General features: G+C 47.6%; 1 protein-coding gene across 3 annotated transcripts; it reads left to right on the forward strand.

Annotated features, from left to right (window-relative positions):
- Positions 1-34,986: 34,986 nt before the first annotated feature.
- Positions 34,987-235,829, forward strand: PDCL (phosducin like). 3 transcript variants are annotated; one of them, XM_030206957.1, is made up of 5 exons: positions 34,987-35,144; positions 136,515-136,608; positions 138,651-138,816; positions 190,210-190,391; positions 234,400-235,829. In XM_030206957.1, exons 2-5 carry the CDS (start codon positions 136,570-136,572, stop codon positions 234,943-234,945), a joined length of 933 nt encoding a protein of 310 aa, XP_030062817.1. In that variant the 5' UTR covers positions 34,987-35,144; positions 136,515-136,569; the 3' UTR covers positions 234,946-235,829. The 3 variants fall into 3 exon arrangements, with proteins under 3 accessions (XP_030062817.1, XP_030062819.1, XP_030062818.1); XM_030206958.1 differs by having other exon boundaries at positions 35,011-35,054; XM_030206959.1 differs by lacking the exon at positions 136,515-136,608.
- Positions 235,830-288,358: the final 52,529 nt, after the last annotated feature.

Raw genomic sequence — 288,358 nt, forward strand, 5'->3', positions numbered from 1 at the left:
TGGCCGCAACAAAAAAACAAAAAAGAGCTAACAAACAAAAAAATTTAAAAACCAAGTGCGGGGCCGCAACAGCCTTCAGGCATGGGCTGTCAGCTCTGCAGCCGCTCCTCTCTCTGTCCCCGAAGTGGAGCAGGAACATTGTAAGAAATGTTTTTAAAAAACATAATTTGTTTCAATAAAGTTTATTACTATAAGAGAAGGGTAGTTACTATTGCATTAAATTCAATGGAGATATCCTGACACAACTGACTAGCTAGTTGTGGCCCAAATACTAGATTCAAAGTGTGTCTGATCTATATCATGCATTATCCCTCATGCTGTAAACAGCAATTCTGTCTGCTGGATTGTGCAAAAACCCATTTCAGTTGCAGAATAGGCTAAGGCAAAGACATGTACCAAGATTAGCCTTGGCAAGTGGATTCCAGATTCACACAACAGGGTGGATGCAGTCCTAGATCTCACAGCTTGAATGCGGGGACTTAGAGCACTGCTTCTCATACCTGGTCTTTGAGGCTCCCCAGCCAGTCCAGTTGTCAGGATATATACAATTAACATTCATGAGAGAAATTTGCATGAGCATTCATTGCGCATGTCTTGAAAACCTGAGTGGCTGTGGAGGCTCCAGGACCAGCTTTGGGAAACACTGAGAGTTCACATTTCCATATTGCATCATCTAGCAAATGGTAGACTACAGGTCCCAGATGCAGTGGGATCTTTCCAGGACTGGATCACCAGTGTGGCCTGCATCTGGATCAGCTGGCATGCCTGAACAACCTACCAGAGAGGTTGGGGACTTATGGCAACCTGGAAGTTATTCCTACTCGAAACAACTGCTAAGTGTTATCAGCAGGTCTGAGGAAAAGTCAAGGAACAACACCTGGAGAGGATCAGGAGTCACACATAGGCCACAAGGCTGCACAGGCATAGGACAGACACCAGTGGTTGCCCTACCTAGTCCTGGATGCCCCCAGCTGGTCCGGTTTTCAGGATATGCACAATGAACATTCATGAGTGTTACAATCTGTTCCACTCCTCCAGAGGTGCAGCCTGCTTGCGCAGGGTATGGGCATTTGAGGATGCGGCAGCCATCTTGGATGTGGTATCTCCAGGATAGGACGGCCATCTTGGAGATGGGCGTCTCAGGTTGTGGCAGCTATCTTGGAGGTGGGCAGCTTCAGGAAGGAAGCCCATATTTGGGCATAGGGCATCTCTTCTGATGGAGGCAGCCATCTTGGATCAGCTGCACATATTTGAACCTAATTCCTACACTATTTAAAGCCCTGCCTCCAGTCCTTCCTTGCTTCTGCTTCTAGTGCTTAGAGGTCGTGGTCTATGTTTGTGTTCTACAGCCGGCTATCTTTGTTTCTGTGATTCCTGTGTACCAGTCCCTGGATTGTTGCCTGACTACGCGCTGTGTTGCTGCCTGCCTAGACCTCGGACTGTTTCTCTGACTATTCGCTGCGCTGCTGATTCCTTGGCTCCTGGACGGTGTCTGCTCTCCCTGCCTGTCGGGTCAGTGGCCGTGCAACCCCGCCGGTTCCGGAAGTCCTGGTGGCCGCCTACACCTGGGGGCTCAACTCTCAGGGAACAGTGGTCGCTTCCCAGGTGAAGCTAGGGGTTGTCTGGCTGCCTGACCGAGTGCGGTGTCACTCCATCTTCACTGTGCTCAGTCGGGGCACAAGGGCTCACATTCCCAGACATAACAATGAGAGAGATTTGCATGGAATGGAGGCAGTGGCTGCAAATCTCTCACGAGTATTAATTGTGCATATCCTATAAAACTTGGCTGTCTAGGGTGGCTCCGGGACCAGGTCTGTGAAACACTGCACCAGGCTGTGATATGGTCTCAGCATGCCCAGGGCTGCCAAGTTACCCATTCCAGGAGGAAGACTTTTTGGTCGGTCTTGGATTTCTGCCAGCCTTATCGTGGTGCATTATGGGACCTGCAGTGCTGATTCAATGGATAGAATAATGGACTACAAATACCATAGTGCTTTGGGATGTAAGTTTAAAATCCGGACCTGCCAAAAAGTCTCCCCCCTGAAATGGGCAACTTATCAGCTCAGCATTCCAAACACAGGCACAGACTGAGGCGAGTTTCACTAACACTATGATGTAGCTGAATGAATGAAAGGCATGACACACTGAGTACATATATCATAGCAGGACTACTTGTTTGGAAAACAGCATCATTCCACTTACCTATTAGCCAACTGTGGCCATACCTGCCCAGCCCAAACTGGTGGAACAGGGCCGAGTGACGCAGGATATAGGAATTGTGGGTGGTTGTGGGAACTTGGCTATCATATTCAGGATTTGCATATTTGCATCACATACCCCCTGCACATTTAGGGAATTAAACACTTAGGTTTGCGATATATCGCTTCCCTTTCACTGGGTGGTACGAGGGCCACGTGTGTGCAATTGATTGCTCCTATCACATGGTAGCCCTGCGATGTTCAGAAACTAGTCACCCAGGGCCTCGCACTATTGCCTAGTAGAAGAGAAATGAACACAGTCCCTAAGCCGGTAAATCATGGCACGCAGTACCTGGTGGATACAGCAAGAGACAGAAGAGCTGCCCATGCCATCGACTGTGGCCATAGATTGTTCGAAACTGCTGGAGGCCACACAATGTAAGAAGCTCAACAGCTCAGTCAGACCAGGTATCAGTTGGGACCAGTCTGTAATGTGATCGAGATCGGCGCTTAGGTGTTCATATAACTTGTTTTAAATTTAGGGGTTCAGAGACCCCCAAGAAGGCTGGAGTGACCTTAAATCTGACTCCATCTCTAAATAGCACTAGTACTGGGGTAATCAAGGAGTTGTGAAGTTCTAAAAGGAATTGCCACTAAGAGAGATGTTAGGTCTAAGGAAAAGATACCAGCCTTATGACAAACTGGATTTATGTCACAGGTTATACAATGCAGCGAAAGATAGCCTGATACAGCAAAAGCATTTATACTTACAGCCTCTGATCATAAAGTGAAGTCCACAGAACATCATTTGGAATGAAGAGTTTATTTGCCAAGATACAAGTCAAATCAGTGATTGATAACAGGCACGTACAATCAATTAATTATAGGAATATAATGATCCAGCTGCAAACAGGTGTTAATTAGTAACTAATCTTTTATAATTTCTTTTACCAATTAAAGGTTTTACAAGGGAAAGCAATTAGGTAATTTGTCAATTCTGCTGGACACATTGGTTTCCCTTGGAGAGAGAGAGTGGCAACCCTTCTCTCTAACTTAAACCAGGAAATACTCTGATTTTTATAGGTGCCCTCAGGATATGGATAATATGACAGTAGATATACCTGATTGGATCTATGCTAATGTCATGGTTGTCACTGATTGGCTCATGCTAATGAGTAGCTTTTATCTTGCTAACATGGTTTTGTCTTTAGCTCGCTTGACCACAAATCTTAAGCAAGACCCTGCATCCAGCTACACCTTTCCTTTCTCACACCATGGCTGACCACAATCCTGCTCACAGGAAAGTCTCCCTCCCCTCTTGGACAGCTAGTTCCCTATTTTCTTTGCACCTGGCATGACTCACTCATTTCTCAACTTGTTTTCCTAACTTACATTAGAGAAAATTCCACCTTGTAACTGATACGGCTTCCATTTTGTGCTGAAATCCTCCATTTTGTTTCCATATCTATTGACCTAACTTTTCCTAATTTAGCTTATTTAGGCCTCAATCCGGGCTACAAACTAGGCCATACTTTTCCAGTAAGCTCCCAGTTATGTCAGCCATCAGATTTCTGACTCAGCCAAGGTCTGTAATGGCCTGAGCTCTATGACTGGGCCCGCCACCATTCCAGTGGGGGGGGGGGGTGTCTCTGGCTGTACCATAATTATACAAACTCCATTATAGTTGCTGAGCTGAGCAACCACACGGTCCTCACAATATCCCTGTAAGCACTGTGCAGGCTGGTAAAAGGCGTGGGCACCCTGGGTGTTGTTCCTGCCTATGGCACCAGCGCTGCTTCTGCACTGGCTGCTGCTGCTGTCCATGTTGTGATGGAACCCGCTGTGCCTGTGCTGGAATCTGAGATGCAACCTGGTGTGGAACCTGGCCTGAGGCTCCAAAACCACAACAAACAAAGCTGCTGCTGCTGCTAAAAAGAGTGTCTTTGTGAATGAAACGATTGATGCTGTATGTAGGAGAAGGCATTGGGTCATCATGCTATTTCTGTTTCCTGCGCGAGTCATTAATCTGACACGTTAATGGCCAGAAATCCCTTAACTACAACTATTTCATGGCGCTAAGCCCTCACGCGCTAACATGCGTGTTATGCACCTACACAAGCCTGTGATACCACCCCCTCATAGACATGGCTACAGAATACCCCTTTCTCCTCCCACGGATTCATTAGGCATTAACGTGTGTGTCAGCACGCGCTGTTGCTGCTTTTATTGCGTCGGCAGCTAACAAGGCTGTACACTAATGGTTAATGCGTGCACAGCCACATGTTAACGCCCTAATGCACCTTAGTAAACATGCCTCTAAACATTGAACGCCTGATTTTCACAACATGATGTCTGTTTTAGTGGTGCTTTACTAGGAGAAAAAATGTCTGCACGAATACAACACATGCTAGGGCGTCCCTGTAACCAGCCCCTTCCAATGACACACTGATTACAATTTATAACAATTACTACTCTACCTATTTATTTAGTTATTTATTTACAAATGTATATTCCGCCTACTACTAAGCAGATTGCAATACCACATATATAATCAAAATAAGTAAAAATCAAAACAAATACAAATAAAGATATAACATATTAGCCCATGATAACTCATACAAAAATAACCTCAGCATTTTCAAATAAAACATTCTGTTGTGTCAGATAGGGGCGTGGGCCCAGGCCCAGGCCCAGCCACTTTTGCTCGAGACCTGCCCTAACTAGCTCCAACCCAACATCCCTCGCTGCCTTTTCTCCCGCGGCTCTGGGTCTGGCCGGCCGGGAGTGTTGCCTGCCTCAAATTCTGCTCCTCCCTGCTGCTGCCTCGGTCCCTGCAGCATTCTTTTTTTGGCCCGTTGCTGGCAGTGTTGCGATTCACACAGGTGGCTCCACTCCTCTCTTCCACGTCCATCTGGCCCTATGTAAACAGGAAGTGTATCAGAGAGGGCCGGATGGACGCGGCAAAGGGGAGCGGAGTTGCCTGTATGAATTGCAGTGCTGCCGGCGATGGGCCAAAAATGAATTCTGCAGGGACCGAGGCAGCGGCGGGGAGGAGCAGAATTTGAGGCAGGCAACGCTCCTGGACAGACAGACCCGGAGCCACGGGAGAAAAGGCAGCGAGGGTGTTGGATTGGGGCAGGATGAATTGCAGGAAGGCAGAAGTGCTGGACTTGGGGGGATAGTGCTGCCAGACTTGTGAGGAAGGGGATTGGAGGGAAGGGAGAGAGCTGCTGGATGTGGGAGGAAGAGGAGGAGGGGACTGAATGGAAGGGAGAGAGTTGCTGGAGATGGGAGGAAAAGGAGGAGGGGATCTGGATGGAAACTTCTGGCCAGGGGAGGGAAAGGGGCTGGAGAGAAGGGAGAGAGCTGCTGGACAAGGGAGGAAGAGGAAGAAGGGACTGGGGGAAAGGAAGACAGCTGCTGGACTGGGAGAAATAGGAGGAGGAGACTGGATGGAAGGGAGAGAACTGCTGGAGGAAGAGGAGGAGGGGATCTGGATGGAAGGGAGAGAGCTGCTGGACTGCAGAGGAAGAGGGGGCTGGAGGGAAGGAAGACAGCTGCTGGACTGGGAGAAAGAGGAGGAGGAGACTGGAAGGAAGGGAGAGAGCTGCTGGAGGAAGAGGAGGAGGGGATCTGGATGGAAGGGAGAGAGCTGCTGGATGTGGGAACAAGCAGGGGCTGGAGGGAAGGGAGAGAGCTGCTGGACGTGGGAGGAAGAGGGGGAGGAGAACTGGAGGGAAGGGAGAGAACTGCTGGTATAACACAAGGAGGGAGGGAAGGGAAATAGAGATACTAGACCAAGGAGATGAAGGAAAAGGAAACAAATACTAAACCTACAGTGTGAAGGAGGAAGGGGGGGGCGGGGTGGGTAGGCAGGCAGGGAATCAAGCAACCAAACCAGATGCTGGAAAGGGGAGGGAGTGAGAGAGAGGAAAGCTGGATGGGGTAGGGTCAGAGAGGGTAGAGATATATTGGCACTGGGGACAAAGAGAGGACAGAAAAATATAGGGACACAGAGAAAGGGAGATACTAAACATGGAGGAAGATAGAGGTACAGAGATGGAAGAAGATGGATAGTGGACATGGAGAGAGAGAGTGGAACTATCAAATGGACACGAGACTAGGGTTACCATATTTTGTCCTCAGAAAAAGAGGACACGTCACACCCCCCTGCCCCACCCCTGCTCCACCCACATCATGCCCCCTGCCCCACCCACACCACGTCCCTTTTGTATCCTCACCCCGCCCTTTCTCGCTCTCACCCCACCCCCTGTCACATACTCCCCTCCCCCGGGTCACATATTCCCCTCCCCTGCCCCCCCGTCACATATTCTCCTCCCCTCCCCTTACTTACTATCTACTGCCCTGGTGGTTTAGTGACCTCTTCGGGGCAGGAAAGAGCCCCCTCTTTCCTGCCCGAAGCGCTGCCTTGCCCTGCATCCTTCTCGGTCTCGGCTCGGGATTCAAAACGGTCGCCGAGAGTTGAAGTCTCGCGAGGCCGCTTCAACTCTCAGCGGCCATTTTGAATCCCGAGCCGAGACTGAGAAGGATGCAGGGCAAGGGCAGGCAGCGCTCTGGGCTGGAAAGAGGTAGCTCTTTCCTGCCCCAAAGAGGTCACTAGACCACCAGGGCAGATAGTAAGGGGAGGGGAGACCCACAGCGCCGCTCGCCTGCCCATCCATCTGTTTGTCCAGAAATCCGGACAAACAGGCAAGCGGGCAAAACCCGGTGGATGCCCCGGACATGTCCTCAAAAAGAGGACATGTCCGGGGAAATCCGGACATATGGTAACCCTACACGAGACCTTGGTGATTGAGTTAAGAGAAGGATACAGAAACCAGAGCCTGGGACCAACATGACTTGAAAAATAACATGAGCAGACAACAAAAGGTAGAAAAAAAGAATTATTTTTGTATTTTGTGACTAGAATATGTCAGATTTCAAAAATGTACATCCTGCTAGATATGGCTGGGGCCCAAGGCAGAAATTTGGGAAGGGACACAAAAGCTTACTAACAGGCTGCACCTTCTTCAGCTTCCAGCTGGCCTGGGGTTCTCTCTGGCTAGGGGGCCAAACACAGTTGCCCTAGTTGTATCTCCCCTAACACTGTCTCTTGCATTTGATTTTGCACAGTATAGGAGAAAATGCATCTCTTTATATTTCTCTGTGCTGTGATAAATCCAAGGTCTGGCCTCTTGGGATTTTGATTTAATTTGTTTATGGGTTGTGGTCACTTATTCTGTATTTGTGTTTTGTGTGTGTGACCAAATTATTCTGTGAGCATCAATTTTCTATGTAGTATTCTATAGTACTTTGGCTTCTTCAGTTTTCTTGATAGATGTATTGATATTTTAGGGCCCCACTGTAATATTTAGGGCATATTTAAGGGAAGCCTATGTGTGTTGGTGGACCATGGCTCAGTGGAGGCTGAAGAGTGCACCCTCTTATATTTCCCCTAGCCAGTGGCGTAGGAAGGGCAGGGTGGTGGGGGCGGTCCGCCCCGGGTGTCAGCGGGTGGGGGGGTGCTCCAGACAGCCCTCGTCTCCTGCCTTCACCCTTCGTTTTTTTTTTTTAATCCATTGCAGCGACGCAGGCAGTGCTTCGCGTCTGCCCTGAGTGTGCTGTGAAGAGAGAAAATCACCTCGCTGGCGTCGGGCCTTCCCTCGTTGTGTCTCGCCTTCTTCTGAGGTAACTTCCTATTTCCTCGAGGGCGGGACACAACAAGGGAAGGCCCGACGCCAGCGAGGTGATTTTCTCTCTTCACAGAACACGCAGGGCAGACGCGAAGCGCTGCCTGCGTCGCTGCAATGGATTAAAAAAAAAAACGAAGGGTGATGGCAGGAGACGAGGGCTCTGTCGGCTCTCCACGAGGGGGGACGGGACCGGGTCGGGGGAGGGGGTCAGATGGGAGAGGGGGAGCTCAGAGGGGAGAAGGGGTGGGGGAGCTTAGAGGGGAGAAGGGGAGTGCTCAGATGGGAGAAGGGGTGGGGGTGTTCAGAGGGGAGAAGGGGATTGGGGAGGGTGGGGGAGCCCAGATAGGTGCTCAGAGGGGAGAAGGGGATTGGGAAGGGTGGGGGAGCTCAGAGGGGAGAAGGGGATTGGGGAGGGTGGGGGAGCCCAGATGGGTGCTCAGAGGGGAGAAGGGGATTGGGAAGGGTGGGGGTGCTCAGAGGGGAGAAGGGGAATGGGAAGGGGTGGGGGAGCCCAGAGGGGTGCTCAGAGGAGAGAAGGGGATTGGGGAGGGTGGGGGAGCCCAGATGGGTGCTCGGAGGGGAGAAGGGGATTGGGAAGGGGTGGGGGAGCTCAGAGGGAAGAAGGGGATTGGGGAGGGGTGGGGGTGCTCAGAAGGGAGTGCTCAGATGGGAGAAGGGGTCTGAAGCTGGAACTGGGGTCTGACAAGGGGCAGGAGGGAAAATGGGTCCATGCCTGGGGCAGGTGGGAGAATGGGTCTGGGGCTGAAAGGGGGGGATGCAAGGAATGTGGTGAATGAAGGGGGCTGAGACAGGGAGAAGTGGCTGGGGGCTGAAGGTCGGGACTAATGGAAGAAAAGGGCAGGGACTGGTGGGATAGTGGGGCTGAAAAGGGGGGCAGGTGGGAGATGTGGGCTGGAACTAGGGGCAGGTGGTATAAGGGGGCAGAGAGAGAGGGGACAGACCCTGGATGGAAGGGGGGAGTGTGAGGGAGGGCAGACCCTGGATGGATGGGAGAGAGAGGGCAGACGGATTGAAGGGGCAGAGAGAAAGGGCAGATGGTGGGTGGAAGCGGAGAGAGAAAGAGGGCAGACTGGGGCAGATGGTGGATGGAAAAGGCAGAAATAGAGGGCAGATGTGGATGGAAGGGGGAGAGGGCAGAGAGTGGATGGAAGGAACATTAGAGAGGGCAGACACTGGATGGCAGAGAGAGAGAGAGAGAGCAAAGACAGATGCTGGATGGAAGGAAGACTGTGAAAAGAAAAGCTGGCCTGGGGTTCTCTCTGGCTAGGGGGCCAAACGCAGTTGCCCTAGTTGTACCTCCCCTAACACTGTCTCTTGCATTTGATTTTGCACAGTATAGGAGAAAATGGAAGGGGGAGAGAGAGATGGCAGACTGGGGCAGATGGTGGATGGAAGAGGCAGAAATAGAGGGCAGATGTGGATGGAAGGGGGAGAGAGGGCAGACGGATGGAAGGGACATTAGAGAGGGCAGACACTGGATGGCAGAGAGAGAGAGAGAGAGAGAGAGAGAGCGAAGACAGATGCTGGATGGAAGGAAGACTGTGAAAAGAAGATGAGGAAAGCAGAAACCAGAGACAACAAACTGTAAATAAAATACATATTTTTATTTTTTTGCTTTAACATGTAAATAAAGTAATCTTTTTATTGGACTAATTTTAATACATTTTGACTTAACTTTCAGAGAACAAAACCCCCTTCCTCAGGTCAGGATAGGATACTGTAACAGCACTATACTGTATTGACCTGAGGAAGGAGATTTGGCCTCTGGACGCTAAATGTATTAGTCCAATAAAATGGTATTTTATTTTCTGTATTTGTTTTATTTCTATTTGTTAATTTGTAAAGTGGTGATTGGTATTTGTTAGTTTTTTCAAATTTACATCTGCTGTCTTTATATTTTGCACAGTACTAGGGGACATTTTCTGTTTCTGTGGTGTTGCATTGTATGCAAAGTCTGGCATTGGGGGTTCAGTTTAATTTTTGTCTAAATAGAAAGTTATTATTACTTATTCTATAATGGATTAGGGTGTATCTGTGTTTGTGAAAAAGACATGGCTTTCGGTTGGCATTGACTGTGCAGGATCGACGATCTGTACTAATCTGTCTGTTTTCGTTTTACAATAGGTGAATTGATGTTCTAGTGTTCACTGTAGTGTTTAAGATGCTTTCCTTTTCCTTGTGTGACTCATACAAATTACTGCTTATGGTATGGTATAATAGCTCTATATATAGGTCCTGAGTGTTTTGTATTCTCGGTATGCCTAGTACTGGATTTGGGGGGGGGGGGGGGGGGTCATAGGCAGTCGGTGGCCCAACTGTATGGGGAGGCTAAAGGGGGGCGGGATTAGGGGTGGGGCCAGGGACGGAGCTTACCTCCATAATTGTCTGACAACACAGAAAAAAATAAGTAAAAATAAAATAGTCACAGTTAATACCTTTTATTAAATTTAGATATTAGCTATGTATCATATGTCAAAGAATAAAGTGGTTGCTCAAAGCATATACTAACCACAATCGCTCAACTGCAAAACACTATGCACAACTTTGTGCAAAAACACACTCAGAACTTTACTGTACCATAAATATTACACTGGGCAGACCCTAATACACCAATATAGCACCCATAGGGAAAATGCAGACAGTCAACAATATGAAACAAGGGATCATAATATCACAATTCTCATGTAGAGCCACAAAACACTCTTTTAGGGTGGACAGTGTTCACAATGAGCTCCTTTTATTAACGACCATATGTAGATCCTTCAAGAGGTAGTGTGTCATGATTTACGCTGTATACCCTTTTCTGATGTTTTGGTGCCACCTCGGTAAGCCCAACACACAATCTCTCCACTGCAAAACACTATACACAAACCTGCGCAAAAACACACTCATAGCCTTACCAAACCATAACAGCACTAATTCCAAGGACAGGACGAGCTACAACCTTTATGTGTGGAAAGGCAGCACTATAATTACACCGGGCTCTAAAACACCAGTACACAACCTAGTGAAACAAAACAAAACGGGCTGCAAATACTACACGCTAGCAGAATACTGCATCTTGATCAGACATGAAAAAATTTGGAGAAAGATCTTAAACTCCTCACTGGAATACACTATAAGCAACTAAGGGTCATGTTTACTAAGGTACACTAGCGTTTTTAGTGCACACTAAACATTAGCATGTGCTAACGTTAAAGGCACTCATAAGAATATATAGGTATCTCTAGCATTAGTGCACTCTAATTTTTAGCATGCACTAAAACCTACAGCATGGCTTTGTTGGAATGTAATTGTATTTTACATGCATTGCCTGTCACCTATTATTTCTCTGTGATTACTCTGTGACCTCTGATGTAAATTACTTAGAGAGGTCACACAGCTATGCAACTTCCTGTGGGGGTTAGATGCAGCACATGCAGCACATGGAGCACATGGAGCTCATGATCTCTCCTAACCTGAGAGGATCTATGGTGGTGTGAGCATCCATTACCATCTAAGCACATGGAAGGAGCTGATAATACAAATGTATAGTAATATGTATATATAAGCCTGTCTGATTATAATCTAACTACAAACTGTGAGTAAACAGATGTTTTGTTACTTCAACTTTAAAGTGACTCAGCAGTGAATTATTCTGGGGTGAATGAGAGAGAGATGAAGAAAGAAATTAACATTTCTAAAGCTGAAGCTGTGTGTACTAAAATCTGCTAATTATTTACTACAAATAATCCAACAAAAGGGTTATGGGCCCAGGCTCAGGAATTGAAAAAGAAGAGAAATATTACCAGGCAGAAAAAAAGGCCACATTTTCTCTTAAGTTTTAAAGGAAAGATTCAGTCTGTCTCTCTCTCCCCCCACACAGCAGACAGAAGGCTAAGAAAATGGCTGAGGGAAGAAATTCACCATTGTTCTACTCTCTCAAGGTGCCTAGATTAACTGAGTTTAATTATCAGCAGTGGGAACTAAGATTCATATGTCTCCTTCGAGCAAAAAGATTACATATATGCTTAGACCAAGACAGAACAGCTGAAAATATGGCTGAATGGGACAATGCAAACTATTATGTGAAGTGCATGCTTTTGGAAGCTCTCTCAGAGAAACAAGCCATATTAGTGGAGGGAAAAGATACACCAAAGGACATTTTATATAAACTGAGAACTATGTATGCAACTACATATGCAAAGCAGCAACCAATTTGGTTGGCAGAGTTGAATGAAACCAAATTAAGGGATAAAAGTAAATGTAATGATCACATTATGCATCTTATGTCTTCATTTCAAAAGCTAGAACTTTCTGGAATTCCCATGTGTGATGCATTGAAAAGAGCATTTCTTTTTACCTCACTATCAAAGAAGTTTGATGTTTTTAGGTCTGTAAATGAGGCCATTGAAGGGCAATCTTTTGAACAGGCAACATCAAAACTAAGGCAGGAATGCATAATAAATGATTCTGAGGAGATGTGTTCTCAAAGTCAGTCAGAGAGAAATGAAACAAATTTCTTGGCAAAGAACAGAGGAAGGCGGAGCTATGGGAAAACTCCACCCAAGGGCAAGCTGATTTGCTACTCATGTGGAAAGGAGGGACATGTATCTAAATGGTGTAAGGAAACACAAAACACTCCCTCTAGCTCACCTAAGCCAATGGAACTAAAGAATTTTCAAACCAGGAAATGTATGAAGGACAAAGATAAACACAAGGGCTTTCTAATGGCAGAAAAATCTTTGACTATGGTAAATAATAATTCAAATGAAAGTACTTGGATTTTGGATTCGGGGAGCACATGCCATTTAACCAATTGTAAAGATTTCTTTCAGGAAATGTGTCCAGAGGAAGGTATTCTTAAAACTGCAAACGCAGGGACTGCTAAGATCCAAGCAAAAGGAATTGGATTCTTAAAATGCAAAGTGTCTAATGAAGTTAAAGAAATTCCTGTAAGTGATGTCTTGTATATTCCCCAAGCAGTTTGCAATATGCTTAGTGTATCTACATTAGATAAGAAGGGATTTGTGATTCATTTTGAAAACAGTAAGTGCACAATCTCTAAAAATGATGAAGTGTATGCTGAAGCTTTTATGCATAATGATGTTTATAAGCTGAACATTTCAGGTGAAGCCTCACATATGGCGCAAGTAAGGAAGAATGATGGTAAATGTAGTCTGGAAATCTGGCACCGCCGCCTGGGACATCGTGATTCTAAGGTGATCCAGGATCTTTACAGTAAGCAACTGGCCACCGGCATTCAGATAAGTGCAGATGCTGGTAAAATGGAGAAATGCATAGACTGTGTTACTCAAAAAGGTGTGAGACCCTCATTTCCTGCATACACAGGAAATAGGAGTAATAAAGTACTGGACTTAATACACAGTGACTTATGTGGACCGTTTAATATCCCATCATTGGGAAATAACAGATTTGTGCTAATATTCTTGGATGATTTCTCTAGATATTGTGTGGCCTATTTGCTGAAAGAAAAAAGTCAAGTCACAGACATGCTGAAGAAATACGTAGCCATGGTGAGCAACAAATTTGAAAGAAAACCAAAGGTTCTTCAGACCGACAATGGTGGTGAGTTCATTTCACAAAGCATGCGCACATTTCTAGAACAAGAAGGCATTCAGCATATCACAACAGTAGCTTATACACCAGAGCAAAATTCTGTTGCAGAGAGAAAATTTAGGTCAATTGTGGAAATGACCAGATGTATGCTGTCAGATAGCAATCTCCCTAAAAGACTATGGGGAGAAGCCATTCTCACAGCAGTGTACCTACAAAACAGAATGCCAACTAAAGGCGCTGAGCGCACACCACATGAGACATGGCATGGTAGGAAGCCAAACCTGTCACACATAAGAACATTTGGAAGTACAGCATATGCTCATGTACCAAAGCAAAGAAGGCATAAGCTGGATTCCACAACAGAAAGGGGCATTTTAGTTGGCTATGCTCCAGGACACAAAGGATATAGAATTTTGAATCTGAAAACTGGAATTGTTGGCATAAGACATGTTACATATTTTGATGAAAACAAAAGGGTTGATAAAGGCTGGATTATCCCAGATGAGCCTTATCATCCAGAATATGAAACTAGAACCATAATAGACATGCCAGTGTATATAAATGCCATACCAAGGCAGATGTCTGAAAGCAACTCATCTGTATCTAACGAGGAACAGGCAGAGGAAGCAGACACAGAAAGGATCATTGAAGAAGACAGTACAGTTGGAGAAGGGGAATCAATTGGAGAAGAACTCTCAGATTTTGAGGATGCGGAAAGGTCAGACAAACCTGTTATCAGACGCTCATCCAGGGAAAACAAAGGTGTTCCACCCCTAAGACTGTCTTACCTAACAAAGTCAGCAGAAGCTCAAGAGCCCTTAACATGGGATGAGATTGAGAAAATGCCAGCAGAAGAAGCTGCTGAATGGCATAAAGCTGCACAAGAAGAAATTGATGCATTGGATAAAAATAATACTTGGATTCTTACAAAATTACCTCCTGGCAAGAAAGCTATAGGATGCAAATGGGTATTCAAGTTAAAAGGAATGCACAAGGAAAAGTGGAAAGGTATAAAGCCAGATTAGTCGCAAAGGGATATCTTCAAAAATATGGAGAAGATTTTGATGAAGTGTTTGCACCTGTAGTGAAACACACGACAATAAGAACACTTCTGAGCATTGCAGTCTCAAAAGGCATGCAAGTCAACCACATTGATGTGAAAACAGCGTTTCTTCACGGAGATATAACTGAAGACTTGTACATGGAACAGCCAACAGGTTTCATAAATACAAAACAAAGACAGCTAGTGTGTAAATTAAACAAAGGTCTTTATGGATTAAAGCAAAGTGCAAAATGTTGGAATGAAAAATTGCATGAAATATTGACAAATTTAGGATTTAAGCAAGGTGAAGCAGATAAATGCTTGTACACTAGGTGCAGAAATGGACAATATGCATACATTTTAGCTTTTGTTGATGATCTGCTCATTGCAAGCGAAAGTGAGCAAGAGTACAAGGACATTGTAAAGTGTTTAAAACCTCAATGTTGAGATAAAAGAACTGGGTAATGTGTCATACTATCTTGGTATAGAAATTGAGAAACAAAATGATGGTTCTTATCTTCTAAGCCAGAAGCAGAAAATAAATGAGCTTATTGAAAGTTTAGGTATGCAAGATGCCCAAGTTGTAAGCACTCCCATGATCACTGATTTTCTGAAGGATGAAACAGTAAGAGAACCTTTACCAGATAACATCCAATATAGATCAGCCATAGGTAAGCTTTTATATCTAACTACCACATACAGGGCTGATATAGCAAATGCAGTAGGAATTTTGAGCAGAAGGGTCAGCTCACCTACCAAATCAGATTGGACTGCAGTTAAAAGGATGGTAAGGTATTTAAAGGGTACCATTGATTGTAAATTAAAGGTTTCAGCCAATAGTAATCCAAAACTAATATGTTACTGTGATTCAGATTGGGCAGGGGATCATTCTGATTATAAATCCACAAGTGGATATGTGTTTATGTATGGAAATGTACAAATTTCATGGGCCAGTCATAAACAAAGTATTGTGAGTTTGTCTTCTACAGAAGCTGAATATGTGGCCGTATCGGAAGCGTGCAGAGAACTGATGTGGATTGAAAAACTTTTGCTGGATTTCGGAATAGCTGAAAAGAGACCAATCCAGATAATGGAAGATAATCAGAGCTGCATCCGACTGTCACAGAATGACAAGGTTCAGTCACGCACCAAGCACATCGCAACGAAATACCACAACGTGCGAGAGTTGGCGAAAGAAGGGGTCATCAGTCTACACTATTGTCACACCAGTGAGATGACAGCTGACATCATGACCAAACCGTTACCCAGAGAACATTTTGTGAATCTGCGTATAAAGCTTGGACTTTGTATGAATAAATAATTGCATGACAGTTATGCATGAGAAGGGGTTTGTTGGAATGTAATTGTATTTTACATGCATTGCCTGTCACCTATTATTTCTCTGTGATTACTCTGTGACCTCTGATGTAAATTACTTAGAGAGGTCACACAGCTATGCAACTTCCTGTGGGGGTTAGATGCAGCACATGCAGCACATGGAGCACATGGAGCTCATGATCTCTCCTAACCTGAGAGGATCTATGGTGGTGTGAGCATCCATTACCATCTAAGCACATGGAAGGAGCTGATAATACAAATGTATAGTAATATGTATATATAAGCCTGTCTGATTATAATCTAACTACAAACTGTGAGTAAACAGATGTTTTGTTACTTCAACTTTAAAGTGACTCAGCAGTGAATTATTCTGGGGTGAATGAGAGAGAGATGAAGAAAGAAATTAACATTTCTAAAGCTGAAGCTGTGTGTACTAAAATCTGCTAATTATTTACTACAAATAATCCAACAGGCTTAATAAACAGGGCCTTAAGTATTATGGCCTCCACAAGCTGCTTGGTAAACTAGGAAAAACCTTAAACTGAACTCTGGCAGGCACTGGCAGCTAATGTAGGCTCCATAATGATGGGGTGACAAAATCCCACCTGTTTTTCTTCAGGGGCCTCCTTGCCATATTCTGGACAAGTTACTATCATTTTAGGTTAGCTTGGGAAAGGCTAAGAAACAAAGAGTTATGGTAATCTAACCTACTGAGCACAAGCGTAACCACATTTTTTGTAGTCAGACAAGCCTTAAGGTTCTAAATCTGTCAGAGTTGATTACAACAAGCCCTCCTCTCTGTTTATTTGTTACATTTGTATCCCACATTTTCCCACCTATTTGCAGGCTTAATGTGGCTTACATAGTACCGCAACGGCGTTCGCCAATTCCGATATGAACAAATAACAAAGTGATGTTGTGGTTGACAAAAGAAGCATAAAACCTAGCAGCCAAATGTAATCTCAAAATAATAAATACTCATCTCTGGTCACATGTTCTACAAGGAAGATACCCATGTAGTCACCAGATTCCAGGTTTTTGTTTATTAAAATGAGTCCACAAGAACCACAAAAATAATCTTTGGTCACAGATTTCATTGACAAATGGCCAAAAGGACACTAAGACCAAGCTGCAGAGGTCTGATCTCCAAATCAAGCTATGTTTTTATAACCAATACCTTAGCAGTAGAGACTGCAATTTTTCTCCTTATAATGATAAAACATATAAACATAATTTTATGATAAACAATCGAATTTTAACAGTCTAAGGATTGCTGTTTTCCAAATAATTTATTTACATTTTTGATCTATAAGCTGCCCCCCCCCCCCCAACCCTTTCACTCTCCGTGGCAGCGCTTTTGCCAGGTAGCTCCCCCTCCCTCCCTCCCTCCCTTCCTTCCCGCTCTCGGCTCCCCGATCGGCAGCCGCCCCCCCCCCGCGCGCGTTTTAACCTTTACTTTTTCCGTGGCAGCGACATCAATCAATGAAGACAAAGGCTCGCTCGCTTCCAGCTCAACTTCTCTCTTCACACAGTGTCCCGCCTTCGCAGAAACAGGAAATGTATCATCGCTGAAAGTGGGAGACTGCGTGAAGAGAGAAGTTGAGCTGGAAGCGAGCGAGCCTATAGTGCCTTTGTCTTCATTGATTGACATCGCTGCCACAGAAAAAGTATGAGGCAGCATGGGCAGAGAAAAATCATATTTGTTAATTCTAACTCTTCAGTCCTGCAAGTGATGGAGGAATGTCATCTGGTTTAGATTATTTAGAAGTCTAACTTTTGCTGGGCTACAGGTTAGAAAGGTCAGAGAGAGAAACTTTCTTTGACCCCTTGTGAGTGATGGATGGTTAAGGCTAGTTCATAGTGTAAAGAGTATGTAGGCAGCTCTGGGGAACAGAAAGAAAAGAGGAGAGCAAGAAACTACAACTCCCCGCATGCCTCAGGGGAACCCTGGGCTAAGCAAGAATACCCCCGTTACAGGCAGGCATTCCCCAAGAAAGAACTAGAAACAAGGAACTACAACTCCCAGCATGCCCAAAGGGAACTTGGGGATAAGAGAAACTGTGTGCATTCCCATGAGTCACCAGAGGAGGGCCGCAGGGGAAGGAGTAAGGCTGATTCTCCAACCTGGTGGAAGAGGTGGTGGAACAAGTGGGTGGAGAAAGAAGGGACTCCAAAGAACTTTAATGAAGAAAAGGGTGAGCAGCTGGGAGAAGGGCGGGGGTGAAGAGAATATGGATTGGGCTCCTGAGGAGTGAGGAGAAGAGAGTGAGCCTTGCCCTATGGAGTGGACTGAACCAGAGAACACCCTGGAAGAGCCGATGGACTTTTCAGCTCTGGCTCAGCGAAAGCCAAGGAGGTAGCGGGGCCAAGCCGGGTCAAGCGGGAGGAGGTCAGGTAGGAGTATGACTGACCAAGAGGGTGGGACCCTAGGCTTTGAGCCCGCGCAAAGCCATTACTGTGTTTTTGAAAGCCTAGCTGGACTGAGCTGTGTTTTGAAGCTTGGCTAGAATTGAACTGTGTTTTGGAAAGCCTAGCTGGACTGAGCTGTGTTTTAAAGCTTGGCTAAAATTGAACTGTGCTTTGAAAGCCTAGCTGGACTCAGCTGTGTTTTGAAGCTTGGCTAAAGTTGAACTGTGCTTTGAAAGCCTAGCTGGACTGAGCTGTGTTTTTTTTTCTTTTTTACCGCTACTCTCCAGGGGACCGGGAGAGAAAGCCGCGGTTAAAGCCTGCACGGTGTAACCTGGGTTGTTGTTTTGGAGGTGCAATGGAGAATAGGAGGGACGACCCTTCTGTTCAATAAAAAGCCTCATTATTTTGTTTTTTTGAGAAAAGGGGGAGCCATACAGGTGTGTGTTTTTTTTTTATAAAAGCTGCAACCCAGGAGAAAAGAGGATCCACTTTACAATTGGTGTCAGGAGTGGGATCACTTTGCGGACCTGTCGCTCGAGGAGGCCAGGACCAGCCAGACAGAAAAGCCCGACGGAGGGGCCAACGCTGAGAAAGGCGCAGACCCGTCTGGGGTTCCGGTAAGCGGGGCCTAGATTGGGGGAAATAAAGGGATCCTAGTAAAAGGGGAAAAATAAGTAGTGAAACCGCACTTGGAGGTGTCCTCTGTTTTTCCCCCCCCCCCAGGAGTCGCTGTTCCGGAGCAGGGATGGACCCCAAGGAGATCTTCGCTTGGATGACGATGCAGTTCCAGAAACAGCAAGAACTGACAGCAAAGATGGTGGAGGACTCCTTGACTGCTGCACGAGAGCAGCAACAACCGGTGCTGAATATGCTCCAGGACTTTTTTCAGAGGGGGATCAATGCTCCATGGGACGCTGGAGTCGGAACTACCGGACAGGGGCCCGGAGGAAGCGGTGCGGTAGGACCTTTATCCCTGAACTCACTTACATGGGGAAAGTTGTCTGAGCAGGATAATGTAGATGATTTCCTGACCGCATTCGAGAGGGTGGCGGTGGCCGCGGGATGGCCACAAGAGCAGTGGGCCATGCGGTTAGTGCCTTCCTTATCTGGGGAGGCTCTCGGAGCCTTTAGAGACTTGGCTCCTGGGGATGCTGCCAACTATGGGAGGTTGAGAGAGGCCATTAAAGACCGGTATGGACTGAGTACCCAGGCTTATAGGCGTAAGTTTCGGTCCACTAAATGGGAAAAGGGGGAAACCCCTAAAGCGGTGGCCACTAAATTGATGGACTTGGTAAAAAAATGGTTGGAACCTGATCGACACACCACCGGGGAGATTCTTCAGGAATTGGTAGTGGAGCAATTCCTGCAGGGCCTTCCCAGGGAGATTAGGGCAGGATTGGTCCAAAGGGGCTGTAAGACGGTCGAGGCCGTGACAGCCGGGTTGGAGTGTTACTTGGAAGCTCAACATTGAGGAGGACCATACCTGGAGGAGGGGAAGTCCCGACCTCAGGGAGGCGGGGGTCTAAAAAGTTCCTGCTTTAAGACAGATCCCCAGGGAGGGAAGCCCGATTACAGCTGGGGGGGTAAGAAGCTAGTAGTGCCCGCAGGCCCTGAAAAAAAAGCTACCTCCGGGGAAGGGAGGATGTGTTACAAGTGCGGGAAGGTTGGGCACTTCAGGAAGGATTGCCCAGGTCGAGAGGGATGGACCTCGCAGGTTGCCCAAGGGTTTAGGCCTCGGTATACTGCTAAGGTGGAGGTTGAGGGTTTACCGATTGTAGCCATGTTAGACTCCGGGGCAGACCAGTCCATGATCTCTAGGAGGTTATGGGAACAAATAAGAAAGAGGAGGATAGGAGGTAAGGATACCTATGAGGGAGCAGTGGCTATTCAATGTATACATGGGGCCAGTACTCGTTATACCCTTCATAGGGTTCATGTGAAGGGGCCCACAGGGGAGATAGAGATAGCCATTGCCGTTCTGCCCAGGCTGCCACAGGAGATGATTTTAGGAAGGGACTGGCCCCCCTTTACCGAGTGTATTAGTGAAAAAAGAGTGTTGGTCACTACCCGCTCTCAGGCTCGGCGAGACCCTGAGGCCGAGGAAGAGGGAATAGGAGGTATTTTTCCTTTTCAAGGGGAGGTCTTGGGGGAGCCGGGAAAAGAGAGAAAGGAGAAAGCTTTGAAGAAAAAGGAGCAGAGGGGCAGACGGGAGGCATTGGAGCAGGCAAAAAAAGAAAGTTATCTGCCAGTGGCCCCGAAAGAATTGAGGGAACAGTTTCCCCAGTTTCATAGGGAGCAGGCCACAGACCCTACTTTAGAATATGCCTGGGAAAGGGCACGCCAGGGGGAGGGCCGGGAGGCCCCTGGTTTCATGATAGAAGGGGACATTCTGTATCACAGGGTACCCAATTGGGAGAACTCGGAAGCTGGGAGACAGTTAGTGGTCCCCCAGGCTTTTCGTCCCCTAGTAGTAAGGCTCGCTCATGATCACCCTTTGGGGGGGCATAAGGGCTCCCAGGCTACCCTGACTCAGATATTGGGGCGGTTTTATTGGCCCGGAGTTTATGGGGAGGTGGAGAGGTATTGCAAGTCCTGCCCCAACTGTCAGAAGGTGGCAGACAGGCTACCGCCTAAGGCACCTTTAAAACCCCTTCCTAGAGTGGAACAACCGGGGAGAAAAATTGCAATGGATATTATTGGCCTGGTAACAAAATCTCAAAGAGGCTTCCTCTATGTTTTAGTGGTTATGGATATGGCCACCAGATACCCCTGGGCCATTCCTTTGAGAAGCATATCAGCGAAGGGCATTGCCAGGGAACTGATAAAAATCTTTTGTGAGGTGGGATTCCCCCAAGAAGTTTTGACTGACAGGGGGTCCAACTTTATGTCAAGTACCTTAAGGCAAGTGTGGGAGGCTTTTGGGATCCATCATATCCGTACAGCGGCCTACCATCCGCAAACGAATGGGATGGTGGAACGTTTTAATAGAACTTTAAAGGGTATGTTAAAGAAAGCGTTAGGTGAGGATAGGACAGGTTGGGACCAGCTGTTGCCCTTCGTGCTATATGCCTACAGGGAGAAGGTGCAAGACTCCTTAGGTGTGTCGCCGTATGAACTAATGTTTGGCCGGAGGCCCAGGGGAATTTTAGATATATTGCAGGAGCACTGGGTACCCCCGGAAACCCCCGATCAGTCAGTGGTCGAATATTTACAGGATCTGAGGGCCAGATTGGACAAGTTACAAGAATATTCCCAGGATAGGCTAGAACAGAGCCAAAATCAACAAAAGGAGTATTATGATAAAGGTACTCGGAAAAGGGAGTTTGCAGTAGGAGATAGAGTCCTTATCCTAATCTCGGAGGATCCTCATAAGTTTGCCTCTAGGTGGAAGGGTCCCTGGGTGGTGAAGAAGAGACTAGGGCCTCTCACGTATGAGGTAGCGAACGAGAAGGGACGGGTTCAAACCTTTCATGTTAACCTGATGAAACCCTGGATAGCAAGGGTAGGCTTTCAGACCAGGGGGGAGGAAAAGGAGGACGAAGAATTAGGACCGCAAATAAGAGATATTTTCAAGCCCGGTGAACCAGGGGTTAATCCCCGGTTGACACAAGTACAAAAGAAAGAGATAGGAAGGCTCCTAAAAGGGTTTGATGATGTGTTGACGGCCTGCCCTGGAAATACTCACCTAGTGGAGCATGACATCATAACGGAAAGGGGTAAAGTAGTTCGGCAAAAGCCATATAGGCTGTCCCCCATGAAAAGGAGGGAGGTGATAAAACAGGTCCAGGAAATGTTAGACTTCGGGGTGATCGAAGAGTCAAATAGCCCCTGGTCAAGCCCAGAGGTGTTGGTACCAAAACCCGAAGGGGAGTGGAGATTCTGCATAGATTTCCGCCAGCTTAATAATATCTCTCAAGCAGATGCATATCCTATGCCCTATATTGAGGAGCTGGTGGACAGGCTAGGATCTGCACAATATCTCACCACCCTGGACTTGACAAAAGGGTACTGGCAGATTCCCCTGACGTCAGGGGCGCAAGCTAAGACCGCCTTTAGTACGCCCATAGGCCTGTACCAGTTCAGAAGATTGCCCTTTGGCCTTAATTCAGCAGCTGCAAGCTGCCAGAGGTTGCTGGACAGGGTTCTCCGACCACATCAGTCATATGCCGCAGCATATATGGATGATGTGGTAATACATAGTGGAGACTGGAACACCCATTTAAACCAGGTAGAGGCAGTGCTGCAGGCTTTTAGGGATGCAGGTCTCACCCAGAACCCAAAAAAATGTTATTTTGCGCAGTACCGGGTGAAGTATTTAGGGTATAATGTGGGAAGGGGAGAGGTCCGGCCCTTGTTGAATAAGGTTAAAAGCATCCAAAAGTTTCCCAGACCAAACACCAAGAAACAATTGCGTAGATTCCTGGGGATGGTAGGGTATTACCGCAGGTTCATCCCTCATTTTTCCGCAATGGCCACTCCCTTAACTGACATGCTGAGAGGGAAGAATCCGGACCACTTGAGGTGGGGAGCGGAGGAGTTGAGGGCATTTGAACAGATGCAGAGGGCCCTGTGCCAGGAACCTGTGCTGAAGGCAGTCGATTTTGAAAAGCCCTTTGTCCTTCAAACAGATGCTTCGGGGAGGGGGTTAGGCGCAGTGCTGTCCCAGGAGCATGAAGGGGAGGAACACCCGGTGCTCTACTTAAGCCGTAAGCTCCTGCCTCATGAGGAGCATTACTCCACCATAGAAAAGGAGTGTTTGGCCATACGATGGGCCGTGCAGGAGTGTAGTGTATATTTAGAAGGGAGAAAATTTAAGCTGGTAACGGACCATGCTCCCTTGAAATGGCTGAGTCTGATGAAGAATAATAATGGGAGACTAATGCGCTGGTACTTAGCGTTACAGCCTTTCCAATATACAGTGGAGCATCGCCCCGGGCGATGTTTAGGAAATGTGGATGCCCTGTCCCGGGTAGAGGAGGAGAATGAGAAAGAATGGGGGGATAGAAGTTTAAGGGGGGGGGTATGTAAAGAGTATGTAGGCAGCTCTGGGGAACAGAAAGAAAAGAGGAGAGCAAGAAACTACAACTCCCCGCATGCCTCAGGGGAACCCTGGGCTAAGCAAGAATACCCCCGTTACAGGCAGGCATTCCCCAAGAAAGAACTAGAAACAAGGAACTACAACTCCCAGCATGCCCAAAGGGAACTTGGGGATAAGAGAAACTGTGTGCATTCCCATGAGTCACCAGAGGAGGGCCGCAGGGGAAGGAGTAAGGCTGATTCTCCAACCTGGTGGAAGAGGTGGTGGAACAAGTGGGTGGAGAAAGAAGGGACTCCAAAGAACTTTAATGAAGAAAAGGGTGAGCAGCTGGGAGAAGGGCGGGGGTGAAGAGAATATGGATTGGGCTCCTGAGGAGAGAGGAGAAGAGAGTGAGCCTTGCCCTATGGAGTGGACTGAACCAGAGAACACCCTGGAAGAGCCGATGGACTTTTCAGCTCTGGCTCAGCGAAAGCCAAGGAGGTAGCGGGGCCAAGCCGGGTCAAGCGGGAGGAGGTCAGGTAGGAGTATGACTGACCAAGAGGGTGGGACCCTAGGCTTTGAGCCCGCGCAAAGCCATTACTGTGTTTTTGAAAGCCTAGCTGGACTGAGCTGTGTTTTGAAGCTTGGCTAGAATTGAACTGTGTTTTGGAAAGCCTAGCTGGACTGAGCTGTGTTTTAAAGCTTGGCTAAAATTGAACTGTGCTTTGAAAGCCTAGCTGGACTGAGCTGTGTTTTTTTTTCTTTTTTACCGCTACTCTCCAGGGGACCGGGAGAGAAAGCCGCGGTTAAAGCCCGCACGGTGTAACCTGGGTTGTTGTTTTGGAGATGCAATGGAGAATAGGAGGGACGACCCTTCTGTTCAATAAAAAGCCTCATTATTTTGTTTTTTTGAGAAAAGGGGGAGCCATACAGGTGTGTGTTTTTTTTTGATAAAAGCTGCAACCCAGGAGAAAAGAGGATCCACTTTACAATAGATATTATTTTACCACATCTGGAGGCCATTAAATCTTGAGGGGATCAGCAAAGCAAGGCATATTGTAGTTTACAGGATTAGTTTAAAATGCTAGTTAGAAGAAAATAGTTAGATTTAAGAAGTTCTTGATAGATGTAGATTATGTCTTATAAGGAATTTTGATTTCTGCTTATTTTAGAATATGTTTTATTCTGTGTAATTAATAATTCTATGTAGAATATCTTTTTAATCCAGTGTTATATCTTTGCCTGACTTTTCAAGTAAGACTGCAGTTGAAAAGGTCATCATCTGGTTTGAATTATCCACAGTCCTAGCTAGTTCAATGTATGAAGCTAATAGGTGAAGGAGGTCAGGAAAAGTCAACTTACTTCCTTGATGGATTATAGCAAAATGTAAGACTGGCCCCTTAGCCTCTCAATGAACCTAAGTTAGTATGAAGTTGATTGGGAAACTGATTATGTGAATAATAATAAAATGCAAGAGTTCTGGTGCCCCATTGTCTAGTGTGAGAGGCCCCAGGTCATAGGTCAGTTTAGAAAATATCAAACCTATGTAACTGATATTTTAGAAATAAATGTATACAGATGATTGGTTCAGACAAGGTAATCAATCTATTCCTTACCATCTGGAAAGTCAGGGGGGCTAGGAGGGGGTTAGAACTGTATATAACTGGGAGCAGAAGCAGCTTACGTCAGAAGAAGGAGCTGAGAAGAAGGAGAGAAGAGAACTGAAGAGGACAGACAGAAGCCACAAGACACAGAGAGCTGAGAAAGAGAAGAAGAGACTTAGTGCTGATGTCCTACTTTGTTTGCTGGCAAATAAAAAAGATTTCTCTCTCATTCTGGTGTGTGCTGTTTGACTCCTGAAGTACCACAGATTCTGCTGACAATAGTGGTAATTCCTGCAACAATTCTTGGTGGCAGCGGTGGGATCCTGAACCCTGCATCAATTTCTGGCACCCAACTGACTGAGGAACATTAGCCGGGTATGTATTTTGTATTCTGTATTCTGTATTGTAATCCTAGTTAGGAAACTGTAAACCAGCCCCTCAAAAATTGAGGGAAGGGGAGTCTGATCAACTCTCAGCGAAGGCCTTAGTATCTTCTAGTCGTGGGGACTAGTAGGGAAACCGCCTGAGCTTATCTGTATCTGAGAAATCTGAAATTGTTGGGTGGGATTTTTTGTGCAGAATGTGTGTGATGCCTGAATGTTAAATGAGAGTGGACTTCTTATAGCTGCGTTTCCAGTTAACGCGAGTTCAACTGGCCAGCGACGGAAGGAAGCGATTGTTGTCTGTTTACCTTTTGTCTCGGGAGTGTGGACCCCATTACCACACTTCAAACATTCCCTCCCTTTTTGTGTGTTGTAACTGTAAGCATTATGGGAGGGACATCATCTAGACAAATTACTACTCCCCTAGATTGTATGCTTAAGAATTTTAAGAAAGGATTTTTAATTAATGATTATGGACAGACTTTAAGCTTAAGTACTCTAAGAACTTTGTGTGAAGTTGAGTGGCCATCTATGGGAGTGGGGTGGCCCCCTAGTGGCAGCTTAGATATTGAAGTAATCCGGAAGGTCTACAGCATAATTGTAGGAGAACCAGAATATTCTGAACAACTCCCCTATATAGATTCCTGGGACAGCCTTGTGACTGACCCTCCCTCTTGGTTGAAAACTTATATGGGATCCCCAGTAAAGTTCATGTTGGGCCGCGTTCAAAGAAAGATTATTAGAAAATCTAAACTGGAAGAGGGAAAGAGCCCCAGGAAGCCTACCACCCAATCGGTGGCTTCCGCCCCTACCCTGTCCGAGAAACCCATACTCTCTGATGACCCCTCAGATCTTGAGCCACCACCTTATGGTCCATTGTTGGGGTTCCGTGCCACCCCCACAGATCTATGGCGTCCAGCCCAAGCCTCTCCAGCACAGGCTTCTCCGGATAGTTCCTCCCCTTCTGTGCGAACCCCGCCACATCCTAGGTTGGACTTTTCACCCAGCCTCTACCCTTCTGTGCCACATCCTCCCCTGTTAACCTCCCAAGACCCGCTTTGGGCTCCACTCCCTGACTCCTCAACTCCCGATAGCCCAGTCTCTCCCTCTAATACCTCTCCCCACTCATCAGGGGCTCAGCATCCCTTTCAATGGACTGAATCACCTGTGATCACCTCTCAGTCTATGAGTACCCCTCCCCATCCCTCAGGGGTTCAACACACCTCCCCTGAATGGGTTAGACCTGCTGCAATCACTTTTGAGCATGATAGGGGGGTAGCTCCTAGCTCTACCTCAGGTTCCATTCCCACCTCCACGAGAGCTCTGCCCCTCCGCCAGGTAACCACCACTCGACCGGATCCTAATAATCCGGGTCAGGTTATACAGGCACAGGCCTACCAGTATGTGCCCTTCACAACCACCGATCTCCTGAATTGGAAGACGCATTACCCCTCTTATACTGAAAAGCCTCAGGCAGTGGTGGACCTAGTGGCTAGCATTATGGCCACCCATAACCCAACCTGGACTGATTGTCAACAACTTCTCCTGACCCTCTTCACAACTGAGGAGAGGCGGAAGATTTTACAAAATGCTGAGGCCATCACGCGAGCGCGTGCCCCCGAGGGGACACAGGACCTAGAGGAATGGGTTAGAACTCGGTTCCCTCGCGCAGCTCCAGCTTGGGATCCAAATAATGGGCAGCACTATGAACTGTTGTCTGGCTATTGCCGGGACTTGCTGGAAGGTATGAAGAAAGGTCTCTGAAATTCTCCAAGGGGCAACTGAATCCCCTGGGGCCTTTTTAGAGCGACTCATTGAAGCCTACAGAACATACACCCCATTTGACCCTGAGGCATTAGAAAACCAGAGAATGGTGAATAGTGCATTGGTGGCCCAGAGTATGCCAGATATCCGGAAGAAGCTGCAGCGTCAGGAGGGATTCGCAGGGATGAATACCACCCAGCTAATTGAGATCGCAACAAAGGTTTTCATTAATAGGGATCAGGAGGTGCGCCGAGAGGCTGACCGGAAGATGCAGAAGAAGGCCGACCTTTTGGCGGCAGCCATTACTAATTCCACCCTTAACCGAGGTCGACCTCTAGCAAATGGGAAGCCAAAGTGGGACCCCGGACCGCCAGCCAGGCCCCGAGATTCCTTCAATCAATCCCAGCCACGAGGGGAGAATCCCAGACCACGATTGGAGAGGGATCAGTGCGCCTACTGTAAGGAAAGAGGGCACTGGAAAGATGAATGCCCCCAGAGGCGCCAGGGACTGAGAAGGGGACCAGGAGATCGAGGAAGCCGAGGCCGAGTTCGAGAGGGAAGGTATGAGCCTCCTGAATCTGACATCATTGGGATAGCTGAGATGGCAGAATGGGATGAATAGGACAGACCGGGTTCCTACAAACTGGGCTCCCAGGAACCCATGGTCAAGTTAACTATAGGGAGCCGCTCAATTCCATTTATGATTGATACAGGAGCTGAACATTCTGTTGTGACGGAGCAATTAGCGCCTGTGTCTGGAAAAACTGTCCGAGTGGTGGGAGCCACGGGGGTGCAGAACCGGAGGCCCTTCCTGACGACCCGTAGATGCCAATTAGGCTCACACACAGTCACTCATGAACTCCTGTATATGCCAGACTGTCCAATCCCTTTGTTAGGCCGGGACCTGCTGTCCAAGCTTAGGGCCCAAATTTCCTTTGACTCTGATGGCCAGACTTCAGTCTCCTTTCGGCCCCCGACATCCAGCCCTAAAGGTATATTGAGTTTCTGCTGCCCTCTTGAAGAAGAATGGCGGCTGCATCAGTCGCAGGGCCAAGTTGACCTATCCCTGGCCGACAGTTTCCAGGTCAATGGGGTATGGGCAGAAGATAATCCCCCAGGGTTGGCCCGAAATATTCCTCCTGTCCATGTAGATTTACTTCCAAGTGCCCGGCCAATCCATCTTCGCCAATACCCAATTCCCAGAAAGGCTCTGGAAGGGATTCAAGCACATCTGAATCGTCTGTTATCCCATGGAATTATTCGACCTTGCCAGTCTCCATGGAATACGCCACTGTTGCCAGTTCAGAAGCCAGGGACTGAGGACTACCGGCCAGTCCAAGACTTACGAGTGGTCAACAAATCCACTATTTCATTACACCCTGTAGTGCCTAATCCATATGTCCTGCTTGGATTGATACCTTCTGGAGCTACCCATTTTACAACACTGGACCTAAAAGATGCCTTCTTTTGTATTCGGGTGGCCCCCGCCAGTCAACTGCTTTTCGCCTTTCAATGGGAAAACCCAATAACAGGACGGAAGCTTCAGTATACCTGGACCCGCCTGCCACAGGGGTTCAAGAATTCCCCCACCATTTTTGGGACTGCCCTAGGACAAGACCTTAAGATTTTTAAATCTGAGCCTTCCAGGCGAGTTTTACTCCAGTATGTAGATGACCTCCTGATTGCAGCAGTGACCCAGGAAGAGTGTTTTGAGGCTACCAGAGAATTGCTGGAGTTGCTCTTGGATGCAGGTTATAAGGTCTCACGCTCGAAGGTCCAACTCTGTCAGTCAGAAGTGAAGTATCTGGGCTTCTGCATTTCCCAGGGAAGTCGGAGACTGGATGTCAGTAGGAAGCAAGCAGTTGCTGCAATTCCCCAACCCAAGTCCAGAAGGGAAGTTAGGGAATTTCTGGGAGCAGCCGGATTCTGCAGAATTTGGATTCCGAATTTTGCACTGATGGCGAAACCCCTTTACCAGGCCACAAAGGGGGGTGAAAAGGAACCATTTGAATGGGGACCTATTGCTCAACAATCCTTCATAGCCATAAAGAAAGCCCTACTCCAAGCCCCTGCGTTAGGCCTTCCTGATGTAGAGAAACCTTTCTCACTGTATGTCCACGAGCGACAGGGGGTTGCTCTGGGTGTGCTGACCCAGATGATGGGATCCTGGCAGAGGCCTGTTGCATACCTGTCTAAACAGCTGGATGGAGTGGCTAAAGGATGGCCAGCCTGCATGAGGGCTATTGCAGCAACAGCCTTACTGGTCCAGGAAGCTGATAAGTTGACCTTGGGGCAAGAACTGGTTGTTAAAGTCCCCCACGCAGTTCTCACCCTCATGGAGTACAAGGGCAACCACTGGTTTACAAATAGCCGCATGGTTAAGTACCAAGCCAGCTTATGTGAGAATCCACGGATACACCTGGAAACAGTGGCTACATTCAATCCCGCCACTCTTTTGCCAGCATCTGAGGGACCACCGGATCATGACTGTATCCAAACCATGGATGAAGTGTACTCCAGTCGACCAGATCTTAAAGATGTTCCTTGGAGGGACCCAGATGTAATTTATTTCACAGATGGAAGCAGTTACGTGGAGAACTCCAAGCGATTGGCAGGCTATGCTGTGGTGACAGAGGACAAGGTGATAGAAACAAGAGCCCTGCCCCAAGGAACTTCAGCCCAGAAAGCAGAACTTGTGGCCCTCATATGAGCTCTGGAGCTAGCAGCAGGACTGGTGACCAACATTTATACTGATTCCAAGTATGCCTTCACAACTCTACACGCTCATGGAGCTTTGTATAAGGAAAAGGGACTCATAAATGCCGCAGGCCAACCTGTTAAGTATGGACCTGAAATACTTCAGTTGCTAGAGGCCGTTTGGGCACCTAAGAAGGTAGCTGTCATTCACTGCAGGGGACACCAAAGGATAGATACTCCAGTGGCCCGAGGGAACCGCCATGCTGATCGGGTGGCCAAGGAAGCTGCTCGAGGACCCCCAGCAAGTACTGTGACCCCTCTGTTCCAAATTCGACTGCAAGAATGGACGCCTATGTACACCCAAACGGAAGAGAAATGGGCTCAAGAGGAAGGAGCAGTAAGGAGACCTGATGGCTGGTTACATCTCCCTGATACCAGAGTTCTGGTGCCACGCCACCTAGCTTGGCCTGTAGTGTCTCAAGCTCATGACTTGTCACACTTAGGGAAAACAGCACTAGCCCGCCTACTCAGTCGAGTAGTGGTGCTGGAAGGATTGGATAGTCTGGTTGCCACTGCCTCTGCCCGATGTACTCTCTGTGCCCAGAATAATGCTCGTCAGGGACCCCGTATTCCACCAGGAGTTCAGTCCAGAGGACTAACACCCTTTGAGTCCCTAGTCATAGACTTCACAGAAATGCCCAGGAGCGGTAGGCTCCGATACCTCTTGGTCATGGTTTGCACTTTCTCTGGGTGGGTGGAAGCATACCCTACAGTCACTGAGAAAGCCACAGAAGTAGCTCGAGCCCTCCTTAGGGATGTCATCTCCAGGTATGGACTGCCCCTTGCCATAGGCTCAGATAATGGTCCCGCCTTTGTTGAAGCCACACTTCAGGCCCTGTCCCGCGCATTATCTGGAAATTGCATTGTGCTTACCGTCCCCAGAGTTCAGGGCAGGTTGAGCGGGCAAACAGAACCTTGAAAAATAGCCTAGCAAAGATTTGTCAGGAAACCCAACTGAAATGGCCACAGGCACTGCCACTAGCCCTCTTCCGCCTCCGATGCACCCCAACTAAAGGAACAGCCCTCTCTCCCTTTGAAATTGTGTATGGGAAGCCCCCAGCCATTTTGCAGGGAATTAAGGGAGATATAGGGACTTTAGGGTCTGCCCAGGTGCAGGACCAGATAGCCCTCTTGGGCAGGATAATTTCTGAGCTTCAGTCTTATGTGAGAGAAATAAACCCTGTCCCCTTCCAGGCTCAGGTACATTCCTTCCTGCCAGGGGATAGAGTTTGGGTGAAAGACTGGAGGCTCCAGCCTTTGGAGCCCCGGTGGAAAGGACCTTTTACTGTTTTGCTTTCTACCCCTACAGCTGTGAAGGTCGCAGGGATAACTCCATGGGTCCACTGGTCTCGAATCAAGTCTGCTGACCAGACGGAGCCTAAACAGTGGAGAGCAGAAAGTGATCCCGCGGAGCCATTGAAGTTGCGCTTGACCCGAACCAAAGAATCTATTAGCTGAAAAGAAGGGTCAACTGCATACCGCAGGAGCTGCTGGACTTTGGCTCCATACTGAGACTCTTTCTTGCCTGATTCTGGCTTTCCTGGAATTTGAGAGCTTGATCCTTGTCAGTTGAGGTTCTATCCCAACTGGTATAAGAACTCAAAGACTGAGAACATTATATTAGAGTAATCTGTGATTAGCACAGACTGTTGGAATATTATTGCTTAATTAGTTTGCTGTATTTGTTTTAGATTAGGAAGAAAGAAAATGTTAGTAGTTTGGGTGCTTTTGTTGTTTTCTACTCCTTGCCTCCTTGTTCCTAATACCCCAACTCGCTCCAACCTTTGGCTACATTCTGTCCAGGAACTAATTAGCCAGGCAAAGATTACTTCCCTTGTATTGTGTGTTCCCGATTTTCTCCTTATACCACAGATGTCCCAGCTGTTCCTGTCCCTGTGCCGCTTACAGCTCTTATACCTCCCTACTTTTCGAGTTCAGGCCCTTGGAGCCAGGATTATACTTGGTGGTCCTTTTATAATGCTACCTCCCCCTCTGAATCTTCTCTAAGGCCAGTTTTTACGTCTCCCTATCCAGCTTCTGGAGTGTTTTGTTTAACAAGAAACATCTCAACTGTTCTTCCCATTTCCTGTAACTATACCAATGTTCTCCCAGAGAAGGGGGAATCTGTGTGGGTAGTCTCTCCAGGTACTCCTATGTGCCCTACTACTGTACCTGCAGATTATGACCCAGGTGATTATCTGGCTCCTAAGCGTACCACTGAGAGGACTATAGTGTCCTGGCTTATTTTCTACTTTCATAAGTCCCCGGGGTATGAAGAGTTAATAACAAATGAGCAGCCTGTCACAATTGGGGATTGGCACCTATGGTGTGCAAAGTCTCCATTTCGTCTTCGTTCCCCCTGGGATAGGGGCTCGCACTATGGGCATCCTAAGTACCTTGTCCAGCCTGAGCCAACATTTATTGGGAACTTTCCTCACCCTCTCCTTGGTCATTACTGGCTCTGTGATAATGTCCTCCACATGATTCTTCCCCCCACGTATGATTTTTGTGTATTGGTAACCTTGAATTATTTTCCTAAAGTTATTCCTCTTCTCAGGCCACCATCCCCGTACCGCTCTAAGCGAGAGGCCTTGTCCTTACCCTCCTCCGTTGCTACAGAGGATGAGGCGATTGAATTAGCCCTCCAGTACATCAACTCTACTTATCCTCTGACTAAAAAGAGACTTGTGGCCCTTTCTGCTACGGCCTGGATTCCAATTGGGGGCCCGGTAGCGGGTATCACTGAACTAGGCATGGCTACCCGGCGACATCAGTCCCTACTCCATGTTTTAGTTCATGAGCTGAACGTGGTAGTCAATGCATTGCAGGATCAAATTAATGAATTAAGTGTAGTTTCTCGGTATAACCGTATGGGCCTTGACTACCTCTTTGCAGCCCAGGGTGGCCTCTGCACAGTGCTAAATTCTTCAGAGTGCTGTACCATTGTCATAAATAGGACGCATGTAGTTAGGCATGCCATGGATAAAGTCCTACAGTTGGCTAGTCTTAATGTGGAGGATTACCGAGGAGGATTAGACCTTACCTCCTGGTGGTGGTCATTGACCTCATGGATACGTCCCTTGTTCATTTCCCTAATAGTCTTAGTTTTAGCAGGATTGTTGTTTTGTTTCCTAGCCTCATGTGCTTCGGCAGTATGCCGTAGGACCTTAACGAGTAGGGTAATGGTGATTCACAAGCCTATTCCTAGACGTTATGCCCCAAGAGGAGGTATGGAGTTGGCATCACTATAGTCTCCAGAGTTTGAGTTGTGAGACTTATCTCTGCATAAGCTGATTTTAGTCTCAAAGGGGGGAATGAGGCAGCATGGGCAGAGAAAAATCATATTTGTTAATTCTAACTCTTCAGTCCTGCAAGTGATGGAGGAATGTCATCTGGTTTAGATTATTTAGAAGTCTAACTTTTGCTGGGCTACAGGTTAGAAAGGTCAGAGAGAGAAACTTTCTTTGACCCCTTGTGAGTGATGGATGGTTAAGGCTAGTTCATAGATATTATTTTACCACATCTGGAGGCCATTAAATCTTGAGGGGATCAGCAAAGCAAGGCATATTGTAGTTTACAGGATTAGTTTAAAATGCTAGTTAGAAGAAAATAGTTAGATTTAAGAAGTTCTTGATAGATGTAGATTATGTCTTATAAGGAATTTTGATTTCTGCTTATTTTAGAATATGTTTTATTCTGTGTAATTAATAATTCTATGTAGAATATCTTTTGAATCCAGTGTTATATCTTTGCCTGACTTTTCAAGTAAGACTGCAGTTGAAAAGGTCATCATCTGGTTTGAATTATCCACAGTCCTAGCTAGTTCAATGTATGAAGCTAATAGGTGAAGGAGGTCAGGAAAAGTCAACTTACTTCCTTGATGGATTATAGCAAAATGTAAGACTGGCCCCTTAGCCCCTCAATGAACCTAAGTTAGTATGAAGTTGATTGGGAAACTGATTATGTGAATAATAATAAAATGCAAGAGTTCTGGTGCCCCATTGTCTAGTGTGAGAGGCCCCAGGTCATAGGTCAGTTTAGAAAATATCAAACCTATGTAACTGATATTTTGGAAATAAATGTATACAGATGATTGGTTCAGACAAGGTAATCAATCTATTCCTTACCATCTGGAAAGTCAGGGGGGCTAGGAGGGGGTTAGAACTGTATATAACTGGGAGCAGAAGCAGCTTACGTCAGAAGAAGGAGCTGAGAAGAAGGAGAGAAGAGAACTGAAGAGGACAGACAGAAGCCACAAGACACAGAGAGCTGAGAAAGAGAAGAAGAGACTTAGTGCTGATGTCCTACTTTGTTTGCTGGCAAATAAAGAAGATTTCTCTCTCATTCTGGTGTGTGCTGTTTGACTCCTGAAGTACCACAGATTCTGCTGACAATAGTGGTAATTCCTGCAACAAGTAAAGGTTAAAACGCGCAGGGGGGCTGCCGATCGGGGAGCCGAAAGCGGGACCCAACCAAGGAAGGAAGGAAGGAGGAAGAGCCAGTGCCTGTCCAGAGCTGCAAAAAGTGCTGCGCCAAGGGGAAGTCGGAAGTCCACGATTGGGCAAGCATCCTATACGGGGCGCCTATGGGGGGGTGTTAAAAAATGACCGGCCCCGGGTGTCAACTACCCTAGCTATGCCACTGCTCCTAGCTCTCAATGTGGCCTGCAGCCACAGAGGCTAGCACTGCTACTCCCATTGAAGTTATTGGGAGTGGGGTAAGTCAGTGTGCGGTAGGAGTAGGGACTTGGGCAGGGCATAGCAGGTGGCAGGTGTTTCTCTAGTACCCATCCACCCAACCTGTTGGCCCAACTCAAAAATTGCCTTCTGGCCACTGGTGTCAGAATAAAAAAGTTTAAACACATTAGCTCCATGCCTGCTCACGAAAAGATATATTACTACACAATATGTAAAGTTATTCCGTTATTATACTTCCTCTCTGTACATCCGTATGGTGCACAAGGTGGCATGTTTGAAAATATAAGTGAGATTAAATAATAAATGCTACCAACAATAAAGAACGACAACATGGCTGAAGCAGCTCATGTACTTGGTTTGTTTTTTGAGTGCACACGGACGGAACGACGGCTGGGAAACGTAGATAAGCCCAAAGTTGCTTCAACTTTTTGATGTCATGCCAACCAAATCTCCTTGCTTCGTATCAAGCCTCGTCTCGTGACGCTCTTGTTCTCAATCTAACCTCGTTGATGGCTTCGCCTGCTGCTGACGCGACATCCTGTTTCAGGCAGAGAAAGAAAGAAGTTGAGTCAGTGAGGGGTCTGAATTTGGAACGCTGCAGAAGTGAATTTTTTTCCGGGAACTGTTGCCCCTGTCGGTGACCTGAAATATAATTTTTGAAGGTACAACGTGGGTGAGGGTAGGGGAGTGGAGGGAGAGATGTTGGACTGTGGGTGAAGAGGAGAGTTTTTGGTCTTTAAAGGGTGTGAAGAGCGGCGTTCGGCATGTGACTTGGTATGTTTGGGAATGGTTTCAGAATATGTTGAGACTGCACGCATATATGAAGAAATGATAAATAATCGGGGATCTTTCTTAGAGAAAAGATAACGGCAAAAGGTAAAAGACGGATATAGCGGGATCCTCACGGATTCAATTAAAAAAAAACCCTTTAAAAGTAAATTTTTTCTTTGCCCAGATGTTTAGATACGGACGTTTTACATATATTCTCCCCAATTTTTTTTTTTTTTTTTTAAAGAAGACTGTTGATGTAATTAATGCTGAAGATTACTCTCTGAGACCCTCGTATTTGCGTAGCAATCTTGTCCTCCTTGAAAGTTGTGAGGCCCCGTTACGTCACAGAGGGCGTGACTTAGCGGGATCTAGCGTTCTCGATGTTTAAATGAAAGTTTAGCGTACGACTGGTAGCGCTATAGAAATGATTTGTAGTAGTAGTAGAAGGAGCGTTTTTTTTGTTTTGACGGCCGTCGCTGCTTACAGTATGCAGCGATCACCAGGCATAACCCAGCGCTGCGGTTCTGTAATCCCCTTTACGTGGCGTATCTTGGAGATTTAATATACTGGAGTGGAAGTGAGCCTATCTAGTCCACTGTAAACTAGGAAGCCATTTGATTAATCTCTGTTTCCACTCCCCCGCGCAGCCGTCATTGCCGTTCACTCAAAACAGCAATCAAACCTATGAGCTGCTGCATTCACGTTGGCTATCTTTATTGTTGGTCCATCTGTAACAAGTCTAAAGCTGTTTTTGTTGGAAAGGCAATGCCTTATAAGGTGGAGGAGAAAAGACATAATTGAATATCACTATAACAACTTCAAAAATTATTGTAGCTAGAAACAGCAATTATAATTTCTGTAGTTTGTGCTCATTTTTCTTCACTGTGCTTTTATACAGTTCAGATGGCCAGATTTCAGTGAGAATGTTGCAGGAATTGATGCATGAATTTATGATACTTAAGGAGTCAGACAGCACACACCAGAATGAGAGAGAAATCTTCTTTATTTGCCAGCAAACACAGTAGGACATCAGTTCTAGCTCTTTTCTTCTCTTTCTCAGCTCTCTTTGTCTCTCTCTCAGCTCTCTGTGTCTTTGTGGCTTCTGTCTCAGCTGCTTCTCTTCTTATGCTGTCTTCTCCTTCTTCTGTCTGTTCCTTCTGTCCTTCTCTTTCTTCTGAGCTCCTTCTGACGTAAACTGCTTCTTCTCCCACTTAAATACAGTTCTATCTAGCCTAGCCTAGCCCCCTTACTCTCCAATTGGTTAAGGAATAGATTGATTACCTTGCCTCAACCAATCAGCTCTATACAAATATCAGTTACATAGGTTCCAGACATCCTAAACTGACCTGTGACCTGGGGCCCCTTACACCAGACATTTGGGCTCCAGTCTCTTACATGTTATTATGATTGATTTCTCATATTCCTAGTACTAACTGCTAACTAAACTCTGGCATTCATTAAAGGGGTGGGTCAAGGGCCAATCTTACTTAATGGCATACATATCGGGTTATTACTTTCAAGACCATTTCTACATTTTACCTATAATTAATCAAGGAGAAGAGAGCTGACTAGTCCTGACCTTTTTCACCTATCAGCTTATACATTGAACCAGCCAGAACTGCAGATAAGTCAAAACACATGTTGGCCTCTTCACTGCAGTCCTTGCTTAGAAAGTCAGACAAAGAATTGAACAAATATTCTACATAGAAATTACAGAATAAAACATATTCTAAAATAAGCATCCTTATAAAACATATTCTACATACTTATAATGGTCTCTTTCCATATCATCAAGCTGATCAATCCATAGACTGGTTGTGTCCATCTACCAGCAGGTGGAGATAGAGAGCAAACTTTTGCCTCCCTATATGTGGTCATGTGCTGCCGGAAACTCCCCAGTATGTTCTCTATCTCAGCAGGTGGTGGTCACACACAGCAGCAGCTCTGGCTAGGCCTCCAAGCCTAATCCTTAGGTTTTGTTGAGGCCTGGGGTTGAGGGCTCTTTTGAGCAAGTGCAAACCTGGTGGTGCCAGGTCCCTCCTTTTCTCCCCCCTCCCGCTGGCTCCGTTTAAAAAAAAAAAAAATATATATTTTTAAACGTCTTTAAAGGCGTTTAATTCGACGTTTCTTTAAACGTTCATTGCAGCTACTCACTGGGACACCAGTTCGTTACAGCTCGGAGCGGCAAGCAGGTAATTTTACCTTTTTATAGCGGGCAGGGGGTTCCCCGATTCTTCTCCTCGTGGCAATGGCGTCGGAGGGCGAGGGCGCAAAGGGTCGCTCCCCGGATCGCTGGAGCGCTTCTAGAGGGGATGCGGGGGTTTTACAACCTGATTCGCCCTTGATGGGTGATAGTTTAGTGACCGATGAATGTCCCGGTCGTTCCTCCGGCGTGGCGGTTTTTTCCCGCCATAAACGCCCATCCCCCGCTCCTCGCCTCCGCCATCTTGGCCGGCCACGCAGCTCGGACGGCTTCTTTGGGGCCGCCCTTGAGGTTGGAGACATTAATGCCATGAACGCCCTTAATTTGGGCGACGGCACAAAAGCGGCTAAAGTTAAGCGCCGTTCTTCCCGCGTGGCTCCTTCACGGAGTTTCGCGCCGGACGCCATTTTGGATGCGCAGCATGTCTCTCCCCCGCTATTGCGAGCGCCGGTTGAGAGTGCGTCTAGGGCTGTTGCCCAGGCTGCGGAAGTGCACAGTCTGGGGGGTTTCTCCCCCGAGTTTGTTTTGCTGCTGCATCAGGCTTTCCTCATGCAAAACGCTGCCCCTGCTCCCTCTTCTGATAAAGAGGTTGAGGTTCCCAGAGGTAAACGCCCTCGGGTTGATTTCCAGGCCTTGGAGGACTTTTGTCTCCTCCGATGTAGATGAGGGCAGCGTGTCTGAGGTCTCCCAACGATCCTTTGCGGATTCCTTGGAGGAGATAGATCCCCGCTCGGATGGAGCGGATGACCCCTCTGCAGCGCGGCTTTTTAGCCCAGAGGATTTGCCCAACCTGTTGTTACAGGCCATGGACACTTTGAAGATTTCCTCTCCGGAGGACGTCTCTCCCTCAGCCCCTGTTGGCTCTGCCATTATGCTGGGGACGAAGCGCCCGCCTAGAACCTTCCACGTGCATGATGCCATGCACACCTTAATTGCGGCTCAATGGGATGTCCCGGAAACGAGCCTTAAGTGGCTAGGGCTATGTCCCGCCTCTATCCTTTGGCTGTGAGTGAACGTGAGGCCTATCTGTGGCATACCGTGGATTCTTTAATCACTGCGGTGACTAAGAAAACGGCGTTGCCGGTGGAAGGTGGCACGGCCCTAAAGGACGCCCGAGACAGAAGATTGGAGGCGGCCTTAAGGTCGTCCTTGGAGGCAGCTGCTTTAAGTTTGCAGGCCTCAGTTTGCGGCTCCTATGTGGCCAGGGCGTGCCGGACTATGGTGCAGCGGGCTTCCCCCTCGGATCATTCCTTGAGGGCTGATTGGCCGGCCCTGGAATCGGGCTTAGCCTATTTGGCAGACTTGCTGTATGATGTCTGGAGAGCCTCAGCTAAAGGCATGGCTCAGACAGTCTCTGCGCGGCGGTGGCTTTGGCTGAAACATTGGTCTGCTGACCACGCCTCTAAATCCCGCCTGGCTAGATTGCCTTTTAAAGGCAAGCTGCTCTTTGGGGTCGAGCTGGACAAAATCGTGACCGATCTCGGCACGTCTAAGGGCAAGAAATTACCAGAGGTCAGGGCTCGGGTTAGTACTCGTCCCGATACCTCCATACCGCCCGGGCAAGTCGGGTTCCTCTGCCCCCTCTTCCTTCAAGAGGAATTTCTCCCCCAAGCAGCATTCCTTTCGCAGAGACCGCCGTCCCGGAGGTGCTCCCTCCGGTCCTCCCCCAGGGTCTCGTACCCAATGACGGGGCCTTGGTCCATGCCCCAGTGCAGATTGGAGGACGGCTGTCCTCGTTTCTGGGCGAGTGGACCACTATAACTTCAGACGCGTGGGTGCTGGAAGTCATCAGAGACGGCTACAAGCTAGAGTTCTGCCAACCCTTAAGAGACGGGTTTGTACTCTCTCCCTGCAAGTCTCCGGTCAAGCTGTGGTAGTGCAGCAGACCTTGGTCAACCTGATCCGCCTGGGTGCGGTCGTTCCGGTGCCAAAAAATCAGATTGGCAAGGGACGTTACTCCATTTACTTTGTGGTTCCAAAGAAAGGAGGTTCTGTCCGGCCTATCCTCGACCTCAAAGGGGTCAATCGGGCCTGGAAAGTGAGGCACTTTCGCATGGAGACTCTCCGCTCTGTTATAGCGGCAGTGAAGGCAGGAGAGTTCTTGGCTTCCTTGGACATCAAGGAAGCGTACCTGCATATTCCCATCTGGCCTCCTCTCCAACGCTTTCTGCGTTTTACAGTCCTGAGACGACACTTCCAGTTCAGAGCCCTCCCTTTCGGGTTGGCTACTGCTCCGCGGACCTTTTCCAAAGTAATGGGGGTCATAGCGGCCTTCCTGCTAAAGGAAGGAGTACAAGTCCATCCTTATCTGGACGACTGGTTGATCCGAGCCCCCTCTTATGCAGAGTGCGGCAAAGCTATGGACCGGGTAGTTGCTCTTTTGAGCTCCCTGGGATGGATCATCAACTGGAAGAAGAGCCAGCTGCGCCCGACTCAGTCCCTGGTGTATCTGGGAGTTCGATTCGACACCCAAGTGGGCAGAGTGTTCCTGCCAGACAATCGGATTGTCAAGCTTCAGGCTCAGGTGGACTAGTTCCTAGTAGCCTCTCCTATTCGGGCTTGGGACTACGTGCAGCTGTTGGGCTCTATGACGGCCACGATGGAAGTAGTGCCCTGGGCCAGGGCTCATATGAGACCACTACAGCTATCTCTGCTGCTGCGCTGGACTCCGATGTCGGAGGATTATGCTGTGCGCCTTCCCGTGGACCCAGCAGTGCGCAAGGCGCTGAGCTGGTGGACGCAGACAGACAAGTTGTCTGCAGGATTGCCTCTGGTGACCCCGGAGTGGATTGTCGTCACGACAGACGCCTCTTTGATGGGCTGGGGAGCCCACTGCTTGGGAAGGACAGCGCAGGGGCTCTAGTCTCCTGCAGAGGCAAGTGGTCTATCAACCTCCTGGAACTCAGAGCCATTCGCTTGGTGTTATTGGAGTTCATCCCGGTACTCGTGTTGAAGCCTGTACGGGTCCTGTCGGACAATGCCACGGCTGTGGCCTATATCAACCGCCAGGGAGGTACCAGAGCGCCCCTCTAGCCAAGGAGGCTATGAGTCTTTGCCAGTGGGCGAAAGCGAACCTGGAGCAGCTTTCAGCGGCCCACATTGCCGGAGTCATGAATGTCCAGGCGGACTTTCTCAGTCGCCATACCTTGGAGCCCGGAGAGTGGCAACTATCTGCTCAGGCGTTCTTGGACATCACGAAGCGCTGGGGCCAGCCGAGCCTAGATCTGATGGCGTCATCGGCCAATGGCCAAGTGCCGCGCTTTTTCAGCAGAGGACGGGACCCTCGATCCCTGGGAGTAGATGCTCTTCTCCAACAGTGGCCGACACAAGAGCTCCTCTATGTGTTCCCGCCCTGGCCCATGTTGGGCAGGGTGCTAGACCGGGTGGCAAAGCATCCCGGCAGGGTAATCCTGGTGGGTCCGGATTGGCCCAGACGTCCCTGGTATGCGGACTTGTTCAGGCTCTCAGTCGACGATCCTCTGCGGCTGTCAGTGGAGCAGGGCCTGTTACATCAGGGTCCCGTGGTGATGGAGGATCCCTCTCCCTTTGGTCTTACGGTCTGGCTATTGAGCGGCAGCGTCTGAGGAAGAAGGGCTTCTCAGACAAGGTCATCGCCACTATGCTGAGAGCGAGGAAGCGCTCTACTTCTACTGCTTACGCCAGGGTTTGGCAGTATCTTTGCAGCATGGTGTGAAGCAGGCTCACTTTCTCCCTTCACTGCTCCAATTTCTTCAGTGTTGGCGTTCCTGCAAGAAGGTCTGGAGAAAGGCCTGTCGCTCAGTTCCCTTAAAGTCCAGGTAGCGGCTCTGGCTTGCTTCAGGGGCCGCCTGAAGGGTGCTTCCCTGGCTTCGCAGCCAGATGTGGTGCGCTTTCTCAAGGGAGTTAATCACCTGCGCCCTCCTCTGCACTCAGTGGTGCCTGCGTGGAATCTCAACCTGGTGCTAAGAGCATTGCAGAAGCCGCCTTTGGAACCCTTGTCGAGGGCATCTCTGAAAGACCTGACGTTGAAAGCAGTCTTTTTGGTGGCTATCACTTCAGACAGAAGAGTTTCCGAGCTCCAGGCGCTCTCATGTCGAGAGCCTTTTCTGCAGTGCACTGAGGCAGGAGTGACTATTCGCACAGTGCCTTCCTTCCTGCCCAAGATTGGTTCTCGCTTCCATGTGAATCAGCAGCTCTGTCTCCCTTCCTTTCGTAGGGAGGACTACCCAGAGGAGTACTCCGCTCTTGAATATCTGGATGTGAGACGAGTCATCATCAGATACTTGGAAGTGACCAATGATTTCCGGAAATCGGATCATCTGTTTGTCCTGTTTGCAGGTCCTCGTAAGGGTCTGCAGGCTGCTAAGCCTACAGTGGCAAGATGGGTCCAGGAAGCCATTGCAGCGGCTTATGTGGCCGCGGGGAAGGTGCCGCCTATCCAGCTGAAGGCTCACTCCACGAGAGCTCAGGCGGCCTCGATGGCAGAGGCCGGATCCGTCTCCTTGGAAGAGATATGCAAGGCGGCAACGTGGGCTTCGGCTCATACATTCTCCAAGCATTACCGTTTGACTGTGGCTGCACGGGCGGAGGCCCGGTTTGGAGCTTCAGTGTTGAGGTCAGGGATTTCTATGTCCCGCCCTGGGTGAGTACTGCTTCGGTACATCCCACCAGTCTATGGATTGATCAGCTTGATGATATGGAAGGTAAAATTATGTATAATCATACCTGATAATTTTCTTTCCATTAATCATAGCTGATCAATCCATAGCCCCTCCCAGATATCTGTACTGTTAATATTCTGGTTGAATTTTAGGTTCAAGTTTAGCCTTCAGTTACTTCAGGAGGACTTCGTGTTCAAGTTCTTCTTTCACTTGGATTCTTCAAGAGTTGAGACGACTTTGTGTTACAGTGAGCTGCTGCATTCCTCTCCCCTCCGTTTTACGGGGCTGGATTGAGACATAAATTCTGCCGGCACTCCCTCCCGCTTCGTGCGGCTGTAGGGCAACTTTGTACCCCTCCCGCTTCGGCGGTGTTAGGGTCAGTCAGCTCCTCCCGCGGTTGCGGTTGCAGGATAAGCCAGATCCCCCCGCATCGGCGGGTGTGGTGTCCCTCCCCCGCTCCGCGGGGATGAGCTGGACGGATTCCCCTCCCCCACTTGTGTGGGGATGAGCTGGGTTAATTCCCCTCCCCCGTTTCGGCGGTGGTGAGCTGGGCAGAGTGTCCCTTCGTGGGTGTAATTCTCTAAGTGCTGAGTCCTGCGGATGGAGCTTTGATATCGACATACTGAGGAGTTTCCGGCAGCACATGACCACATATAGGGAGGCAAAAGTTTGCTCTCTATCTCCACCTGCTGGTAGATGGACACAACCAGTCTATGGATTGATCAGCTATGATTAATGGAAAGAAAATTATCAGGTATGATTATACATAATTTTACCATATCTATATCTAAGCTATCTCCTTATAACAAAATCTACATATCAAGAACTTCTGAAATTATTTCAGCTTTAAACTACAATGTGTCATATGTCTGGCTCATGCCTGCTTACAAAACTACAGTATGCCTAACAGTATACAGATGTTGAGCTAGCATTCATCATTCACAAGGGTGAGAGAAATTCCTGTCTCTGACCTTTCTAACCTTTTGCTCGGCAAGCTAGACATTGAGTAATTAACCTGAACCATCTGGCATTCCTTCATTTGCAGGGCTGAGAATTTAAAATAGTATTTGAGCACCTTTAAACAGAATTAACCCTTAATATGATTTCTTATATATATTATGCCCATGGCTGCCTCATTCCCCCCTTTGAGACTAAAATCAGCTTATGCAGAGATAAGTCTCACTACTCAAACTCTGGAGATTATAGTGATCCTAACTAGGAATAGACTTATGAACCACCATTACCCTACTTGTTAAGGTCCGACGGCATACTGCCGAAGCACATGAGGCCAGGAAACAAAACAACAACCCTGCTAGAACTAAGACTATTAGGGAAATAAACAAGGGACGTATCCAGGAGGTCAATGACCACCACCAGGAGGTAAGGTCTAATCCTCCTCGGTAATCCTCCACATTAAGGCTGGCCAACTGTAGGACTTTATCCATAGCATGCCTAACTACATGCGTCCTATTTATGACAATGGTACAGCACTCTGAAGAATTTAGCACTGTGCAGAGGCCACCCTGGGCTGCAAAGAGATAATCAAGACCCATACGGTTATACCGAGAAACTATACTTAATTCATTAATTTGATCCTGCAATGCATTGACTACCACGTTCAGCTCATGAACTAGAACATGAAGTAGGGATTGAAGTCTCTGGGTAGCCATACCTAGTTCAGTAATACCCGCTACCGGGCCCCCAATTGGAATCCAGGCCGTAGCAGAAAGGGCTACAAGTCTCTTTTTAGTCAGAGGATAAGTAGAGTTAATATACTGGAGGGCTAATTCAATCGCCTCATCCTCTGTGGCAACGGAGGAGGGTAAAGACAAGGCCTCTCGCTTAGAGCGGTGCGGGGATGGTGGTTTGAGAAGAGGAATAACTTTAGGAAAATAATTCAAAGTTACCAATACACAAAAATCATATGTGGGGGGAAGAATCATGTGGAGGACATTATCACAGAGCCAGTAATGACCAAGGAGAGGGCGACGAAAGTTCCCAATAAATGTAGGCACAGGATGGACACTAGGATGCCCATAATGCGAGCCCCTATCCCAGGGGGAACGAAGAAGAAATGGAGACTTTGTACACCATAGGTGCCAATCCCCAATTGTAACCGCTCATATGATGCAACCCCTTCATACCCCGGGGACTTATGAAAGTAGAAAATAGGATGGGACACTATAGTCTTCTCAGTAGTATAGTTAGGAGCCAGATAATCACCTTGGTCATAATCTGCAGGTATGGTAGTAGGACACATAGGAGTACCTGGAGAAACTACCCACACAGGTTCCTCCTTCTCTGGGAGAACATTAGTATAGTTACAGGGAATGGGAAGAACAGTTGAGATGTCTCTTGTTAAACAAAACACTCCAGAAGCTGGATAGGGAGACGTAAAAACTGGCCTTAGAGAAGAGTCAGAGGGGGAAGTAGCATTATAAAAGGACCACCAAGTATAATCCTGGCTCCAAGGGCCTGAACTCGAAAAGTAGGGAGGTATAAGAGCTGGGAGCTGCACAGGGACAGGAACAGCTGGGACATCTGTAGTATAAGGAGAAAATCGGGAACACACAATACAAGGGGAAGTAATCTTTGCCTGGCTAATTAGTTCCTGGACAGAGTGTAACCAAAGGTTGGAACGAGTTGGGGTTTTAGGAACAAGGAGGCAAGGAGTAGAAAACAACAAAAGCATCCAAACTACTAACATTTTCTTTCTTCCTAATCTAAAACAAATACAGCAAACTAATTAAGCAATAATATTTCAACAGTCTGTGCTAATCACAGATTACTCTCATATAATGTTCTCAGTCTTTGAGTTCTTATACCAGTTGGGATAGACCCTCAACTGACAAGGATCAAGCTCTCAAATTCCAAGAAAGCCAGAATCTGGGCAAGAAAGAGTCTCAGTGTGAAGCCGAAGTTCAGCAGCTCCTGCAGTATGCAGTTGACCCTTCTTTTCAGCTAGTAGATTCTTTGGTTCGGGTCAAGCGCAACTTCAATGGCTCCGCTGGATCTCTTTCTGCTCTCCACTGTTTAGGCTCCGTCTGATCCGTGCTGGGCTCAGTCTGGTCAGCAGACTTAATTCGAGACCAATGGACCCATGGAGTAATCCCTGCGACCTTCACAGCTGCAGGGGTAGAAAGCAAAACAGTAAAAGGTCCTTTCCATTGGGGCCCCAAAGGCTGGAGCCTCCAGTCTTTCACCCAAACTCTATCCCCTGGCAGGAAGGAATGTACCTGAGCCTGGAAGGGGACAGGGTTTATTTCTCTCACATAAGACTGAAGTTCAGAAATTATCTTGCCCAAGAGGGCTACCTGCTCCTGCACCTGGGCAGACCCTAAAATCCCTATGTCTCCCTTAATTCCCTGCAAAATGGCTGGGGGCTTCCCATACACAATTTCAAAGGGAGAGAGGGCTGTTCCTTTAGTTGGAGTGCATCGGAGGCGGAAGAGGGCTAGTGGCAGTGCCTCTGGCCATTTCAGTTGGGTTTCCTGACAAATCTTTGCTAGGCTATTTTTCAAGGTTCTGTTTGCCCGCTCAACCTGCCCTGAACTCTGGGGACGATAGGCACAATGCAATTTCCAGGTAATGCGCAATGCGCGGGACAGGGCCTGAAGTGTAGCTTCAACAAAGGCGGGCCCATTATCTGAACCTGTGGCAAGGGGCAATCCATACCTGGGGATGACATCCCTAAGGAGGGCTCGAGCTACTTCTGTGGCTTTCTCAGTGACTGTAGGATATGCTTCCACCCACCCAGAAAAGGTACAGACCATGACCAAGAGGTATCGGAACCTACCGCTCCTGGGCATTTCTGTGAAGTCTATAACTAAAGACTCAAAGGGTGTTAGTCCCCTAGACTGAACTCCTGGTGGAATACGGGGTCCCTGACGAGCATTATTCTGGGCACAAAGAGTACATCGGGCAGAGGCAGTGGCAACCAGACTATCCAATCCTTCCAGCACCACTACTCGACTGAGTAGGCGGGCTAGTGCTGTTTTCCCTAAGTGTGATAGGTCATGAGCTTGAGACACTACAGGCCAAGCTAGGTGGCGTGGCACCAGAACTCTGGTATCAGGGAGATGTAACCAGCCATCAGGTCTCCTTACTGCACCTTCCTCTTGAGCCCATTTCTCTTCCATTTGGGTATACATAGGCGTCCATTCTTGCAGTCGAATTTGGAACAGGGGAGTCACAGTACTTGCTGGGGGTCCTCGAGCAGCTTCCTTGGCCACCCGATCAGCATGGCGGTTCCCTCGGGCCACTGGAGTATCTATCCTTTGGTGTCCCCTGCAGTGAATAACAGCTACCTTCTTAGGTGCCCACACAGCCTCTAGCAGCTGAAGTATTTCGGGTCCATACTTAACAGGTTGGCCTGCAGCATTTATGAGTCCCTTTTCCTTATACAAAGCTCCATGAGCATGTAGAGTTGTGAAGGCATACTTGGAATCAGTATAAATGTTGGTTACCAGTCCTGCTGCTAGCTCCAGAGCTCGTATGAGGGCCACAAGTTCTGCTTTCTGGGCTGAAGTTCCTTGGGGCAGGGCTCTTGCTTCTATCACCTTGTCCTCTGTCACCACAGCATAGCCTGCCAATCGCTTGGAGTTCTCCACGTAACTGCTTCCATCTGTGAAATAAATTACATCTGGGTCCCTCCACGGAACATCTTTAAGATCTGGTCGACTGGAGTACACTTCATCCATGGTTTGGATACAATCATGATCCGGTGGTCCCTCAGATGCTGGCAAAAGAGTGGCGGGATTGAATGTAGCCACTGTTTCCAGGTGTATCCGTGGATTCTCACACAAGCTAGCTTGGTACTTAACCATGCGGTTATTTGTAAACCAGTGGTTGCCCTTATACTCCATGAGGGTAAGAACTGCGTGGGGGACTTTAACAACCAGTTCTTGCCCCAAGGTCAGCTTATCAGCTTCCTGGACCAGTAAGGCTGTTGCTGCAATGGCCCTCATGCAGGCTGGCCATCCTTTAGCCACTCCATCCAGCTGTTTAGACAGGTATGCAACAGGCCTCTGCCAGGATCCCATCATCTGGGTCAGCACACCCAGAGCAACCCCCTGTCGCTCATGGACATACAGTGAGAAAGGTTTCTCCACATCAGGAAGGCCTAACGCAGGGGCTTGGAGTAGGGCTTTCTTTATGGCAATGAAGGATTGTTGAGCTGTAGGTCCCCATTCAAATGGTTCCTTTTCACCCCCCTTTGTGGCTTGGTAAAGGGGTTTCGCCATTAGTGCAAAATTTGGAATCCAAATTCTGCAGAATCCGGCTGCTCCCAGAAATTCCCTAACTTCTCTTCTGGACTTGGGTTGAGGAATTGCAGCAACTGCTTGCTTCCTACTGACATCCAGTCTCCGACTTCCCTGGGAAATACAAAAGCCCAGATACTTCACTTCTGACTGACAAAGTTGGGCCTTTGAGCGTGAGACCTTATAGCCTGCATCCAAGAGTAACTCCAGCAATTCTCTGGTAGCCTCAAAACACTCTTCCTGAGTCACTGCTGCAATCAGGAGGTCATCTACATACTGGAGTAAAACTCGCCTGGAAGGCTCAGATTTAAAAGTCTTAAGGTCTTGTCCTAGGGCTGTCCCAAAAATAGTGGGGGAATTCTTGAACCCCTGTGGCAGGCGGGTCCATGTATACTGAAGCTTCCTTCCTGTTACTGGGTTTTCCCATTGAAAGGCAAAAAGCAGTTGACTGGCGGGGGCCACCCGAATACAAAAGAAGGCATCTTTTAGATCTAGTGTCGTGAAATGGGTAGCTCCAGAAGGTATCAATCCTAGCAGCAAAATTCGCCCTTTCCTCTCTGAGCACACCACCAGAACTCTCGTCCACGCTCTCATTACCTCTCGCCTTGATTACTGCAACTTACTCCTCACCGGCCTCCCACTCAGCCATCTATCCCCCCTTCATTCAGTTCAGAACGCTGCTGCACGTCTTATATTCCGCCAAAACCGATATACTCATATCACCCCTCTCCTCAAATCACTTCACTGGCTTCCGATCAGTTATCGCATACAATTCAAGCTCCTCCTCCTTACCTACAAATGCACTCAGTCTGCGGCTCCTCACTACCTCTCCACCCTCATCTCCCCCTATGTTCCCGCCCGTAACCTCCGCTCACAGGACAAGGCCCTTCTCTCAGTACCCTTCTCCACCACTGCCAACTCCAGACTCCGCCCATTCTGCCTTGCCTCACCCCATGCCTGGAACAATCTTCCTTTACCCATACGCCATGCCCCCTCCCTACCCATCTTCAAATCTCTGCTTAAAACTCACCTCTTCAATGCTGCCTTCGGCGCCTAACCACTCGAGATATATAAAATACCCCAATCTATCCACCCTATCAGACTAACTGTTCACTCGTCCTCTAGATTGTTCACTTGTCTTTAGATTGTTTTCTTGTCTTTTAGATTGTAAGCTCTTTGAGCAGGGACTGTCCTTCTATGTTTAAATTGTACAGCGCTGCGTAACCCTAGTAGCGCTTTAGAAATGCTAGTTAGTAGTAGTAGTAGTAGCAGGACATATGGATTAGGCACTACAGGGTGTAATGAAATAGTAGATTTGTTGACCACCCGTAAATCTTGGACTGGCCGGTAGTCCTCAGTCCCTGGCTTCTGAACTGGCAATAGTGGCGTATTCCATGGAGACTGACAAGGACGAATAATTCCATGGGATAACAGACGATTCAGGTGTGCTTGGATCCCTTCCAGAGCCTTTCTGGGAATTGGGTATTGGCGAAGATGGATTGGCCGGGCACTTGGAAGTAAGTCTACATGGACAGGAGGAATATTTCGGGCCAACCCTGGGGGATTATCTTCTGCCCATACCCCTCTGACCTGAAAGCTATCTGCCAGGGGTAGGTCAACTTGGCCCTGTGACTGATGCAGCCGCCATTCTTCTTCAAGGGGGCAGCAGAAACTCAATATACCCTTAGGGCTGGATATCGGGGGCCGAAAGGAGACTGAAGTCTGGCCATCAGAGTCAAAGGAAATTTGGGCCCTAAGCTTGGACAGCAGGTCTCGACCTAACAAAGGGATTGGACAGTCTGGCATATACAGGAATTCATGAGTGACTGTGTGTGAGCCTAATTGGCATCTACGGGTTGTCAGGAAGGGCCTCCGGTTCTGCACCCCCGTGGCTCCCACCACTCGGACAGTTTTTCCAGACACAGGCGCTAATCGCTCCGTCACAACAGAATGTTCAGCTCCTGTATCAATCATGAATGGAATTGAGCGGCTCCCTATAGTTAACTTGACCATAGGTTCCTGGGAGCCCAGTTTGTAGGAACCCGGTCTGTCCTATTCGTCCCATTCTGCCATCTCGGCTATCCCGATGATGTCAGATTCAGCAGGCTCATATCTTCCCTCTCGAACTCGGCCTCGGCTTCCTCGATCTCCTGGTCCCCTTCTCAGTCCCTGGCGCCTCTGTGGGCATTCATCTTTCCAGTGCCCTCTTTCCTTACAGTAGGCACACTGATCCCTCTCCAATCTTGGTCTGGGATTCTCCCCCCTTGGCCGGGATTGATTGAAGGAATCTCGGGGCCTGGCTGGTGGTCCGGGGTCCCACTTTGGCTTCCCATTAGCTAGAGGTCGACCTCGATTAAGGGTGGAATTAGTAATGGCTGCCGCTAAAAGGTCGGCCTTCTTCTGCATCTTCCGGTCAGCCTCTCGACGCACCTCCTGATCTCTATTAATGAAAACCTTGGTTGCGATCTCAATTAGCTGGGTGGTATTCATCCCTGCGAATCCCTCCTGACGCTGCAACTTCTTCCGGATAGCTGGCATACTCTGGGCCACCAATGCACTATTCACCATTCTCTGGTTTTCTAGGGCTTCAGGGTCAAATGGGGTGTATGTTCTGTAGGCTTCAATTAGTCGCTCTAAAAAGGCCCCAGGGGATTCAGCTGCCCCTTGGAGAATTTCAGAGACCTTTGCCAGATTAATGGGCCTCTTTATGCCTTTCCTCATACCTTCCAGCAAGTCCCGGCAATAGCCAGACAACAGTTCATAGTGCTGCTCATTATTTGGATCCCAAACTGGAGCTGCGCGAGGAAACCGAGCTCTAACCCATTCCTCTAGGTTCTGTGTCCCCTCGGGGGCACGCTCTCGCGTGATGGCCTCAGCATTTTGCAAAATCTTCCGCCTCTCCTCAGTTGTGAAGAGGGTCAGGAGAAGTTGTTGACAATCAGTCCAGGTTGGGTTATGGGTGGCCATAATGCTAGCCACTAGGTCCACCACTGCCTGAGGCTTTTCAGTATAAGAGGGGTAATGCGTCTTCCAATTCAGGAGATCGGTGGTTGTGAAGGGTACATACTGATAGGCCTGTGCCTGTATAACCTGACCCTGATTATTAGGATCCGGTCGAGTGGTAGTTACCTGACGGAGTGGCAGAACTCTCGAGGAGGTGGGAATGGAATCTGAGGTAGAGCTAGGAGCTACCCTCCTATCATGCTCAAAGTGATTGCAGCAGGTCTAACCCATTCAGGGGAGGTAGGTTGAAACCCTGAGGGATGGGGAGGGGTACTCATAGACTGAGAGGTGGTCACAGGTGAGTCAGTCCATTGAAAGGGATGCCGGGCCCCTGATGAGTGGGGAGGGGTATTAGAAGGAGAGGCTGGGCTGTCAGGAGTTGAGGAGTCAGGGAGTGGAGCCCAAAGCGGGTCTTCGGAGGTTAACAGGGAAGGATGTGGCAGAGGAGGGTAGAGACTGGCTGAAAAGTCCAACCTAGGATGTGGTGGGGTTCGCACAGTAGGGGAGGAACTATCCGGAGAAGCCTGTACTGGAGAAGCTTGGGCTGGGCGGCGTGGATCTCTAGGGGCGGCACGGAACCCCAACAATGGGCCATAAGGTGGTGGCTCAAGGTCTGAGGGGTCATCAGAGAGTATGGGTTTCTCAGACAGGGTAGGGGCGGAAGCCACCGATTGGGTGGTAGGCTTCCTGGGGCTCTTTCCCTCTTCTAGTTTAGATTTTCTAATCTTTCTTTGAGCACGGCCTAACATGAATTTTACTGGGGATCCCATATAAGTTTTCAACCAAGAGGGAGGGTCAGTCACAAGACTGTCCCAGGAATCTATATAAGGGAGTTGTTCAGAATATTCTGGTTCTCCTACAACTATGCTGTAGACCTTCCGGATTACTTCAATATCTAAGCTACCACTAGGGGGCCACCCCACTCCCATAGATGGCCACTCAACTTCACACAAGGTTCTTAAAGTACTTGAGCTTAAAGTCTGTCCATAGTCATTAATTAAAAATCCTTTTTTGAAGTTCTTAAGCATACAATCTAGGGGAGTATCAATTTGTCTAGACGATTTCCCTCCCATAATGCTTACAGTTACAACACACAAAGAGGGGGGGGAATTTTTGAAAGTGCAGTAAGGGGTCCGCACTCTCGAGACACTAGGTAGACAGACAGCAATCGCTTCCTTCCATTGCTGGCCAATTGAACTCGCGTTAATTGGAAACGCAGCTATAAGAAGTCCGCACTCAGTTAATCATTCACGCATCACACATTCTGCACAAAAAATCCCACCCAACAATTTCAGATTTCTCAGATACAGATAAGCTCAAGCGGTTTCGCTTCTAATCTCCACTAGACTAGAAGGTACTAGGGCCTTCGCTGAGAGTTGATCAGACTCTCCTTCCCCCAATTTTTGAGGGGCTGGTTTACAATTTTCTAGCTAGAATTACAATACAGAATACAGAATACATACCCGGCGAATGTTCTTCAGTCAGTTGGGTGCTGGGATTAATGCAGGATTCAGAATCCCACCGCTGCCACCAAGAATTGTTGCAGGAATTGATGCATGAATTTATGATACTTCAGGAGTCAGACAGCACACACCAGAATGAGAGAGAAATCTTCTTTATTTGCCAGCAAACACAGTAGAACATCAGTTCTAGCTCTTTTCTTCTCTTTCTCAGCTCTCTTTGTCTCTCTCTCAGCTCTCTGTGTCTTTGTGGCTTCTGTCTCAGCTGCTTCTCTTCTTATGCTGTCTTCTCCTTCTTCTGTCTGTTCCTTCTGTCCTTCTCTTTCTTCTGAGCTCCTTCTGACGTAAACTGCTTCTTCTCCCACTTAAATACAGTTCTATCTAGCCTAGCCTAGCCCCCTTACTCTCCAATTGGTTAAGGAATAGATTGATTACCTTGCCTCAACCAATCAGCTCTATACAAATATCAGTTACATAGGTTCCAGACATCCTAAACTGACCTGTGACCTGGGGCCCCTTACACCAGACATTTGGGCTCCAGTCTCTTACATGTTATTATGATTGATTTCTCATATTCCTAGTACTAACTGCTAACTAAACTCTGGCATTCATTAAAGGGGTCAAGGGCCAATCTTACTTAATGGCATACATATCGGGTTATTACTTTCAAGACCATTTCTACATTTTACCTATAATTAATCAAGGAGAAGAGAGCTGACTAGTCCTGACCTTTTTCACCTATCAGCTTATACATTGAACCAGCCAGAACTGCAGATAAGTCAAAACACATGTTGGCCTCTTCACTGCAGTCCTTGCTTAGAAAGTCAGACAAAGAATTGAACAAATATTCTACATAGAAATTACAGAATAAAACATATTCTAAAATAAGCATCCTTATAAAACATATTCTACATACTTATAATGGTCTCTATATCTATATCTAAGCTATCTCCTTATAACAAAATCTACATATCAAGAACTTCTGAAATTATTTCAGCTTTAAACTACAATGTGTCATATGTCTGGCTCATGCCTGCTTACAAAACTACAGTATGCCTAACAGTATACAGATGTTGAGCTAGCATTCATCATTCACAAGGGTGAGAGAAATTCCTGTCTCTGACCTTTCTAACCTTTTGCTCGGCAAGCTAGACATTGAGTAATTAACCTGAACCATCTGGCATTCCTTCATTTGCAGGGCTGAGAATTTAAAATAGTATTTGAGCACCTTTAAACAGAATTAACCCTTAATATGATTTCTTATATATATTATGCCCATGGCTGCCTCAAGAATAGCCTGTTTCCTGATAGGTTAATCTTGTTGTAATCTGCTTTGGGAAGCCCGATGTTTGTAAAGACGATGAAATATATTAAAATTAAATGGAAGTAGAATTAAACTTTCCTTTCATTGGGGCACATGGAATCACATCTTCATCTGTTTTGTAGAAGTTTACATTTTAGATATACAAATGGATTATTCTGTTTTCAACATGTTTCAGGGGCAAGTGGGTTTATAAGTCCAAATAAAAATAAATATTTTGTTTCATGCAGATCACTTTTGTTTAAACATAACTACACTAGTAAAAGAGGTCTGTTTCTGTGTGAAATGAACCGGGCGCTAGCAAGGGCTCCCTCCCCCTCCCCTTACAGTTGCAGGACCCCACCTCCAATTGGAGTTACAGGACCGCTCCTCCCCCCTCTCTTGTCCCAAGATCCCCTCCCGCCCCCTGTCATCCCATAAGTACATAAGTATTGCCATACTGGGAAAGGCCAAAGGTCCATCAAGCACAGCATCCTGTTTCCAACAGTGGCCAATCCAGGTCACAGATACCCGGCAAGATCCCAAAAATGTACAAAACATTTTATACTGCTCATAGGCGCCCCGTATAAGAGGCTTGGGGAGGCTAAGCCTCCCCAGCCCAATCGTCAACTTCCGCTTGTGGTGCAGCCCACCCTCCCGCCCCGCGCATTTTCATCTTTTATTTCCGTGGCAGCGACGTCAATGAAGAAAAAGACTACAGGCTCGCCGCCAGCTTCTCCCTTCTCTCTGCTCTCACGGAAACAGGAAATGCATCACGGGACACTGTGTGCAGAGAGAAGGGAGAAGCTGGCGGCGAGCCTGTAGTCTTTTTCTTCATTGACGTCGCTGCCACGGAGCGTATGGAGGTAAGCTCCGCCCCCTTTAGCCTCCCCAAACAGTTGGGCTACCGACCGTCTATGATACTGCTTATCCCAGAAATAGTGGATTTTCCCCAAGTCCATTTAATAAGTCTATGGACTTTTCCTTTATGAAGCCGTCCAAACCTTTTTAAAACTCCGCTAAGCTAACTGCCTTTACCACATTCTCTGGCCACGAATTCCAGCGTTTAATTACACGTTGCGTGAAAATTTTCTCCGATTCGTTTTAAATTTACTACATTGTAGCTTCATCGCATGCCTAGTCCTAGTATTTTTGGAAAGCGTGAACAGACGCTTCACATCTACCTGTTCAACTCCACTCATTTTATTTTATAGACCTCCCCCCATTATTTTATAGACCCCCCCCAGGATCCCCACCCCCCTCTCGTCCCGTGCCATCCGAGTTCCACACCCCACCCTCTGATTTGCACCGCCCAGCACCTCCCTCCCTCTCTCTGGCCTCCGAGTGCAAGCAGAACGTGTGCTGCTGTCCCTGCCCTTCGTAAGTGCCGGCTGTTCTTTAAAACTTTTTACCTCCTGCTCAGCCAGCAACAGTGAAGTCCAGCACGCATGGACGACGCTTCAGACTGCCTTCGCTTTTGCTTCTGTTTCAGCTGTGCCTCTGGTCCCACCCTTCCGCACAGGAAATGAGGTCGGGACCAGAGGCACAGCTGAAACAGAAGCAAAAGCAAAGGCAGTCTGAAGCGGCGTCCATCCGTGCTGGACTTCACTGTTGCCGGCCAAGCAGGAGGTAAAATGTTTTAAAGAACAGCCGGCACTTACGAAGGGCAGAGGCAGCAGCACACGTCCTGCTTGCACATGGAGGCCACAGGGAGGGAGGCACTGGGCAATGGAAATCGGAGGAGAGTGGGCCCATGGAAGGAGGGAGGGAGGTAGGGGGTCATGGAACTTGGGGGGGGGGGGATTCTTTACTCACCTCCAGTGGCTGGTGTTGGGTTCCCTTCCCTCTCGCTTCCTATTGGTCTGCCCTGTGATGTCATCCCCAGGGCGGACCAATGGGAACTGTGTTACGAATCCAGGCATTCTGAGGGAGGTGCAAATTATTATATAGGATGGGCTATAAACCCCTAATGCAGTCCATTGTTTTTCTTATGATCACTTATACGGTGCCAAAACTTTAAACGGAGATAAGAGTTGAGGTTAAATGAGGGGACATGGGATGAGCTTATCTGGTCCACAGGAGATGGTATGACTATAAAGTTGAAGCCGGTCCCCCTGCAGTAGCCATCTCCGTTTGTCAAAAACAGTAGCAAAGTGGATTTGCATTCTCTCTTGTTAGATCTTCTCCCTCTCCCCACCCCCTAAGAGGAGTTGTGGGGGCTGGTGCAATTTCAAGGGTCTGTGAAGGGGCGGGGAGTTATTTTCCAAAATATATTTGTCATTACTCCAGAAGCTGCTTTGTTATTTCCAGTGCTGTATTGTGGTTTTCATTGGAGCGCTAGATGCCTGCTTTTTTCGTCATGATGACAATAAACCTAATTCTCTATAAAAATACTTGCAAAAGTTTTAATGCCTAGGTGTGAGATTTTTTTTTAATTTGACAGAAATGTAATTTATTTTAAAGCTTCCTCTACGAACATATAACAAAGTTTTAAATCAGCAAAACAGCATTAAAAATTATTGTGCCTGCTAGACATGGCAGAAACTCTTTGCATATGTCAAAATCTTTCTGGAAGGACTGCTTACACATCCAGTTGTATTCATTGTCTGAGAGGCAGCATACACCTAAATTCAGCTCTCATCAGAAGGGCTGCATACACCAGGATCCTGGTGTATTTCGGATCAGAAGGGCCGCATACACCAGGATCCTGGTTTGTTTTCAATCAGAAGGGCTGCATACACCAGGATCTCAGGATCCTGGTGTATTTTCAATCAGAAAGGCCGCATGCACCTGGATCCTAGTCTATTTTTGATCAGAAGGGACGAATACACCAGGATCCTGGTGTATGCAGCCCTTCTGATGAGAAACAGAGCTGAATTGAGGTGCAAGCAGACAATGAATACAGCTGGATGTAGGTGTAAGCAGCTCTTCCAGAAAGTTTTGGACATATGCAAAGAGAGTTTCTGCTGTGTCTAGCAGGTACAATAATTTTTAATGCTGTTTTGTTGATTTAAAACTTTGTTATATGTTCATAGGGGAAGCTTTAAAATAAATGACATTTCTGTAAAAAAAAAATCTCACACCTAGGCATTAAAACGTTTGCAAGTATTTTTATATAGAATTAAGTTTATTGTCATCATGACGAAAAAAGCAGGCATCTAGCGCTCCAATGAAAACCACAATACAGCACTGGAAATAACAAAGCAGCTTCTAGAGTAATGACAAATATATTTTGGAAAATAACCCCCCGCCCCTTCACAGACCCTTTAAATTCCACCAGCCCCCACAACTCCTCTTAGATCTTTCCCCCTCCCCACCCCTTAACAAGAGAGAATGCAAATCTACTTTGCTATTGTTTTTGACAAACGGAGATGGCTACTGCAGGGGGACCGGCTTCAACTTTATAGTCATACCATCTCCTGTGGACCAGATAAGCTCATCCCATGTCCCCTCATTTAATCTCAAGGAGGTTTTAGTTTTGGCACAGTATAAGACATCACAAGAACAAAATATAAGAGAACCACTGGATTGCATTAGGGGCTATTAGCCCATTTAGTTATGTTTAAACAAAAGAGATCTGAGTTTTGGATCAAGATGGCGTCGTGAACGGATATCGGGTCAGCCTGCTCCTGAGGTTTTCCACAGACGCGCTGCTGTAGCGGAATTTTCTCTAACCTATCGATGGGGAAGAGAAAAGGAAAGGTGGTGGTTCCTACCTCCGTGGTCCCGCAGACTATTTCCACCACTCGTCAGATGACTCTGGACACTTTTGGGGTTGGGGTCCCTGGAACTCGGACACCCACTTCGATGAACTCGGCCCAGTTGAGAGCCGAGTGCAGCATTGAGGGAGTAACGCTCAGCCCTCCCTCCCACACTGCACCTCCGCGACCTGGAAGCGATTTGTTGCTCCTGGGGTCACAACGACTGGAACCATTGGAGAATCCTGGTTCTACAGAGGTTGTTGAGGGAGGACCCACGAGCACATCTACCCCGGACAGAGGAACAGCAATGCAGGACTCTCTTCGAGGATCTGCTACAACTGCCCGGGAGATCGAGGCCGTGAGTACCGGAGTTTTGAAAAGACCTGCAGTGGTTACAATGAATATATTGTGGGATGCTATCCAGGGAGTGAATAACAATCTACTTCTGCTGAATTCTTCCTTAAAAAATGAAATCACCGATATAAAGAAATCTAATCAATTAATGGCTGAACAAGTTCAAGAGCAGAATGTTAAGACTCAAAAAATTGAAGGACAGATTGAGAAATTACAAAATTTAACAGAGGCTTTAATTAAGGAACGAGAAATCCAGGATCGAAAATTGGAATACCTTGAGAATAATGGACGGAGGAGTAACTTGAGATTTTAAATTTCCCCAAATCTCCTTTAATTAATGCATTGGATATGTTGAAAAAATATTTCAAAGATATACTGGGACTCTCAGAAGAGGGTTATCCCCCTATAACGAGAACCCAGTATATTACTGGGACATTTTCATTACCTAAAGACAAACCTCAGGTGTCTCCTACCATGGAATTGAACCTCACAGAATTCCTGGAGTGTTCTCTTGATTTAATTACCGAACGCACTACATTGCTGGTGACATTCGCACTTGAACTCGACCACAATAACATCTTGCGGTTATATTTCAGGCATATGAAGGATTTATTCATGGGTCAAAGAATACAAATTTTCCCTGATTTGGCGCGAGTCACTCAGAAGAAAAGAAAGGAATTTTGATGTATAAACCACGGGTTTTAAAATTAGGTGGAACTTTTATTTTGAAATTTCCATGTAAATGTTGTATTACCTTGAATTTGGTGAACTACCTTTTTTTTAACCCTAAGAAATGATTAGATTTCATTGAAGCAAAGGAAAAGAATGTTATACCCCAGGAATAGTACCCGTAATTAAGGTAATGCTGTTAGAATCGGCTGTGGTTGTTTGTAATTCCCGTCCGCTCAGTTAAAATAGGAAGGGGAAGAAGGGGGAAGAGGGGGAGAAAAGGGGGAAAGAGAGATTTTTTTTTTCTTTTCTTTCTGTTTCCCCTTATTTAAATACTTTAATGTCAGAATTTCCTAGCTTTTGATTCATTATGTTGTGGACAAAGTAAAAATTAGAAAATATTTTTGATTCAAACTTGCAGGTAATTCTCTTGCTTTGTAATAATTTTTTCTGTATTTCCTACATTTATGTTATATTGATATAAATGTAAAATTTAATAAATAAAGACAAAAGAGATCTGCATGAAACAAAATATTTATTTTTATTTGGACTTATAAACCCACTTGCTCCTGAAACATTTTGAAAACAGAATAATCCATTTGTATATCTAAAATGTAAACTGCTACAAAACAGATGAAGATGTGATTCCATGTGCCCCAATGAAAGGAAAGTTTAATTCTACTTCCATTTAATTTTAATATATTCCATCATCTTTATAAACACCAGGCTTCCCAAAGCAGATTACAAGATGAACCTATCAGGAAACAGGCTATTCTCACTGAATTCTGGCCATCTGAATTGTATAGAAGCACAGTGAAGAAAAATGAGCACAAACTACAGAATTTATAATTGCTGTTTCTACTAGCAACAATAATTTTTGAAGTTGTTTTAGTGATATTCAATTCCATATCATCAAGCTGATCAATCCATAGACTGGTGGGTTGTGTCCATCTACCAGCAGGTGGAGATAGAGAGCAAACTTTTGCCTCCCTATATGTGGTCATGTGCTGCCGGAAACTCCTCAGTATGTTCTCTATCTCAGCAGGTGGTGGTCACACACAGCAGCAGCAGCTCTGGCTAGGCCTCCAAGCCTAATTTTTAGGTTTTGTTGAGTGCCTGGGGTTGAGGGCTCTTTTGAGCAAGTGCAAACCTGGTGGTGCCAGGTCCCTCCTTTTCTCCCCCCTCCCGCTGGCTCCGTTAAAAAAAAAAAAAAAAAAAAAAAAAAATTTAAACGTCTTTAAAGGCGTTTATTTCGACGTTTATTTAAGCGTCTATTGCAGCTACTCACTGGGACACCAGGTCGTTACAACTCGGAGCGGACAGCAGGTAATTTTTACCTTTTTATAGCGGGCGGGGGTTCCCCGATTCTTCTCCTCGTGGCACATGGCGTCGGAGGGCGAGGGCGCAAAGGGTCGCTCCCCGGGTCGCTTGAGCGCTTCTAGAGGGGATGCGGGGGTCTTAAAGCCTGATTCGCCCTTGTTGGGTGGCAGTTTCGTGACCGATGAATGTCCCGGTCCTTCCTCCGGCGTGGCGGTTTTTCCCGCCATAAACGCCCATCCCCCCGCTCCTCGCCTCCACCATTTTGGCCGGCCACGCGGCTCGGACGGCTTCTTCTTGGGCCGCCCTTGAGGTTGGAGACATTAATGCCATGAACGCCCTTAATTTGGGCGACGGCACAGAAGCGGCTAAAGTTAAGAGCCGTTCTTCCCGCGCGGCTCCTTCGCGGAGTTTCGCGCCGGACGCCATTTTGGATGCGCAGCAGGCCTCTCCCCCGCTGTTGCGAGCGCCGGTTGAGAGTGCGCCTAGGGCTGTTGCCCAGGCTGCGGAAGTGCACAGTCTGGGGGGTTTCTCCCCTGAGTTTGTTTTGCTGCTGCATCAGGCCTTCCTCATGCACAACGCTGCCCCCGCTCCCTCGTCTGGTAAAGAGGTTGAGGTTCCCAGAGGTAAACGCCCTCGGGTTGATTCCCAGGCCTTGGAGGAATTTGTCTCCTCCGATGTAGATGAGGGCAGCGTGTCTGAGGTCTCCCAACGGTCCTTTGCGGATTCCTTGGAGGAGACGGATCCCCGCTCGGATGGAGCGGATGACCCCTCTGCAGCGCGGCTTTTTTCGCCCAGAGGATTTGCCCAACCTGTTGTTACAGGCCATGGACACTTTGAAGATTTCCTCTCCGGAGGACGTCTCTCCCTCAGCCCCTGTTGGCTCTGCCATTATGCTGGGGACGAAGCGCCCGCCTAGAACCTTCCACGTGCATGATGCCATGCACACCTTAATTTCGGCTCAATGGGATGTCCCAGAAGCGAGCCTTAAAGTGGCTAGGGCTATGTCCCGCCTCTATCCTTTGGCTGTGAGTGAACGTGAGGCCTATCTGTGGCCTACCGTGGATTCTTTAATCACTGCGGTGACTAAGAAAACGGCATTGCCGGTGGAAGGTGGCACGGCCCTAAAGGACGCCCAAGTCAGGAGATTGGAGGCGGCCTTAAGGTCGTCCTTTGAGGCGGCTGCTTTAAGTTTGCAGGCCTCAGTTTGCGGCTCCTATGTGGCCAGGGCGTGCCTGACTATGGTGCAGCGGGCTTTCCCCTCGGATCATTCCTTGAGGGATGATTGGCCAGCCCTGGAATCGGGCTTAGCCTATTTGGCAGACTTGCTGTATGATGTCTTGAGAGCCTCAGCTAAAGGCATGGCTCAGACAGTCTCTGCGCGGCGGTGGCTTTGGCTGAAACATTGGTCTGCTGACCACGCCTCTAAATCCCGCCTGGCTAGGTTGCCTTTTAAAGGCAAGCTGCTCTTTGGGGTCGAGCTGGACAAAATCGTGACCGATCTCGGCACGTCTAAGGGCAAGAAGTTACCAGAGGTCAGGGCTCGGGCTAGTGCTCGTCCCGGTACCTCCAGAGGACGGTTTCAGGAAGCCCGTCGGTACCCGCCCGGGCAGGTCGGGTTCTTCTGCCCCCTCTTCCTTTAAGAGGCATTTCTCCCCCAAGCAGCGTTCCTTTCGCAGAGACCGCCGTCCCGGAGGTGCTCCCTCCGGTCCTCCCCCAGGGTCTCGTACCCAATGACGGGGTCTTGGTCCACGCCCCAGTGCAGATTGGAGGACGGCTGTCCTCGTTTCTGGGCGAGTGGACCACAATAACTTCAGACGCTTGGGTGCTGGAAGTCATCAGAGACGGCTACAAGCTAGAGTTCTGCCGACCCTTAAGAGACGGGTTTGTACTCTCTCCCTGCAAGTCTCCGGTCAAAGCTGTGGCAGTGCAGCAGACTTTGGACAATCTGATCCGCCTGGGTGCGGTCGTTCCGGTGCCAGAAAGTCAGCTTGGCAAGGGGCGTTACTCCATTTACTTTGTGGTACCAAAGAAAGGAGGTTCTGTCCGGCCTATCCTCGACCTCAAAGGGGTCAATCGGGCCTTGAAAGTGCGGCACTTTCGCATGGAGACTCTCCGCTCTGTTATAGCGGCAGTGAAGGCAGGGGAGTACCTGGCATCCTTGGACATCAAGGAAGCGTACCTGCATATTCCCATCTGGCCTCCTCATCAACGCTTTCTGCGTTTTGCAGTCCTGGGACGACACTTCCAGTTCAGAGCCCTCCCGTTCGGGTTGGCTACTGCTCCGCGGACCTTTTCCAAAGTAATGGTGGTCATAGCGGCCTTCCTGCGAAAGGAAGGAGTACAAGTCCATCCTTATCTGGACGACTGGTTGATCCGAGCCCCTCTTATGCAGAGTGCGGCAAAGCTGTGGACCGGGTAGTTGCTCTTTTGAGCTCCCTGGGATGGATCATCAACTGGGAGAAGAGCCAGCTGCGCCCGACTCAGTCCCTGGAGTATCTGGGAGTTCGATTCGACACCCAAGTGGGCAGAGTGTTCCTGCCAGACAATCGGATTGTCAAGCTTCAGGCTCAGGTGGACCAGTTCCTGGTAGCCTCTCCTCTTCGGGCTTGGGACTATGTGCAGCTGTTGGGCTCTATGACGGCCACGATGGAAGTAGTGCCCTGGGCCAGGGCTCATATGAGACCACTACAACACTCTCTGCTGCAGCGCTGGACTCCGATGTCGGAGGATTATGCGGTGCGTCTTCCCTTGGATCCAGCAGTGCGCAAGGCGCTGAGCTGGTGGATGCAGACAGACAAGTTGTCTGCGGGAATGCCTCTGGTGGCCCCAGAGTGGATTGTCGTCACGACGGACGCCTCATTGTCGGGCTGGGGAGCCCACTGCTTGGGCAGGACAGCGCAGGGGCTCTGGTCTCCTGCAGAGGCGAAGTGGTCTATCAACCTCCTGGAACTCAGAGCCATTCGGTTGGCGCTTTTGGAGTTCATCCCGGTACTGGTGCTGAAGCCTGTACGGGTACTGTCGGACAATGCCACGGCTGTGGCCTATGTCAACCGCCAGGGAGGTACCAAGAGCGCCCCTCTAGCCAAGGAGGCTATGAGTCTATGCCAGTGGGCGGAAGCGAACCTGGAACAGCTGTCAGCGGCCCACATTGCCGGAGTCATGAATGTCAAGGCGGACTTTCTCAGTCGCCATACCTTGGAGCCCGGAGAGTGGCAGCTATCTGCTTAGGCGTTCTTGGACATCACGAAGCGCTGGGGCCAGCCGAGCCTGGATTTGATGGCGTCATCGGCCAATTGCCAAGTGCCGCGCTTCTTCAGCAGAGGACGGGACCCTCGATCCCTGGGAGTAGATGCTCTTCTCCAACAATGGCCGACACAAGAGCTTCTCTATGTGTTCCCACCCTGGCCCATGTTGGACAGGGTCCTAGACCGGGTGGCAAAGCATCCCGGCAGGATAATCCTGGTGGGTCCGGATTGGCCCAGACGTCCCTGGTATGCGGACTTGATCAGGCTCTCAGTCGACGATCCTCTGCGGCTGCCAGTGGAGCAGGGCCTGTTACATCAGGGTCCCGTGGTGATGGAGGATCCCTCCCCCTTTGGTCTTACGGCCTGGCTATTGAGCGGCAGCGTCTGAGGAAGAAGGGCTTCTCAGACAAGGTCATCGCCACTATGCTGAGAGCGAGGAAACGCTCTACTTCTACTGCTTACGCCAGGGTTTGGCGTATCTTTGCAGCGTGGTGTGAAGCAGGCTCACTTTCTCCCTTCACTGCTCCAATTTCTTCAGTGTTGGCGTTCCTGCAAGAAGGTCTGGACAAAGGCCTGTCGCTCAGTTCCCTTAAGGTCCAGGTAGCGGCTCTGGCTTGCTTCAGGGGCCGCCTGAAGGGTGCTTCCCTGGCTTCCCAGCCAGATGTGGTGCGCTTTCTCAAGGGAGTTAATCACCTGCGCCCTCCTCTGCACTCAGTGGTGCCTGCGTGGAATCTCAACCTGGTGCTAAGAGCATTGCAGAAGCCGCCGTTCGAACCCTTGTCGAGGGCATCTCTGAAAGACCTGACGTTGAAAGCAGTCTTTTTGGTGGCTATCACTTCAGCCAAAAGAGTTTCCGAGCTCCAGGCGCTCTCATGTCGAGAGCCTTTTCTGCAGTTCACTGAGGCAGGAGTGACTATTCGCACAGTGCCTTCCTTTCTGCCCAAGATTGTTTCTCGCTTCCATGTGAATCAGCAGCTCTGTCTCCCTTCCTTTCGTAGGGAGGACTACCCAGAGGAGTACTCTGCTCTTAAATATCTGGATGTGAGACGAGTCATCATCAGATACTTGGAAGTGACCAATGATTTCCGGAAATCGGATCATCTGTTTGTCCTGTTTGCAGGTCCTCGTAGGGGTCTGCAGGCTGCTAAGCCTACAGTGGCAAGATGGGTCAAGGAAGCCATTGCAGCGGCTTATGTGGCCGCAGGGAAGGTGCCGCCTATCCAGCTGAAGGCTCACTCCACAAGAGCTCAGGCGGCCTCGATGGCAGAGGCCGGTTTCCGTCTCCTTGGAAGAGATATGCAAGGCGGCAACTTGGGCTTCGGCCCATACATTCTCCAAGCATTACCGCTTGACTGTGGCTGCTCGGGCGGAGGCCCGGTTTGGAGCTTCAGTGTTGCGGTCAGGGATTTCTAGGTCCCGCCCTGGGTGAGTACTGCTTCGGTACATCCCACCAGTCTATGGATTGATCAGCTTGATGATATGGAAGGTAAAATTATGTATAATCATACCTGATAATTTCTTTCCATTAATCATAGCTGATCAATCCATAGCCCCTCCCAGATATCTGTATTGTTTTATTCTGGTTGCATTTCAGGTTCAAGTTTACTCTTCAGTTACTTCAGAAAGACTTCGTGTTCAAGTTTTTTCACTTGGATTCTTCAAGAGTTAAGACGAGTTTGTGTTACAGTGAGCTGCTGCATTCCTCTCCCCTCCGTTTTACGGGGCTGGATTGAGACTTATAATTCTGCCGGCACTCCCTCCCGCTTCGTGCGGCTGTAGGGCAGTTTTGTACCCCTCCCGCTTCGGCGGTGTTCGGGTCAGTCAGCTCCTCCCGCGGTTGCGGTTGCAGGATAAGCCAGATCCCCCCGCATCGGCGGGTGTGGTGTCCCTCCCCCGCTCCGCGGGGATGAGCTGGACGGATTCCCCTCCCCCACTTGTGTGGGGATGAGCTGGGTTAATTCCCCTCCCCCGTTTCGGCGGTGGTGAGCTGGGCAGAGTGTCCCTTCGTGGGTGTAATTCTCTAAGTGCTGAGTCCTGCGGATGGAGCTTTGATATCGACATACTGAGGAGTTTCCGGCAGCACATGACCACATATAGGGAGGCAAAAGTTTGCTCTCTATCTCCACCTGCTGGTAGATGGACACAACCCACCAGTCTATGGATTGATCAGCTATGATTAATGGAAAGAAAATTATCAGGTATGATTATACATAATTTTACCTTGTCTTTTCTCCTCCACCTTATAAGGCACTGCCTATCCAACAAAAACAGCTTTAGACTTGTTACAGATGGACCAACAATAAAGAACGCCAACGTGAATGCAGCAGCTCATAGGTTTGATTGCTGTTTTGAGTGAACGGCAATGACGGCTGCGCGGGGGAGTGGAAACAGATTAACCAAATGTCTTTCATACTTACAGTGGACTAGATAGGCTCACTTCCACTCTACTCTATTAAACCTCCTTGAAGATTTGCCACAGAAAGAGGGGAATAGAGAACCGCAGCGCTGGGTTATGCCTGGTGATCGCTGCATACTGTAAAGAGTGGTGGCCGTCAAAACAAAGACGCGCTCCACTTTTAAGGTAGAACTTGGATCCCGCAGATCTGGCTTTTACACCGTCTCAAAGATAATTGTGAGAGGGTTTATGATAGAAGCTTATAAAATCATGAGTTGGGTGGCATGGTTAACCTTTCAGATTCCAAGATGAGGAGTTACTTGATAAAACAAAATGGAGAAAATAGTTATCACTAGACTAGATGTATAATTAAGCTGTGTAGTTTGTTGTTGGAAGGTGTAGCCAGAGTAATTAGGATAATTGGGATTAAAAAGTTCAGAAAAAAAGTATTAGCTGGGTAGACTTTGGAAAGCTCTTGGTTATCAATGGACATGAGCAACAAGGAATGAATAATCATTTCACTGTATAGAGTGACAACACTGTCAGAGACAGAATGCTGGACTTGATGGACCCTGATCTGTCCAGGGCATACTTTGGGGGTGATAAGCCTGGAACTTCTGTTGAGACTCGGCTCTGGCTCTCCCAGGTAGCCTGCAGGAAAGAGGAAGACGGGGTGAGCCTGGAGCAGAGTACAGAAGAAGTCACTCTGGACACGATGATCAGTTTCCCCGTGCATTTCTGAACTGTGCTGTAAGATTAGCACTGGAACAGCACAGGGAAACAACGCCCTAGTGATCAAAGCTAATAACATATAAATTTATGTTCGCTGTTAGTTTTGATTATTGTGGTACTTCTGCGGGAGGATTGTGTCTTGGCTTGCGCCTCAATGCACAATCCTCCTCCAGAAATTGTTTGACAGGTCCAGGCTGTCAAAAAAAAAAAAAAAAAGCCCAGACTTATCTGACATGGGGGCTGGAGGTCCAGTGGCCCTCCAGACCTCCCCCTGCTTCCCCACACCCTCCCAATAACAAAAAAAAATATCTGGTAGTCCAGCGGGTCCTTAGCTATAGCCCCCCAAGGAACCCCAGTCCCCTACACCAGCCCCCCTGGACACTGACACAGGGGGGCTGGAGGTGTGGTAGACCTCCAGACTCCCCTTCCCTCCCATACAAAAAAATATGTGGTGGTCCAGCAGGTTCCTAGCTGTAGGCCCCCCCAACCAACCACAACCTCCCCTTAAGGCAGGAGGCGGGAATAGCACTCACTCCTCCTGCGAGTGCTGCCTTCAAAATAGCGACATCCTGCCTGATACATCATGGGATGTGCTGGGCGGGGCTTCTCTACCATGTAAGGGTGAAGCCCCACCCAGCACATCCCAGGATGCACCAGAAAGGGTACCGCCATTTTGAAGGCGGCACTTGCAAGAGGAGGGAATGCTACTTTGGGGTTGGGCTGGCTTGGGGGGGGGGGGGGCTACCACTAAGGTCCTGCTGGACCACCAGGTATTTTTTTTTTTTGTATTGGGGTGGCCCCCTGTGTTGGTGTCTGGAGGCCTGGGGTTGGTTGGGGATGGGGGGGTCTGGGGGTCAACTGTACCCCCAGGACTGATAGTAGTAGCACGGGCTGACAGTGAAAGCCCGAGCTGCCTGGCTTGGATGAGGGGAAGAGGAAGAGAGTAGCATTAACCCTAATGCCATCTTTGAGTTGGCATAGGATTAAGGTGGTATTCCACCCGTAAAATCAGAGCACAGTGCTCTGATCATATGAGCGGAATACTGCAGAGCTCATTTAAATGAGCTCTGTGGTATTCCCTGGCATGCTTGCTGTTTACCGCGCCAGATACCTCTGATCATTCTGTGCTGGTAAGTGCTGGCATTAGTAGCCTCTAGCGCCCACATTTATCTTTGATCATTGGGGCCTTAGTTCTCTAATCCTACTCCTGTTCTCGTGTTGCTACTAAATCTATTGAAACTTTGTCTGTGTTAAGTGCTATTTATTTGTGTAAATCAAACTATATATATACATGGCAATTTTTAGAGTAGGTGCTATTTATAGGTATATACCACACAAATTTCAAAGAAGTATTTGGGTGTAGTTTGGGCTGACCATAGAAGTATGCTGTGGTTCTGCATTTTAGCATGGCAGTACATGTATTCCTAGGAACATTCCAATGTTGGCATTTCACACATTTCTAGCATGGTGAGGCATGTCTCTGAACCCTGGTGGGATATATTGGGCTATCCTCATGCTCTTATTGAAATAGTTAATTTTTATTTTGGACCCAGGGTTTGTACAGACAAATTATGTAAATTGCAGTGTTAGGTTCAATTCCCACGGCAGCTCCTTGTGACTGTGGGCAAGTCACTTAACCCTCTATCGCCCCAGGTACAAAGGAAGTACCTGTATATAATATGTAAACCGCTATGATTGTAACCACAGGAAGGCGGTATATCAAATCCCATCCCCTTTCCCTAATGCTTCAAAATCATGTGTGCTAGCTAATTATGTGTAAACACAGCAAAAAAGGAAAAACAACCTTATGTGTAAAGTCCAAACAGTGAAAAAGAAGGGATGCACGAATAGCCTTCCAATCCTGCCACTGTGATGTAGGTAATACTTAAAATATTTTATTGCGGGAGTCACGTGATGTCGTAGAGGAGAGCAGCAGCACGTTGTTTTCCTCCTGAGCCCCTTCCCGGTTCTCCAACCCATAAGTCGCGAAAATGAAAGGATAGAAAGGAAACGCCGTGTATAGCAATTTGCTGGTGTATGGATTCTTTTATCGTCCGCACAGAGGCGGGTATGCCAAGCAAGACAGGGAAAAAAGAATCAATAAAACCACGCGGGCCCTCCGAAACAAAGATGGTGCGGAGCCCCGGGGCTGAACCTCCACTGTTCAGTGAACCTCAGCTGCAGCAAATAATAGCTGCGGTAAAGAGCGCGACGGACCCGCAATTTTCACTTCTCACGCAACAAATGTCCGTAATGGACAAAACACTGGAGGATACCGTGAGACGCACAGGAGAACTGGAGAGCAGAGTGGCTGAGACGGAGGACCGAGAAACAACAATGGCGTCGTCAGTACAAGCTTTACAAAAGTTGGTAAGGGAACAAGGCCAGTTGATAGATGAATTGGAAAATCGCTCCCGCAGATCAAACTTCAGGCTTGTGGGCTTCCCAGAGTCCATTCCAGATCAAAATTTGTCAACGGTTCTGGAACGCTGGTTCAATACGGAGCTGGCACTGACGGACAGCATAGGGAAACTTTGCTTGGAGCGGGCCCATAGGCTGGGCTGAAAGCAAGAAGGAACGCAACGCCCCAGAGTGATTATAGCAAAGATCCACAATTTTTTGCACAAAGTAGAAATCCTCCGGGGCGCACGACAGAGAAAGGACAATCTCAGTTATGAGGGCTATGGATATTTCAGGATTATTCATGGGCATTACAGCAGCGTCGCTGAGAATTTAATCCTATTTGCAATGCGCTATATACAAGAAAGGACAAGTTTATGTTAGTATACCCAGCCACTCTTAAGGTTCATCATAACGGAAAGTGGCATGCTTTTACAACACCCAAGGACGCAGCAGTTTTTCAAAAAGCAGTGCATGTAAAAGCGGAATCCAATCAAGACTAGAACGGGACTTAAGGTTCTAGCGTCCTGGAAAGGTGGACCGCGTGGATTACAAAAAGTTGATACTAAGAAGACATGGAAATACTTGTTTAGTTAACTTGCTCAATTAGAGTAATTGCATAAGAAATGAATATGAATGACTGTGATCGCATGATGAGAGTAAAAGTGTTGTGGGGAGGACCGGGGGGGGGGGGGGGCATCACTGTGACCTATGTTCTCCCATGTTCCACGGGGGAATGAGAAGGGGAATGTGGGGGATAGGAGAAGATCCGGGGTCCTTTTCGTGGGAAGGGGAGGGAGGGTGAAGAGAGGGATGGAGAGAGGAAGGGTAATGGGTAGAGGGGGAGAGGATAACAAAAAGCAGGGACTATATTCAAATGAACAGGGATTGCACTGCCCTCCAAATATGATTTCCGGTATACGACATAAACAGTTCAGGAACATGCAACACAAAACAAAAGGGATCAGGGCAAGGCTGGGCGCCCGATCCTCCATTACTGGATTCCTGCGCACAGACATATAATAGGGGTTACATAATGGTTAAATCAGTCAGATTTAATACCTGGAATGTAGGAGGCATTAATTCCCCTGTCAAACGCACTAAAGTGTTGACAACGCTACGCAGGAAACAAACAGATACAGCATGCATTCAGGAAACTCGCCTGTCCCAAGTAGAAAATCAGAAATTAAAAAGAAACTGGGTGGGCGAAGTTTATGCCTCCCTGGCAGAGGGCCGCAGAGGAGGGGTGACTGTACTCATACGAAAAGGGCTGGTATCGAAATCAGAACTATTAATGACAGATTCAAAGGGCAGATTTGTATTATTACACATATGGCTGCAGGGCAGAGAAATACTGCTGTTAGCCCTTTATGGGCCTAATACTTATGATAAAAACTTTTATTATGACCTGGTGCAACTATGCAGGCTGTATAGATCTCTGGAGCTTATGGTTATGGGAGACTTCAATTTGGTGGCGCAACCTAGTACGGAAGATTGCTCAGACCCAAGCCGGGCCCATAGAGGAGGCCCAAGGGCTAGAACATTACTATCATTTATGCGAGCCCTGAATTTGGTTGACTCTTGGAGAACTCTACCTCCGGGACAGAAAGACTTTACGCATTTATCAAGAGCCCCCGGGACGTATTCCAGATTAGACTATGTCTTAGTGGCACGCTCCCTGTTCCCGAATGTGCTCTCTGTAGAAATAGGGGTCGCAGATATATCAGATCATGCCATGGTTTGGTTTGACTTAGAGGCTCCAAAACATTATCAGCAGCGAGGAAGGGGATGGAGGTTCCCGGCCTATTTCTATAAAAATCAAGATTTTGCAAAGCACGTTCGGGCAAAGTGGGAGGAATATGAGCAATTTAATGGGCAGCACAGGGATAACCCCACTTTGTTCTGGCCCACTGCAAAAGCGGTGATGAGAGGCGAGGTGATTGCATATGTAAATGGCAGAAATAAGAAACTTTCCAGAGCAATCATAGATTTAGAAATGAAACTACAGATAGCAAAACGAAAAGTTATAAGATCACCCACGGAGGTAAATAGAGATAATCTGCAGGCGGTGCAAGTGACGCTTAACTCTCTCTTGCATGAGCGAGCCACAAGGGGACTCATATAATAAGTATAGGCTCCAGAGATTTGGGAACAGAACGGGCCCAGTGTTAGCAGGGATGGTTAAAACATGGGGGACCACCGAGCATTACAGCATTGAAGGACAGCCAAGGGAAATTGCATCATACGAGTGAAAAGATAGCGGAAATTCTCAGACACCATTTCTCGGGGATATATGCAGCACCGAACAAGGGCGATGAAGGAGCAATAAACCAGCATTTGAGACAGGCCCGCCTACCTAAATTAACTCCGCAAGAATTGGAATCCTTGAACAGTCCAATCACGGGTAGGGAACTACAGGAATGTATAAAGTCATTAAAATTGAATTCGGCCCCCGGCCCGGATGGACTGTCAGGAGAGTTCTATAAACTGTTAAACATTAAGCTAATCAAACCATTGATACTATATTATGAGCAGGCAGTGCAGAAGGGACAGGTAGCGGATCATGCCAATGAAGCCTTGATAGTTCTAATAAAAAAACCAGGCAGAGCAGAGGAACTCCTGGACTCATACAGGCCGATATCCTTAATAAATGTAGATTTAAAATTGCTATCTAAAATAATGGCAAATCGCCTTTCCAAGATATTACCCCGGATAATTAGTACAGAGCAGGTGGGCTTCGTTAAGGGGCGACAAACGGTTGGAAATGTCCGAAGGCTCTTGTTGGGAATGGTCTCATGCAAATGATATGAGCAACAATCCCTGGCAATAAGCCTAGATGCAGAAAAGGCTTTTGATAAGCTGCACTGGGATTATTTATTTGCTGCACTCCAGGTGATGGGATTCAAGGGTTGGTTCATCAAAGCACTCCTAGTATTATATAAAGATCCAACAGCCGCTGTGCTAGAAAATGGGGTAAAAACACCATTATTTCACATAGGTAGAGGGACACGCCAAGGGTGCCCGCTCTCCCCATTCTTGTTCATACTGTCCTTGGAACCGTTGTTGCGGAGGCTGCGCTTAAGTGAGAATATCTTGGGAGTAGAAATGGGAGGCCACATAGTAAAAACTCTAGCATTCGCTGATGATTTACTGGTGCTTCTCCGGAACACTCGAACCTCCTTACCAAGTTTGCTACGGGTGATAGAATCATATGGGAAATACTCTGGATTTATGCTGAACCAGGAAAAGTCACAAGCACTACCGGGAAGGAGGGGAGATACCAGTGCTGCCAGAGGGGAAATCTTTAAAATATTTAGGAGTGTACATTCCACAGAATTTAACTCATCTATACGAGAGTAATGTCCAAAATTGTTAAGGGACACAAAAGATAGATTAACTGCATGGCAGGGATACATTGTCATTAATGGGCAGAATTGCCTTATATAATATGGCAATAATTCCCCGCTGGCTGTACGTCTTTCAAGTCTTACCCTTGTATTTGAAGTATAGGGATGAAAAACAGCTCAACAGGCAGTTGCAAAAATTCTTATGGAAAGGGAAGAAACCCCGACTCCCGTTGGTGACATTGCAAGTGCCTGTGGAGTATGGAGGCCTCGGCCTATTAAGCATTAGGCAAATGACAATTGCAAGTGGGATGAGACATATTGCGGACTGGTACAAGAACACGCAAGACTTTTCGGCCACCCCGCTGGAATTGGCCTTGACTGACAATGTACATTTTAGTTGTTTACTCCATGAAGCAGGGGGAACCCTGCCTTACGAACTTGGACGATCAATGATATTACCCACAGCGAAGAAAGTATGGAGATGGATCTGCAAGCTCCATAAGTTTGAAGCGAAAGCAACCCCATTTCTTTCTATATGCAGCAATCCGACTTTCCCACCTGGAGATATGTATTATGTCTTTAGGAGATGGCAACAGTGAGGAATCCAGTATGAGTATCAGATTTTGAATAAAGAGGGACGTCTGCTATCTTTTAAGGAACTGCAAAATAAGCATTCCATTCCAAATGCAGATTTTTTTTTCCATTATAGCCAGTTGAAACATTACACTGATAGCCTAGCTTGGCAAAATTTGACTGAAGAGGAATTGGCCACAGCATACTCCTTCTCTGCACAACAAAAGGTTCCCTTATCATTCCACCACAGACATCCGGGACACCGCAGCAGAATTGCCCTATGAAAGGCTAGCTCAGGCATGGGCAGTTGAACTGGGGGTGACTTTGTCATCAGACATCTTCAAAGCTCATGTCTTGAATTTGAAGAGATCGACAGGCTTTGTTTGGTGTTGGGAACTGCAATACAAGTTTGCAGTCAGAATCCATATAGCCCCAAGGCGAGCCTTCCATGTGGGCTTGTCTCCGGCAGGAGAATGCCCCAGATGCAATTATGTGGGAGCCACACTCGGGCATATGTTTTGGACTTGCTCACACATTGTACAATTTTGGAGGCAACTTTTAAAAATGTTTTTGCAGATGTGGGGCGCCCACTGGATCCTGGACTGCAAGTTACTGTTTGGACATATTAAAATTGTGACCCCACAGCCTAAAGGATTTAAAGAATTTACAAACAGGGCGGTCATTGCAGCTAAGAAGGTGATCCTGTTGGAATGGATGGCATCAAAAGCTCCGACCCTACAACAGTGGAGGACTCAGATGATAACCTTAATGCGAATGGAGAGATTTGACATATTGCAGCTAGACAATAAAAGAGGACAGCAATTTGAACGGAGATGGGCCCCTTTTTGGCAAACATTGACGCCAGCAGCGAGGGGCCATCTGTTGAATATATAGTGATGTTGGTAGAGGAGGGCAGAAAAGTCTTGCGTCGTAGTAGTCCCAGAGGGGTGGGGGGTGGGATGGTTAAGGAAGAATGGGGGGGGGGGAGAAAACAGAAAAGAACAAGAAACAGGGCTGTAACTGATTAGACAGATGATTGTTCAGTGAATATCGCAAACAGAGCAAGCTTGAATCTGTGGATGGTTCTATGATGTGTTGTATTTTGTTCGGTTTCACAATAAACAGATTTAAATATTAAAATATTTTATTGCTGAATATCAGTAAATGTGCAAGTAGACTCGACACAAACCCATGTTTCGGCACGCAGCAGCTGCCTCAGGACCTCGTACTTGATCAGAAACGCGATCATTACTGCATTGTGTAGGGAAACAATGTCTGTGGCTGGATTGGAAGGCTATTCGTGCATCCCTACTTTTTCTGCTAATTATGTAAAACGTTTTTTTATTTTACTAAAAATTTCAAATGAGCAGCATATTGGATGCCGTTGGAGTAGAGATAAGGGAGTTGACCATTTGTGTTCTAGGGTGAGCATGTGACTGGTTAAATTTAAATGAGTTAAAACTAGTCCCTTTATTTACAAATACTTCATGACTAAAAGTATGCAGGGTGCAAGCTGATGAATATTTATTCAATAGGCATGATGGGGAAATAATCTGGGCAGAGTCATAGTGTACACATCTATAATTCCCACCTCCAGCATTCTGAAGCTCACTCCGTGGCAGTGAAGCCGTGAACCCATGAAGCCCTGTAGTGTTCATAGGCTCAAAGTACCAGTCATAGACCCCCCCTCAGCCCTGCCCCACCCACACATAATTCGTAACTCCAACGTTCTGAAGCTGCCTCTGTCCAAGTGAAGCCTTGAAGCCCTGTAGTGTTCGTAACCTCACAGCCACACTCAGCCCCGCCCCCCGCACAATACATCACTCAACCACTCACAGCACCCCTCTCACTCCCGCTCCAGCCAACCCACCAGCACTCAACGAAAGCTGCCGACCGCGGCCAACACCACCAACTTTGCACCCCCTCCCCCCGCCGCCAACCCGCACATCACCCGCATCTGCCACTGGTAACGCTGTCCGGCCGCTGCTGCTTCTCCTGTTCAGCAGCGGCCGCTACAAAAAGAAAAAAAAGCCATAAATGTTTTTAAACCTGAAACACGGCACCTTAGACAGCCATCAGGCATTGGCTGTTGGCTCTGCTCTATCTCTCTGTCACACGCGCACACACACACACACACAGTCTCACACACACAGACACTCTGTCTCTCACACAAACACACACACACTCTGTCTCTCTCGCATTCTCTCTCTGACACACACACTCCATCTCTCACACACACTCTCTCTCTCTCAAACATACACACTCCGAGGAAAACCTTGCTAGCGCCCGTTTCATTTGTGTCATAAATGGGCCTTTTTAACTAGTATTTTATAAAATACATGTGCATATATACTTTGTGTGCAGCCCCTAGGGTGATGTAAATTAGTACCCACAATCTAGACGCTGTCTGCTGAATTTGTGCTAGTATTTATCAACACCTAGGTGCCCAATTATAAATTTCCCCTCACAGATTTATTTAGGTATATTGCATCCACCACTTCTATCACTCCTGGGCCATATCCCAGGAGGTAAAGGAAAGCTAGCAATATTTGTAGAGGCCAAGGGAAGAAGCAAGAGGGTGGTATGGAGAGAGAGAGAGATGGACCCAAAGTGAGTGTGGTGGTACCTCTTCTGGAAGCTAGAAAGGGTAAGGCCACTTCAGGGCCTGTGCACGTGTTCAGATTCCATGATCTTTGCCTATGGATCAAAGTAATCTTGACATCATAAAGAAAATCTCCATTAACTGTAGTTGCGATGTTTTCAGGGGTAATTAATGTCTTTTTGGGATTAAAGCTGAATCCATAGCCTGGTAGGTTGTGTCTGAGCAGAAATATTCCTCACTAGATCTTGATGTTAGAAAAAGTGAGCTGTCCTTCATAATTCAGATGAGAGTATAGTTTGTCTCATTTTCACTCTGTATGTTTCAGGCAATTTGTTATCTAGGATTGTGATGTAGTCAATTCATGCTGTACACTAGTTTTAGTTTTATTGACTTTGGTTCAATATTCCATTCCATAGCATCCCACAGATCAATCCATAGACTGGTGGGTTATGTCTCTCTGCCAGCAGACGGAGATAGAGAGAACTTTTGAGGCCACCAGCCCAACCTCAGTATTCTCTCTATCTAGCAGGTGGATGGTCATAACTCACTCTCTGGATTGGGACTCCTCGCCCGTTCCCTCAGGATGAGTGGATGTGCCCATGGGATTGAGCACTCCCTTCTGCTGAGCAGGGATACCTGGTGTTTTTTTTTTTTTTTTTTTTACATTTGTACCCCGCGCTTTCCCACTCATGGCAGGCTCAATGCGGCTTACATGGGGCAATGGAGGGTTAAGTGACTTGCCCAGAGTCACAAGGAGCTGCCTGTGCCGGGAATCGAACTCAGTTCCTCAGTTCCCCAGGACCAAAGTCCACCACCCTAACCACTAGGCCACTCCCTTTCTTCCCCCCCGCCCGCCTGCCCGCCCGCTGTTTCCCTGCCTGTGATCTGTGAGTGGTACTCTTCTGTTTAAAAAAAAAAGAAAAAAGTGAAGTATATCTTTAAAACACACTTTGCTGTGTAAGGCACTCGCAGTAAGCAAAGGCTGCTTCAGGTAATCCGGGGGGGGGGGGGGGGGACGACCGTTAGCTCTCTCCTTAAGTCACTTCACTGGCTTCCTATCCATTTCCGTATTCAGTTCAAGCTTCTCTTAGTGACCTACTAGTAAAAAAGGCCCGTTTCTGTAATAAATGAAACGGGCGCTAGCAAGGTTTTCCTTTGAGTGTGTGTGTTTGACAGTGACTGTGTGTGAGAGAGAGAGAGAGTGAATGTGCGAGTGTGTGTGACATGTGTGACATGTGTGACAGAGTGTATGTGTGTGTGAGTGAGAGAGAGAGAGAGACTGTGACAGAGTGTGTGTAGGAGAAAGACAGAATGTCGATTGTGTGTGTCACACACAGAGAGACACAGTGAGGCAGTGTGTGAGAGAGAGTGATTCGCTGTGTGAAAATATTCAAGGAAATATTAAACATTTCATGTCCTATTCTTTTTCCTCCTCAGGTATATACACGCATATGTTGTTAGGTGTGAACATTTTCACCCAGATTTCACCAATGTGTACACCCATTTGTCAAATATGTGCTATATAAAATATGCAGATTTTTATAGAATACAACTCCACATAATTATGACATTTATGGCATATGTGCACACATACATGTCTATAGTCCTTTATTCTAATCATTTACATGCATAATCAGTGCAGAAATGTTAGCACCCACTTTGTAGAATTAACCCACATATGGACAGTGATGGGCTGAAAATCCATCTAACCATTCTGGCAACCTGGATACTTTTTTGGAAACAAAATGGAGTGATCGCGTTTTCATCTCAATCTGGTACAACCTTTGTCCTAAAATAGAGAAGAGAATAATTTGTTGGCCAGGCTGGTATCAAGCAGGCCTTTGGTCTCTTATTCAAATATTTGATTTGATGGGCACTCGCTCAGGAAATAAGAGATTGGGGGAGGGGTGCTGCTAAGCATCGAGAATAATGGCAGCTTAGATACTAAGCTCCCACTGACTCCTAGCAATTAAGGCATCCATCCACATCGCTTTTGCCCACTGTACATCAAAATTTTATTTGGAATATTATCAATTAACATGGCAACTGGTAAAGCAGGGAAACGGCTTAGAACTGAGCCAATATCTCCTAAAAAAGATTTGAATGGCATGGCAGACGACTTGGCCTCATCAGCCATGTTGGAGGAATTAAGATCTGTAAAAGATATCATGTTTGATGCTAAAGAAGATATCTGCGAAATTAAAGAGGACATATCAACGATAAAATTGGAGATGTCTCAATTTAAAACCTTCACTGAGTTCTTAGAGGATGAACAAAATATGGTGGTATAATGGCAAGCTAAACATCCTATATAATAAAACTCACCCTCAATGTTCTGAGGACACTGACGTCTGTCACTTCCTTCGGGTTCGAAGGGTTTGTGGTGGTGAAGCCACCGAAACCACTGTCTCTGGGCCCCGCCCTCGCGTCAAACGTAATGACGTTGAGGGCGGAGCAATGGCGTGTCAGATCGTGGGCGGAGCAATGGCATCAGTGGCTTCACAACGAACAAGGAGTCAGGAGATGAAGGTGGCGTGCATTGACAAGGTGCAGAGCAATGGCGTCAGTGCCTTCACAACGACGAAGAGGTGGGTAGGGAGGGGGGGGGGGTTGGGGAGGAAAACCTTGCTAGCGCCAGTTTCATTTGCTCCAGTAAGTACATAAGTAATGCCACACTGGGAAAAGACCAAGGGTCCATCGAGCCCAGCATCCTGTCCATGACAGCGGCCAATCCAGGCCAAGGGCACCTGGCAAGCTTCCCAAACGTACAAACATTCTATACATGTTATTCCTGGAATTGTGGATTTTTCCCAAGTCCATTTAGTAGTGGTTTATGGACTTGCCCTTTAGGAAACCGTCTAACCCCTTTTTAAACTCTGCCAAGCTAACCGCCTTCACCACGTTCTCCGGCAACGAATTCCAGAGTTTAATTATGCGTTGGGTGAAGAAACATTTTCTCCGACTTTGTTTTAAATTTACTACACTGTAGTTTCATCGCATGCCCCCTAGTCCTAGTATTTTTGGAAAGCGTGAACAGACGCTTCACATACACCTGTTCCACTCCACTCAATATTTTATATCTCTATCATGTCTCCCCTCAGCCGTCTCTTCTCCAAGCTGAAAAGCCCTAGCCTCCTTAGTCTTTCTTCATAGGGAAGTCGTCCCATCCCCGCTATCATTTTAGTCGCCCTTCAGTGCACCTTTTCCAATTCCACTATATCTTCCTTGAGATGCTGCTACCAGAATTGAACACAATACTCAAGGTGCGGACGCACCATGGAGCGATACAATGGCATTATAACATCCTCTCACCTGTTTTCCATACCTTTCCTAATAATACCCAACATTCTATTCGCTTTCCTAGCCGCAGCAGCACACTGAGCAGAAGGTTTCAGTGTATTATCGACGACGACACCTAGATCCCTTTCTTGGTCCGTAACTCCTAATGTGGAACCTTGCATGACATAGCTATAATTCAGGTTCTTTTTTTCCACATGCATCACCTTGCACTTCCTCACATTAAACGTCATCTGCCATTTAGCCGCCCAGTCTCCCAGTCTCGTATGGTCGTCCTGTAATTTTTCACAATCCTGTCGCGAGTTAACGACTTTGAATAACTTTGTGTCATCAGCAAATTTAATTACCTCGCTAGTTATTCCCATCTCTAAATCATTTATAAATATATTAAAAAGCAGCGGTCCTAGCACAGCCCCTGAGGAACCCTACTAACTACCCTTCTCCATTGTGAATACTGCCCATTTAACCCCACTCTCTGTTTCCTATCCTTCACCAGTTTTTAATCCACAATAGGACATTTTCTCCTATCCCATGACCCTCCAATTTCCTCTGTAGCCTTTCATGAGGTACCTTGTCAAACGCCTTTTGAAAATTCAGATACACAATATCATCTGGCTCCCCTTTCTCCACAAGTTTGTTTACTCCTTCAAAGAATTGAAGTAAATTGGTCAGACAAGATTTCCCTACACAGAAGCCGTGCTGACTTGGTCTCAGTAATCCATGTCCTTGGATGTGCTCTGTAATTTTGTTTTTGATAATAGCCTCTACCATTTTCCCCGGCACCGACGTCAGACTCACCGGTCTATAATTTCCCGGATCTCCCCTGGAACCTTTTTAAAAAATCGGTGTTACATTGGCCACCCTCCAATCTACCATGCTCGATTTTAAGGATAAATTGCATATCACTATCAGAAACCTGGTAAAAGAACTTGAGGATAGTAATAATCATTCACGGAGGAGCAATATCAGGCTCTTGGGCATCTTAGAGAACACGGAAGCCTCAATATCGGTAAACGGCGTACAGGCTCGGGCCGTCTGTCACTCAGCTCTGGTCCTGCCCTCATTTCCTGTTTCCGCAAGGGCGGGACAAGAGCTGAGAGACAGACGGCCCGAGCCTGTACGCCGTTTACCGATGCTGCTGCCGGTGCCACCACCGTCGTCCGCCGTAACCCCGACTGGGTAACTGAGACTTCAAAAATTCGTAAGGAGGGGGGCTGGCAGTGGACGGGAGGGAGGGAGGAAGGAAGGGAGGCACGACGACCGTGGAACTGTGAGTGAGGGGGGATCCTGGAAGTGGGAGGGAGACCGTGAAACTCGGGGATCTGGGAGGGAGGGAGACCATGACGTGTGTGTGTGTGGGGTGTTGATGTGCTTCGGGTGGGGGGAGGGGTGTTTGATGTGCGGGGGGGGGGGTGCTTGAGTGATGCGCCGAGGGGGGGGGGGTTCTGTGGTGCCGTGCTTGTATTTTTTTGATGCGCCGCTCCCTGCCGAGTGGCGCACTGACAGCTGATTCCCAGGCAGAGGGAGGAGTAGGGAAACACGCGGAGAGTGTTTCCCTACTCCTCCCCCTCCCTGGGAAAGCTGTGAGTGACGTCATCCTGGCTACGGAGCCTAGCTCAGCAACTCCAGGAGCCACGGACACAGGCAGTCCCACATTAGAACGTTGGTGGTGAGAATTATTATATAGGATAAGTGTATTCACTCTGCCGCTCCCCAGTACCTCTCCACTCTTGTCTCTCCCTACGCCCCCTCTCGGGTACTCCGTTCTGTAGATAAATCTCTCTTATCCGTCCCCTTCTCCTCTACTGCTAATTCTAGACTCCGTTCCTTTTGTTTTGCTGCACCTCACGCCTGGAATAGACTTCTCGAACCTGTGCGTCTAGCCCCGTCTTTGGCCGTTTTCAAGTCCAAACTTAAATCCCACCTCTTTATCACTGCTTTTAACTCCTAACCACTACTCACTTGCCCTGTCCTTATCCTTACCTGTTTATTCCCTTACCCTTATTTGTTCTGTCTGTTTATCTGTCTTATCTAGATTGTAAGCTCTTTGAGCTGGGACTATCTTTTTGTGTATGGTGTACAGCGCTGCGTATGCCTTGTAGCGCTATAGAAATGATAAATAGTAGTAGTAGTTTGGGCTGGGATGTTTGTGGCCTCTGGGCACATGGCAGCCCCGTCCGAATCAGTTAAATGCTGCTCCCGGTGTGGGAACCGGAAAGCAGCGTCTGGCATGTGTGATGTCTGCCCGCGGGTCTCTCCGGGGCAGGGAGCATCGGCATCAGTGTTGCCAGGTAGGCGGTTTTACCGGCCAATTGGGCGGTTTTCCGCGACCCACCGCGGGAAATTTTTGCCCGCGGCGGGTTGCGGTTTTTTGGGCTTCTTTTTTTTCTTTTGGGCGGTTTTCAGGCGGTTTTTTTCGGCCGCGGGGGCGGGGTTAGTGACGTTTTGGGCGGGGTTAGTGACGTTTTGGGCGGGGTTAGTGACGTTCTGGGCGGGGCCGGTGATGGGGGAGGCGGGGCCGATGATGGCAGGGGCGGGGTTGATGACGGCGGGGGTGGGGTGATGACGCGGGGGTGGGGGTGTCAGGGGCGGGGTTGAGTTTGGGCGGGTTTTGGGCTGGATTTAGGCTGGTTTGGGTGGGAAAAAAATTTTCCACCTGGCAACCCTGGTCGGCATCCGGGCGGGAGCGGCCAGAACGGGTCGCAGGGCAGTCAGCCCTGTTGTCTTCCGGGCGTCCTTCCTCCCACCAGGTGGCAGATGATTTCGGTGCCGTTGCGCCTTTGAAAGGGCGGGAGGCTGTGGAGTCCGCGTTGGCTCAGCGAGTGCGGAAATCAGCTGATTCTCGATCAGCTGGAGCTGGGGCGCTGAATACGGGCTCCGGGGGAACGGAGGCAATGTCTGTGCTGACTGTTATTTTCCCGCGTGGAGTCTCAGCGCGGAGGTGTAGCGGGTGCCATCTTGGAATCGGGGGCAGAGCCGATTTCAGGGCCACCCGTTGCTGAGGGTCAACGGCAGGTATCCCTACCTGGAGATACTGGGGAATCGGGAGTGCCTTTTTCTCCGGAGTTTGTTCTCCTTTTACACAGGTCCTTTTTGCTGAAAAGATCCAGGGGGGGGGGGGGGGGGGGGTCCTGGACAGTGAAAGTGGCTTAGGGGCTCCTCAGGAAGATCCCTCGGCCTCTCCTTCCTTTTTTTTTTTTTTTTTGCTAAAAGACATTGCTTGGACTTGCAGGAGTTGGAGGCTATGTCCGTAGGATCTGACATAGATGGCGGTCGGTTGTCGGATGTTTCCCTACTGACCCGGTCAGTATTGATGGAGGAGGGAGAGTCGCAGTATGAAGGGGTGACGATCCCATGGCGGCTTGGTTGTTTCATGAAGACGAATTGGTGAACCTAATTGTCAGCGCATTGGAGATCCTGAATATCTCGGCTCCGGACAGCAGTGGTCCCTCTTCGGCGGCCCCTTCTATTATGTCGGGGACTAAGAGGCCGTCCCGTACCTTTCACATTCATGATGCTATAAGGGTACTCATTGCAGCGCAGTGGGACACTCCGGAGGCAGGATTGCATGTAGCAAGTGCCACGACGTGGTCATATCCGCTTCCAGAAGGAGAACGAGAAGAGTTGCGTTTACCCGCTGTGGATTCTTTGATCACGGCAGTGACTAAGAGAACTACGTTGCCGGTGGAAGGCGGAACGGCCCTTAAAGACCCGCAGGATAGGAAGTTAGTCTTCTTTAAAGGCGTCCTTCGAAGTAGCAGCATTGTGCATGCAGGCGTCGATCTGCGGGTCCTGTGCAGCCCAAGCATGTCTGTCGTGGGTGCAGAAGGCGTCCTCCTCTGAGGAGCTGGTGGCAAATTTGCCTTCGCTCGAGTCTGGTCTCGTGTATTTGGCAGACTTATATTCTTTGGGCATCGGCCAAAGAGGTAGCCCTGTCAGTGGTGGCTCGCCGTTGGTTGTGGCTTCGTCACTGAGTGGCTGATACGGCTTCCAAGTCTCGTCTTTCTCGTTTGCCCTTTAGGGGTAAGCTGCTGTTTGGCGATGAGTTGGATCAGATTGTTAAGGATCTGGGTGATTCTAAGGGTCATTGTTTGCCACAGGACAGGACAGGCCTAGGTCTTCGTCTCGTGCGGGCCCTTCTCGGGTCCGGTTTCGGGAGGCAAGGCGTTATCACCCAGGGAGGTCAGTGGCCTTCTCTAAGCCCTGCTTTTCTCAGAAGCAACAGCCGTTTCGAGGGGAGCCCTGCTTTTCTCAGAAGCAACAGCTGTTTCGAGGGGAGCGCTGCTCTGGCGGCGCAGCCTCTAGACCCCCCCACGGGTCCCTGTACCCAATGATGGGGCCTTGCTCCATCTTCCAGGGTCAATAGGGGGACGCCTGTCCCTCTTTCTTGAAGAGTGGGCCAGGTTAACATCAGATGAGTGGGTGTTGCAGGTAATACGGGACAGTTACAAGCTAGAACTGGTCTGGAATCTGTCAGATTTTTTCGTTGAATCTCCTTGCAAATCTCCAAGGAAGAGAGCGGCGCTGGGTCAACCCTTTCAGTTCCAGGCGCTTCCTTTCGGCCTGGCTACGGCTCCTCGGACATTTTCCAAGGTAATGGTAGTGGTTGCAGCTTTTCTGCGACAGGACGGGGTGCAAGTGCATCCGTATCTCGACGACTGGTTGATACGAGCTCCGTCCTTTCGGGAAAGCGTTCAGGCAACAGACAAGGTCGTCGCTCTACTGCAGTCATTGGGATGGATTGTCAACTTAGAAAAGAGTCATTTGGTTCCATCTCAGTCCTTGGAGTACCTAGGAGTTCTATTCAACACCCGTGTGGGCAGAGTCTTCTTGCCAGAAAGCCGGAGATTGAAGTTGTAGACGCAAGTAAGGGATCTGCTGAGCATTCCAGCGCCCAAGGCCTAGGACTATGTTCGGGTGTTGGGTTCACTGGCAGCCACGTTGGAGGTGGTTCCGTGGGCCAGGAGTCACATGAGGTGTCAGTGATCCCTGTTGAGCCGCTGGTCTCGGTCTCTCATTTCAATTATCGTGGGAGCCTATGGTCTGGATGGACATGCGTTGGTGGCTTTGAACTGACAGGTTGAGCCTGGGGATGCCCCTGTCGGTACCCGACTGGGTAGTGGTAACGACAGATGCCAGCCTGTTAAGTTGGGCAGCTCATTGTCGGGGGTTCACTGCACAAGGGACGTGGTCTCAGATGGAGGCTTCTTGGTCCATCAGTCGATTGGAACTGAGAGCAGTGCGGCTCGCGTTATAAGCCTTTCACTTGGAGTTAGCGGGGAAGCCGGTTCGTGTTCTTTCCGACAACGCGACTGCAGTAGCTTATGTCAATCGTCGGGGAGGTATCAGGAGTGGCCTTCTAGCCAAGGAGGTTGGCGTGTCTGTCATTGGGCAGAGGAGCACTTGACTCAGCTCTCGGCAGCGCAGATAGTGGGGACTCTAAACACAGAAGCGGATTTTCTGAGCCGCCATATGTTGGATCCGGGGAATGGGAACTCTCCGATCAGGCATTTTCGTTGATCACGAGTCGTTGGAGAGTTCCGACTCTGGATCTGATGGCACGAGCATCAATGCCAAGGTGCCACAATTTTTCAGCCACGGCAGGGAACCCCAGTCTCAGGGGATCGATGCGCTTCTTCAGCCTTGGCCTTTGTCAGGTCTTCTGTATGTTTTTCCACTTTGGCCCATGATAGGCAGGATCTTGGGATGAGTGGCGAACCATCCAGGTCGGGTGATCTTTGAGGGGCCGGATTGGCCCAGACATCCGTGGTATGCAGATCTGGTACGCCTTCAGGTCGACAAGCCTTTATGGCTGCCCACTCATCGGGGACTGTTACAACAAGGTCCTATTCTTATGGAGGATCCCTCCCCATTTGGTCTTACGGCCTGGCTATTGAAAGGGCAGCCTTGAGGAAAGGATATCCGGAGAAAGTAATTGCCACCATGTTATGATCTAGGAAGCGTTCCACCTCTTCAGCGTACGTTAGAGTTTGGCAGACCTTTGAGGCATGGTGTGCGACAGCTGGTTTGTCAGCTTTTTCTGCTCCGGTCGCTTCGATCTTGGCTTTTTTGCAGGATGTCCTGGACAAATGTCTTTCATTGAACTCCTTGAAGGTTCAGGTATCGGCCTTGGCATGTTTTAGAGGCCAATTACATGGGACTTCCTTAACTGCTCATCCGGATATTGTGTGGTTTTGGGTGGGGGGGGGGGGGTCAATCATTTGCTCCCGCTGCGAACCTCTCTTTTCCCTTCCTGGAATTTGAATTTGGTGCTGAAGGCTTTTCAGCGTCCTCCATTTGAGCCGCTGTCTCATTTGTCGGTTGAAGACAATGTTTTTGGTTGCTATTTCTTCTGCATGGAGAGTTTCGGAGATACAGGCTTTATCTTGTAGAGATCCGTTTCTTCGTTTTACGGAGGCAGGGGTGACTCTGCGGACAGTTCCATCCTTTTTGCCCAGGATTGTGTTGCGTTTCCATATAAATCAGTAGCTCTGTCTTCCCTCTTTTCGTAGGGAGGATTATCCGAAGGAGTTTCCGGCTCTTCGGTGCCTGGATGTTAAGTGGTCGATTATCAGGTATTTGGAAGTGACCAGTGACTTCCAGTGTTCTGATCATCTGTTTGTTTTGTTTGCTGGTCCAAGGAAGGAGCAGCAAGTTTCTAAAGCGACGGTGGCGCGTTGTTTAAAGGCAGCTATTGCCTCAGCGTACATCTCATTCGGTAGGGATCCACCGGCCCAGCTCCGAGCTCATTCCACTAGGGCTCAGGCGACTTCTGTGGCACAGTCTAGGTCGATTTCTTTGGAAGAGATTTGTAGATTGGCTACCTTGGCCTCGGTGCATACTTTTTCAAAGCACTATAGATTGGATGTAGCAGCCAGAGCTGAGGCGGTGTTTGGGGCTTCGGTGCTAAACTGGGGTCTCTGGGGCCCACCCTATTTAAGAACTGCTTGGGTACATCTGGATTGATCTGTGGGACGCTATGGAATGAAAAATTAGTTATTACCTGATAATTTTCTTTCCATTAGTCCTGACAGATCAATCCAGAGGTCCTCCCTGGATGTTTTCTGTGTATCTGTTCTGTTCAGTTATTTTTCAGGTTTAAAAGTTCCAGTTTGTCGATGGTTTATTGTTTATTTCAACTGCATTGGGGCAACTTCTTTACTTGCTGTGAACTGCATGAGTTCCTTCCGCGTTTGCGGTTGTAGTGTGGACTTGAATTCTAAAAACAAAAAGAAAAACAGGAGACTATCTCTCTATTTGGAGTTGAATGTGTATATGGCTTTGATGCGGATAATACTGAGGTTGGGCTGGTGGCACATGTCCACATATAGAGCCTCAGAAGTTCTCTCTATCTCTGCCTGCTGGCAGAGGGACATAACCCACCAGTCTCTGGATTGATCTGTCGGGATTAATGGAAAGAAAATTATCAGATAACTAATTTTTCCATCTTTTTATTGCCCTTCTGTTCTACTTTGTATTAAGTTCAATGTTATCTTATTAGCTATTCACATAAATTAAAGTGAGCAACTTGTTAATTGTAGATAAGCAACTATTGAATAGTAATTATTAAGGAAAGCTAGCAAATTTGGTAACAGTATAATAATAGGTAGTTTCCATTATCCCAATATTGATTAGATAAATATCACATGAGGAAATGCTAGGGTGATAAAGTTTCCTAGATGAAATAAATGACTGCTGCTTGAAGCAACTGGTCCAGGGACCGACAAGTAGGGGAGCTATTTTAGAGCTAGTCCTTAGTGAAATGCCGTACTTAGTGCAAGACGTAACAGTGTTGGGTCCATTGGGAAACAGTGATCATAATATGATCAAATTTGAATTAATAGAAGTGAAGTCACTAAGGATGTTTACTGTGGCAGCATTTAACTTTTGAAAGGTCAACTATGATAAAATGAGGAAAATAATTTAAAAGAAATTGCAAAAAGATCTGCCACAAAGGTTAGGACGTTAAATTGGGCATAGATGTTGCTTAGAAATACCATTTTTGAAGCCCAGGCCAGATGTATTCCATGTATTAATAAAGGTGGAAAGAAGAACAAATGACTGCTAGTAAAAGTGGGTGTTAGAGCCAAAAGAACATCTTTCAAAACTTCTTTTAAAAAATGGAAAAAGGATCTGAATGAAGAAAACAAGAAGCAGTATAAGCACTGGCAAGTTAAGTATAAAACATTGATAAAGAAGGCTAAAAGAGAAGATGAAGAGAAACTTGCAAGAGAGGTAAAACTCATATTAATAACTTTTTCAGGTATATTAGAGCAGAAAGCTTGTGAGGGAATCCATGGGACTAGTAGATGATCGAGGAAGATCATCTACAATTAAAAGTGGCACTCAGGGAAGACAAGGCCATAGCGGAGAGCCTGAAGACCCGATGATCAATTCCCTGCACTGTTCCAAAACAGCTCTGTAAAAACAGCACAGGGAATTAACTCCCCAATGATCAACGCTAATAACATGCAAATTTAGGTGCGTTATTAGTGTTGATCATCGGGGGGGGGGGGGGGGGGGGGAGCGTGGGAGGATTGTGCCTGGCTGTGAAAAAGCCCAGAGCTTTTAAACATTCCAAGGCTCCGGAGGTATGGTGAACCCCAGGACCTCCTCTCCCCCCCCCCCCCCCCTCCCGCCTCTAAATGCAAGGCCCTTGTAGCCTAGAGGTTAGTGTAGCAGGCTTTGATCCTGGCAACCTGGGTTCAGTTCTCATTGTAGCTCTTTGTGACCTTGGGCAAATCACTTTAACCCTCCATTTCCCCAGGTACAAAAACGTAGATTGTGAGCCCTTTAGGGACAGAGAAAGTACCTACATATAACATGTACAGCACTGCACATGTCTAGTAGTGCTATAGAAGTGATTAGTAGTGCCTCCCAAGCCCCCCCCCCCAGACACCAATCGAGGAGGGGCTTCCATATCATATAAGGGAGTTTTGCCTTATAGGGTATAGAAGCCCTGCCCAGCGCATCACCGTTTTGGAGGTGGCGCTGGAAGTGCTACTCTCTGCTCCGTCATCTGAAGTTATGGGGGGAAGGTTTGGGGCTGCTAGACCACCAGGCTGGAGGTACGTTTGGGGTGTGTGGGGGCTTGGGGGGCACTAGGTCATCAGGACCTTGCCTTTGGGTGGTCCAGGGGTCCACTGGACCCCCAGGACTGATGGTGGCAGGCCGGTCTCACAGTGACAGCCCAGGCTGCCTGACATAGATGGGGGGAGGAATAGAACCTTAACCCTAGCACCAGCTCGGAGCTGGCATAGGGTTAATACTCTTTGTCCAAGGACAAGCAGGTCTATCTATTCTTACAAGTTGGTAATGCAGACCATGTTGCCCGATCCAAATTTTATGACAAGAAAGGCTTTGTGGAACACGAGAGACAATCTCCTCAGTTGCTTTTTTACCATGGTGAGGAGAGGGTGTACTTTTTTCACCGTTTCCACACTTTTTTTGGTCCAAGAGCTTCTTTGTGCCTTCAGCGTGTTTTTCTTCACCTTTTTGTCAGTGCTTCTGTTCGTGGAACATTGTTTTTCCCTTTCCTTTATTTTCTTAGTTTTTTAGCCAAATTTTAAAGTTTTCTTTATTTTTCGCTGTCATAGAGCCACTTTTGGGTCGTGACTGGGTTCACTCCCTTTTTTTTTTTCGGGTGCCTCGTCCCTTTTTCCGGCACCATTGCTTTGTTTAATTTAGCCAACGAAGTTTTCCCATCCATGTCCACTAATGTTCCCAGTGGCTTCAAGTGCTATACCTGGTTTATTCGGATGATCTCTGCAACAGACGCCCATCCTTGGTGTCTCCAGTGTTTAGTACCCGACCATAGCCCTGCAGACTGCATCCTTTGTCTCTGTATGAAGAAAAGGACCCAACTTTCCAGAGAGGCCCAACGCGAGAAACCTTTTGCAGACAAGTCCGGTTCTTCGGCATCAGCATCGAGGTTGGAGGCATCGGCATTGACGCTGAGCATCGCATCAGCGTCAGGAGCATCGGTAAGCATGGCTGCTGCTAGACCTGCAGACACAGGGAGCAGTGGTGCATTGAGTGGGTCTTCACCTGTCTCGAGGCCTACTGCTGTTGCAGAGCACCTTGGACCGTCAATCGTTGGACCCGACCCCAAGGTGACGTGAGCATTTAACGTGCTCGTCAGTATGAAGGAGCCTCGGTGACAAGTTTTGGACTTGGGCTAAGGCCAAGACATTGATCTCCATCGACGCGGTGCCGGGAGTTCCGGGGTGTTGAGGGATTCAGCACCCGAGAAGTGTTGGTGCCGGGAGGACTGCTTTCCCTCCATATGTTGGTTTTTGGCCTTGCATCAACTCCCAGGGTCTTCACCAAATGTCTAGCGGTAGTTGCAGCGTTGCCATGTGTTCCCATATCTCGATGATTGTCTGGTAAAGAACCCCCCCCCCCCTCCCGGACGGTGCTCAGGAGTCTATTTGGAGGACTATTAGTGTGCTTGAGCTGTTAGGGTTCATTTTATACTTTCCCAAGTCCCATTTTTGCCATGCCCAGCGATTGCAGTTCATAGGAACCCTGCTAAATACACAGAAGATTCAAGCCTACCTTCCAGAGTCAAGAGCAGACAATCTTGTCGTACTCACTCCCAGCTCAGCAGATGTTGAGATTGTTGGACATGTCTTCATTTGAGATCAGCCCAATGGACCCTGTCTTCTCAGTGGTATCAAGCCACGGGGAGCCTGGAAGATGTTATCCAAGTGTCCCCAGAGCTTGTACGCTCCCTTCAGTGGTGGATAACCTGATCCAGTTTGACTCTGGGACTTCCATTCCAAATTCCTCAGCCACAAAAGGTGCTGATGACGGATGCATCGCCCCTATGCTAGGGGTCTCACACTGAAGGTGTTTGGTCCACCCAGGAAACAGATCTTCAGATCAATCTCCTGGAGCTCCAGGTGATCTGGAATGCTCTAAAGGCTTTCAGAGATCGGTTATCTCATCAAATTGTGCTCATCCAAACAATCAGGTTGCCATGTATTACACCAACAAGCAGGGAGGCACCGGATCATGTGTCAGGAGACCATCCAGATGTGGCATTGGGCTCTCCAGCATGGCATGTTCCTTTGAGCCACTTATCTGGCGGGTAAAAACAATACCCTGGCTGACAGACTGAGCAGGATAATGCAACCACACAAGTGGTCTTTCAATATGAGCATATCCCTCAGGATGTTTCAAGCGTAGGGCACCCCTTTGGTAGATCTCTTTGCCACTCAGATTAGTCACAAGGTCCCTCAGTTCTGTTCCAGTCTTCAGGCCCATGACAGACTAGCATCAGATGCCTTCCTCCTCAGTTGGGGGACAGGTCTTCTGTATGCATATCCTCCTTTACCTCCAGTGGGGAAAACTTTGGTGAAACTCAAGCAAGACTTTTACTCGTTCTACACCACTCAGGATTTTGTAGACCTCAATCATATCTCCCCTCATCCATCTCTTTTCCGAGCTGAAGAGCTCTAACCTCATTAGCTTTTCCTCATTTTAGTTGCTTTTCTTTAGACCTTTTTCTAATTCTTATATGTCTTTTTGAGATACAGCGACCAGAACCGAACTCAATACTCAAGGTGTGGACACACCAAGGAGCGATATGAAGGCATTATAGTATTTTCGGTCTTATTCACCATCCCTTTCCTAATAATTCATAACATCCTGTTGCTTCTTTGGCCGCTGCTGCACACTGAACAGAAGATGTCAGCGTATTATCTACAATGACACTCAGATCTTTCTCTTTGTTGCTGACCCCCAAGGTGGACCCTAGCATCAGGTAACTACGATTCGGATTATTCTTTCCTATGTGCATCACCTTGCATTTGTCCACATTAAATTTCATCTGCAATTTGGATGCCCAGTCTTCCAATTTCCTAAGGTCTCTTTCTGCAATATTTCACAGTCCGCATGTGTTTTAACAACCTTGAATAGTTTCGTATCATCTGCAAATGTAATCATCTCACTCGTCGTTCCAATTTCCATATGATTTATAAATATAATAAACAGTACCGGTCCCAATACAGATCCATATGGCACTCCACTGTGTACTCTCCTCCAGTGAGAGAAATGACCATTTAACCCTACCCTCTGTTTTCTGTCCAATAACCAATTCCTAATCCACACCAGACTCTTGCTTCCTATTCCATGACTCTAATTGTCTCAGGAGTCTCTCGTGAGGAACTTTATCAAAAGCTTTCTGAAAATCTAGATATGCTACATCAACCAGCTCACCTTTATCCACCTTTTTTATTCACACCTTCAAAGAAATGAAGCAAATTGGTGAGGCAAGACTTCTGTTGGCTGAACCCATGCTGACTCTTTCCCATTAAACCATGCTTGTCTATGTGTTCTATAATTTTATTCTTTATAATAGTTTCCACTGTTTTGCCCGGCACAGACATCAGGCTTACCGGTCTATAATTTCCCGGATCACCCCTGGAACCCTTTTTAAAAATCTGCGTCACATTGGCCACTCTCCAATCTTTAGGTACTATGGAAGATTTTAACGACAGGTTACGTATTACTAACAGCAGATCAGCAGTTTTCATGCTTGAGTTTTTTGAGTACCCTTAGTTGTATGCCATCCGATCCAGGTGATTTACTGTTCTTTAATTTGTCAGTTTGGCTCAGTATATCTTCCAGATTCATCGAGATTTCTTTCAGTTCCTCCACATCATCACCCTTGAAAACTATTTCCCGTACAGGCAGATCTCTTATATCTTCTTCCATAAAGACAAAGCAAAGAATTCATTCAGTTTCTCTGTTATGGCCTTGTCCTCCCTGAGTGCCCCTTTTGCTCCTTTGTGATCTAACGGTCTCATGGATTCCCTCGCAGGCTTTTTGCTTGTGATTATACCTGAAAAAGTTGTTACTGTGAGTTTTAGCCTCTGCGGCAAGTTTCTCTTCATATTCTCTTTTATCCTTCTTTATTAATGCTTTGCATCTGACTTACCAGTGCTTATGTTGCTTCTTATTTTCTTCATTTGGGTCCTTTTTCCATTCTTTGAAGGACAATCTTTTGGCTGTAACGGCCTCATTTACATCACTTTTTAACCATGCTGGCTAACGTTTTCTCTTCTTTCCACCTTTGTAAATACATGGAATGTATCTGGACTGGGCTTCCAAGATGATATTTTTTTAATAATGCCCATGCCTGATTTAGAGGGGCATAATCGAAAGGGACGTTCAAGTTTTGTTGAGGATGTCCTCGCAAAGCGTCCCGATGGAGGGGTGGGGAAACCTATATTATCGAAACAAGATGGACATCCATCTTTCGTTTTGATAATATGGGCGGGGACGCCCAAATCTTGAAATTTAGGTCGTCTTTAGAGATGGTCGTCCCTAGTCTTGGTCGTTTCTGATTTTCGGCAATATTGGAAACCAAGGATGCAAGCCCTTTGGTCATGGGAGGAGCCAGCATTTCCTCCACAAACGTAACAGGTAAGGGGGGATGGGCCTGGGTCCGCCTGCCTGAAGTGCACCGCGCCCACTAAAACTGCGCCAGGGACGTGTATACTGCTGTTATAGACCTGAGTATGACATCTGAGGCTGGCAAAAAAATATTTTAAAAGATGTTTTTTGAGGGTGGGAGGGGGTTAGTGAGTAAGGGGAGGTCATCCCTGATTCTCTCCGGTGGTCATCTGGTCATGTCGGCCACCTTTTTGTGCCTTGCTCGTAAGAAAAACAGGACCAGGTAAAGTCATCCAAGTGCTCGTCAGGGATGCCCTTTTTTTTTTTGCCATTATGGGTCGAGGATGTCCATGTGTTAGGCATGCCCAAGTCCCGCCCGCTACGCCCCCTTGAAGTTAGGCCATCCCTGCGACTGAAAGCAGTTGGGGACGTCCAAAATCGGCTTTTGATTATACCGATTTGGACAACCCTGTGAGAAGGACGCCCCCGATTTGTGTCAAAAGGTGGGCGTCCTCCTCTTTCGAAAATGAGCCTGTTAGTGTCCTAACCTTTGCAGCAGATCCTTTTAGTTTCTTTTTAACCATTTTCCTCATTTTATTATTATCGCCCTTTTGAAAATTAAATGCAGTTACAGTAGATTTCCTTTGCGGGTTCATCTCAGATAATATATGTATAGCCCTACAAGAATACTCCTTCCCTTCACACATGGAATTTCATGTGGAATGTTTAATTTATTTGACTCAATTCCCTCTTTAACATCTCCCTCCTGTTTGATCCTCTCTAGCATTGTGATACAATTTGTACCCTGTTAACACAGTGACCCATTGATTGTCCTCTTTCCATCAGGTCTCTGAGATACCTATTATATCTACACTGCTCTCTGTATCATGTGGAATTCTATTTGACTCAATTCCCTCTTTAACATATAGCACAACCCCCCCCTCCAATTTGATCCTCTGTATCAATTTGTACCCTGTTAACACAGTGTCCTCTTTCCACCAAGTCTCTGAGATGCATATTATATTTACCTTATTATTTAGTGCTATATATTCTAACTCTCCCATCCTATTTTTTTAGGCTTCTAGCATTTGTATTGTGTTTTTTCCTTAGATTTACAAGCTACTTAGAAGTTGAAGGGGATAATGCAACTCCTTTATCCTGTTCTCTCATTAAGCACACCTGGGGGCTTATTTTCAAAGCACTTTGTAAGGCTAAGTGCTTTGAAAATACGCCTCCTGGCATACTTTCAGCATTCTTGAAAGCTCTCTACTGGGATTCCTTAAACGTTCTGTTTCAATGGTATCCTTCCAGGATACTCCACACTGAACCATGTGCTCCTGGGTGACTGTCTGCTTTTCCCCCATTCTAGTTTAAAAGCTGTTCTATCTCCTTTTTAAAAGTTAGTGCCAGGGGTCACATGATGCAATGCTCGAGGAATGACGCTCAGCTGAGTTCCTCTGGGCCCCCGACTATTCCCCGATGTTTTAAGAACTGCGGACATCGCTTAGATTAAACAATAGAGACTCCCAGGGAGCTGGAACACATCCTCGACGGTTTGGGCAGTTTGCCTTCTTGATCATGGCAGCGAGAGTGGCCCACAAAGAGAAGGCCCGAGGTAAAGCTGTGGAAGACAAAATGGCGGCGCCCTCGAGCCCAGCTGGACCATCGATTTCCTCAGCATGGGTAATGGAGATTACCTCTGAAATGACGGTGGTCTTGGAGGATCTTCTAGAGAGGCGTTTAACTCTTTTGGACTCTAAACTGGGACAATTACAGGCTCAGTTGGAAGAATTGTCTAAGGAATGTGTGGCGTTTCAAATGAGAACGGCCAAAGTGGAAGACAGAGTTACAAGTGTGGAGGAAATGCAGAGCACATTGCAAAAAAGGATATCTATGCTGGAGGATAAGGTGGAGGACCTCGAAAATAGGTCCCACAGGAATAATCTGAGACTGGTGGGTCTTCCAGAGTCTATACCTAACAAAACCTTAGTGGACTTTCTGGAATAGTGGCTAGCTAGAGAAGTGCAATTACTAGCTAGCAATTGCCTGTTATGGATAGAGCGGACCCATAGACTGGGGCAGAGGCAAACAACACAATCCAAGCCTAGAGTGGTAATCCTACGGATCTTGAACTATGTTCATTAAACAGGCCATAGTACAGGTAATATAGGGAGGAAAATCGTTGCATTATGATAACCAAAAAATCTTGTGTTTTCAAGACTACTCAGCAGGAGTGGCAGCGCAGTGAAGAGCTTTTCCCCCTATATATTCCAAACTGTTTGCTCTTAAAATAAAATTTGCTTTATTATATCCGGCGACTCTCAGGATCACTCACAGTGGAACAGTTCAGTCTTATACCACAGTGGAGGGGGCGCGGGCTTTCCTTCAACGCTTGGAGACACTGCAGACAGAGAATCCGGGGGAGACCTGAGTTAATATAAACTGTTGATTTTGAATAAACTGAATGATGATGGAGGGCCCGTGCCTCAAGAGATAGGGTAGTAGCAGCGAAATCTGTGACGACATCTTTTTTTTTTTTTCTCTCTTTGGACACTTTCTAGAGATTGACCTTTTAGTGTCTCCTCGTTAAGGACAGTGACAGTTGAGATACTGGGAGTTCACCTTGGAGTGGCAAACCGTCTTGGAGTACGGATTTAGCTGGGACTACACTATGTTTGGATAGCCTACACAGTTGAACTTCTGGTTGGCTCCTCGTGATTTGCAGTGGATGCTCCGCTGGATACGGTGCTGTGTAATTGTGGTGGACCCGAGACAGCAACGGGGGTGACATTCCTCTTTTTTTCCCCCCTATCTTATTTCTCTATTAGGGGGGACTTATACGTTTCCTGGAATGTGGCGCAGTGGGACACCTGCATAGACTGGCCTGGCGCTGGGGTATGTGAGGAACTGGATCACGGCCTCAAGGCTTGAGGCACTTAAGACAAAAAGGAGCTTGAATGTGGATGGAAGTGGGCTGTGATTTTCAGTTAGGCAGTACTACTGGTTTGAGTTGTTTGAGGGAAAGTTGGGGGGGGGGGGTCGTTAAATGTGACCGATCCATTGGGAGGAGCACCAAGTATGGGACAGGGAGTTAAGGGGGGGGAAGGTGGGAGTTAGCTTCTGAACCCCCACCCCATCCCCTATTGGGTGGTATAGGCGGGGGTTTTGGGAAGTTGTGCGAGTGCCAGGGCGGTTGGTCGCATGTAGGCACATTTGTTGGCAGAGGATGGAGGCTGGGATGTCCTCCCCTATTGGGTATAGTAGATTACGTTAAGTCAGCCACATTGTTTCCAATTTTGGTATGATGCAGTTGGTGACGTGGAATGTGAGAGGGATAAATTCACCAATAAAAGGATCAAAAATTTAACAACATTTACACAGACATAAAATTGATATAGCCCTATTACAGGAGACACATCTTTAATGCTTTGGAACATGCGAAGTTAAAAACTTGGTGTGGGAGAGTGTTTGGCAGTGGCAGCTCGGGGAAGAGGGGAGGTGTGGCAATTTTGTTTAGAAAGGGTTTGGTGGAGCGGGCCCAGATAATAAGTGCGGATTCAGATGGCCGCAGATATAAACTGTACGGTGATTGATAACAGCTTGGACCAAATCTAAGCTGTTATCAATCACCGTACAGTTTATATCTGCAATCTATATGCCCCAAATCAATATGATAAGAAATTTTATCAGACCCAAACTAATCTGTTCATTTTAAAGGAGCACTCCCCTTTGGTGGTGGGTGGAGATTTTAATGTGGTGTGGGACCCTAGTGTAGATCGGTCAGTACCGGTGCAGAGTTCGTCATATTATGCTAATAAGAGCTTACTTCAATTGAGTCACCTATTGGATCTAGTGGATGTATGGAGGGAGTTGTATCCCTCTGAAAAAGATTATACTCATTTATCTAGGGCACATACCATGCAGGCACGCATAGATTATTTGCTGGTATCTAGAGAGGAGTTTGGTAGGGTGAGAAAAACGGATATAGGACCCTATGCTATCTCAGATCACGCATGGGTATGGATGGATTGGGCTCTGGGGCCTTCTGAGTCCCATATTGGTAAATGGAGGTTTCCATTAGTTTTGTATAATGATCCGGTATTCAAAGAGAGACTTCTGAGTAGATGGGAAAATGATAAAATAACAAACGCAGAACATGTAAAGGATCCAGTGCTGTATTGGGAGACTGCCAAAGCAGTACTTAGGGAGGAAATTATAAGCTACTCCCATTATGTAAAGACATCATAGAATAGAGAAATATTGCTGTTACGTACCTTGCTAAGGAGTGTCCGACAGCGGTATGGGCAATTTCATGCAGGGAAAGACCGGCAACAACTGTTAGAAGTGCAAACAGCATTGAATTCACTTTTACATCAGCGAGCACTTAAAGCACAAACATACTATTGCTATAAGCTTTATAGACATGGTGATAAAGCAGGCTGGCTGTTGGTGCGGTTGGCTCACCCTAGAGGAGATCTACAGAACATTCGGGACAGTAAAGGGCATACTGTTCATACAGCTGAGGGTATCTGTGAAATTTTTGATAGCTACTATCGTAATCTTTACAGGGAGCCCTCAGAGGGGGGTCTTCCAGGAGATTTATATTTCAGTAACATAACTTTGCCTTCCTTTAGTCAGAAGGTGAAGTGGCAGTAATGATAAATCAGAGCCCACTACTAAAAGCATCTGGGATGGATGGTTTTAGGGCAGAGTTTTACAAATTGATGGGATTGGAGATAGTCCCCACTCTCACTAATCTTTTCAATAAATGTGTGGATGAGGAATCACTGTCTCCATCATTAGATATGGCCCAGATTATAGTCTTACTCTAAAGCCAGGTAGAGCCCCCCCACGGCTGGAATCCTATAGACCCATATCACTCCTGAATTATGAGGTTAAGCTTTTTGCGAAAATAATGGCAAACCGCCTGGCCAAGGTTCTACCTAATCTGTTGCACGAGTTGCAGGTGGGCTTTGTGGGAGGACGAATGGTAACTAAGAACTTGTGTACCATTCTGTCAACTTTGGAGTATAGACGCTGGAGGGACTTCCCATCAATTCTTACCAGCTTTGACGCTGAGAAAGCCTTCGGTTGCACTGGGAGTTCCTTTTTGCCTCATTAAGAGCTTATGGGTTTACAGGCTGCTTGGTCTCAGCTATTATTATGCCGCACCTCAGGCGAGGGTTTCAGTCAATGGACGGGAAGTCTAGGCCTTTTAAAGTGCTTCGAGGGAAGCAGCAGGGCTGCCCCATTTCCCTGCTTCTCTTTGTGTTATCCTTAGATCTTCTACTCAGAGACATAATGGAGAACCCCGATATTCAGGGTGTTCAGATCGGTCCCCACGGTTTTAAGGTGGCAGCCTTTGTCGACCATTTGTTGGTCCACTTAGGAAATCCGAGGACCTCTTTACAGGCTTTGTTAGATACTTTTAGGGAATATGGGGACCGTGGGATTCCGCCTTAATTTAGAGAAGTCAGAGGCCGTACCGTCATCACCACAAGTAAAGGCTTTATGGGGCTCAGCGTTTTCCCTACGTTGGGCAACTGACTCATTTTAGTATCTGGGATTTACTTGTCAATGGATATAAGAGCTTTAAATAGATTAAAAATATAATGGCCCTAATGGAGGCCACTAGGCAGCAATTAAATTGCTGGAGAGATCTTCCATTGCCCTTATTGGGGATGGTGGGCCTGGTGCAAATGGTCCTGTTCTCCCGATGGTTGTATGTCCTTCAGAGCTTGCCATTGAGACTACTGCAGAAAGATCTGAGAGGGGCATATAGACTGTTTAGCAAATTTTGCTGGGCAGGCAAAAAGCTGAAAATCAGAATGGATATGATGCAAGGTTCTTGGAGTCAGGGCGGAGAGGGGGCTCCCAGATTTAAAACAATGTAACCGGGCATGCTTACTACGACTCTTGGGAGATTGGTTTGGACAGACGGAAGTCTACACACCGGTAGAGCTGGAAAGGGCATTTTATGCTCCTTATGATGATTTTTATTCGCTGCTGCATCTTGAGAAAACCCAACTACTTGGTCATTTGAAGGAGAATATATTGCTGAGTTCTATGCGGGAGGTTTGGAAACTGTTAGTGAATAAACTAGGGGGGGGGGGGCAACGCAGATATATTGGACCAGCAGTCTCTGAGGGGTAATGTAGCTTTTAAACTGGGGATAGATAATCCCATTTTTCAGATACGGGAGCAACGGGGAATTATCTGGTTGGAGCATTTACTGTCGGGTGAGGGTGAAATGCTAAAATTCCAGCAGCTCCAAGATAGGGTGGGTATTACCTGGGGTAATCGCTTTGCATTTGCACAGATTAAACATTATATATCCGCCTTAGATAAGTCAGCTTTGAGGGTCCCGCTGGGCTCCCGGGTTAGGGATTTTTTCCAAGAGGTGTCAGATTTAGGATGTTCAGTATCTAACCTGTGTAAGGCCCGTATAAAGGGAGACCCAGATAGGGATTTCTCTTTCTTGAGATCTAAGTGGGCGAAGGATTTGGGGGTGGCCCTAGGGAGATAGGATGTTGCTGCCACACTCGGAAGCATTCCTTTGTTGATTAAAGATTCAAGATTAAGGTTATAGGATAGTGCTTAGGGCATACATGACTAAAGCACAATTGGCACACGTGGGGACACATGGATAACCTGATTGTTCCAAATATAAACAGTCCACTCACACTATTGCAAATGCTTTTTGGGGATGCCCAAAAGTTAAATCTTTTTGGGAGCAAATCAGAAGATTTTTGAGTCGGTTATTGGCTCGAGATATAGGTGGATCAGTGAAACAATTTTTACTTGATGTACCTAGGGCCTTTGTTAATATGAACAGATTTGCTGTGCTTTTGTTTCGCAAATTGGCCCTTGTGGCCCGGAAAGTTATTCTACAGTACTGGACATCATCAGAGCCTCCGGCATACTGGCACTGGAGGAACCAAATTCATTTTTTAGCAACCTGGGAGACAAGGGATGCAAGAGGGTCTCCTAGGAGGCGGATGTCCTTTATGGCGATCTGGAATCCATACCTTCAGATCTTAAGCCCCCGGGGGCGTAGTCTTTTGCTTAACACTTTGTGAGATATGATCTTGCTGCGACACTTCCTCCCAAAGGGCGTTAAATCCCAATAGCTTCTGAAGGGGTGGAGGGGGTGGGCTGGTAGTAGGCAGAGAGTGGTGCTATGAGAGTGGGGGGAGGGGTGAGAGGGGGTGAGGGTGGGGTTTGGTTTTTGGTGTCAGGTGGGTAGAGGATTGAGGTATCTTGGCTCTGGAGGGGGAGGGTAGAAGGTGGTAGGGTGGGGGTTTTGGGTTTAATTGAAGTTGATGGACGCATTTGGTTGGGTACTAAGTTTTGTGCTTTTGGTCGTATGGCTGAGATCCTATTGCAGTTATAGCTTATTGCTTAAAATACTTGTTTCTCTAAATGTGCCATCAATGAAAAAGGTTGAAACATGACGATTGGGGGGGGGGGGGGGGGTTAAGGTTGGGGTGAGGATGGGAGAAAACTGGTAAACTTTGATGATGGAATGGTTACTTTATTTTTTTTTTTTTATTTCTTTATTTATGAATTTTTAACATCAATCACAAGCATTACATCTTGTTAAGGAAAAACAGAAAAGGAATTAAAATTAAGGATTCTTCTTATGAAGAAAAAGAAAAACAGTAAATTTTCTTTCTTAGACCACTAACTTGTAGAGAGGGGGGGAAAAGAAACAAAGAGGAGTTAAATCTGAAGTAAGTTATAAAGCATATGGGGGTGGATGGGGGCGGACCCAAGATGGCGGCGCAATAGGGTGTACGGAATAGTAGCTCTGAAACTGACTCTGGCAAATTTATTTCCTCTGAAGAAAATGCCACATACTAAAAGAAAAGGGATTACGAAGGTAATTCCTCCACCTACCTCGACTCCCACGGAGCCCAAAACCGGTCTCGAGCGCTATTTCGCACCAATCTCCCAAACAATAGGGGATACGGATCCTATAGCGGGTTTCTCTGGGGAAGCGGAGACCCTGCTAGGAGATGAAATATCCCTCTCACCACCAGCAACTGCGAGGCCTCCATGCCCGGCGTCAACGACGGGGCCCGATGAACGGCGACGCCCTACCGGAAGTGTCTTGGGTGAAGCAGTCAGTGGGGGACGGGAAGCGTTGGAGAAGACGCCGAAAGCACGAGAAACATCTTTAGGAATTGTAAAGGAGGTAAATCTGGCAATGATTTGGACAATGTTGGAGAAAATGGATGGAACACTACAACAAACCTCGGGAGAAGTGAGTACCTTTAAGAAAAAATTTCAAGAGCTGAATTTAAAGGTTGACCAGATAAAAATGGATATAGCTGAAAAAATGACTGATCTTCAAAATAAAGTTGATTCTCTTCAAGAGTTCAAAGTTAGTGTGGTTAAGGATAATGTATTTATTCGAAGGAAATTGGATCAAATAGAGAATTTCAATAGAAGATTAAACTTGAGACTTTTGAATTTTCCCAAACTCCCAGGGATTAATCCTTATGATTTATTCAAACGATACTTAAATGAAGTTCTAAAAATGCCCCTAGAAGCAATGCCACCAATTAACAAGATATATAATATTCCAAACCCCAAAGGAGAAAATGGGAAAAAGCAGGATGGACTACACACAAACCTAGACCTTGAGAATATTTCAGCAATATTAGAGTGTTCGGTGGATGAAAAAGCAGACCGGTCAACTTTGATAGTTTCCTTGATATTTGAACAGGACTTGAATAATATTATGAAACTTTATTTTAAAAATCTTCAAACCTGTTTTGGTGGGATAAAGGTACAAATCTTCCCTGACGTTACAAAACTGACCCAACAGAGAAGAAGAGCTTTTCTAGCATTAAAAGCAAGAACGCTGGAAATAGGCGGGATATTTTTCCTTGCCTATCCGTGTAAATGTTTGGTTCGATTGGGTCAGGTTAAATATACCTTCTTTTCTCCAGATAGTCTAAAATCATTTCTAGATTCTAAGCAACTTAATTGTTAAAGTAAATGGGAGTATTTGCGCTACTTTATTTCCTTTAATGTTTTTGTTAATAATTCTTCCCTAATTCTAGTCCGCCTCATGATTTAAATGAGGTCTAAGGAAGCTAAAAAATATGTTTGTGATAATAAGTATTTTGTTTTTTCCTGTTTTTTTTCTTATATTATTGCTTATATGGAAATTATTGAATTCTCTTACTAATTTAGTTACTGCTGTATTTCAAACAAGTGTAATCTTGTTAAAATTGTAAATTAATAAACAAATTGAAATATAAAGCATATGGCCTGGATTGCACCGCCTGCATTATATAGTGAATTACATGATCTAAAACTCAAACTGGTTCTATTTGTTCAGTTTTTTTAAATCTATAAAAGATCGCAAATGTTCTGGTTGAAGAAAAACATATTTGTTATCAAGGTATCGTATTTGGCATTTGCAAGGGTATGCCAAGAGAAATTTTCCACCCAGAGCATTAACTTCGTCCCTCAGTGCCAAGAAGGCTCGTCGTCTCTCCTGAGTAAGCTTCACAACATCTGGAAAAATCCAGAGTTTTTCATCATAGAATGGTTTAGCAAGATTTTTAAAGTAAAGTTTTTAAATCATATTTAAATCTTGTTCAAACACTAATGAAACAAGAAGAGTTCGCCTTTCAAATATCCCATCATTAGAACTTTCCAAGAACGCTGATAAATCTTGTAGACCTGCTTTCCCATCTTCTCCCTTTTTAGAAATTGGTAAATAAAATATTTTATTTATAGGAGGTATTAGAGTAGGTGAGATAGATAGGTTTTCAGTCAAGTATTTTTTGAATAACTCCATGGCGTTCATCTCTGATGAGCGAGGAAAATTAAGAATTCGAAGGTTCAAACGCTGGTTACTTTATTTTTACTGAGTATGTTTTGATATTTAAATTGTTGTATACTTAACCTGTTGGTTATGTTTGACATGTTGAATCATCAATAAAATTGTTGAAACATAAAAGTTAGTGCCATGAGCCTGGTTCCAGCCCGGTTAAGGTGGAGCTCATCTTTTCGGAACAGTCTCCCCCTTTCCCAGAATGTCACCCAGTTCCTAACAAATCTAAATCCCTCATCCCTGCACCATCGTCTCAACCACGCATTGAGACTTCAGAGCTCTGCCTGCCTTTTGGGTCCTGTGCGTGGAATGGGGAGCATCTTTTCCTATGTCATTGGTACCCACATGTACCAAGACAGCTGGCTGCTCCCCAGCACTATCTAAGATCCTGTCTAGGTGACGCGTGAAGCCCGCCACCTTCGCACCAGGCAGGCAAGTGACCAGGCGATCCTCACGTCCACCAGCCACCCAGCTATCTATATGCCTAATGAGCGAATTACCAACTGGGTCATTCCATGTGCCAAGTGGTCTAAAATTTAAAAAAGTTCCCACCATCATGTTCTCTAATTTTGTTCAAATTTTATCTGTTGCGCGAGTCAGGTGTTAAACGAAGTTTCCAAAGATTTGAGGTCTCTAACTGCAATAGTTGCAGATCTAGACCCCCTTTTCTGAAAGGTTGTCAGTCCATGAGCGCGCGACATTTACTACAATGCCATTTTTGGGGTCTAATAAAATCCAAACACATAAGAATGGCTAAAAAATTAAAATCCTGTACAGTTTTTGATGCTAATTCCGATGAAATACATTTTAACATTATGGATGCAAAATCCAGTCAAACAAGTTGACTCAAAGTGTGCATCAAAATTGGTCGTGACTCATCGGAACATATTTGGACCAATATTCAGACCGCAACAACTTCCATGCAACAAAGATACGGACTTGAAATTTTGAACAAGCATTATGCTTGTGCTGGACATAATACTGCCAGATTTGCAATTAACCAGCATCTATAACCGCCCTGCAGGATCTGTTCAAAGTTGGCACTGTCAGCGCAAGTGGTAAAATCTACCAAAGTTCAAAGCCAATTATTAAAAAAGAGTCTGCCTGAATCAGCTTGTGAACAGTATCATCTGAAAGAGAAAATTGTGCTCTACAACACTATGTTTTTGATTGTGGGTTTCTTTACTCTAGGATCCCAAGCCTGATTGTGTGTTTCTTTACTGCAGGTTCCCAAGCCTGCCTTCTTCAGTTACTTCATCATTCTGAAAGCATCATTGATCTGCAAGAGAACGGTTTCAGGGAAACTATATTGCCAACCAGATGATGTCACTGATGGAGCTGGAATAACAGCAATGATAAGTTGTTCTGGGATCCAGCAAGTATTGCGTCTTACCAGCCAATAAAATGAAGTAGCGGGACCATGAGGATGCATAAAGCTTATGAAAGTATCTTTCTGTTCAACTGACATTTCACAAACGTTTCCAATCCACCATAACAGCGCACAATAAACGATTGGACAATCAACGAATAAAATACGAATGAATAAATAATTATATCAATACTTTTAAGCGACTATTAAGACTCAATTTCCTAGAAATGAAGAAAAATTAGCGCATCAAGCGTACTAAATATAACATATTTTGACCTAAGTAAATAGCTACTTAATGGTGTTGTAGAGCATAACTTTCTCTTTCAGATGATACTGTTCACAAGCTGATTCAGGCAGACTCTTTTTTAATAATTGGCTTTGAACTTTGGTATGTTTTACCATTTGCGCTGACAGTGCCAACTTTGAAGAGATCCTGCAGGGCGGTTATAGATGCTGGTTAATTGCAAATCTGGCAGTATTATGTCCAGCACAAGCATAATGCTTGTTCAAAATTTCAAGTCCGTATCTTTGTTGCATGGAAGTTGTTGCGGTCTGAATATTGGTCCAAATATGTTCTGATGAGTCGCAACCTATTTTGTTGCACACTTTGAGTCAACTTGTTTGACTGGATTTTGCATCCATAATGTTAAACTGTATTTCATCGGAATTAGCATCAAAAACTGTACAGGATTTTAATTTTTTAGCCATTCTTAAAAATGTGTTTGGATTTTATTAGACCCCAAAAATGGCATTGTAGTAAATGTCGCGCGCTCATGGACTGACAACCTTTCAGAAAAGGGGGTCTAGATCTGCAACTATTGCAGTTAGAGACCTCAAATTTTGGGAAACTTTGTTTAACACCTGACTGGTGCAACAGATAAAATTTGAACAAAATTGGAGACATGATGGTGGGACTGTTTAGACCACTTGGCATGGAATGACCCAACTACAACAGCTATCCTAACATTTCCTGCCTGGCAGAAGTTCTTGGAGACATATCCTTGGTGTGAGAGGATAGTACGTCCCCTGGTGGGCAGGTCCTGGCTACAGGAATAATTCCTACTTTAGTAGGGTAATATTTTCCTTCTAGGAGACCTCCCTCCTCCAAGGCAGCACAGGGGCTGCCAAACTGGAGGTGGTACTTCTCTACAATATCCCTTTAGGTCTCCTCTATGTACCTCTCTATCTCCCTCAGCTCCAGCAAGTCTGCTACTCAAGCCTCAAGAGAACGGACCTGTTCTTTGCATTGGGCAAGTGTGCATTGGGCACACACACACATAACTGCTCACTAACTGGGAGATAATCATACATGTGACATTCAGTGCAAAAGACTGGATAGCACCCCTCTCGCTGCTGGACTGCTGTCTCCATTTAGTATTTTTGAGTTTTTCAATAATTTAAAACTTGCTACGGTATTAAGTATATTAGCCTAATATATTGTGTGATTTATTTATGTATTAGGATTTATTTACCACCTTTTTGAAGGAATTCACTCAAGGCAGTATGTACAGTAAGAATAGATCAAACATGAGTAATAGGCAAATTCAGCAGTAAAAATATTCAAATAATACAAAGTATGGCATAGTATATTACTTTTAATTGTTCAAACTTATTCTATTGGGGACCACTGGTTAACTATCTCTCTTTTTATATATATTACTACTACTATTTATCATTTCTATAGCGCTACAAGGCATACGCAGTGCTGTACACAAGAGAGAAAAAGACAGTCCCTGCTCAAAGAGCTTACAATCTAGATAAGACAGGTAAACAGAACAATTAAGGGTAAGGGAAAAAAATAGGTGAGGATAAAGGACAGGGCAATTGAGTATTGTTTAGGAGGCAAAATTCCAGATGGCAATAGAATATTTGTCTCACAACATGTAAATGTTGAACATTAATTATTAATTCCTTGTCATCATCAGCAGGTGAATCCATTAACTGATGGGTTGTATCCGCCTACCAGCAGGTAGAGATAGAGAACACTGAAAGACCATAGTGCCTCTAGGACAGCTAGCCCCAACTGCCTTCAGTATTTCTCTATCTCCCAGCAGGTATGGACGTAGCTTGATCAGCTCCTGGATTTCAGACTGCCTGGGGTGGCTTCTGTGCTTTGCCAGTTGAGCAGGGGTGTTGTGGCTGGTGGTGCCCACTTTAAAGGCATATAGGTTCGCCCTTTCCCTGCCTTACCCATTCCCCCTGCCTCCAACTTTCCTCACAGCGTTAAAAAAAAAAAAGAGCGCACTTTCTTAGCATTCCTCTGGACCGGCCCAGAATGTGACTGATGGTTTGTGCACGCCTTCCAGCAGGTGGAGACTGAGAAAAGAACTGTGACTTTAGCGAGCCAATAAGAGCTCTTGCCAGACAGAGAAAGATCCAGTAATCTCAGTCTCCAGCAGGTAGAAGGTGGTGAGTCCTTCAGTCTCATTCTTTCTCTATTCTCTCTTGTTAATTTTTTCTGGTGAAAGGTTCAGCTAATTACTGTGCATGTTTAAAAAAAAAAAAAAACCCTGCTTTGTAGGGGCTGAGGTCCGTGGGGGTCTCTGTTTGCCCCAGGGGTGTCACACTTGGGTGGTTGAGTCCCTCCCCCCTGTTTCTCCCTGAAGAAAGAGCATAATTTTAAATTTTGGTGCTATGAAAAGCAGTCTGTTGTCAGGAACAGTCTGACTGAGGTGAACTTTCCTCCAGCTCTTCCTTGTAAGAACTGTGGAGGCAGGGAGAGGCAGCTGCTGTTAAAAGGTAATGCGGTTGCGTCTCCCACGCCCTCGATTCTGGTTTTGGCGGGAACGTCCGCCATTTTGGATGTTGCCGGGTCGGACGCTTCTCGGGCCTCTCTGCCTTCACTGCCATCTGCTCCAGCTCCAATTTGGTCTCAGGGGGCAGCTGGTTTCCCTCCTGAATTTGTAGTTCAGATGTACCAAGCCCCTTCATCAGTCTGCCCCTGCTGAACCTTCAGAAGAGATCTGTGGAGGGTTCTTCTGTGCCTTTAAAAATGGTCAGGCAATCTGTGCAGGCAGAGCAGGAGAATTCCTTTGATCTTGGGCAAGAGTTACCTGCTCTGGCAGAGGAGTCATGGTTCCTGGAAGAGGAATTTTCTGAGGATTTTAGTCAGGCAGTAGATGGAGAAGGATCCCTTCCTCTGGGGGAGGATCCTTCGGTGGTCAGAATCTTTAATAAGGATGACCTTCAGGAGCTTATTTCTCAAGTTTCCTCTACTCTCCGTTTTGACGACCAGGATAGTTCTGTGGTTGAGCCTAGAAAGGTGGATTTGCTGATCAAGGGTATTCGCAGGGCCGATAAGTCTTTTCCCATGCATCAGGACATTAGGAATATTATCCAGGCTCAGTGGGAGTGTCCGGATTCTGGTTTTTGGCTTGCTAGAGCCATGAGCAGACTTTACCTGGTTCCTGACTCCAATAAAGATCTTTTAAGTTCTCCTGTAGTGAATGCAGTGGTTTCCGCGGTTACTAAGCATAACACTGTTCCGGTAGATGGTGGTACGGCTCTGCGGGACCCTCGGGATCGCCGGATTGAATCCCTGTTGAAAAATGTTTTTGATGTTTCGGCACTGGCAGTGCAGGCCGCCATTTGTGGTTCATTGGTCGCTAGGGTGAGTTTCCGGTGGTCTGAGAGGGCTTTAGACCGTTCTTCAGATGATCTTTCCGCTATTGATCATGACGTGGCTAAGCTGGAGATGGCTTCAGCTTTTTTGGCAGATGCTATGTATGATTTGCTTCGGGCTTCTTCAAAGTCTATGGCTTTTTCTGTGGCGGCTCGCTGTACTCTTTGGCTTCGTGGTTGGTCAGCGGATGCGGCATCTAAGTCCAAACTCAGTAAATTTCCCTTTAAGGGTTCTTTTTTGTTTGGTGAGGAGTTGGACAAGCTGGTGAATAGCCTGGGAGAAGCTAAAGTTCCGAGGTTGCTGGAGGATCGGCCTAGAGGTTCTGGCCGCGGTCATTTCTCAGCTCGTGGCAGAGGTCGTGATTTTCGTCGTTTTTGCCCAACCAGAGGTTTTCAGGGCCCACGGTCTAGATTCTTCCAAAGAACTCAGTCCTTTCGGGGAGGTCGAGAGACAGGGGGTTCCTTTTCCCATTCTCAACAATGAAGGTGTACGGGCCCAGCCTCTAATCCCTGTGGGCGCTCGGTTGGCGCAATTTCAAGAGAGGTGGGCCCAGAGTACTTCAGATCAGTGAGTTTTAGAGGTTATTCGAGATGGGTGCGCATTAGAATTTGCTCACCCTTTATCAGATGCTTTTTTGCAATCCCCTTGTTGATTTCGCGTCAAGGCCGGCGTGGTCCGAGTTACTCTCCGCAGGCTTCTGGATCTTCGAGCGATTTGTCCGGTGCCTTCGGCGGAGAGGGGTCAGGGCCATTACTCCATTTATTTTCTGATGCCCAAGAAAGAGGGGTCTTTCCGGACGATTTTAGATCTCAAGGTGGTCAATCGAGCTCTCAAAGTGCCCTCTTTCCGGATGGAGACTCTTCGGTCCGTCATTGTTGCGGTGCAGGCTGGGGAGTTTCTGACTTCTCTAGATCTTACAGAAGCCTATTTTCACATTCCAATTCGTCCGGCACATCAGTTTTTTCTTCGTTTTGCAGTTCTAGGCCATCATTTTCAGTTTCGGGCCCTTCCCTTCGGACTTGCAACCACTCCCCGCACGTTTACCAAGGCCATGGTAGTTGTAGCGGCAGCTCTCAGAATAGAAGGTATTTTAGTCCATCCTTATTTAGACGACTGGTTGATTTGGGCAAGGTCTTTCCACGAAAGTGTTCAGGTGACGGCTCGGATAGTCGACTTCTTACAATCCCTAGGTTGGGTAATCAATATGCAAAAGAGTCTTCTTCAGCCTTCTCAGTCCTTAGAGTATTTGGGAGTCCTCTTCGATACAAAGCTGGGTCATGTGTTTCTTCCTCCGGCTTGCGTGCTCAAATTGCAGACCCAGATTCGAATCTTCTTACAGACATTCAGTCCGTCGGCAAGGGATTATCTTCAGATTCTGGGTTTGATGGCGGCAAATAGAGAGGGTGCCCTGGGCCAGAGCTCACATGAGGCCTTTGCAGAGGTCGCTTCTCGCCAGGTGGTCGTCCCAGACCGGATCGCTTCATCACAATCTGCCACTTTCATTGCAGGTGAGGACCAGTCTGTGATGGTGGCTTCGAGAGGCCAATTTAACCAAAGGTATGCCTCTGGATCAGCCCAGTTGGATTGTGGTAACGACGGATGCCAGTCTTCAAGGCCTGGGTGCTCACTGTCAGGGGCAGGTTGTAGTAGTAGAGACCATGTGTTCAATCAACCTGTTGGAAACAAGGGCCATCCGTCTGGCGCTTCAGAGTTTGCTTCATCTTCTGAGAGGACAGTGTGAGTAATGTCAGACAATGCCACAGCGGTGTCATATATCAATCGGCAAGGAGGGACGAAGAGTCTACCGTTACAGCAGGAAGCGTCGCTGCTTCTGCAATGGGCAGAAGTCAACCTGGTGGCTTTGTCAGCGTCTCATGTAGCAGGAGTTCTAAACGTTCAGGCAGACTTTCTCAGTCGTCACATGCTCGATCCCGGAGAGTGGTCGGTAAGCAAAGTGGCGTATCGTCTGTTAGTAGATTGTTGGGGAGCTCTCAAAATGGATCTGTTTGCATCCGCAGGCAATGCAGAGCTTCCTCTGTTCTACAGTCATTGCAGAGATCCCAAAGCGCACGGCGTGGACGCTCTCCTTCAATCCTGGCCAGACGGGCTAATGTATGCTTCCTTAGCGTCCCTCCGGACCGGACCAGGATTGGACTGATGGGTTGTGCTCGCCTACCAGCAGGTGGAGACTGAGAAAAAACTCTGACTCTAGAGAGCCAATAGGAGCCCTGGCCATGTGACCTTAGCCTCAGTATTTTCTCAGTCTCCCAGCAGGTAGGAAGTGAGCCCATTAGTCTCTCTCCTTTTCTCTTTAGATATTACAGATATTTGTGATAATTCTTCTGTGCCTGGAATCTTATTTAGAGGCTTGACAGGGTTTCCTTTCTCTTCTTTCTTTGACAGCCTCGGGGGTGTTAAACTCGGGTGTCTCGAGTCCACCCCCCCTTCCTCCCCATCTCCCTGGCTTAGCAGGGAAGGGCCGTCCCTTTCTCTGGAAAGGTGTACCGTCTTTGGGAGAGGCAGCCACTTTTAACAGGTAGCTGCTTTAAAAGAATTAAATCAAATAAAAGGAAATTCAAAGAAGCAGCCTTTCTTTCCCCAGACTTCTAACGAGCAGGCAGCTCCAGTGTTTTATTATGATTGAGGGGTTATAAAAAATAAAAAAATAAAAATAAAAACAAACAGAAGAAAATAATTCAGTATCTGTGACTTTAAACAGCGATTTTTCTCGTCAGATTTAATTTCCTCCATTTTCTTGCGTTTTGGCGGCGGCGGCGGCAGTTTAAACAAATGAAAAAAAAAAAAAAAAAGAAAGGTGCGAACCGCGTAAGCGCGGCCACCTGTTTTTTCCGATATGGCTTAAAAGTTCAAACAGCTGCTGTCGGTCAGCGTCGCGCAGTTCACGCAGCCGGAACGTGTAAATTTTGCTCTCCCTTCTAGGTTTCTTCGGGTCCGGTGCTGCCTCCGGTTTTTTTCGGGGCCTTTTTCGCCGGCTGTTGTTTCTTCAACGTTCCACTGGGCTCCGCTTGTTCGGAGGTGTCGGGCGCGCTGTCGATTGCCACGGGGCCAGTGGCGCGAACAGCGGCCATTTTGTTTCTCCCTCCATCTTATCAGTCGGGGATCTCTCTGCTGAAGGTAAGGCTGCAGTTCATAGAGCAGTTCGGCTCCAAAATGTGTACACTTTTGTATGTGCTGAACGGCGTATTCTAAAATGCTCTTCACATCAGCAGGCAATATTTGGTTGAAAGGGGGCTCCTTTCATATATGGATATATAACAAGCTTTTCTTCTTTTAAATTTCTATGTATCACGGGGCTGTTAACACTAGTTTTTTCTGGTGCTCAGTCATTTTTCATTGCCTGGTGGAAAATCTACATCTTATCATAATATAATATCATAATTCATTTCAAGCATTTTCCTCAATAGCTGTAGTATTATACAGTGTTTTAAGAACTTTAGAAACTTTCTCTATAGGCATAGAGTAAATTTCTGTCTTTCTCATTCCCTGATGAATAGGACTACATTGTCTAAGAGTCAATTGATTGGTACTTTGCAATTCTGACCATAATATCTTAGTTCCTTTCAAGCATTTTACTCCATGCCTATGATGTTATATAGTGTTTTAAGAACTTAACAGACAATCACTCTCAATGGCTGTAGTGTTATACAGTGTTTTCTTTTTCCGGCTTTAAGAAGCCTTCTCTAGAGGCATACAGTATATTGTTCAGATGCCATGGGGATATATCAGCTCTTTCATATTCTCTGAGGGACAGTCCTGTCTACCAAGCTCCCAGTCACTCAGCTGCCTTAGCAGGCATGCTTTATTCATGTCTTCCCTTCTTTTCCAACTGCCTTGAAGCCTCTCATATTTCATTTTAGCTTTCTTCTGGTTTTTACAGGACATATGGTCACTTAGAGAATAAAGTCATCCTTTCACTTAAAGATAGTGGATGGTCCTCAAACCATCTACTCGTGTTTGTCTCTACTCTATCAGTTCAGCATTGGCAGATTATAAACATCCTGGTTTGGTCCAGTATGCCTATACATACCATCTGCTATCTCTTCCTCTTCCTTAGAGACCTGATGTTATATCAAGCTTTCTTGAATTCAGATACAGTCTTGTCTACACTGCCTTCACCAAGTGGCTGTGGCACAACTTCACTTTTTTCGTTACAGGTAATTTCCAAGTTTGTCCTTTTTCATTTTCATTCTATGCACCTTCACTCCAGAGTGTTCTTTCAATTGGAAGGGGATTCACTCACTTCCTGTGTATTTATACCATAGGTACATAAGTATGGTTATGCTGGGTAAGGCCTAAAGTCCATCAAGTCCAGCATTCATATCTAATGGGCATAGGTACATAAGTTTTGCCATTCTGGGGAAGCTCAAATGTCCACCTTTCTACAGCCAGAACAGCATTAAAGAAAAAAAAAAAAAAAAAAACCTCTCACGAGAGTATCGAACAGAAATCTCTGCTCCAAAAGCAAGGCTTTGCAGTAATTCTGCAAACTAACGCATACAATATTTGCCATGGCTGTTCACCACTAGGAACACCGGGGACCCTGGGCCTAGGTTCGGTGTTTTAACCTGAAACAAGCTCAACATTCATATCTATTGGGTGTGAGTCTGGTACTACTACTACTACTTAACATTTCTAGAGCGCTACTAGGGTTACGCAGCGCTGTACAAATTAACAAAGAAGGACGTTCCCTGCTCAAAGGAGCTTACAATCTACATCTCAGTGAGGGAGGACGCATGACCGTGGTACGTGGATTAGTGGTATGTGGATTAGGGAGATCCAAGAAATTACAGGCCGGTGAATCAGACGTTCATACTGGGACAATTTTTTTCTGTCCGGAGCGTACTACCATAGCTGGTGGACTCCTATATTCAGAACTTTCTATATTCAGAACTTACCCAACTATGGAACGCCATAGAGATAGGGTTGGAGTTTGTAGCCCTATTTAACTGGTGTCCTTGGTCACCCTTCCTCTTCTCCTCAGGGTCCAGAGAATGGCTAGTTTTTGCTTATGCATTAACCGGTCATTTTCAGCAGTACTCTCTCTTCCGTTCTTTTATAGATCTAAGAGGATGTTCATTGCGCTCTTAGGGTCATTTCATTCTTACCTAGACGACTGCCTAATTGGAGAAAGTCTTATCAGCAGAGTTCTCAGGTCACGCACCGGGTGTTGCATTTCTTACAGTCTCTAGGTTGGGTGGTGATTGTAGCCAGGCCTCTCATTTGATCTCTCATTTGATCTCTCATCAGATATCTCTGATTTTCTCTTTGTTTAGTCAGGTTGGCGCACAGTCTTTTGTCTCCTCTGCAAACATCCCAGTTTATATTTTTCTTGGTGACCTTGGGCCTTCGGCCATTTCCTCGCTCTATTCTGCAGAATGCAATTTTACTTTCTAATGCCCAAGAAGGAATATTCCTTCATCCTATTGCGAATCTCAGGGTCATCAATCGCGCTATTTAAGTGTCATCTAGTTATCTCAAGAACCTTAGTTCTGTCATTGGGATGCTTCGTGCAGTACACTTTTTGGCAGAAGCTTGTTTTTATATATTTTTTTTCTGGGGGACCTCAGCAATTCGTTTTACCTTCGGGTGAATTTTGTTTTCCCTACTGACAAACAAGGCGGAGAGAGCTATGTTGGTCCTTGCCATGGCAATGGGTTATGTCATCCGCCAAGGAGGAGTTAAGAGTATACTCTTGAGTTTGTACTCATTTTTTCTTAGTTGTGTCACCCTGTGTTTAGGTGAATGGACTCTCATTTTTTCAGCCTTACTTCCTCACTGCGACACTTCAGGGCTATCTCTTTTTGCCTTCAGGCTCACGAACATTTCTTGCTTCTTCCGTTCAGCAACAGTCTTGACGGAGACAGGGACAGATGCCAACGTCCAGCAGGGGTTTTTCAACCTTCTTTATGCGTTTCTTCCATCATCTCACTAGGTGTTTACGCAGAACCAAGGCACCCTTCTACATCCGGACTCCCAGTCACTCAAACTTATGGCGTGGTTACTGGGTCTGCAACATCTTTGATATTTTCGCAGGAAGTACTTCAAGTTTTAATTGCTTCCAGACAGAAATCTACATTAAAGTCCTATGAATCAAAGTGGCGACGGTTCACTCTGTGGTACTCCTCTCGCCACTTCATTCCACAAACAGTATCCATTTTGCATGTTTTGGAATATCTTCTGCATCTTGCGAAATCTTGTCTGTCTTACTCATCCATTAGAGTTCATTTGGCAGCTCTATCAGTGATGCATGATACTGTTGACAACCGCACGCTTATGCAGCATCCACTGTCAAAGCGGTTTCTTAAAGGAGTCCTGCACCTGTACCTCCCGCTTCGTCCACCAGCTAGGTGAACTAGGTGAACAGACTCTTAAAGTTCTGTTTTCTAGTAGCCATAACTTTTTCTATAAAGTTTTCCTCTTCAAGCAGTATTTCCCAGTAGCCATTGCAGCAAGTAGATCTATGTGTGGAATACTTCTACGGTTGGTAACTTCTTTTCGGTCTGCTGTAGTTTAAAGTTTTCACCTTTCCCAATCGGTTTTTTCTTATTGGTTTTGTCCTTCTAGCCAGTAGGCGTAAAAGTTTTTCATTGTTTCTAACCCGCTATATCGCGAAGGATCAAGGAAATGAGAATGTCTATTTCTCTTCTCGCTGAGAGGGCAGTTCCACAGCGTATTACAACATATTCCACAACTTCAGAAGCGGGCTCTATTCTTACTACGGCGATTTTTGGTGCTCTCGGTGCACATTGGTAAGTTGGCAACTTAGTCCTAGTTTCATTTTATTTTGCTCATTGGGACACACTACATGTTAGTTGTCGCCAGGTGGTCTATGCAGCATGAACATTTCTCTGCAGTTTTCATAGGGTCCCTCCCTTCAGATTACTGCTTTGGTACTTCCCATCAGTCCAATCCTGGTCCGGTCCGGAGGGACGCTAAGGAAGGAGAAATTAGATCTTACCTGCTAATTTGCTTTCCTTTAGTCCCTCCGGACCGGACCAGGCCCCTCCCATGTTCTCTCTACTCTTTAGCTTCTTTTATTAAGTAGGAAGTGTATTCAGTAGGAAGTGTATTCATTCCTTTACGATTCGTGGAACAATACTATATATATACAGAACTTTACGTGGTCTATACCACATCTCTGGTGGTTGCTGGTGAGCTCAATTGCTGGAATCTATCTATAAAACCTTAAATACGCCATACCACTTCTCTGGTGAGAGTTGTGGCTGAGCTCAGTTGCTGGAATATCTATAAAACCTTAAATATGATTTACCACTTTTCTGGTGAGAGTTGCTGGTAAGCTCAGTTGATGGAATATATATAAAATCTTAAGTGGGCCATACCACTTCTCTGGTGAGAGTTGCTGGTGAGCTATAAGACAAGTGAGCCATACCACTTCTCTGGTGAGAGTTGCGGGTGAGCTATATTATACGTGAGCCATACCACTTCTCTGGGGAGAGTTGCTGGTGAGCTATATTACATGTGAGCCATATCGCTTCTCTGGTGAGATTTGCTGGTGAGCTATAGTACAAGTGAGCCATACCACTTCTCTAGTGAGAGTTGCTGGTGAGCTGTAATACATATCGGGCCATACCACTTCTCTGGTGAGAGTTGCTGGTGAGCTCTGATACTTGGCGTTGCCGAGTGCTTTGTGGCTGCTAGGATTCCATACGGCACAGAAGGTCTTTCTTTCTTTCCTGCTTTGTTATTCAAATACTGAGGCTAAGGTCACATGGCCAGGGCTCCTATTGGCTCTCTAGAGTCAGAGTTTTTTCTCAGTCTCCACCTGCTGGTAGGCGAGCACAACCCATCAGTCCAATCCTGGTCCGGTCCGGAGGGACTAAAGGAAAGCAAATTAGCAGGTAAGATCTAATTTCTCCTTTTCCTCCTTGGCCTCTGATAGGATGTCTTCTGCAGAAGGTAGAGAATTACAAGGGTCGTCTGATTCTGGTGGCTCCGGATTGGCCTCGAAGGCCGTGGTATGCCAACCTTCTCCGTCTTCTGGTCGATCTTCTCTTCAGGCTTCCGGTCACGCAAGATCTCTTGTCGCAGGGTCCAGTTGTCCATCTGGATCCAGATGGATTCTTTCTTACGGCTTGGCTCTTGAGAGGGCTAGGTTAGCTAAAAAAAGGTTACTCTGCTCAGGTTATTGCTACTATGCTGCGTTCTCGGCGGCGTTCCACTTCTTTGAATTATGTGCGTAGTTGGAGGATCTTTGAAGATTGGTGTATGGAGTGTATTTTTTCTCCTTTTGGAGCTTCGGTGCCACAGATTTTGGATTTTTTGCAGTGAGGGAAGTCTTTGGTTAGTCATCCAGATGTAGTGCATTTCTTCAGAGGGGTTAATCTTCTTCGTCCTCCCTCTCAATGTTCGTTTCCTCCTTGAGATCTGAATTTGGTGCTTTTGGTTCTTACTAAGCCTCTCTTTGAGCCTTTGTCGTCCTGTACTTTAAAGGATTTAACTCTGAAGACAGTGTTTTTGGTGGCTGTTGCGTCAGCTAGGCGAGTTTTGGAGTTGCAGGCGTTGTCGTTTAGATCTCCTTTTTTGGAGTTCTGTCCCGATCGCATAGTTTTGCGGCCGGTTCCGTCTTTTCTTCCCAAGGTGGTGTCTCGGTTTCATGTTTCTTAGCCGGTTGTATTGCCTGTGTTAGGTTCTTTCTCCGGTTCGCAGGAGCAGTGGAGTTTGAAGTGTTTGGATATCAAACGTGTGTTGAAGCACTATATCAAATCTACGGATGACATTCGGCGATCTGATCGGTTGTTTCTTCTGATTGGAGGTGCGCGTAAGGGGCTCATGGCCTCTAAACCCACTATTTCTCGTTGGCTCAAGGAAATGATTGCTTCAGCCTATCTGCTTTCTGGGAAAACTGTTCCAGACTATGTTAAGGCTCATTCTACGAGAGGTCAGGCAGCTTCTTGGGCAGAGCGTTGTCTGGTTCCTCCAGAGGACATTTGTAGGCCAGCAACCTGGTCGTCCTTGCATTCCTTTTCTAAGCACTACCGTTTAGACATTCTTACTCGTTGACAGGTTGCTTTCGGAGCGCGTGTGTTGTCAGCGGGGCTGCTAGGGTCCCTCCCATAATTGTACTGCTTTGTTACTTCCCATCAGTCACATTCAGGGCCGGTCCGGAGAGATGCTAAGGAAGGGTAAATTAGGGCTTACCTGCTAATTTGCTTTCCTTTAGTCCCTCCGGACCAGCCCAGATCCCTCCCTTCCGATATCTGTGTTTTCAGAGGTTCTTTGTTATTTATTGGAGCTGTGTTGCTAGTTTATTTCTCTATTACAAAAAAAAAAAAAAAAAGAAACAAAAAGTTTTCTGGCTGTTTATAATGTCCTATTTTTTAGGACCTTGATATGTTTGCAGGCACTCACCCTTTGTTGGCAATGTGCTGGTGGCTGCTCAGGTTTTTTGGATGCACAGGTTATGTACTTCTTTTCTTCTGCTTTCGTACTTTATTACTGGATCTTTCTCTGTCTGGCAAGGGCTCTTATTGGCTTGCTAGAGTCACAGTTTTTTTCTCAGTCTCCATCTGCTGGAAGGCGTGCACAACCCATCAGTCACATTCTGGGCTGGTCCGGAGGGACTAAAGGAAAGCAAATTAGCAGGTAAGGCCTAATTTACCCTTTTACTGCGTGGCTGTTCTGAGGCTTTTTCCAGTGATCCTGGTTCTGTGCAGCTTGACCGGAGCTCGATGACTCGGTCTTCTGAGGTGAGAGTGGTGCCCAGCTCCTCCGGGAAGGTCCGCGGAAGCCGTTCCGATCGGGGTAAGTTTTGGCGTGACGATGGCTGCTGAAGGAGTTAAGTGCTGCTCCCGTTGTGGTAAACGCAGTTCAGCAGCGGGGCTGTGTAAAACGTGCTCCTTAGACGCTTACTCTAGTATAAGCATGCCGAGCGATGTTTCTTCCTGCTCGATGGAGCTGGCAGCAGGTGCCATTTTGGAAGCGCCGCGTGCCTCGACCCTCGCGGTTGCAGAGGAGTCTGAGTGCAGGGGGACGCCTCGTTTAGAGGCTGCCAGAGGAGCTCCTACATCCATTTCTCTTAATTCGGAGGCGGAGGGTCAGGGTGAGTTTTTCTCCCCTGAGTTTGTGCTTTTAATGCATAAGGCTTTTATGCTGAAAAGAGCTCTGCCGCAGGTGTCTGACACTGCGTTGCCTCCTGGCTTCCCTCCGGGTGTGGATGCCCCGGGGATGACTTCAGAGGTTATTTCCTCCCCCGAGCATTGGAAACACGCTAAACATAGACGGGTAAATTCCCCGTCTGAAAGTGGTGCATATCCTCCCCCCCCCCCGTGGTCGGGCTGTGGTGAGTCAGAGGGATCGGGCAGACCCTCAGGGACGGATGATTCAGAGGAGGGTGCCTGTTCGCCTCTGGATTTGGATGATCCCAATGCGGTCCGGATTTTCCACCGCGATGAGCTGCCAGCTCTCATTACTGATGTCTTGCAGGCCCTCTCAATTGATGATCCCTCTGTTAATCTTAGGATGGCGAGTACTAAGAAGCCTACTCGGGCCTTTCCTGTGCATGACTCCATCCAAGAGCTTATTTCTGCTCAATGGTCTGACTCAGATGGGCCTTTGAAAGTGGCCAGGGCTGTGGTGGGGGGAATAGGGGGTGGTGATTGGGAGGAGAGGATAGGGGAGGGCAGACTTGTACGGTCTGTACCAGAGCCGGTGATGGGAGGAGGGACTGGTGGTTGGGAGGCGGGAAATACTGCTGGGCAGACTTATATGGTCTGTGCCCTGAAAAGGACAGGTACAAATTCAAGGTAAGGTATACACATATGAGTTTTGTCTTGGGCAGACTGGATGGACCATGCAGGTCTTTTTCTGCCGTCATCTACTATGTTACTATGTTATGTTACCCTCTGCGTGAGGAGCACTTGGCCCTCACGTGGCCCTTTGGGGATGCCTAAAGTGGATGCATTGGTCACGGCGGTGACAAAAAAGGCCACTCTCCCAGTAGAGGGAGGAGTCGCTTTGAAAGACATGCAGGACTGGTGGCTTGAGTCCGCGCTGAAGCAGCCCTTTGAAATTGCAGGCCTTGCCTTGAGGGCGTCTATTTGCAGTTCCTATGCAGCCCGGGCATGTCTTTCCTGGCTACAGCAGGTGGTGGAACAGCCCGCCGATGATGCGGGCCCCCTTTCTGCGGTTGCCCCGCGGATGGAGTCAGCCCTCTCATTTTTGGCTGACACCCTGTATGATCTGGTCAGAGCTTTGGCTAAACAGATGTCTGTGGCGGTGTCTGCTTGCTGCCGCCTTTGGCTGTGGCATTGGGCGGCTGACATGGCTTCTAAGCAAAGACTGGTGAGGCTACCCTTTCGGGGCCTCCTGTTATTTTGAGAGGAATTGGAGAAGATTGTGAAAGACCTGGTAGAATATAAACCCCAGAGGTTACCTGAGGATAGGCTGAGGCCTTCTTCCAAGGGTTCTGTGTTTCCCTACTCTTCCAGACCTTGCTTCCGTGAAGCTCTAAGGTATCGCCCGGGGCGCTCTGCTGGGTTTTCTCAACGTGCCCGTTTTCAGCAGAGGAACTCCTTTCGCTCGGACAAACGTTCCGCAGGGGCCGGTTCAAGGCCAGGAGTTCAGGGGCATCCTCCACAATGATGGGACGCCGGTCCACTCCTCCTTGCCTGCAATAGGAGGACATCTTTCCCTCTTTCTAGAGGAGTGGACCAAGATTACCTCAGATCAGTGGGTCCTGATCAGAGAAGGTTACCGACTGGAATTCGGTGCCCCGGTGAGAGATGTGTTTGTCCTGATGCGGCACTGCTGTAAAACGGGCGGCAGTAGAGGAGACCTTACAAGTCTTGCTGCACCTCGGAGCGGTGATCCCGGTGCCTTCCACTGAACGCGGCTGCGGCCGCTATTCCATTAATTTTGTCGTGCCTCGAAAAGGTGGGTCTTTCAGGCCGATCCTCGACTTACAAAGAGTAAACGAGGCTCTCAGAGTACGACATTTTCACATGGAAACCCTGCGCTCCGTCATTGCGTCGGTACAGCCAGGAGAGTTTCTCACGTCTCTGGAGCAAAAAGAAGCTTATTTGCACATTACTATCTGGCCTCCACACCAGTGGTTCCTCCGCTTTGTAGTGTTGGGAAAGCATTTACAGTTTCAGGCCTTATCTTTCGGCCTAGCCACAGCTCCCCGTACCTTTTCCAAGGTAATGGTGGTGGTAGTAGCTGCCTGTCTCAGGCAAGAGGGTATCAGAGTTCACCCTTATCTTGACGGCTGGCTCATCAGAGTGGATTCGGCAACCGAAAGTCGTCTTGCCACAGCCACAGTGGTGGCGGTCCTGCAGGCGCTAGCCTAGGTGGTCAATATACCCAAAAGTCACCTGACCCCCTCTCAGTCTCTTGAGTATTTGGGGGTCCGGTTCGACACGGTATCGGGGTTTGCCTTTCTCCCCGACCAAAGGCGGTGCAAGCTTGAGAATCAGGTCTGTCTGCTCCTGCGGATGCCTCGCCCGCGAGCTTGGGACTTTGTCCAGCTGCTGGGGGTTGATGACGGCCACCTTGGAGGTGGTTCCTTGGGCGAGAGCGCATATGAGGCCTCTGCAGATTGCCCTGCTTCAACAATGGTCTCCGATGTCCCAGGAATATCAACGCAGACTAACGTTGCTCCCTGCGGCCTGGCTCAGTTTGGAGTGGTGGCTCTCCGACAGGATGCTGCGCCAAGGAATGCCTCTGGCACTTCCTTCCTGGTGCCTGGTGATAACAGATGCCAGCCTTCTAGGCTGGAGAGCACATTGCCAAGGAAGCTATGCTCGGGGTCTGTGGACACCCGTCCTTACTTACAAAATGTAAAACGGTAATAGCGTTTTCAAGAAGTAAAAATGTGAAGGACAAACTGGTACCATCCTCACTGCCTGAGCCACACCTAGACATACAGAATTTGGATACACCGGGTGATAAAACATGTGGTAAATGTTCTGTCTGCAAACATGCAATAATTAAAAATATACATCCGACTTAGCACAAAAGATATTTCTTGAGAAATCACACAGACTGCAATTCCACTTTTGTGATATATATTATTAGATGTCCTTGCAATCTCCTATATGTAGGAAAAACAAAACATATGATAAAGACAAGGATCATTGAGCATAGAAGTTCTATAAGAAGATATACAAACAGCTCCTTTAGTAGCGCATTTAAATGAGTTTAACCATACTGAGGACATCAACTTCTTACTTTTCAAACAAATTGTACCCAAATGGAGAGGGGGCGATCAGAACAGTATGCTGTTGCAAGAAGAACAAGGGACTAAATGCTGATATAGATATGACAGTTTTTCTGTAAGTTAATTTAATGCTGGTTTAGATTACCTGGTCTCTTCACAAGGTACAATATCTGGTGTTGGCATAGTTCACTTTTCCATTGGAATATTACCGTGTTTCCCCGAAAATAAGACAGTGTCTTATATTAATTTTTGCTCCCAAAGATGCGCTAGGTCTTATTTTTAGGGGATGTCTTATTCGGGAGTAGTAGGGGGACTGTGGTAGTCGGGAACAGTATTGAAGTGGGGGGCGGTATCCTGCAGGAGTAGGCCGTGGCTTACAGTGACCGCAGGACTCGAGCGGAGCAGAGCCGCTCTGGCCGGGCTGGGAATGGAGGAGGGGTATGAACTAGGGAAGGTAATGGAATGTGGGGCCGGGCTGCTCTGGCTGGGGGTCTTGGGAGGTTGTGAGAGGGCTTAGGGCGCAGGATCATCCCTACCATATTACAAACATTAAAACAAATTCTACAGTAGCTCCGTTCCCCGTTGGTGGCGCTTTATGCGCTCCTCCTGTACATTTGCTACACTTTCCATCCTTCTAGTCTGACTTAGCCCTTGGGCGATAGAGCAGCGCCAAAAGGGCTCGGTTACTCATTTTCTTTTCTTTTATTATTTCTGCAAGGGGGATGTTTCTTTTCTTTCCAGGCTCACTTACCGGTAGTTGATCTTCACAAAAGCGTGAAGGAGGATGGTAGGAGTCCGCTGGACGATAGATTTTCCACCTCAGTCTTGTTTCTTGCATTTCTTTTATGTTATTTCGTCTTTGGGTTGCAGCGAAAAAAATTAAGGTTTCTGTGTCCATGTCCCATCGGGGCCAAACAAAAACTTTGCTAGGTCTTACTTTCAGGGGAGGCCTTATATTTAGCAATTCAGCAAAACCTCTCCTAGGTCTTATTTTCAGGGGATGTCTTATTTTCGGGGAAACAGGGTACCTAGTTTTTTTTACCTACATGTATAGTCTCTGCCACTTAAAAAAATATTTATGGTCTCCTTTTTTTTATCCTTATTTTATACTTATTCCTTTAATGTCTGAAGATTCATATATGTCTCTTATGTCTTGTTTTTATGACACATTTTTTTTTTTGCTATCTTTTCTTTTTAACTGATTATTATATCTATTTTTCCCTGTTTTTTGCTTATAACAGCTGTTTTTCCACACCACAGGTTATTTTTCTTTAGTGCAATTTTTTTGCTACTTTTTTCTTACTTTTCAGCACTAGTTGGCGTATCCGTTCTCTGTGATAGCTTGTGCTGGTTTGAGATATCGGGTCTTTTTCGACTGTTATTTACTTTTAACCCTGCTGCTTCTCTGTGGTTTTAAATCTAATTTTATTTTATTTTTTTCTCTTTTTAGTGCCATTTTCAGCCGTCTGGTCTCTGTGGGAGCTTGTGCCGTTTTGAGATGTTCAGTCTCTTTGACAACTGCTTTTTACTCAGTTTTATTTCTCTTTTCAGTGCCTAGTTTGAGCCTTCCAGTCTCAGTGATAGCTTGTGCCGGTCTGCACTATCTAGTTTTTTGACAGGTGTTTTTTTTTGACAGGTGTTTTTTTTTTTTTTTTTTTTTACTTCATTTGTTTTATATTTCTGTTTTCTGTATTGTTTTTCCATAGTCACTTGTTTTCTTACTCATAGATCAGCAGTACATACCCGATATTTTGCTTATCCCTCTCTTTTTTGGGTAGCTTTTTTTTGGGGGTGGTTTTTGGGTGGTTTTTGTCCTACAAGTATTTTTGAGTGACCTTGTTTTATTATTTTTCCCCCTTCCTACTTTTTTCAGGTTCACCATACACAGACATTTCAACACTTAATTTCAACATTGGTAAACCACAGGTATTGAAATAAAATGCATATTTTTTTTAGACGTCCTCTCAAAGTACCTTGGTTCTAGACCTTTTTCTACTTTAGACATGTATTCACCCATTACATTTATGATTATTTTCATATCTGGTTTTTGTTGCTTTTTACCACTACATCACATTTTATTAGAAGGTTGCCCATATGTATATATGTACTCCCGGTTTTGTAACTGAAGACATTCATGTAATGACCGTGATGTATTCATTAACTCATTGTTTTTGATATATCCTTGAAGTGAGCTTAGGTTTATCAGGTTTTCATTTTTCTTTATAAATGCACTATATAGATAATCATACTGCTTTATATCTCTCCCTATTTATAGTTTATAATATGATTCTTGTACACTTTTAAATGTGTTTTTGGAGAAGTCACGTAACGCTATGCGGAAGGGTGGTCGCAAGTGAGCGACGCTCTGGCCCTTATCCTAAACCCCCGAGAATCACACTGAATTTCGGACCCCAAAAAAGCACACAGCAAGATTGGAACAAAGGCGGCACGTAGTTGATATTATTTCAGAATCTAAAACGGTGCCGATGGCAACAAAATCCACACAGAAAGGGAAGCTCCGTGGTAAGCTGACTGAATCCAAGATGGCGGCGTCCCCAGGCTCCGCGGGATCATCGGTCTCGTCAACCTGGGTGGCAGAGATCACCACAGAAATGTCGGCAGTCCTGGAGGAGATGCTGGAGCGGCGTTTGACGCCAATAGGCACCAGGCTGGAACAGCTGCAAACGTGGATGGAAGACTTGACTCGAGAATGCGTCGCATTTCAAACGAGGACGAGCGAGGTGGAAGACAGAGTGACGGAGGTGGAAGGCACGCAAAAGTCGATGCAAAAGAGGCTGGATTCGCTGGAACAAAAAGTGGAAGATATGGAGAATCGCTCCAGGAGAAACAACTTGCATCTAGTGGGGTTCCCAGAAAGTGTGAGAGATAAGGAATTAACAATGGCGGTTGAGCGGTGGCTCGCAGAAACTGTTGTATTTCCGGCCGAGCTGGGACCAGTAAGGGTGGAAAGAGCCCACAGATTAGGGCCCCGCAGGGCTAGTGCTGACAAACCTTGAGTGGTTATTATGCGGATCCTCAATTTTGCGCACAAGCAATTTATACTGCGGTCTTCCCATGTGGACAAACATCTGTGCTTTCAGGACTACTCTGCTGGAGTAGCGGGATGACGGCGTGCGTTTTCGCCGCTTTGCTCAAAGCTCTATGAATGGAAAATCCAGTTTGCGCTGATATACCCTGCTACCTTAAAGATCACCCATAAGGGAAAAGACTACTCTTTTGAAGCAGTAGCGAAGGCACAGAAATTCGTATCGCAGCTGGAAGAGGAGCAGGCAGCCGGCTCGGGCTGAGTGGAGTTACTTGGAGAGGGCAGGTGAAGCCCTGAATTATTATCAGAGTGGAGGTTGTTGGTGGCAGCAAGGAGCAGCGACAAAAGAACATTGGAGACAAGTAAAAGGGGACTTTGCGCTGGCAATAGGGGTTGGAGAGGTGGAAGAAGGGACATGAACATATTTTACTGCATTCTGTCCCCCACCACTTAGGCGGTAGGGGGGGCAGGGTGTTGAAAGTTTGTAGTTTGAATGGGTTCAGTGGGTAGTGGTTAAAAGCATTGTTAAGGCCTAAAGGGCAGAGGCTGGTGGATGGGGATTGTCAAGGTGGGCGGAGGAGGGGGAGGATGGGGAGGCGTCAAGATGTGACAGTTCCCATATGGGAACAGAGGTCAAGGGGTTGGAGAGGGGGAGTGGGGGGAAGGGTAGGAGTGAGGGGCTGTCAGTGACTATAAGAGGCAAGGGTGGGAAGACACTGTTTGGAAGGAAAAGAAAATTAAGCATAGGACCGGAACCAGAGAGGTGCTGGCTGGGAGGCCTCTCTGGAGAAGGAGTTCAAAGAATCACGACAGTAGTTATTGTTTGATTGGTTGAGCTTATGGTAAAGTTGGTATCTTGGAATGTCGGGGGCATTAGTTCCCCAATAAAACGATCAAAAATTTTGCAACAATTGCAGAGGTATAAAATTAATGTGGCACTACTGCAAGAGACACACCTTACACAGGCAGAACATGCTAAGTTAAAAACCTGGTGGGTAGGAGATTGCATAGCTGCAGCGGCTGTAGGCAAGAAAGGAGGAGTAGCGGTGTTAATAGGTAGGGGGTAGCAGCCGCCATTCAGCCGTTATTCATAGAACCGGGGGGGTAGGTTTGTTTTAGTAGAGCTGGAACTGCAGGGCCAAAAAATTGTACTATGTAACATCTATGCTCTACTCCAAATCAATACGACAGAAAATTCTACACTAGCGTGACAAATCATTTGCTCAATTACGCTGGGGCCCATTTGGTGGTGGGGGGAGACTTTAACACGGTATGGGACCCACAACTAGACAGCTCACAGGGGATTCATAGAGACAGGGGGGTGTCCAATAAGGGACTACGATGCATTGGGGGGGGGGGGGGCAGTGTTAGATTTGGTAGATGTATGGCGGGTACTCAACCCCATGGAGAAGGATTACATGCACTTATCAAGAGCCCATTCCACACAGGCGAGGATTGACTATGTGCTGGTCTCTACGGGACTGTTTGGAAAAGTCCTTAAGGCAGAAATAAGGACATACACAATTTCAGACCATGCATGGGTGCTCTTGGAATGGTCAACAGGCTCTCCAATGGGAGGAACGGGCAGGTGGAAGTTCCCAGCGGAATTATACAGATACAAACTTTAAAGGAAAAATTGTAGGGTGCTGGCGGGACTATGCAAACTTAAATAAGGGGCATGCAGGTGATCCAATACTATATTGGGATGCTGCGAAGGCGGTACTCCAGGGAGAGGTCATTAGTTATTCCCATCATATGAAAGTGGCACGCAATAGAGAGATCTTGAGATTGAGTGTACAAATATGTAAAGCCCGTAGATTGTTTGGGCAGACACATAGTATGGCCCACAGAACACGTTTGCTGGAACTGCAAGTGGCGTTAAATGAGCACTTGCACCTGAGAGCCTCTAAATCCCAAGCTTACTATAAATATCAGCTATATTTACATGGCAACAAGATGGGCTGCCTATTAGCTAGATTGGCGAAGCCCAGAGGTGGAGGAGAGGTCTCGTGGAAGGAGAGCATTCCCTTGGTGAAGTAGGAAGTACTCCTGTAGCCAGGACCTGCCCACCAGAGAATGTATTATCCTCTCGCACTGAGGATATGTCTCCGATTACAGCCCACAGGGGAAAAGATAGGACCGCTGTTGTAGTTGGCGACTCAATCATTAGGCATGTAGATAGCTGGGTGCCTGCTGGACGTGAGGATCGCCTGGTGACTTGCCTGCCTGGTGTGAAGGTGGCGGACCTTACGCGGCACCTAGACAAGATTTTAGATAGTGCTGGGGAGGAGCCGGCCGTCTTGGTACACATGAGTACCAACGACGTAGGGAAATGTGGGAGACAGGTTCTGGAAGCTAAATTTAGGCTTTTAGGAAGGAAGCTCAAAACCAGATCCTCTAGGATAGCATTTTCTGAAATACCTGTTCCATGCGCAGGGCCCAAGCAACAGGCAGAGATCTGGAGTTTCAGCGCGTGGATGAGACAATGGTGTGGGGAGGAGGGTTTTGGATTTGTCAGGAACTGGTCAGCATTCTGGGGAAGGGAGAGCCTATTCCAATCTGATGGGCTTCACCTTAACCAGGGTGGGACCAGGCTGCTGGCGTCAACTTTTAAAAAGGAAATAGAGCAGCTTTTAAACTAGAAATGGAGGGTGGGGGGGGGGGGGGGGGGAAGGCTGACAGTTGCTCAAAAGCGCATGGTTCGGGAGAAGGTATCTTTTGAGGATATCACCCAGATAGGGAAAAAAGGGTTATTTGTGAGTAAGGACAACAAAGAAATCATAGAGGATCAGATGGACTTAAATAAAATTAATAATGACCAGACGGAAGACAACATATTAATAATGCCATGTATTAAACGTAATAAAAATCAGAACAACAATCGTGCATTGAAATGTCTATATGCAAATGCCAGGAGCCTGAGGCATAAGATGGGAGAGCTGTACATTGCATACAATGAAAAACTGGATATTATAGGCATCTCTGAGACCTGGTGGAAGGAAGATAACCAATGAGACACAGTCATACTGGGCTACAAATTATATCGTAGCGATAGGGTGGATTGGTTTAGGAGGAAGGGTAGCGCTGTATGTAAATGAGAACCTTGACTCAGGCTGCAAATATTGCAGGAGACAAAACCCCGATTGGAATCCTTGTGGATTAAAATTTCACATGAAAAGGGAAAAGGGATGGTGATAGGAGTCTACTACCGTCCATCTGGCCAAGACGAGCAGACGGACGCAGCAATGTCAAGGGAAATTAGGGAAGCGAATAAAAAGGGCAATGTAATATTAATGGGTGACTTCAATTATCCGGATATAGACTGGGTGAATGAAACATCGGTACACGCAAGGGAGGCGAAATTTCTTGATGAAATCAAGGATAGCTTCATGGAACAGCTGGTTCAGGAGCCAACAAGAGAAGGGAAAATACTAGACTTAATCATTAGTGGAGCTCATGATCTGGTTCGGGGGGGGGGGGGGGGGGTAACGGTGCGAGGGCCACTTAATAACAGTGATCATAATATGATCAGTTTTGATATTGGCTACGAAGTAAGTGAACTCAGGAAATCAAATATACTAGCGTTTAACTTTAGAAAAGGAGACTACGATAAAATGAGGAGAACAGTGAAAAAAAAGACTGAAGGGAGTGGCTGAAAGGGTAAAAAAACTTGAATCAGGCGTGGATGCTGTTCAAAAACACCATCCTAGAAGTACAGGACAAATATATTCCGCGTATTAGAAAAATAGGAAAAAAGACCAAACGTCAGCCGGCGTGGTTAAACGGTAAGGTAAAGGAAGCTATTAGAGCCAAAAAACAATCCTTCAGAAAATGGAGAAGGGAACCGACTGAAGACAATAAGATAAAGCATAAGGAATGTCAAGCCAAATGCAAAAAGGAGATAAGAAGGGCTAAGAAGGACTTTGAAAAAAAGTTAGCGTTAGAAGCGAAAACATATACCAAAATTTTTTTTAGGTATATTGAAAGCAGAAAGCTGGCTAAAGAATCGGTAAGGCCGCTGGACCGACGGTGGTGTTAAAGGGGTGATCAGGGAAGACAAAGCTCTAGCGGAGAAATTAAATGAATTCTTTGCTTCGGTCTTTACCGAGGAGGATTTGGGAGGGATACCGGTGCCGGAAAAGGTATTTGAAGCGGACGAGTCAGAAAGACTAAATGATTTCTCTGTAAACTTGGAGGATGTAATAGGGCAGTACTGCAAACTAAAAAGTAGTAAATCACCGGGACCGGATGGTATTCATCCCAGAGTATTAATAGAGCTGAAAAATGAACTTGTGGAGCTACTGTTAGTAATATGCAATTTATCCCTAAAATCAGGTGTGGTACCGGAAGATTGGAGGGTGGCCAATGTAACGCCAATTTTTTTAAAAGGGTTCCAGAGGAGATCCAGGAAATTATAGACCGGTGAGTCTGACGTCGGTGCTGGGAAAAATGGCGGAGGCTGCTATTAAGAATAAAATTACAGAGCACATACAAAAGCATGGGCTACTAAGACAAAGTCAGCATGGATTTAGTGAAGGGAAGTCTTGCCTCACAAATCTACTGCATTTTTTTGAGGGGGTGAACAAACATGTGGACAAAGGGGAGCCGGTCGATATTGTATATCTAGATTTTCAGAAGGCGTTTGACAAAGTGCCTCATGAAAGACTCCAAAGGAAACTGGAGAGTCATGGGATCGGAGACAGTGTATTATTATGGATTAAGAGCTGGTTAAAAGATAGGAAGCAGAGAGTAGGGTTGAATGGTCATTATTCTTGATGGAGAAGGGTAGTTAGTGGGGTCCCTCAGGGGTTTGTGCTGGGACCGCTGCTTTTTAACATATTTATAAATGACCTTGAGATGGGAGTAACTAGTGAGGTAATTAAATTCACAGATGAAACAAAGTTATCCAGGGTCGTCTTGTCGCAGGAGGAGTGTGAAAGATTACAAGAGGACCTCGTGAGACTGGGGGATTGGGCATCCAAATGGCAGATGAAGTTCAACGTTGACAAGTACAAAGTGATGCACGTGGGAAGGAGGAACCCGAATTACGGTTATGTCATGCAAGGTTCTGCTTTAGGAGTTACGGACCGAGAAAGGGATCTGGGAGTCATCGTGGATAGGACGTTGAAATCTTCCGCTCAGTGTGCTGCAGCGGCTAAGAAGGCGAACAGAATGTTGAGTATTATTAGAAAAGGTATGGAAAACAAGCATGAGGATGTTATAATGCCGTTATATCGCTCCATGGTGCGACCGCACCTGGAGTACTGTGTTCAGTTCTGGTTGCCTTATCTCAAAAAAGATATAAAGGAATTGGAGACGGTGCAGAGAAGGGCGACGAAAATGATAAAAGGGATGGGATGACTACCTTATGAGGAGAGGTTAAGAAGGCTAGGACTCTTTAGCCTGGAGAAAAAGCGGCTGAGGGGTGATATGATAGAGGTGTACAAAATAATGAGTGGGGTAGAGCGGACAGATGTGAAGCGTTTGTTTACGCTTTCTAACAATAATAGAACCAGGGAACACAAGATGAAATTAGAATGTGGTAGGTTTAAAACAAATTGGAGAAAGTTTTTCTTTACTCAGCGCATGGTTAGACTCTGGAACTCATTGCCGGAGAAGGTAGTGACGGCAGCTGGCCTTGCTGAGTTTAAAGGGGGTTTGGACAGATTCCTGAAGGAAAAGTCCATCGATCGTTATTAAATTTTGGGCTTTTGCCAGGTTCTTGGGGCCTGAATTGGCTGCTGTCGGAGACGGAGTGCTGGGCTTGATGAACCCTTTGGTCTTTTCCCAGCGTGGCAGTGCTTATGTACTTATGTAGGGGGAAGGGTGATCCAGCTGAAGGATAGCCAAGGGGTAGTAGTGTGGAAAGATGAGGATATCTGTAGGGTCTTTCAAGAATTTTACAGTAGGTTATATGATAAACCTCAGGAGCAGGGGCTGCAGGGGAATTTATACTTAGAAAACCTTAATTTGCTGGTTTTGAGGCAGGCAGATCTGGAAAAATTGCATAGGCCAATACAGGAAGAAGAGGTAACTTTGGTGATAGCAAGGGGTCAACTTTACAAAATCCCAGGGCCGGATGGACTTAGAATGGAATTTTATAAAAGCTTAGGAGAAGAAATTATACCAACGCTGACTAGATATTTAAATAGAGTAGTGGACGTGGAGCAGTTGCCACACACGTTATCCTCAGCGCAAAGCCGGGTAAAGATCCAACCAGGCCAGAGTCCTACCATCCCATTTCTTTACTCAATGTAGAAGCGAAAATACTAGCTAAGATAATGGCCAATTGGGTGGCAGGAGTGTTACCAGGATCGTTACACGAGGCTTAGGTAGGGTTTGTGGAAGGGAGGACGGTAGCAAAAAATTTAAGGAGAATTTTGATGGCATTGGAGACCCGAAAGAGGAATAAGACCCCGTCAATGCTTTTTAGTTTCGATGCTGAGAAAGCATTTGACAAGGTTCGTTGGGACTTTGTTTACCACCCTGCAGGCATATGGTTTGGGGAGACGCTTCATGTCTGTAGTTAAAGCCCTCTATCTTGCTTCCCAAGCTACAGTGGAGGAGTGGCCTAGTGGTTAGGGTGGTGGACTTTGGTCCTGGGGAACTGAGGAACTGAGTTCAATTCCCACTTCAGGCACAGGCAGCTCCTTGTGACTCTGGGCAAGTCACTTAACCCTCCATTGCCCCATGTAAGCCGCATTGAGCCTGCCATGAGTGGGAAAGCACGGGGTACAAATGTAATAAAAAAATGGTTTACAATCACAGTCCTTTCCCATACTTCAAGGAACAAGACAGGGATGCCCACTATCACCTCTGCTATTTGTATTAACTTTGGATCCTCTTATCAGAGATGTGATGGATAATGCATCAGTGAAAGGAGTAGGGGTGGGAGACAGGGATTTCAAAATTGCGGCATTTGCAGATGACCTACTGGTGTTGCTGACAGACCCAAAGGAGTCATTCATGGCCTTAATGGACATCTTGAGGGAATATGGTGACTTTGCGGGTTTACGCCTAAATTTGGCTAAGTCGGAGGCGTTGGCCGCCTCAGAGGAGATGAGATCATTATGGGATGGAGACTTTTCGCTGGCTTGGGCAGATGGCTCATTTAGATACCTGGGTATTAGGATGACATTTGATTTGGAGCAGTTATATAATCTCAGTATCGCGGAATTGACCAGAGATACTAAGACCCAATTGGAAAACTGGGGGGGATCTCCCATTATCGTTGCGAGGGAGGGTAAATTTAGTGCAGATGATGATATTTCCTAAGTGGCTCTATGTATTGCGGACGCTGCCACTTTGTCTCATACAGAAGGACTTGAAGAGGCTATATAGGGTCTTTAGTAGATTCTGTTGGGCAAAGAAGAAGCCAAAGGTGAGGTTCTCCTATCTGCTAGGGAGTTGGAAGCTGGGGGGGTTTGGGGATCCCCGATATATATGTGTACAATCAAGCCAGCCTATTACGACATTTAGGGGACTGGTTTTGTCAGACCCAACATATATACCCCGATTGACATGGAAAGGGAGTATTTTGCACCGTACGATTTCCTCTCTCTGCTGCATATGACACTGAGACAACTTCCACCACAATTCAGAAACTGTGTGATACTTACCCCAATGAGGGAGGTGTGGAAAGGGCTGGTTAAAAAATTTTGGGGGGGGGGGGGGGGGGGGAATTATAAGGTGTCTGACCAACTGGCAATAAGGGGGAATCCAGCTTTTCAACCAGGCACAGATAATCCAGTATTTATAAAATGGGAGACAGAGGGAATTAGGAAGCTGGAACATCTCTTGAGGAACGATGGGGAATTAATAGGCAATGAAGAATTGCAGAGGCGGATAGGAGTTTCCTGGGGGAATAGATTCGCATATGTTCAAATTAAACACTATGTGTCTGCCTTGGATCAGGCTATGCTGAGACAGAGTTTGGGGCTGAGTTTTTTCAAGAGATGGAAGCCACGGGGCTGTCAGTGTCAGCACTCCACAAAGCACTGATCCGTCAGGGACCTCCAACAAAAAAATTATGAGACTATTAAGGATAGATGGGAAAAAGAGGCAGGGAGTCCCCTGGTGGGTTGGGAAGCGAGAGCCATGTTGGGGGGGTATTGCAGCCCTCACGTCAGATGAAAGGCTGTGTGAGTGTGGCTATCGGATGGATAATCATTCGTGCCTACATGTCAGGGCAACAGTTGTCATATATAGGTCTCCCGCAAGGAGCGAGCTGTGTTAAATGCAGTCAAGTCCCACACACACTGTTCCATGCATTTTGGGCATGTCCAGGGGTAAAAGCCTTCTGGGTGCTGGCTAGGAGATTCTTGTCCCGGATATTAGGATTAACAGTAACGGGAACTTGGGATCATTTTGTATTGGACACGAAAAGGGCTTTCAGTGCCCATGCAGTAGGGGCACGTATGTTATGTCGCAAACTGTGCTTGGTGGCTCGGAAGACTGTTCTGCAGTATTGGACGGTTTCGGAGCCACCAGCATATTGGCATTGGAGAAACCAGGTACACCTACTAGCAACATGGGAAGCACGGGAGGCAAGGGGTTCCCCGAAAAGGCATGTTCAATTTAAGCGGATATGGGATCCCTATTTGGAGCAGTTAAGCCCTAAAGGACGTAGTCTAATTCTCAACCGGCATAATGCGACACCCTAGAATAACCATGGACAGCCTTGAACACACAAAAATTTGTAGTTCATAGACAGCGGTGGGGGGGGGGGGGGGGGGATACCTCTGGGCTATCAGAACACAAGTCCAGAGGGAGATAGGGGTAGGGGTAGGGGAAGGGGGGGAACGGGAAGAGAGGAGGGATGGACCAAAGTGCCAGGTACCAATGCACTCATGTATCTGAGGTCACTTATAATTTATGGGATTGGTGAAGATTTCGGTGGGAATTATAGTTGTGTTAAATCCTCTTAATGAGAGGTTTGAGAACATCACCTGAAAAGAGGGGGGAGGGTAGGGTGGAGAGGGTGAAAAGGAAAAATGTTAGATTATGATAATGAACATAGATGTTAATTGCTTTTGTTGTTCTTGTAGACTCGTATGCCAAAGCTGTATTTCTATAGTGGTTTTCAATAATAAAAAGTTGAAACATAAATGTATTTTTGACGTATATATTATGCTTTTAAGTACAACATACTTATATAACCCCATGAATTTGTTTCTAAATGTATATATCATTTGCATATAATTTGTTTTTATATGATTATTCAATTTTATGCACATTTTATAACTGTCATCAATTGTTTTGTTATGTTGATTTTTTGATAGTTATTTATTTGATTATATATTTGTAGTTTTTAGGGACTCCTGAGGCAAGCCTCTGTGGCTGAAACCTGATTTTTTGTCTAGTCTAGTACTTATTTTGGAATAAACATCTGATGTGGACTCTTCGAGTCCGTAGGTTGTTTTTCATCATCCTTTGTGTCTCCTTCACTGTTTTGCCTGCTTGTTTTGACCTGCATGAAGGTTTTAGTTTCTTCTGTATTTGTCAAATAGGGAATTGAGTCAAATAAAATAAACATTTTTCACAGATAGCAGCGTGGAATCACTATGGATAAAAATTCCATGTGTGAAGGGAAGAAGTATTCTTGTAGGTCTGTACTACCATCCGCCGGGACAGAACGAACAGACGGATGAAGAAATGTTTACACAGATTAGGAAAGTTGGCAAATTGGGAAATGCTATAATAATGAGTGATTTCAATTATCACCACTACTTCACAATTTTCTACAGTATGGTCAAGTGTTGAGGGGAAATCGTGGACTTCAATGCATGAAAAATTGTGGAGAAAAAAGACCTCAGTATAACCGGCAACACTTCCTTCCAAAGGATTCACCTTATAATAAGAGAGCGTGCCTCTTTAATCATGAGTCAAAAAAACTCCACCTTAAATTACTTCATAATATCATGTCCATCCACCCTCTACAACACTTCATAGGTGGAAACATGGAAAAAATGTAACAAAATGTTACTTATCGTGGATGGCGGCAACAACGTCGAAAGAATCTTCTATAAATCCCAGCAGATATTTCCACAGCGATTATATTAGCTTATATCCTGCTTTCTCTTCATATCCTGACAGGGAAGCCCTGTTTTGCCGATGATTGGCTGCGTCAGGGGAAAAGTTTTTTTTATTAATAGCCACATCCAAGAGATGAGCTCGCCCCTTGTACTTCCAAAGGCATAACAACATTAAAATGGCAGCTGTTGCTGGTTATACTGAGGTCTTTTTTCTCCACAATGTTTCATGCAGGGAAGTCCATGATTTCCCCTCAACACTTGACCCTACTGTAGAAAATTGTGAAGTAGTGGTGATTTATATTCTACATATTCTATATTGTTGATTTCAATTATCCCCATATTGACTTGATAAATGTTACATCAAGGAGTGCCAGGGAGATAACATTTCTAGATAGTAACATAGTAGATGACGGCAGAAAAAGACCTGCAAGGTCCAACAAGATAACTCATATGTGCTAATTTTGTGTATACCCTACTTTGATTTGTACCTGTGTTCTTCAGGGCACAGACCATATAAGTCTGCCCAGCACTATCCCCGCCTCCCAACCACCAGCCCCGCCTCCCAACCACCGGCTCTGGCACAGACCGTATAAGTCTGCCCAGCACTATCCCCACCTCCAACCACCAGCCCCGCCTCCCACCACCGGTTCTGGCACAGACCGTATAAGTCTGCCAAGCACTATCCCTGCCTCCCACCACCAGGTCTGGCACAGACCGTATAAGTCTGCCCAGCACTATCCCTGCCTCCCAACCACCAGTCCCGCTTCCCACCACCGGCTCTGGCACAGACCGTATAAGTCTGCCCCGCCTCCCGATCTTGACTAAGCTCCTGAGGATCCATTCCTTCTGCACAGGATTCCTTTATGCTTATCCCACGCATGTTTGAATTCCGTTACTGTTTTCATTTCCACCACCTCCCGCGGGAGAGCATTCCAAGCATCCACTACTCTCTCCGTGAAAAAATACTTCCTAACATTTTTCTTGAGTCTGTCCCCCTTTAATCTCATGTAATAAATGACAGCTTCTTGGAGCAGTTGCTCCAGGAACCGATGAGAGGGGGAGCCATTTTGGATCTGATCCTTGCTGGCATGCAGGGCATAGTGCGAGAGGTGGTGGTGCTGGGTCCCCTAGGAAACAGCAATCATAACATGATCAAGTTTGAGCTATTATCTGAGATGAACCTGCAAAGGAAATCTACTGTGCATTTAATTTTCGAAAGCGCGACAATAATAAAATGAGGGAAATGGTTAAAAAGAAACTAAAAGGATCGACTGCAAAGGTTAGGACACTAAATCAGGCGTGGACGTTATTCATAAATACCATCTTGGAAGCCCAGTCCAGATATATTCCACATATTTACAAAGGTGGCAAGAAGAGAAAGCGTTAGCCAGCATGGTTAAAAAGTGATGTAAATGAGGCCATTACAGCCAAAAGATTCTCCTTCAAAGAATGGAAAAAGGACCCAAATGAAGGAAAAAAAAGAAGCAACATAAGCACTGGCAAGTCAGATGCAAAGCACTAATAAAGAAGGCTAAAAAAGAATATGAAGAGAAACTTGCCGTAGAGGCTAAAACCCACTGAACAACTTTTTCAAGTACATCAGAAGTAGAAAGCCTGCGAGGGAATCCGTGAGACCGTTAGATCACAAAGGAGCAAAAGGGGCGCTCAGGGAGGACAAGGCCATAGCGGAGAAAATGAATGAATTCTTTGCTTCTGTCTTTACGGAAGAGCTCTGCCTGTACCGGAAATGGGTTTTCAAGCGTGATGAAGCGGAGGAATTGAAAGAAATCTCGGTGAACCTGGAAGATGTACTGAGCCAAATTGACAAATAAACGAGTAGTAAATTCCCTGAACCAGATGGCATACATCCAAGGGTACTAAAAGAAGTCAAGCATGAAATTGCTGATCTGCTGTTAGTAATATGTAACCTGTCGTTAAAATTGTCCGTAGTACCTGAAGATTAGAGGATGGCCAATGTGATGCCGATTTTTTAAAAGGGTTCTATGGGTGATCTGGGGAATTATAGACTGCTAAGCCTGAAGTCAGTGCCGGGCAAAATAGTGGAAACGATTATAAAGAATAAAATTATAGAATAAGTAGACAAACATGGGACAGAGGTGGCATGGGTTCAGCTGAGGGAAGTCTTGCCTCGCCAGTTTGCTTCATTTCTTTGAAGGCGTGGATAAAGGTGAGCCGGTTGATGTATTATATCTAGATTTTCAGAAAGCTTTTGATAAAGTTCCTCATGAGAGACGCCCAAGACCATTAAAGAGTCATGGGATAGGAGGCAAGGGTCTGGTGTGGATTAGGAATTGGTTATTGGACAGAAACCAGAGGGTAGAGTTAAATGATCATTTCTCTCAATGGAGGAGAGTGCTGCAGGAATTTGTACTGGGACTGGTACTATTTAACATATTTATAAATGATATGAAATCGGAACGATAAGTGAGGTGATCAAATTTGCAGATGATACAAAACTATTCAAGGTTGTTAAAACATGTGCAGACTGTGAAATATTGCAGGAAGTCCTTAGGAATAGCTGTTTGTTGTCATCCCCTACTCTCCGGCTCGTTCCCTTCGCTCCCTTGATGCCTATCGTCTAGTCTTCTCCTCCTCAGTATCGGCTTACTAGAAAACTACTGGATCTTTAGCTTTTTTTCTTCTATCTCCTAAACTGTGGAACAGCCTCCCCCTTATTCATGTATTTATTTAGATTTTGCTCACACCTTTTTCAGTAACAGCTCAAGATGAGTTACATTCAGGTACTCTGGATATTTCTCAGATCCCCAAACTCAAATTTCAATTGAAGAATCAGTTTTTAAAGTTTGCTTTTAATGTCTCCATTGACGACCCACACTAACTGGCGGACCGTGCAGTGAACCAGAGCTCCTCGCTCAAACGTGGATACCTCTTCTTGTATGTATGTTTGGATGTTTAATTTTTTTGTGTAAATGTCCATCTAGCCTGTCATCAAATTAGAGTTCCTTTCTTACTTTGCCTTATTAGTGGCTTTTTGTTAACTGCTTTTTCCTTGCCTATGTATGCAGTATATCAAGTGCAGAATAAACATAAACATATTTTTGACATGTGCAGTGCTCATCACATAACCTGTGACAGATGGCAACAGGCAGATGGGGGGGAGGGAGTGGGGCTGAGTGGGTGGGTATGCATTACACAGGCACAGGTGCTGTGTGTGCTGTGGTGGCCATGGGGACAGAAGGGTGACCTTTCTGTGGAGCATGTGCACTGTTGCTGAGAGGAATGGGCAGTGGGATAAAGCAGATGTGCCTTTGGGTGGCTCAATGTACTTTAGTAAGCTGCTTCCAACGCTCTCATCAGTATGTAGGCATGGATCAGGATGCGGCGGGGGGGAGGGGGGTCCCAGATATGTGCAGCCTCTTATTTTAGCATTGGATGGTTAATGGAGGGGGGCACATAATTAGTTGTCACTGGTTATTTTGTACATTCTAATTTCAGCAATGTTTTTTTTTTAATTATTTCTTGCAACAGCAAGGGTACCTACATGTGACCTTGCCTCTGTATGTTGCTTGCACATGAGTGGTGCTATGATCCTGGGGGGCAATCCTGCACATTCACCTTCCCAGGATACCTCTATTGGTTCTCCATGCCCTCATGGAGATGTTGTGGGGGGATAGGTGGTGGTGGTGTTTGTTTAGGCTTTCCTACAGTTTAAAATGTGATACTGAAAAGATATCAAGATAGCTCATTTAACTATCAGTCTAGTAGGTTGTGGAACATTCTTCCAACATCTATAAGAACAATGTCGTATTTTATGTTATTTTGTAAATCGTTGAAGACGTATTTGTTTAACAGATATTTTGACTGATTTTATTGAATTTTTCTTTTGTCTGTTATAAGTAGCCTTGATGAAAAAATTGTGGAATAACTCTCAAGCTAACTTGGTACAGCAAAGCGAATAGCACTTTTCGCATATAAGAGAGCACACAGTGACAAAAAGTTACTGTTTTGTCAGTACTTCAGCTGAAAAATCTTGAAAGCATATAATTTTTCGATTTTCATATTGAAGAAAACCCACTACACATTTATATCTCTCAGAATTTCTTATTTGTGGACAAAGTTCAGTAACTTAAAGATGACGGTCCTCAGGACCATGGACTTGATCTGACCAAGTTTGTGATCTGCAAGGCTCCTGAAGAGGATTGAAACTGACTGAGTGTGGGTCCGCTAATTCTTTCTTTGTCATCTTGTCCTTAGTGCGGCCTCAGACTCTCTCCTTCCTTGGGATTTGGGAAGCCATGGTAGCACTTTTATGGTTCACCTGGATTGTCAAAGTTTCCACTTGAAACGGGTATGAGATTTGAAATAGTAATCACCTCGGCGGGGGTGCTTGGCTGAAGGGGCTTGGGAGCTCACCTCACCAACACCCGTTTCCTAGATCAGCATCACGGTTGCTTCTTATTTAGTAATGGAAGCAATCTCTTATTTTCAGTGGGGAAATAGCCGGTATGGAACCCAGGTGCTATTTGCTCTGCAAAATTTGTGACACTTGCAATGATTGTTTATTGCTGATGTTATGCCCCTTTCTCCCAGTCTCTGAAATTGGGGTCCTCCACATGTTGTCATCTCTTTTCAACCACAGGGTAGGCATACCACATTGCAGGTATAGTGCTTATGAACTCCCCAGGAAGAGAGTAATGGCAATCCTCAGCTTATATGTAGTAGAGGTCAAAAATAAAATGGAATGTTTGAAACTATTTGGAAATGAATGGAGATTATTATAGTTTGATATTGATCCACATGCTTTGTGATGTTCTGGTCACCCCATGTCAAAGATATAGTACAACTAGAAAAAATATAGAGAAAGACAGCGAAAATAGTAAAGGGTATGGAACAGCTTACCTATGATGAAAAGCTAAATGAGTTAGGGCTTTTCAACTTGGAGACAGCTAAAATGAGATACGATGGTAAATACGAAATAGTTATTTTACTCTTTGAAAAGTAGGGGACACTATCTGACTTATTTTTAAAAGAGAAAGGTGCCCATCTTTCGACACAAATGGAGAGATGGGCATCCTTCTCCCAGGGTCGCCCAAATCGGCATAATCGAAAGTTGATTTGGGGCGTCCTCAACTGCTTTCCGTCGCAGGGACGACCAAAGTTCACGGGGGCGTGTTGGAAGCATAGCGAAGGCGGGACTGGGGCGTGCTAATGGAAAAAAGAAGGGCGTTCCTGACGAGCACTTGGCTGACTTTACTTGGCCCAATTTTTTTCATGACCAAGTCTCAACTGACCAGATGACCTCCCCTTACTCCCCACAGGGGTCACTAACCTCCCCCCACCCTAAAAAAAACTTTCAAAATATTTTTTGCCAGCCTCAAATGTCATACCCAGCTCCCTGTCAGCAGTATGCAGGTCCCTGGAGCAGTTTTAGTGAGTATTGCAGTGCACTTCAGACAGGCGACCCAGGCCCATACCCACCCCCCTACCTGTTACATTTGTGGAGGAAACAGCGAGCCCTCCAAAACCCACCAGAAACCCACTGTACCCACATGTAGGTGCCCCCCTTCACCCCTTAGGGCTATGGTAGTGTTGTACAGTTGTGGGGAGTGAGTTTTGGGGGGCTCAGCACCCAAAGTGCGGGAGCTATGCATGCACCTGGGAGCAATTTGTGAAGTCCACTGCAGTGCCCCCTAGGGTGCCTGGGTGATGTCCTAGCATGTCAGGAGGACCAGTGCACTACGAATGCTGGCTCCTCCCACGACCAAATGGCTTGGATTTGGTCGTTTCTGAGATGGGCGTCCTCGATTTCCATTATCGCTGAAAACCGGGGACGACCATCTCTAAGGACGACCTAAATGTTGAGATTTGGGCGTCCCCGACCATATTATCGAAATGAAAGATGGACGCCCATCTTGTTTCGATAATATGGGTTTCCCCGTCCCTTTGCGGGGACGTCCTGCGAGGACATTCTCAGCAAAACTTGGGCGCCCCGTTCGATTATGCCCCTCATTATGAAACTGATAGGTAGCACATTTAAAACAAATTGAAGAAATATTTTTTTACTCAATGCACAAGTAAGTTGTGAAATTTGTTTTCAGAGAATGTGGTCAAGGCAGCTGCCATAGCTAGATTTAAGAGAGTTTAAACAAGTTCCTGGAGGAAAAGTCCTTAAACCGTTATTAACTTGTAGACTTGGGGAAAACCACTGCAAATACTTGCATGTGAACAATAAGGATTGGTTTTACTCTTTGGAGTCTTGTTGGGTACTTGACTTAGTTTGACCAGTGTCAAAGACAGATTGGATAATGAGCTCTATAGACCTTTGGTTTGACACAATATGATACCACTTATATTGTAGATTATTTTGAAGGTCTGTATTTTTCCTTTTAGGCTACAATGACCACTCTGGATGACAAGTTACTTGGTGAGAAGTTGCAGTATTATTATAGCAGCAGTGATGAAGACAGTGAAAAAGAGAATCATCAGGCACCAACCTTCCATGAACCTGGGGTTAGAAAATCCAAGGTGAACAAGGATGGCAGTTCAGTCAATACAGGTAATATAAGAGCTGTAATCTATTAATACATTTTATATCTAGGGCACACTGTTGGATATGCACTGCAATTTCAGTAGCATATGTTTCAAGTTAATGTCATACAAACTCAGTGGTGTGCTGGTAAATGTTTAACAACAGGCTCTCTCCCCGGTCCCCCTCTGCGCCCCCCCCCCCCCCCCAAATTGCAGAGCTGGCTATAGCCGGGGAGAGAGCCTGGGGGGGGTTGGCAATGCAATCCTCCAGGAAAAATTAATTAAATGATCCCAGGTTCCAATCTAATTCATGTTTAATGTGCGATAAAATGCCATAAATAAGTAAATAAATATAAACTTTTAATGTTAAGCACCTGATTCTCAAAGTGAACTTATTCCAAACACTATAATGAAAATAAAATTATTTTTTTCTACCTTTGTTGTCTGGTGACTGTTTTTCTGATCATGCTGGCCCAGTATCCGATTCTGCTGCTGTTTGTCCTCTTAACTCCGTTTCCAGGGCTTCCTTTCCATTTATTTCTTTCCTTTCCTCCTTTCTTCTTCATTTCTGGTCCTCAGCTTCTGCCTATTTTCTTCATCCATGTGCAGTTTTTCTCCTCTCTTCCTTTCCCCTCAACTCATCTCCTTCCTCACTCTTCCCTCCCCTCCATCCATGTCCAGCATTTCTTTTCCCCTGCCCTCCATCCACCCATGCATATACCACTGCCTTTAAAACCAGGGATCTGTAGGCACCACACCGACATATCTCCTTTTCCGTCGCTTGAGTGTCTGCTGCTCAAACCAATGTACCCTGGGATCTCTTTTCAGGCGCAGTTGTTGACCCCAATGAGAGCTGAAAGATTTCTCTGTAACACATCGATGCTGCAAATGGTAATAATCACTCCCTTGAAGGATCGGCCCAAGGAAACTGAAGTGCTGCCTCCGGGCTACGCGAGCCGCCTCTTGGGCACCGCCATTGATCCGCACGGCCCAGCTGTTGGTGTAAATATGCAGCGCCAGAGCCAGACCGCAGAGCAGCACTAGAGACAGGCCTAGGGACAAGGACAAGCCGCCAGCTCTCATGGCATTGCCACCCGAAGGCTTTCGCCTTGTCGGCTTGCGTTCTTTGAATCCCTCACTTGTCTCGCATTCTTTCAATCCCGCGCTTGTCTCGCGTCCATAGCAACCTCCCTGCCAGCGCTGACTCTCCCCCGCTGCCGTTCGCATTTCAAAATGGCTGCCGAATCTCACGAGGCCGCCTCTGGAAGTCTCGGCGGCCATTTTTAAAGCGTGAATCGGCAGCGGGGGAGAGTCAGCTGGCAGCTGGCAGGCAAGACTGCCTGCCACAAAGAATTAGAAGAACAAGGAGTTGGTGAGGGACCGGATCCGGAGGGAGGGAGGAGAGCCAGAGCCGGCTCGCGATATTTAACAACCGGCTCGCAAGTCAGTAGAAAGATTAACAACCGGCTCTTGCGAGTCGGTGTGAGCCGGCTCCAGCACACCACTGTACAAACTGAAAATATTTTTTAAAATCACAGCATAGAAATGAGATCATATTTTTCCTTAACATCCTATTGGACCAGTCCAGACCAATGAGTTGTATCCATCTACCAGTGGAAGGAGATGGAGAATGAAAATAGTTCTCAATTGAGTTGCCCCTTAAAAGATATTGTGCAGCATTGAATGTTCAGTATTTCTCTGGTTCCCAAGCGGATGGATGACTGGCTAATAGCCCTGTTTCTGACTAGGTTTCTAACTAGTTTCAGTTGAGCTTTAACTACCCTTTTTGTGTTTTTTGCTGCTGAGCCAGTTATATGCTGAGTCTCAGTTGAGTAGAGGGTTTATTTATTTATTTATTGTATTTGTACCCCACATTTTCCCACCTCTTTGCAGGCTCAATGTGGCTTGCAGAGTATGGAAATGAAAACGTCGTTACATGATTAAAAAAAAAAAAAACAGTCAATCATAAGCTGAGGTGAAAGAGGAATTCAGATGGAAAGGTGTTAGGTAAGGTCGTGTGAGAAGTGTTTTAGGTGTACTTGGGTCGTTTAAGGAATGATTTGTTTCATTGAGGGGTGACTTTTGTAGGCTCTGTTGAAGAGATGTGTTTTCAAAGCTTTGTGAAAGCTTGTTAGATTGGTTATGGTTTTCAGGGCCATGGGTAGTGCGTTCCAAGACTGTGTGCTTTTGTACGCAAAGGTAGTAGCATAAGCCTGTTTGTATTTCATTCCTTTACAGCTGGGGAAGTTCAGGTTGAGGAATTTGCGGGCCGATCTTTTGGCATTTTTGGGCGGTAAGTCCACTAGGTTTAGCATATAGAGTGGGGCTTCTGCATGAATGATTTTGTGTAGAGTCGTGCAGATCTTGAACTCAATTTGTTCCTTGAGTGGGAGCCAGTGCAGTTTCTCTCTGAGGGGTTTCGCACTTTCGTATTTAGGTGTTCCAAAAATGAGTCTGGCTGCGGTGTTCTGGGCTGTCTGGAGTTTTTTGATGGTCTGTTCTTTGCAGCCTGCCTACAGAGCGTTACAGTAGTCCAAGTGGCTTATTACCAATGACTGTACTAGGGTGCGGAAGATGTTTCTTGGGAAGAAAGGTTTTATTCTTTTGAGTTTCCACATCGATTGGAACATTTTTTTCGTCGTATTCTGCGCGTGGGTGTCGAGAGTGAGGTTTCGGTCAATGGTGACTCCAAGGATTTTCAGATTTTCTGAGATAGGAAGTGTGCAGTAGGGTAGTTGTTTGTATTGTATTGGGAGGTGAGAATTAGACATTGTGAGTTTTTTCTGCATTGAGTTTTAACTTGAATGAGTCCGCCCAAGAGTGCATAGTCTGGAAGCTCTGGTTGATCTCGTTGGTTATTTCATTTAAGTCGCTTTTGAACGGGATATGGATCGTAACATCGTCGGCATATATGTAGGGGTTAAGGTTTTGGTTGGCTAGGAGTTTGGCTAGTGGTATCATCATTAGGTTGGTGAGAGGGGGGATCCTTGGGGAACTCCACTGTCCTGTTTCTGTTATAGGTGAGCCCTTAGGTTCCCTGAGGCCCCGCAAGACCTCAGAGGACAGCCGCACACCCCGAATCTTCACCCGCGGCGACCGCCGTTCACCAAGGGTTGAGCCCCCAGCTGCAGGCTGCCATCAATCTAATGGCACAGTCGAATGAGCGGTGAGGCGGTAGACTCTCCGCCTCCACGGGGCTGAATACATCTATGAAGTCCCGATAGGCCACCGGCAGGGAGCCTAGATCAGCCCGAACCCCCTCGGGCACCATAGTTAATGCGGGGCAGCCGCCGGTCCGGCCCCTGCAGCAGGTCTCCCGACAGGTGTCACCCCAAGACCGGATCCTTCCCCCGATCCAGTCAATCACGGGATTGTGACACCGTAGCCAGGGCAACCCTAGGACCACCGGGTGAATGGTCCGGGACAGCACCAGGAATTGAACCTCCTCCTGGTGACCCTCCCCTACCTGAAGTCCCAAAAAGGGGGTGACGTCCGTGACTGGCTGCGGTAAGGTAGTTCCCTGAATAGAGGTGACTTGCAACGCCGGTCGACGAGGAAGCGTGGGCCAGCCCATCTGTCGTAGTAGTTCGTGCCCAATGAAGTTGCCCCCCGACCCAGAATCCACCAGGGCCTGGGTCTGGATCATGGTCTCGTGCCAACGTAGTGTTACTGGCAGTATTATCAGGGAGGCCGGTAGGGGAGCGGAATGCCCCAAGACCCCTCCCCTCAAGGTGCCTTGGGGGAAGCGTTTCCCGCCTGAGCGGGACAAGTACGGACAAAATGCCCTGCCTCACCGCAAGAGAGGCACAGTCCGTCCCACAAGCACTTCTTCCGATCTGACGGAGCCAGCCGTTGACGGCCAATCACCATCGGTTCCTCCCCATTCCCCTTGGAGTCCCGGTTCCCACGACGGGGGGACGGGCCTTTACCGGTCCGGGAGGCGCCCTGAGCCCACTTTTGCCGTTCCGCCCTGGCTCTAGCTCGCTCCTGGAATCGGGTATCTACTCGTATACAGAGCGAAATCAGTGCATCCAATTGCCCCGGGACCTCCCGCCCTGCCAACTCGTCCTTGATTCGCTCTTGCAGGCCTTCCTTAAATATGGCCACCAGGGACTCCTGATTCCAGCGCAGTTCCTTGGCTAGTGTCCGAAAACGAATGGCATAGTCCGCTACCGTCCCCTCCCCCTGTTGAATCCGCAGCAGTTCCGACGCCACAGAAGACGGTCTGCCCGGGAGGTCGAATACCATGCGGAAGCGGCGCTGGAATTCGCCGTAATCGTCCAAGATGGGGTCCTGTTGTTTGTTTAACGGTGACACCCATGCCAGGGCCTTCCCCTCGCACAGGCCCATGATAAATCCCACCTTGCTTTGGTCTGAAGCAAATGCCTCCGGTTGCATCCGGAAGGCCAAGTTGCACTGATTGAGGAACCCCCGACACCCTCCAGGGGCCCCATCATATCGTGCCGGCTCAGGGAACCGAGGTCCCGCGCGGAACCCTCCCGAACGGGGGGGCCGCAGCGGCCTGGTTCTGTACCTGAAGCGTGGAAAGTTGAGGGCACACGTTTTGGAGCGCCCCTGATAGGGCGTTCAACTGCTCCTGCTGTTGCTGAAATACCTTGGCTAGGTCCCGTAGATCGGGCTGCGTAGGCGAGCTCATGGCTTCCGTTTCCTGTCCTGTTTCTGTTATAGGTGAGCCCTTAGGTTCCCTGAGGCCCCGCAAGACCTCAGAGGACAGCCGCACACCCCGAATCTTCACCCGCGGCGACCGCCGTTCACCAAGGGTTGAGCCCCCAGCTGCAGGCGGCCAGCAGGACTGCTGGAACCGCGGGGTGACGGCCGGCCTGGCTGGTAGTCAGCAACTCAGTCTCTGAAGGGCAGCTAGCAAGGACGGCTAGCACTGAAGAGGACACAGTCTCTGAAGACAGCTAGCAAGGACGGCTAGCACTGAAAAGGAACACAGTCCCTGAAGGTGGCTAGCAAGGACGGCTAGCACTGAAAAGGAACACAGTCTCTGAAGGTGGCTAGCAAGGACGGCTAGCACTGAAGATGGACCCAGTCTCTGAAGGTGGCTAGCAAGGACGGCTAGCACTGAAGATGGACCCAGTCTCTGAAGGTGGCTAGCAAGGACGGCTAGTACTGAAGATGGACCCAGTCTCTGAAGGTGGCTAGCAAGGAAAGGAACACAGTCTCTGAAGAGCAACACTCCGAGATCCACTGTGTCGGCTTCTGACATCTGAAACGGAAGCACTGGCCCCTTCCCGTTCCGTAGTTTAAATCCCCCACCAGTCCATCCCTTCCCTGGAAGAGGAACCAATCCCCTCGGCCCTGGCAGGCAAGGAGCGCCTGGATTGGCCAGCCCACCTTGCAGGCGGAGTCTCAACTGCAATGCGCCAATCCGGCGCGAGTAGGCGGAGCTTGCTCGCTGGTCCGCGCCGAGCCAGGGAGACGACGACGCCGGCGCCGCCATCTTGGCCGGCGTGCTCCCTTCTCCGAGGCTGGCGTTCGCTCCAGCGGGTCGCCGGCCTCGGGCCGACCCGCAGCAGCGCCGGCCCCGTCGGCGGCTCGTCTCCGCCGCCCTGAACACCGCGAGCCCCGCCGACCATCGCTCCCCCCCGAGAGAGCCCAGGTAAGGGCCCGGGACGGGACATCCGCATTCTGGTCTCCAAGGTGGTGATCTGTCCGTATTCGTTATTACTTGGTAGGATCTGGTGGTGAGGAATCCTTCAAACCATTTGAGAACTGGGCCTCCGATTCCGAAGTACTCTAGTAGGTGTAATAGTATTCCATGATCCATCATGTCGAAGGCACTAGACATGTCGAATTGTAGAATGAGTATGTTCTTGCCGGTTGCGATCGTTGTTTTGAATGTGTTCATTGCCGACACTAGTACAGTTTCAGTACTATGATTTGATCGAAATCCTGATTGAGACTCATGTAGAATTGAGTGTTTGGTCAGGTATTCTGTGAGTTGTTTCGTCACTATGCCTTCCATCAATTTTGTTGTGAGTGGGATGGAAGCAACTGGTTGGTAGTTGGTTAAGTCCATTGTGCTTTTCTTGGTATCTTTAGGCAGAGGAGTGAGTAGGATATTTCCATTTTCCGTGGGGAAGAGTCCATTCTTTGGGGTTGCCTTCTTTGGAATAAGCTCCTGTTTAAAAAAAGGTCTCTAAGATCCCTACCACCCCTCCCCCCTCCTGGACCACCAGCATCTCCTTTGAAAGTCTACATTTGTTGAACCTGGTCTGATTTATCTCAGCTATTTAAGTACAGTAGTGTTCTCTTTGTTTCTGTGCCTTTTTAAATGCACAGAAGTATCTGGCTTGTTCATTCCTCACAACAGGTTTGCTCTCCTCCCCAGCTGCATGAGTTACTGACAAAAAGCCTGGTTTCTTTAAGCAGCCAATCCAGACGGCATTGCTCAGGCCCATCATCCTATCCTGGGGCCGCTCACCTGTACGAGCTAGGCGCGGCGCAGAGTGGCCCAAGTCGAGCGAACTAACTGCGGGAGATCGACTGCACGAGGGTGGGGAATGCTGGCGGAACTCCCCGAGTGCTAGGAGCGACAGGGGGGACGGTAAGCGGAGACGGAGCCGAGGATCGGTGGATCTGCGCTCTGGCTGCATCAATCGGCGCTGTGAGCCCGACGTGCTTCCTGGCAGGATCAGCCGGAAGAGAAGCGAATCGAAGAAACGAAAAGATCCCAGCACAGACCAACGAGCCCCGGTCCCTCGAAATGCTGTGGAACAGCCTTTCCAGGACCAAACTGACAGAAAAGAGAGAATACAATCACGAACTTCGGTACTAGCCTCTGAGACTGATAAGCGCCGGATGCGAACCGATGAACTAACTCCACGTGGAAGGGACGGTGTTCTTCCAACTGTAATGTTTTAACTGCTTAGTAGACATCTATTATCATAATATTACATCTAAAACTGTAAGTTAAATGCCTTTAAATGTCTGCTAGGGTTTCCATAGCATTTTTACTGGAGCAAGATATGTCAAGCTTTTAACTGCTTAATAGGCGTCTCATATCATAAGATTGTATCTAAAATTATAACTTACCTATCATCAAGCCGATCAATCCATAGACTGGTGGGTTGTGCCCATCTACCAGCAGGTGGAGATAGAGAGCAATCTTTTGCCTCCCTATATGTGGTCATGTGCTGCCGGAAATTCCCCAGTATGTTCTCTATCTCAGCAGGTGTGTGGTCACACAGCAGCAGCTCTGGCTAGGTCTCCAAGCCTAATTGTTTAGGTTTTGTTGAGTACCTGGGGTTGAGGGCTCTTCGTGAGCAAGTGCAAACCTGGTGGTGCCAGGTCCCTCCTTTTCTCCCCCCTCCCGCTGGCTCCGTTAAACAAACAAAAAATTTTTTTTTTTAAACGTTCAAAAAGGACGTCCATTTGCAGCTGCTCACTGGAACAAGTCGTCGCTGCTCGGAGCAAGAAGCAAGTAATTTTTACCTTTTACTAGTGGGCAGGAGGTTCCCCGAACGGTCTCCATGTGGCTATGGCCTCGGATGGCTAGGGCACGAAAAGATGCTCCCCGGAACGCGTTCGCGCGCCTAGCGGGGAAGCGGGGGGATCGAAGGTAGAGTCACCCTTTTTGGGTGCCCTCTCGGAGCCCGGAGAGTTCACCGGTTTTTCCTCCGGCACGGCGGCCTTTCCCGCCTTAGGCGCCCATCCCCCGCTGGATGCCCTCCCGGTCGTGAACGGCCACGTGGCTCGGTCAGCTTCTTCTTGGGCCGCCCTCGAGATGGGAGACGTTAACAGCTTGGTCGCTCTTGAATCGGGCGACAGTAAGAAGTCGGCGAAATTAAAACGCCCTTCTTCCCGCGCGGCTCCTTCTCGGAGTTTCGCGCCGGACACCATTTTGGACGCGCAACACGCCTCCCCCCCCCCCCCCCGCTCTTGGGAGCGCAGATGGAGGGCGCCTCTAGGGCTGCGGCACAGGCTGCAGAAATGCACAGACTGGGGGGTTTCTCCCCTGAGTTCATTTTGCTGCTGCATCAGGCCTTTCTTATGCAGAACCAGTGCTTTTTTTGTGCCGGTACGCAACGGTACGGCGTACCGGCACCTTTTTTTTTTTGCTCCCCCCGCCCCGTGAGTCCATGTCCCGCACGCAGTGCCAGCCCCTATTTCCGGCCGCTGCTGCTTCTCTTGTTGAGCAGCAGCGGCCGCTACACAAAGAAAAAGATTTTTTTAAAAACTTCAAACCTGGCTGAAACGCGGCACCCCGGCACTGTAGACAGCCATTAGGCATTGGCTGTTGCCACGCAGCCGCTCCTCCTCTTGCCTCTACGTCACTGCGCTCCTCCGGGGTCTTCCTCCAGAGGCAGTGACGTAGAGGCAAGAGGAGGAGCGGCTGCGGGGCAACAGCCAATGCCTAATGGCTGTCTACAGTGCCGGGGTGCCGCGTTTCAGCCAGGTTTCAATTTTTTTTTAACTTTTTCTTTGTGTAGCGGCCGCTGCTGCTCAACAGGAGAAGCAGCAGCGGCCGGAAATAGGGGCTGGTGCCGCGTGCGTCGCGACTTCGCGCCGTTCGCGGGAAACTTGGCAGGGAGAGGGAAACCAACAGAGGGAAGGATTGGGGGGAGAGAGAAAGAGGGAAACCAACAGAGGGAAGGATTGGGGGGAGAGAGAAAGAGGGAAAACAACAGAGGGAAGGATTGGGGGGAGAGAGAGAAAGAGGGAAACCAACAGAGGGAAGGATTGGGGAGAGAGAGAAAGAGGGAAACCAACAGAGGGAAGGATTGGGGAGAGAGAGAAAGAGGGAAACCAACAGAGGGAAGGATTGGGGAGAGAGAGAAAGAGGGAAAACAACAGAGGAAAGGATTGGGGAGAGAGAAAAAGAGGGAAAACAACAGAGAGAAGGATTGGGGAGAGAGAGAGAGGGAAAACAACAGAGGGAAGGATTGGGGAGAGAGAAAAAAAGGGAAAACAGAGGGAAGGATTGGGGAGAGAGAGGGGAAAACAGATGGAAGGATGGGGAGAGAGAGGGAAAACAGATGGAAGGATTGGGGAGAGAGGGGAAAAACAGATGGAAGGATTGGGGAGAGAGGGGAAAACAGATGGAAGGATGGGGAGAGAGAGGGAAAAACAGATGGAAGGATGGGGAAAGAGAGAGGGAAACAGATGGAAGGATGGGGAAAGAGAGGGGGAAAACAGATGGAAGGATGGGGAGAGAGAGAGGGGGAAAAACAGATGGAAGGATGGGGAGAGAGAGAGGGAAAACGGAAAGATGGGGAGAGAAAGAGGGAAGACGCTGGATGGAAGAATGCAGAAAGAAATAGGGGAGACACTGGAAGGATGGGGAGAGAAAGCAGAGCTGCTGGATGGAAAAGGGGAATAGAGAAAGACTGGAGAATAAGAGGAAGGGCATGGGGAGAACAAGGGTGAGGAAAAGATGAAAAGCCCCACAGGTAGATGAAGGAAATTAAAGAATGGATAGTAAGAATGAATTAAATCTGGACAGAGAGAGCCTGAAAAATATTGAAGAAAGCAAAGAAAAAGGAGACAAAAATGACAAATGGCACAGAAGAGTTAAGCGAAAACAAAGGAAAGCAGAATCACAGACTGGGACCAATATGGAAAGAAAAACAGTCACCAGACAACAAAGGTAGAAAAAAAAATCATTTTATTTTCATTTTAGTGTTTGTAATATGTCCAATTTGAGAATTTACATTGGCTGTCTTATTTTGCACTGGGTATACTGGAGCTGTAAGAGCTTACAGAGCTTATTTATAATGAAAAAAATCACGTTATTTTTTTTCTCCTATAGTACTGTAATATTTTCAATGATGTCTGTTTATATGCGCCATGGCTGGTGTAGGGGGTGTGGTTAATGTGGGTGTGGCTATCATATGGGTGGAGCCATATGTGGTGACCCCGCCCATAATGAGTACCGGCACCTTTTTTTCTACAAAAAAAGCACTGTGCAGAACATACCTGCCCCTGCTCACCCCTCTATGCTTAAGCGCCCTCGGGTGGATCTTCCACCTTCAGGGGACTCGGTCTCCTCTGATGTGGATAACGGTAGCGTGTTCTCCCAGAGATCCTTAGCGGACTGTATGGAAGAGACTGACCCTCGCTCGGATGGAGCGGACGACCCCTCTGCAGCACGGCTTTTTCGCTCAGAGGACTTGCCCAACCAGCTTGTGCAGGCCATGAGCATTTTGAAGATTGCCTCTCCGGGGAAGGCTGTTTCTCAGCTTCTACTGGCTCCGCCATTTTGCTGGGAACGAAGCGCCCGCCTAGAACCTTCCACGTTCATGAAGCCATGCAGACCTTAATTTCAGCGCAATGGGATGCCCCTGAGGCGAGCCTGAAAGTAGCCAGGGCTATGTCCCGTCTGTACCCCTTACCTGAGGGGGAACGGGAAGCCTTTGTCTGGCCCATGGTAGATTCCTTGATCACTGCTGTGACTAAGAAGACGGCGCTGCCGGTGGAAGGTGGCACTGCCCTGAAGGACGCCCAGGACAGGAGAATGGAGGCGGCCTTAAAGTCGTCCTTTGAGGCGGCCGCTCTGAGTTTGCAAGCCTCGGTTTGTGGCTCCTACGTGGCTAGGGCGTGCCTGACTGTTTTGCAGCGGGCTTCCCCCTCGGACCCTTCCTGCAGGGCGGAATGGCCGACCCTGGAGTCGGGTTTGGCCTACTTGGCAGACTTGCTGTATGATGTTTTGAGAGCCTCGGCCAAGGGTATGGCTCAGACAGTCTCTGCATGGCGGTGGCTCTGGCTTAAGCACTGGTCTGCTGACCATGTCTCTAAGTCTCGCCTAGCCAAGTTGCCTTTTAAAGGCAGGCTGCTCTTTGGGGACGAGCTGGACAAGATCATGTCGGAGCTCGGCACGTCCAAGGGCAAGAGGTTGCCGGAGGTCAGGACTCAGGCCGGCAGTGCCCGTCCTGGTTCCTCTAAGGGCCGATTCCAGGAAGCCCGTCGGTATCGCCCGGGCAAGTCGGCCTCCTCTGCCTCCGCTTCCTTCAAACGGAACTTCTCCCCCAAGCAGCATTCCTTTCATAGGGACCGCCGTCCCAGAGGTTCGTCCTCCGGCCTGCCCCCAGGGTCACGTACCCAATGACGGGGACCTGGTCCATGGCCCAGTGTAGATAGGAGGAAGGTTGTCCTCGTTTCTGGGCGAGTGGACCAGGGTAACTTCAGACGCTTGGGTTCTGGAAGTCATCAGAGACGGCTACAAGCTAGAGTTCTGCCGACCCCTAAGAGACTGGTTTGTAAACTCTCCTTGCAAGTCTCAGGTCAAAGCAGTTGCCGTGCAGCAGACTTTGAACAACCTGATCCGCCTGGGCACGGTGGTCCCGGTGCCAGTAGATCAGCTTGGCAAGGGGCGCTACTCCATTTACTTTGTGGTGCCAAAGAAAGAAGGCTCTGCTCGGCCTATTCTCAAGGGAGTCAATCAGGCATTGAAAGTTCGGCACTTCCGGATGGAGACCCTCTGCTCCGTAATAGCTGCGGTGAAAAAGGGAGAATTCCTGGCCTCCCTGGACATCAAGGAAGCTTACCTACATATTCCCATCTGGCCGCCTCATCAGCGCTTTCTGCGCTTTGCAGTGCTGAGCCGACACTTCCAGTTCAGAGCCCTCCCGTTCGGGTTAGCTACAGCTCCGCGGACCTTCTCCAAAGTAATGGTGGTCATCGCGGCCTTCCTCCGCAAGGAGGGAGTGCAAGTCCATCCCTATCTGGACGACTGGCTGATCCGAGCCCCTTCCTATGCGGAGTGCGGGAGAGCTAGACAGGGTCATTGCTCTTCGGAGCTCCCTGGGATGGATCATCAACTGGGGGAAAAGCCAGCTGCGCCCGACTCAGTCCCTGGAGTATCTGGGAGTTCGATTCGACACCCAAGTGGGCAGAGTGTTCCTGCCAGACAACCGGAGCCGTCAAGCTTCGGACCTAGGTGGGCCAGTTCCTAGCCTCCTCTACTCTTCGAGCTTGGGACTGTGTGCAGCTGTTGGGCTCCATGACGGCCACGATGGAGATAGTGCCCTGGGCCAGGGCTCATATGAGACCACTACAGCACTCTCTTCTGCGGCGGTGGACTCCAGTCTCGGAGGAGTATGCCGTATGCCTTCCTTTGGATCCAGCGGTGCGAAAGGCGCTGAGCTGGTGGCTGAGGCCAGGCAAGCTGTCCGCAGGAATGCCTCTTACGACCCCGGAGTGGGTTGTCGTCACGACGGATGCCTGCTTGAAGGGCCGGGGAGCCCACTGCCTGGGACGGACAGCGCAGGGGCTCTGGTCTCCTGCAGAGACGAAATGGTCCATCAACCTCCTAGAACTCCGAGCCATTCGGTTGGCGCTTCTAGAGTTTCTCCTGGTACTGGTGCTGAGGCCTGTACGGGTCCTGTCGGACAATGCCACGGCTGTGGCCTATGTCAATCGCCAGGGAGGTACCAGGAGCGCCCCTCTAGCCAAGGAGGCCATGAAGCTATGCCTGTGGGCGGAAGCGAATCTGGAAAAGCTGTCGGCGGCCCACATTGCGGGAGTCATGAATGTCAAGGCGGACTTTCTCAGTCGCCATACCTTGAATCCTGGAGAGTGGCAACTGTCTGCTCGGGCGTTCTTGGACATCACGAAACGCTGGGGCCGGCCAAACCTGGATCTGATGGTGTCCTTGGCCAATTGCCAAGTGCCGCGTTTTTTCAACAGAGGACGGGACCCTCGATCTCTGGGAGTCGATGCTTTTCTCCAGGAGTGGCCGGCACAGGAGCTTCTCTACGTGTTCCCGCCCTGGCCCATGATGGGCAGGGTGCTAGGCCGGGTGGCAAAGCATCCGGGCCGGGTGATCCTGGTGGGTCTGGATTGGCCCAGACGTCCCTGTTATGCGGACTTAGTCAGACTCTCGGTGGATGGCCCTCTGCGACTGGCAGCGGAGCGGGGCCTCTTACATCAGGGTCCCGTGGTGATGGAGGATCCCTTCTCCTTTGGTCTTACGGCCTGGCTCTTGAGTGGAAACGGCTGAGGAAGAAGGGCTTCTCAGACAAGGTCATCGCCACTATGCTGAGAGCGAGGAAACGCTCGACTTCCACCACTTACGCCAGGGTTTGGCGTACCTTTGCGTCGTGGTGCGTGGCAGGCTCTATATCGCCCTTCACTGCTCCAATCTCTTCAGTGTTGGTGTTCCTGCAAGAGGGGCTGGAGAAAGGCCTGTCGCTCAGTTCGCTGAAAGCCCAGGTGGCGGCTCTAGCTTGCTTCAGGGGTCGTCTGAAGGGGGCTTCCCTGGCTTCACAGCCGGATGTGGTACGCTTTCTCAAAGGAGTTAATCACCTGCGCCCCCCTCTGCACTCGATAGTGCCTACGTGGAATCTCAATCTGGTGCTAAGGACCTTGCAGAAGCTGCCCTTCGAGCCCTTGCCAAGGGCATCGCTGAAGGACCTGACGTTGAAAGCAGTCTTCCTGGTGGCTATCACATCAGCCAGAAGAGTTTCCGAGCTCCAGGCGCTCTCGTGTAGAGAACCGTTCCTGCGATTCACTGAGGCAGGAGTATCGATTCGCCCAGTGCCTGCCTTCCTGCCCAAGATTGTTTCTCGATTCCATGTGAATCAGCAGCTTTACCTACCCTCCTTTCGTAGGGAGGATTACCCAGAGGAGTACCCTGCGCTCAAATACCTGGATGTTAGACGGGTAATCATCAGATACTTGGAAGTGACCAATGATTTCCGGAAGTCGGATCATCTGTTCGTGCTGTTCGCAGGCCCTCGTAAGGGTCTGCAGGCATCTAAGCCTACGGTGGCACGTTGGGTCAAAGAGACGATCGCGTCAGCTTATGTGGCGGCAGGGAAGATTCCGCCTATTCAGCTGAAGGCACACTCTACTAGCAGCCTCAATGGCGGAGTCCAGATCTGTCTCCTTGGAAGAGATTTGCAGAGCGGCTACTTGGTCGTCGGCTCATACCTTCTCACGACGTTACTGCTTGGATGTGACTGCTCGGGCTGAGGCCCAATTTGGGGCTTCAGTGTGGCGTTCAGGGATTTCCATGTCCCGCCCTGGGTGAGTACTGCTTCGGTACATCCCACCAGTCTATGGATTGATCGGCTTGATGATAGGGAAGGTAAAATTATGTATCATCTCTCTATATAAAAAGCAACACCAACGTTCTATGAAGCCTCCAGCCGGAAGTGTGAAGGGGGCGAGATATCCGGTTTCCCTATGAGTGTCTGCCCCGCCCTCTCTGTAACACAGTCAGTGAAGGAAAACAGCAGAGCACGAAATCAAATCGCTGGCTCTGTAACAGTGAAGGACTCAGAGGGGGGAGGGGAGAGAGGTCAGAGGGCAGGGACACACACACTCCCACATGCACACAGAAGAAAACATTGCTAGCCCCCGTTTCATTTGCATCAGAAACGGGGCTTTTTTACTAGTACCTGATAATTTTCTTTCCCTTAATCATAGCCGATCAATCCATAGCCCCTGCCAGATATCTGTATTGTTTGTGTTCTGGTTATATTTCAGGTTCAAGTTCAGTCTTCATTTCCTGTTCACGAGGACTTCGTGTTCAAGTTCTTCCAATTGAAGTCTCTTCGAGTTGAGACGATTCGTGTTACAGTGAGCTTCTGCTTCCTCTCCCCCCGTTTCGGCGGTGGCTGGACTGATAACTAAATTATGCCGGCGCTCCCTCCCGCTTCGGGCGGCTGTAGGGTAGCTTTGTATCCCTCCCACTTCGGCGGTGTTAGGGTAAGCCAGCTCCTCCCGCGGTTGCGGTAGCAGGATAAGCCAGTTCTCCCCGCGTCGGCGGGTGTGGTTTCCTGCCCACCGCCCCGGCGGTGGTGCGCTGGAATATTTCCCCTCCCCCGCTTCGGTGGTGGTGAGCTGGGCAGAGTGTCCCTTTGTGGGTGTAATTCTCTAAGTGCTGAGTCCTGCGGATGGAGCTTTGATATCGACATACTGGGGAATTTCCGGCAGCACATGACCACATATAGGGAGGCAAAAGATTGCTCTCTATCTCCACCTGCTGGTAGATGGACACAACCCACCAGTCTATGGATTGATCGGCTATGATTAAGGGAAAGAAAATTATCAGGTATGATACATAATTTTACCTTAAATGTCGGTTAAATGCTTACCATGTACCTCACAGTACCATATTGAAGCATGATTCATAACCTTCTAAATGCTTAATAGGCATCTCATAGTCTCATAGTCACATACTGCATCTGAACTGTAATTTGTTAAACGCTCCCTAAATAACTAACACTGATATAAACCCCAGCAAATTATTATTCATAATTACCTATTATCTCTCCCTAATCCAGCACACAACCACAAACCCTAACATAGGCATCACTACTCTCAAACTATCGACACAATACATATACAGCATGCCTCTCCAGAAAATCCATGATAAATCTACTAGCCACGGTCACCATCAACAGGAAGGAATGAAAGGACATAACAAACTCATACATAAAGAAGACAGACAACTGATAAAAATTAGTACTACCTCAAACCTAACTGAACACCACCAACAAATACAAATAGGATACATCAATGCCAGATCGGCAGTCAATAAAACCACGATACTTACCGACTGGATTACAACTGACCATCTCGACTTCCTACTAATTAGCGAAACTTGGATCCATGATCCCAAAGATCCAATAATTTTAGAACTTTGCCCCCCAGGATACAAAATTACCCACTGGACAAGAGAAGGAAAAAGAGGAGGAGGCATAGCAAAAATCTATAAGTCTCAATTCAAAGTCACAACAACAGCGGAATCTATTCTCCCCCAACTCGAAATAGCCTCAGTCAGAATTAACGACTCCAACTTACGTGATCACCTAAACCTAATCCTATTTTACAGACCCCCAGGCAACTGGCAAGACGCACAAACGCACTTTCTGGATTTCATATCGAATACTTGTGTTTCCACCCAGAACCTTCTCATAGCAGGTGATATCAACCTTCACCTTGAAGATACTAACTCAAGCAATGTACGCGAATGCAAAGACTTCCTCCAACTATGGGAACTCCAATGGCCAAACACACAACCCACCCATAACATAGGACATACACTAGATATCATCACTCACAAATTCTCACCAGAACCAAATATCACACTAATAGACACAAAATGGACAGATAGACCATGGTCCAACCACTACAGTGCAAACCTTTCCATCCACTGGAGAACAAAAAAGACACAACAAAAACAACAAACATATACTACGAGAGGCAAAATAGACCCACTAACATTCTGGCAGCAACTCTACACTGATGAATGGACTATACCTACAGACTCACCCCAATTTCTCCAAGATTGGGATAACAGATGCAGAATAACACTAGACAATATAGCACCACTTCAAACGGGTGGTGGACTTTGGTCCTGGGGAACTGAGGAACAGAGTTTGATTCCCACTTCAGGCACAGGCAGCTCCTTGTGACTCTGGGCAAGTCACTTAACCCTCCATTGCCCCATGTAAGCAGCATTGAGCCTGCCATGAGTGGGAAAGCGCGGGGTACAAATGTAACAAACAAACAAAAAAAAAAAAAAAACCAGAACCTCACATAGAAAAAAACTCAATACCATGGTTTAATGAAGAATTAAAAGAACTAAAAACACAAGTCAGAAGATTGGAAAGAGCATGGAGCAAGAAAAAAGACAAAAACACACACAAAGAATGGAAGCAACTACAAAGAAAATACAAATAAACTATCAGACAAACAAAAAGGACCTATTACAAAACCAAAATAGGATCAAACTACAAGGATACACACAAACTCTTCTCACTCGTAAACAATCTTCTAAACACTACCAAGGTTACCTCCAACAACTCAGATTCCCCATCAGCAACTAACCTTGTGAACTACTTCAACGAAAAAATCATAAAGCTCCGACTGATGATACCCACTACCACAACGGACTACACAAGTATCCTTGAATGTCTAGACCCAAAACCCGGAGAATGCCCAGCAGATCGATCATGGACCAACTTTGACACGATCTTATCAAAAGAAATTTCATACTGGCTAGGAAAATATGCCAAATCGCAATGCAAATTAGACATCTGCCCTAACAGTCTAATAAGATCCGCACCCAAACAATTCAAAACAGACCTCACGAAGCATATAAACTACAGGCTACAAAATGGACTCTTTCCTATGGATAAAGGAAACATCCTACTCACTCCGCTACCAAAAGATGCTAAAAAAAGCACAATGGACCTAACTAACTACCGACCAGTAGCATCTATTCCACTCATGACCAAACTCATGGAAAGCATAGTGACGAAACAACTTACTGAACACCTAAATAAACACTCAATTCTGCACGAGTCCCAATCAGGATTTCGGACGAATCACAGCACTGAAACCGTACTAGTGTCCGCAATGAACTCATTCAAACAAGCAATTGCGACAGGTAACAAATATCCTCCTCCTGCAATTCAACATGTCCAGTGCCTTTGACATGGTCAACCATGAAATGCTATTACATATACTAGAATACTTTGGAGTAGGAGGCACTGTTCTCAAATGGTTCAAAGGATTCTTGACCACAAGATCATACCAAGTAACAATGAACGCGGACAGATCACCACCATGGATACCTGAATGTGGAGTCCCCCAGGGATCCCCTCTCTCACTAACATTGTTCAACCTAATGATGATACCTCTAGCCAAACTAGTAGCCAATCAAAACCTCAACCCCTACATTTATGCAGATGACGTCACAATTTACATCCCATTCAAACAAGATCTAAATGAAATCACCAACGAGGTCAACCAAAGCCTCCAAATAATGCACACCTGGGCAGATGCATTCCAATTAAAACTTAACGCAGAAAAAACACAATGTCTTGTACTCACCTCACAACATAACAGAAAAAACTTTAACGCCATAATCACACCATACCGTTCTTTTCCGGTCTCACAAAACCTGAAAATTCTCGGAGTCACCATTGACTGAAACCTCACTCTTGATACCCACGTGAAAAACACTACGAAAAAGATGTTTTACACCATGTGGAAACTTAAGAGTAAAACCTTTCTTCCCAAGACACGTCTTCCGTACCCTGGTACAGTCAATGGTAATAAGCCATCTGGACTACTGCAATGCACTATACGCCGGGTGCAAAGAACAGACAATCAAAAAACTCCAAACTGCCCAGAATACAGCCGCCAGACTCATATTTGGAAAAACCAAATATGAAAGCACAAAACCCCTAAGAGAGAAACTTCACTGGCTTCCACTTAAGGAATGCATTGCGTTCAAGATCTGCACGATTGTACACAAAATCATTCATGCAGACGCCCCAATCTACATGCTAAACCTAGTGGAACTACCTCCCAGAAACGCCACAAGATCATCCCACAAATTTCTCAACCTGCACTACCCCAGCTGCAAAGGTCTTAAATACAAGCTGATGCACGCCACTACCTTCTCTTACAAGAGCACGCAGATATGGAATGCATTACCTACAGACCTGAAAGCAATCAAAGAAACATCTATCTTTCGAAAATCTCTGAAAACATTCTTCTTCAACAAGGCCTACAATGAGAACCTATAACCTCACTAAGTCCACTCAACTATGAACGCACACCTTCCATAACTACCCTAACAACTCTCTTCCTTCTTCCCTCTCCCCTTCCTTAATCGCTACACATTACTAACTGTATCCGATATCCTGTTATGACAATGTTATCAAATCTATGTAAGCCACATTGAGCCTGCAAATAGGTGGGGGAATGTGGGATACAAATGCAATAAATAAAAAAAATAAATAAAAAAGCTACTATTTCTCTTTGACTCTGTTTTTAGCTACTTCTGTTTCTGTGCTGCTTGAAATTTGTCACAATTTTTTCCTGACAGAATTCTCTTCCTGTTTCTATCGCTTTGGGGTTTGTTTGTTTGTTTTTTTGGTGCCTGGTTAAGATAGCCCTGACAAAGGGGCCCACCCCCGAGTATTTTACCTGTTCTGCTCCTGCAACTCTTTCTGAGTCCTGCTGCTGCTTTGAGATGACGTATGTCTCCCCTTTGCCATCCTAGTTTGAGTTCTCACTGTCTGAACTGTCTCCCTCTTCCTCCTGCCTACCCTGTGCCCCGCCCCCATCCCAGCCATCCTCCAGTGTTCCTGTGGGCCACCAGCAGAGTCAACATGGAAAACAAGCTGCTTCGGCTGGCCCCAGAAGCGTTCCCTCTGTTGTGTCCCACCTTCCTATGTCTGCGTTGGCAGGACACAACAGAGAGAATAGTTCTGGGACCGGCCGAAGCAGCTTGTTGACACTGCTGGGAAGGTTGCCAGGGGGTAGGACGGGGCAAGAGAGATACCGGACCATGCGGGGCAGGCAGTAGGAAGAGGGAAACATTCTGGACTATAGCAAGGTGGATGGGAAGGAAGGGTAAGATGTATTTCCAGACCATGGGAAGGGGAGAAAGGGAGAGGGATGCCAGAATGTAGTGAAGAGGATACTGGGACAGAGATAACAGAACACAGGGGTGCGGAAGGAAAGATGCTGCACTGGAGAGGGAGTTAAAGGAAAAGAGCTCAGATGAGGGAGTGGGGGAGAAGAGATACTGGAGTTCCAGAGGGAGAGAGACAGTTTGTTTTTATTATACTTTTTATCTTTGTGAAGGGCAACTGTGTCGGGGTGCTGTTTTTTTTTTTTTCTATTTATGCTGGCTGACTGTCCTAGCTGTATGACTTTTACAGTAGGCAAATCTAAACACTTATTAGCTCTTCTCTCCTTGCATTTAAAAATGGAGCTCACATTAAGTGCCTCTCCCTTTAATTCTTTCACAGGTGTGGATCCTGAGGTCAGCTAATTGCTAATCTTGTGAACTGCATTTGTGAAATGCTGGAACATACTGGTGTTGATTTTTGTCAGTTCTCATGTCGTGCCTTATGTAGTCTTCTGCAGCTTCATACAATTCCAGAACTTGTGGGATAGTTGGGTCCATCAACCAGTTGGTGGAGATAGAGAACTGAAACTGAGCTGAGACATTTCTCTTGGCATCCAGTCAGTATTTTCTATCTCCAGCAGGTGGATGGACACACTTTTCAGCTTCTGAGTGATTTGCTCCTGGTCCAGCTGGTTAACTGGTCCCCAGTTGAGCTTTGTGGGTGACTTGAGTCTGCAGAGTCAGTTCCATGCCTCTGGTGCTCCTTGAATTTACTTCTTGCTTCCCTTCACTTCTGCACTGTTTCCCTTCACTTTTTTCCTTCTCTTATACTGCCTACCTGCATTAACCTCTATGGCATGGTGTGGGATTCTCTGTCAATCCCTTGCAGATGCTGTTGTTCAATTTTCCAGTCTCATTCTGTTGGGAGATTTTAACGTCCATGTTGATGATCAATCATCTCCTAGATCACGTCAGTTTTCTGTATTTTGTCTTCATTGTCACTCACCCAGTCTGTGACTTTCCTATGCACAAATCAGGTCATACCTTACATTTGGTGTTAGTCTCCTCTTTTTCTCTTGCTTTTTTTTCCCCCCAACTTTACACATTTCCTGGGCAGACCATTTTTGGTCACTTTCCAATTGTCTCTTACTTCTCTCAAGACTAGTTCAGCCCGCCCCTTCAAAACCTGATCCTTACATCGCATTGATTACTCTGCATGCCACTGTTCACCTTTTTCTCCCCAGACTACCTTTGTCTACCATTGGAAGAACAGGTTGAAAATTGGAAATCCACTCTCTCAGTTGTGTTTTATTTGATTTTATTGCTCCTGTCTGCACAATTTCCTCTTCTAATCGAAAAGAACTTTGGTTCCATAACATTCTTAGTCTCTTAAAATGCCAAGTGAGGCGTGCAGAATGACTTTGGCACAAAATGTCCTCAGCTGTTACTCTCCAAGCTTGTAAATCTCTTCAGCATTAATACAATGTGAAAGTTCAGTTAGCAAAGAAGACATATTTCTCTAACTTCATCATTTCCTCTGATAATCCACCTACTACTACTACTACTACTATTTATCATTTCTATAGCGCTACAAGGCATACGCAGCGCTGTACACCATACACAAAAAGACAGTCCCTGCTCAAAGAGCTTACAATCTAGATAAGACAGGTACCCATACTTGATTGGAAGTCTGGATGCAGAGCGTGCGTTCGACAGGGTGGGGTGGCCGTTCATGCTTGCAACTTTTAGATGGGTGGGGATCAGTGGCTGGTTTTATGATGCGATTCAAACAATGTACTGTGAACCACGAGCCAGTTTGCTGGTGAATGGAGTGAGAACGGCATCATTTTCCATTAATAGAGGCACAAGACAGGGTTGTCCCCTTTCACCACTATTGTTTCTACTAGTGTTGGAACCGCTGTTATGTGTGATAAGAGCAGAAAAGGATATAAGAGGAGTGTGTATGGGAGAGCATGTTCTGAAAGTTTTAGCACAGGGATCTTTACCAAGGTTACTTCAAATTATAACAGAATATGGTGTAACTCAGGGTACAAATTGAATCTTAATAATTCATTAGCCATGCCTCTACAAGAAAAGACACGTACATGTTGGAGGGGAGGGTTTTCCCTTACATGGGCTACAGATAAAATTGTTTATTTAGGGGTGACTATACCAGTAGACCTTTCTAAATTGTATGCTCAGAATATTCACCCCTTACTTATTGAAACGAAGAGAACACTGGGACTTTGGCATGATTGCCCCTTAATGCTGGTGGGGCGCATTTCCTTATTTAATATGATGCTAGCGCCTCGCTGGCTATACATGTTCCAAATGCTACCACTAGCGTTGAGGAGAAAGGAAGAGAGAGAGCTACACAAAGCATTTCAGAGCTTTTTGTGGAGGGGGAAAAGACCCAGGTTACCGATGTCTATTTTGCAGAAGCCAAAAGAACAAGGAGGAATGGGTTTGTTGAATGTTAAATACCTGTCAGTGGCCTGTTCAATGAGACACATGAGAGACTGGATAGTAGGGACTAGTGATTTTTCTGATAGACCAATAGAGGAGGCCCTAGTACCGACAGTGCATTTAAGCTGGCTGCTACACACAATATCTGGCTGCCGAATAAAAGAATTGGTGAGGAACCCACTACTACTGTCAGCCAGAGCGAACTGGAGATGGATTTGTCGAAGGCATGGGTTCTCCGCGACAAGCACCCCATATCTGCCCATACATCGGAACCCAGACTTTCCAGCTAGTACAAAATCTAAAGTGTTCCGATGTTGGGAAGCGAAAGGGTTGAAATACATTAGTCAACTCCTTACAGAAGATGGTCTTATAAAACCCTTCTCAGATATTAAACAGTCATTTGGACTTCTAAATACAGACTGGTTTGCATATTTACAGATCCAACATTACATATCTTCTTTGGGTTGGATCAACTTGACAGAAGATGCGCAAGATGTTTTAAGTGAAGCACTCACGCTAGGGGCAAGTAACGCAGTACCCTTACGCTTCCACCACAGATATCTTAAAGACACGACAGAGGAAGTGAATTTTACACTTCTTACAAGTTACTGGACAGCAGATTTACAAAATGCACTCACTGAAGAACAGTTTCGGTTATACTTACTTACCATCCAGAAACAGGAGACATTCCCAAGGTTGTGGGAATTACAATACAAGTTCGCACTGCGGCTCTATATTTCCCCATGGAGAGCTTTTCAAGCAAAGATGGGATCAGGTGGTACTTGTTCGAAATGTTCACAACAACAAGCTACGCTCGGCCATATGTTTTGGAATTGTATGTCTATTCAAGATTTCTGGAGACGAGTTGTGGATACAGTGTCGCAGCTTTGGAGGCGAGCTATAATAGTTTCCTCTTTAATCCTTTTTGATGAATTCCAGCTGGGTGACAAGCCCCCGTCAGGCTTAAGACAATTCCTCCATAAAGCAATATTGATGGGGAAAAAAGTGATTCTGTTGGGTTGGAGAGAGACCCAGAGTCCCTCTATGAGCGTGTGGAGAACGAACATGATAGACTTGTTGAAATTGGAACACTGTGGAGAACGTGGGACCTCCTCTGTAATGGCTAAGAGACAGTTTGATAGCACATGGCGCAGGTTTTTGGCTACACTTCATCCAGTGGCACGCAGGAGAATCCTTTTACATTTATAACCACTTCACTAATATTGGTCCGAAGGGAGAGGGGGGTGGATGGGGGGGGGGGGGAGGATGGGGGAGAAATCGATGTAAAACGTTGTATGTGATCTGGTTTGTGATTGTATTGGTTAATGTTTAATAAAATGTTTTCAAATAGATAAGACAGGTAAACAGAACAAATAAGGGTAAGGGAATAAATAGGTAAGGTTAAGGACAGGGCAAGTGAGTAGTGGTTAGGAGTTAAAAGCAGTGGTAAAGAGGCGGGCTTTAAGTTTGGACTTGAAAACGGCCAAAGACAGGGCTAGACGCACAGGTTCGGGAAGTCTATTCCAGGCGTGAGGTGCAGCAACACAAAAGGAATGGAGTCTAGAATTAGCAGTAGAGGAGAAGGGGACGGATAAGAGAGATTTATCTACAGAACGGAGTACCCGAGAGGGGGCGTAGGGCGAGACAAGAGTGGAGAGGTACTGGGGAGCTCTGGTTTCTAGACTTAGTTCTAAACCTTCCAAATTGGAGCATCTACCCCCAACTGCAAACTCTAGCTTCTTATTTCTGTGATAACTTGCTGCACAGGGTAGTAACCTTTTCTTCGACTACATTGACTCCAACCAATTCCTCCACTCACTCCTCCTCTTAAGGACGGACTGTTTCATCAACATGGACCGCTTTTTCAATCCCTTCCCTCACAATTCTAACAAATGCACCTCAATTCTTGAAGGAACTTGGTCCAAGTCATAAGAATTCTTTGAATTAGACAAAATTATTCTTCTAGTTTCTTTAGATCTCTCTGCTGCCTTTGACCTCATCGATCATTCACTGTTACTTTCTTGTCTTTCTGATCTTGGCATTACAGGTTGTCCTTCAAAAAATGGAAAAAGGACCCAAATGAAGAAAATAAAAAGCAACATAAGCACTTGTAAGTCAGATGTAAAGCATTAATAAAGAAGGCTAAAAGAAAATATGAAGAAAAACTTGCCATAGAGGCTAAAACTCACAGTAACAACTTTTTCAGGTTCATCAGAAGCAGAAACCTGCGAGGGAATCCGTGGGACCGTTAGATCACAAAGGGGCGCTCAGGGAGGACAAGGCCATAGCGGAGAAAATGAATGAATTCTTTGCTTCTGTCTTTAAGGAAGAAGATGTAAGAGATCTGCCTGTACCGGAAATGGTTTTCAAGCGTGATGAAGCGGAGGAATTGAAAGAAATCTCGGTGAACCGGAAGATGTGCTGAGCCAAACTGGCAAATTAAAGAGTAGTGAATCACCTGGACCGAATGGCATACATTTGAGGGCACTCAAAGAACTCAAGCATGAAATTGCTGATCTGCTGTTAGTAATACGTAACCTGTCGTTCAAAATCGTCCGTACTACCTGAAGATTGGAGGGTGGCCAATGTGACGCCGATGTTTAAAAATGGTTCTATGGGTGATCCGGAGAATTATAGACCGGTAAGCCTGAAGTCAGTGCCGGGCAAAATAGTGGAAACTATTATAAAGAATAAAATTATAGAAGACATAGACAAACATGGTTTAATGGGACAGATTCGGCATGGGTTCAGCCAAGGGAAGTCTTGCCTCACCAATTTGCTTCATTTCTTTGAAGGTGTGAATAAACATGGGGATAAAGGTGAGCCGGTTGATGTAGCATATCTAGATTTTCAGAAAGCTTTTGATAAAGTTCCTCATGAGAGACTCCTGAGACAATTAAAGAGTCATGGGATAGGAGGCAAGGGTCTGGTGTGGATTAGGAATTGGTTATTGGGCTGACAACAGAGGGTAGGGTTAAATGGTCATTTCTGTCAATGGAGGAGAGTACACAGTGGAGTGCCGCAGAGATCTGTGTTGGTACCAGTACTTTTTAACATATTTATAAATGATATCCGAATCTGAATGACAAATGAGGTGATCAAATTTGCGGATGATAGAAAACTATTCAAGGTTGTTAAAACGTGTGGACTGTGAAATATTGCAGGAAGACCTTAGGAAATTGGAAGACTGGGTGTCCAAATGGCAGATGAAATTTATGTTTAAATCTTTTTATTATTATTATGAGTATTAAACATAGTAAAAATACAAAAGTCTCATTGATACACAATCCCATAGCAATAACACCCCCCCTCCTATTAAGCATGAAACAATGGTAATTAAAGACACTCAAAGAACACAAGCTTAATTGACTTCGTAATACTAACTAAATGGACAGGATGCTAGGCTCGATAGACCCTTGGTCTTTTCCCAGTGTGGCATTACTTATGTACTTATATTATATTATCTAAATTTAGAAAAACTTTTACGTTCCCCTCCTCACTCCTGCCCACCCACCCCCCTTACCCAACACCATGCCACACACTATTTTAAGCATTCAGAATTCTACTACGTGCCACTGCGGTCAGTGATTCCCAAAACAGTGACTAACGCTGACAAAAATGGTCTCCCCTGGAGGAGGACAAATCCCCTATGCCTCTGCGCTCTAATGCACAAAGAAAAATCATCTTGGATCGCCACTGCTGTAATGTTGGAGGCTCCGCTGTTATCCAGTGCTGAAGAATGGATTTCTTACCAATAAGAATTGCCCTTCTTAAAAATGGTTTCAACCCCTTGGGCAAAAATGGGGACACCCTGAAAATATCAAACAATTGAGACGGATTCAGTTGCCAAATAACCCCCCAAAGATGAGAGACATGTTGACATACGTGCCTCCAAAACTCCAAAATCAGGGGGCAAGTCCAAAACATATGTCCCAAAACTGCTGGAGAATGAGCGCATTTCGCGCAAACATAATTTGCCCTCATGGCTGCCCGATAAGCCGTATGCGGGGATATGTACATCTGCATCAAAAATTGATAATGTGTTTCCCGCAATGTCACATTCTCAGTTAACTTTTGAATGCCCAAGAGACATGTCTTCAGCTTATCTGCCTGGATATTCACTGATAATTCTCTATTTCAACTACACGCTAGTGTACCATAATCAAATTCCCCCCAATTGTTCCCGCAGAACAGAATGATAATATTTGAGAGGGATTGACAATTGGGCATCAAGCCCAAAAATAATGAAGTTTTTCCCATACCTTCGGCGTTAAAGAAAAGGAGGGAGAGACCTTACGTAGTGGCGCAGCTGAAACAGAGAGAGAAAATTCACCCCCTCCAAACCATACTCCACTTGCATGTCCTCCAGGGACTTAAGAGCTCCATTCTCTGTATATAACTGATGCGGATATTTTACTCCCCTAGACGCCCAAGTAGCAAAATTCACTGAGGTGGATCCCGGTGTAAAATCCGCATTACCCTGTAATGGCAACAGTAGAGAGGACTCCGCTGAGAGACCGTAAAATCTGCAAATCCAATGCCACGCTCTCCTCATGGTAGCAAAAGCGGCACAAATGCTGCAGGCGTACACAGACGCCTCGGCGGTGCAAGTAACCAGGCACTGAAATGGAGAGGGGCAAACAAACCTGTCTCAACTGTGGTACATGAAAAATAAGATGAATCCCGAAACCAATCAGTGAGGTGGCGCATGTTGCTTGCCACCGAATATAACGTAACACTTAGTAGCCCCATTCCTTCTTGAAGACAAAGGAGAAAGGGTTGGGACGCAGGCAACCTCGGTCTCTTGCTTCCATAGATAGCGTGTAACCAGACGCATCACCAATCTGTGATCTCTGTGTTTAAGGAATATGGGTAACATTTGTAACACATAAGTCCACCTAGGGATCAATATCATATTATAAAGAGCTATTCTACCCAAAATGGACAAGGGAAACGAATGCCAACCCTGTAGAGTTTGTCTAGTGCATACTCGTAAAGGTTCTATATTGACCTCATAGATGAACGACAGGTCCGAAGGAATAAACACCCCCAAATATTTCAAAGGGTCCGAAGACCATGAAAGAGGAAACTCTCCCTCCCAAGTCTCCCTAATCTGAGCTTGAATAGGAAAGGCAACAGATTTCTCCAAATTTAGAGTAAAACCCGAGAAATAACTAAATTCCTCTATTACATTAAGTAAGTTGCCCAATGATTGTCGGGGGCTCATCAGGGTCAACAAAATGTCCTCCGCAAATGCCAACGTCTTAACCGAGAACGAGGGTAGAGTAATCCCAGAGATTTCAGGGCCTATTTGGATGGTAAGCAACAGGGGCTCCAAATAAAGAAGAAATAACAGTGGAGATAACAGGCATCCCTGCCGCATACCCCTGGCTATAGGGAACGAAGAAGAACGCAGTCCATTTACAACAAGAGATGCTCTGGGCTGAGAATAAAATACCGAGATTGCACGCAAAAACCAACCCGCTATTCCCACATATTCCACTACCGAAAAAAGATAGTCCCAACGTACCTTATCAAAGGCCTTTTCAACGTCTAGACTAACCAATAACAAAGGCTCCTTCCATATCATCATGCTGATCAATCCATAGACTGGTGGGTTGTGTCCATCTACCAGCAGGTGGAGATAGAGAGCAAACTTTGCCTCCCTATATGTGGTCATGTGCTGCCGGAAACTCCTCAGTATGTTCTCTATCTCAGCAGGTGGTGGTCACACACAGCAGCAGCTCTGGCTAGGCCTCCAAGCCTAATTTTTAGGTTTTGTTGAGTGCCTGGGGTTGAGGGCTCTTCTTGAGCAAGTGCAAACCTGGTGGCGCCAGGTCCCTCCTTTTCTCCCCCCTCCCGCTGGCTCCGTTTAAAAAAAAAAAAAAATTTTGAACGTCCTTAAAGGCGTTTATTTCGATGTTTATTTAAACGTTTATTGCAGCTACTCACTGGGACACCAGGTCGTTACAGCTCGGAGCGGACAGCAGGTAATTTTTACCTTTTATAGCGGGCAGGGGGTTCCCCGATTGGTCTCCACGTGGCCTATGGCGTCGGAGGGCGAGGGCGCAAAGAGTCGCTCCCCGGATCGCGTGTGCGCTTCTAGAGGGGATGCGGGGGTCTTAAAGTCTGATTCGCCCTTGTTGGGTGACAGTTTCGTGACCGATGAGTGTCCCGGTCCTTCCTCCGGTGTGACGGTTTTTCCCGCCATAAACACCCATCCCCCGCGGCTCGCCTCCGCCATATTGGCTGGCCACGCGGCTCGGACGGCTTCTTCTTGGGCCGCCCTTGAGGTGGGAGACATTGATGCCATGAACGTCCTTAATTTGGGCGACGGCACAAAAGCGGCTAAAGTTAAGCGCCGTTCTTCCCGCGCGGCTCCTTCGCGGAGTGTCGCGCCGGACGCCATCTTGGATGCGCAGCATGTCTCTCCCCCGCTCTTGCGAGCGCCGGTTGAGGGTGCGTCTAGGGCTGTAGCCCAGGCTGCGGAAGTGCACAGTAGCGGGGTTTCTCCCCCGAGTTTGTTTTGCTGCTGCATCAGGCCTTCCTTATGCGAAACGCTGCCCCTGCTCCCTCGTCTGGTAAAGAGGTTGAGGCCCCCGGAGGTAAACGCTCTCGGGTTGATTCCCAGGCCTTAGAGGACTTTGTCTCCTCCGATGTAGATGAGGGCAGCGTATCTGAGTTCTCCCAACGGTCCTTTGCGGATTCCTTGGAGGAGACGGATCCCCGCTCGGATGGAGCGGATGACCCCTCTGCAGCGCGGCTCTTTAGCTCAGAGGATTTGCCCAACCTGTTAATGCAGGCCATGGGCATTTTGAAGATTTCCTCTCCGGAGGACGTCTCTCCCTCAGCCCCTGTTGGCTCTGCCATTATGCTGGGGACGAAGCGCCCGCATAGAACCTTCCACGTGCATGATGCCATGCACACTTTAATTTCGGCTCAGTGGGATGTCCCGGAATTGAGCCTTAAAGTGGTTAGGGCTATGCCCCGCCTCTATCTTTTGCCTGAAAGTGAACGTGAGGCCTATCTGTGGCCTACTGTGGTTTCTTTAATCACTGCAGTGACTAAGAAAACGGCGTTGCCGGTGGAAGGTGGCACGGCCCTATAGGACGCCCAAGACAGAAGAGGCGGCTGCTTTAAGTTTGCAGGCCTCAGTTTGCGGCTCCTATGTGGCCAGGGCGTGCCTGACTATGGTGCAGCGGGCTTCCCCCTCGGATCATTCCTTGAGGGCTGATTGGCCGGCCCTGGAATCGGGCTTAGCCTATTTGGCAGACTTGCTGTATGATGTCTTGAGGGCCTCAGCTAAAGGCATGGCTCAGACAATCTCTGCGTGGCGGTGGCTTTGGCTGAAGCATAGGTCTGCTGACCACGCCTCTAAATCCCGCCTGGCTAGATTGCCTTTTAAAGGCAAGCTGCTCTTTGGGGTCGAGCTGGACAAAATCGTGACCGATCTCGGCACGTCTAAGGGCAAGAGGTTACCAGAGGTCAGGGCTCGGGCTAGTGCTCGCCCCGGTACCTCCAGAGGACGGTTTCAGGAAGCCCGTCGGTACCGCCCGGGCAGGTCGGGCTCCTCTGCCCCCTCTTCCTTCAAGAGGAACTTCTCCCCCAAGCAGCATTCCTTTCGCAGAGACCGCCGTCCCGGAGGTGCTCCCTCCGGTCCTCCCCTAGGGTCTCGTACCCAATGACGGGGCCTTGGTCCACGCCCCAGTGCAGATTGGAGGACGGCTGTCCTCGTTTCTGGGCGAGTGGATCACAATAACTTCAGACGCTTCAGTGCTGGAAGTCATCAGAGACGGCTACAAGCTAGAGTTCTGCCGACCCTTAAGAGACGGGTTTGTACTCTCTCCCTGCAAGTCTCCGGTCAAAGCTGTGGCAGTGCAGCAGACCTTGGACAATCTGATCCGCCTGGGTGCGGTCGTTCCGGTGCCAGAAAATCAGCTTGGCAAGGGACGTTACTCCATTTACTTTGTGGTACCAAAGAAAGGAGGTTCTGTACGGCCTATCCTCGACCTCAAGGGGTCAATCAGGCTCTTTCGCATGGAGACCCTCCGCTCTGTTATAGCGGCAGTGCAGGCAGGAGAGTTCCTGGCATCCTTGGACATCAAGGAAGCGTACTTGCATATTCCCATCTGGCCTCCTCATCAACGCTTTCTGCGTTTTGCAGTACTGGGCCGACACTTCCAGTTCAGAGCCCTCCCGTTCGGGTTGGCTACTGCTCCGCGGACCTTCTCCAAAGTAATGGTGGTCATCGCGGCCTTCCTGAGGAAGGAAGGAGTACAAGTCCATCCTTATCTGGATGACTGGTTGATCCGAGCCCCCTCTTATGCAGAGTGCGGCAAAGCTGTGAACCGGGTGGTTGCTCTTTTGAGCTCCCTGGGGTGGATCATCAACTGGAAGGAAAGCCAGCTGCGCCCAACTCAGTCCCTGGAGTATCTGGGAGTTCGATTCGACACCCAAGTGGGCAGAGAGTGTTCCTGCCAGACAATCGGATTGTCAAGCTTCAGGCTCAGATGGACCAGTTCCTAGTAGCCTCTCCTCTTCGGGCTTGGGACTATGTGCAGCTGTTGGGCTCTATGACGGCCACGATGGAAGTAGTGCCCTGGGCCAGGGCTCATATGAGACCACTACAACACTCTCTGCTGCAGCGCTGGACTCCGATGTCGGAGGATTATGCTGTGCGCCTTCCCTTGGACCCAGCAGTGCGCAAGGCGCTGAGCTGGTGGACGCAGACAGACAAGTTGTCTGCAGGAATGCCTCTGGTGACCCCGGAGTGGATTGTCGTCACGACGGACGCCTCTTTGTCGGGCTGGGGAGCCCACTGCTTGGGAAGGACAGCGCAGGGGCTCTGGTCTCCTACAGAGGTAAAGTGGTCTATCAACCTCCTGGAACTCAGAGCCATTCGGTTGGCGCTTTTGGAGTTCATCCCGGTAGTGGCGTTGAAGCCTGTACGGGTCCTGTCGGACAATGCCACGGCTGTGGCCTATGTCAACTGCCAGGGAGGTACCAAGAGCGCCCCTCTAGCCAAGGAGGCCATGAATCTATGCCAGTGGGCGGAAGCGAACCTGGAACAGCTGTCAGCGGCCCACATTGCCGGAGTCATGAATGTCAAGGCGGACTTTCTCAGTCGCCATACCTTGGAGCCCGGAGAGTGGCAGCTATCTGTTCAGGCGTTCTTGGACATCACGAAGCGCTGGGGCCAGCCGAGCCTAGATCTGATGGCGTCATCGGCCAATTGCCAAGTGCCGCGCTTTTTCAGCAGAGGACGGGACCCTCGATCCCTGGGAGTAGATGCTCTTCTCCAACAGTGGCCGACACAAGAGCTTCTCTATGTGTTCCCGCCCTGGCCCATGTTGGGCAGGGTGCTAGACCGGGTGGCAAAGCATCCGGGCCGGATAATCCTGGTGGGTCCGGATTGGCCCAGACGTTCCTGGTATGCGGACTTGATCAGGCTCTCAGTGGACGAACCTCTGCGACTGCCAGTGGAGCAGGGCCTGTTACATCAGGGTCCCGTGGTGATGGAGGATTCCTCCCCCTTTGGTCTTACGGCCTGGCTATTGAGCGGCAGAGTCTGAGGAAGAAGGGCTTCTCAGACAAGGTCATCGCCACTCTGCTGAGAGCGAGGAAGCGCTCTACTTCTACTGCTTACGCCAGGGTTTGGCGTACCTTTGCAGCGTGGTGTGAAGCAGGTTCACTTTCTCCATTTACTGCTCCAATTTCTTCAGTGCTGGCGTTCCTGCAAGAAGGTCTGGAGAAAGGCCTGTCGCTCAGTTCCCTGAAAGTCCAGGTAGCGGCCCTGGCTTGCTTCAGGGGCCGCCTGAAGGGTGCTTCCCTGGCTTTGCAGCCAGATGTGGTGCGTTTCCTCAAGGGAGTTAATCACCTGCGCCCTCCTCTGCACTCAATGGTGCCTGCGTGGAATCTCAACCTGGTGCTAAGAGCCTTACAAAGCCGCCTTTTGAACCCTTGTCGAGGGCATCTCTGAAAGACCTGACGTTGAAAGCAGTCTTTTTGGTGGCTATCACTTCAGCCAGATGAGTTTCTGAGCTCCAGGCATTCTCTTGTCGAGAGCTTTTTCTGCAGTTCACTGAGGCAGGAGTGACTATTCGCACAGTGCCTTCCTTCCTACCCAAGATTGTTTCTCGCTTCCATGTGAGTCAGCAGCTCTGTCTCCCTTCCTTTCGTAGGGAGGACTACCCAGAAGAGTATTCTGCTCTCAAATATCTGGATGTGAGACGGGTCATCATCAGATACTTGGAAGTGACCAATGATTTCCGGAAGTCGGATCATCTGTTTGTCCTGTTTGCAGGTCCTCGTAAGGGTCTGCAGGCTGCTAAGCCTACAGTGGCAATATGGGTCAAGGAAGCCATTGCAGCGGCTTATGTGGCCGCGGGGAAGGTGCCGCCTATTCAGTTGAAGGCCACTCCAGTAGAGCTCAGGCGGCCTCGATGGCAGAGGCCGGGTCCGTCTCCCTGGAAGAGATTTGCAAGGCGGCAACTTGGGCGTCGGCCCATACCTTCTCCAGACATTACCGCTTGACTGTGGTTGCTCGGGCGGAGGCCCGGTTTGGAGCTTCAGTGTTGAGTTCAGGGATTTCAATGTCCCGCCCTGGGTGAGTACTGCTTCGGTACATCCCACCAGTCTATGGATTGATCAGCATGATGATATGGAAGGTAAAATTATGTATCATACCTGATAATTTTCTTTCCATTAATCATAGCTGATCAATCCATAGCCCCTCCCAGATATCTGTACTGTTTATATTCTGGTTGAATTTTAGGTTCAAGTTTAGTCTTCAGTTACTTCAGGAGGACTTCGTGTTCAAGTTTTTTCACTTGGATTCTTCAAGAGTTGAGACGAGTTTGTGTTACAGTGAGCTGCTGCATTCCTCTCCCCTCCGTTTTACGGGGCTGGATTGAGACTTAAATTCTGCCGGCACTCCCTCCCGCTTCGTGCGGCTGTAGGGCAGCTTTGTACCCCTCCCGCTTCGGCGGTGTTAGGGTCAGTCAGCTCCTCCCGCGGTTGCGGTTGCAGGATAAGCCAGATCCCCCCGCATCGGCGGGGTGGTGTCCCTCCCCCGCTCCGCAGGGATGAGCTGGACGGATTCCCCTCCCCCACTTGTGTGGGGATGAGCTGGGTTAATTCCCCTCCCCCGTTTCGGCGGTGGTGAGCTGGGCAGAGTGTCCCTTTGTGGGTGTAATTCTCTAAGTGCTGAGTCCTGCGGATGGAGCTTTGATATCGACATACTGAGGAGTTTCCGGCAGCACATGACCACATATAGGGAGGCAAAGTTTGCTCTCTATCTCCACCTGCTGGTAGATGGACACAACCCACCAGTCTATGGATTGATCGGCTATGATTAATGGAAAGAAAATTATCAGGTATGATACATAATTTTACCTTGGTGCTGTGACTACTTAGCGCAGTTGCCATACAAACGTTGCACACATTAATAGAGGAATGGCGACCTCTTACAAACCCCACCTGTCCCTCGCCAATCAAAGCAGCAATATGCGGCACCAAACGGCCAGCTAAGACCCTAGACAAAATCTTTTAAGTCCACATTAATGAGTAAAATCGGCCTATATGATTCTGGGCGATCCAGCAGCCTACCCGACTTAGGTATTAGTGTAATCAACGCCTCGTTGGAATCTCTAGGAAACGAGCCACCAGCAATTGAAACTTCAAAAAATGAGGATAGGGGCCCACAAATCTGAGGCAATATGAGCTTATAGTATTCAGTATATTCAGTGTAACCATCTGGCCCTGCAGCGGTGCCCCTTTTGAGAGATTTAACCACTCAGAATTTCCTTAGCTCTCAAAGGGGCATTCAACTGATGCAGAACTACTGAGGGTAGGCGCGACAATCCCGAGTCTTCGAGGTAATCCACTACCGAAGGCCCAGACTGAGACTCAGGCCCTGCATACAAAGAGGCGTAATAATTGCGTAAAATCCGCAAAATGCCCGCCGATTGACTCTCCCTCGGCCCATCCAGCGCTAACAAGGAAGGAACAAATCTATTACCGACCCAACTCTTCGTGACCCTTGCCAACAATTTACCCAACTTATTACCATACCTATGAAAAGTAAAGGAGCGATGAAAACATTGCATCTTGGTACACTCATGAATCAAGGAATTTAGGGCAGCTAGGGTCGACAACATCGCTTCCCGGGACGGCGAAGAAGTCGCCAAATACACACGCTTTGCTACTTTATACTTATGTTCCAGCTGGATTATCCCCCTAGTAATTCTCCTTGCGCGCGCACACATATAGGAAATAATATCCCCCCTCAAGACTACCTTCAATGTTTCCCAATACAGTTGGGCCTCTGACGCATGACAAGCGTTAGCGTCTGCAAACATCGACCACTTCTGGCGAATATAATCCTGAAAGTGAACATCCTCTGTGAAATCTGAAGGAAATTGCCACTGACTACTACAGAGCCTTGCCGCTCCCAAGTCTATATCTACCCAAATCAGAATATGATCTGAGATCTCCAGAGGCCCAATCTCCGCATGCAAAATCTGTGGAAAAAGAGTAGCATCTGTTAAAATATAGTCCAACTGGGACCAGGTGCCATGAGCTCTTGAAAGATGGGTATAATCACACACACTAGGGTTGACCAGGTGCCAAGGATCAACCAAGTTTAGAGCTTTACACAGATATGGCAAGCCTTTGCCTCCACCTATCGCCACCCCCGCCGAGGGGGCGGACCTGTCCTGATGGCCATCCATCACTTGGTTGAAATCTCCCATAAGTATCCAAGGAGCGGAAGAGTGTTGAATGCCCAAGTGCACCAGGTGTTGAAAGAAAGAGTGGTCAATATATATTAAGTGAAAAGACTTCTTGACCCATGATATTCAAATGTAAAAGTATTCCGAGGACAAGCAGGCTGCTTGTTCTCACGACTGGGTGACGTCCATGGCAGCCCTGCAGAACGGAATTCTTCCTAGCAACAAAAGTTTGCTAGAGCCTTCGAGTGTGCGCCCGTCGCATAAGAGTCCCGTTTAGTCTTGTTCTTTCCGCGGTAGGGAGGGGCTGCTTTTTGGTCTCTCTCTGTGCCCCTGTGAAAGAGCCTTCATTTTTTTTGCAAGTTTTTCGCCCCTTTTTTCTTCTTAAGTTTCTTTTTGTTGCTGTCACGGCCCTCTTCTCATTTTTGTGCCCTTCTTTTTGGCAGCATCAAGAATTTTGACTTCGCCGCCGCCATTTTTCCATCCATGACATCGAGGATTCCCAGTGGCTTCAAGAAGTGCGGTCGGTGCAGCCGGGCAATCTCAGGTACCGATGCCCACGCATGGTGTATCCAGTGCCTTGGGCCCGACCATCGCCCAGACGCATGTAAGTTGTGTCTCAGCCTTAAAAAGCGGACACAGGCATCGAGACAAGCTCAGCGGGGACCGTCTGTTTGGAGCTTTGCCCGGCACTTCAGCGGTACCGAGGTCGGCGGCGTCGATGTCGGCTCCGGAGATGGCATCGACATCGGGAGTGCAGGTAATGGCTGTCTAGAGACCATCACACGCTGGGAGCAGTGAGCCGTCGAGTGGGTCTCCACCTGTCTCGAAGGCTCCTGCTGGACAGGCCCACCGGGACCGACCACTCTCGGACACGATCCCGAGGAGGCGTGTGGATTCCACGTCCTCGTCAGTACCGAGGAGTACCGATGCCGTGCCTCGAGGGTAGGCTAAGAAGCATCGCCATCGGTCTTCTTCCAGACACAGTAGCGGGAGCTCCGGGGTATAGAAGGATTCGGCACCTGAGAAGCATCGACGCCGGGAGGACAGCTCGCCCTCCATTCAAGAGGTGTCGGTGCGTCGGTCATCGGACAGCCCGGTACCGCCTCCTCGCCCTCTGCAGATTCTGCCTCCGACTCCTGAACCGGTCCCACAGCCTTTCCCGGCAGACACTCTGGACGAGTGCCTCTGAGCCATCCTTCCAGGCCTTCTGGAAGGGCTGCTGCGCCAGTCTGTGCCGGTACCGGGGGTGCTTGCGCCCTCGGTACCATTGATGGAAGTGCCGTCTGGCTCTTCACCCATGGTGAGGTCTTCGACGCTGGCTTCAGCTGCCACCCAGGTCGACTCCCCGTCAACGTCTTTGGAGGGAGCTTCATCGCCGCCAGCACGGGAGTCTACCTCTCGACGTCGTCATCGAGAACATGGTTCCTTGGAGTCGAGACGGGCCCGGTTTCGGACTGCAGTTTGAGAACTTTTGTCCGACACGGAGGAAGATGCCTCGTGGGACGAAGAGGAAGTTCCCAGATATTTCTTGTCTGAGGAGTCTTGTGGTCTTCCCTCTGATCCCACTCCTTCACCAGAAAGAAAGCTTTCTACCCCGGAGAGTCTTTCTTTCTCTTCATTTTTCCGGGAAATGTCTGTGGGCATTCCCTTCCCTGTGTAACTGAGGATGAGCCCAGGACTGAGATGCTCGAGGTCCTTGACTATCCTTCGCCACCTAAGGAGTCGTCCACTGCTACTTTGCATAATGTACTTAAGGAGACATTGCTTAGGATCTGGATGAATCCCACCATTTCCAAAAAAGCTGAGTCCCAGTATCGGATTCACGGAGAACCTGAGTTGATGAGGACGCAGTTACCACACGACTCTATGGTTGTGGATTCCACTCTCAAGAGAGCCAGGAGTTCTAGGGATTTTGCCTCGGCGCCCCCGGGATGAGAATCTAGAACCCTGAACTCTTTTGTTTCCCTACTCCTCCCCCTCCCTGGGAATCAGCTGTGAGTGACGTCATCCTGGCTACAGAGCCTAGCTCAGCAACTCCAGGAGCCACGGACACAGGCAGTCCCACATTAGAACATTGGTGGTAAGAATTGTTATATAGGATAAGTACCTTTCCAGTACCTCTCCACTCTTGTCTCTCCCTACGCCCCCTCTCGAGTACTCCGTTCTGTAGATAAATCTCTCTTATCCGTCCCCTTCTCCTCTACTGCTAATTCTAGACTCCGTTCCTTTTGTCTTGCTGCACCTCACGCCTGGAAAAGACTTCCCGAACCTGTGCGTCTAGCCCCGTCTTTGGCCGTTTTCAAGTCTAAACTTAAAGCCTACCTCTTTACCACTGCTTTTAACTCCTAACCACTACTCACTTGCCCTGTCCTTATCCTTACCTATTTATTCCCTTACCCTTATTTGTTCTATTTACCTGTCTTATCTAGATTGTAAGCTCTTTGAGCAGGGACTGTCTTTTTGTGTATGGTGTACAGCGCTGCGTATGCCTTGTAGCGCTATAGAAATGATAAATAGTAGTAGTAGTAGTAGGAAGGCCTACCAGTCCTCTATGCTCGTGTCCAAAATTCAGTCTTACCAGCTCTACATGAGCATTCATATGCAGAACAATGTGAAGCAACTGGCGGACTTGGTGGACAAGCTCCTTGTGGAGCACGCCAGACCTTTTCAGGAGGTGGTCAGGCAGCTGAAGGCATGTCATAAATTCCTGTCCAGGGGTGCTTATGACACTTTTGATGTTGCATCCAGGTCTGCTGCTCAAGGTATAATGATGCGCAGACTGTCATGGCTGCGTGCCTCTGACCTGGAGAATAAGAGTCCAGCGGCGGATTGCGTATTTTCCTTGCCGGGGGGATAATATTTTCTGCGAGAAGGTCGAGCGGGAAACCGCCCTCTACAAGCTCTCCCACCGGGCGCCTTCAGCATCTACCTCAACAGGTAGACGTTTTTTCCGTGGAAGGAGGACTGCTCCCTATGTTTACAATAAGTGTAGGTACAATCTACCTTCCCGACAGCCTTCTCAGGCTCAGCCCCAGCGTGCTCGTTCGCGTCAACAGCGTACGCCCAGGCCGGCTCCTGCAGCTCCCCAGCAAAAGCAAGGGACGGGCTTTTGACTGGCTCCGGATGAGCATAGCCGCCATAAAAGTATCTGTGCCGGACGATCTACCGGTCGGGAGGAGGTTAAAATTTTTTCACCAAAGGTGGCCTCTCATAACCTCCGATCGGTGGGTTCTTCAAATATTCCGATTAGGGTATTCCCTCAATTTGATCTCCAGACCTCCAAATTGCCCACCGGGGGGCTCAGTTTTTCAGCTTCCAGCACAGGCAGGTACTTGCAGAGGAACTCGCCGCCCTTCTCAGTGCCAATGCGGTCGAGCCCGTTTCACCTGGGCAAGAAGGGCTGGGATTCTATTCCAGGTACTTCCTTGTACAAAAGAAACAGGGGGGATGTGTCCCATCCTAGACCTAAGGGCCCTGAACAAATTCCTGGTTCGAGAGAAGTTCAGGATTGCTTCCCTGGGCAGCCTTCTTCCCATGATTCAGGAAAACGATTGGCTATGCTCTCTGGACTTAAAGGATGTTTATACACATATCCCAGTACTTCCCACTTACAGGAAGTATCTTCGATTCCGTCTGGTAATACAGCACTTCTAGTATTGTGTGCTGCCCTTTGGGCTCGCCTCTGCGCCCAGGGTGTTTACAAAATGCCTAGCGGTAGTTGCAGCGTCGCTACGCAGACTGGGAGTGCACGTGTTCCCTTATCCTGACAATTGGCTGGTGAAGAACACCTCAGAGGCAGGAGCTCTACAGTCTATGCAGATGACTATTCAACTTCTGGAGCTACTCGGGTTTGTTATAAATTACCCAAAGTCCCATCTCCTTCCATTCAGAAACTAGAATTCATAAGAGTTCTGCTGGACTCACAGACGGCTCATGCCTATCTCCCTGAGGCGAGGGCAGATAACCTTCTGTCTCTTGTCTCCATGGCCAGAGTGTCTTAGCAGATCACAGCTTGGCAGATGTTGAGACTTCTAGGCCATATGGCCTCCACAGTTCATGTGACTCCCATGGCTCGTCTTCACATGAGATCAGCTCAATGGACCCTAGCTTCTCAGTGGTATCAAGTCACAGGGGATCTAGAGAATGCGATCCAGCTGTCCACCGATTTTCACAATTCCCTGCAATGGTGGACGATTCGATCCAATTTGGTCTTGGGATATCCCTTTCAAATTCCTCAGCCACAAAAAGTGCTGACAACGGATGCATCCCTTCTGGGGTGGGGAGCCCATGTCGATGGGCTTCACACTCAAGGAGTTTGGTCCCTCCAGGAAAAAGGTCTTCAAATCAACCTTCTGGAGTTGCGAGCGGTCTGGAACGCTCTAAAGGCTTTCAGAGATCAGCTGTCCAGTCAAATCATTGAAATTCGGACAGACAATCAGGTTGCCATGTACTACATCAACAAGCAGGGGGGCACCGGATCTCGCCCCCTGTGTCAGGAAGCCGTCCAGATGTGGCTGTGGGCTCGCGCTCACACTATGCTCTTCCAAGCCACGTATCTGGCAGGTGTAAACAACGGTCTGGCTGACAGATTGAGCAGGATAATGCAACCTCACGAGTGGTCGCTCAACTCGGACGTGGTATGCAAGATCTTCAAGTGTGGGGCACTCCCTTGGTGGATCTTTTTGCCACTTAGCTCAATCACAAGGTCCCTCAGTTCTGTTCCAGACTTCAGACCCACGACAGACTAGCATCAGATGCCTTTCTTCTTCATTGGGGGGAAGGGCCTTCTGTATGCTGAAACTCAAGCAAGACCACAGAACCATGATTCAGAATGCACCTTTTTGACCGCGTCAGATTTGGTTCCCTCTTCTTCTGGAGTTGTCCTCCGAAGGACCGTGGAGATTGGAGTGTTTTCCAACCCTCATCACTCAGAACGAGGGGGCGCTTCTGCATCCCAACCTCCAGTCTCTGGCTCTCACGGCCTGGATGTTGAGAGCATGGACTTTGCCTCCTTGGATCTTTCTGAGGTTGTCTCCCGAGTCTTGCTTGCTTCTAGGTGTTACTCTTTTAAATGGAGGAGGTTTGCAGTCTGGTGTGACAGCAAGGCCCTAGATCCTCGCTCTTGTCCTACACAGACCCTGCTTGAGTACCTTCTACACTTATCAGAGTCTGGTCTCAAGACCAACTCCGTAAGAGTTCATCTTAGTGCAATTAGTAAGCCCATCTCTGGACAGCCTTTAGTTGTTCGCTTCATGAGAGGTTTGCTTTTGTCAAAGCCCCCTGTCAGACCTCCACCAGTGTCATGGGATCTTAATGTCGTTCTCGCCTAGCTGATGAAACCTCCTTTTGAGCCACTGAATTCCTGCCATCTGAAGTACTTGACCTGGAAGGCCATTTTCTTGGTGGCTGTTACTTCAGCTCGTAGAGTCAGTGAGCTTCAAGTCTTAGTAGTGCATGCTCCTTAGCTCAGATTTCATCATAACAGAGTAGTCCTCCGCAGGCACCCAAAGTTATTGTCGAAGGTGGTGTCGGAGTTCCATCTGAACCAGTCAATTGTCTTGCCAACATTTTTTCCCCATCCTCATACCCGCCCTGCTGAGCGTCAGTTGTACACATTGGACTGCAAGAGAGCATTGGCCTTCTATATGGCGCGGACAAGCCCCTTCAGACAGTCCGCCCAAATGTTTGTTTCTTTTGATCCCAACAGAAGGGGAGTTGCTGTCGGGAAACGCACCATTTCCAATTGGCTAGCAGATTGCATTTCCTTCACTTACGCCCAGGCTGAGCTGATTCTTGAGGGTCATGTCACGGCTCATAATGTTCGAGCCATGGCAGCGTCAGTGGCCCACTTGAAGTCAGCCACTATAGAAGAGATTTGCAAGGCTGTGACGTGGTCATCAGTTGTAAAAAGATGTTCTACTTTACCTATGCTGTACTGCCTCCCATCCCCCCCTCTGTCTTTTCTGTACCTGGCTGCTAGTCACTGCTGGTAGCCATAGACAGGAATGCATACATCCCTGGCTTTCATTACTATGGCAGCCCAGTATCTGGAATACACAAGATGGTAAGGTCAAATGTACCAATAGGGTGTTGGCAGGACACCTATGCTACCTTCGATTGGTGTAGGAGGGGGGAGAAGTGACGACATCACTTTTTCTATAAGAATACCTGCACACAAAGAAATCTTCAGAATTAGCCATATTTTGCAGGAGACTTTTCTCTGTCCTGATTCAGGACATCCTTGCTAATTGGCTATTCTCCAGGAAATATATTTTTCCCTTCTTTATTTCTGCATTGCTTCTGGTAAGAACTATTTCTTTATAACAGAGAACTATCCTCTCCTTTCTTTATATTTTATCTCGCTTCAGAACCACTGATATATTTCCTGCTTGAACCCCTGATATATTTCCTGCTATTTATCTCTCTCTCTCTCTCTCTCTCTCTCTCCATACTTTCAAATAACATGTGCTGATCCCTACATGTTTTCAGATAACATGTGACCTATCTCTCTCTCTCTCTCTAAGAAAGCCTGGTCTCAGGAAACACCTGTGATCTCTCTGTTTCTCTCTCTGATCTCTCCATGCTTCCAGATAACACGCTGTGATCTCTCTCTCTCTCATTTTCTTTGTCCTCTTTACAACTGTTCCTTATCAAATTAGTCTGATTGCTTATTATTATTACCTAAGCTATTGATATTAGATTCTGTACATGTGATATTTTCCCAAGACTTTCAAACTGATATCTGAAGCTGAGCTGGTAAGAATAAAAACCCCTTCTAACTCTCTGATTCCTTTAAACTTATTCTATGATATTTTTCTTTATTTTGGTACAAAGTGAATAGCATAAACGCAGCCAGTACAATTAGTGACCCCCGATGTTTTTTGGGGGGCGCTATTTGCGCTTTCTCCCATCTGCTGGGTGAGCAGAGGGAAGATTATATTTTTTTTTTATATTTGATATCCTTTGTTTTAGAGTTGTTGAAAAGTTTTAATTTTGTTACATCCTAACTATCACAAGGTATGGATAGCTAGAGGTAATCTCCGGAGACGTCCGGAAGGAGAAGGGATCCCAGTCCATTTTGTCCCCTTATTGTCACAAAGATTTGTAAGTAAATAATTGCTATTCTGATAGAAAATATATTTTTATTTTATTTGAGCTCTTTATCACATTTCTGTTCTCACTGTTTCAGTTTTCTATGTTCCTGACCATGCTTTCTTGTTCTGCTCCGAGTCCTTGCATTGCAGAAGCTACAATCCTTTATAATCAGAAAGAAAATAAAAAGGCATAGGATTGCTAAAGAGAATCCCTTCTATGTGGCCACAGAAGGCTTTCTTTACATCCTTGTTTTTTTAATTTTGATTTCAATTTAATTTTAGTTGTAGCCAGCATCTTTCTTTTAAAAACATTTCTTTCCTTCTGGAAGGGAATATCTCTGGGAGGAGCATATATCAATTGCATAGATCATTTGCTTCCTTTGTGTTACACTGCATGGCTAGGCATAAATAATCATAGGTGTCTCTGTCATGTTTACTAGCAATATTCCTCTGTAAATAGTTTTGCTTTCAGTGCTTAACTCTTTCTTTTGTGAGCATTCTAGCACTGCTGATAGGGATTGAATAGCCTTTTTGTCTACTGCCCCAAAAGCCATTAACTGCTGATCTGGCACTTTACTTTTTTAATTTCTTCTGGCTTAAATCTAATATTAGATACAAATTTTATTTCAATGCTTTCTTTTGTATACAATTCTTCAATGTTTTATTTTGTGTACAGTGGTGGAAATAAGTATTTGATCCCTTGCTGATTTTGTAAGTTTGCCCACTGACAAAGACATGAGCAGCCCATAATTGAAGGGTAGGTTATTGGTAACAGTGAGAGATAGCACATCACAAATTAAATCCGGAAAATCACATTGTGGAAAGTATATGAATTTATTTGCATTCTGCAGAGGGAAATAAGTATTTAATCCCTCTGGCAAACAAGACCTAATACTTGGTGGCAAAACCCTTGTTGGCAAGCACAGCGGTCAGACGTCTTCTGTAGTTGATGATGAGGTTTGCACACATGTCAGGAGGAATTTTGGTCCACTCCTCTTTGCAGATCATCTCTAAATCATTAAGAGTTCTGGGCTGTCGCTTGGCAACTCGCAGCTTCCGCTCCCTCCATAAGTTTTCAATGGGATTAAGGTCTGGTGACTGGCTAGGCCACTCCATGACCCTAATGTGCTTCTTCCTGAGCCACTCCTTTGTTGCCTTGGCTGTATGTTTTGGGTCATTGTCGTGCTGGAAGACCCAGCCACGACCCATTTTAAGGCCCTGGTGGAGGGAAGGAGGTTGTCACTCAGAATTGTACGGTACATGGCCCCATCCATTCTCCCATTGATGCGGTGAAGTAGTCCTGTGCCCTTAGCAGAGAAACACCCCCAAAACATAACATTTCCACCTCCATGCTTGACAGTGGGGACGGTGTTCTTTGGGTCATAGGCAGCATTTCTCTTCCTCCAAACACGGCGAGTTGAGTTCATGCCAAAGAGCTCAATTTTTGTCTCATCTGACCACAGCACCTTCTCCCAATCACTCTCGGCATCATCCAGGTGTTCACTGGCAAACTTCAGACGGGCCGTCACATGTGCCTTCCGGAGCAGGGGGACCTTGCGGGCACTGCAGGATTGCAATCCGTTATGTCGTAATGTGTTACCAATGGTTTTCGTGGTGACAGTGGTCCCAGCTGCCTTGAGATCATTGACAAGTTCCTCCCTTGTAGTTGTAGGCTGATTTCTAACCTTCCTCATGATCAAGGATACCCCACGAGGTGAGATTTTGCGTGGAGCCCCAGATCTTTGTCGATTGACAGTCATTTTGTACTTCTTCCATTTTCTTACTATGGCACCAACAGTTGTCTCCTTCTCGCCCAGCGTCTTACTGATGGTTTTGTAGCCCATTCCAGCCTTGTGCAGGTGTATGATCTTGTCCCTGACATCCTTAGACAGCTCCTTGCTCTTGGCCATTTTGTAGAGGTTAGAGTCTGACTGATTCACTGAGTCTGTGGACAGGTGTCTTTCATACAGGTGACCATTGCCGACAGCTGTCTGTCATGCAGGTAACGAGTTGATTTGGAGAATCTACCTGGTCTGTAGGGGCCAGATCTCTTACTGGTTGGTGGGGGATCAAATACTTATTTCCCTCTGCAGAATGCAAATAAATTCATATACTTTCCACAATGTGATTTTCCGGATTTAATTTGTGATGTGCTATCTCTCACTGTTACCAATAACCTACCCTTCAATTATGGGCTGCTCATGTCTTTGTCAGTGGGCAAACTTACAAAATCAGCAAGGGATCAAATACTTATTTCCACCACTGTATATGATTTTTAAGATAACAATTTTGTTTTCATGATAAACTTGCTAAGAATTAGTTTTATTTTTAGGATATTTAAAATATTAGAAATAATCTTTTGTTATATAATATGTGGTTCACATTCCAGTATGAAAATTTATCGTACTTTTCCCCTGCTTCTTTTGAGAAGCTATGAATGGAACATGTACATGTGCATCCTAATAAGAAAAATGACATAGCTAGACCAGTGAAATAAACAAAATATTTATTTCTTTTTTTAATTATTTTAATGCACTCCACCGAAATTTGATATCAACTGCAGAGATACCAAATCTACAAGGATCATTTAAACTTGTACATTTTGTCCTATTTCTGGAATTGCTATCTCATATTCTCCGAGGACAAGCAGGCTGCTTGTTCTCACTGATGGGTGACGTCCACGGCAGCCCCTCCATTCCCCTGCTGGTGGCGGTGAGCCTTCAGGTGGGTCTCCCGCTACCCTGAGGGCTCCTGCGGTACAGGTGCCCCGAGACCGACCTTCTTCGGCCTCGGCCCCGAGGAAGCGACGGCTGGATTCTACGTCGTCCTCGTCGGTACCGGGAAGTTCCGGTGACATGCTTCGTTTGAAAAAGTCAAAGAAGCATCAACACCGGTCTCCTTCCCGCATCGGTACCGAGAGGTCTGGGTCGCCGAGGGAGTTGGCACCTAGTAGGCATCGGCACCGAGAGGACCGCTCACCCTCTGTTCAGGAGGTGTCGATGCGCTCCACCTTGGACAGCCCGGAACAGCCTCCACGCCCGGAACAGACTCTGACTTCGACGCCTGCATCGGCTTCCATGTCTTTCTCCACAGCCGCTCTGCACAGTCTCCGGGCCGTTCTCCCAGAGATCCTGGGAGAGCTGTTGCGCCCTTCCCCTCCGGTACGGGGGTGCTTGCGCCACCGGTACCATCGAGTGAGGCGCCGGCTGGCCCCTTGCCCGGGGTGAGGTCTCCGACATCGGTGCCGCTTGCGGTACCGACTGCGGTCGCCTCCCAGGAAGGCTCCCCGACGACGTCGGCGGAGGGAGCTTCGCCGGTGCGGGCGAGGGAGTCTACCTCTCGACGCTCCCACCATGGCCGTGTTTCCACAGAGTCGAGTCGGGCACGGCTTCAGACACAGGTTCATGAACTTGTGTCTGATACCGATGGTGAGGCCTCGTGGGAGGAGGAGGAGGACATCAGATATTTCTCTGACGAGGAGTCTGATGGCCTTCCTTCCGATCCCACTCCCTCCCCTGAAAGGCAGCTTTCTCCTCCCGAGAGTCTGTCCTTTGCGGCCTTTGTCCGGGAGATGTCTACGGCCATCCCCTTCCCGGTGGTTGTGGAGGACGAGCCCAGGGCTGAAATGTTTGAGCTCCTGGACTATCCTTCTCCACCTAAGGAAGCGTCCACAGTACCCATGCATCATGTCCTAAAAAAGACATTGCTGGCGAACTGGACCAAGCCTCTAAGTAATCCCCACATTCCCAAGAAGATCGAGTCCCAGTACCGGATCCATGGGGACCCAGAGCTGATGCGCAGTCAGTTGCCTCTCAACTCTGGTGTGGTGGATCTGGCCCTAAAGAAGGCTAAGAGTTCTAGGGAGCATGCTTCGGCGCCCCCGGGCAAGGACTCTAGAACCTTAGACTCCTTTGGGAGGAAGGCCTACCATTCTTCTATGCTCGTGGCCAAAATCCAGTCTTACCAGCTCTACACGAGCATACATACGCGGAACAATGTGCGGCAGTTGGCGGGCTTGGTGGACAAGCTCCCTCCTGAGCAAGCCAAGCCATTTCAGGAGGTGGTCAGGCAGCTGAAGGCGTGCAGAAAATTCCTGGCCAGAGGGGTATATGATACCTTTGATGTCGCGTCCAGGGCCGCTGCCCAAGGTGTGGTGATGCGCAGACTCTCATGGCTGCGTGCCTCCGACCTGGAGAATAGGATCCAGCAGCAGATTGTGGACTCCCCTTGCCGAGCGGACAATATTTTTGGAGAAAAAGTCGAACAGGTGGTAGAGCAGCTCCACCAGCGGGATACCGCTTTCGACAAGTTCTCCCGCCGGCAGCCTTCAGCATCTACCTCCTCAGGTAGATGTTTTTATGGGGGAAGGAAGACTGTTCCCTACTCTTCTGGTAAGCGTAGGTACAATCCTCCTTCTCGACAGCCTGCGGCCCAGGCTAAGCCCCAGCGCGCTCGCTCTCGTCAGCAGCGTGCGCCTCAGCAAGGCCCCTCGGCTCCCCAGCAAAAGCAAGGGGCGAGCTTTTGACTGGCTCCAGCAGAGCATAGCCGACATCAACATGTCAGTGCCGGGCGATCTGCCGGTCGGGGGGAGGTTGAAAGTTTTTCACCAAAGGTGGCCTCTCATAACCTCCGACCGTTGGGTTCTTCAAATAGTCCGGCAAGGATACACCCTCAATTTGGCCTCCAAACCTCCAAATTGCCCACCGGGAGCTCAATCCTACAGCTTCCAGCACAAGCAGGTACTTGCAAAGGAACTTTTCGCCCTTCTCAGCACCAATGCGGTCGAGCCCGTGCCATCCGGGCAAGAAGGGCTGGGATTCTATTCCAGGTGCTTCCTTGTGCAAAAGAAAACAGGGGGGATGCGTCCCATCCTAGACCTAAGGGCCCTGAACAAATATCTGGTCAAGGAAAAGTTCAGGATGCTTTCCCTGGGCACCCTTCTTCCCATGATTCAGGAAAACGACTGGCTATGCTCTCTGGACTTGAAGGACGCCTACACGCACATCCCGATACTGCCAGCTCACAGACAGTATCTGCGATTTCAGCTGGGCACACGTCACTTCCAGTACTGTGTGCTACCCTTTGGGCTCGCCTCTGCGCCCAGGGTGTTCACAAAGTGCTTGGCTGTAGTAGCAGCGGCGCTTCGCAGGCTGGGGGTGCACGTGTTCCCATATCTCGACGATTGGCTGGTGAAGAACACATCCGAGGCAGGAGCCCTGCAGTCCATGCAGATGACTATTCGCCTCCTGGAGCTACTGGGGTTTGTGATAAATTATCCAAAGTCCCTCTTCTCCCAGTGCAGAGACTCGAATTCATAGGAGCTCTGCTGGATTCTCGGACAGCTCACGCCTATCTCCCAGAGACGAGAGCCAACAACTTGTTGTCCCTCGTCTCGCGGGTGCGAGCGTCCCAGCAGATCACAGCTCGGCAGATGTTGAGATTGCTAGGCCACATGGCCTCCACAGTCCATGTGACTCCCATGGCCCGCCTTCACATGAGATCTGCTCAATGGACCCTAGCTTCCCAGTGGTTCCAGGCTGCTGGGGATCTAGAAGACGTAGTCCACCTGTCCACGAGTTTTCTCGAATCCCTGTATTGGTGGACGATTTGGTCCAATCTGACTCTGGGACGTCCCTTCCAAATTCCTCAGCCTCAAAAAGTGCTGACCACGGATGCGTCTCTCCTGGGGTGGGGAGCTCATGTCGATGGGCTTCACACCCAAGGAAGCTGGTCCCTCCAGGAACGCGATCTGCAGATCAATCTTCTGGAGTTGCGAGCGATCTGTAACGCTCTGAAGGCTTTCAGAGATCGGCTGTCCCACCAAATTATCCAAATTCAGACAGACAACCAGGTTGCCATGTACTACGTCAACAAGCAGGGGGGCACCGGATCTCGCCCCCTGTGTCAGGAAGCCGTCAGCATGTGGCTCTGGGCTCGCCGGCACGGCATGGTGCTCCAAGCCACATATTTGGCAGGCGTAAACAACAGTCTGGCCGACAGACTGAGGAGGATTATGCAACCTCACGAGTGGTCGCTCAATTCCAGGGTAGTGCGACAGATCTTCCAGGTGTGGGGCACCCCCTTGGTAGACCTCTTTGCATCTCGAGCCAACCACAAAGTCCCTCAGTTCTGTTCCAGGCTTCAGGCCCACGGCAGATTGGCATCGGATGCCTTCCTCCTGGATTGGGGGGAGGGTCTGCTGTATGCTTATCCTCCCATACCTCTGGTGGGGAAGACTTTGTTGAAACTCAAGCAAGATCGAGGCACCATGATTCTGATTGCTCCTTTTTGACCGCGTCAGATCTGGTTCCCCCTTCTTCTGGAGTTGTCCTCCGAAGAACCCTGGAGATTGGAGTGTTTTCCGACCCTCATCACACAGGATGAAGGGGCGCTTCTGTATCCCAACCTCCGGTCCCTGGCTCTCACGGCCTGGATGTTGAGAGCGTAGACTTTGCCTCTTTGGGTCTGTCAGAGGTTGTCTCCCGCGTCTTGCTTGCTTCCAGGAAAGATTCCACTAAGAGGAGTTACTTCTTTCTATGGAGGAGGTTTGCCGTCTGGTGTGACAGCAAGGCCCTAGATCCTCGCTCTTGTCCTACACAGACCCTGCTTGAATACCTTCTGCACTTGTCTGAGTCTGGTCTCAAGACCAACTCTGTAAGGGTTCACCTTAGTGCGATTAGTGCATACCATTACCGTGTGGAAGGTAAGCCGATCTCAGGACAGCCTTTAGTTGTTCGCTTCATGAGAGGTTTGCTGTTGTCAAAGCCCCCTGTCAAGCCTCCTACAGTGTCATGGGATCTCAATGTCGTCCTCACCCAGCTGATGAAATCTCCTTTTGAGCCACTGAATTCCTGCCATCTGAAGTACTTGACCTGGAAGGTCATTTTCTTGGTGGCAGTTACTTCAGCTCGTAGAGTCAGTGAGCTTCAGACCCTGGTAGCCCAGGCCCCTTACACCAAATTTCATCATAACAGAGTAGTCCTCCGCACTCACCCTAAGTTCTTGCCAAAGGTCGTGTCGGAGTTCCATCTGAACCAGTCAATTGTCTTGCCAACATTCTTTCCCCATCCTCATTCCTGGCCTGGTGAACGTCAGCTGCACACATTGGACTGCAAGAGAGCATTGGCCTTCTACCTGGAGCGGACACAGCCCAACAGACAGTCCGCCCAATTGTTTGTTTCTTTTGATCCCAATAGGAGGGGAGTGGCTGTGGGGAAACACACCATATCCAATTGGCTAGCAGATTGCATTTCCTTCACTTACGCCCAGGCGGGGCTGGCTCTTGAGGGTCATGTCACGGCTCATAATGTTAGAGCCATGGCAGCGTCGGTAGCCCACTTGAAGTCAGCCTCTATTGAAGAAATTTGCAAAGCTGCGACGTGGTCATCTGTCCACACATTCACATCTCATTACTGCCTGCAGCAGGATACCCGACGCGACAGTCGGTTCGGGCAGTCAGTTCTTCAGAACCTGTTTGGGCTTTAGGATCCAACTCCACCCCCCGAGGGCCCTGTTTGTTCTGTTCCAGGCTGCACTCTCAGTTAGTTGGTAAATTTTTTAGGTCAATCTCAGTTATGTCCTCGCCGTTGCGAGGCCCAATTGACCATGGTTGTTGTTTTGAGTGACGAACACGAGCCGGTTCGGGTGGGAAGAGCGCGCGAGGACTAGCAAAGGCCTTTGCTAGTGAAGTTTCCGATTGGAGGGGCTGCCGTGGACGTCACCCATCAGTGAGAACAATCAGCCTGCTGTCCTCGGAGAATACCTTCTACAGGTATGTAGCATTCGCTATTTTAACATCTCAGGTATAAACTTTAAAAGGATTAGCTGTGTTAATCTGGTGTAACAAAATTGACAGTGATATTTGGCACCATCTTTATACTAACCAGTTTATTGAGGCTTGAGTTTTCAAGGACTAGAGTTCAAAAAAGCATCTGACAAAGTGGACTCTGGTCCTGAAAAGCCCGTGCCTCAATAACTAGATTAATATATAACATGCTATCTGCCTGTCACCTCAGGTTTTTGCTGTCAGTTAATGTCCATTGAATTGGACTAGCATAGCATTTTCTGTTTATTGTTAGAAACAGGGAGGAATAGAGTAGCCGGACATTAAGATTGAGAATATAGCATGCCTTCTCGGACAAATGTGTAGCTGGATATGGGGAATATCCCAACTTTGTAACTTAAGATTCAGAACAACAGATAAAGCCAAACTACATTGTATAGCAAGGTTGTTTCATTCGCACAAAATAAAATTGCCATTAAAGTTATGGAGTCATCCACTGACTTATGCAGCACAATGAAAGTGGAAAGTGAGCTGAAAGAGGTTTGGGCAGGCAGAATGTTCCCAGGAATGAAAGGGTATAGGATTTGGGAGGTGGCAAGCTAAGGGGAGTTAAATGGGTAAAACAATTGTTAGAAGCAAAGTCCCTTATAATAATTCCTTTTAGCGCTTTGTAGAACAAATAGAGACTGGGTGAACAAGATAGGTTTGTTATTTTCAGGTTTCCCTTTATATGTAAGGGTTATTAACTCATAATACTGAAGCTTTTAAAGTAACAGGTTTTGATACATTGTGGTCATAAAAAGGGGTTGATAAGGAGTTAATGTTATAAAGAATTTAAAAGTAATCTCTTCAAAAAGCAGTTCAAAAATGGACTCAGAAGTTGCTGGATGATTGTACTGAAACAGACCTCTTAGAAGGGCTGCTGGAAGGTGACACATTAGCAGAAAGTTTAGGGAGCTGCATTTTTTTAAATCTTGCATAGGTTGTATATTCATCCCCGATGGGTCCATAAAGTATGGAAAATGTCAGGGAATTGAGTGAAATAGCACTAGTTCAGAAGGCATTTTTATTCATTGCTTGTGGAATTACCCAGGTATCAAATATTGGAATGATTTGTCGGAGACATTTAGAAACCATGCTGGGGCAGAACACTGGAGGTGTGTTTCCTGGTTATTAATAATGAATTAGACGTGGAGTCTGGGAAGCATGAGCTATTAGAAAGGCTTCATAGAAAAGCATTTTATTACAGTGGATACAGCTAGATCCTCTCACTCTTAAATATCAAATGCATTGTTTGTTGCATATGAAACATCCAACAACTATTACAAAGAGTAGAAAAGCAATAAATGATTTTATTAGAATATGGGAATCTTTCTATGAACGTTGGTGATGCAGCTTCATATATCACCCTCCTTAATTTTCTTATGTGTTTAGCAGAGAAAGGAAGTGGTAAAATATATGGTTTAAAGTGGAAATGCTCCATTAGAATTGGGAGTTATATACAGTGCAAGGGGGATGAAAAGGTAAGAAGGGGAGGAGGACTAAAACAAAAATTGTAGTTTTGTGTTCTCAACATTTGTGAGAGAGACAAGAAACTGGAATATTTTATTGAGAGATGATGATCTGATGTTCAATAAAGAGTTAAAAAACATAACCTGAATAAATGAAAGGTTACAAAAACAAGGGTAGTGCACACAAATGCAGTAAATTGATCTTTAGCAAAGGAGGAAGAGAAAATCAGAGTATGTTATTCTCCTTTTGTTTCTGCTTACAGTCAGATGCAGGAGAGAAATTAGTTACCACCAGCATTTTATCTTCCTAGCAACATTGACAGAATTATTTTTGCCTTAGCTGGAAATCTTCTTTTGGACTCATTTGTGAAGCCTGTGAGAGAGATACCCAAGTGATGTCCAAATTAGAAACCAGATTGGTAATAAGTGGTAGAAGAATTTAAAATGACTGAAAGTTGTGTACACAAACAAAGCAACTGTTCTTTCAGGTCCAAAAGGTGTCATCAATGACTGGCGGCGTTTTAAACAGCTAGAAACGGAACAGCATGAACAGCAATGCAAGGAACTGGAACAGCTTATCCAGAAACTCTCTGTGACATGCAGATCTCATCTTGATGAGCAGAAGGAAGAGCAGAAACAGAAAGACCTCGGAGAGAAAATCAGCAGAAAGGTAATAGCTTTATTTTCACTTACTTTTTTACTTATGCTCCAGTATGGAGAAATTTATATCAGGAAAGGTCAATTTTTTAAAAACCTTTTGTTCAACAGGACAGGCAGATTAGAGGCCAACAGAGTTTTGGTTTCTGCTTCATTGCCGAAACCAGCCTGAAATCTGTGTTCAGCCTAAATTGCCTGTGCATTTTCGGCTGGAACAGAAACTATGCTGCGCAGCGCCCATTCCCCTCCTGGACCCACCTGCAGGCAACAGCCCCTTTCTCAACTACCTCTCCCCCAACAGCAGCTCCTCCTGGGCCTACCGTGTCATTGATGACTAGTGGGGGCAGCAGCAATCTCTACTTGCTCCTGCCTGAAAATGGTTTCTGAGATTTCCAGCAGCATCACATCTTGCTCTCTACTCATCAAATACTTTTCCCCAAACTTTATTATATTCATCAGTTTTCCCCTTTAGAGAATAGGGCAGTTTTTCATTAGAGGCCGTCTCCACCACCTGTCCTACCCAATGATACAAGGGCAGCAATGCCTTCCAAAAGCGGACGGTGTATATAACAGTGTGAATCCATTTCATTCTATTTCCAGCTCTTATATCCCACTTAAATCCAACTGGAATCAAAGCGGGTTACAATAGTAGATCTACATATTTAGAAATATTTATCAAACAATAAAGTTTTCAAAGATTATCTAAATTGGAAATACGAATCAATACTCTGAATTTGGATAGGAATACTGTTCCACACCTTAACAGCAATGTAACTGAAAGAGCTACCGTGAAAACACTTAAAGCAAATTCAACTAACAGGTGGAAACCCCAAATTTAATAAATAATTGGATCGGGTTGACGAACGAACTGTCAGATAGGCTAACAGAGATATGATCCAAAGGGCAATGCCCATTAAAAATCTTATATATAAGGCAAGCCACCTTAAAATCAGTTCTAGCCCTTACAGGTAACCAGTGCAAAAACCCTCACACTGGGATAGCATGATCACACTTGTTCCGGCAAAACATTAGCCTAACTGCGCAATTCTGCAAGAGCTGCAACTGTACCTGAAGATTATGATGGATACCAATGTACATTTATTTATTATTTGTTGCACTTGTATCCAACATTTTCCCACCTATTTGCAGGCTCATTGTGGCTTACATAATGCCGTAGTGACAGTCACCACTTCCGGATCTGAGAAATGAACTACAGTAATCTATTTGGGGCAAAATAATCACTTGCACCAGTGTTCTAAATTGATCAGGAAAAAAAGATGTTCTTATTGCTCTAAGGTATCGCAGCTTACAAAAAAATCCTCTTAAACTTTTTCCCTGATTCTCCATTTTAGTTGTGAATCCAAATTCCAAACATTCCCCTGTATCGAGCATAAAGCTGTTTAGAACATTTGCTAAAAGGGTACCAAAATATAGCAGTTTTATTTTTGCTGCATTAAGTTTCAGCAAATTCTGTGAAGCCCAGTAATGTGTTTTTATATACAATTTATAAATAAATGCACTCTGGCAACACCTTCAGATTCTAATGATACTAAAATAAAAAATGTCGTCTGCATACGAACAAACATAAAACAATGATGATGTTAAGGCAACCTCCAGAGAACTCATAAAGATGTTTAACAGTATAGGCGACAATAGTGAGCCCAAAGGGAAAGGGAATGGGACTTATATACTGCCTTTCTGTTGTTTTTCCAACTACATTCAAAGCGGTTTGTACCTGGGACAAGGAACACTATAAGTTGGACACCAACTTTTAGAAAAATTTTAAGGAATTCTTCAAACCACCTTAGAACTACTCCAGAGAGCCCAAACTCACTTACCCTCCTCCTCCTACTTTTCTATAGTGCTGTTTATTAAGCCACACGGCAGTGCCGACACATCCCATTCAAAGTGAATGGGCTGTGTCGGCATTAACGCATGGCAGCTGCTAGTGCAGTTTAGTAAACAGGGGGATTAATTTGTTTAGCAAGAGAATGTGATCTGCTGTATCAAATATTCCTGATACATCAAATTGCAGTAAACAAGACATTTTGACTCAACAACTTCTTAACCTTAGTTACTATTGTCTATGCATAGACTGGAAGCCATATTGAGAACTATGCAAACCTTGAGAGTGATCCCAAAATGATGCAACTTGAGACGCTTCAATAGATTCCATTAACTTTGCTAGTCACAGGACAAAAGTTAGCTGTCCTAGACAAATCTATTCCTGGTGATTTCGAAATTGGCATCAATATTATTTTCCCTATTTATAAAGGAAAATGACCCTCGGTGAGCATTTTATTCATTAAAGAAGTTAACCAATATACCAACTCTATGGGGATATTACTTAAAAAGTAAGAAGGTCAATGATCTAATAAACAAAATTTTCCAGCTAATTTCCATAATATAAGATGTTCTTCTGTAAAATGAACTGTATGGAAAGTAGACCAAGAATGATCTGCAGTAATACCCACATCACAAACTTTATTCCATCTTGCATCCCTTTAAAAAAATCAAACCCAGTAAACAATAAAGCTGATCATATGTTTTCAACTTTGTCTCTAAAATAGCTAGACAAATCCTCCACTAAGGGCTGTATATCGTCTGATAATTGAGTTACTGAAGCAACAGTACTTGGAGACCTAAGTAATTTAAATAATCTAATAATTTAAATAATCGTTCCTGATCTAAATGATTCTCACCTATCAGTTGCTGATGATTTCTGTTTTTAGTATCAGAGACTGCAAGCTTATAAACCTTTATCATAGATCTCCAGTTCTTCTTTTTATGTGGATCAGATGTCTTTCTCCAAGATATCAGATATCCAACCAAACCTATTCCACCCCTCGAAAATTAGTGTCCCTCCAGTACTCCAGCAGGCATGACAAGGTTGACAGCTTTTCCCAGAATCACCCAAATCTCCCCACCTCAACCTTACTTACTGTCAAAAATGAACCACCATTGGAGATGTCCACTAGTTACCACATCCCCTCCAACAAAGATTTGATGGGGTCCCAGCATGCCGAGCATAGAAAAGGAGAGTTTTGTAACTGCAATGCAGTAATTGAACCATCAAGCACATGAAGACTGAATGGGCAGCAGGCTCATCTATGGATTCATACAAATGTTCATTTCACTGCATCATGATCCAGCAAAGACCACATTCGATCTGGGCCAGGATTACAAAGTCCTTAAATTGGGCCCCCTTCCTCAGCTGCCACAAAAACAATAGGCCTCTCTGTTTCTACTTTCCATCTCAGGAGAACGTAAGAACATAAACAAGCCCCACAGACAATCCGCCCAACTTTTTGTTTCTTTTGATCCCAACAGGATGGGGGTCGCCATTGGAAAATGCACAATCTCTAATTAACTGGCAGATAGCATTTCTTTCACTTATACTCAGACTGGGCTGACCCTGGAGGGTCATCTCATAATGTCAGAGCCATGGCTGTGTCGATAGCCCACTTGCAATCATAGTAATATAGTAAATGACGGCAGATAAAGACCTGTATGGTCCATCCAGTCTGCCCAACATGATAAACTCATTTTACATGGTATGTCATACTTTATATGCATACCCAAGTTTGACTCAGGGCACAGACCATAGAAGTCTGCCCAGCACTCTTCTTGTAATAAAAGTTCTGAAGCTTATGTCAAAGCCCCTTAAAATTTACACTCAAGCCCATCCATATCTATTCAGTCATGATCAGGGCGTAGACCGTAGAAGTCTGCCCAGCACCGGTTTTGCTTTCCAATTACTAGCGTCCCCTCCTAATCTCGGCTAAGATTCCGTGGATCCATTCCTTCTAAACAGGATTCCTTTGAGTTTATCGCACACACATTTGAATTCCATTACCATTTTCATCTCCACCACCTCCCTCGGGAGGGCATTCCAAGTCAGTGTGTAGCTAGACACTGAAGGAGAAGGACATACTACAGGAGGCTCTGTGGTTGGAGGAAGGGAGGGGAGCAAGGCCTAGCTCCCTTCCCAGCCATGAGGCAGGGCTCTGGGGAGCACTCCTCAGGGCAGGGCCCGGCTCGGGAGACAGCCGGGCCCAGCTACCAGGAGAGACGGAGAAGCAGCTCTCAGCCGAGCCTGGCCCCTGGGAGAAGAGAGCGGAGTCCCCTGGACCGTGGATCCTCGAGGTCCAGGGGGGACAGTAGACCCAGCACCCCTCCCATGACCCAGCGGTTACCGGGTAAGGAGCACGAAGAGCATGGGAGGGGGAGGTAGAGGGTGAGGGTCCCGCAGGCCCAGAAAGTGGCAGAACAGAGGATGGAAGAGGGTCAGGAGCTTCAGCCGGTGCTGGACCCGTTGTACAGTGAGGATGAGTGGTCTGAGGAAGAGGAGGAGGAGGGGGTAGGGCAGCTGGGAAGCAGCAGCCCAGATTCTTCAGCCAGAGGTATCGTGGACAGGGTGAGGAGGATTGAGGCCCTGGGGAAGGAGGTGGAAGTGCTGGGGAAAAAACTAAACAGGGCTAGAACCCTGCAGAAGTTGGCCCCAGCAGCACAGAAGAGTCTGTATGGAAAGGAAGAAGCTCGTTTGAGAAAGCAGCTTTGCCTGAAAAGAAAGGTGTTGGACTCCCTGAAGAAGGGCTCTGATAACCCTTTAAGGGAACTCTATATTACCAGGGAAAGATTTCAACCCAGGACAGTGCCAAACCGGAATCAGCCAGAGGAAACAGGAGAGTTGGTATCTGAGGATTGTTTTACAAAACACCAGGTTGCAGTAGATAATGTGGTGGGGACAAGCAGTCAAGACACTTTACAATTTATGAAGAATCTAGCAACTCAGAACCCTGCAAACCTTACCTTAGAGGCAGCTGCCAGGGAAGAGAGGGAAGGAGTTGAAGAGACCTTGGCTGAAAACACAATGGAGTTGGAACTCAGTCAGCCTACACATTCTGCTGTCTTTGAAACTGAGGACGGTGACTTGGGGTTTTGTGTTATTTCACAAAAAGTGCCTGCACTACCCAATACTGATGCAGGCAACAGTTTGACAGAGAATGTGAACACTGGAAAGCAAGCTGGAAAGCATACTGACATTGGGAGTGTGAAGACTAATGCAGTCTTAGGGCTGCAGACACAGGTGAGCTTAGTGAGCTCCCTGATTGAGGCACCAGGTTTTCAGCCACAAGTGGTGGATTCAGCAGCACAGCCAGGCTCAGGGAATCCCCAGCACAGAAGGTAAGATGAGATAAACTCTAGCTCTGTAAAAACTGTAAGCAGCCTCACGCGGGACCTGCTGGTGCAGGGAGAACAGAGCTCTCCTCAGAGTGTATCAGCAGTCTCTCTGACAGAAGATATTGCTGGGGGATCGGCAGCCCAGGCAGAGGGAGCTCACTCCCAGGGAAGCATTGTGAAAGTTAAGGACTGTTCAGAACTGGTTATAGATTCCAGGGGGCTCAGTTCTCTGGGCACTGACTGTGGGCAGGGGGGAGGGGGAGGGGATGATATTCAGGATATGTTGATTTGTGATGTGAGGGAGGGGGGTAAGGGGGAAGGGGCATAGGGTTTGGGGAACTGTTCTGTTGGTGAAAAGGTTGGTGAACGGGTTGCTGTTCCAGTTTGTGGAAGGGGGGAGGGGGTTGATGGGGAGATGGTAAGGGAAGGTAAAGGGGGTGGGCAGGATCAGCAGGGGGGGGGGGAAGGGATCTTCAGGCAAGGAAGGGATAAGCTCAGGGAGGAGGGGAAGTCAGTGGAGGCAGGGTCAGCCCTCCTTTGCAGATGTGGTTAATAGGGAAGGAGGAAGAGGGAAGGGGCAGTTTTCCTTTAGTAATGACACAGATGCTGGGTTCGGGGGATGTAGGGGTTATGGGCAACCGCCCAAGAGAAGGAATGTGGTCCAAATCAAGTGGGTGGGGGAGGTCTGGGGCATGCCTTCCGGGAGTGCCCTAGGGTGTCGCATAATGGGGGGAGGGAAGAGGGGGGGAGGCAGCAGCACAGGTGGGGAAACAGGGGCAAGGGCTGTAAGGGGTAGATGAGTGGGCCCAGGTCCCCAAGAAGCAGAGGGGGGTGAAGGGGAAGGGTAGAGGGATTTCAGGGGGGTCAGGAGAGGGGGCTCGGCAAGAGAGGGACAGGAAACCGGTTTCAGGTTTTGGCAGAGGAAGAGGAGGTGGTGGAAGAAGAAGAGGAAGGGGTCGGTGGGGTTGTGGGGGGAGGGGAGGAAGGAAAGAGGAAATTAGAGGGGGTGGAGGGAGAGGGGGTAAGCGTAAGAAGAAGGGGGGGAAGGTTAGGAGGATGGAGATTAGTGTGGAGGGTGGGGGCGGGTTGGACGGGGAGGGGGGAAGAGGGGGGCAGGAGAGGGGGAGAAGCTTATGAGGCGATCGGATAGAATTCGAGCTCTACAGGGGAAGGATCACGGGAGTGAGAGGGGGAAGGTTCAGGGGGTGGGAGGGGATCAGAGGGGGAGGGGGGGGCAAATAGAGGAAGGAGGGCGGGGGGTTTGTCTTTGTCTGAAGAGGAGGGGGGGTTGGATGAGTCTAAGAAGAAGAAGGGAAGGGAGGGGGTGGGGAAGGAAGGAGGTTTTGAAGCCGGGGTTAGGGATTGGGCGGAGGAAGAAGTGGTTGAAGAAGGGGTCTGGGCTCTAGGTAGGGGTGATGTGAAGGAAGCTGTTCAGCAGGAAAAGGTTGGGAGACAGTCATCTTTCCCTACATAATGGCAGGTATTATATTATTATTTGCCACTCTGAATGTGGCGAGTGTGGCCTCCCAGAGGGCGCAATGTTTGGCCTTTGAGGGCCTCTCCACGATCCAGGCAGACTGTTTCCTAATCCAGGAGACACACTTGCAAACTATGGAGGCGATCAGGTGTGCGAGGAGGGCCTGGAGATGGGGGCCTTCGGTTTGGGGCTTGGCAGGGGACAGGTATGGGGGGGTAGGGATATTATTTAAAACACATAAGGTACAGATTCAAAGGGTGATGGAATTAGGAGTAGGGAGGTGTTTGGTGGTGGATGTTTTGTGGCATGGGGTGGCTTCCCGGATTATTAATGTTTATGGGCCACAAAGTAAGAGGGAACATTCAAGGTTATTTGGTAAAATTAAACCGTATTTATACACGGCACGTCAGGTGGTTTGGGGGGGGGGGGGGGGGGGGGATTTTAACACCATTTTGAGGAAACAGGATAGTGGAGGAAGGGCAGCGCAGGTGAGGTATGATGGGATACGGCTAGCTGGGATAATGAAAGGGGCAGGGTTGGTAGATGTGCACCTTGAATTTTCACCAGAGGTGGAGGGTTTCACATTTGCATGGGGACAGTGTAGGAGCAGGATAGACAGATTTTTGGTCCGGGAAGGGGCATGCGTTCGGGGGCCCAGGTTGGTGGACGTGGACTTCTCGGACCATAAACTGGTGTTGGTGGAGGTGGGGGGTTGGGCGGGACGGGACCCTTAAATGGGTTACCGATGAGAAGGTCAAGGAGGAATATCGGGCCTTTTGGGTGACCAGCTTTCGATCCAGGGTATTTTTTCCTCCATTGGAGAGTGGTGGGAGTTAGTGAAGAGGCGGGCGAGGTTTTTTTTCACCCGTCAAGCTCGGAGAGAAGTAAGGGAGAGAACTCGGCTGGGGACTTCCACTAAGAAACGAAGGGACTATCTACTCTCCAATGGAGGGAGAAAGGAGGATATTCTGGATTTGCAGGAGCAACTTGAAAAGGTCCAGTATGATCGATATGCCTCCTTGGTCTATGAACGGGACTTTGGGAAATTGGTCAGCCCAGACCCGTTTATGTGGTGCAAGGAGCGGAGGGAGCATAGGATTTTGGGGGGGTTTAAAGGATATGGGAGGGGTAGTTCAGGTGTCGAAGGAGGGGATTCTAAAGGTGGTGGAAGAGCACTTTGCACGATTTTTTTCAGATAAGCAAGTGGATAAGGAAGTGATGGGTCACTATATTGCGGGGACACCGGGGGGTGGGAAGGGGGGGCCTGTCTCTTCAGGCCCTGTTGCGCCCCTGGTCGCTGGGGGAGGTAGAAGAGGCCATTGGGGCCTTAAGGAGGAAGACAGCACCAGGGCCAGATGGACTCACAACAGAGTACTATCAGGCATTTAAGCACCTTCTGGCCCCAATCCTGCTGCAAGTCTGGGAGGCTGCACGTCAGCAGGGGGTTTTACCCCAATCCCTGACCGAGGCGGCGTTGATTCTTCTGAGTAAGGGAAAAGATCCAGAGTTCTTGGCCAACTGGCGTCCGATTGCCCTGCTCAATGGTGATCGGAAGATATTCGCGCATATGCTTCTGAATAGGATGAAGGAGGTGGTGTGGGGGGGTGTTGGCAAGTTCACAGGCCTGTGGGATTAAGGGGAAGGGGGGTTCTGGAGGCAGCGGCTTGGGTAAGGGAAGGTGTGGAACATAGTCGGGGGGAAGGAAGACTAATGGTGGCATTAGATCAGGATAAGGCTTTTGACAGGGTACAGTGGGCGTTTCTTTGGCAGGTTTTAGAGCACTATGGGTTTCCTAGGGATTGGGTGGCTCAATTACGTTTATTGTACATGAGGGCACGGTGTTTTCCCCTGGTGAACGGTTGGAAAGGGAATAGGTTCGGGGTGACAGCAGGTGTGCGGCAGGGATGTCCTTTAAGCCTGGTACTTTATGCTTTTGCAATTGATCCCTTTGTTAGGCGGTTAGAGCAGGGAGGGAAGGAGGGACCGGGGGGTGGAGGTGTGTACAGGGTCTCAATTAAGGGTGGTGGCTTACGCTGATGATGTCACGGTGTGGGTGGCGGACACAACAGAGGGGGAGAAATTGAAAGGGGTCATTTCTGGGTACTCACAGGCTACAGGGGCTTTGATAAACTTCCAGAAAAGTCAGAGTCTGTGGGTGGGTCCTCCAGGGGGCTCTTTTGATTTGGGAGGGGAGTTTCCGGAGGCCATTAGCAGACTGCGGGTATTAGGGGTATATTTTGAACAGGGGGATTATGCAACCTTTAATTGGCAGCGGTGCATACAGGGAGCTAAGCAAAAGGTTGACAGATGGAAAGGATGGAGGATGTCCATGACTGACCGGGTTCAGCTGATTAAATCTCACCTGGTACCTATGTTTTTGTTTGTCAGTTATATTTGTTTGTTGCCAGTGCATTGTTATACCACCCTATATAGTGTTTTTTTTTTTCAGATGTTGTGGGGGAATCGGCTGAACCCGGTCAAGCGTAACATCACATACTTGGCCCGGGAAGAGGGGGGGGGGGGGGGTAGGGATGGTAAACCCTGTACTTTTCTTTAGCTCCCTGTTTATTCAGTTTAACCTGGGACGGGCACTGGACAGAGATCCGCCAGGATGGGCAGGTAGCGTTCTGTCTTGGTGGGAGAGATTCTGGCTCCCGTGGAAGTGGTAAGGAAGGGGGCTCCGGACCAGGTTTGCTACTATAGGCCCTTAGTTCGGCTGGTACGAGTTTGGGGAATTTTGGCAGAGGAAATAAAGACAGGGAGGAGGGAGGTATGGGTGGAACGGGTGCGGTCCCAAACATTCTCATCGCCCCTGGTACTGAAGGATGCACCTGGTCCAGTGCTGAGGCAGGGCTTGCGGTTGGTGGCCTCACGGAGGATCCCGCCGAAATATAGAGACATTGCTTGGCTGTCTTTTCATGGGAAATTGTATGTCAGAGGGAATATTAACTACAGGAATGTGCAGGAACGGGATTGCCCAAGGGGGGAGTGCGTGGGGAGGGAGGAAACGATGGAACATTTTTTACGGGAATGCCCTTTTACACAAATGGTATGTGGCAGGGTAGCAGCATTATTACACATCCCGAGTTTTAATTCATATTCATATGCAGATTGGGTTTACGGGCGGCAGGGGAGAGGTGGGTGGTTAGATCTGGTGACGGAGTTCCTCATCTCGGTGATACTCCGGTTTAGCCTCTGGATGGCTCGGTGTGGGGTCTCCTTGCACCAGGACTACCGATCAGCTGACAGCGTTAGTTGGGAGGTGGTTCGGGCGGTCCAGGGGGTAGCCCAGTGGGAACGGGTGGCGGAGGGGATAGCAAGAACCAATGTTTGGTGGAGGCATGTGCACTTGAAACCTCCATAGAGGGGTTGGACAGTTTATTTTGAATTGGCTTTGAGTTTTATTTGAATTTTATGTTCATTTAATTTCATTTTAGGATGGGTGGGGGTTGACAGTGTAGATAGGTGGATTTAAGGTGGGGGACTTGTTTGTATATATTTGGTTTGGGGTTATATGTTTCTGTATGGCTTTGCATTTCTTTTTTAATAAAAGAGTTCTCCATGTATCCACCACCCTCTCTGAAAAAATACTTCCTGACATTACTCCTGAGTCTGCTCCCCCTTCAATCTCAATTTGGTTAGCCTCCTTTGAAGTAATTTGCAAGGCTGTGACATGGTCTTTTCAGTTCACATATTCACATCTCATTACTGCCTTGAGCAGAATACCTGACTTGACAGTTGATTTGGGCAAACAGTGTTGCAGAATCTGTTTGAGGTCTAAAATCCAACTCCACCCCCTTAGGCCCGTTTTATTCTGTTCCAGGCTGCACATAAGTATTGCTATACTGGGAAAGACCAAAGGTCCATCAAGCCCAGCATCCTGTTTCCAACAGTGTCCAATCCAGGTCACAAATACCTGGCAAGATCCCAAAAAAGTACAAAACATTTTATACTGCTTATCCCAGAAAGCAGTATAAAGTCCATTTAATAGTGGTCATCCAAACCTTTTTTAAACTCCGCTAAGTTAACTGCCTTTACCACATTCTCTGGCAACGAATTCCAGAGTTTAATTATACGTTGAGTGAAGAAACATTCTCTCCGATTCGTTTTAAATTTACTACATTGTAGCTTCATTGCATTCCCCCAGCCCTAGTATTTTTGAAAAGCGTAAACAGACACTTCACATCTACCTGTTCCACTCCATTCATTATTTTATAGACTTCTATCATATCTCCCCTCAGCCGCCTTTTCTCCAAGCTGAAGAGCCCTAGCCGCTTTCCTCATAGGGAAGTCTTCCCATCCCTTTTATCATTTTCATTGCCATTTTCTGCACCTTTTCTAATTCCACTATATCTTTTTTTGAGATGCAGCGACCAGAATTGAACACAATATTCGAGATGCGGTCGCAACATGGAGCGATACAAAGGCATTATAACATCCTCATTTTTGTTTTCTATTCTTTTCCTAATAATACCTAACATTCTATTTGCTTTCTTTGTCGCAGCAGCACACTGAGCAGAAGGTTTCAACGTATCATCAACGACGACACCTAGATCCCTTGGTCGGTGACTCCTAACGTGGAACCTTGCATGACGTAGCTATAATTCGGGTTGCTCTTTCCCACATGCATCACTTTGCACTTGCTCACATTAAACATCTGCCATTTAGACGCCCAGTCTCGTAAGGTCCTCTTGTAATTTTTCACAATCCTCCCGCGATTTAACGATTTTGAATAACTTTGTGTCATCAGCAAATTTAATTACCTCACTAGTTACTCCCATCTCTAGGTCATTTATAAATATGTTAAAAAGCAGCGGTCCCAGCACAGACCCCTGGGGAACCCCACTAACTACCGTTCTCCATTGAGAATACTGACCATTTAACCCTACTCTCGTTTTCTATCTTTTAACCAGTTTTTAATCCACAATAGAACACTACCTCCTATGCCATGACTCTCCAATTTCCTCTGGAGTCTTTCATGAGGTACTTTGTCAGATGCCTTCTGAAAGTCCAGATACAATATCAACCAGCTCACCTTTATCCACGTTTGTTCACCGCTTCAAAGAAATGTAGTAGATTGTTGAGGCAAGATTTCTCTTCACTAAATCCATGTTGACTTTGTCTCATTAATCCATGCTTTTGAATATGCTTTGTAATTTTGTTCTTAATAATAGTCTCTACCATTTTGCCTCGCACCGACATCAGACTCACCTGTCTATAATTTCCCGGATCGCCTCTGGAACCTTTTTTAAAAATCGGCGTTACATTAGCCACCCTCCAATCTTCCGGTACTACACTCGATTTTATGGATAAATTACAAAAAATAAATTACAAAAAAGGTGTGCACAAATCTAAATAAATAAATATTACTAACGATAGCTCTGCAAGCTCATTTTTCAGTTCTGTCAGTACTCTGAGATAATACCATCCGGTCCAGGAGATTTTCTACTCTTCAGTTTGTAGAACTGCCCCATTACATCCTCCAGGTTTACAGAGAATTCATTAAGTTTCTCCGACTCGTCAGCTTCGAATACCATTTCTGGCACCGGTATCCCACCCAAATCTTCCTTGGTGAAGACCGAAGCAAAGAATTCATTTAATCTCTCCGCTGCAGCTTTGTCTTCCCTGATCGCCCCTTTTACTCCTGTGTCATCTAGTGGTCCAACCGATTCTTTTGCTGGCTTCCTGCTTTTAATACCTAAAAAAATTTTTTACTGTGTGTTTTTGCCTCCAACGCAATCTTCTCTTCGAAGTCCCTCTTAGCTTTGCTGACTTCACTTTACTCATGCTGTTCCTTATTATTTTCAGTCGGTTCCTTCCATTCACCTCACTTTTTAACCACGCCGGCTGTCATTTGGTCTCTGTCCTCCTTTTTTAATACGCGGAATATATTTGGCCTGGGCTTTCAGGATGGTGTTTTTGATCAGACAGCATCCACGCCTGATGTAAATTTTTCACCCTCGCAGTCGCTTCTCTAAGTTATTTTTTTTTTCACCGTTCTTCTCATGTTATCAGTCTCCTTTTTTTTTTTTTTTTAAGTTAAACGCTAACGTATTTGATTTCCTATGTATACTTCAAAACTAATATCATGATCGGTCATGTTATGATCAATGTTATCTAACGACCCCAGAACCATTACCTCCTGCACCAGATCATGCGCTCCACTAAGGACTAGGTCTAGAATTTTTCCTTCTCTCGTCAGTCAGCTCCTGTACCAGCTGCTCCATAAAGCTGTCCTTGATTTCATCAAGGAATTTTACCTCCCTAGCATGCCCCGATGTTACATTTACCCAGTCAATATCAGGGTAATTGAAATCACCCTTTATTATTGTGTTGCCCAGTTTGTTTGCGTCCCTAATTTTTTGGTGTCTCTTCACATGTCCCTACTCTGTTTGTATGTAGTTTCAGGTTGATCTGAGTTATGTCCTCACCTTTACGAGGCCCAATTAACCAATGTTTGTTGTTTTCTGTGAGCCAGTGTGCTTATCCCACCAGATGTTTGTCCTCAGAAAAAGCAAAGTTGCTTACCTGTAGCAGGTATTCTCCGAGGACAGCAGGCCTTATATTCTCACAAACCTTCCCACCTCCCCTAGGAGTTGTCTCCTGTTTTTTCTTTTTCTTGCTGTAGTATTTAACTGCAGTAGCCATGCATGAGCAGCAGGCAGGAAAGGCACCCATGCTTTTATGGTGGAGAGTGTCTTGTGCTCCACAAAAGTTCTTATGGCTTGTTATAAAGCCCGGACCAGGCAACACAGCGCCCCATTACCCACTTGTGAGAATATAAGCCCTACTGTCCTCTGAGAATACCTGCTACAGGTAAGTAACTTTGCTTTATTGCAACCTTTGTGCTCCCCAATCCTGAATTGCGGCCTTATCACTTCTAACGGGTCACAAGAGGGGTAAGTGTGTTCTGCTATAATATATATGTTCTCTTATTCCTTTTTTTTTTAATTTTATTTATAACAGCTTAATTTTACAAGCACTAAAATAACTTGCCAGAAATACAGAGAAAATAACACACAAGAATTATTTCAATCAGGTAATTCTATACTCTTCCTTAGACCACAAAATAGGGAGAGTGAAACAAGACAAGGAGATCAATTAAACAACAGTAAACAAAGAAAACGTGGTATTAACCTGACTATCCCCAGTTATTATTTATCTGAATCGTTATTCTCCGAGGACAAGCAGGCTGCTTGTTCTCACTGATCGGTGACGTCCACAGCAGCCCCCTCCAATCGGAAACTTCACTAGCAAAGGCCTTTGCTAGCCCTCGCGTGCCGATGCGCACCGCGCATGCGCGGCCGTCTTCCCGCCCGAACCGGCTCGTGTTCGTCAGTCTTCTTTTGTCCGCGCTCGGGACGGTCGTGTTTTGCCGCCGTTTCGTGCCCCTCAAGTTGACCTCGCGCGTCTTAGTGATTTTCGCTAAAAAAAAAAAAAAAAAAGAGAGGAGACCGATCCGGTCTTTACCCCTTTCCCGTGTTTCCAGTCTTTTCCCCGCGTAAGTTTCCTTTCGCTTTTGGGACCGGCCTATTTGGCCTCGGTATGGGTTTTTTCTCCCTTCTTTTTGGTGCCTTTCGTCATCATCGCAAATTTTGATTTCGCCGGCGTGATTTTTCTGCCCATGTCATCGAAGTCTTCCAGCGGCTTCAAGAAGTGCACCCAGTGCGCCCGGGTATTCTCGCTCACTGATAGGCACGCATCGTGTCTTCAGTGTCTGGGGGCTGGGCACCGCCCGCAGGCCTGCAGTCTTTGTGCTCTTTTGAAAAAGAGGACTCCGGTAGCGAGATTGGCCCAGTGGAACGCGTTGTTCTCGGGCTCTTCGACGACAGCACGGGACGCATTGAGTGCATCGACGTCGACAGCATCGAAGTCTTCGGCATCGACTGCATCAAGGCTTCTACCTCCTGCATCGTCGGTACCGAGGCATCGGAAGGCTGCGTCGACGTCGGTGGTACCGGGACCTCCGCTATTGCTGATGTCGTCGGACGGTGGTGCTTCGTCTGGAGTGCAGGTGAGGGCTGTCCATTCCCCTGCTGGTGGCGGTGAGCCTTCGGGTGGGTCTCCCCCTGCCCTGAGGGCTCCTGCAGTACAGCCCCCCCGAGATCGACCCTCTTCGGCCTCGACACCGAGGAAGCGACGGTTGGATTTTACGTCCTCCTCGTCGGTACCGGGAAGCTCCGGTGACATGCTTCATTTGAAGAAGTCAAAGAAGCATAGTCACCGGTCTCCTTCCCGTCTCGGTACCGAGAGCTCTGGGTCGCCGAGGCAGTCGGCACCCAGTAGGCATCGGCACCGGGAGGACCGCTCACCCTCTGTTCAGGAGGTGTCGATGCGCTCCCCCTTGGACAGCCCGGAACCGCCTCCACGCCCGGAACAGACTCTGACATCGACACCTGCATCGGCTTCCCAGTCTTTCTCCACAGCCGCTCTGCACGAGAGTCTCCGGGCCGTTTTTCCAGAGATTCTGGGAGAGCTGTTGCGCCCTTCTCCTCCGGTACTGGGGGTGCTTGCGCCACTAGTACAGTCGAGTGAGGCGACAGCTGGCCCCTTGCCCGAGGTGAGGTCCCCGGTATCGGCTACGGCTGCCTCCCAGGCAGACTCCCTGACGACGTCGGCGGAGGGAGCTTCGCTGGTGCTGGCAAGGGAGTCCACCTCTCGACGCTCCTACCGTGGCCGTGTTTCCACGGAGTCGTCGGGCATGGCTTCAGACACAGGTTCGTGAATTTGTGTCTAATACCGATGGTGAGGCCTCGTGGGAGGAGGAGGAGGACATCAGATATTTCTCTGACGAGGAGTCTGATGGCCTTCCTTCTGATCCCACTCCCTCCCCTGAAAGGCAGCTTTCTCCTCCCGAGAGTCTGTCTTTCGCGGCCTTTGTCCGGGAGATGTCTACGGCCATCCCCTTCCCGGTGGTTGTGAAGGATGAGCCCAGGGCTGAAATGTTTGAGCTCTTGGACTATCCTTCTCCACCTAAGGAAGCGTCCACAGTACCCATGCATCATGTCCTAAAAAAGACATTGCTGGTGAACTGGACCAAGCCACTAACTAATCCCCACATTCCCAAGAAGATTGAATCCCAGTATCGGATCCATGTGGACCCAGAGCTGATGCGCACTCAGTTGCCTCACGACTCTGGAGTTGTGGATTTGGCCCTAAAGAAGGCTAAGAGTTCTAGAGAGCATGCTTCGGCGCCCCCGGGCAAAGACTTCAGAACCTTAGACTCCTTTGGGAGGAAGGCCTATCATTCCTCTATGCTCGTGGCCAAGATTCAGTCCTACCAGCTCTACACGAGCATCCATATGCGGAACAATGTGCGGCAGTTGGTGGGCTTGGTGGACAAGCTCCCTCCTGAGCAAGCCAAGCCGTTTCAAGAGGTGGTCAGGCAGCTGAAAGCGTGCAGAAAATTCCTGGCCAGAGGGGTATTTGATACCTTTGATGTTGCGTCCAGGGCTGCTGCTCAAGGTGTGGTGATGCGCAGACTCTCATGGCTGCGTGCCTCTGACCTGGAGAATAGGATCCAGCAGCGGATTGCGGACTCCCCTTGCCGAGCAGACATCATTTTTGGAGAAAAAGTCGAACAGGTGGTAGAACAGCTCCACCAGCGGGATACCGCTTTCGACAAATTCTCCCGCCGGCAGCCTTCAGCTTCTACCTCCTCAGGTAGACGTTTTTATGGGGGAAGGAGGTCTGTTCCCTACTCTTCTGGTAAGCGTAGGTACAATCCTTCCTCTCGCCAGCCTGCAGCCCAGGCTAAGCCCCAGCGCGCTCGCTCTCGTCAGCAGCGTGCGCCTCAGCAAGGCCCTACGGCTCCCCAACAAATGCAGGGAACGAGCTTTTGACTGGCTCCTGCAGAGCATAGCCGACATCAACGTATCCGTGCCGGGCGATCTGCCGGTCGGGGGGAGGTTGAAAGTTTTTCACCAAAGGTGGCCTCTTATAACCTCCGACCGTTGGGTTCTTCAAATAGTCCGGCAAGGATACACCCTGAATTTGACCTCGAAGCCTCCAAATTGCCCACCGGGAGCTCAATCCTACAGCTTCCAGCACAAGCAAGTACTTGCAGAGGAACTCTCCGCCCTTCTCAGCGCCAATGCGGTCGAGCCCGTGCCATCCGGGCAAGAAGGGCTGGGATTCCATTCCAGGTACTTCCTTGTGAAAAAGAAAACAGGGGGGATGCGTCCCATCCTAGACCTAAGGGCCCTGAACAAGTATCTGGTCAAGGAAAAGTTCAGGATGCTTTCCCTGGGCACGCTTCTTCCCATGATTCAGGAAAACGATTGGCTATGCTCTCTGGACTTGAAGGACGCCTACACGTCACTTCCAGTACTGTGTGCTACTCTTTGGGCTCGCCTCTGCGCCCAGGGTGTTCACGAAGTGCCTGGCTGTAGTAGCAGCAGCGCTTCGCAGGCTGGGAGTGCACGTGTTCCCTTATCTCGACGATTGGCTGGTGAAGAACACTTCCGAGGCAGGAGCTCTACAGTCCATGCAGACGACTATTCGACTCCTGGAGCTACTGGGGTTTGTGATAAATTACCCAAAGTCCCATCTTCTCCCAGTACAAAGACTCGAATTCATAGGAGCTCTGCTGGATTCTTGGATGGCTCGTGCCTATCTTCCGGAGACAAGGGCCAACAACCTGCTGTCCCTCGTCTCCCGGGTACGAGCGTCCCAGCAGATCACAGCTCGGCAGATGTTGAGATTGCTTGGCCACATGGCCTCCACAGTTCATGTGACTCTCATGGCTTGTCTTCACATGCGATCTGCTCAATGGACCCTAGCTTCCCAGTGGTTTCAGGCTGCTGGGGATCTAGAGGACGTGATCCACCTGGCCACGAGTTTTCTCAAATCCCTGTACTGGTGGACGATTTGGTCCAATTTGACTCTGGGACGCCCTTTCCAAATTCCTCAGCCACAAAAGGTGCTGACTACGGATGCGTCTCTCCTGGGATGGGGTGCTCATGTCGATGGGCTTCACACCCAGGGAAGCTGGTCCCTCCAGGAACAAGGTCTGCAGATCAATCTCCTGGAGTTGCGAGCGGTCTGGAACGCTCTGAAGGCTTTCAGAGATCGGCTGTCCCACCAAATCATCCAAATTCAGACAGACAACCAGGTTGCCATGTATTACATCAACAAGCAGGGGGGCACCGGATCTTGCCCCCTGTGTCAGGAAGCCGTCAGCATGTGGCTGTGGGCTCGCCGTCACGGCATGTTTCTCCAAGCCACATATCTGGCAGGCGTAAACAGTCTGGCCGACAGGTTGAGCAGGATTATGCAATCTCACGAGTGGTTGCTTAACTCCAGAGTACTGCGCCGGATCTTCCAAGTGTGGGGCACCCCCTTGGTAGATCTCTTCGCATCTCAAGCCAACCACAAGGTCCCTCAGTTCTGTTCCAGACTTCAGGCCCACGGCAGACTGGCATCGGATGCCTTTCTCCTGGATTGGGGGAACGGCCTGCTGTATGCTTATCCTCCCATACCTCTGGTGGGGAAGACTGTTGAAACTCAAGCAAGACCGAGGCACCATGATTCTGATTGCTCCCTTTTGGCCGCGTCAGATCTGGTTCCCTCTTCTTCTGGAGTTGTCCTCTGAAGAACCGTGGAGATTGGAGTATTTTCCGACCCTCATCACACAGGACAAAGGGGCGCGTCTGCATCCCAACCTCCGGTCTCTGGCTCTCACGGCCTGGATGTTGAGAGCGTAGACTTTGCCTCTTTGGGTCTGTCGGAGGGTGTCTCCCATGTCTTGCTTCCAGAAAAGATTCCACTAAGAGGAGTTACTTCTTTTTATGGAGGAGGTTTGCCGTCTGGTGTGACAGCAAGGCCTTAGATCCTCGCTCCTGTCCTACACAGACCCTGCTTGAATACCTTCTGCACTTGTCTGGTCTCAAGACCAACTCGGTAAGGGTTCACCTTAGCGCAATCAGTGCATACCATTACCGTGTGGAAGGTAAGCCGATCTCAGGACAGCCTTTAGTTGTTCGCTTCATGAGAGGTTTGCTTTTGTCAAAGCCCCCTGTCAAACCTCCTACAGTGTCATGGGATCTCAATGTCGTTCTCACCCAGCTGATGAAACCTCCTTTTGAGCCACTGAACTCCTGCCATCTGAAGTACTTGACCTGGAAGGTCATTTTCTTGGTGGCAGTTACTTCAGCTTGTAGAGTCAGTGAGCTTCAGGCCCTGGTAGCCCAGGCCCCTTACACCAGATTTCATCATAATAGAGTAGTCCTCCGCACTCACCCTAAGTTCTTGCCGAAGGTAGTTTCGGAGTTCCATCTGAACCAGTCAATTGTCTTGCCAACATTCTTTCCCCGTCTGCATTCCTGCCCTGCTGAACGTCAGCTGCACACATTGGACTGCAAAAGAGCATTGGCCTTCTATCTGGAGTGGACACAGCCCAACAGACAGTCTGCCCAAATGTTTTTTTCTTTTGATCCCAACAGGAGGGGAGTGGCTGTGGGGAAACGCACCATTTCCAATTGGCTAGCAGATTGCATTTCTTTCACTTACGCCCAGGCTGGGCTGGCTCTTGAGGGTCATGTCACGGCTCATAGTGTTAGAGCCATGGCAGCGTCAGTGGCCCACTTGAAGTCAGCCACTATTGAAGAGATTTGCAAGGCTGCGATGTGGTCATCTGTCCACACATTCACATCTCATTACTGCCTGCAGCAGGATACCCGACGCGACAGTCGGTTCGGGCAGTCAGTGCTTCAGAATCTGTTTGGGGTTTAGAATCCAACTCCACCCCCCTAGGCCATGTTTGTTCTGTTCCAGGCTACACTCTCAGTTAGTTGGATAAGTTGTTAGGTCAATCTCAGTTATGTCCTCGCCGTTGCGAGGCCCAATTGAACTTGTTTGTTGTTTTGAGTGAGCCTGGGGGCTAGGGATACCCCATCAGTGAGAACAAGCAGCCTGCTTGTCCTCGGAGAAAGCGAATGCTACATACCTGTAGAAGGTATTCTCCGAGGACAGCAGGCTGATTGTTCTCACAAACCCGCCCGCCTCCCCTTTGGAGTTGTGTCTTCCCTTGTCTTTGTCTTGCTACATACTGGACTGACGAACACGAGCCGGTTCGGGCGGGAAGACGGCCGCGAATGCGCGGTGTGCATCGGCGCGCGAGGGCTAGCAAAGGCCTTTGCTAGTGAAGTTTCCGATTGGAGGGGGCTGCCATAGACGTCACCCATCAGTGAGAACAATCAGCCTGCTGTCCTCGGAGAATACCTTCTACAGGTATGTAGCATTCGCTTTCCACATTGATCGTCTGGTTGGCTTCTTCAAACCCAAAACTGTGTATAGTCAATTTATTTCATTGGAAACATACTTATTGTCCAATATTAGTGGAAATAATACACCTGATTTCATTTTTTTCTCTTTTAAAACCAGAAATTATTTAACAATACAAACACTTGAGTCTCTAATCCAATTCCCACTGATCAAGGTAATCCCAGTTTCACAGGCTTCACTCCTTTTAAATTAATATACTAAGAGGAATCATTTCAGAGGAAAAAACTTTAGGAGTCATACCCGGAACTCTGGGAAAACAACAATCTCGATATTAATCATCTGTAATAATAATCATTTTGTTCAAATTTTTCTGGTCTATTATCATTTTCAAAATCTTAACTGTTTCCTACTCCTGTAGAACTTCATTTGCTGTATCAATTTTTCATTCTCAAAGGATTCAATTAGATTATCCATGTGGCTCACTAATAAGATTATATCTGAAGCAAAATTATTTACTACCACCGTTAGGTCCTGGAGCGCCTTCCAGATGATATTCAGTGTAGCCTCCACGGGAGCCAAAAACTCCAAGCTGATAGCTCTTACGGGTTTAGGAGTGGCACCGCTGACACAGGTTCAGCTGTAAACGACTTCCGTTTCAGCATACACTCCTAACTCACTCCTCCACTCCTTTGGACATGGTGGTTAAATGATTCGGGAGCGATGAAGTTGTTTCCAGGTCCAAGAGCATTGACGCTCCTTCACCGCCGCTAATCAGAGGACTCACTAACCCAGTCATCTGTGGGCAGCTTGTCACGCAGCGGTCCCACACTTGCTGCACAGGGGACAAAACGCTGGCCATCGGCGGCTGACCCCCCCATTGTCCCCTTCCTCTTAGAGAGGAAATTTCAAGTAAACAGACAGAACTTCAGAGGACAGCTGGGCCGTTGAGCGTACGAGCTTCAGGTCGCCATCTTTCCACTCCCTAGTTTGGGACACTCTTTGTCTGGTTTCTCCTCAGAGGCCTGTCTGATATGGGTAACTTCAGCTTAGCCCTCTGAGTAATTGAAACATAGAATCCCCTCCACCGCTACAAGGTGGTGTCCCTTCGGAGGGGCTCTTATTCCTTTTTACAAAAGTTTTTATGGTTATATTTCTTAATTGTAATTAGTTTACTGCTGTATAAGCTTATTATTGACTCTATTTATAGTACTTAATGTAATGTTTCTCTGTAAGGTTAACTTTAATGTTTCTGAATCCAGCCTTAGGATAAGCCAAACGTATCAACTATGTCTCTGGTACCTTTCTCCCTCTCATTACACACTCACACGGTTTAAGCATGGCTGGTACTTGCACCCATTACTTGGGGATAAAATACCTTTGGCTTGTTTTTCTGGTTCTTTCAAACAACTATAGAAGCACATATACCTTGCCAGTCCCCTGAAATCCCTTACTGGTCTCAGTATCAGAGAAATTGTTCACTTAACTTTATGCAAATAGTTTCTCTGAACATGAAAGGGCTCAACAATTTCATAAAACGAAAAAAACTCCTTTATCTAAACATTTGACAGCTTATGTTGCATTTATTCAAGAGACTCATTTATTAGCACCTGATACCCAGCGCCTTAAAGATACAAACTATACTCACACAGCTTTCTGCTTATTCCTTTAGGAGAAGAATAGAGTATCCATACTTGCAGTAATTGAACCATCACAAATCCATGCACTATACTATCCTAAAACAACTATCGGATAATTATGGCAGATAGATAGGAATATCCCTTCTTATTAACAACCAGCCATTATTATCTTTAACATTTATTTTCCCAACTTGTACAATCCTCAATTTTTTCATATCACCAATGCAATAGCCTCTCTGGGCTGTGCACCAGTAATCTTAGGTAGTGACTTCAACTAGATCCAAGACTCAGTAATAAACAGGAAGTCTAATACGCCTTACTACCCCACAAAAGCAGCCTCAGCTATTACAGCCTTAAAGAAAACTTTAGGTCTCATAGATCTGTGGAGACTACTTAAACTTTAGGTCTCATAGACCTGTGGAGACTACTTAAACCTACAGAGAGAAACTACATTCTGCCTTTTCCATATCATTCTCTAGTTTAGCAACACCTCCCTCATAAAGAAATTGGAGATTTAATCCATCTTTACTGGGTGACGAAGAATTTGTTACACTACTTAGATCCAAAACAGAAGAATATTTCTTCCAGAACTCCTTAGCATACTATTCCACCATCATCTGGTGGGATGCCTATAAGGCAACCATTAGAGGTGTAATAATCAACTATGCGGCGGGGGTTAATAAAAAAAATAATTAAAAAAATACAAAACTTAGAGGTCTGTTTACTAAGCCACACCAGCAGCTTCCGCGTGGCACTAGCACACAGCCAGCCATGCTAGTGGCTTAGTAAACCCTAGTGTTAGAATCTAATAGTAAATGCCTCGAAATATATTACCTCTTTTTCAGAACTGCAAACCCTAAAATACAAGTATAACTCCCAAATAGCTTTCTATTCTATCACAATGTAAATATAAAAATTTTATGCTGAAAGCAATAAATCCAGTCATTTACTGGCACAACTCCTAAAAGCAATTAGGAATAATTTCAGAATCACTCTTATTACAGATGCTAATAACCAGCATTCTCTGAGGACAAGCAGGCTCTCATATTCTTTTTTTTTTTTTTTTTTTTTTTATTCATTTAAACAATTTTTCCATATCATCATGCTGATCAATCCATAGACTGGTGGGTTGTGTCCATCTACCAGCAGGTGGAGATAGAGAGCAATCCTTTTGCCTCCCTATATGTGGTCATGTGCTGCCGGAAACTCCTTAGTATGTTCTCTTTCTCAGCAGGTGGTGGTCACACACAGCAGCAGCTCTGGCTAGGTCTCCAAGCCTAATTTTTAGGTTTTGTTGAGTACCTGGGGTTGAGGGCTCTTCTTGAGCAAGTGCAAACCTGGTGGCGCCAGGTCCCTCCTTTTCTCCCCCCTCCCGCTGGCTCCATTAAAAAAAAAAATTTTTTTTTGGACGTCCTTAAGGGCGTTTATTTCGACGTTTATTTAAACGTTTATTCTCCGAGGACAAGCAGGCTGCTTGTTCTCACTGATGGGTGACGTCCGCGGCAGCCCCTCCAATCGGAATCTTCACTAGCAAAAGCCTTTGCTAGCCCTCGCGCGCCGATGCGCACCGCGCATGCGCGGCCGTCTTCCCGCCCGAAGCCGGCTTGAGCCGGCCAGTCTTCTTTTCTCCGCGCTCGGTACGGTTGTGTTTTACCGTTCGTGCCCCGGAAAGTCGACCTCGCGCGTCGTTTTTCGACATTTTTCTGTGAAAATCCAGAAATCCTTTGGATTAGCCACTTTCGGTTTTTCCTTCCTCTACTTCGAGTTTTTTCGCCCCGTTAAGTTTTCTTTCGTCGTCGGGGTAGGCCTTTCTTAGGCCCCGGTCGAAATTTCCCCTTTTCTTTTTCTGTGCCAAATTTCGCCATTTCGTCTTTCGATTTCGCCGGCGTGATTTTTCCGCCCATGACATCGAAGCCTTCCAGCGGCTTCAAGAAGTGCACCCAGTGCGCCCGGGTAATCTCGCTCACTGACAGGCACGCGTCGTGTCTTCAGTGTCTGGGGGCTGGGCACCGCCCTCAGGCCTGTAGTCTGTATTCCCTTTTGCAAAGGCGGACTCAGGTAGCGAGGTTAGCCCAGTGGAACATTTTGTTCTCGGGCTCTTCGTCGGCATCGGCACCGGGGGTATCGAGTGCATCGACGTCTTCAGCGCCAGACCTTCAACCTCGGCGGCCAGTGCATCGAGCGCATCGAGGCATCGGCCCTCTGCATCGGCGCCGAGACATCGGATAGCTGCATCGACGTCGGTGGTACCGGGACCTCGTCTGCTGATGTCGTCGGACGGTGGTGCTTCGTCTGGAGTGCAGGTGAGGGCTGTCCATTCCCCTGCTGGTGGCGGTGAGCCTTCGGGTGGGTCTCCCCCTACCCTGAGGGCTCCTGCGGTACAGCCCCCCCGAGACCGACCCTCTTCGGTCTCGGCCCCGAGGAAGCGACGGCTGGATTCTACGTCCTCCTCGTCGGTACCGGGAAGCTCCAGTGACATGCTTCGTCCCAAGAAGTCGAAGAAGCATCATCACCGGTCCCCTTCCCGTGTCAGTACCGAGAGCTCTGGGTCGCCGAAGGAGTCGGCACCCAGCAGGCATCGACGCCGAGAGGACCGCTCACCCTCTGTTCAGGAGGTGTCGATGCGCTCCGCTCTGGACAGCCCGGAACAGCCTCCACGCCTGGAACAGGTTCTGACGTCGACGCCTGCATCGACCTCCATGCCTTTCTCTGCAGCCGCTCTGAACGAGAGCCTCCGGGCCGTCCTCCCAGAGATTCTGGGAGAGCTGTTGCGCCCTACCCCTCCGGTACCGGCGGTGCTTGCGCCACCGGTACCGTCGAGCGTGGCGCCGGCTGGCCCATCGCCCGAGGTGAGGTCTCCGGCTGCCGTCGCCTCCCAGGAAGCCTCCCCGACTACGTCGGCGGAGGGAGCTTCGCCGATGCGGGCGAGGGAGTCTACCTCTCGACGCCTCTATCGTGGAAGTGGCTCCACGGAGTCGAGTCGGGCACGGTTGCAGACACAGGTCCGTGAACTTGTGTCTGACACCGAGGGTGAGGCCTTGTGGGAAGAGGAAGAAGACCCCAGATATTTCTCTGACGAGGAGTCTGAGGGTCTTCCTTCCGATCCCACTCCCTCTCCTGAAAGACAGCTTTCTCCTCCTGAGAGTCTGTCTTTCGCTTCCTTTGTCCGGGAGATGTCTACGGCCATCCCCTTCCCGGTGATTGTGGAGGACGAGCCCAGGGCTGAAATGTTTGAGCTCCTGGACTATCCTTCTCCACCTAAGGAAGCGTCCACTGTTCCCTTGCACCATGTCCTAAAAAAGACATTGCTTGCGAACTGGACCAAACCTTTAACTAATCCCCACATCCCCAAGAAGATCGAGTCCCAGTACCGGATCCATGGGGACCCAGATCTGATGCGCACTCAGTTGCCTCATGATTCTGGAGTTGTGGATCTGGCCCTAAAGAAGGCCAAGAGTTCTAGGGAGCATGCTTCGGCGCCCCCGGGCAAGGACTCTAGAACCTTGGACTCCTTTGGGAGGAAGGCCTACCATTCTTCTATGCTCGTGGCCAAAATTCAGTCTTACCAGCTCTACACGAGCATACACATGCGGAACAATGTGCGGCAGTTGGCGGGCCTGGTTGATGCGCTCCCCCCTGAGCAAGCCAAGCCGTTTCAGGAGGTGGTCAGGCAGCTGAAGGCGTGCAGAAAATTCCTGGCCAGAGGGGTGTATGACACCTTTGATGTTGCGTCCAGGGCCGCTGCTCAAGGTGTGGTGATGCGCAGGCTCTCATGGCTGCGTGCCTCCGACCTGGAGAATAGAATCCAGCAGCGGATTGCGGACTTGCCTTGCCGTGCGGACAACATTTTTGGAGAGAAAGTCGAACAGGTGGTAGAGCAGCTCCACCAGCGGGACACCGCATTCGACAAGTTCTCCCGCCGGCAGCCTTCAGCCTCTACCTCTACAGGTAGAAGATTTTTTTGGGGAAGGAAGACTGTTCCCTACTCTTCTGGCAAGCGTAGGTACAATCCTCCTTCTCGACAGCCTGCAGCCCAAGCTAAGCCCCAGCGCGCTCGCTCTCGTCAGCAGCGTGCGACTCAGCAAGGCCCCTCGGCTCCCCAGCAAAAGCAAGGGGCGAGCTTTTGACTGGCTCCAGCAGAGCATAGCCGACATCCAAGTGTCAGTGCCGGGCGACCTGCCAGTCGGAGGGAGGTTGAAAGCTTTTCACCAAAGGTGGCCTCTCATAAACTCCGATCAGTGGGTTCTCCAAATAGTCCGGCAAGGATACACCCTCAATTTGGCCTCAAAACCTTCAAATTGTCCACCGGGAGCTCAGTCTTACAGCTTCCAGCACAAGCAGGTACTTGCAGAGGAACTCTCCGCCCTTCTCAGCGCCAATGCGGTCGAGCTCGTGCCATCCGGGCAAGAAGGGCTGGGATTCTATTCCAGGTACTTCCTTGTGGAAAAGAAAACAGGGGGGATGCGTCCCATCCTAGACCTAAGGGCCCTGAACAAATATCTGGTCAAAGAAAAGTTCAGGATGCTTTCCCTGGGCACCCTACTTCCCATGATTCAGGAAAACGATTGGCTATGCTCTCTGGACTTGAAGGATGCCTACACACACATCCCGATACTGCCAGCTCACAGACAGTATCTGCGATTTCAGCTGGGCACACGTCACTTCCAGTACTGTGTGCTACCCTTTGGGCTCGCCTCTGCGCCCAGGGTGTTCACAAAGTGCTTGGCTGTAGTAGCGGCAGCACTTCGCAGGCTGGGGGTGCACGTGTTCCCATATCTCGACGATTGGCTGGTGAAGAACACGTCCGAGGCAGGAGCCCTGCAGTCCATGCAGATGACTATTCGCCTCCTGGAGCTACTGGGGTTTGTGATAAATTACCCAAAGTCCCATCTTCTCCCGGCGCAGAGACTCGAATTCATAGGAGCTCTGCTGGATTCTCGGACGGCTCGCGCCTATCTCCCAGAGGCGAGAGCCAACAACTTGTTGTCCCTCGTCTCGCGGGTGCGAGCGTCCCAGCAGATCACAGCTCGGCAGATGTTGAGATTGCTGGGCCACATGGCCTCCACAGTTCATGTGACTCCAATGGCCCGCCTTCACATGAGATCTGCTCAATGGACCCTAGCTTCCCAGTGGTTTCAGGCTGCTGGGGATCTAGAAGACGTGATCCACCTGTCCACGAGTTTTCTCGAATCCCTGTATTGGTGGACGATTTGGTCCAATCTGACTCTGGGACATCCCTTCCAAATTCCTCAGCCTCAAAAAGTGCTGACCACGGATGCGTCTCTCCTGGGGTGGGGAGCTCATGTCGATGGGCTTCACACCCAAGGAAGCTGGTCCCTCCAGGAACGCGATCTGCAGATCAATCTTCTGGAGTTGCGAGCGATCTGGAACGCTCTGAAGGCTTTCAGAGATCGGCTGTCCCACCAAATTATCCAAATTCAGACAGACAACCAGGTTGCCATGTACTACGTCAACAAGCAGGGGGGCACCGGATCTCGCCCCCTGTGTCAGGAAGCCGTCAGCATGTGGCTCTGGGCTCGCCGGCACGGCATGGTGCTTCAAGCCACATATTTGGCAGGCGTAAACAACAGTCTGGCCGACAGGTTGAGCAGGATTATGCAACCTCACGAGTGGTCGCTCAATTCCCGAGTAGTGCGACAGATCTTCCAGGTGTGGGGCACTCCCTTGGTAGATCTCTTTGCATCTCGAGCCAACCACAAAGTCCCTCAGTTCTGTTCCAGGCTTCAGGCCCACGGCAGACTGGCATCGGATGCCTTCCTCCTGGACTGGAGGGAGGGTCTGCTGTATGCTTATCCTCCCATTCCTCTGGTGGGGAAGACTTTGTTGAAACTCGAGCAAGACCGAGGCACCATGATTCTGATTGCTCCTTTTTGGCCGCGTCAGATCTGGTTCCCTCTTCTTCTGGAGTTGTCCTCCGAAGAACCGTGGAGATTGGAGTGTTTTCCGACCCTCATCACACAGGACGAAGGGGCGCTTCTGCATCCCAACCTCCGGTCTCTGGCTCTCACGGCCTGGATGTTGAGAGCATAGACTTTGCCTCTTTGGGTCTGTCAGAGGGTGTCTCCCGCATCTTGCTTGCTTCCAGGAAAGATTCCACTAAGAGGAGTTACTTCTTTCTATGGAGGAGGTTTGCCGTCTGGTGTGACAGCAAGGCCCTAGATCCTCGCTCTTGTCCTACACAGACCCTGCTTGAATACCTTCTGCACTTGTCTGAGTCTGGTCTCAAGACCAACTCTGGAAGGGTTCACCTTAGTGCAATCAGTGCATACCATTATCGTGTGGAAGGTAAGCCGATCTCAGGACAGCCTTTAGTTGTTCGCTTCATGAGAGGTTTGCTTTTGTCAAAGCCCTCTGTCAAACCTCCCACAGTGTCATGGGATCTCAATGTCGTTCTCACCCAGCTGATGAAACCTCCTTTTGAGCCACTGAACTCCTGCCATCTGAAGTACTTGACCTGGAAGGTCATTTTCTTGGTGGCAGTTACTTCAGCTCGTAGAGTCAGTGAGCTTCAGGCCCTGGTAGCCCAGGCCCCTTACACCAAATTTCATCATAACAGGGTAGTCCTCCGCACTCACCCTAAGTTCTTGCCAAAGGTTTTGTCAGAGTTCCATCTGAACCAGTCAATTGTCTTGCCAACATTCTTTCCCCGTCCTCATTCCTGCCCTGCTGAACGTCAGCTGCACACATTGGACTGCAAAAGAGCATTGGCCTTCTATCTGGAGCGGACACAGCCCAACAGACAGTCCGCCCAATTGTTTGTTTCTTTTGATCCCAACAGGAGGGGAGTGGCTGTGGGGAAACGCACCATATCCAGTTGGCTAGCAGATTGCATTTCCTTCACTTACGCCCAGGCTGGGCTGGTTCTTGAGGGTCATGTCACGGCTCATAATGTTAGAGCCATGGCAGCGTCGGTAGCCCACTTGAAGTCAGCCACTATTGAAGAGATTTGCAAAGCTGCGACGTGGTCATCTGTCCACACATTCACATCTCATTACTGCCTGCAGCAGGATACCCGACGCGACAGTCTGTTCGGGCAGTCAGTGCTTCAGAATCTGTTCGGGGTTTAGGATCCAACTCCACCCCCCTAGGCCCATGTTTATTCTGTTCCAGGCTACACTCTCTGTTAGTTGGAAAAATTGTTAGGTGAGTCTCAGTTATGTCCTCGCCATTGCGAGGCCCAATTGACCATGTTTGTTGTTTTGAGTGAGCCTGGGGGCTAGGGATACCCCATCAGTGAGAACAAGCAGCCTGCTTGTCCTCGGAGAAAGCGAATGCTACATACCTGTAGAAGGTATTCTCCGAGGACAGCAGGCTGATTGTTCTCACAAACCCGCCCGCCTCCCCTTTGGAGTTGTGTCTTCCCTTGTCTTTGTCTTGCTACATATGGAACTGACGAACACGAGCCGGTTCGGGCGGGAAGACGGCCGCGCATGCGCGGTGCGCATGGGCGCGCGAGGACTAGCAAAGGCCTTTGCTAGTGAAGTTTCCGATTGGAGGGGCTGCCGTGGACGTCACCCATCAGTGAGAACAATCAGCCTGCTGTCCTCGGAGAATACCTTCTACAGGTATGTAGCATTCGCTTTGTACTGCCTTCCAGAATGCTTTAACTTTAAGGCAACTCCACCATATTTTTATTTTATTTTTTATTTTTGTTACATTTGTACCCTGCGCTTTCCCACTCATGGCAGGCTCAATGCGGCTTACATGGGGCAATGGAGGATTAAGTGACTTGCCTAGAGTCACAAGGAGCTGCCTGTGCCTGAAGTGGGAATCGAACTCAGTTACTCAGTTCCCCAGGACCAAAGTCCACCACCCTAACCACTAGGCCACTCCTCCACGGTCCCTCTCAGAGCACATCCCCTTCAGCATAAACCCGACGAAGCTGGGTAAATCCGCTGAAGGCGATCCGGGGTGAGGTACCACCTATATAGTACCTTTACCACGTTCTCTTTGAGCGGCACATGTGTTGAGACACCCACCACCCGTCTTTCTATTCTTTCCCACTCTGTCTCCCCATACTCAATGCAAGCTCCTTCTCCCACGCCCGCCGGTGACAACTATATCTTGGAACCTGGGTACTGACACATCTATACAGTTTCCCAATGAGACCTCAGGAAGTGGTTAGTTTTTCACAAATCTCCTCTAGTGGGTTTGTTTGTCGGTGAATTACCACTCTAACTGCTTCGGTTCTAAGCAGATGCGACAGCTGGCAATATACATACTCATCTCCCTCCACTATGGGGAACCTTGCCTTTAAGTCCACAAAAGTTAACATGGTGGTATTTTCATACATTTGACCCCAGCTTCGCAGTCCCTCATCGTACCACCTAGTAAAGACTCCCTTTGCACTTCCAGGGAGGAATAAAGGGTGTCGTCAACTCACGTCAACTCACAGCGGCCCCCGGGAAATAATTTATCCCAGTAGTAAAGAGTAACTTTCACTGAAGAGCACACACCCTCACTTAGTGTTCGGAAGGACCTCGGCAGCCACATTAGTGCCCCCAACGGTGTTGCGCCCAGGGAATGCTGCTCCAGGTGCACCCATTGTTGATCAGGGTAGTCCTGGTACCATTCTACAGCTGCCTTCCCCTGGGCTGCCCTGTAATACCACAAGAGATTTGGAACACCCAGTCTTCCTCTCTTGGTACAACAGGGCACGTGACAACCGTGGATGTTTTCCTGCCCAGACGAAACGCACTATACAATCCTGCAAAGTTGCGAGGAATCACCTGGGCGCAATCACAAGCAGCACCTGGAATAGATAAAGTAGACGGGGCAACACGTTCATCTTAATAATTGCTATACGCCCGAACCAGGATACCTCAAGCTCACCCCATCGCTCCATATCCTCCACAGTGGTTCTAACCAAGCCCTTGTAGTTAGCAAGGAAAAGCTCTGATATTGTCGCAGTCAGATTTACCCCTAAATATTTAATCTGCCTGTGAGCCCATCTGAACGGATAAGAAGACTTTAATTCCGCTACCGTTTCTTCAGCTAACGTTATGTTTAAGGCCTCTGACTTCGCTATATTTACTTTAAACTCTGACACCGTGGAATAGTCATCCATAAATTGGATAAGTCTAGGGAAGGTGGACAAAGGTTGAGTCACATACAGCAGTACATCATCGGCAAAGAGTGCCAGTTTGTGTGTTCTCCCCGCCACACAGGCACCCGACATCCCCTGGTCCTGCCGCATCTGCTCTGCAAACGGCTCCATGACCATTGCGAAGAGTAAAGGGGACAAGGGGCATCCCTGCCTCGTGCCTCTATGTAATGTAAACAAGCCAGAATGGCTTCCATTAATTTTTACACAAGCTTTAGGCGAGGTGTAAAATGCCTGAATCCATCCTATAAACTTTGTACCAAAACCTAAAACCTCCAACACTTTGTATATAAAGGACCAGTGAACCCGGTCGAACGCTTTCTCTGCGTCTAAACTCAAAAGAGACAGAGGCCTTTTGTTTCGCTTAGTCAGGTACATAAGATCTAAGGTGCGTCTGATATTGCCCATCGCTTTTCGATGGGTTGCAAAACCCACTTGGTCCGGGTGCGCCAACTTCAGGAGCAAGGGCGCCAACCGGTTAGCCAACACTTTGGCTAGTATTTTTACATCTGCATTTAGTACAGAGATAGGCCTGTATGAGCCACACTCATTATGGTCTTTTCCTGGCTTAGGTATCACCGCTATCCAGGCCTCGCTCATTGAAAGCGGCAAAATCTCCCCGGCCTCCACCTGGTTAAACAAATCCGCAAGCAACGGCGTTATCTCAGGGGCAAACGTCCTATAAAATTCATTAGGGAGACCATCAAGCCCTGGAGACTTATAGGATGGCAAACTACCGATAGCCTCCTGAATCTCCCGTGGTGTAACCGGTGCCTCCAACAGTTCCCTATGTTGCCTAGACAGAAAGGGGAGTTCACTTTCTTGCAAAAATTCCTCTATTTCTGCAACTGAAGGGTTAATCTCCTGTTCATATAGTGCCTGATAATACTTCTCAAATCGTTTGCGTAGCTGCTCAGCCTGTCTCAGCAATCCTCCCTTCCAGTCCCGTACCTGATGAATCAGCCTATCCACTCGCTGTCTGCGCAATTTTATAGCTAAGAGACACCCCGCTTTATTAGTAAACTCATAAGAGTGCACCCCCTGCCGTGCCCGCAGTAAAGCAAGATGTTCCGAGTGTATAGCATCAAGTCGCATCTTCTCACTACACAATTCTTGCCACACCTGCTGCGACCTCTATTCACCTTATGCTGCTGTTCCAATTTCTGAATTTTCCCCAAGCAGGCCGTTATCTGCGCCTTCTGTGCTTTTGAGCGTTTGCTAGCCAACTGCAAAAAGTACCCCCTAGATACCGCCTTCAGAGCATCCCACACCACATGCAATGCAGGACCCGATTCACAATTAAACTCCAAATATTCTTTGAGCATCTTTTGATACCCCTCCACCACTTCTTCTTCTTGCAATAAGCTTGTATTTAGGGTCCATTTCTTTTCTTTTAGGGCAGCCTGTATGTTCGGCAAGGTTACCCACACTGGGGAATGATCCGAGAACGTCATATTGCCAATCCCAGCATCTGGCCCCCTCTCCACTAATGCAGTGTCCAAAAAAATGTATATTCGGAAGTATGAATCATGTACTGGCGAATAGTAGGTATAGTCCCTTTCTGTTGTATGTGTCAGTCTCCACAAGTCCAAAACACCCAATGAGTAAGCCAGAGACTCAAGTGCCTGGGCCTCTCTTTTCCCATCAACCCGTGCCTTTCTTGATCGATCTATCTCATGGTTAATCACTGCGTTGAAGTCGCCCCCCAGTACTAAGGAACCTTTGACAAAAGTAACTAATAAGTTCCATACCTTTGCAAAAAATTCCACCTGTCCACTATTGGGTGCGTATATCGAGGCTAACGTGATATCTACCTGGTCCAGGACTAAGTGGAGAAAAATGAAGCGACCCCCCCCCCCGGATCCCTTTTAGCCTGTATTACCTGTGCCGCTACAGAGGAGTGCAACAAAATCGCTACCCCCCCCCCCCCCCTTTTTTTGCATCCTCAGAAGAAGCACAGTACACCCCTGAGTAGCCAGGACAGATAAGCAGTTTTTCATGTTTGCGTCGCAAGTGTGTCTCCTGCCGAAAAACTATGTGTGGATTTAGCTGGTGTAATTCCCTATAAAGCTTCTGCCGCTTTTGAGGCATGTTCAGTCTCTTTACATTATAAGATAAGATCTTCAAATCAGGACCCATGATTGGACATTAATAAAGCATATATCAACAGCATTCATCAGACTTCTTTCCTTCCCTATGTGGGCTGCCCCCTTATAAACTACCAAGCTTGAGCTTCTATCCCCCTTCCCCCCCACCCCCTCCCATGCTCTGTGTCCCTCCCCCCATCCTACCAAACCTACACCAGCCAGAAGTTGTAAACCTCTGAGTGGGATACAGGGACATTATTCACCCAACGCACAGCACCCCTGCCCCTCAGACTGCCCCCCTCTGCCCCTCGTGGAACTCTGTTCTTATGTCACCATTCCCTATCATTTCCCCCGCCTCTGCATTCCAAGAACCCCCTCTTACTCACTACCCTAGTTTGTCACATTCCTTAAATCCTGCATGCACCTCAATCACTCACAGTGCGCTGATCTCAGTAATACTCTATTGTGAATGATATGCCAGCTCCAGTCCACTTCAGTTCTTTTGAACAAAACCTGTAGAACGTAAACATGGGACCAAAGACATAGCTGCTGTCTGCTTCTCGCTTCCTTTCCGGTACAGTCCAGGCCCTTCATCTATTAGACTTGCCCCGCTGTCAAGATCCTGTGACCCTCTGCCAGCCTTGGAGTTTAGCCCGCGTGGTTGCCGCCATCTCTCCCGGTGGGGCCATTGTGCTCACCAACTCTGCCGTATGCAATGCTTCCCAGGCCTCTTGCAGCGTACGCACTCTGTACTTGCTGCTCTTCAGTGTAAAATTCAAAGAGAAGGGAAACCCCCATCTGTATTGCAGCTGGTTCTTAATTAGTACATCCAGTGCTGGCTTCATTTGGTGACGCTGTTGTAGGGTATACTGCGACAGATCTTGATAGACCAGGATCTTAGCCTCTCCAAATTCGAGATTCTGTGCCCTCCGCGCACTAGTCATTATCTGTTCTTTAACTTCAAATTTATGAACGCGCACTATGATATCGCGCACTTGCTGCTGCTTGCGTGCTCCTAGGGCTCTGTCAAGTTCCACCGGTTTTTCACCCGCTTCGTGGCCCAGGAGCGTGGCACATACGGTTTGTACTATCACCGAAACATCTTCCGTCTCTCCCCCTTCCGGGACGCCACGGAACCGAAGGTTGTTACGGCGCCCTCTGTTCGCCAAATCATCCAACTTATAGGCCAGGTCTGAATTTTTTTTTTCAAGGTCCTGCAACATGGTCTGGTGTTTGGATAATGTCTCTGTCTGCTCCTCCAGTTTAAGTTCTGCCTCCTCCACCCTGCCCCCCAATTCACGGAGGTCTACGCTCAAGGTATCCATGCGATCAAGGATTTCTTCCTTTGAAAGCTTAATCTCCTCCTGAATATTAGATTAAAAAAGGCGCAAGTCACTAGATACCGCTTTTAAAGTGCGGTTTGTGCGCTTCAGCCGAATCAGAGTCAGATGGGGAGGCCCGTTCCGGCGACTTGTGGCACTTGGCGGTCTTTCCCGCCATGGTTTTTTCCAACCGCTTGCTTTCCTTTCTGCATGTCGCGGGGGTTTTATTCATCGCGGATTAAGAGAAAGGAGGGATTCCGCCAGCCCGATTCAGCTTCGATTACCGCTAGGTGCTATCTGATATTGCTTTTAAATGCTTTTTACCGGCATTGGGCAGCGGAGCAACGGGACTAGGCAGCCATTCTGTCCGGTGACGTCACTTCCCCCTGTTTACTGCCTTTTTTAAGGAATTTATTAAGTTTAGAGAACTTAACTTGGATATTTTATCAGCAAAATAATCAGCAAAACCAGAAGCATCTGTACTGTATAATTTTTGAAGTGTTGAATAAAACTTAAAATTGAAAAAAAAACAACAACCCAGAAGCATTCAAAGATTCATCTTAAGAAAAGCAAATAACAGATGAAGTTGATTATATACTATTTTGACAGGATGATGGGGTTTATTACAACTTAAGAACGTGTTTATATTCTCCTTCTTACTTGTTAATATTCCTTGATGATGGAATTGACTTTGAGCTGACTTTGAGCTCCACATTTCCTCTTCAACTCTTCAGATAGATGTTTACCATTTGTGCTCGAGTTAACACAACTAGCATCTCAAGACAAACAAACCTGAATGATACAATTTATTTCTTGAAATAGAAGAAATTGAGACCCATTTAGATTCCAATATCTCATCTGCAACTTTTTCCAAAATCACATATCATTCCTTGATTCTTTCCTTTAGAGTACAGTCTTCAAAGGGAACATAGTAACATAGTAGATGATGGCAGAAAGACCTGCACGGTCCATCCAGTCTGCCCAACAAGATAAACTCATATGTGCTACTTTTTGTGTATATACCTCACCTTGATTTGCATCTGCCATTTTCAGGGCACAGACCGTAGAAGTCTGCCCAGCACTAGCCCTGCCTCCCACCACTGGCTCTGCCACCCAATCTCGGCTAAGCTTCTGAGGATCCATTCCTTCTGAACAGGATTCCTTTATGTTTATCCCACGCATGTTTGAATTCCGTTACCATTTTCATCTCCACCACCTCCCGCGGGAGGGCATTCCAAGTATCCACCACTCTCTCGTGAAAAAATACTTCCTGACATTTTTCTTGAGTCTGCCCCCCTTCAATCTCATTTCATGTCCTCTAGTTCTACCGCCTTCCCATCTCCGGAAAAGGTTCATTTGCGGATTAATACCTTTAAAATATTTGAACGTCTGTATCATATCACCCCTGTTTCTCCTTTCCTCCAGGGTATACATGTTCAGGTCAGCAAGTCTCTCCTCATACGTCTTGTAATGCAAATCCCATATCATTCTCGTAGTTTTTCTTTACACAGTTTCAATTCTTTTTACGTCCTTAGTAAGATACGGCCTCCAAAACTGAACACAATACTCCAGGTGGGGCCTCACCACTGACTTATACAGGGGCATTAAAACCTCTTTTCTTCTGCTGGTCACACATCTCTCTGTACAGCCTAGCAACCTTTTAGCTACAGCCACCGCCTTGTCACCTCAGATACTATCACCCCAAGTTCCCTCTCCCCGTCCGTACATATCAGACTGTCACCGCCTAACACATATGTCTCCCGTGGATTTCTACTCCCTAAGTGCATCACTTTGCATTTCTTCACATTGAATTTTAATTGCCAAACCTTAGACCATTCTTCTAGCTTCTGCAGATCCTTTTTCATGTTTTCCACTCCCTCCTGGGTGTCCACTCTGTTACAAATCTTAGTATCATTCGCAAAAAGGCAAGCTTTACCTTCTAACCCTTCGGTAATGTCACTCACAAATATATTTAACACAATCGGCCCCAGCACTGATCCCTGAGGCACTCCACTTCTCAACTTTCCCTCATCCGAGCGAATTCCATTAACCACCACCCTCTGGCATCTGTCCGTCAACCAGTTCCTAATCCAGTTCACCACGTTGTGTCCTATTTTCAGCCTGTCAAGTTTATTCAAGAGTCTCCTGTGGGGAACCGTGTCAAAAGCTTTGCTGAAATCTAAGTAGATTATGTCTATAGCACGTCCATGATTCAATGAGATTTCGTTTGGCACGATTTACCTTCGGTAAAATCATGTTGTCTCTGATTTTGCAACTTATTGGCTTCCAGGAAATTCACTATCCTTTCCTTCAGCATCGCTTCCATTACTTTTCCAATAACCGAAGTGAGGCTTACCGGCCTGTAGTTTCCAGCTTCTTCCCTATCACCACTTTTGTGAAGAGGGACCACATCCACCGTTTTCCAATCCCATGGAACCTCTCCCGTCTCCAAGGATTTATTAAACAAGTCTTTAAGAGGACCCGCCAGAACCTCTCTGAGCTCCCTCAATATCCTGGGGTGGATCCCGTCTGGTCCCACGGCTTTGTCCACTTTTAGATTTTCAGGTTGTTCATACACACTCTCTTCCATGAACGGTGCTCTGTCCACTCCATTCTCATTAGTGCTTTTGCCAGTCAATCGCGGTCCTTCTCCAGGATTTTCTTCTGTGAAAACAGAACAGAAGTATCTAGTTAGCAAATTTGCTTTTTCTTCATCATCTACATAGCGGTTCGCAGCATCTTTCAGTCTCACAATTCCCTTTTTAGTCTTCCTCCTTTCACTAATATACTTGAAGAAATTTTTGTCACCCCTCCTTACATTTCTAGCCATTTGTTCTTCCGCTTGCGCTTTCGCTAGACGTATCTCTCTCTTGGCTTCTTTCAGTTTCATCCGGTATTCCTCTCCATGTTCCTCTTCTTGAGTTTTTCTGTATTTCAGGAACGCCAACTCTTTAGCCTTTATTTTCTCGGCCACATGCTTGGAGAACCATATCGGTTTCCTTTTGTCTCTTGCTTTTATTTACTCTCCTTACATAAAGGTTTGTGGCCATATTTATAGCTTCTTTCAGCCTGGACCACTGTCCTTCCACTTCTCGTTCACCCTCCCAGTACCAAAAGCATCCACGATCTCACTACTTCTTTCCGATTCCGCAGATGGAACCTTCCAATCTACATCCGGCAGATTGAAATCTCCCTCCCAGCAACAGCACCTCTCTCTTCCTTCCCAACTTTTGAATATCTGCGATCAGATCTTTATCTAGTTCCTCCAATTGTGTCGGGGGTCTGTAGACAACACCCATGTGTACAGAGGTTCTCACATCTCTTTTTAAGGTGACCCATATCGCTTCTTCGGGAAGACTCAAGGGAGAAAACAGATCTGATGTATTTTTGCCAATTAGATCACTTTTCAAACCCATTTTCCTTATTTTCACTGGCTGTGAAAAACTTGAAAGGGGTGCTATGAATCTATAAACACAATGCACAAAATAAGTATCTGTCCATGATACTTCAAAAAGGAGGTGATCCACCGAGGTGGATGAACACTAACTCCCACGAGAGAACAACAATTAGAGGGAAGTGGATCAATGACTCCAGGGAGACTGGATCATCATTAAGTTGAAAATGGTTGGTGAGAGAGGTGATCCTTGTGGTACTCCACATTCAGGTGTCCATGCCTTGGATGTGGTCGAATTTGATGTGACTTGATACGAACGTTGGGTTAGGAACCCTTCGAACCAATTCAGGACATTTCCTCCAATGCCGACAGGTGAGGAGCTCAGATAAGGAGCTCCCGGGTCAAAAGAAAACAGACCCACCTGGACCATCAAACGCCGTCCAAAACCGGACCGTATTGGACCGAAACTAACCTGAAACCAACAGGGAACAGCGGGAACTGTGGAGCGGCATCGCAGAGCCCGAATCCAACGGAGGCGATCTGCCCGCTGCACCACGAGGCCACGCCGCATCCCTAACCAGACAAGACCGCATGGGCTTAGCTGAACTGCCCAGGTCAGCTGGAACCAACCAAGCTGAACTAAAATCCAAACCGGGACCAACCCGAGGATTTTGGACCCCGTAGCCCTCTAAAAAACGAACGAGAGAGCTCCCAAGGTTAACCGGAGTACATCTGCCGGAGCAGCCTACCTGCCACGTCCTAGGCCAGAACGACCGAGTTGCTCCGAGACCAACCAGCCTTACCGAGTTACAGCGCTCATAAGAAGCAGCCGAGATAATTAGTGCTTCTTTGATCCGAGACCAGTGCACCGCTGAAGCCACTTGGTCCACCTAAGGCCGGGGCGCCAGGGGAGGGGAGAGAGGAGAAACGCCGATAGACGTCCGAACGAAAGAGACGGGAGCCCCAGACGAAACAACCCAAAACCACGTGGAGACAGGTTTGACCAGACTCACCTCCAGTGCCGCCGGTGGAGCCGTCAAACCACCTCCAGTGAAGCTGACGAGCCGCCCGTTCTCAATCAACCACCCCAGCGCTAGCGCGGACCACCGGCAAGGGCCCAAGCTCCATTGCCCGTCCAACGCCGTCACAACCGGACCGGAATGGACCGGAATTGAGACGGAACAGATTCGAGCCGACTGGGAAGCCGCATGAGAAGCAACAGAGCCTCGGGCCTCCTGGACCGGCACTGAAAAGGAAACGGTAGGTTCCTTCGCCCGAACCCGCACCACAGACACCCACACCACAGACGGCCTCCCCACACCGGCAGTGCGGTGCGGAAGAAAACACTGTTGAACTGGAAATAAATAGAACTCAAATGAGAACACTAGAGTTAAAGTACTCCCGAACTGAACTGAATGCTTTGTCTATACTGCTTGCACTGCTTACTTGTTTGCCTTAACTGCATGCACGCTCACAGTCATGATTTAAATTTTCATACTTTGTTTTGCTTTGCATTAAACTGAAGACAAATAAGTTGCCATGCTCAAATAGCACCATTCCCTGCACTGACCAAATGTATATGCTTTGAATACCTAAGTGAGCCACCTTGCACAATCATGCACCAACTGTAGATACATGCTTGCCTGCTCTGATTACAAACTAGCATTATCAGTAGAAACAGTTGCCAAGTTTAAATGCAATGTAGGCTGGCTTGCTGTGAATTGTTGCCAAGCTTTGAACTGATGCTAAAGCTTAAATGCAAATGTAAACTGTGAATTGTTGCCTAGCTTTGAATTGTTGCTAAGCTTAAATGCAAATGTAAGCTGTGAACTGTTGCCAAGCTTTGAATTGTTGCTAAACTCAAATGCAAATGTAAACTTTGAACTGCTAAGCCTCATTGCAAATGTGAGCTTGATTCGCTTGGATGTAAACCAGCTGAATGTTTGCCACAACGCCTTAGAAATAGATATGAATACCAGTAAAACACTCTTAACCATCCATTGTCTCTCCCTACTCTTATACGCAAACACAACCTACAACCCAGACAACAACAAACCCATTGCCCACAAATCACACAGCACTCACATACACACAATGCCCACCCTAAAGAACATCCACAACAACTCACCCACAATACAACAATCCTATGTACAACCGATCAACAACCCACCAAACCAAAGACACAACAACCAACCAAAAGGAATAATCTCCGGATATGAATACCGCCGACTAAAAGAGGAAAACAACAACAACAAATTCAACCACCGAAGAAACAGACAACTAATAAAAATAAACACATTGAACCCCCCCCCCCCCCCCCCCCCCCAGAACCATACCACTCAATCCAACTAGGATACATCAATGCAAGATCAGCAGTAAGCAATTCAGTAGATATACTAGACTGGATTACCACAGACAACTTAGACCTTCTATTTATCACAGAAACCTGGTTCCACAGCCCTACAGACCCCGCCATCTTAGAAACATGCCCACCAGAATACAAAATCACCCACTGGACAAGAAATGGAAAAAAAAGAGGAGGCGAAATAGCTATTATCTACAAACCCGAATTAACCATCACAATCACGGGTGAATCTACCTCGCCACAACTTGAAATTGCATCGACAAGAATTAATCATCCAAACCTAATAGGACACCTTAACACAATCCTATTCTACAGGCCACCAGGAAAATGGCAAGACTCCCAAGTACAACTCATGGATTTCATCTCGAACTCCTGCGTGTCTGCCTCAAACATCCTCATATTAGGAGACATCAACCTACACCTAGAAGATGACACCTCACCGAGCACACGAGAATGCAAAGAATTCCTAAAACTCTGGGATCTGCAAGTACCCAACACGCAACCAACACACAAAAAAGGACACACACTTGATATCATTACAAACAAATTCGTACCAGATTCAACTATCATACTCACTGACACAAGATGGACACCTACACTATGGTCAGACCACCATAAAGCAAATGTCTCTCTCTGCTGGCGAAAAACACACACAAACACAATCAATAAAAGGAGCGAACAACATACACAACGAGAGGAAAAATAGACCCCACAATATTCTGGCAACAGATCTACCAGAACGAATGGCCAACAAACGCTGACACCATCCAATTCCTCCAAGAATGGGACGATCTATGTACAACAACATTAGACAAAATCGCTCCAATCCAAACCAGAACATCACACAGGAAAAAAACAAATCCATGGTTCACCGAAGAGCTGAAAAAACTTAAAACACAAGTCAGGAAACTAGAACGAGAATGGAACAAAAAGAAAGACGAACAAACACTGAACGCATGGAAATTACTTCGGAAAAAATACAAATACACCATAAAACAGACCAAAAGACTACATTACAAAACAATAATAGGACCAAACTACAAAGACACACATAAACTCTTCAACCTTGTGAACAAACTGTTAGACACCACACCAGTTACAAACAACGGCAAAGATGTACCAGATGTGGACAACCTTGCAAAATACTTCAAGGAGAAAATTATACACCTACGACTCAAAATACCTGCTAGCCCTATTGAGTACGCCACAATTTTAGATTGTCTAGACCCAGAAGAAGGAACATACCCTGCAGACAGAACATGGACCGAATTCGAAATACTATCAGAAGACCTCATCTCTGAAACTCTCAAAAGATATGCCAAATCCCACTGCAAACTAGACACGTGCCCAAACAACCTCATGAAATCTGCTCCTCAACAATTCATAATAGACCTAACGAGCCATGTGAACTTCATGCTACAAAACGGACTCTTCCCAAAAGAAAAAGGAAAAATCTTACTCACCCCAATTCCTAAAGACACAAAGAAAAGCACAAGTGAAATAACCAACTACAGGCCTGTAGCTTCCATACCACTAATAACCAAAATAACCAAAGGACTGGTAACCAAACAACTCACAAACTATCTAAACAAACACTCAAGTTAATATCCCGTAACATCATATCTCTCATACCTTTACTCACAGAAAGATATATACCATATGTCCTCATGCCTTTTTATCGCCCTTTAAACTCCCATTGTTTCCTTCCAAAGTTTCAATGTTTATGTTCCATTGTTACATTCCCTAACGACACCTCAATTGTTTCGCATAACTCTGCACAATGTAATCCATAACCAATCTGTAACACATTGTATTTCCAACATTTAACTCATATTGTAAGCCACACTGAACCCGCAAAAAGGTGGGAAAATGTGGGATACAAATGCAATAAATAATAAAAAAAAAATGTATAGAGTACCACGTTATTAACAGACTCGACACAGTACCGTGTTTCGGCCACAGGCCTGCCTCAGGAGTCTCCACTGCAGGGCATCTCCCTCATCACCCAATAGGAGGATAACGCGCTATCCTCCTATTGGGTGATGAGGGAGACGTCCTGCAGTGGAGACTCCTGTGTCGAGTCTGTTAATAAAGTGGTACTCTATACATCAGTATCCCGTCTCCCTGGAGTCATTGGTCCACTTCCCTCTAACCATGGTACTTCAAATACATTATCAAAAGACCATTTATCAGATATTGAGAAATAAAAACTAAATCCAAATGTTTGTGAATAGGAACTGTAACAAATTCTATAAAATCAAAAATCTTTCATAGTCTCCATAAAGAGTCCCGGAGTACTTTCCGCCCCATAATTACCAGGTGAATTAAAATCACCTAAAATGACTAATTTCTCACAGAGATTCAGATCAAGCAGAAAATTTGACAGCTCACAGCATGTGTGATGTGGAATATAAACTAGTGAAAAAAAAACCCAGGTGATTTATTATTGATCACTAAAACACATTCAATAAGAGAAACATCCCCTACAGTCACTTTCCGAAGTTGAAGACGACTTAAAAAATGAAAGCTAGTCCACTTTCTCTCTTAAACCCTCTATATATTCCCTATATATTCATATGCTGGAGGACTAATTTGTTGAGGAGAGTTTCTGTTAAACATACACTATCAAGCTTGTGATCCAAAATCTAATCATGCAACAGGAATTTCTTATTGCTTACTGTCCTGATGTTAATTAACCCCATCCTAATGTCACTTTCCTGATATTTTTACAAATATGAATGGATAAAAGAAATCGGGACCTGTTCGTAATGTGCATTTGAGACCTATTTACTCTTCCACCTATAACAACTGAAATGGGTTGAGAATTATAACACCTTTTACTACTACTAAGCACAAAACAAAAGTGAGAGGAAAAAACAATCGAGATCTATCAAACGCCTTCCAAATCCTTCGAAGTCCACATGAAGAAGTGCTCCTTTGTCGCGCTCCACCAGTGTGATGAGCAGGTGCTCCTTCCTCCAGTGCAGGATGCCCCTGGTGCTGGCACTGCCCTTAAATGCTCCTGACTTTCACCTGTGACATCACAGGTGGGTGGAGCTTCAGCTGGTCTGGGAACAGTGCTGTGAGAGCATTACCAGTCAAGGAGGTAATACTGCAGAACTAAAGCAGTGGCAATCAGAGAGGAAGGCAGATTAAAACAGCTCTGCTATATTTGCATGTTCATTCTGTGCTGAATTTGCTGACAGTAACTGAGCATCTTCCTAGAATTTCTGGGTATAACATAAATTGGTGGAAAACAGTAGTAATGTGCATGTATATAGACAACATTTGGTGGTGTTTTCCATTTGTATGAGTACTAACCAAGTTGAAGTATTTGGGTGTTTGGTATGCATAGTACAATTTGAAAGTATTTTGGAATTCAATAAGGAGACTGTTTTGCAGGTAGTGGATGATCTGTTTGTAAAGTGGTCCCCTTTGTATTTGTCCTGGTGGGGTAGGTTGGATGCTGTGAAGAAGGTATTAGCCTCAAGTTAAATTACATTTTCATCATGATACCTTTTCCGTATCGAGATTCTTTTTAAATTGTACATAAGAGTAGAATTGTTAAATTTTTGTGGTGCAATAAGGCTCCTTGAATTGAGCTTTTCAGTTAAAGCTGACCAAAGAGAAGGGTGATATATATTTCCCTGATCTTAAGATGTAGTATTATACTTATTTAATGGCTGCTGCTACAGCATGGTATACAGATTGCATGGGTATGGAGGTTCCAGGATGATTGCAGTTGAAGATGGAAAAGGCTAAACCATACTCCTTGCATAGTTTATTTACTGTACAAGTTCAGAAAGTTGCACCACATTCTCCATTGCTTATTGTGGCACCAAAGGTAGTAAAGCTATCAATGACCTCCCTACGCAATAAATGTAAACACTAATGTAATTTCACCTAAAGTTTCAAACTTTGTCACTTTGAACCAAAACCTGTTTTTGGATAACAGTGGGATACAAGAATGCATAAATAAATAAATAAAATTATCCTGTCCAGATCCCGGTTCTCTCTTCCTTTAACTTAATCTGGTGTTGAGAATACAAGATAGTTATTAATTGGAGGGAATGGCAGGAGAGGAAAATTTGGTTTATGCATCAGCTAGTAGATGATAGAGTTAGAATATGAAACATAAATTGTAATTTATTTTTATAATTCTAATGTAAATATTTTCCTTACACTTAACATTTTGATTCACTTCCAGATGACAGTACAGGAATACAGTCTTCAGGATGAGGAAGATGAAGAGTTTTTACAGCAGTACAGAAAACAAAGAATGCAAGAGATGAGAAAGCAGCTGCACAAGGGGCAGCAGTTTCAGCAGGTTTTTGAAATTACCAGTGGCGAAGGATTTCTGGACACAATAGATAAAGAACACAAAAATACCCTTATAATGATTCACATCTATGAAGATGGCATTCCCGGTTCGGATTCTTTAAACGGGTGTATGATCTGTCTTGCTAATGAATATCCAATGGTCAAGTTTTGTAGAGTCAAAAGCTCTTTGATTGGTGCCAGCACAAGATTTACCAGCAGTGCTTTGCCTGCTTTTCTTGTGTATAAGGGCTGTGAGCTAATTGGTAATTTTGTGAGAGTTACTGATCAGCTCGGGGAAGATTTCTTTGCCCTAGATCTAGAAACATATCTCCAAGAATGTGGTCTGCTTCCAGAAAAAGATCTCTTCATCCTTTCTTCCATACGTAATTCCTCAACTGTGTATAGTGACAACAGTGATCTGGAGATAGACTGAGAACGTTAACGAAGGGGACTTGGACCATTTTTTCCATTTATTTATAGCAGATGCAAACAAAAATGTGTTTAGCCTGTCTGTTTTTCCCTCCCCTTTTTTCTCTGTCCATTTCTTTGTAAAGATTTAAAATAGCTTGTGTTTTGCAATGAATTATGAGTCAAATAACTTCTTAGTTAGACAAAAGTACAAAATTAGTACTTTTGTCTAACTTACATTTCTATTGGATTTGGCAAAACAGAAAGATGTCACAAAGTAAACAGGAAAAATAGAGTTGCCATTTTAGTCCAATTGAATGCATGGTAACAAAGGAGTCCTTTTACAAAGGTGTGTGGTAAGTGCTAGCATGTGCTTATCACTGCTTAAAAGGGCTTCTTCAAGAAGATTTGCAGGAGGATATCAGTGCTTCAATTTACTATATGTCTAAGCATCATTATACTCCTACTCCTTCTGCTCCTCAAAGGACTATTCCCTATCACTCACATCCAAGGCAGCAGCGGGGTCAAAAATCCCTGACACCTTCTCAGTCTAAACAGCAGCCTTCCTAGAGAGTATTGCCAGTTGTCCGTGCCAAACGATCTACCGATCGTAGGAAGCCTCATTCTTTTCCAACAGAGGTGGCCTCTCACAACCTCCGACCGTTGGGTGCTACATACCACTCTTCACAATTATGCTCTGTGTTGGCAAAAAAAAGTCTAGAAGAGAAACATATTAAGTTAGCCCAGTAAAAAGAAACCATCCATCAAGAGTCTCATTTCAGCTCTTGGCCCTCTGCTGGCAGAATGCAATGAAACCAGTTCCACCAGACAGGAGTCAAGTACATAAGTAATGCCATACTGGAAAAAGACCAAGGGTCCATCGAGCCCAGCATCCTGTCCACGACAGCGGCCAATCCAGGTCAAGGGTTCTATTCCAGATGTTTTCTCATACCAAAAAAGATTGGGGGGGGAGTACATCCAATTCTCAGTTTTTGAGACTTAAACAAGTTTCTACTCAAAGAAAAATTTTGCATGGTAGCCCTAGGATCACTACTATTCATGATACAACTCAACGATTGGCCTTGCTCTCTAGATCTCAAGGAGACACACACACACATACCTATTCTCCCTGCACACAGAAAGTTGCTCCACTTCCGCTGTGAGACTCTGCACTATCAATACAAGCTCTTACCATTTGACTTGGCCTTTGCTCCTCGAGTATTCCAAAAGTGTCTAATAGTAGTAGCTGCAACGCTTAGCAAATAGGGTATATACTGGCTGCGTTTGATTGCTATTCTTATAAAAACTTAGGCTAAATTAGAAAAAGGAAAGGAATCTTTATTTCTCTAGCAGCAGCACAAGAAATACTATTGGCTCTTGGCATTAGTAATCTTGCAGAACAGAGTCTAACAATAGGAAGGAAAGTTTTATTCCTCACTGTCATACAAAGGCCATAGAACAGAAAGGAAGAAAAAAAAAATCTTAGCTATAGAGGATTAGTTTTTATGAGGGGAGGAGAGTACCCCCCCCCCCCCTCCCTTTCGGGGAAAATAGGCCATGGAAAGGATGTGAAACTCTCTTACCAGCATGGCTAGTTTTTCAGAGTTTTTTTGTCTGCAGAGCATTCACTTCTCCTCTACCAATCATAGGTGCTGCATATGTGCTGGAGGCTTGCAATTGGTGTCCTTTCCACACCTCTTCTCAGTAAATTACATTTGTAACAAGTTATACCAGGTAGCTGAGTTGCCCTAGCAACAGGAGGCCCCATCAGAGTCTGTGACCAGCCAGAAATTCCTGCATGTTGCTGATAGGAAAATAGATGGGGGTTGGGAAATAGTGCAGCATACCTGAAGTAGAACATTATAGCTAAAAATTTATAGACAGGTATACATATCTTCCCTTACCTGGATGACTGGTTAATGAAGGCAGCCAGCCTCCTGAGAGTCAGCGAAGACCTCTTCAGTCTGCCATATGGCTCCTAGAACTGCTCAGATTTGTAGTCAGTTACCCCAAATTACATCTTCAACCAGTTCAGACCTTAGATTTCATAGAGGCTCTCCTCAATACTACTCAGGGACGAGCCTTCCTTCCTCCACCAAGGGCAAACAACATCTTACCACTCAGATGTTCAAGTCCACCCAAGTATCTGCTCGTCTGATGCTCCGCCTGCTCAGTCACATGGCTTCAACAGTGCATTTAACACCGTTGGCTCGTATTCACTTCTGAATCCCTCATGCCACAGTTTCGCCACTCTCTACAGTGGTGGATGGTGCCCCAGAATCCATCAGCCCTTTTCTGTTCTACCTCCATTGAAGACATTTGCAAGGCAGCTACGTGGTCTTCTATCCACACCCGCAAAACAAGATGGGGTTCACAATTTCCACAAAAGTCCAATGGCACAGAAAGGAGTGGAAAAAAGAACTCCAAGAGATCAGAGATCCAGGATAAGATGCTCCAAAACACAAACTTTATTCTGACCCTACACGGTCCGTGTTTCGGCTTTTAAAAAAGCCTTCCTCAGGGGTCTAAAAAGTAATAACATATATATAATAGTTAAATTTAATACACAAAAACTAGTACATAAGAATTAAGAATTAAAATCAGACACTATATATAAAAAATGTGTATAAAAATATATATAAAAAATATATAACAAAAGAGAGAACACAGTCATTATACAAAATTATTATATGGCTATTATAGTAATAATTCTATTAATAAATCAGACAAATATCGTAAATAATAAAAATGGTGATAAAACGTGACTGTAAAAACATACCTCAAAAAATGAATATTATATCTCAAAAAACGATGAAATCTCTGTGCATAAATGGCATAAATATATCATATTAATCCATTATGGTATTTAAATAGAATTTGATATAACGTGCAACACAATATAAATATTAATTATAAAAATCAATATAATGAACTGATTCATAGAAGTAAAGAAATACAAAGGAAAAACATTTTTTAACATTCAGAAATATGTGTTATAATCAACAATAATAATGTTAATACATTCATATAAAAAGCAAATCATATAAACTACATGGAAAAATAACTAAAAATAACAAGCATATGAAAAAATGGACATACCGATCAGTGAGTGCACAGCTGTATATTGGTAGAAGAAGGAGCACATAAATTTATGTCTCTGTAAAGGAACGTCAAAAATATTAATAAGAAAAATGAGTAAAAAGAGAAAAGAAAACAAAAGAAAAATGTATTGAAAAAATTTAAAAAATAAGAATAAAAAATAAAAATTTAAATAAAGAGGTGAACCAAAAATTACTAATTAAATGAATATCAAAGAGAAGAACGGATTACCGGACACAAAAAAGAAAAAGAATAAAATAAGAATAAGAAACATGTGAAAACTAAACATAAAAAGCTGAACATAAAAAACATAGGGCAGCATAAGAACAATCATGTCAGTAGTCCTAGTGCATATAAAAATATGTATACAAAGACGTGAACAAATGAGTGGTGTAAAAGGTAAGGAAACAGATATCTGTAAAGCCTAAGGAATGTATACATATAATCCTATAACAACACAACGTGACAGGGTGGGAGAAAAAATTTTGGTATATCTAATATAATAAAACTCACCCTCAACATTCTGAGGACAACGTTCTGAAGTCACTCAGACTCCCAGAATGGTTCGTAAGTTCATGGTGGTGAAGCCACTGACCATGACTCGCTGCCCCGCCCTCGCGTCAAATGTAATGACGTCGAGGGCGGAAAACCAAAAGAAAAATGAAAGAAGGGACCGCATCCAGGCAGGGGGAGGAGCGTGTTTCCCTACTCCTTCCCCTTCCTAGGAAACGCTGGGCAACAACCTCGCAAACCACCCGAAGTCCCGCACACAGAATGACCGAGGTCCAAAACCACCCGCCCACCACGCCGCCCCCCCCCCCCCCACCGCCCCACCAAAACAACCAACAAAGCTCATCAGAAGAAAAGAAGCCCAGCCCACAAAATGATGGAGGTGCAACACCCACCCCCCCGAGCGGCCCCCCCCCCCCAAAGCCACCCACTGTCGCGTTGCTTTGCTGGAGGGGGACACGAAACCCCGCCAGCACAAGTCCTGTCTTCAGACTCCGGCGTGAACTTCAGCATTTACTAGCCTATGCAGGCAGGGCTTCTGTGAGTCTGACGTCATGCATGTGCAGGACGTCCGACGCACAGAACCTCGCCCAGCAAAGGCTAGCAATGCCGAAGATCAAGCGGAATCAGCAGACAACAAAGGACTTCTGCTGGCGGGATTTTGGGTCCCCCGCCAGCAAAACTACGCAACGGTGGGTGGGATGGTGGCAGGGGGGGCATCGCGGTGGGTGGGATGGCGGCGGGGAACATCGTGCGGAGGCAGTGACAGCAAAAAAGAAAAAACCCCTGCAATCTGGCAGCGCTACCTTCCCTCATCTTCAAAGCACTGCTTCCAAAAACCCCTGCCCCCCCACACACACTCACTCATCTGGCAGCAGTTCCTGAACCCCACCACACACACACACACACTCACTCTCTCATCTGGCAGCGCTTCCTGAAAACCCTGCCCCCCCCCACACACACACACTCACTCATCTGGCAAACCCCTCTCCTCCCCACCACACACACACTCACTCTCTCATCTGGCAGCGCTTCCTGAAACTCCTGCCCCCCCACACACACTCACTCATCTGGCACCGATTCCTGAACCCCCACCCACACCCCCTCCCCCCACACACACTCACTCTCATCTGGCAGCGCTTCCTGAAACCCCTGCCACAACCACACACAGTCACTTGCTAATCTGGCAGCCGTTCCTGAACCCCCCCCCCCCCCCCCCACACACACACACACTTACTCACTCTCATTTGGCCACACTTCCAGAACCACCCCACCACCACCACCACACACACACACTCTCTCTCATCTGGCAGCACTTCCTGAACCCCCTCCCCCCCCCCACACCCATCTTCTTCCAAGCTGAACCACCCAACACACCCCTCCAACATACACACTCTCTCACTCAAAATCTCATCTGCCATAGCTTCCTGAACCCCCCTCCACCCCCCACACACTCACTCTGTCTCATCTGGCAGTGCTTCCTGAAACTCCTGCCACCACCCCCCCCCCCCCCCCCCCCACACACACACACACACACACAGTCACTCACTAATCGGGCAGCCATTCCTGAACCCCCCCCTCTCCCACACACACACACTTACTCACTCTCATTTGGCCCCGCTTCCTGAACCCCCCCCCCCCCCACACACACACACAAACACTCACTCTCTCATTTGCCAGTGCTTCCTGAACCCACGCCACAAACACAAACACTCACTCTCATCTGGCAATGCTTGAAACCCCCCCCCCCCCACACACACACACACACACTCGGCAACGCTTCCTGAACCACCCACACCCCTCTTCTTCCAAGCTGAACCCCCCAACACACCTCCCACACCCCAACCCCATACACACGCACTCACTCTATCTGTCATCTGGCAGCGCTTCCTGAACCCCCCTACCCCCCCCCCCCCCCCCCACACACACACACACTCACTCTCAATCATCTGGCAGCGCTTCCTAAAACACCATACACACTCACTCACTCACTCTCTCATCTGGCAGCGCTTCCAGAACCCCCTGCCCCCCCCCCCCCCCCACACACACTCACAATGTCATCTGGCATTGCTTCCTGAACCCCCCTCCCCCCACACACACACACTCACTCTCATCTGGCAACGCTTCCTGAACACACCACACCCCTCTTTTTCCAAGATGAACTCTCCAACACATCTCCCCACACACACACACACTCTCTCTCCCCCTCCTCCAGCACACCAATTGCTTAGGTGCAGTGGCGGCAATCTCAGACACCAGAGAGAGAGGGGGGCCTGACACCATAGAGAGAGAGGGAGGGAGGTATCTCTGTCACACCAACACTCTCTCTCTCTCACACACACACTCTCTCTCACACAGACAATGTCTTTCTGTCTCTCACTCTCACACACTCTATGTCTCACAGTGTATCACATTCACTCTCTATGTGTCACATAGTCACTTACACACTCGCTTGGTCTCATACACTCAGTGTCACACAGAATCAATGTCTCACACACACACTCTCGCACACACTGTATCTGTGAGAAACACACTCTCTCTCTATCACACTGTGTCTCACATACGCAATTGCACACACTCTCATTCTCACACACACACTCTCTCATAGACACACTCACATCCAGACTCACTTTCTCTCTCACACACACACACACTCGCACTTTCACTCTCTCTCTCTCTCACACAGTCACTCTCACATACACTCTCCAAAACATACACACTATGAGGAAACCCTTGCTAGCGCCCGTTTCATTTGTGTCAGAAACGGGCCTTTTTTACTAGTATATATATATTTACAGAGTGCCCTAAAGTAGACAGTCAAAAGGAAAAAAGAAAACCAACCATGTCGTCTTATAACATTTCAACGTGGCTAAATAAGCTAAAATGAAACAAAATACCCTAAGGTAGAAAGAGAGAAAATAATATCATATAGATGACAACCTTCAGTAAGATGCAAAGCCAATACTGAAAAGTGCTAAAAAGGCGGACTCCTGTAAAACCAAAGGACGTGAAATAATACCTATCATATTGGAACAACTAATAAATGTAGGTAAAACGTAACATAAAGATGATACCTTACCGAAACGTGGAGAGATATATTGTCTCACACCGATAGGTTTGAATTAAAAAATTGGCGCCAAAACATTCCGAAATAAATAATGTCACGCAAAAACATGGACAAATATGATAGGATGCACAAATTTTAAAAGACAAGATGGACAAGCATACTAACCAATAAAATTCAAGTAGCATACGGAAGTGTCATCTTTTGACTGTCTACTTTAGGGCACTCTGTAAATATATATATACCAAAATTTTTTCTCCCACCCTGTCACATTGTGTTGTTATAGGATTATATGTATACATTCCTTAGGCTTTACAGATATCCGTTTCCTTACCTTTTACACCACTCATTTGTTCAAGTCTTTGTATACATATTTTTATATGCACTAGGACTACTGACATGATTGTTCTTATGCTGCCCTATGTTTTTTATGTTCAGCTTTTTATGTTTAGTTTTCACATGTTTCTTATTCTTATTTTTCTTATTTTTATTCTTTTTCTTTTTTTGTGTCCGGTAATCCGTTCTTCTCTTTGATATTCATTTAATTAGTAATTTTTGGTTCACCTCTTTATTTAAATTTTTATTTTTTATTCTTATTTTTTAAAAATTTTTCAATACATTTTTCTTTTGTTTTCTTTTCTCTTTTTACTCATTTTTCTTATTAATATTTTTGACATTCCTTTACAGAGACATAAATTTATGTGCTCCTTCTACCAATATACAGCTGTGCACTCACTGATCGGTATGTCCATTTTTTCATATGCTTGTTATTTTTAGTTATTTTTCCATGTAGTTTATATGATTTGCTTTTTATATGAATGTATTCACATTATTATTGTTGATTATAACACATATTTCTGAATGTTAAAAAATGTTTTTCCTTTGTATTCCTTTACTTCTATGAATCAGTTCATTATATTAATTGATTTTTATATTGTGTTGCACGTTATATCAAATTCTATTTAAATACCATAATGGATTAATATGATATATTTATGCCATTTATGCACAGAGATTTCATCATTTTTTGAGATATAATATTCATTTTTTGAGGTATGTTTTTACAGTCATGTTTTATCATTATTTTTATTATTTACGATATTTGATTTAATAGAATTATTACTATAATAGCCATATAATAATTTTGTATAATGACTGTGTTCTCTCTTTTTTTATATATATTTTTTATATTTTTATACACATTTTTTATATACAGTGTCTGATTTTAATTCTTAATTCTTATGTACTAGTTTTTGTGTATTAAATTTAACTATTATATATATGTTATTACTTTTTAGACCCCTGAGGAAGGCTTTTTTAAAAGCCGAAACACGGACCGTGTAGGGTCAGAATAAAGTTTGTGTTTTGGAGCATCTTATCCTGGATCTCTGTTTGATCTCTTGGAGTTGTTCTTTTTTCCACTCCTTTCTGTGCCTTCTATCCACACCTTCACTGCTTACTACTGTTTGGAGCAATATTCTAGGTGGAATAAGCTGGTTTGGACAATCAGTCCTGCAGAATCTTTTTACTACTTGAAAGCCAGCTCTGCCCTCTGGCCCTTTTTTCCCATGCTCCGTTATCTGCTTAGTTGTAAAATTAATCTTTGTTGTGAGTCCCTCATGTAAGAATATTATGCCTGCTTGTTCTTGGAGAAAGCTAAGTTGCATACCTATAGTAGGTATTCTCCGAGGACAGCAGACATGTATTCTCACATCCCACCCGCCTCCCCTTGGAGTTGTCTTCTTAGCTTTAGTACTGTACTGCTGGGCTCAGGTGTCGGGTGGGAAATCATCCGTGCATGCGCGGTAGGGGCACTGCCACAAAGATGTAAAGTGACAGTGCACTTGGCTGTGTTTGCACCAGGCTCCATAGATGATGTCACCCACATGTGAGAATATATGCCTGCTGTTCTCAGAGAAAATCTGCTACAGGTAAGTAACTTAGCTTTTTGGTTGAGGAGTAATGTCTAGGGGGCAGAGAGTGGGTATGTGTGCACTAACCAGGTTGTGCATTTACAATACCTATTAGTGTAGGATTAGTGCTTGAGCTGTTACCGCCTATAAAATGGATGGCGGTAAGTACTCACATGGTAAATAGGTGATATTAGTGCATGACCATTAATACTTAAAATAGAAAATCAACCATTTTACTGCTGCGGTACAAATGGCCTTAGCACATAGGAAAAAGTCACATAAGGGCACGCTAAAGCTACTTATACCACAGCCTTTATAAAAGGATCCCTAAATAAGTCGTTGGTGAGGCCCCACCTGGAATATTGTGTTCAGTTTTGGAGGCCATATCTTGCTAAGGATGTAAAAAGAATTGAAGCGGTGCAAAGAAAAGCTACAAGAATGGTACGGGATTTGCGTTACAAGACTTATGAGGAGAGACTTGCTGACCTGAACGTGTATGCCCTGGAGGAAAGGAGAAACAGGGGTGATATGATACAGACGTTCAAATATTTGAAAGGTATTAATCTGCAAATGAACCTTTTCCGTAGATGGGAAGGCGGTAGAACTAGAGGACATGAAATGAGATTGAAGGGGGGCAGACTCAAGAAAAATGTCAGGAAGTATTTTTTCACGGAGAGAGTGGTGGATACTTGGAATGCCCTCCCGCGGTTGGTGATGGAGATGAAAACGGTAACGGAATTCAAAATGCATGGGATAAACATAAAGGAATCTTGTTCAGAAGGAATGTATCCTCAGAAGCTTAGCGGAGATTGGGTGGCAGAACCGGTGGTGGGAGGCGGGGCTAGTGCTGGGCAGACTTCTACGGTTCATGCCCTGAAAGTGGCTGATACAAATCAAGGTCAGGTATACAGAAAAAGTGGCACATATAAGTTTATCTTGTTGGGCAGACTGGATGGACCGTGCAGGTCTTTCTCTGCCGTCATCTACTATGTTACTAAGTAAATAACTTAAGCTAATATATTTTTATTGGGCTAACTTAATATGTTTCTCTTCTAGACTTCAAAACCAAACAACCTGATCGAGAGTGCATTAAGTTGGTGCAGTATAAAGTATTGCCTTATATGTTTTTCATTGGTTAATCTTTATTACCATAATGTTGTCTTATAACATTTTCCAAAATGATCAAATCCCTCGTGCATGCTGTCACACCCCTCACCTGGATCAGCAAGCTGCTAGAATTCTGCAGCAAGCCATGCCTGAGTCCTATGAGTGTTTACTGGTTGCTGCACTTCCCTTTTTTAAGCCCTAGATGGGGATGTGACTGATGACCTCACTTCCTGGTTAGGGAAGTGCTCTACAGGCCTCCAGTGCTTCAGTACCAGGCTTCCAGAGTTGTGCCTCCTCACTGTTCATTGCCTGGCCTGTTCCTGCTTCCAGCCCTGCCTATTCCAGTTCTCCAGCCCTACTTGTTCTTTCTCTAGCAACTCTCTGGCCTCAACTCTGTTGGGCCAGCTCCCAAGGGTTCTTTTAAGAGCCAACCCCAAAGGTTCTTTAAGAGCCAAGCTCTAGAGAAACCCTGTCGTGTACCAGCCAGTCTGCTAAGCACTGCCTAGTCCTAGTATTCTGCCTGTCCAAGTCAGGTCCTGCCTTCTTCAGCTCCCAGACTCTGCCAGGCTGTCTTGTCAGCAGCTGTCAATGAGGGCTGCACGGCGCTTAGGCCACACAGGTAGAGCCAACCTCGTCACGGTCCAAGGGCTCACCTTCCCCAACCATGACACACTGTGAGAAATATCAGAATGTGTGCCAGCGGTTAATTGACACATTCTTGCCCCCAGCACTTTGAGGACTCCAGAACATGGGTCCAATTCTTTTCATGCACTCATTCTAGTGTAGTATTGTACTTTTAAATGGTTATATAACATATGTATTGTTGTTTTTTTTTTTGCATTGTTTCTGTAGCTATCTTGCTGGTCCATGGAGAACCTTTTCTTTTTTTGTTAAGAAAGAATCCTAAGAATGAAATTTATTTACACCTCCTCCAATAAACAAAATATTAAAGGGATGTTTTGCAGGTCAGTGCCTGAGAGAGATTTGTCCTTAAACCTGGCAAAGCTCAACAGAACTACCCAACTGTATTTAAACCCACTTGTTCCCATTCATCATTGTACCTGGTAGAAACATTTTTTTGTGTTTTGGCAGGGATCCTCTCCAGCAGTCTGGAGCATCCCCACCAATGGAGAGAGGACCCCCTACACCTTCAGGCCTTTGGAGATCCCTTCTGCTGAGCATTCTAGCAAAGTACCCATGCAGTGCACAACTATCAATTGCATTAATCACAGGGGGCTTATAACATCAAATCACTAAGGCATTTATTTACCCTTCCCCTCCTATGACAAATGAAAATTTAAAAAATGCTTTTAAATATTTTCAACTTTTAAGGAAGATCTCTTGTCAGTTTAAAATATAGCTCCCATTTAAAATAGCCACAATAAATTGAGGTCAATAGAAAGTTGAATTTTTAAAACTTTACCAATTAAGGTTTCATAGAAGCCCCTGAGGCAATAGACTATATCAGCTAGTGATAAAAACTAAAGGAAGGTGCACCAACACAGTTTTCCTACTTGGGGGGGGGGGGGGGGGGGGGGGGGTGATGGGAGCGATTAGGGTGACACTGTCAGGCTTTGTGATTTCAGTGGTCCCCTGTTTTTGCAGTAGCAGCATCTGATACCACACTGGGTCCATATACTTTAGTTTCCCACTTTCCCCTTATCTAGCAAAGACTGATCAGTTTTAAGGCGGAAGTGCTATACTGTCTCTACACCTATTGCTCTGACTCTTTCTGCCTATGTTGTACTGTGAGTTCATGCCTTTTCAATAGTAACTCAATGTGAGTTAACTTTCATGTACAATCCTGACTTGCTTAAGCTTACAAGGAGCAGCAAGAAGAATTTGAACCCTGGCTTTCCTGGTTGTCAGTCCACTGACAAGGTAAAATTCCTTGACGAAGTCAAGGACTGCTTTATGGAGCAGCTGGTACAGGAGCCAACGAGAGGAGGAAAAATTCTAGACCTAGTCCTTTGTGGAGTGCATGATCTGCTACAGGAGGTAATGGTGATGGGGCTGCTTGATTTGGTATCAACTCTGGAGTAAGTACACACAGGAAATCTGATATGTTAGCATTTAACTTTGAAAAAGGAGACTATGATAAAATGAGAACGGTGAAAAAAAAACAGAAGAGCAGCTGTGAAGGTCAAAAATTTACATCAGGCATGGATGCTGTTCAAAAATACCATCCTGGTATAGTTATATTCTATGTATTAAAATAGGACGGAGGAAGGCCAAACGACATCTGACATGGTTAAAAAGTGAGGTGAAGGAAGCTAAAAGAAAATCATTCAGAAAATGAAAGCAGGATCAGACTGAAAATAATAAGAAACAGCATAAGGAATGGCAAGTCAAATTCAAATGCAAAACGCTGATATGGGAGTCAAAGAGGGCCTTTGAAAGTAAAACCTTTTTCCCCAGGACAAGCAGGCCATTAAATTTCACCGCCGTGTTGCGTGAAACGGAGCAGGGGCATAGGCAGACCTCGAGGTGGGAAGGGGCCAGAGCCCAAAGTGTTGGGGGGGGGGGGGCCATATTTTGGTCTGCAGCCCCGCTGCTCCACACCCACTGCCGCCGCTGTACATATCTTGGCTGGTGAGGGTCCGTATTGGCTAGCCTTCAGTTTCACTAAAACGAGCACGTTGGACTGTGAGGGGGAAAGAGAGCAGAGCAGGCAATGCAGCAGCATTGGAGGCCAGTGCTGGACGAAGGCTTCAGCTGGCGGGGGTTGGAGACCTCCACCAGCCAAGGTATATGCAGTGGCGGTGCTTCAGCTGGCGGGGGTTGGGGACCACTGCCAGCCAAGATATGTATAGCGGTGGCAGTGGGTGGGTGGGGGGCGGCAGTGGACTAAAATGTGCCCTCCCCCCCCCCCCCCCCCCACTTTGGGCTCTGGCCCCCTTCTATCTTGAGGTTTGGCTATGCCCCTGCAGTCCATACCAGCCAACATGGCGATGAGATTTAATGACCTCTGAGAAAAAGGTTTTACTTTCAAAGTCCCCCTTTGCCTGCCTTATCCGCACTTTGCATTTGACTTGCCGTGCATTTGACTTGCCATTCCTCATACTGTTTCTTATTATTTTCAGTCAGATTCTTCTTCCATTTTCTGAAGGCTTTTGTTTTAGCATCCTTCACCTCACTTTTTATCCATTCCGCTGGAGACCAGCACTGGATGAAGGCTTCACTGGCAGGGGTTGGGGACCCCCAACAGCAAAACCAGGGGCCCAGAGCAAATTCGAGGGGGGGCAGGCCCCTGTGGCCCCACGTAGCTACGCCACTGGTGTGGAGCTTATAAAGAAGCTTTAAAGAGATTTGTGGCGCGCGAGACACACTCCACCACACATGCACAAGTGTCTTCCCACCCGCCACCATAGCCGCTGAGAGGGGGAGGCAGGGGGGACAAAATTCCCCAGACCCAGCGCTGCAGTCCCACCCGCCCTCAGTCGTCGACCACCTGCCCCTGCATTGAAATCGCAGTCTCACCTCCGTGAAAGCAGCGCTGCAGGCAGCGGAACGCCTCCCTTCGGCTGTCCTTCCCTCCTTGTGTCCCGCCCTTGTCTGACGTAACTTCTGTGAGGGCGGGACACAAGGAGGGGAGGAGGGCCGAAGGGAGGCGTTCTGCTGCCTGCAGCGCAGCTTTCACGGAGGTGAGACTGCGATTTCAATGCAGGGGGCCCAACCCGGTGGTGGACAGAGGGGGGGAGTGGCAGCGGCGACCTCGGGGGTGGTGGAGGGGGGAGCAGTGGCTGCGGCGATCTCGGGGTGAGCAGTGGTGACCTTGGAGGGGGGAGCGGCGGCAGCGACCTCGGGGGCAGGGGCGGGGCCCCAGGGACGGCCTTGCCCCAGGCCCGGCCCAGTCTCTGGGCAGCGCTGCCTGCCGCAAGGGTGCGGTTTCTGCAGTTTTTCTACCATGGTGAGGAGAAGACTGCGTCTGTAGTTTCTCTTCACTCCCAGTCTGGAAGAGCTTCTTTTTTGGTGCCTTTCAGCTTCTTTTTTGCAGGGGGGGGGTTTCCCCAAGTCCATTTTAATAATGGTCTATGGACTTGTCCTTTAGGAAGCTAGCTAACCCTATATATATATATATATATATATATATATATATAAGTTTCAAAAATATACATTCATATAACATAAATGCATTGATATTTTGATACAATAAGAACAAATTAAATTGACCCTTTAACCAAGGTGAAGAAATTAAACTTCCAACTTAGTCCACATTAAAGAGACAAGATAAAGGAAATTATAATTAGGAAACTTAAGGTATAATCAATAGAGATGGGGGAGCTCACAACATCTGCTAATGATTTTCAGCATTGTTAACCTGTCGGGGTATTCAAGGAAGGACCAGCACCCCCTTCCTTAGACATTATAAATTCCTGCATTTTTGAGATCACGTGATGCCTTAGAGGAGGAAGCAGCATGTCGCTTGCTCTCTCGGGTCCCCTCCCGGTTTCGGGCTCCACCTGACTGAAAAAGTGAACGGAAAACGTAATAAACTCACAAGTATATAGTGGAAGTCGCATGGATTCTTTTGTCACACGAGTGAAGGCTGGAAATTCGAGTAAAGCGCTGAAAAAAGACCAAGTGCGAACACGAAGCCAAGCGGAATCCAAGATGTTGCGGAGTCCAGGCCCGGACCAACAACAGCTATTCAGTGAGTCACAGATGCAGCAGATCTCTGCGGCGGTGAAAGGGGCGACGGAGCAACAGTTTGCTCAGTTGTCTGAGCAAATGACGGCGATAGAAAAGGCGCTGGATGAAACTAAACGTTGCACGAGCGAGTTGGAGACGCGTGTAGCGGGGATAGAGGAGCGAGAGATAAAGCTGGAAAACGCAGTCCGGGAATTGCAAAAAAACGGTGGCAGAGCAAAGTCAGTTACTTGATGATTTGGAGAACCGATCTCGCCGATCAAATATAAGAATCGTGGGATTCCCCGAATCAGTACCAGACAACACGTTAAGGTCAGTGTTGGAATGCTGGCTGAGTGCGGAATTAGCACTCACGGACAGCATGGGAAAACTGTGCTTGGAGCGTGCGCACCAACTAGGCAGGAGACAAGATGGAAACACGCAGCCTAGAGTAATTATAGCAAAGGTGCATAATTTCCTTCACAAAGTAGAAATACTAAGAGGCACGCACCACAAAAGAGACAGTCTCAGCTATGACGGCAAAGCCATAAAGATCTTCCAGGATTTTTAATGGCATTGCAACAGCGCCGGCGGGAATTCAACTCGGTCTGTGGCGCGCTGTTTGCTAAGAAAGAGAAGTTCATGTTACTGTACCCAGCAACTTTAAAGATCTCCTACAAAGGCAAATGGCATGCCTTTACCTCGGCTGAGGAGGCGGCCGCTTTCCAGAAGGTCATGAATGCGAAAGCGGAGATATAAAAGACATCAGAGTGAGAACCCAAGAACAAAAAGCAAATGAAGGGCAGTGATGGGCTATATCCATGATTCCCAGGGCCCAACGATATAGACAGAGAAGAATAGTGCAATTGCACAAGGCAAATATGAATAAAACGGAACCGACACCTAACCGGTCAAGATTACAGATCAGGACACCACAAGGGTTCCAAACTCCAAAGACTAAGACTAGAGCTCTGGAACTAAAAAGTTCACGACAGACATTGAAAGTTAAGTAGTTTATTGTTATGTATTAGCTGTTGAAAACCATAATAAGTGACTGGGTGCAGAGGAGTAAGACAAGAAGAATAACGGTCATGGAAGGGTGGGGGGGGCACATCACGGTGATTGACTATTTCCTCTAACTTGAGGGGAGATTGGATAGGTGTAGTGAGGGAGAAAGGGGTTATACAAAGAGCTGAGCAGGGGGGGGAGGGGTAGGTGTGGGAGGGAGGGTAAGAAGGGGGGAAGGGTGGGGTTTGAGGGGGATACAGTTAAGGATAGGAGTCACGTTCTAAATGCTCATTATAGAAACGAATCAACCTCCCTTCAAATATCACAGTCCTTATTGCTGCAATGGTTCAAGATATTGGCACAGGAAGGGGCCAGGAGACCACTATGTGAGGAGAAAGGGACCGGGCGAGGCTGGGCGCCTGATCCTTATGACAATAGCAATATAATGTTAAGAATGGAACAGACCATAGATGGCGGTTAAGACAGTCAGATTCCTCACTTGGAATGTAGGAGGTATCACATCTCCAGTAAAGCGGTCAAAAGTACTGGCGTCATTACATAGGAAGCATGCTGATATAGCATGCTTACAGGAGACGCATTTGTCCCCGGAAGAGCATGGTAAGCTACAGAGGACATGGGTAGGACAGGTGCATGCTTCCTCGGCAGATGGCCGCAAAGGAGGGGTAGCAGTATTAATAAGGAAAGGATTAGCAGCAAAGTCTGAACTGCTAATGATAGATTCGAAGGGGAGATATGCGTTCATTCAGTTATGGCTACAAGGAAGGGAAATATTGCTGCTGATGTTGTATGGGCCAAATAGCGGGGATAGGAAATTCTATGACGATCTGGTACAGGTATGCAGAGGATACAGGTCACTGAAACTAATGATAATTGGGGACTTTAATCTGGTAGTCAAACCAGAGGAAGATTGCTCTGCGCGAAGCCTGGCACATAGAGGGGGGCTGCGGGCTCACATACTGCCATCATTTATGCAGAGTTTAGACCTTGTAGATGCCTGGCGAGCCCTTCATCCGGGACAAAACAATTACACTCATCTGTCCAGGACCCACGGGACATATTCGAGGCTAGATTACATTCTGGTAGCACGCAAGATGTTTTCAGAGGTGCTATCAGTAGACATAGGAGTAGCTGACATATCAGATCATGCTATGGTTTGGCTAGACCTAGAGGCGCCAAGCTACTATCAACAACAGGAGAGGGAGGGGCTGGAGATTTCCTGCTTACCTATATAAAAATAAGGAGTTTGCTCAATACATTAGAAAGAAATGGGAGGAGTTTGAGCACTTTAATGAACAACACAAAGATAACCCAACTTTATTTTGGGCCACTGCCAAGGTAGTCATGAGAGGAGAAGCAATAGCATTTGTTCATGCGAGAAATAAGAAAATGGCAGGGGCAATTATTGATTTGGAGAAAAAATTATCTCTAGCAAAGAAAAAAATTATAAGGCAACCGACTGGGAGGAATAGAGAGAATTTACACGCAGTGCAGGTGTCCCTAAACACACTGCTTCATGAAAGGGCAACTAGAGGGATTATATATAACAAGTACAAATTTCAGAGGTATGGGAACAGAGTGGGCTCCATGCTAGCAGGAATGGTGAGGACCTGAGAAGGACGAGGGGCCATCACGACCTTAAAAGACAAGCAAGGGCAACTGCCATCACAAAAGTGCAAAGATAGCTGAGTTATTTAGTCAGCACTTCTCAGAACTATACGCTGCCCCAGACAGAGGAGATAAGGAGGGTCTAAACAATTACCTGAAGAAGGTTATTCTCCCAATCCTTACAAAACAGGAGAACACGCAGTTAAATGCACCCATATCGGGAAAAGAATTTCAGCGGGGAGTGAAAGACTTAGAATTACATTCTGCTCCGGGCCCAGATGGATTGTCAGGGGAGTTTTACAAATTGCTTAGTGATAAGCTTGCAGGCCCCATGGTATCTTATTATGACCAGGCAGTCAGTCGAGGACAACCCACTAACCAGGCAAATGAGGCACTAATTGTAATACTTAAAAAGCCAGGCAGAGAAGGACATTTATTAGACTCCTACATGCCTATATCATTGATAAATGTTGACCTGAAACTTTTAGCTAAAATTATGGCCGGTCGCCTTTCCCAGATATTACCGAGATCGATCAGCAGCGAACAGGTGGGCTTCGTTAAGGACAGGCAGATTGTAGGAAACGTACGTAGGCTGCTTTTGGGCATGGCAACATGTCAGAATCAAGAGAAACCAGCATGGGCAGTCAGTATAGATGCAGAAAAAGATTTTGACAAGCTCAGATGGGATTTTTTGTTTGAAGTGCTCCAGAAGATGGGATTTGGGGGCTGGTTCATAAGGGCTTTACATCTGCTATATACAGACCCAAAGGCATCCATATTAATAAATGGGATAAAGACACCACTGTTCCCCATAAGAAGAGGAACTCGTCAGGGATGCCCACTGTCCCCATTGCTGTTCATATTATCATTGGAACCATTGCTGAGACAATTAGAAGCAGCGGAGGGGATTCAGGGGGTGGAGGTTGGGAGGGCTAGAATAAAAACGCTGGCCTTTGCGGATGACCTCTTACTATTATTGCAAAATCCGCCAGCTTCTATGCCTAAGCTATTGGAAGAAATAGAAAGATATGGGCGACACTCAGGATTTACAATGAATTTGCAAAAAACAAAAGCCTTAATAGTCCAAGGGGAACCAGAAGGTATAAGAGGGAGTCAAATCACAATGTTACAAAAAGAGGAAGCACTTAGATATTTAGGAGTCCTTATACCGCAGGATTTGAGCAGCTTGTATGATCTCAACATATCTAAATTAATGAATGACACAATAGACAGACTGAAAACCTGGAATAGATACCCACTGTTCCTAATATGACGAATAGCACTATATAACATGCTAATTATGGCTATATGTGATTCAGGGTCTTCCCTTGTACTTAAAATATAAAGATGAGAAGGCTTTAAATAGACAGCTACAGCAGTTCCTGTGGAAAGGGAAAAAGCCTAGAGCCCCTTTGAGGATTTTGCAATCGCCAGTGGAGTATGGGGGCTTGGGCCTGCTCAGTATCCGACAAATGACAGTAGCAAGTGGCATGAGGCACATAGCAGACTGGTACAGAGCGACACAAGACTTTTCGGCGACCTCTGTGGAATTAGAACTTACTGGAAAAGTGCACTTTAGCTGCTTGCTACATGAGGCTGGAGGGCCTATTCCATGGGTATTAGCCCAAACATCAATATTATCCACAGCAAAGAAAGTGTGGCGATGGATATGCAAGCTTCATAGGTTCTCAGCACAGGCCATTCCTTTTATCTCCATATGTGGAAACCCAGCATTCCCCCCGGGGGACATGTATCCAACATTTAAAAGATGGCAACAGAAAGGAATCTTTTATTTATACCAGCTACTCACAGAGAAGGGACGCTTAAAGACATTTGAGGAATTACAACGCTTACATTCCTTTCCTAATTCAGACAGTTTCCATTATAATCAGTTGTCACATTATGTAAACAGCCTGAAGTGGCAAAACCTGATGGAGGATGTCCAAGAGGAAATATCAATGGCATATTCACTGACAGCTCAACAGAAAATGCCGCTGTCAACTGTTACGCTCTGCTACACTTCTCCAGGATGGCTCTGTTTCTGTTTCCTAACCCGGCAGCCGTCATCTGGCTTGGAGCAAGAGCAGCAGCCATCTTGGCTAGCTCAGGAGGGGGCAGCCATCTTGTCATAACGAGAACAGGAAGGAACTCCATATCTGGTCGTGGGAGGATCTCCTATGGGGGCTGCCATGTTGGATGCACCTGAGTTTGGTTTGCTCTGATTGCTTCACTATTTAAAGAACTGCCTCCAGGCCTTCTTTGCTTCGGCCTCAATTGTTCTGAGGAGTTGCTGTCGGAGTGCTGTTCGCCAGCTATCTCCTGTTCCTGATTTCCTGTGTACCAGACCTTGGCTAGTTCTTGGATTTCGCTGGTTTGCTGCCTGCCTTGACCCTGGACTGATTTTTGACTATTCTTGCCTATTCGGAGTTCTGGTGCTGGACTGTGTCTGTATTCCTGCCATCCTGGTCAGCGGCTGTGCAACCCCGCCGGTTCCAGAAGTCCTGGTGGCCACCTGCAGCTGAGGGCTTAACTCTCGGTGAACGGTGGTCGCTTCCCAAGTGAAGCTAGGGGTTGTCTGGCTGCCTGACCGAGTACGGCATCTCTCCATCTTCGCCGTGTTCAGTCGGGGCACAAGGGCTCACACATCTCCAGTCATAACAGTAGGCCAAAGCCATGAGCTCGCCAGACAGGTCCGAGCTGTCTCACCTGGCTCAGGTTCTCCACCAGCAGCAGGAGCAACTAACCCGCCTGTCCAGCGCCTTGCAGGAGGTCTGCAGTCAGCTACCAGGACTCCAGCGGCAGGCGGCTGTGGCCCCTCCAGGCTCTAGAGCGGAGACTTCCGCTGCACGTCTGCGACTTCCAGAGCCACCTCGTTTTGACGGTACTCCCACAGCTTGCCGGTGGTTCCTGAACCAGTGTCAGATCCTGTTTGAGCTGCAACCGGAGGCTTTCCCGTCTGACAAAATAAAGGTGACCTACATCATCTCCCTGCTTTCCGGTGCCGCGCTGGCTTGGGCGTCTCCGCTGTGGGAACAGCGGAGTCCGGTTCTGGTAAACCTGGAGGAGTTCTTGCGGCAGTTCCGGATGGTATTCGACATTCCTGGCCGACCTTCTTCTGCCTCAGGGGAGCTGCTGCAGATCCAGCAGGGCTCCGGGTCAGTTGGGGCGTATGCCGTCCGGTTCCGTACCCTGGCCGCGGAACTCAGGTGGAACCAGGAGGCCTTAACAGCCATTTTATGGCAGGGTCTGGACGGCCAGATAAAAGATGAATTTGGCTGGCAGAGAGATTCCCGCTACTTTGGATGCCCTTATTGCACTCTGCACAAGAATCGATGTCCGGTTCCAGGAGCGAGCCCAGGAGAGGGCCACGCAGCCGGCACCGCAGAAACCCAGAGACCTTCCCTGCCGCCCAGAGACATCTAGGGTCCTCGAAGAGGGTTCGGAAGGAACCGAGGAGGTACCCATGGTGATGGGCCGGCATCGCCTGTCCAAGGAGAGGGCCCGTCGTCTCCAGAATCAGCTATGCTTGTACTGTGGGCAGGCTGGGTATTTCACAGGCACCTGCCTGAATAAGCCTGGGAAGTCGGGGAAACACTCCGGCCCGAGCCCTGTGAAGGGGGTGGCTCTGGGCCGGTTATCTTCCCTTCCAGACAATCTGCTCTCGGTCCCTGTACTGCTCCGTGGAGCGGGGTTCCAGGGCCAGACGATGGCCTTGCTGGATTCCGGGGCAGGGGGAAACGTCATAGACGCCGAGTTCCTGTCCCAGTTGGGGGGCTCTTCGGTGCCCTGTCAACCAGCTCTCAGGGTTACCTCCATCCAGGGGGACAGTGTTCCCCGGACGATCACCCAAATTACCTCACCCCTGGGTATGCAGGTGGGGGCACTTCATCAGGAGGAGATCCAGTTTCTGCTGCTCTCCCGAGCTATTCACCCGGTGATCCTCGGTCTACCCTGGCTTCGCCTCCATGCCCCGGTTATTGATTGGTCCACCAGGGAGATCAGACAATGGGGTTCCCGTTGCTTCCAGCACTGTCTTCAGCAGGTCAAGCTGCCCGTTCCTGTCTGCTCCGCCCAGCTCCAGACTCCAAAGGGGAGATCGCCTGTGCTGCCAGAAGAATACCAGGATTTCCGGGATGTATTCAGCACACAGGCTGCAGACATGCTTCCTCCCCATCGGACTTTTGATTGTGCAATTGACCTGCTTCCAGGAACCAATCCGCCCAGGGGACGCCTGCACACCTTGTCCCGGGAGGAATCTCAGGCCATGCGAGTTTACGTCCATGAGAACCTACTAAAGGGGTTCACTCGGCCCTCTACCTCGCCAGCAGGGGCCGCCTTCTTCGTGTCCAAGAAGGATGGGTCTCTTCGGCCCTGCATCAATTACCGGGGCCTAAACAAGATCACCATTAAGAACCGGTACCCGCTCCCACTCATCCCAGAGCTGTTTGACCGGTTACAAGGGGCCAAGATTTTCATGAAGTTAGACTTGCGAGGGGCCTATAACCTGGTGCGGATCAGGGAGGGTGACGAGTGGAAGACAGCATTTAACACCCACAAGGGGCATTTTGAATACCTAGTGATGCCATTCAGTCTCTGTAATGCCCCTGCGGTGTTTCATAATTTTGTGAACTACATCTTCCAGGATCTGCTATACTTCTCCGTCATAGTGTACCTTGACGATATCTTGATTTTCTCACCCTCATTGCCGCAGCACATCACACACGTCTGCACAGTGGTACAGCGACTCAGGGAGCACCGGCTATACGCCAAGTTGGAAAAGTGCTCTTTTCACTAGCAGAGACCTCCTTTCCTGGGACACATTGTCTCATCCACCGGGCTGCAGATGGACCCAGAGAACCTGAAGGCGATCCGCAACTGCCCGGTACCCCAGGATCTTCGGGCTTTACAGAGATTCCTGGGGTTTGCCAATTACTACCGGCAGTTTATCCAGGACTACTCCCTGATCACGGCTCCTCTGACGGCCCTCACTAGGAAGGGGGCTGATGTGAAGAACTGGACGCCGGAGGCTCTCGCTGCTTTCACCACCTTGAAGGACGCCTTCCTCTCTGCCCCGGTACTCCGCATTCCGGACCTAACCAAGCCGTTCCTGGTAGAGGTGGATGCCTCCTCCCTGGGAACGGGGGCTGTACTCTCCCAGACATCCGCATCCGGGAAGAAACATCCCTGCTTCTTTTTCTCCCGCAAGTTCACCCCAGCGGAGCGGAACTACACGGTAGGGGACCGGGAGCTCCTGGCGCTTAAGTTGGCTTTTGAGGAGTGGCGTTACTTGTTGGATGGAGCAGCACACCCAGTCACGGTAATAACGGATCACAAGAACCTCTTGTACTTGCAGAACGCCACCAGACTGAAACCTTGCCAGGCCCGGTGGTCTTTGTTTTTCGCCCGGTTTGACTTCCGTCTGATCTTCAGGCCGGGTGAGAAGAATGTCCAGGCGGATGCCCTGTCTCGCAGCTTCAAGGCTCCAGAGGACCAGGAGGAGCCCTGCCCAATGCTGAATCCGGCATGTATTCCCTCCATGTCCGGGGCCAGTGCCGCTTGCCAGAAGGCCGTTCCGGTGGGTCTCCGTAGGAAGGTGCTCCGCTGGGGGCATGCGTCCGAATTTGCCGGACACTTTGGTTTCCACAAGACATTACATCTGATCTCCTGATCGTATTGGTGGCCCTGGATGGCGCAGGATGTTCTCCAATACGTGTCTACCTGTCCGGTGTGCGCCCAGACTAAGTCTTCACATCAGAAGCAGTGGGGGCTGATGCAGCCCATGCCGATACCACAGCAGCCATGGGAGGACCTGTCCATGGATTTCATCACCGACCTGCCATCCTCGCAGGGCAATACGGTCATCTGGGTAGTGATCAACCGGTTCTCCAAGATGGCCCACTTCATTCCTATGAAGGCTTTACCCACTGCCGCTACCCTTGCCGCAAACTTCATCACACACATCTTCCGGCTCCATAGACTGCCACAGAGGATCATTAGTGACCGAGGCTCGCAGTTTACCTCGCGCTTCTGGAAAGCTTTGTTCAGCTTTGGGGTTACCACTTTATTCTCGTCTGCATATCACCCCCAGACCAATGGTATGGTGGAGCGGGTCAACCAGACTGTGAAGGCGTTCCTCCGGGCATACTCTAACCAGCACCAGGATGACTGGTCTACTCTGCTACCCTGGGCTGAATTTGCCTATAATAACAGTCTGCATTCGGCCTTCCGGACGACACCTTTCAGCACCATCTATGGACGCCACCCGCGTCTACCTCCGCAGAAGTTCCACCTCAGGTGCAGTCCACAGTCCATTCCTTTCAGGAAGCTTGGAAGAAGGTCCAGGATCAGCTACGACCGGAGACCTATGACCGTAGAAGACAAGCGGCTCCCACATTCCTGCCGGGAGAAAAAGTATGGTTGAGCACCCGATACCTGAAACTGCGGCTCCCATCTCTGAAGTTTTCTCCCCGGTTCATTGGACCTTTTGCTGTACGATCCTGGATAGGAGCAGTAACTTACCGGTTGCACCTACCCAGCCAACTCCGGGTGCACAATGCCTTTCATGTGTCCCTCCTGAAACCTTTCCGCAGGTCCAAGTGGCATCCTGAACCCAAGAAGGTGGCCATGCCTGAGAGTGATCCAGATCCAGAGTATGAGGTGGATCGCATCCTGGATTCCAAGCGTCGTGGAAGGAAGCTGTACTATCTCCTCGCCTGGAAGCATTTTGGACCGGAGGATAACAACTGGGAGCCGGCGGCCAATGTGCATGCTCCAGATCTGATCCGGGAGTTCCACGCTCATCATCCTGCTAAGCCCAGACCAAACCGGTGAGGGGGAGATCTTTCCGGAGGGGGTACTGTTACGCTCTGCTACACTTCTCCAGGATGGGTCGGTTTCTGTTTCCTAACCCGGCAGCCGTCATCCGGCTTGGAGCAAGAGCAGCAGCCATCTTGGCGAGCTCAGGAGGGGGCAGCCATCTTGTCTTAACGAGAACAGGAAGGAACTCCATATCTGGTCGTGGGAGGATCTCCTATGGGGGCTGCCATGTTGGATGCACCTGAGTTTGGTTTGCTCTGATTGCTTCACTATTTAAAGCACTGCCTCCAGGCCTTCTTTGCTTTGGCCTCAGTTGTTCTGAGGAGTTGCTGTCGGAGTGCTGTTCGCCAGCTATCTCCTGTTCCTGATTTCCTGTGTACCGGACCTTGGCTAGTTCTTGGATTTCGCTTGTTTGCTGCCTGCCTTGACCCTGGACTGATTTTTGACTATTCTTGCCTATTCGGAGTTCTGGTGCTGGACTGTATCTGTATTCCTGCCATCCTGGTCAGCGGCTGTGCAACCCCGCCGGTTCCAGAAGTCCTGGTGGCCACCTGCAGCTGAGGGCTTAACTCTCGGTGAACGGTGGTCGCTTCCCAGGTGAAGCTAGGGGTTGTCTGACTGCCTGACTGAGTACGGCATCTCTCCATCTTCACCGTGCTCAGTCGGGGCACAAGGGCTCACACATCTCCAGTCATAACATCAACCCATCATAGACATATTAGAGACACGGCAGCGGAACTGAATTTTGCGCAGTTGGCAAAGGCTTGGTCCTCAGATTTGGGCATAAATATACATACAGAAACATTTCAAAATCACGTCCTAAAAATGAGGAGCTCCATAAACTTTACTTGGTGCTGGGAATTACAGTACAAGTTTGCATTGCGACTGTATATAGCACCAAGGAGAGCTTTTCATATGGGACTATCTCCTGCAGGAGAGTGCCCAAAATGCAACGTAGTGGAAGCAACATTGGGGCACATGTTTTGGGCATGCCCCCTCATCAGCAGGTTTTGGAAAACATTGCTTCAAACAATTTCGCAAATGTGGGGAATACAGTGGAAACTGGATTGAAAATTACTTTTTGACCACATAAACGTTGCAGTTCAGGCGCCCAGAGGATTCAAAGACTTTGCAAAAAGGGCAACCGTAGTGGCAAAGAAGGTGATACTAACAGAATGGCTATCTGGGAAGACGCCCACGATAACTCAGTGGAGAGCACAGATGATTCAATTAATGAGAATGGAAAGAGTGGAAACTCCAAAACTAGACACAAAGAACAGCCAAAGATTTCAACAATGATGGCCAGCATTTTGGCAGACCCTAACACCTGCAGCAAGAGGGCATCTATTGAACATTTAAAGTTATAAAAGACTAAAAGGATTAAGGGGAGTGATTGGTTGGGAAGGGAGCAATGAAAGAGACAAGGGAAGAGGAATAAAGGGGAGGGATGGGGGGAAGGGTTTAACTGGAATATGTTAGGAAGCGAGGTCTGCTTGATTGGGAAAGGTGTAAGAAACAAAGCCTTCCCCATTCTATAGTCAACGGACAGCATTTGAATTCGCGAATTAACACTTGCTACAAGATTGTATAGTAGTTAATTCTATAAAATTAGAGTATAAGTTTAAGATGGGAGTAAAGAAGAGAGACGGAAAGTTTTAAGGGGATAAAGTTAAAAGTTCTGATATTGATATAATGTTGTTGTTTAAAATTGTGAAAGTAAAATTATAATGTCAATGTCAATAAAAAAGGATTTAACTATAAATTCCTGCATTTTCTTCGGGTCAAAAAAAACATAATTAATTGAGTTTAAGGATACTAAACATCTACAAGCAAATTTTAATAAAGTTCCACCTAAGGCAAGAATTCTGGGTTTCAGTCCCATGAATTCCCTCCTTTTTTGTGTATCCTTATTTAAATCAGGACATATTTGTATCTTAGCACCCTAACATTGTGTAGTCATGTGTTTAGTCAGGTTTTTATCCTGGTTTTCCCTTTCCTTTTCCCCATCAAAATGGGAAGAAAAGTACTTCTTGGTGCTGTTCAGGCGGGATTAGGAGCTCCAAAACGCATCTCCTCTCTCAGACGCCATCTTGCCTCTCTATCCAAACCTTTTTTAACCCCCCTCCCCCCCTGCTTTTACTACATTCTTTGGCAACGAATTCCAGAGTTTAATTACACGTTGAGTGAAGAAATATTTTCTCCGATTTGTTTTAAATTTACTACTTTGTAGCTTCATTGCATGCCCCTTAAACCTAGTATTTTTGGAAAAAGTAAACAATCGACTCATGTCTACCTGTTCCATTCCACTCATTATTTTATAGACCTCTATCATATCTCCACTCAGCTGTCTCTTCTCCAAGCTGAAGAGTCCTGGCTGCTTTAGCCATTCCTCATAGGGAAGTCATCCCATCCCCTTTATCATTTCTGTCACCCTTCTCTTTACCTTTTTTAATTCCACTATATCTTTTCTGAGATGCGGTGACCAGAACTGCACATGATATTAAAGGTGCGGTCGCACCATAGAGCGATACAAAGACATTATAACATCCTCATTTTTGTTTTCTGTTCCTTACCTAACATTGTATTTGCTTTCTTAGCCGACGCCGCCACACAGTGAGCAGAGGGTTTCAACTTATCAACGTTGACACCTAGATCACTTTCCTGGTTGGTGGCTCTAATGTGCAACCTTGCATTACATAGCTATAGTTTGGGTTCCTCTTTCCCACATGCATCACTTTACACTTGCTCACATTAAACGTTATCTGCCATTTGGATGCCCAGTCTCATAAGGTCCTCTTGTAATTTTTCACAAGCCTCTCACGATTTAACAACTTTGAATAACTGTGTTGTCAGCAAATGTAATTACCTAGTTACTCTCATCTCTAGATAATTTATAAATATGTTAAAAAGCAACGGTCTCAGCACAGACCCCTGTGGAACTCCACTATCTACTCTTTTCTATTGAGAATACTAGCCATTTAACCCTACTCCCTTTTTTCTTTCAACCAGTTTTTAATCCACAATAAAACACTGCCTCCCATGACTCTCCAATTTCCTTTGGAGTCTTTCATGAGGTACTTTGTCAAATGCCTTTTGAAAATCCAAATACACAGTATCAACCGGCTCACCTTGATCCATGTTTATTCACTCCTTCAAAAAAATGTAATAGATTAGTGAGGCAATATTTCCCTTCACTAAATCCATGTTGACTTTGTCTGACTAATCCATGCTTTTGAATATGCTCTGTAATTTTGTTCTTTACCATTTTGCTCAGCACCGACTTCAGATTCACTGGTCTATAATTTCCCGGATCACCTCTGGAACCTTTTTAAAAAATTGGCATTATATTGGCCTCCCTCCAATCTTCGGCTAGCATTATCGATTTTAAAGATAAATTACATATTACTAACAATAGTTCCGCAAGTTCATTTTTCAATTCTATCAGTACTGTGGGATGAATACCATCTGGTCCAGGTGATTTGCTACTCTTTAATTTGTCAAATTGCGCCATTACGTCCTCCAGGTTTATAGAGATTTCATTTAGTTTCTCTGACTCGTCAGCTTTGACTATCTTTTCTGGCATCGGTATCCCTCCCAAATCTTCCTTGGTAAAGACCAAAGAATTCATTTAATCTCTTCTATGGCTTTGTCTTCCCTGAGTTCCCCTTTTACCCCTCGGTCATCTAATGGTCCAACTGATTCTTTTGTCGTCTTCTTGCTTTTAATATACCTAAAAAAAATTGTGTTTTTGTCTCCAACACATTTTTTTTCAAAGTTCCTGTTTGCCTTTCTTATCAGTGCTTTGCATTTGACTTACCATTCCTTATGCTGTTTTTTATTATTTCAGTCAGATCCTTCTTCCATTTTCTGAAGTATTTTCTTTTATCTCTAATAGCTTCCTTCACATCATTTTTTTTAACCATATCAGCTTTCATTTGGTCTTCCTTCCTCCTTTTTCAATACACAGAATATATTTGGCCTGGGCTTCCAGGATGGCATTTTTGAACAGCATCTAAGCCTGATGTAAGTTTTTGACTTTTGCAGCTGCTCCTCTAATTTTTTTTTTCACCATTCTTCTCATTTTATCCTAGTCTACTTTTTAAATGTTAAATGCTAATATATTGGATTTCCTGTGTGTATTTACTCTAAAGCTGATATCAAATCTGATCATATTATGATCACTGTTATCTAGCGGTCCCATCACCATTACCTCCTGCACCAGATCATATGCTCCACTAAGGACTAGGTCTAGAATTTTTCCTCCTCTTGTTGGCTGCTGTACCAGCTGCTCTATAAAGCAGTCCTTGATTTTATCAAGAAATTTTACCTCCCTAGCATGCCCAGTCAATATCGGGGTAATTGAAATCACCTATTATTATTATGTCCCCCAGTTTGTTAGCCTCCCTAATTTCTGATAACATTTCTCTGTCTGTTTATCCTGGCCAGGTGGACATTAGTACACTCCTATCTATCAGTATCCTTTTTCCCTTTACACATGGAATTTCAATCCATAGGGATTCCAAGAATTTTCAATCTGCCCTCCTTAACATACAAAATGCTGTCCTCCTTAACATACAATGCTACTCCTTCACCATTTTGATCCACCCTTTCACTACGATATAATTTGTACCCTGATATGACAGGTCTCAGAGATGCTTATTGTATCTAATTTTTCATTTAGTGCATATATTCCAACTCTCCCATCTTATTTCTTAGGCTTCTGGCATTCACATATAGACATTTCAAACTGTATTGTCCCTCTTTACATCTTGCTCAGCAATTGACAGTATTAATTTGCAATCTTTTGTCTGCTTTTTATTTAAAGACACCTGGTCTACTTGCTATCAGGATAACCTATCTTCCCTGTTTTGGTGATATCTTTGAAAGATGTTTTATTCTGAACCATGCGCTTTTGAACAACTGTCAACCTTCCCCCAGGTATTAGTTTAAAAGCTGATCTATCTCCTTTGCCAACAGGCTGGTCCCATCCTGGTTAAGGTGGAGCCTTCATTCCAGAATAGGTTCCCCCTTCCCCAGGATGCTGTCCAGTTCCGTACAAATCTAAAATCCTCCTCCCAGTACCATCACCTTATCCACTCTACTACTATTCATTTCTATAGCGCTACTACATGTACACAGCGCTGTACACATTATATGCAGGTACTTTGTCCCTAAAGGGCTCACAATCTAAGTTTTTGTACCTGGGGCAAAGGAGGGTTGACTTGCCCAAGTTCAAAAGGAGCTGCAGTGAGAATTAAACCCAGGATGCCAGGATCAAAGCCTGCTGCACTAACCATTAGGCCAATCTTCCACTCCACTCATTGAGACTCCCAAGCTCTGCCTATCTCTTGGGCCCTGCACATGGAATGAAGAGCACTACAGAAAATTCTACCCTAGAGGTTCTGGATTTGAGCTTTCTACCTAAGAGCCTAAATTTGGCTTCCAGAAACTCCCTTCCACATTTTCCTATGTTATTTGTACCCACATGTACCAAGACAGCTGGCTCCTCCCCAACACTATCTAAAATCCTATCTAGGTGACTTATGAGGTCTGCCACCTTCGCACCAGGTAGGCAAGTGACCAGGTGATCCTCATGATCACCAGCCATCCAGCTATCTACATGCCTAATAATCGAATCACCAACTACAACAGCAGTCGTAACCCTTCCCTCCTGGCCAGAAGTGTCCGTTCCAGATAACTTGCCAGTCGAGGAGAGGCTGCAGTTTTTGTTCAAAAGGTGGTCCCTTGTAACCTCCATCCAGTGGGTTCTTCAAATAGTCCATGGTACCCACTTGTGAGAATATCAGGCCTGCTGTCCTCGGAGAATACCTGCTTGGATGCATAAAGAGAGGCATGACCAGCAGGAAAAAGGAGGTGATAGTGCCGTTGTATAAGTCTCTGGTAAGGCCTCATTTGAAGTACTGTGTGCAGTGCTGGAGACTGCACCTACGGAAAGATATAAACAGGATGGAGTCAGTCCAGAGGGCGGCTACGAAATTAGTAAACGGTCTTGAATGCAAAAATTATAGGGACAGGCTTATGAACCTCAACATGTATACCCTGGGAGAGAGGAGACATGATAGAGACGTTTAAATATCTCAAGGGCATTTATGTACAGGAAGATAGCCTTTTTCAAATTAAGGAGAGCTCTGGAATGAGGGGGCATATGACAAAGATAAGAGGGGAATAGGCTTAGGATTAACCTAAGGAAGTATTATTTCACTGAAAGGGTGGTGGAGGCGTGGAATGGCCTGCCGGTGGAGGTGGTGGAGTTGAGGACTGTTCCAGAATTGAAAAAGGCATGGGATAAGCATGTGGGATCGCTTAGGAACAGGAAGAATTAGGGGTTACAGAGGATGGGCAGACTGGATGGGTCATATGGCCTTTATTTGCAGTCATGTTTCTATGTTTCTATATACCTGTAGCAGCAAAATATTTAACAAATTTCTCCAGAGTCCTCTGGCACGCGCTGCACATGCGCAGCCGTCCCCCTGCCCGTCGCGTGAGCGCCCCCGCTCAGTTAAATCAAAAAGCAAATAACTCCAAAGGGGAGGTGGGTGGGTTTGTGAGAACAATAAGCCTGCTGTCCTTGGAGAACACCTGCTACAAGTATGTATCTTCGCTTTCTCCGAGGATAAGCAGGCTGCTTGTTCTCATATGTGGGGTATCCCTAGCACCCAAGCTCACTCAAAACAATGAACATTGGTCAATTGGGCCTTGCTACAGCGAGGACATAACAAAAATTGACCTGAAACCATAAACAACTAACTCAGAGTGTAGCCTGGAACAGAACAAAAATGGGTCTAGGGGGGTGGATTTGGAGTCTAAACTCCAAACAGATTCTGCAGCACTGACTGCCCAAACCGACTGTCGCGTCAGGTATCCTGCTGGAGGCAGTAGTGAGATGTGAATGTGTGGACTGATGACCACGTTGCAGCCTTGCAAATCTCAATGGAGGCTGACTTTAAGTGAGCCACTGACGCAGCCATGGCTGTAACATTGTGAGCCGTGACAGAGTCAGCCCAGCTTGGGCATAAGTGAAGGATATGCAATCTACTAGCCAATTGGAGATTGTGCGTTTTCCGATGGCGACTCCCCTCCTGTTGGGATCAAAAGAGACAAACTAGGCGGGCTGTCTAAAGGGCTTCGTCCGCTCCACGTAAAAAGCCAATGCTCTGTTGCAGTCCAAGGTGTGCAAACTGCTTTCGCCAGGACGGGTATGAGGATGGGAAAAGAATGTTGGCAAGACAATTGACTGGTTCAGATGGAACTCCGACACCACCTTTGGCAGGAACTTAGGGTGCGTGCGGAGGACTACTCTGTTATGATGATATAAGGTGCATGCACTACCAAGGCCTGGAGCTCACTGATTTTACGAGCTGAAGTAACTGCAACCAAGAAAACGACCTTCCAGGAATTCAGTGGCTCAAAAGGAGCTTTCATCAGCTGAGTGAGAACGACGTTGAGATCCCGTGACACTGGTGGAGGTTTGACAGGGGGCTTTGACAAAAGCAAACCTCTCATGAAGCAAACAACTAAAGGCTGTCCAGAGATAGGCTTACCCTCTCTACACAGCGGTGATAAGCACTAATCGCACTAAGGTGAACTCTTACGGAGTTGGTGTTGAGACCAGACTCTCACAAGTGTAGAAGGTATTCAAGCAGGTTCTATGTAATACAAGAAAGAGGATCTAGGGCCTTGCTGTCTCACCAGACGGCAAACCTCCATTTGAAAGAGTAACACCTCTCTGTGGAATCTTTCCTTGAAGCAAGCAAGACTGGTGAGACACCCTCTGAAAGACCCAAGGAGGCGAACTCTAAGCTCTCAACATCCAGGTCATGAGAGCCAGAGACTGGAGATTGGGATGTGGAAGCAACCCCTCGTTCTGAGTCATGAGGGTTAGAAAACACTCCAATCTCCACAGTTCTTCAGAGGACAACTCCAGAAGAAGAGGAAACCAAATCTGATGCAGCCAGAAAGGTGCTATCAGGATCATGGTTCTGTAGTCTTGCTTGAGTTTCAGCAAAGTCTTCCCTACTAGAGGGTAGGGGAGGATACGCATACAGAAGGCCTGTCCCTCAATGCAGAAGAAAGGCATCTGACACTAGTCTGTCGTGGGCCTGAAGCCTGGAACAGAACTGAGGGACCTTGTGATTGATCTGAGTGGCAAAAAGATCCACTGAGGGTGTGCCCCACACTCGGAAGATCTTGCGGACTACACCTATGTTTAGAGACCACTCGTGAGATTGCATTTTCCTGCTCAGTCTGTTGGCCAGGCTGTTGTTTACACCTGCCAGATAAGTGGCTTGGAGAAACATGCTGTGACGGCGTGCCCAAAGCCACATCTGAACGGCTTCCTGACACAGAGGGCGAGATCCGGTGCCCCCCTGCTTCTTGCCCCAACCTGATTGTGTGTCTGAATTAAGATGACTTGGTTGGACAGCTGATTTCTGAAAGCCTTTACAGCGTTTCAGATCTCTCTTAATTCCAGGAGGTTGATCTGCAGCCCTTTTTCCTGAAAGGACCAGGCTCCCTGGGTGTGGAGCCCATCTACATGAGCTCCCCACCCCAGGAGAGATGCATCCATCGTCAGCACTTTCTGTGGCTGAGGAACTTGGCATGGTCGCTGCATGGTCAAATTGGATCGAATCGTCCACCACTGAACAGAATGCCGAAAGCTGGTGGACAGTTGGCCTACATGTTCTAGATCCCCCGCAGCTTGAAACCACTGGGAAGCTAGGGTCCATTGAGCTGATCTCATATGTAGACGTGCCATGGGAGTTACATGAACTGTAGAGGCCATGTGCCCCAGAAGTCTCAACATGTGCTGAGCCATGACCTGCTGGGACGCTCGAACCATGGAAACCAGGAACAGAAGGTTGTCCGCCCTTGCCTTGGGAAGATAAGCTCAAGCTGTCTGAGTGTTCAACAGGGCTCCAATGAATTCCAATGTTTGGGGTGAGAAGGGACGGGATAATTTATGACGAACCCCTAGCACCCGAATAGTCATTCGCATGGACTCCAGAGCACCCTCCTCCGAGGTGCTCTTCACCAGCCAATCGTCGAGATACGGAAACACATGCACTCCCAGTCTGCGTAGCAAAGCTGCGACTACAGCTAGGCATTTGGTAAACACTCTGGGCGCAGACGCCAGGCCAAAAGGAAGTACACGGTACTGAAAGTGCTGTGTTCCTAGCCAAAATCAAATATACTTCCTGTGAGCTGGGAGTATCGAGATGGGGGTGTAAGCATCCTTTAAGTCCAGAGAGCATAGCCAATTGTTTTCCTGAATCATGGGAAGAAGGGTGCCCAGGGAAACCATCCTGAACTTTTCTCGGACTAGAAATTTGTTCAGGGCTCTTAGGTCTAGGATGGGACACATTCCCCCCCCCCCCCCCCCCCGTTTTATTTTGTACAAGGAAGTACCTGGAATAGAAGCCCAGCCCTTCTTCCCCTGGTGGAACGGGTTTGACCGCTTGGGCCTATAGAAGGGTGGGGAGTTCCTCTGCAAGTACCTGTTTGTGCTGGGAAGTGTAAGAATGAGCTCCTGGTGGATAATTTGGAGGTTTGGATTACAGATTGAGGGTGTATTCTGACCGGACTATTTGAAGAATCCACCAATAGGAGGTTATGAGAGGCCACCTTTGGTGAAAAAATATCAACCTCCCCTCAACCGGCAAGTCGTCCGGCATGGACACTTTTTCTGAGGCTATGGTGAACTGGAGCCAGTCAAAAGCCCATCCCTTGCTTTTGCTGGGGAGCCACAGAGGCCTTAGGCGCACCCTGTTGATGAGAACGAGCACGCTGGGACTGAAACTGGACAGGCTGCCGAGAAGCAGGAGTGTACCTATGCCATAGGGAGCACTCCTCTTCCCTCCAAAAAACCTCTTAGATGAGGAGGTAGTAGCAGAAGACACCCAGCGGGAGAGAGAATCCATAGCATCATTTTGCTTTTTGAGCTGGTCAACCAGATTCTCTACTTTCTCACCAGAAGGGTTATCCCCCCAGCAAGGAACATCCGCCATCCACTGCTGGACCGAATGATCCAGGTCAGTGACACGTAGCCATGAGAGTCTGCGCATCACTATACCTTGAGCAGCGATTCTGGATGTTACATCAAAAGTGTCGAACGTACCTCTGGCCAGGAATTTTCGACACGCCTTCTGCTGCCTGACCACCTGGCGAAAAGGCTCGGCCTGCTCCGGGGGGAGCGCATAAACCAAGCTAGACAGTTGCCTCACCGAGTTCCGCAAGTGGATGCTCGTGAAGAGCTGGTATGTCTGGATTTTGGCAGCGAGCATAGCGGCCTGATACGCCTTCCTCCCAAAAGAGTCCCAAGGTTCCAGATTCTTTGCCTGGGGGTGCCGAGGCATAGTCCCTAGTACTCTTGGCTCTTTTGAGAGCGGAGTTCACCACCATGGAATTGTGAGGTAGCTGAGACTTCATCAAGCCAGGTTCCCCGTGGATCCGATATTGGGATTCAGTTCTTTTCGGGATCACGGGGTTAGACAGAGGGAATGACCAGTTTCGCATAAGGACTTCCTTCAGTACATTATGCAAAGGAGCCGTTGCAGCCTCTCTAGGTGGAGAAGGTTAATCCAGGACCTCGAGCATCTCAGGCCTGGGCTCATCCTCAACCTTCATAGGGAAGGGAATAGCCGCAGCCATTTCCCGTACAAAGGAGGTAAAGGATAGACTCTCCGGTGGAGACACTCTCCTTTCTGGAGGAGGGGAAGGTTCAGAAGGAATCCCAAAGGACTCATCAGAAGAAAAGTACCTGGGATCCTTCTCTTCCATGAGCGCTCAGTATTGGACAAGACATCTCTCAAAGCAGTCCGAAACTGAGCCTGCCTTGATGCCGAGGCATGACATCCTCGATGGCAGTGCTGAGAAGTCGACACCTGCCTGGACTCCAGTGAAGCTTCCTCCACCGACATTGAAGGAGAGTCGACCTGGGTGGCAGGCGGCAACGAGGTCGGGGACCTCACCATAGGCGGAGGGCCAGAGACCGCTGTAGCCGATGGTACAGAAGGTACAAGCACCCCCGACACCAAAGCAGACACCGAAGCAGCCTGGCGCAGTAACCCTTCCAGAAGCTCTGAAAGCAGGGCCCTGATGCGCTCGTCGAGAGCCGCTGTCGGACAAGGCTGTGGGGTCGGGATAGTAGCCAGTGGCAGAATCTGCCTAGGCTCGGGAGCAGGTACCGGGCTACTAGACTAACACATCGGCACCTCCTGAATAGAGGGGGCGTGATCCTCTCGGCGCCTACGCTTCTCTGGTGCCAAATCCCTTGACACCCCGGAGCTCCCGGCACAGTGTGTCTAGGAGAACGATGACGGTGCTTCTTCACCTTTGCTCGACGCCCGTCATTGAGGCTCCTCGGTACTGATGAGGAAGACATGGAATCCTCACGTCTCCTCGGGGCTGGGTCCGACGACGGTCGGTCCCGGGGGGCCTGCATAACAGGAGGCCTCGAGACAGGTGGAGACCCACTCGATGCCTCACTGCTCCCAGGACGAGTTGGTCATTCTGCAGCCATTACCTTCGCTCCCGATGTCGATGCATTCTTCGATGTCGACGCCGCAGACCTCGGTACCAATGTCGAAGGACTGGACTGAGCCCCAAAAGGCTTCTCTCGCTGGGCCTCTCGAGACGCTTGGGTCCATTTCTTCATACGAAGACACAGACTACAAGCAGCTGGGCTGTGGTCGGGCTCAAGGCACTGGATACACGGATACATATTGGTACCCGAGATAGTCCGGTTGCACCGAGTACAACGTTTGAAGCCGCTGGGTGTCTCGATGACAAGAAAGAAAAAACGGCTTCGGTGAAATCAAAAGACGCGATCGTGCCTGTTAAAAGAAAAAAGGGCACGAAAAGAAGGGAGCAATCCGACTGCGCGGCCGTCGAAAAAGTACATAAGGAAACTTAAAATGGGGCAAAAAAGTAAAGAAAAACTACGGGAGTTTTTTTTTAAACTGTAAATTCTATCAAAAAAGAAAGAAAAAAGACAAAAGTCAACGCAGAAAACTCTTTCCCGGGTCTGAGAGAAGCGGGGAAAACTAGACTGCACCTTACCGCAGAGAAAAAATGAGCGGGGTGTTCACGCGACAGGCGAGGGGATGGCTGCATATGCGCGGTGCGTGCGCCCCAGAGGACTCTGGAGACATTTTTAAATATTTTGCTGGCAAAATTGCCGGTTTCACAGGCCGATGCGGACGTCGACCCACACGTGAGAACAAGCAGCCTGCTTGTTGTCGGAGAACATGACTTATCTGAATATTGTAAGACACGAGTAGTCTGATCTTCTGTAGTCTGAGAGTTATAATCCAAAAGGAAGAGCTCACTAATATGCAAATTTCTGTGCATGTAGTATACTCGCTATCTAAAACCATTTAGCTAAATCTTCAGCTTGAAATTGATGTCTGATAATGTTTAAATATCTCTGATAATGACTCAAGGGCAAACTACATTTAAGGCATGTAGGATGAAGACTTTCATACCTCAAAATATCCAAAGTTTATGCAATTTTTCAGTGTTTTCCCTTAAGCTACTGGAAATTAGGTTTGTAAAGGACTTTTAGATTGAAAGAGTGGATAGCAGGCTTTCTCATAACACCAGCAATAAAAAGTGAGCAGGGCTGGCCCAATCATTAGACAAAACTAAGCAGCAGTATGGGAACCTGTTTGGAATGCAATGCTGCCAGAAGTTGGAATTTGATCTATTAAGACTGTGTGGAGAGGCTTTTGGCAAGTGATGCACAAGACCTGGATAAATGTGGCTGGCAATTTATCCCAGTGTGGTACCTGGTGTGCTATATTTGGTAGTTGACTATTACTTGAAGATGGAGAAGTTCAGGGGAAGGGATTTGTTCTTGAGAATTGAGTGGAATGTGTAAGAAATATTATTTGGTACACTTTGTTCTGATAATTGGTTTGTTTGTTTTTCCTTGTTACTGTTTACTTGAAAATGAATGAATATATATATATTTAAAAGAAAAAAACAAAACCCAAAGCAAAACAATAGGTCCTGACAGCCACACAAACTTAGGGGCCCTTTTACTAAGGTGTGTTCTGAAAACTATCACAGACACGCACAAGGTGGATTCTGAAGCACAGTGGCGAAAGTAGCGCATCTGGAATCAGCACGTCTAGGGGGCATGTTGGTGCTACTTCAGTTGCACTAATGATATGGGCACGTTAAGCAATTAGTGTGGCATTGGCACATGACAATGAGCCTCATTACCGTGCACCAAAGTAATCAGGCAGGGAAGTCTCTTCTTAAGGAAAAGGGTGTACTGGGAAGTCTGTGTGATGGGAGTAATCACGGGTAGGGGGGGGGGGGGGGGGGGCTGTCACGAAGCTGTGGGGGAAAGCAGCCGGGCTGTGTGTGAATGTTACATGCCTAGGGCAGCTATTCCTTATTTGGCAAATGGTGGTAGAAAAACTGCTAACATCAATGGCTATACACAATGTCCATACTAGTTCCTCTGTCCTGCCACCTGATCAACATATGGTAAAGGCTCCCATGTCCGTCTGGTGGCTATCAGCAGTGGTGTGCTGGAGCAGGCTCTCACAGGCTCGCAAGAGCCGGTTGTTAAGTTTTTAAGAATTTTGGGAGCCGGTTGTTAAAGTAGGGCCCTCCATGGCTACTTTAACAACTGGCTGCCAAAATGTGGGCTTGGGCCCCCTGCTGAATTCTCTTTTACTTTGCTGGTGGGGATGCTGAGCCCTGCCAGCCAAGTAAATAGACTACTGCTGCTCCCCGCTCCTTGTTTCCAGCTCTGGGCAGCAGGCTGGGACTTCTCGAGCATGTGAGAGAAGTTCCAGCATGCTGCTCAGAGCAAGACGTTGGGAGTGGTGGCAGTCCATTTATTGGCTACCAGCAAAGGTATGCCTAGTGTGCCCGCACGAAGGGAGGGAGGAGACAGAGGCAAGTGTTGCTCCCCCACCCCACCCCACCCCGGCCACCCCTGGCCCTTCCAACTGCAGAGCTGGCTACGTCTGGAGAAAGAGCCTGTTGTTAAAAATTTACCAGCACACCCCTGGCTATCAGCCAGGATGTCATAATGGCTGTGAGCAGGATGATGACTACTGTCCGCACCTCCTCCCCAGCATAAGTGCCTATTTGGCAACGTGGCAAATAGCCATGTGTAAACTGCCATAAAGCGAATGATACATACCTGTAGTAGGTGTTCTCCGAGGACAGCAGGCTGATTGTTCTCACGACTGGGTTGACGTCCACGGCAGCCCCCACCAACTGGAACAAAACTTTGAAGGCGGTCCCGCACGCAGGGCACGCCCACCGCGCATGCGCGGCCGTCTTCCCGCCCGTGCGCGACCATTCCCGCTCAGTTGAATGACAAGCAAAAATGATCAAACGCAACTCCAAAGGGGAGGAGGGAGGGTAGGTGAGAACAATCAGCCTGCTATCCTCGGAGAACACCTGCTACAGGTATGTATCATTCGCTTTCTCCGAGGACAAGCAGGCTGCTTGTTCTCACGACTGGGGTATCCCTAGCTCTCAGGGTCACTCAAAACAAGAACCCAGGTCAATTGAACCTCGCAACGGCGAGGGTATAACAGAAATTGACCTACGAAGAACAACTAACTGAGAGTGCAGCCTGACCAGAATAAATTCGGGTCCTGGAGGGTGGAGTTGGATTTACACCCCAAACAGATTCTGCAGCACCGACTGCCCGAACCGACTGTCGCGTCGGGTATCCTGCTGGAGGCAGTAATGCGATGTGAATGTGTGGACAGATGACCACGTCGCAGCCTTGCAAATCTCTTCAATAGTGGCTGACTTCAAGTGGGCCACCGACGCTGCCATGGCTCTGACACTATGAGCCGTGACATGACCCTCAAGAGTCAGCCCAGCCTGGGCGTAAGTGAAGGAAATGCAACCTGCTAGCCAATTGGAGATGGTGCGTTTCCCGACAGCGACCCCTTTCCTATTGGGGTCGAAAGAAACAAACAATTGGGCGGACTGTCTGTGGGGCTGTGTCCGCTCCAAGTAGAAGGCCAATGCTCTTTTGCAGTCCAATGTGTGCAACTGACGTTCAGCAGGGCGGGTATGCGGTCTGGGAAAGAATGTTGGCAAGACAATTGACTGGATAAGATGGAACTCCGACACCACCTTTGGCAGGAACTTAGGGTGAGTACGGAGCACTACTCTGTTATGATGAAATTTAGTATATGGAGCATGAGCTACCAGGGCTTGAAGCTCACTGACCCTACGAGCTGAAGTAACTGCCACCAAGAAAATGACCTTCCAGGTCAAGTACTTCAGATGGCATGAATTCAGTGGCTCAAAAGGAGGTTTCATCAGCTGGGTGAGGACGACGTTGAGATCCCATGACACTGCAGGAGGCTTGACAGGGGGCTTTGACAAAAGCAAGCCTCTCATGAATCGAACGACTAAAGGCTCTCCAGAGATGGCTTTACCCTCTACACAAAGATGGTAAGCACTAATCGCACTAAGGTGATTCCTTACTGAGTTGGTCTTGAGGCCAGACTCTGATAAGTGCAGAAGGTATTCAAGCAGGTTCTGTGCAGGACAAGAACGAGGTTCTAGGGCCTTGCTCTCACACCGAACGACAAACCTCCTCCACTTGAAAAAGTAACTCTTTTTAGTGGAATCCTTCCTAGAGGCAAGCAAGACACGGGAGACACCCTCAGACAGACCCAACGAAGCGAAGTCTACGCCCTCAACATCCAGGCCGTGAGAGCCAGAGACTGAAGGTTGGGATGCAGAAGCGCTCCGTCGTTCTGCGAAATGAGAGTCGGAAAACACTCCAATCTCCACGGTTCTTCGGAGGACAACTCCAGAAGTAGAGGGAACCAGATCTGGCGGGGCCAAAAAGGCGCTATCAGAATCATGGTGCCGTGGTCTTGCTTGAGCTTCAGTAAGGTCTTCCCCACCAAAGGTATGGGAGGATAAGCATACAGGAGGCCGGTCCCCCAATGGAGGAGAAAGGCATCCGACGCTAGCCTGCCGTGTGCCTGTAGTCTGGAACAGAACAGAGGCAGCATGTGGTTGGTCTGAGAGGCGAAAAGGTCCACCGAGGGGGTGCCCCACTCTCGGAAGATCTTGCGTACCACTCTGGAATGGAGCGACCACTCGTGTGGTTGCATGACTCTGCACATCCCGACGGCTTCCTGACACAGGGGGCGAGATCCGGTGCCCCCCTGCTTGTTGATGTAATACATTGCAACCTGATTGTCTGTCCGAATTTGGATAATTTGACAGGACAGCCGATCTCTGAAAGCCTTCAGTGCTTTCCAGACCGCTCGGAGCTCCAGGAGGTTGATCTGCAGATCCTTTTCCTGGAGGGACCACAGTCCTTGGGTGTGAAGCCCATCGACATGAGCTCCCCACCCCAGGAGAGACGCATCCGTCGTCAGCATTTTCGTGGGCTGTGGAATTTGGAATGGGCGTCCCCAGGTCAAATTGGTCCGAATGGTCCACCAGTGCAGTGAAGTGCGGCAACTGGTGGAGAGGCGGATGGCATCTTCTAGATTCCCGGTGGCTTGGCACCACTGGGAAGCTAGGGTCCATTGAGCAGATCTCATGTGAAGACGAGCCATGGGAGTTACATGAACTGTGGAGGCCATATGACCTAGGAGTCTCAACATCTGCCGAGCTGTGATCTGCTGAGACGCTCTGGTCTGGGAAGCCAGGGACAGGAGGTTGTTGGCTCTCGCTTCGGGAAGGAAGGCCTGAGCCGTCTGAGTATTCAGCAGAGCTCCTATGAATTCCAGAGATTTGGCTGGCTGGAGATGGGACTTTGGGTAATTTATCACAAACCCCAGCAGCTCTAGGAGGTGAATAGTGCACTGCATGGACCGGAGAGCTCCTGCCTCCGAGGTGTTCTTTACCAACCAATCGTCGAGATATGGGAACACATGCACTCCCAGCTTGCGTAGATACGCCGCGACCACCACGAGGCACTTCGTGAACACCCGTGGGGCAGAGGCAAGCCCAAAGGGCAGCACACAATACTGAAAGTGCCGTGTTCCCAGACAGAATCTGAGATACTGTCTGTGAGCTGGCAGTATCGGGATGTGAGTATATGCGTCCTTTAAATCCAGGGAACATAGCCAATCGTTTTTCTGAATCATTGGTAGAAGGGTGCCCAAGGAAAGCATCCTGAGCTTCTCTTTGACCAGGTATTTGTTCAGGCCTCTCAGGTCTAGGATGGGGCGCATCCGCCCTGTTTTCTTTTCCACAAGGAAGTACCTGGAATAGAATCCCTGCCCTTCCTGCCCGGGTGGTACGGGCTCGACCGCATTGGCGCTGAGAAGGGCGGAGAGTTCCTCTGCAAGTACCTGCTTGTGATGGGAGCTGAAGGATTGGGCTCCCGGAGGAGAATTTGGTGGAGGGGAGGCCAAATTCAGGGCGTATCCGCACCGCACTATTTGGAGAACCCACTGGTCGGAGGTTATAAGAGGCCACCTTTGGTGAAAAAATTTTAACCTCCCCCCGACTGGCAGATCGTCCGGTACGGACACTTTGATGGCGGCTATGTTCCCGTGGATCCAGTCAAAAGCCTGTCCCCGGCTTTTGCTGTGGAGGCGCAGGGGGCTGCTTAGGCGCACGCTGTTGACGGGAACGAGCGCGCTGGGACTGTCCCTGTGCCTGATGAGGCCTTCGGGCCGGGTGGGTGTACCTACGCTTGTTATAGGCGTAGGGCGCAGCCTGCCTGGCCCGGGAAAAACGTCCACCTGCTGAGGTGGATGCTGAAGGCTCCCGGTGGGAGAGTTTGTCGAGAGCGGTTTCCCGCTGATGCAGTTGGTCCACCAACTGCTCGACCTTCTCGCCAAAAATATTATCCCCCCCGGCAAGGGACGTCGGCCAGTCTCTGCTGGGTGCGGTTGTCCAGGTCAGAGGCACGCAGCCATGAGAGCCTGCGCATCACTATACCTTGGGCCGCAGCACGAGATGCCACGTCACAGGTGTCATATATACCCCTGGACAGGAACTTTCTGCACGCCTTCAGCTGCCTGACCACCTCCTGAAAAGGCCTGGACTGCTCCGGGGGGAGCTTGTCGACCAGGTCCGCCAGTTGCTTCACATTATTCCGCATGTGTATGCTCGTGTAGAGCTGGTAAGACTGGATGCGGGTCACGAGCATGGAAGATTGGTAGGCCTTCCTCCCAAACGAGTCCAGAGTGCAAGACTCCCGCCCCGGGGGCGCCGAAGCGGTATCCCTCGAACTCCGTGCCCTCTTGAGAGCAGAGTCCACTACCGCCGAGTCATGAGGCAATTGAGGCCGCATTAACTCTGGGTCCAAGTGGATCCTGTATTGGGACTCCGCTTTCTTGGGGATGGTGGGATTAGATAATGGTCTCAACCAGTTCCGAAGCAGTGTCTCTTTGAGGACATTGTGCAACGGCACCGTGGAGGACTCTCTAGGTGGTGATGGATAGTCGAGGACCTTGAGCATCTCAGCCCTCGGCTCATCCACAGAGACCACGGGAAAGGGAATGCAAATAGACATATCCCTGACGAAGGAGGCAAAGGAGAGGCTCTCAGGTGGCGAGAGCTTTCTCTCTGGTGAAGGAGTGGGGTCGAAGGGAAGGCCCACAGACTCCTCTGAGGAGAAATATCTGGGGTCCTCCTCCTCCCCCCACGAGGCCTCTTCCTCGGTGTCGGACATGAGCTCCTGCAGCTCAGTCCTCAACCGGGCCCGGCTCGACGTCGAGGCACCGAGGCCTCGGTGGCGTCGTCGAGCGGTGGACTCCCGCGCTGGCGGGGATGAAGCTCCCTCCATCGACGTCGATGGGGACTCCACCTGCGTGGCGGTCGAGACCGGCGCCGCAAGCGGCGTCGGAGGCCTCGGCACCGGGCTAGAGCACGCTGGCGCCTCCATCAACGGCGCCGAGGGCGCAAGCACCCCCGGCGCTGGCACAGTCTGGCGCATCAGCCCTTCCAGGATCCCCGGAAGGATGGCTCGGAGGCACTCGTCTAGGCCTGCAGTCGAGAAAGGCGAGGGGGCCGGTAGAGATGTCGGTGCCGGAAGCTGGTCGGGTCCAGGAGACGGCACCGAAGTGCTGGCACCCTGGCGTGACGATACCTCTACCACCGAGGGGGACCTCTCCTCTCGGCGCTGCCGCTTCCTCGGCGTCGAATCATCCCTGGCGCCGGGAGCTGGATGCGCCATGGGCGACCGATGACGGTGCTTCTTTGCCTTTTTACGGTGCCCGTCATCGGCGCTTGGTGGAACAGAAGAGGAGGAAGTAGATCCCCCTCGGCCTCGAGGGATCGGGTCCGACAGGGTTCGGTCCCGAGGGCCCTGGGTAGAGGGAGTGACCGGGGCCGATTGCCCACGCGGCCTCTCACCCCTGCCGTCTCCGGAGGACCGGCGGGCTGACGGGACCTGTGCTCCTGGGGTCGGTGCCGATTTCGTGGACATCGGTACCAGTACCGAAGATCCGGCCGTCGATACCGATGCTGTCGAAGTCGACGGGCCGGCGCAAGTTCCAAAAAGACGGTCCCGAAGAACTTGCCTCGCTACCTGTGTCCGTTTCCGGAGACCGAGACACAAGGTGCACGTCTTGGTATCGTGCTCCGGCCCGAGGCACTGGAGGCACCAAGCGTGGGTGTCGGTCTGCACGATATGCCGGCCGCACCGACCACACTTTTTAAATCCACTCGGGACCTTTGAGGACATCGACGGAAAAATCGCGTCGGCGAAGTCAAAGTCGTCGATGGTGGCGGTAAAATTCACACCTTGAAAATAAATCGACAGCGCGGCCACAAGGCCGCAACGAGACGCCCCCGCTAAAAGACGAGGGAAAAACAAAGTTCTGCGTTTTTTTTTTTTTAGACAAAATAAAACAGAAAAACGGAGAACGAAGGAGAAAAACTTTGCGGCGAAAGCGCGATCCGGTTTCCGGGGCTGACAGAGAGAGAGACGAACGCGGCTCTCTCCAGCGTGGAAAAGACTGAGCGGGAACGGTCGCGCACGGGCGGGAAGACGGCCGCGCATGCGCGGTGGGCGTGCCCTGCGTGCGGGACCGCCCGCAAAGTTTTGTCCCGGTTGGTGGGGGCTGCCGTGGACGTCAACCCAGTCGTGAGAACAAGCAGCCTGCTTGTCCTCGGAGAATGCACTGTACTTGGTTTGGTCTGGCACTAGTTGTGATGGAGTATTTCCCTTCCCCCCCCTCCCCCCCCCCCCCCCCCCCCCCCCGGTCACAGAAGAGAGGGTGAGCAGAAAGGAGATGCCAATATGTATGCTAATTCTAATCAGGGCCTGTGATGTATTGTAGGAATGCAGTACATGGGGAGGAGGGGGTGAATGCCTATGTTGTTTCCCTTTGCCAGGGAGTCATATATCCACACCTTTGTGCACTGTGAGATCTGTAACCTGTTACTACCTAACCCCCAGGCTGTCACCAGTCAGGGAGGGTCACCAGGTATGTGCAACCGGTAAGGAACAATGTGTCTCAAATCATGGCTATGAATTGTAATACGACCCAGAGTTTTTTCACACCACTCCCACTGTGACCATAACATTATGACTACAACTGTTACCCTCACTTGAATCACTGTCACAGCACATCACAGTTGTGATGGTGTTCAATGTAAGTTTCACTTGAGAGTCATGTGTGTCTGAGTCATGTGTATCTCAGAGTACATAACAGCACGTGTGGTGACTGTGCAAGGCACACAGCTTTGTGCATATTATACCAAGTTTCTCAATCTACCTGGACAGCTCCGTAACTCCTGCACTTGTGACTAGGTGATGTCCCATGTGTTTGGATAAAAAATGTCTGTGAACACAGAGGTTTGGAACCCACAACCATCGATATCAAACTACCGGTACACCGACTACAAACCAGATCTGTACTCAGAACATAGCACAGCCTTCCTAGTAGCCCCTGTTTGTACTTGAGATGCGTTTCCCCTCCCTCCCTTCCAGATGTGAAGGTATGTGAGGTTTGCATCACCAAACATGTACACTTACTGATAGCTTCTGGTTTCTCATTTTGCCTCCATGGGTTTCAATCCCAAGCCCATGAGAGATGTATCAGTTTCCATGCATCAAGGTGTGGAGAAAACTGAGTTGTAATGGATTACCTGTTAAGCTTAACTTGCCACAAAACCACCTTCAAAGCATCTTCTTATCTTGCAGATCCTTTGGAAGGAGGTACCCCTCTATTATATGCGTGTCCTAAAGATTAGCGTATCTGTAGCAGAGGTGTTCACAATAGTAGTGCGGCTGCACAAGTTCTCCCCCTATTCTTTATCACAACTCAGGAGGTCTGCACCCATTCTATATGTCACGCTACCTGTTTCCCCTTTCCCTCCATCCTCACTCACTTAGGTTGAACAGGTACATCAGGTGAAGCTGTCAAAGTGTAACTAAAATCACACATCTGATGGTTCCACAGCTACAGGAGGTTTCCCACAGGCTCTAACACCATCTCAGCCACATCCTCTTTCAAGAGATGTGAATGAACTTTGCACGTAAACAACATGCATTGTAAGCAATTGTGAAAATGTCTACAATTCCATCTTTTTCTCTTACATCTCTCCTAATTGTTCTCTGTACAGAATCATGCAGTAACTTAAATCTCACAACACCATGTCACCATTGTCAAAAGTAGAGTGCAACCATGTTGACATAGTTCGAGTGTGTGTGGGAAGGCACCCAACATACCCTTATTGGTGCCAGCCCAGTGATTTCTCTGTCACATGGAGGTAACTTGCTATAGTGTATTGAAAATCCCACCCTCCTCGTGTTCATGCTGATAGGAAGCTAGCCACAGCCATGCTACAAAGCAGGAGGCAGAGTACTTGAGGGGTGGGGGGAGTCTCTCCTTATTGTGTCTGTGTAACCTTTGGTTTATGTCAATATGTATAGGTCTAGTTTGCTGGGTATTATTTATTGTAGCATTTGTATCCCACATTTTCCCACCAATTTGCAGGCTCAATGTGGCTTATATTTGCCGTAATGGCGATTGCCATTTCCGGGTAACAGAATTACAAATGGCATTGCATTAAGGTGCATACATACATGGTAAAGAAGAATACATTATGGTACTACATGTAGGTTACTGCGTGATAGATTGGATTGTAACACGTTAAGCCATCGCTATAGAGAGATCATTTTCGACATAAGGATTAAAGTGGTAGTGCTTGTTCATTAATAGCAATGAGGTTAATCAGTCAAGTGATAAGAGTTCGTTTTTGTCTAGTTCACGTACAGTCTTATTATTTAGTATGTAGGATGGATGTTTATGGTATGCCTTCTTGAACAAGTCAGTTTTCAGTAGCCTTCGGAAGATAGTTAGGTCTTGCGTTGCTTTTATGGCCTTCGGTTGTGCGTTCCATAGTTGTGTGCATATGTAGGAGAAACTGGTTCCGTATGTGGATTTATATTTCAGTCCTTTACAGTTGGGATAGTGGAGATTGAGGAATGTGCGTGCTGATCTTTTTGCGTTCCTAGTAGGCAGATCTATAAGGTCTGACATATAGGTCGGGGCTTCCCCGTGAACGATTTTATGGACCAGGGTGCAAACTTTGAACGCAATTCGTTCTTTTAATGGGAGCCAGTGTAGTTTTTCTCTTAGGGGTTTGGTGCTTTCGTATTTCGCTTTCCCAAATATGAGTCTGGCTGTTGTGTTTTGAGCGGTTTGAAGCTTCTTAATGATTTGTTCTTTGCATCCGGCATAAATGGCATTGCAGTAATCTAGATGGCTTAGCACCATTGATTGTACCAGGCTTCGGAATATTTCCCTTGGGAAGAAAGGTTTGATCCTTTTAAGTTTCTACATTGTGTGGAACATTTTCTTTGCTGTATTTTTCGCATGGCCTTCGAGTGTGAGATTTCGGTCAATTGTGACTCCCAGAATTTTCAGACTGTCTGAGACCGGAAGGGTGTAGTCTGGGGTGTTTATGGTATTGGGTTTGTTTGTGTTATATTGTGAGGATAGAATGAGACATTGTGTCTTTTCTGCGTTTAGCTTTAGTTGGAATGTGTCCGCCCATGAGTTCATTATTTGGAGGCTGTGTTTGATTTCATTTGTGATTTCGGTTAGATTGTGTTTGAACGGAATGTATATCGTGACATCGTCTGCATAGATGTACGGGTTGAGTCCTTGGTTGGATAGCGATTTGGCTAGCGGTATCATCATTAAGTTAAAAAGGGTTGGTGAGAGCGGTGATCCTTGTGGTACTCCACATTCAGGTTTCCATGGTGTTGATATGTTCTTGCTGTTAAGAAGCCTTTAAACCAACTTAGTACGTTTCCTCCAATCCCGAAGTAGTCTAGGATGTTCAAGAGTATTTGGTGGCTAACCATATCGAATGTGCTGGACATGTCAAATTGTAGGAGCAGCTCATTGTTTCCGGTAGCAATTAATTGTTTGAATTTGGTTATGAGAGTGGTTAGCACTGTTTCAGTGCTATGGTTGGATCAAAATCCTGACTGTGATTCATGTAGTATTGTGAACTTGTTTAGGTAGTTGGTAAGTTGTTTGGTTACCATACTTTCCATTAGTTTGACTGTCAGGGGGATGGATGCTACTGGTCGACAGTTGGTTGTGTTGTTTAATTTTTTCTTTAAGTCTTTGGGTATAGGTGTGAGTAGTATATTTCCTTTATCCTTGGGGAAAAGTCCGTGTTGTAACATGTAGTTCAAGTGTGATGTAAGGTCTATTATGAAGCGTTTGGGGGCGAACCTTATTAGGTTGCTGGGGCAAATATCCAGTTTGGAGTGGGTTTTGGAGAATTTGTTGATGGCTTCTTCGGTTAACAGATCAAAGTTATTTCAGGTTCGATCTGCTGGGTACTCACCAGGAGTTGGGTCCAGGCAGTCCATGAATTTTTCGTGATCAGTGGTGTTAAGTTTCTCCGAGGACAAGCAGACTGCTTGTTCTCACTGATGGGTGACGTCCACGGCAGCCCCTCCAATCGGAAACTTCACTAGCAAAGGCCTTTGCTAGTCCTCGCGCGCCCATGCGCACCGCGCATGCGCGGCCGTCTTCCCGCCCGAACTGGCTCGTGTTCGTCAGTCTTCTTTTGTCCGCGCTCGGTACGGTCGTGTTTGCGCCATTCGCCCCCCTTAAGTTGACCCTCGCGCGTCTTTTTGACTTTTCGCTTATAAAAAAAAAAAAAAAAAGGGATTTCGGAGAAAGGCCTTTCGGTCTTTTTCCCCTCCCCGTATTTCCAGTTTTTGCCCCGTTAAGTTTTCTTTCATTTTCGGGGTAGGCCCTTTTGAGGCCTCGGGTCAAGTTTTTTCTCCCCCTCTTTTTGGTGCCTTACCGCAATTATGAGTTTTGATTTCGCCGGCGTGATTTTTCCGCCCATGTCATCGAAGTCTCCCAGCGGCTTCAAGAAGTGCACCCAGTGCGCCCGGGTAATCTCGCTCACTGATAGGCACGTGTCGTGTCTTCAGTGTCTGGGGGCTGGGCACCGCCCGCAGGCCTGTAGTCTTTGCGCCCTTTTACAAAAAAAGGACTCAGGTAGCGAGATTGGCCCAGTGGAACATGTTGTTCTCGGGCTCTTCGTCGGCAACTGCACCGGGAGTATCGAGTGCATCGACATCGACAGCATCAAGACCTCCGACCTCGGCAGCGACTGTATCGATTGCATCGAGGCATCGACCCTCTGCATCGTCGGGGCCGAGACATTGGAAGGCTGCGTTGGCGTTGGTGGTACCGGGACCTCCACTAGTGCTCATGTCGTCAGACGGTGGTGCTTCGACTGGAGTGCAGGTGAGGGCTGTCCATTCCCCTGCTGGTGGCGGGGAGCCTTCGGGTGGGTCTCCCCCTACCCTGAGGGCTCCTGCGGTACAGCCCCCCAAGACCGACCTTCTTTGGCCTCGGCCCTGAGGAAGCGACGGTTGGATTCTACGTCCTCCTCGTCGGTACCGGGAAGTTCCGGTGACATGCTTCGTTTGAAAAAGTCAAAGAAGCATCGACACCGGTCTCCTTCCCGCATCGGTACCGAGAGCTCTGGGTCGCCGAGGGAGTCGGCACCCAGTAGGCATCGGCACCGGGAGGACTGCTCACCCTCTGTTCAGGAGGTGTCGATGCGCTCCACCTTGGACAGCCCGGAACAGCCTCCATGCCCGGAACAGACTCTGACTTCGACGCCTGCATCGGCTTCCATGTCTTTCTCCACAGCCGCCCTGCACGAGAGTCTCCGGGCCGTTCTCCCAGAGATCCTGGGAGAGCTGTTGCGCCCTTCCCCTCCGGTACCGGGGGTGCTTGCGCCACCGGTACCGTCGAGTGAGGCGCCGGCTGGCCCCTTGCCCGGGGTGAGGTCTCCGACATCAGTGCCGCTTGCGGTACCGACTGCGGTCGCCTCCCAGGAAGGCTCCCCGACGACGTCGGTGGAGGGAGCTTCGCCGGTGCGGGCGAGGGAGTCTACCTCTCGACGCTCACACCGTGGCCGTGTTTCCACGGAGTCGAGTCGGGCACGGCTTCAGACACAGGTTCACGAACTTGTGTCTGATACCGATGGTGAGGCCTCGTGGGAGGAGGAGGAGGAGGACATCAGGTATTTCTCTGACGAGGAGTCTGATGGCCTTCCTTCTGATCCCACTCCCTCCCCTGAAAGGCAGCTTTCTCCTCCCGAGAGTCTCTTTTGCGGCCTTTGTCCGGGAGATGTCTACGGCCATCCCCTTCCCGGTGGTTGTGGAGGACGAGCCCAGGGCTGAAATGTTTGAGCTCCTGGACTATCCTTCTCCACCTAAGCAAGCGTCCACAGTACCCATGCATCATGTCCTAAAAAAGACATTGCTGGCGAACTGGACCAAGCCTCTAAGTAATCCCCACATTCCCAAGAAGATCGAGTCCCAGTACCGGATCCATGGGGACCCAGAGCTGATGCGCACTCAGTTGCCTCACGACTCTGGAGTTGTGGATTTGGCCCTAAAGAAGGCTAAGAGTTCTAGGGAGCATGCTTCGGCGCCCCCGGGCAAAGACTCTAGAACCTTAGACTCCTTTGGGAGGAAGGCCTACCATTCCTCTATGCTCGTGGCCAAAATTCAGTCTTACCAGCTCTACACGAGCATACACATGCGGAACAATGTGCGGCAGTTGGCGGGCTTGGTGGACAAGCTCCCTCCTGAGCAAGCCAAGCCATTTCAGGAGGTGGTCAGGCAGCTGAAGGCGTGCAGAAAATTCCTGGCCAGAGGGGTATATGATACCTTTGATGTTGCGTCCAGGGCCGCTGCTCAAGGTGTGGTGATGCGCACACTCTCATGGCTGCGTGCCTCCGACCTGGAGAATAGGATCCAGCAGCAGATTGCGGACTCGCCTTGCCGTGCAGACAATATTTTTGGAGAGAAGGTCGAACAGGTGGTAGAGCAGCTCCACCAGCGGGATACCGCTTTCGACAAGTTCTCCCGCTGGCAGCCTTCAGCTTCTACCTCCACAGGTAGACGTTTTTATGGGGGAAGGAAGACTGTTCCCTACTCTTCTGGTAAGCGTAGGTACAATCCTCCTTCTCGACAGCCTGCAGCCCAGGCTAAGCCCCAGCGCGCTCGCTCTCGTCAGCAGCGTGCGCCTCAGCAAGGCCCCTCGGCTCCCCAGCAAAAGCAAGGGGCGAGCTTTTGACTGGCTCCAGCAGAGCATAGCCGACATCAACGTGTCAGTGCTGGGCGATCTGCTGGTCGGGGGGAGGTTAAAAGTTTTTCACCAAAGGTGGCCTCTCATAACCTCCGATCAGTGGGTTCTTCAAATAGTCCGGCAAGGATACACCCTCAATTTGGCCTCCAAACCTCCAAATTGCCCACCGGGAGCTCAGTCTTACAGCTTCCAGCACAAGCAGGTACTTGCAGAGGAACTCTCCGCCCTTCTCAGCGCCAATGCGGTCGAGCCCGTGCCATCCGGGCAAGAAGGGCTGGGATTCTATTCCAGGTACTTCCTTGTGGAAAAGAAAACAGGGGGGATGCGTCCCATCCTAGACCTAAGGGCCCTGAACAAATATCTGGTCAAGGAAAAGTTCAGGATGCTTTCCCTGGGCATCTTTCTTCCCATGATTCAGGAAAACAATTGGCTATGCCCTCTGGACTTGAAGGACGCCTACACGCACATCCCGATACTGCCAGCTCACAGACAGTATCTGCGATTTCAGCTGGGCACACGTCACTTCCAGTACTGTGTGCTACCCTTTGGGCTCGCCTCTGCGCCCAGAGTGTTCACAAAGTGCTTAGCTGTAGTAGCAGCGGCGCTTCGCAGACTGGGAGTACACGTGTTCCCCTATCTCGACGATTGGCTGGTGAAGAACACATCCGAGGCAGAAGCTCTACAGTCCATGCACATGACTATTCGCCTCCTGGAGCTACTGGGGTTTGTGATAAATTATCCAAAGTCCCATCTTCTCCCAGTACAGAGGCTTGAATTCATAGGAGCTCTGCTGGATTCTCGGACGGCTCGTGCCTATCTCCCAGAGACGAGAGCCAACAACTTGTCCCTCGTCTCGCGGGTGCGAGCATTCCAGCAGATCACAGCTCGGCAGATGTTGAGATTGCTGGGCCACCTAGCCTCCACAGTTCATGTGACTCCCATGGCCCGCCTTCACATGCGATCTGCTCAATGGACCCTAGCTTCCCAGTAGTTTCAGGCTGCTGGGGATCTAGAAGACGTAATCCACCTGTCCACGAGTTTTCTCAAATCCCTGTATTGGTGGACGATTTGGTCCAATTTGACTCTGGGACGTCCTTTCCAAATTCCTCAGCCACAAAAAGTGCTGACTATGGATGCGTCGCTCCTGGGGTGGGGAGCTCATGTCGATGGGCTTCATACCCAGGGAAGCTGGTCCCTCCAGGAACGCGATCTGCATATCAATCTCCTGGAGTTACGAGCGGTCTGGAACACTCTGAAGGCTTTCAGAGATCGGCTATCCCATCAAATTATCCAAATTCAGATGGAGAACCAGGTTGCCATGTATTACATCAACAAGCAGGGGGGCACCGGATCTCGCCCCCTGTGTCAGGAAGCCGTCAGCATGTGGCTGTGGGCTCGCCGTCACGGAATGGTGCTCCAAGCCACATACCTGGCAGGCGTAAACAACAGTCTGGCCGACAGACTGAGCAGGATTATGCAACCTCACGAGTGGTCGCTCAACTCCAGAGTAGTGCGCCAGATCTTCCAGGTGTGGGGCACCCCCTTGGTAGATCTCTTTGCATCTCGAGCCAACCACAAAGTCCCTCAGTTCTGTTCCAGTCTCCAGGCCCACGGCAGACTGGCATCGGATGCCTTCCTCCTGGACTGGGGGGAAGGTCTGCTGTATGCTTATCCTCCCATACCTCTGGTGGGGAAGACTTTGTTGAAACTCAAGCAAGACCGAGGCACCATGATTCTGATTGCTCCTTTTTGGCCGCGTCAGATCTGGTTCCCTCTTCTTCTGGAGCTGTCCTCCAAAGAACCGTGGAGATTGGAGTGTTTTCCGACCCTCATCACACAGGACGAAGGGACGCTTCTGCATCCCAACCTCCGGTCTCTGGCTCTCACGGCCTGGATGTTGAGAGCGTAGACTTTGCCTCTTTGGGTCTGTCAGAGGGTGTCTCCCACATCTTGCTTGCTTCCAGGAAAGATTCCACTAAGAGGAGTTACTTCTTTCTATGGAGGAGGTTTGCCGTCTGGTGTGACAGCAAGGCCCTAGATCCTCGCTCTTGTCCTACACAGACCCTGCTTGAATACCTTCTGCACTTGTCTGAGTCTGGTCTCAAGACCAATTCTGTAAGGGTTCACCTTAGTGCAATCAGTGCATACCATTACCGTGTGGAAGGTAAGCCGATCTCAGGACAGCCTTTAGTTGTTCGCTTCATGAGAGGTTTGCTTTTGTCAAAGCCCCCCGTCAAACCTCCTACAGTGTCATGGGATCTCAATGTCGTTCTCACCCAGCTGATGAAACCTCCTTTTGAGCCACTGAAATCCTGCCATCTGAAGTACTTGACCTGGAAGGTCATTTTCTTGGTGGCAGTTACTTCAGCTCGTAGAGTCAGTGAGCTTCAGGCCCTGGTAGCCCAGGCCCCTTACACCAAATTTCATCATAACAGAGTAGTCCTCCGCACTCACCCTAAGTTCTTGCCAAACGTTGTGTCGGAGTTCCATCTGAACCAGTCAATTGTCTTGCCAACATTCTTTCCCCGTCCTCATTTCTGCCCTGCTGAACGTTAGCTGCACACATTGGAGCGGACACAGCCCAACAGACAGTCCGCCCAATTGTTTGTTTCTTTTGATCCCAACAGGAGGGGAGTGGCTGTGGGGAAACGCACCATATCCAATTGGCTATCAGATTGCATTTCCTTCACTTATGCCCAGGCTGGGCTGGCTCTTGAGGGTCATGTCACGGCTCATAATGTTAGAGCCATGGCAGCGTCGGTAGCCCACTTGAAGTCAGCCACTGTTGAAGAGATTTGCAAAGCTACGACGTGGTCATCTGTCCACACATTCACATCTCATTACTGCCTGCAGCAGGATACCCGACGCGACAGTCGGTTCGGGCAGTCAGTGCTTCAGAATCTGTTCGGGGTTTAGAATCCAACTCCACCCCCCTAGGCCCATGTTTATTCTGTTCCAGGCTACACTCTCAGTTAGTTGGATAAATTGTTAGGTCAATCTCAGTTATGTCCTCGCCGTTGCGAGGCCCAATTGACCATGTTTGTTGTTTTGAGTGAGCCTGGGGGCTAGGGATACCCCATC

Source organism: Microcaecilia unicolor, chromosome 6 (genome assembly GCF_901765095.1).
Source record: "Microcaecilia unicolor chromosome 6, aMicUni1.1, whole genome shotgun sequence".
NCBI classification, from domain to species: domain Eukaryota; kingdom Metazoa; phylum Chordata; class Amphibia; order Gymnophiona; family Siphonopidae; genus Microcaecilia; species Microcaecilia unicolor.

Coding starts and splice junctions, on each gene's coding strand:
- PDCL (XM_030206957.1), top strand. CDS start 136,570: ATGGTTCACCTGGATTGTCAAAGTTTCCACTTGAAACGG. Junction 138,817..190,209: donor TGGCAGTTCAGTCAATACAG/GTAATATAAGAG, acceptor CTGTTCTTTCAG/GTCCAAAAGGTGTCATCAAT. Junction 190,392..234,399: donor GAGAGAAAATCAGCAGAAAG/GTAATAGCTTTA, acceptor ATTCACTTCCAG/ATGACAGTACAGGAATACAG.